The sequence below is a fragment of the Xyrauchen texanus genome, chromosome 20 (genome assembly GCF_025860055.1).
Source record: "Xyrauchen texanus isolate HMW12.3.18 chromosome 20, RBS_HiC_50CHRs, whole genome shotgun sequence".
Classification (NCBI taxonomy): domain Eukaryota; kingdom Metazoa; phylum Chordata; class Actinopteri; order Cypriniformes; family Catostomidae; genus Xyrauchen; species Xyrauchen texanus.
Genome location: NC_068295.1, coordinates 34,720,827 through 35,009,184, shown reverse-complemented (window position 1 = coordinate 35,009,184; position 288,358 = coordinate 34,720,827). Strand labels below are relative to the sequence as shown.

At 39.2% G+C, this 288,358-nt stretch overlaps 1 protein-coding gene across 4 annotated transcripts; it reads left to right on the top strand.

Annotated features, from left to right (window-relative positions):
- Nucleotides 1-76,523: 76,523 nt before the first annotated feature.
- Nucleotides 76,524-201,800, top strand: LOC127660700 (echinoderm microtubule-associated protein-like 4). Of its 4 annotated transcripts, none has more exons than XM_052151073.1 (23): nucleotides 76,524-76,777; nucleotides 136,613-136,795; nucleotides 146,874-147,006; nucleotides 153,525-153,665; nucleotides 158,938-158,963; nucleotides 159,580-159,612; nucleotides 161,638-161,761; nucleotides 162,309-162,458; nucleotides 165,762-165,831; nucleotides 166,948-167,058; nucleotides 167,941-168,036; nucleotides 168,242-168,376; nucleotides 169,050-169,185; nucleotides 174,363-174,514; nucleotides 175,445-175,570; nucleotides 176,060-176,191; nucleotides 181,782-181,849; nucleotides 181,966-182,054; nucleotides 185,206-185,303; nucleotides 191,850-191,937; nucleotides 192,180-192,278; nucleotides 193,961-194,091; nucleotides 196,002-201,800. In XM_052151073.1, exons 1-23 carry the CDS (start codon nucleotides 76,753-76,755, stop codon nucleotides 196,494-196,496), a joined length of 2,841 nt encoding a protein of 946 aa, XP_052007033.1. In that variant the 5' UTR covers nucleotides 76,524-76,752; the 3' UTR covers nucleotides 196,497-201,800. The 4 variants fall into 4 exon arrangements, with proteins under 4 accessions (XP_052007033.1, XP_052007031.1, XP_052007032.1 ...); XM_052151071.1 differs by lacking the exon at nucleotides 76,524-76,777 and adding an exon at nucleotides 120,801-121,088; XM_052151072.1 differs by lacking the exons at nucleotides 76,524-76,777; nucleotides 159,580-159,612 and adding an exon at nucleotides 120,801-121,088.
- Nucleotides 201,801-288,358: the final 86,558 nt, after the last annotated feature.

Here is a 288,358-nt window from a genome sequence, read left to right as displayed (position 1 = left end):
TGTATTGTTTTGCAATATAAATAATTTTTATGTTTTATGTTTCAGTGACACAATGACTAAATAATTACTGACAATAACAATGAAAGCATAACTATTATGGATACATTTATTACAATATGGGAAATATTTACATAATATTATGAATTCATATTATTAATAATCATTAGTATTGATAATACCATTATTAGGGCTGTGAATCCATTATCGAAACGTTTTAACTAATTAATTGCACAGTTTTCTTTGATTAATCAGGATTAATCATGGTACATTAAAATATAACCATAAATATAATTACTTTATACTTTGTCTAAAAGAACTGGACCCCCAGAAGATCTCCCACACCTGGCTCACCACTTGTGGGTGAAGTTACCATTCTACTTACAGTAAATCCGCTCCTGTTTTTATTATGCCCTGGACATGCGTTATGCGTTATGAATAAGCGTGCACTGCTCCACACAATCAGTCAAGGAGCTAGGATATGCAGTCGAGTCGAGCATGTAAATTTACATATTCACTGAGCACTTTATTAGGTACACCTGTACACCTACTTATTCACAATCATGTGGCTGCAGTCCAATGCATAAAATCATGTGTGTACAGGTAAGGAGCTTCAGTTAAAGTTCACATCAACCACCAGAATGGGGGAAGTTTTTTTATCTCAGTGATTTGGACTGTGGCATGATTGTTGGTGCCAGACAGGCTGGTTTGAGTATTTCTATAACTGCTAATCTCTTGGGATTTTCACACACAACAGTCTCTAGAATTTAATTAGAATGGTGCCATAAACAATAAACATCCAGTGAGGGGCAGTTCTGTGGATGGAAATGCCTTGTTCATGAGAGCGGTCAACAGAGAATGGCCAGACTGGTTTGAACTGACAATGTCTACTGTAACTCAGATAACCACTCTGTACAATTGTAGTGAGCAGAATAGCATCTCGGAATGCACAACACTTTCATGAGGCGGATGGACTACAACAGAAGAAGAGCATGTCGGGAAATTTATTAGGACCATAGTGGTCCAATTTTAGCCACAAGAAAAATAGTGAAGTTTCAGGAAGTGGAAAAAAAAAAAAATATGCCTTAATTTTTTTCTTATCGTAACAGTCAAAAATGAGTGGCAGAATTAATAGCATAAATGAAGGTGTTAAATTCCCCAGCCCTAAAAATTATTGTTATAATATGGCATAACATTTGTGCAAAGCTGTTTTATTATCATCTGTAAATGGTTGCACATTTATTTCTATCTTTGTGTCAAATTGTTAGGTAAAATTTAAAAAATGATGTTGTTTTCTCACTTGAGAATCATGTAAAAAGTGAGCTATTAAGATAATAATTTAAATAAGTTATGTGTTGTGACTTTACCTGTGCACAACAGTGTTTCCTGTTGAACACAAATTAACAAAAGTGTGTAAGGTCATTAGACATCTTTCTTTTCTTCTTTTCCATAAATACAATTTTTATGATGATTTAATATCTAAGTTTACTATCACAGGATATCTATTTATTTGTTTATTACAAGAGGTATGAGTACTATATATATATATATATATATATATATATATATATATATATATATATATATATATATCATATAAATTAATACTATATCACATTTATTTTTCTGTGCAACAATGAATTATCAACAATGGTGAATATTCAGTGTTCCATATGAGTGTACAAATACATATTATACATGTTATTTCTTACTCGATGTGGTGCTTTTGTTTCATTGATTGACTTGATTTACATTTGACATTGCCATTTAATGAAGAAACAACATGGCAGTTAACTATAGCAAGTGTAACACGTGAACAGTGTGATATGACTATTGTCATTTAGGTATACTACTGACATAATGTAAATTATGCATCTATTTTGACTCAACAAGTACCTGAGAAAATACTTATGTGTAGCTTATGTGTTATGTGTAGCTCAATATGTTTTTGAGAGCCAGCTGTGTATCTGGAAATTTCTGTGTAAAAGGAACTAGATTTATCCTGATTTGTTGAATTTTCTCTTTGATATATGAAAATCAAAACATAAAGTATCAAAATATATTTGATTGTATTATATAAGTGCCTTGAAAATATTTTGAAAATGCTATTCTGTCTGGGCATTTTGTAGGTCCATTTGTGATAGATATAAGAGCCGGGTCTCTAGACCAGAAAATGTTTGGTGAACCAGAGAGTGTTTGGTGAAATTCCCATTCATTTAAGGGTAAAGAAGAAAAGTGTGAGAATTGGTAAACAATTATCTGCAAACCAACTGTAGCTTTATCTTTAGTAATCATGACTATGATAAACTCTGATTACAATCTTAAACAAAGTATTCTTGCTTTATATTTTTGCTTTTTACACTGGAACTTCAGTCTACACTTCTTTTTGCTCTGCCTTTACACGCTGCCTCAGGGCAGTCTTTAACTTCTGATTTGAAAGCTCCATACATAAGTGTGTGTATTTTTATTCTAAACTTGGTGTACTAACTAAAATTACACTTTTTAATCATTCTGTCCAGTGGTCAAGAGTGTGCAGACGATGCACACATTTTTACGACATGTTTATTTTTAAAAACTCCTGATGTGGGCATGCCTGAAATGGCAGATGTACTTGTTGCGCTTTTATGCGTATGCTACTTTTATACACTGTTATAGACTGTTAAGATGGAAAAACCACCATAAAAGACCCATAAAAATAGTCAATTTGACTCATGCTATGTTCCAAGTCTTCTGATGCCATATGATAGCTTTGTGTGAGGAACAGACCAAAATTCAAGTCCCATTTCATTGAAGATTTCCCCTCCACTATACGTAACTTAACTTGGCAATTGTCATGACAATCATTGCACATTTTGTTCTCTGTTAGTTGTGTATGAGAATCATCAATCAGCTGTCACGAGTGAGTGTGTCTGTGTGTGTGTGTGTGTGTGTGTGTGTGTGTGTGCGTGCGTGCGTGTGTGTGTTTGATGAATCTCTTTTAGCATGTAAAATACATCCAGCTCGAGCTAAGGACACAAATGTAGGATATCAATAACACACAAAGCATGCATTCATTCACACCATCATATTCATTCAAGGACACTGGACAAACATTTGTAACTGTTGTCCAAAACAATAAAAAATGTGCTGGCTCAAACTGCCTCTCCCTTCATTTTCAAACATTCCATATCAAGCTAAGCTCCTCCAAATACAAATACATCATGTAGATGTTTTAATCTATTCAAGACATGAAATCCCTCAGAGAACTCTGCTGAAAGCTTGTTGGAGACCAAAAGCTGTTTTCCATTTGTTTTCAAAACAGTAACACCCTGACCTGATATATTACACACATCACACACACTTAACCCATACTCTAAACACTGCATTACTAGAAGTATCTGTGTTTGCGTGGGTTTACTTAGCTATAGTTTGGGCACAAAAGTGTCCTAAAACTAAACTAAACTAAAAGTAAGCTTGGGACATTCTCAAATGAAATAAATATAACAAAATAAATTATTATTATTATTTTGAAACAATTTGCATTCATGTTCCCTTTGTTAAGAATCTATAAAGGGGTTCATTAATTACTTAGAATTCATATACAAATAGATTATAAATCAACATGCATAGGTATAACATAGGGTAACTTTCATGCAATACTTGCCAAATAGTGAACAATTTGACCTATTAAAGAGTGTTATTAAGAATAAATAATAACATAATTATATTATTAATTATTATATTATCGGGATACAAAGTTGTCAGGGATCAATCAGGTTCATTCACACCCACTGCACAAAGATCACAATCACCTGAGTATTAACCACCTGCACCTGTCATCTAATCCAGCACCACTGAGCACTACAAAAGAGCACACTTCTCATCCAGTCTCCGTCGAACCTTGAACTAGGAACCGACCTGCTAACTCTCTCTCTCTCTGTGATTCCCAGATTCATCAGCTCCAGTGTGACTCCACAGTATTCCAGCAAAAGGACTTACCTACAGCTTCTTTCCCTAGACCCCACGTTTCCTCCTGGATTCTCCCCTATTTTCCTGTGATCCTTCCCTGTGTTTCCCGGTTGGCACATCCTTGCTATATCCAAGCAGATCTCTACAACATATCATCCCACGATCATTCCTCTGCAAATCATTCCCCGCGTCTGTCAATTTCATCTGATGCTCACTTGCCATTCAAATATTAAAGCTTTCTGAATCCTTTTTACCTTGTTGTCCTCGTGTATATCCTGACAAAAGTAGACTGTAGCTAAATTAAAATCCCTTCTTTTCGTTAATATATTATTTTTTGTATGAATAAGTGTATTAATTAAGAATTTATAACATGTAAGTTATAACATAACAACATTTATGTTGTTATAACAAAACAACATTTTATAATGCACAAGTTGTTTCCTTTTTTTCTTATCTTTTTTATTCTAACAATTACAAATGTCAGAGTTTTCTTTTAGGGGTAGGGTTTGGATTAGGATTAGTAATTATAATCAGTAAAAAAGTAATTATAAGTAATTATAGTAATTATAATCAGCTTTATATATAAAAAATAATGTCTGTGGTATGTTCTCATATATATATAGCTATGTAAATAACTAAATATTTTCCACAGTAGTGCTCTAAAAGTAACAAAATGCCCCCTTGAGGACACTCTGCAATGTTCTCAATTGAAAAAAAAAAAAAAACTATTCACAAATAAAGCACTTTTCTTTTTTTTTTTTTTTAAGGATTTGTGTTATGGATAGTCTATTATTATTATAATTAGCTTTATATGAAAACAATAGAAGTCTATGATATGTCCCTTTTTAAGCTAACATGTGCATGTGTGTTTGTTTGAGTGTGTGTGTGTGTGTGTGTGTGTGTGTGTGTGTGTGTGTGTGTGTGTGTGTGTGTGTGTGTGTGTGTGTGTGTGTGTGTGTGTGTGTGTGTATGTGTGTGTTTGAGAGCTTATCACCGGTATCTACACTCTTCTAACTCTGGGCACAAACACTGAGTTCTTACATGTGTCACCCAGAGGTCCTTACGAGCAAAGAACTATGTTCTGAGAATGAGCACTGACAGTTCTGATAAATTCACCTCTCCTAGAACAACCTGAATTCAGTGATAACACACCAGCCGATGTTTCTGGACACCACCCTTTGACCTCCTTATCTCTTCTGGATTATATGAGGAATGTCTGTTGGGAGATCAGAACTGCTAAAGGTCAAAGGTCGTGAGATGGTGTGGCTGTCTCCGTAGGTCTAATTGACCCCTCTCAGAACTGGGTTTATTTACCTCAGCTATCTCACCCTTAAGAGTGTGTGAGCACAAGCCTTACAACAAGGTCACTTCCTTTCCAAGCTGCCACTGGCTGAGGCTGTTTGGGAGAGGTTTTGTTAAAGTGTGAAATATGTGAGGCCAACCCCTGAGCAACTTTATTTGAAGCCTTATCAGTAGCAGAATGCTTAGGTTACTGGTGACATGTTAATACTGTATATTTAGGAAGAATACAGGAAAAGTGAGACAACTGGTAATGTAGGATACTTAAGCTTTACCATTTATCATTATGCATATTGTTTCACATTACTGAGAATCAGCATTAACCTAAATTAGTATGGGTTATAGTAATAATTATTACAAAATATAATTAAGTGTGCAACATTACCAACACACTAAAAAGTATGATATAAAATAAATCATTGCCTGAATATAAAATAACTGAACAAAAAACATAGTGGTTACAACTCCTCCCAGGAGTGACAATCTCTGAAGCCCTTTAAATCACGGCAATATATTGGTAGATGGCACTTAACGCTCCGCCCCTGATGCACGTCATTGCCAGCATATAAACAGAACATAATACTATTTCATCAGGATTTTTGGACTGAAGGGAAAAGAGCCCATCTCTCAGTCCCTTAACAGCAAAAACATCAGTAGTGTGGCAACCGTAGTCTCGTTCCCTACGTTTAGGGAACTAGGGTTACAGTCGTAACCAGTTAATTTTCCTTTCAAGTCGGTCACTTTGACAATGCGTCAGTAGCTGACACTATGGGGAAATGTGTACCATTGCGCCGTGCAACTGAATTACATGCACAAGGCAATGCCTAGTAGTTATTAGGGTAGTTGAAAGATGTTGATGTTGACAATACTATGTATTGAACAATAGGAAGGAAAAGAGAAAACTCATGGAAAGAGAAAATATAAAAATTTTGACACTAGCCACACTGGGTAATGAAACACTGTACAGAATTTCCTATCCACACCACATGCAGTAGGGAAATGAAATAGCTAGTAAAACATCAAAACATTACTTTTCACTCTGAACAAAGACAAGAAATGGCATTGATATAAGACCAACATTCAGAACACAATGTTTCTTTGAACTTTGAGAAAATAATTAATCAGTCCTTCGCAGCAAACACCCAAGTTATAAAATCTGGCGAAGGTGTTTAGGGGAAGCCCTGTCTGTAGCAAGGCAGATGTCCTGCAAGGACACAGACTTCGCCAAAGCCCAGGAGGAGTGGGCTTTAACACCCATGGGACACTGCATGCCTTCCAAATAAGCAAGCGCAATAGTTTAGATTAGATTAGATTCAACTTTATTGTCATTGTGCAAAATACAAGTACATAGCCAGTGTAATGCAGTTAGCATCTAACCAGAAGTGCAAATAGCAATATGTAAATATAATATATATATATATATATATATATATATATATATATATATATATATATATATATATGTGAGTATATACAATATTTTTTTTGTTTGTTTAGTTTTTTGAGTGCAAATTAATGAGGTGGAGAAGCAGAGACCAGCTCAATGCAAATGTCTATATATTTATGGCCATTGACCATAACAGTGCAAGCGGCATCAGGAGGTAGAAGTTATGTGTAAAAAATTAGCAAAAAAAATAAAAAATAATAATAAATATGTAGTCCGAGTGGGATGTAGTGTTCAGCGCCTGAGTTTCGAGTTCAGTACGCTGACAGTTGAGGGAAAGAAACTGTTCCTGAGTCTGCTTGTGCGATAGCATCTCCCAGATGGGAGAGGAGTAAACAGACCATGGTTGGGGTGATAGTTGTCTTTGATAATGCTTCTCACCCTCCTTAGGCAGCGTTTGTTGTGAATGTCTTTGATGGAGGGTAGCTGAACACCAGTGATGTATTGGGCAGTTTTCACCACCCACTGGAGTGCCTTCTGGTCTGAGATAGTGCAGTTGCCATGCCACACTGTGATGCAGTTTGTTAGGATACATTCAATAGTGTAGCGGTAAAGGTTCAGCAGGATGTGGGGGGACAGGTGTGCTTTCTTTAGCTTCCTTATGAAGTAAAGGCGCTGTTGCGCCTTTTTGATCAAAGTGGAGGTGTTGTAGGTCCAGGAAAGATACTCAGAGATATGGACACCCAGGAACTTGAAGCTTGTCACACGCTCCACTTCGTCCCCATCAATGTAGATGGGAGTGTGTGTGTGTGTGTGTGTGGCAATTCCTAGTCCACCAGTTGTCCACAATCAGCTCCTTGGTCTTCTGGGTGTTGAGTGTGAGATTGTTGTTGGCACACCACACTGCCAGATGCTGTACCTCTTCCCTGTAGGCCATCTCATCATCGCCGCTAATCAGGCCTACAACTGTGGTGTCATCTGCAAACTTGATTATGGAGTTGGAACCATGCACAAGTATGCAGTTGAGGGTGAAGAGGGAGTAGAGGATTGGACTCAGCACACAGCCCTGTGTTGCACCAGTGTTCAAAGTGAGGGTGGAGGATTTGTGGTTGCTGATCCTAAAAGACTATGGTCTGTGAGTGAGAAAGTCCAAGGTCCAGTTCCAGAGGGAGGGGCTGATACCAAGGTCAGTGAGCTTAGAGATCAGCTTGGATGGGATCACAGTATTGAAGGCAGAACTGAAATCAATGTATAAATAGTATGTGAGTCAGGGCGGGGTGAAGCGCTGAGGCGATAGCATCCTCAGTTGAACTGTTGGGCAGGTAGGCGAACTGATATGGGTCCATTGTTGGGGGCAGGCATGTTTTCAGGTGGAAGAGGACCAGCCTCTCAAAACACTTTGCTATGATGGGAGTAAAAGCAACGGGGCGGAAGTCGTTGAGGGCCACTGCAGCAGCATGTTTTGGTACTGGTACAATGGTGGCTATTTTGAAGCAGGTTGGGACAGTGGCCTGGGCCAAGGAGAGGTTGAAAATATTGGTGAAGATGTCAGCCAGCTGTTCTGCGCAGGCCCGGAGCACTCGGACCGGGATGCCATCAGGGCCAGCAGCTTTATGTGCATTCACTCTGCTCAGGGTGGAGCACACGTCACTGGAGGAAAATGTGAGTGGCAGATCATCAGGTGGGAGCTCAGCTTTTATGGGTGGTTCTGTGTCTACAACCCAGTAAGAAAATCTTTGCTTGGAGACAGCAAAACCTTTTGAACAGCCTGCAAAGCAGACAAAAAGCTGATGCGTCAGTATGAATTGTTTTGTACAGTGAATATCCATGCAAAGCAAAGCACCTTAATGGGGCAAAGCATGTGCTATCTCTGCACTTCATCCAATTTAAACAGAGGAGGAGAGATAGCATATAAAGCCAGCACCACACTAGCAGACTCAAAACCGCCTAAGGTGTAAACATGCAGACTGTATTGCTAAGATCTCACCGTCAGAGGTATGACATGCTTGCTGGTACAAAATGGTGGAGGGGTATTACACATACCAACTCAACTCTCTCAATCTTTGATTATCAGAAGAACCCTGCTCAGTGGCTAGACATGAAGCCACCACAGCTCTGGCTGAGGATGCCAGATCGTGCCCAGTGCCTGCGAGAGCAGATCTCACCTCTGTTGAATTCCAACAATTTAAGGGCTAATGGTCCACTCAGGTGCAACCAACAGCATGGTTTCTCTTCGGCCATTTGCAAGCGTGGGTGTCCAAGCCCCGCTGAGCCGAAGAAATGGAGTACCAAAGGCAACAATGCGTGACCTCCAGGGAGGAAAACAGGTCCACCTTGGCTTGGCTTTCTGGACAGTCTTTGGGCGAAGTCTCCATTACCCTTGGCTGACGCACTGATGCTAGAGCAAGTCTGCTCTGCAGTTCCGGTGAACGGAGACTTGCTCATTCTCCATTTTCCTGGGTGCTAGAGCAGCGGGGACACTGAGCTGTGCACAGCACTGCCCAGAGGAAGAGCGTGAGTGAGACGGATGTGCCACATACACTTGGCAAGATGTGATTGTACTCTTGCAAATGCTTTTTAACTGCTTGGCACTGCTCAGAAAAGGCACTCAGGGCATCACTGCTGCAGATCTGGCACGTCAAGCAACACAGCTTTGTCCTTATCACGTATTTCTTTCAAGTTGAGCCAGAGATGCTCTATGGGGACCAGGCTACCCACTGACCTGCCGATGGCTAGAGCAGTGATCTTAGTAGCCCGAAGTGCCAAATCAGTGGAGCAATACAGTTCTTTAAGCAACTTGGGGTCCAAGATCAACATTTTATGCAGAGCCAAACCAGCCTGACCTGCCGCCATGTAGGCCTATGAGCAAGGATGTAAGCCGTAAAGGCTTGGAACAGATGCGCCGGCCAGGCTTTCCATCCCAGTGATGAAGATAGATATAAGTGGCCTGCTACTGCCTCTTCCACCGGGGAATCCCAGTATAGCTGCTTTGCTCGGCACTGTCGAGTGAGGTGAAGGCCAGTGTACCGGAAACATGCAGTCGTGCAGAGTAGGACGAACACCACGTTTTGTCCAGCTAGGAAGAAATTAACACACTCGCTGCTAAAGTGTGTTGTTCCAATGACACGTGCATCACAGGCGGAGCTTCAAGCACCATCTGCAAATAGATTGCTGTGATTTAAGATATAATCATAACTCCTGGGTGAAGTTTCCCATAGCATCAGCTACTGACGCAGCATTGAAGTGATCGACTTGAAAGCAAAACTTTGTTTTAACAAACTACTTTTCTAAAATTCTAAAACTTTTTAGAGGAAGATTACATATATATTTTGTCTTGTTTTCAGAGAAATCCAACAAAATGTAGTAAAGTTTAAGCTTATAAAAACAAAAACAAAAAAATATATACCAATGGGGTAAGAAAAAAAAACTTCATTCAAAAGGAAAACAAGAGTATTTCTTAACACATTGGCAAATAGTTTTTTCTTGTTTGAAGCATAAACCCCACAATTTTTGTTAGATTTATCTGAAAACAGGGTTTATCTTATGCCATTTTACTTCTCAATTATGTTTTTTCTTGTTATAATGATGCTTAGATGTTTTATCGGAAAACAAGACAAAATAATTTTCTATTAACACAGCATCATACAATGTAGAGAGAAGAGAAAACAGTGACACTCTGCTTTTCAATTTTTTTTAAATGTTCCTCTCTTTAGGCAAATCAACGCAAATCTGCTCTCCATTCTGAACTTCTCATTTACTCAGGTAGTAGACAGCAAGGCAGCTCAGAAGATTTTGGAGTAGATTCCTATGGTAGATCTTTGGAGGTTTGCTCTTGAAAAAGGGGTTAGGTTTATTTGTTTTAAAAAAAAATCATTCTGCTTTAATTTTCTAGGACTTTGTCTAGGAAGGAGCCAAGCTGTGGTCCCTCATGCTTTCAGACATCGCCTTGCTGATAAGCACACACTCATCTATCAATACCGCAATTCAGCCAGGTGTTTTGTCCACATGGTTCCACATATCTTTTCTGTCAGAGAAATGGCTGACTTGGCTCTGGCTTCTGGAACCCCTCAGCTGTCAAGCATAGCAGTGTATCATGTACATGCACACATCATAGGCGTACATTTAGGTAGGGATGAAAGAGACATATCCCTATATCTTTCAGAATATCTGATGTGTGCCAACCAACATTAGGGAAATATTATCTCCTAAAAATTACTGAAACTTTATACTAGGTATTAATTTTCATTTTAATTACATTTCAAGTTTCTCATTTTCTTTATGCATAAATTGCATAAAGTCTGACTACTTTGGAAGCAGTGTATAAATTAGGGGTGTAATGGTTCTCGGTAAAAAAATATAACCGAATGGTTCGCCACCCATGGTTCGGGAAGCATTGGCACCGTGGTTTGTTCATCTCGAGTGAAATGACGCATCTGCAGCACAAGTTTTGGTCACTCGTCAAACAGACGGGCACAGTTACAACCTCCGCTAATACATCTGTATGTCTCTGTAGATGGACAATCCGCCTGTGTTTTACGTGGTCAACTTGATGACATTACAGTTCTGCACTGTTGTGTGTAGTTGAAAATGGCAAGTGGAGAGATGGCGGTTAAGGGCTCGTTCTGAAAATTCTGCAGGGCACATTTGTTCTTTCATGACATCACATAAAGCAAAAAAGAATGCTGTGTCATTCTTAATAGGGACTTTTAGCAGCTGGTGCGGTTATGGCGTTCCGTGTTCTATTGTGTGTACGTGACTTCACTCACTCCCTGACGTCGAAACCATAATTTCTAAAGCATTTCTTCTTTGCCAAAGTGACAGTCAATCATATGTAACAGATTAGGAAAGTACTGTAAATGTTAAATTATGTTTTACAAGATATGATGCAAAGAGAACACAGTAAATAGCCAAAACATCCTCCTCTAAAATTATGTTAAATTACACAAAGTTATAGGCTTAGAATAAAATACCTCAAAAATATCAGTAGATTATAATTAATAATATCTAAGTTTTAGACGTAGGCTATTTATATTGTGCAAGATAAGTACGCTTCTGACAGTTGTTTAACACTGCAGGTATCCCTTCTCTTTCTGTTTTAAATAGCCTACCTTTTTGTTTTTCTTGAATGATTAAATACTCCATTCCGCCATCATTAATGCTTAGTGATTTCTGCGTAGTGTCAAGTCCGCAGATGTTGCTTAAAGTCCCTATTATATTGATTCCATTCCACATCTGTAAACTCCTTTAAGGACAACTCTCACCCACATGTCTTTAATTCATACTTGCACCAGAGATGCCTGCTGTTAAACTGGTGTAGGAATGAGCATGAGGCAAATACATGGTAAAGTCAGACATAATTCTTCGTTTGCAGACTCTTTTACATGAGAAGAATGCTTTTTTTGTTATATTTTTTAGATATCTTAAAGCAAAAACACCAATTATGTACCTTGGTTCCATTCTCACTTTCTCAGCCTTTCTCCGCTTCTTCAGAATACGACAGACACTCTTCGCATGCAATGAACATGTAAATGAATATTTGTATAGGATTGAAAAGTTTAAGGGACATATCAACAGTACATTTGGAATCTGCATCGGATTTAATTTATTTGGATTGATGAAAATTAGTGCATGTAAACATAGCTAATGTGTGCTTGTCTTTCAATTCGTTATTGTAAAATGCAGAGCAGTCCATTCAAACATTTAGACGTATTAAAAGCATTGCCTTAATGACCGAGATTTATTCAGTATCCATGCTGCGTTCATTAATGAGAACACACGCTCCACATATGCTGATGTCCAAGGCAGGTATAAAACAAACTCCACAACCTTTGTTAAGACTCAGAAGTTGATGGTCTTGCTGTCCATCTCACAAAAAATGTCTGTCCATTTCTTAAACACGGCCATCTTGTTCATGTTCCACTCAGTGATGCGACAAGTGATTGCATGTTCTTCATGCAAGCCCACTCATCAAAGAGTGTGGTTTCGCCAATCAAACTGAGAGCGGGGATTCTGGAGTAGAAGGATTTGAGGCTGCTTTGAATGTCTTTCCACTCTTGGATGTCTCTCAGTAGGGCCCACTCAAGTTTTTCTGTGTTCTCCAATGAACGGTTCCAATTTTGGTGGTAATCCACTGATGCCTAATAAAAGTTTCTCACTGCACAAAAGAAATCATCCGCTCACATGTCACCAGCTTCAACCAGGGCATCCAACTGCTTTTTAATGTCAGAGGGTATGAATGATTCCTCCAGCCTGGCCTGCAAGACTATTCTCAGGTCATGAATGTGCAAATCCACTACTGTGGCTGATATGTCGTTGTGACACGCGCCCAAAGGAAGGGACGGAAACAAGTCTCTGCTTAAGGGGTAAGCTTTTATTTTTCTATCACACTCTCTGGTTCTGGGTTTTTTTCTTGGACGGGTTGTTGCTCCCATGCTCCGTCACTGCTGCCCTTTTATGCCGCTCTCCTCATGTTACTGAAATTAGAGACAGGTGTTAGTCATCATTTTAGCTCAGGTGTGAGCGCCCTTACCGCTTTTCTCTCCCGGACGGGCGCTTGACCACGTCCCCGCTGCCACATACCCCCACCGCCCGACTCAGGCCGGGGCGTCATCCGGCCTGCCTACCACTCCCCCATTTCTGGAGAGGAAGTCAGCGGCAGCCATCTGCACCCGGTCTGTGGACCACCTTGAACTTAAAGGCTGGAGGGCCAGATACCAACGGGTGATCCGGGCGTTAGTATCTTTCATGCGGTGGAGCCACTGCAGTGGGGCATGATCCAAGCAGAGGGTGAAGGCCCGCCCCAGCAGGTAGTATCGGAGGGTGAGGACCGCCCACTTGATGGCCAGACATTCCTTCTCTACGGTGCTGTACTTAGTCTCCCTCAAGGAGAGCTTCCGGCTAATGTACAGCACCGGGCTCCTCTCCCTCCACCACCTCGTAGAGTACGGCCCCCAACCCTCTGTCTGAAGCGTCCGCCTGCAAAACAAAAGGGAGAGAGAAGTCAGGTGCATGCAAAAGCGGCCCCCACAAAGTGCAGCTTTAATCTGTGTAAACGCCTGTTGGCACTGCTCCGACCATTGGACCGGATCTGGAGCCCCTTTTTAGTAAGGTCAGTCAGCGGGCTGGTGACATCCGAATAATTAGGTACAAACCGTCTGTAATAGCCAGCCAGCCCCAGGAACTGCCTCACCCCCTTTTTGGTCTTGGGTCTAGGGCAAGTCGCAATCGCCATGGTCTTGTCAATTTGGGGACGCACCTGGCCATGACCCAAGTGGAACCCCAGATACCGTACCTCCACACGCTCAACCGCAAGCACTTTTTCGGGTTTGCCGTGAGCCCGCCCGCCGCAGCGATCTCAGGATGGCCCTCAAATGTTGTAAGTGCCGCTGCCAATCATTGCTATAAATGATGATATCATCTAGATAGGCAGCGGCGTAAGCAGTATGCGGTCTGAGGATCCTATCCATGAGGCGCTGAAACGTGGCTGGTGCCCCGAACAAACCGAAAGGAAGCGTCCACGAATTGGTGTAATCCGAACGGCGTGGTGAAGGCCGTTTTTCACGGGATATTGGTGTCAAGGGGATCTGCCAATATCCCTTCGTTAGATCCAAGGTCGAATAAAACCGAGCAGTACCTAACCGATCGAGCAGTTCATCAACACGGGCATTGGGTATGCGTCAAATTTAGACACCAGCGTTGACTTTTCTATAATCCACACAGAAGCGTACAGACCCGTCGCTCTTGGGAACAAGGACGACCGGGCTGGACCAATCGCTGTGAGATTCTTCTATTACTCCCATGTCAAGCATCGCGTCCAATTCTTCCCGAACTATTTTCTTTTTGTGTTCGGGCAAGCGATAGGGGCGGCAACGCACCACTACGCCTGGCTCGGTCTCGATGTGGTGTTGTATGATGTCTGTGCGGCCCGGTAGGGGAGAGAACACGTCTGCAAACTCCTTTTGTAGTTCGGAAACCTCTGTGAGTTGGCGTGGGGAGAGGTGGTCTCCACAAGGAACCGGGCGTTAGGATTGCGGGCTTTGTTTACCTCCGGACCGAGCTCCGCCCTCTCCGAACTACCGTTGCCAACGTCACAGAGGCTGCCTCTTCCCTCCACAATTTCAGGAGGTTGAGGTGATATATTTGACGCGCCCCTCTATCGGTACGCTTAACCTCATAATCGAGATCCCCAACTCGTCGTGTGACCACAAAGGGTCCTTGCCACTTGGCGAGTAATTTCGAGCTCGATGTTGGGAGTAGTACAAGTACTTTATCTCCGGTGCAAATTCTCGTAGCTGAGCATCCCTGTCATACAGCCGGCGCTGCCGTTCTTGAGCCCGAGCAAATTCTCCTGTGTTAATTGCCCCAGTGTGTGGAGTTTTGCTCGAAGATCAAGAACGTATTGAATTTCATTTTTAGCATTAGAAGGTCCCTCCTCCCAAGCTTCACGGATGACGCCGAGGACCCCGCGTGGCGTCGCCCGTACAGCAGCTCAAACGGGAAAATCCCGTGGAGGCTTGCGGAACCTCTCGTACTCGCGAATAACAGGGGTCCAGCCACTTATCCCAATTCCTAGCGTCTTCGTGCACGAATTTACTGAATCATATTTTTGAGTGTTTTATTAAATCGTTCCACCAGTCCATCCGTCTGCGGATGGTACACGCTAGTGCTGAATCGACTTAATGCCCAATAGTTCGTAAAGTTCGCGAAGTGTTCGTGACATAAAAGTAGTGCCTTGGTCGGTGAGGATTTCTTCGAACCCCCACCCGGAGATTATCTTGAAGAGTGCCCGGCAACACTACGTGCTGAGATGTTGCTCAGAGGCACTGCTTCCGGATACCGCGTTGCGTAATCCACCAGGACTAACACAAAGCGATGTCCGCGTGACGTACGTTCTAATGGCCCGACGAGGTCCATTCCAATTCTCTCGAAGGAACCTCGATCAATGGAAGGGGCGCAAAGGCGCTTTTGGGGTGGCCGGTGGGTTTACCAGCTGACATTCACGGCACGCCGCGACACCACCTGCGGACGTCGCCGCCAATGCCCGCCAATAGAAACGGGCTATTAGACGAAAAAGTGTTTTCCGTTCCCCTAGTTGACCGGCCATAGGATTATAGTGAGCCGCCTGGAAAACCATTTCCGGCGGCTCCGTGGAATCAACAATTGTGTCAGCTCCTCCTTTGTTTGAGCGCCCTGCGTCACTCTGTACAACCGATCTTTAATAACTGAAAAATACGGATATGAGATGGCGATACCCGGCCGGAGTTGTTGACCATCGATTACTCTCACTTGGTCAAAAGCGTGCTTAAGGGTTTCATCCCGCGACTGCTCCAAGGGAAAGTCCCCTCAGGGAACTCCCTGAGAGGAGGGGTGACCCCTCGCCCTTCCCTCGTCACTCGGAGCAGCCGAGGATCGGCCCCGCTCCGCCTCCCCGCCAAAGCATCGCATATCACACACCTCTTCACTTTCATGCAGGACCCATCCGCACAAACTCCCTCTAATACACTTCTAAAATTCGGCCAATCAGTACCCAAGATTAGCGGATGGGTGAGGCGGGAACTAACTGCTGCCTCCACACTATGTTGTGCTCCCCGAATTTGATCGCTAAAGTCACCAAGGGGTACTTGTGAATATCCCCATGCACACACCTCACCCTCACCCGTTTAGCTGTGCCCAAAGCCCCGGGTCGAACCAAGCGTTGGTGGATGGTGGTCTGATTACAGCCGGTATCCATCAATGCTTGGTATGTACCCCCCTGGATCCTTACCGGGACCCGGTACGCTCCAGCCCGACCGGGGCAGCCTGCGGGACATCGGAGACCAGCACCACCGTCCCCACCTCCATCAGCGGACACTGATCCCGGAAGTGGTCCAGGTCTCCGCACTTCCAGCAGACCGGCCCAGGCGCCACGGCCGCACCCGTGCTGGCGGGCGCTACCACCTGAGGAGGAGAGCGGCTGAAGGACGGAGAAGGGTTAGGTGGGTTCTCCCACGGCCGGGAAGCTGGCCTGGTGTATCCTCCACGCCTGCGGGGGGCAGGAACGGGCCCTGGGGAGAGAGCAGAGCGAGAGGGAGCAGGGGGGGGAGAGGCAGGGGAAGACACAGGGGAAGGGGAGAGAGAGAGAGAGAGAGGGGGAGGGCTCATCCGCCCTCGGTATTGCCGCCAAGTGGTCCTCCGCGAGCTGGACAGCTGCCTCCAGCGACGCCGGGCGGTGGCACTGGACCCATTCTGCCGTTCTCCTGGGCAGTCGTTGCGCGAATTGCTCCAGTACCACCTGATCGATGACTCCCTCGACGTCGCGGTCCCCCGCGAGCAGCCACCGCCGACAGGCGTCCCGGAGCCGTTGAGCAAACGCAAACGGGCGGTCGGACTTCTCCAGCTTCATGCTCCGGAAGAGCTGGCGATTCTCCTCCGGGCTCCGACCAACCTGTTGCAGAATGGCCCTCTTTAGGTCAGAGTAAGCCAGGAGGTTAGTCGCCGGCAGTTGTTGTGCCGCGAGTTGTGCTTCCCCGGACAGGAGAGGAATTAGACGGGCTGCCTACTGTTCGGGCGGCCAGCCCCAGATGTCAACCGTCTTTTCAAACAGGTCGAGGAAGGCCTCAGGATCATCTGCTACCCCCATCTTCTGTAACGTGGGCGGGGGCAGCGTAGCACGAATGTCCGGGGTCGCAGCTGGGGCCGACGCAGCCTCCTGGCTGAGGAGGCTCCGGATAGCAAGTCGGTCCTCTGCCTGAGCCCGCATGATCTCGAAGAACCGCCGATCTTGATCCTGGCGGAGCTCAAGCAGGGATTGATGGTGGCCTTGATGGAGAGTGGCGAGGGACTGGAGGATTTCCGCCAGCTGGGAGGACTCTATGGGGCGACCTTGTTCCATAACCAAAAAAAAAATGTCCCAGGTTTCGGCACCAATGTGACACGCACCCAAAGGAAGGGACGGAAACAAGTCTCTGCTTAAGGGGTAAGCTTTTATTTTTCTATCACACTCTCTGGTTCTGGGTTTTTTTCTTGGACGGGTTGTCGCTCCCATGCTCCGTCACTGCTGCCCTTTTATGCCGCTCTCCTCATGTTACTGAAATTAGAGACAGGTGTTAGTCATCATTTTAGCTCAGGTGTGAGCGCCCTTACCGCTTTTCTCTCCCGGACGGGCGCTTGACCACGCCCCCACTGCCACAGTCGTTTTGCTCTACAACCTCCAGTGCACGGTTAAAAGTGGCTGTTTGCATGAGGGGCCTGGGAAGCTCAGCAAGTAAAGATGCTGACTACCACACCTGGAGTCACAAGTTACAATCCAGGTCATGCTGAGTGACAGTTAGGCTTCCTAATGCCTCCTACACACACTACACGACTTTCAATGATGTCGGATCATGATACCGTTTATATTACACAACTGTCTGTTTTGTCATGGAAGTCATAGCGTTTTCAAATTACACGACGAATAGGGGACAGGGGTGAACACATTAGAAAACATTTCACTATTGTCGAATCCCCAACGACCCTGCCTAGACTCCAAATTACGTTTCACAACAGAGTACACGCGACAAGTGATACAAGATACTAAAACAAAGGCATGATCCTATGTTATGCATTTCAGAATATGATATGTATGTTTTAATAATGTTTTTTATTGATTACAATATGAAAATGTAGCTCCTCCTGAAAAATCTACCTATTTGCTTACCTGACTGTCCAAGAGAATTGGCAATTTCTCTTCTCTTCTCTTTCTCCACCTGGTTGTGGTACAGTTCAGAGGAAATATCAAATAGGCGCTAATGCTCCTGCCAATGTTTCACTAATTTTCCTCCATTTCTTCGGTCCAATGAGACTTTATTGATAAGGCATCTCTGCTAGTTGATGTTCTATGGCAGGTACATCAGGACTCCTCCCACTGAAACATTCCATGCCCTGTTTCTTGCTCTCATTGACTGTCTGGTCAACTCTGCAGTTTTATTCTGTCAAAACATATTTCACATTGCACAATTTGGAATCGCAGACAGGTCCAGATATTAAAAATTCTAGATATCTCCCTGATATCGACGCCGCATCGGTGCTTCTCTCAAATCGCGTCTTTGATAGTTCATACATTGCTTTCTTCGCTCACAGGAGCAAGCTCTGATTTGCCTACGATTCCAGGCTTTTGACGGTGATCTCCACAAAACTGTCGGTGAGCGAAAATCGGGCTTAAAATCGTGTAGCGTAAACTCGGCATAAGCAACCAACTATCCCGGTTGCTAGGGTGGGTAGAGTCACGTTGGGTTAACCTCCTCGTGGTCGCTATAAAGTGGTTATCATTCTCGGTGGGGCACGTGGTGAGTTGTGCGTGGATGCCACGGAGAATAGCATGAAGCCTCCTCACGCAATAGGTCTTCGTGGTAATGCTCTCAACAAGCCACGTGAAAAGACAACAAGCACGGATTGCCGATCTAAGAAGCGGAGGCTACTTAGATTCACTACGCCACCATTAGGACTTAGAGAACATTGGGAATTGGGCTTGCCAAATTGGAGAGAAAAGGGGATAAATAACAAAAAAAGTGTCTGTTTGAGAGAGTGCGAAGCCAATCCAAAGTTTAGTGCAAGGATCGCTGAAAGTGTCTCTTAGAAACTTTGGACATTTTTCTTGAGATGAAAGTATGCACGCAGACCATTGAAAATATGTAGTAGTAGTCTTTCAAGTGCTGGACCTAGAGAGAGGAAACATGGGTTGCCATGCTGCAGTAATTTCTGATAGTCCAGCTACACAAAAGTGAGTATGTTGCATATGACAGCTTTCAGATTTGGTGCAAGCAGAAGAAAATTTCGGATCACACAATTTCTTGATCAATTTCACAGAGCAGTCAGCTGACCGAAAACTAAGGCTGTGCACAGCAGAATGATAAGCAAAAAGTCCTTCGCTTGCATGCACATTGTCAGATTCTGAACTTTGCTTCATAAAAAAACTTGGTGTGGCTCACTTACTTTTAGCAGCATCCACATGCCTTTTTGTATGAACATGCTGCTCGATGGCGGTGTGGCCTCCATGGGTGATGGAAAGCTCACTTTATTAGGCTATTTTTGAAGATCCTCATTAAATGTACATGCATGCTTCCTTGACATTTTTCCAGCTGCAATTTCATCTGTGTGCTCTTTCAAAATGACTCATCAATCAGTTCACTAACTGGACATCCATTGATAGGGGATTGTGATTGGATAGTTTAATCCATTCATGTACTTCAAATAACCCAGTGTGATTTTATTGGTTTTACAAGTTGTACCCTTGGCTACCTTTGATTAGAATACTCACATGACTGAGAAAGCCGCATAGGCGATAGAGAAATTTTAGATGAGGGGAAATATGGGACAAAGCATGATTTTTCAGAATAAGTCTGGACACTAGAAAAAGTGTATGAATATGGGACTGTCCCAGGAAAAACGGGATGTCTGGCCACCTTATGTTTATAGAATGTCACTTTATGTACCATGTATTTCACTGTTTTCTTGATGTAGATCTACAGTAAAAGATAAAATAACAGAAAAATAGCAATCTAATATATTGTGGTTGGCCAGAGGAATGGTAAAATGAGACATGTTGTATGAGAAAATAATGTTATTTTGCTTATATTTTAGCAAACTCACGTTCTCACATTTATTTAAAACAAAAATTTTGAGTATTATCCAACTTACAATGTCCCTACCAACTTTCAAACCAAACCTACACCCTTGGGACACACACATGCAGACATACTGTGAATGAAAAAAAAAAAACTTCTTACTTCTCAAATACCTGCGCAGGCTTGCCAACTTTTATGCAGATGTAGCAAAATAATTGCAACCTGCATAGTAAAATGCTGAAATAAATCTAATAATATGTTTAGCATATATACTATATTTTTCTCTTCCTGAAAAACAGACCAAAAATATTGATGACATATCTTGCACTCATGGGTGTGTCCAATTTTTTGTCCAATAAAAAGCTTTCTAGAATGAGAATGTGACCTCCTCGCTCAAATCAAATAATGTTTACGGCTTTGATGGAAACTAAAGTCTGTTGGTAAAAAAAAAAAGTGATCAGCTCTTCAAACTTTCCTGCTCCAACTTACAGTTTTAATAGTTAGCATCAACACAGGACAAAACTGCATCCGTAAAGTGATTTCATGGGCTCTCTAAAAGTAAAGTAGTACAGTAAAGTTTTGTCTATGGTACATATTTGACCAAATTATTGAGAAAAAAACAAAAAAGAAAAGAAAAAACAGAATGAATGAAAATAATTAACTTTTCCCAGTGGTTATCATTTGAACAGCTACTTAGATAATATTTATCTTTCTCATGATTTAGCATGCAAGCTTCCTCCTCTGTGGACTATGAAAGGGCTTGAGAGGTCTGTGTTTGTATTAGGCAAAGGGACAAAAGTGGTCTGAAAGCCTGTGCATGTCAACGTTTGATCATATTGTTCTGCATCCTTTCACACTCTGAGTTTGCAGCGAAAGCAGCACAGCTGACCTTTATTTTGGTTCACTGCATGCAGATAATTCAAACAAGGAACCTGTTGGAACAGTCTAAAATCCGTGAAGGATTAAACATAAATTCTATGAAAAAAAAAAAAAGTCTGTTGTTTTATGGCTTGTATAGTCTACCTCCTAATGGCAGAAATGAACACCATGTCTGTGTTAACACTATGTGGTGGAATAATTTAGAGACAATCTCAAACAGAGTTGCTAGCAAGAAACAAGTTGACTTTTTGATGCTAAAGCTAACCATGTACTAATCTATAGAGCTGAGATTTCTAAACTGTAAACAATTTGATATTCTGAGAAAATGAGTAACTTGTTGCATTTTATTGTTTGTGAGACCTCTGTGCTGTGTTACTCTGATTAATAAGCTAGTTTAAACAGCTAGCTTAAAGCGTGTTTCCTGGTTTTGGAGGTTTAAGCTATTCTCACAGTCTGGCCTGTGTCACCCTGCTATTTTGTATTAGCTGGTTTAAGATGGTCTCCAAACCTCGCTAAGCAGGTGTAGCTGGTTTTATAGCCTGGCCAAGCTTATGCTCAGCTATTTTAGCTGGGCGACCAGCTGAACAGATTAAAAGTGTCTAAAGCCTAGACCAGCAAATTAGCTCATTTTGTTTTAAACTATTTTTTTTCCTGGCCTTTGTCAGCTCAAAGCATTTCACAGAGACACATTCCACGCTCTCACAAAGCATAGAGTCCTAGACAAATGTAATAGCTTGCCATAACACAATTCATGTATCTTAACAAGTTCCACAGCCCAGTAAATGTTAAACAAGCAGAGGAATGTGTACACTTGATGAACAAACTCAAGCGAATTTGATGGATGACTGATAAAGCACGAGCAAAAGTGACCCAGGCTATATTTGCACAATTGTAGCATAGATCAACTAAACAGTCTTCACATGCTTTATTGCTAATGACTTGAAAATGTCGATAAAATCAGGCATCCGTTGCTTACAATGTCAAAATTAAGTTAAGTCATGAATCATTTGTACATAAATCAAATCCAGCTTTGAAAAGGTGGCATTCATCAGTAACAATCACTTGAGATCACCGTTTGCCTTGGCAGAAACACATGGCTACGGAATGCAGATAGCATTGACAGCTGAACGCCTCACTGCCAGTTTTTATAAAGCTGATGTAACCTATCATGTTGTTCTTGCTCAACAATAGTGGCCCCTCAAGTGACTTGTGCTATTCAACCTGTCCAGGCCTTTCTGTAATGCAGGCCCCATATCAGGCAGGAAATTCCCTATTACTGCGCCTCTTTCACTGGCCAGAGTCAGCCCTGCCTGCTGCATGACTTCCAGTTTGCTCCTGTGGACAAGAGTCAACATTGGACTCTGTGTGTGACTGTCTTTATGGAGATGCTCTTGGCACAGACTCACATGCAGAGAGAGAGATTAAGATGTGCCCTCATGCAGAGTAAGGACTGATGGAAAAAAGAAGGGAAATTAAAATCACATAATTAATTGACACAGAGGGATAGTGATATGTAACTGTGCCCAGAAGAAAATTGTATTGTTCATTGGTTGACCTTTCATTGCTCAGGAGACTTAATGGAGATCTTAACAGATGTTTCATTCAACTATCAACGTTGACTCAGATGTTTGTCCTGATTTTCCTTGGGAGAAATACAAATTTGCTGTTGACAATATATCGGTTTTGACAATTAACCAGTGCCGATAGCTACTGTACTTTTAGAAATCTAAGTGTAAGCGTAGTTCTAGCAGGAAGCTTTCAGGATAAATTCAGTCAGGCATCTCATCCAAACAAAATACAGCCTTCGCTTTATAAGCCTGCTCAGCTGCCACTCATTGTTTTCATACTTCTGTTGTTTTCACCCCCTCCACCCTATCACCACCAGTTTCGGTCCCGTCCTGGGCGGGGGTAAGCTCCACTCCCCTGCCGTCATCGCCTCTAGCAGGATCTGATGGTTCAAGCAATCATCTGAGCACTGAACCGTAGGACAGCACTACCAAATTATATTGTATCTCTATGTTCGTATTAATTCAGAGTCTTAATAATGAATATACTGTAATATATTATTAATATAATAATATATTAATCCCAAGTCTTTGGGAGTCACGTGACGCCATGAGAGGAGCGGGTGTGATCGGCGAGCTCTGCACACTTCGCTAGTTTTAATACTATTTGTGTCATAAACCAGTGAGATTTGATACACCCTGATTATAAACTGTTCTAGGAAGACAATATGTCAAAGAATTCAAAATCCTTTGGTTCCCGGAGACTTTAAAAGACACTTATGTGCTCAAGCTGATTCCCCTAAGTGGCAGGCCTCAAGCCCGGGCCCAATCGGATGGTGAACAGAAAGAAATCCATCATAAGAAGAATGTGTCATCAATGCTGACGGATGAATGTTGCAAACTTGGAGGATCTTGCTGTAATATGTTGATCGATCACTTTCATGGAGATAAAATTCTCATGGAGTTGTGGACATCGAGAGACGGATTGATTATCTAGAGTCATCGGAGAGGGAATTAGCTGCTATCCACATGTGACCAAGGGAGATTTGGAAAGTGTCTGGGAAAAACTGGAGGATTTAGAGAATCATAATCGATGAAACAATGTCCGAATTTTTGGAATTCCTGAGCACGAGGAAGGCCGAGATATGGTGAAATTCCTTGACAAGCTCTTCCAGAGTCTGCTCAACATAACAGGCCATAAGATGGAAATCGAGCGAGCTCAAAGGGTCCCGGCTCGAATATCCGCAGAGGGAGACAGGCCCTGATCAATTCTGGCCAAATTTCTGAGATCATCTGATCTTGTGTTACGCGATGAGTAAAGGAAAGCTCTCTTGGAAGAACCACAGCATTTTTTTGTTCCCTGACTTTGCAAAATTTGACAAGAGAGAAACGTGATCGATTCAAGGAATCCAAGAAATTCTTACATCAATGGAAGGTCAATTTTGCTCTGACGTTTTCGGCCAAACTGAGAATAGATACTAAGGATGGCCATAGAGGATTTACAAGCCCACAGCAAGCATTAACCTACATAAAGAAATTTGAGTGAGAAAGCAATTTGGTGATTTTCATGTTGCTGCCTAGTGTCCTGACTCTTTGAAAATACACTCGGCTGTCCATGGAAACTGAGCACCTTTTTCATTTTGTGCTGGTTCCACTTAGCGGCTGGAGTTTTTTTTGTGTAGTATAATTTCTTCGGGACAGCTTGTGGATGAATCTGCTCGTTTTGTGTGCTTATGCCTCCTGTTGGCTGGAGTTGTTTTTTTGCAATATTTCTTGCAGGACATTGGAGTGAGTTTGTCTGCCCGAAGAACTGAACGGCCATTTGTTTTTTATGTGCTGGTTCCGCTAGCAGCTGGAGCTTGTATTGTGGAGGCACACAAGACAATTAAGTGGATGAATCTACAAGCTTTATTAATTTGTTTTTGTATAGAAACAACGGACTTGATCAGTCAGATGGAAAAGTTGTCACAGGGCTTTTGTAGGCATGCATGGACTGTTTAGAGGGATGGATGCCGGTTGGTGCTGCCTTGTGCAGTGTAACTTTGTAGCTGGCAATGGAAATGAGGAAGACGATGAAATTAAGAACCCAAGTGCAATTTATTAATAAATGTGAAAACCATAAACCCTAACTATAAACATGAATAAAACATACTATAAATTTGAAACATAAACATGAACTTGGCTAGGCTTAAACTTGTCTTGACATGAACTTGAAATAAAATACACAATCTCACATCAATACTAGACAATGGACAATGGTAAACATGAGGGCTTAAATACATGACATGGGGAAACATAAACCAATGATCAAACAGAACACTAAACAAGATAACAAGACTTATAACCTTAAACCAATGACATACTAGAACTGATAAGACATTAAACCAATGAAAACAAGACACATGAACATGGAGGGAAACATGAAATAACATGACAAGGGAAACAGGAACTAGAATTCCATGTAAACAAAACATGAACAAAAGCACATCTAGACATGACATATCCCCCCATCTAAGGGCAGCTCCCGACACACCAAAACAAAATAACAGTCAATAGGGAGCTGGTATAACAACAACTTTTCAATCAAATTGTTATGCTGATAATGTTTGCTGATCATTTCTGTTATGCTAAATTAATACATATATTTTTTAATGAAAAAGTAAAGAATGCAAAATACAAGCATTTTCATTAGTGGCCTTAGACTTTTGGACCCCACTGTACACAAATCAACAAAAGTAGGAAAGGGGCAAATAAATCATTATAAGTCATATTTTTTCCTTATCAGATTTGAGCATGAATATTGTTTTTGAAATATGGCTGTGCCTCACAATGCAGCTCCATGCAGAGGCCCCCTTGTCTGTTTGGCCTCATGGGAGCCTTTGGATGGTGGAGCTGCATTTGTGAGTCTCAGTTGAAGGATTGTTTTCAATAGCAGAGAGTGTTATGTGCTGTTTCCGGCTGGTGTGATTGGGCCAGCAGGAAAAGTCTGTGTCATGATGGATGAGGTTCTGAATGCTCTCGCCCCGCTGCGCATCGGGCCAGTTAGCCATTCAATTCTCACTCTCATGCACACACATTCCCCTCTGCAGCTGGGCCTGGTGCTCACCGATGCCCATTATTCAGAGTTGCTGTAACAGCCTCTGTCACCACTGCCAGCCTGGTCCCAAATCACAATCCAGAGGCTCAATTACGTGTATTAGCAGCATTGTTATCCTACTGGTGATGCAAACTTTTCCATAAATTTATTTGTGCTTGTAGGGATAATGTTGTGTGGAAGGCATCTACATCAATTGACTGTTGTGAAGACCAGCTTGATGCCAGAACAAGCAAATGGAAAGACATCAATTATTGACACAAGGTGCAATTTGGCTGCCTCGCTCCACTGGCTACCACGCTTTCTCAGTTCCATGCCTCTGGTCAGTGTCGATGGTGAAAGCATTTCTTTTTTTTAAACCAAGCATAAAACTTGCTCTCTTTTTCTCACACTCATTCTTTCCTCTGCCTCACACTCTCCCTCGCTCTCTCAGTTATGGTCCATGAAATGCGAGTCTGCTCTCTATACTTCTCCAAATGCAATGAGGTGTTGTTAGCATGCTGTTGCCTGGAAACCAGGGCTTTGAGAGCGAATGTTTTGGAACTCAACCACAAGGTCTCAGAAGATTACCAAGGATTAATCTCAAGCCGTAAACTCTCCTTCCGGGGTTAATCTTGTCTTTTATATATTTTCTCACTGAGGAAACTCCACACAGAGTTGCCTTGTGGACCTACAATGCAGTCTTAAGAAGTTTTGAGATCTGAAAAGTTCAAGGTTGCTCGTAACGCAGCATGTGGCTGTGTTGAGCAAACACTGAGATTTGCCCCTGGGTTTGTATGGCCCAGACGTGCCAGAGTGACTGAGTAGACAGCTACAGTTAGACAGCAACAGGTCAACATCACAGGTTGAAATCACCCTACTTGAAGTGATTTTTTCCTACTGAAAGGACCAGCTTGCTGGTCACAAGCATATGTTGTGTTTAAAATGCTGGTCTCTGTATGTGATGCTGGCATGCTGTTGTCTCCACCAGACTTTAAATCTATCTGAAGTGCCTTGTGCTGTGCAACCAGTCCAGGTCTTTCAGTGATGCAGGTCCCATAACAGGCGTGAAATTCCCCATTACTGCGCCTCATTTAATGTCTAGGGCAGCGTTTCCAAAAAGCATTGCAAGCATCGCAAAGTTGATGGTACGGACCACTGGCGCCAATGATTTCTACTATCTACTTAGGCTTACAATACTTTTTGGAAAACGCTGCCCAGAGTCAGCCCTATCTCTGCCAGTAAGATCTTGATCAACCAACTTTACCAGAAAGATCATGCTGGTTAACCGGCATTTTTTGCAGCTGAAAACATGGTCTGTAATTTCATTTATTGATTCATGGGATTTGAATCTCTGTAGTTTTTACAAAGATGGGAGTGTAAAATATCTGGATATTTGTATTACTGTTCCCATTTAGAAAAGTACATTTGCATTTTAGGCAATGAATGGTCAACATGTACTTTCCATTTAGAAAAGTACTACTTTAGTGGTTATATTTTGACTGTATATACACAATTAAATGTTTGTTTCTGGCTAACATACAAGTCTGAATATTTGTATAGCCATTTCTAATTTAATAAGGCGTATGATGCCAATGTCTAAAAACATCCAAAATGGCCAAAAGTGTGTGGACACCCAAACACCAGAGCAATTTAATTTAAAAACCATGGCCATTAATAGGTACTTGTTCCTCCCAGTGCTGCTGTACTAATTTCCAATGCAAATTGGAAAATGGCTGTGAGTATTTACTCCCATTCAGACACAATTTAATTGAGGTCAGTCACTGATGTTGGGCAATGGGGCCTGACACGAAGTCTGCATTCCATTTTATCTTAAAGATGTTCAGTGGGGTTCAGGTCTGGCCTTTGTGCAGGCCAGTCAAGTTCTCCCACACCAGACCTAGTAAGCCATTTCTTTATGGACTTCACGTTGTGCACAGGAGCATTGTCATGGTGGAACATAAAATGGGCTCCCCCAAACTATAACCACAAATTTGGAAGCACACAATTTCTAGAATATTATTATAAGACGTTGTATTGAGATTTGTCTTCAATGGAATTAATGGGCCTAGTCAAATCCATCAATTAGAATTGGGCAATGTAGTGTATAAAACAGACAGTTGTCTGACAGATACATTTAAATTAATCATAGCTTGTCTCTATTGATGCAATGGATTATGGTTGTGTGAATGGTTAGCCTCAGAAGGATTTTTCAACGTCTGTTTAAAGTGACACACTTCCTTCTGCCAGTTGGTGGCGCTACGACCATGACCTATAGTCACATCAAATTGATCAGCCCTCAAGGACAAACATTTGACTCAATTTTGATGTTTTTAATTTATGATACTTTTTCTTATTCCATTTTTTGACGTTACAAAGAAGAAAGGAGGAATGAGGAGGAGTTTAAAGAAGCGAGTATAAATCAAACAGGGAGCAGGAAGTAGACAGATGGTGTTAGCAGGAAGGATGATTCTCATTAAGTGAGAAAATACTGAGAAGCATGAATGATGAATGGGCTGCCGAAAAGCTTGCTTTCATCAGGGCTGTCACATGACTGGTGAAGCTCCTGGTGAGACACACTTGTGCGCTTGAGCAAGACACTTAAGTTTTCTTCAGGGAGACTATTGCTGTAACATGTGATCCACAAGCTGCTTTGAATAAAAGTGTCCAGTAAATCACAAATTAGTAGTTATTAGTGTCCCACTACTTAGTGGGTAATGTGAATCTTTTTCTAGACTTTTTCTTTTCTAGTCGTTCCAAACCCATATGAATTGTTCTGTGTAATTTCTGAAGAATGTTCACGTTGCTCTTTTCAATTCAACGGAATCAAATGACCAAGCTACAGAAAGGACAGAAAAGCACCATAAGAGTACCATAAAAGTGGTCCTTCTTCTAACACTAACCCTAATCCTAACTATACAATAGCTTTGTAAACATCAATTAAAATTGAGAGCTAAAGCGGAATGTACGATTTTCTGTAAATGAAAACTTAAATTGTACTATTATGATGAAGGTATCCAATGGTATTAAAATAAATGCATGTCTCGTGTATTCATGTAGTGTAATCCTGCCTTGTACTTTTGGGTATGCGTTCTGGAACTGTTTTACTTTAAAACATGTATCCTGTAGTTTCATCATGATTTACATGAATAAAACCTAGTAATATACACACAAGTAAACAAAAGAATCGCAGGAAATGGGGTACATGAAATGTTTCTGCAAAAATGAGGTCAAACATGGTAGATGCCCTATTTACATCTGGCTCCCTAGTACGCCTGCCCAGTGACCCCTGGGTAATGTGGTTTATAATCTCCACTAAAACAGAGGCATCTTGGATAATCTCTCTCCTCCAGTAACTCTCACCCACACGCTCAGCACCAAAGCTTCCTGTCTCCAGATACAGCTGCGATTGTAAGAATAAGTTTAGCACTGTGAATGTGTATACTGTATGTCTGCATGGAGGATAATTCTAATGTCCTTAGAATTATGAATAGAATGTTTCTGCATATACATTGTCACTATTGTCAAAACGCAAACAGAATCTGTGCATTTCGAACCTACAATAGCTTTGTGTGAGGAACAGACTGAAATTTAAGTCGGAGCTCTCAAATCTCATTTGCCGAATTGGAACGTCAATCATGCAAAAAGATCTAACATCCCTTACTCCATATGTGCTCCTTTTGTGAAATATTTTGGCTAATTAGGGGTCAATCCCCGTAGGGGCTAAGACCCCTATTGTTTTTGTTAGTGTTCCTGTTTTCCAGCCCATAGAACCGCTTGCGGGACAGTTATGAAATTTGGCACACTGAAAGAGGACTGATCTGTTACCACAGTAAATTTGGCATCTCTACTTCAAACCCTCTAGCGTCACCAACTGCCCAAATTTGCACTTACGTTTATGTTAATAACTTTTGAACCGTGAGTCCTAGAAACAAAATTCTTTGGCTCAAGATGATTCGATTGCACCCTATGATGTCATTTTCCATCATAAACATTTCCCAACCGTTTTGATAAAGTCTAAAAAACATGCTTTTTTTAACTCATCCAAGGCCGTTTGTCCGATTTGCACGGAAATTGTCCTGCATCATCTTGAGGCACTCACGACAAAAAAATTATTCACAGAAATTCGCTTCAACGAATTCGACGAAGAATGTGCAAAATTTAACTTGAGGCTGCATCTCCTCAACGCTTTCAGGGATTTGAAAGAAACTTGGTATGTGTCATCACTATTAGGCCCTGAGGTTACTTGCAGTGATTTGGTACACTGCCCCTAACTGGGCAGGAGATAGCAAAAACAGATTTTTTGGGCTTATAACTCTTGAACAATTTTGCCGAAAATAAAGAAAATTGTCTCTTTAGATCAAGTGCTACATACTGAGTCAAATGATACCACATTTTCCTATGTCGGCCATTTTGGATGTCAGCCATTTTGAATTTAGTCACAAAATGCTGTATTTTACGTAATGACTTGGTGTATCGTTACGAAACTCAGTATGTGTCTTTGGCACCATGCTCTGAAGGGTCTAAAAAAAATTGGGACAGTGCCACCTTGTGGTCAAAAATGATAATGCTATTTATAAAAATGCTAATAGTTATTGACTCCTTTTGCCTACTGTCATGAGACTGGTCTTGATAGAGTCTGTGGTTCATGCAGAGAACAATGATACCTATTATGTCATGATCGAGCAAACTTCCTGTCCGCCATTTTTTGATGTTTTGAAAACCTACATTTTCTAACTCCTCCTAGACTCCTACCTGCAACATTATGACGGACTGCCCCCTACTGGTCAGGAGAATTGCTATTTTGGCTTATAACTCTTGAACGCTCTCCGGCAAGATAATCATCGTACCCAAATAGTACCTCAGTAGTTTCAGAACAGTGCCACATACTGTACAAAAATTCTAAGAACTAGATATGTTTTAATTATTTTTTAAATAAATATTTAAATGTTTTTTATGATTGAAAGTTTACATTTCTAACTCCTCACACGCTATTCATTGGACTTTAACCAAAAACATGCCACAAAGCTTCTTTTGCAGCTCATGGTGCCGATAATTGGCTTGACCCCGGTATTGCTGCTTGCAGCTATATTTTGATTATGCTTTCAGTAACAAATAAATCCAGTCTGTTGAATTCCACATATCTGCCCTTTGAATCAGTGCAGAAAATGCTACATAAAGTGTTAAAATCAAATACGGTAGCTACATCGATGACATTAAACACGATTGATTCTTGCGACATCCTGACGTTTGGTCACGAGATGCAATGAAAACCAATGTGGTTTGATATTATCGATGTAGACACTATATTTGATTTCAGCATTTTATAATTTTTTTTAAGTATGAACAACGAATTAGATTTCATTCTGTTCATCACACAAAGTGATAATTTGGCTTCATATGACTCGGAATATAATCGTACTGTTATTTTACTAAGGATTTTTTTTTTTTTTGGGGGGGGGCCTTTTCGAGTCACTATTCACTGTGATTATTTGGCAAATAAACCCTGTGAAGAAAATGAATCTGCTATGTTCCATGGATAAAAGTATGTCCTACCAATTTGGCATTTCATAAGGGTGAGGAATGTTTTTATGTATTCATAAAAAGAAAAGAAAAAGAAAAGAAAACAGGAACAAAAAGGTACAACACTGTGTACCAACGGGCATTGGAAAAAGATTGGGTTCTTTCTGATCCTAAATGTAATCTTTTTAAGCTTGAGGGAAAACAATAGGACCATCAAGTTTTAATGCTATTGGAATGAGCGGTCACTGTTAAGGATTGCCATGATTCCCACTTCCATGGTAACAGCACATATCTAATTGGTGGATCTTGCTTCAGGATTGTGGGTAATGTAGTTTTTTACCAAGAATTTGGCAATTAAACATAATTTTATAATTTTATTTTTTTAAAGCTGAAATGTCACAGAATTGTGGCTTCGACTAAAGAACCTCAAAGTTCATGGCAGGACTGTCTTGAAAGTTGTGTATGTTATTGCTGAAAATAAATGTGATTTTTTACTTCGGAACCTGACTGTTGCAATACAATGTGAATTCTATCCTCATTGTTCCTGTACAAAATCTGAACTCTATATGGGGTGTACACTTTATTTTAATTCACTTTTGTGTTTGTATACTTTGCCGGTGTTTGTTTGCATGATTGTCTATAGTGTCAATGTTCTGCAACCTGAGCCACATAATAAGCATTTCAATGCCCAGTGAACAGTGTAAGCTTTGCAATTGACAAATAAACAAACTTGACTTGAATATGCTGTCCTTCCTTCTCAGGCTAACATCTGTTTCATTTCATTTGACTTTATGTCCTGTTAAGCACTCTGGGTATGTGAAAGAACCTGACACCCGATGTGATGACATGGGTCCTGAACCACAGTTGTCCAGGCAGCAAGCCAGAGCCCCTCCACCCCTGGCACAGGAGAGCGGCGCTGAGCTGGCACAGCTCTTTAGCAGACACTGGGTGCAGAGAGACGGGGTTGGAGCACTGTGGACTGGTGGACAAGCTGGGTTCGGGCCAGATTAATAAAGTCACAGACTATATGGAGACTTGCACTGGTATTTGCACACTTAACACACAGCATTTAAGCACAGTCACTGATCTCAAAAGACATAGGAAAGGAAATGAAGGACATAAAGGAAAATGTATTAATCACACATTTATATTGTTTTATTCTTGGATTAATTCTGTATTAAAATGTTCTGGACAAGGTTATTTTTTTTTACTATTATTATTAGTATAGTATAGTTTAGTTTTAGTTGGTTTTAATAGTTCATGAATAGTTTTATTTTGTTCATATCTTTGGAAAATTACTAGTTCTAGAATTGTTTTACTTCACTTGATTATTAGTTTCAGATTTCCTCCCTTATAATACAACACTACAAAATGTTTTATCTGCCTAGGATGACAAACACGTCACTTTTGTGCATATCGCGGCGCCGTTTTATGGTCAGTTCTGCATAACGCGGTGGCTCATTTTAGCTTATCGTGGCCCATTCGCAACTATCCTCTTGTTCCGCCGCCATACAGCAATTCCGAGAAAACTTCCCGTCCCCTTTAAAGGAATGCAATGCGAAGGTTGTACAAAGTAATATATGTCTATAACAATGCTATCAATGTGACTAACAGGCGCAACATTGTCGCTATAACATGGGAAGCCATATTGATTGTTTTAGGTTGAACAGATCACATGACTGCATCACATGACAACAAATACACCTTTTTTAGATATCTCCATTTTCCCTGTCCACACTACATCGTGAAGATGCTTTTTTTACATTTATCCATTTGGGAGAGCGGTTTCAAACCAAAACTTATGAGTGTGAATAAGTCCATAGTTTCGGTTCTTTTGCAAAGTCTTAAAAACTCTTTCTGTTTTAGTTCACCACATTTTTTTCCACTACTAGATTTCATCTTCGTAATATTTATGATTATGATAATAATAACCTTGGTTCAGGGGGGCCTGGGTAGCTCAGCAAGTATTAATGCTGGAGTCGTGAGTTTGAATCCAGGGTGTGCTGAGTGACTCCTGCCAGGTTTCCTAAGCAACCAAGCGAGTCACTACGCCACCATGAGGATCTAGAGCGCATTGGGAATTGTGCATTCCAAATTGGGGAGAAAAGGGGAGAAAATCACAAAACTAAATAAATAAATAAAGTAGAAAAATAACCTTGGTTCACATTGAGTTAAAGACAATAGAGGCAATATCTGGTAATATTTGGATGGTAATATTTAACAGGGAAATGTTAAGCTTAGGTGCTTCATAAGTTAAAGTAAAATATGGGGCCAAGAAGAATTGATTTATAGCATTTAAGCCAGTTTCTTCTCCAGCATTTCAGGAACGTCTGTAATAATCCAGCATAAATCACACCCTAAACAAGGAGCAGCTGTGCTCAAGTACAGCCCACACCACATTGTACACCCCTGGGTTACTGGGTTATCTGTCATTGGTCGAACAAACAGAAAGTCCCACCCCAAACTCACGTCATTAGTTGAGCCAATGCTGCAATTTTGGGCTTGTTGGTTTTGAGCAACACAATCAAGTCATACTCTCCGTCCGACATCGTGTACTGTACCTGATGAAGGACGCATTTCTCTATCGGTAAAACGGTAATTTCTTCAGGTATGCATGCGAGTAGTGTGAATAGATTCCAGACATACTTCATCCAGTGACGTGGTTATTGACCTGTTACTCGAATCAATAACTACAAAAGTAATCTACTCTGATTTTGTTAAACAAGCACCATTTAAGCAAAAGGAAAAACGTTTTTAGTATATACATCACTTACAGTTGAAAAGAGCTGTCCGACTTGTGGTTTACCATCATTCTTTTAAATCCAGCATTTTGAATGTGATGTCGCCTCAGCTCCCAAGGGATTATGGGATGCTAAAGTGTCCACACTTCGGAATCTTGCCAGAAATAGTAGGTTATCATTCGGGTGTTTCTGGCTTACTGTTTTATGAATACTGAGAATTCGGACATACTATTCCATTGACATACACTTTATTTTACCATTTCCTTGTTACAGTGTAATTACAGATGTAAGTACTGAGTAATATTAATGAACAACATGTACTTACTATAGGTTTAGGGTTAGTTGCTTGTAATTATGCATAATTTAGAGTTATTACTATAATTATTAGATGTTATAAGTCTCCTCTGGGTTTGGCCTTCAATCCCGGTTTGAACTGTGCCGGTTAACGCAATGATTCTTTTTCAAATTAGATTAATGTTAGTAAATACAAATTAGATTATAAGGTGTGCTAAGAGAGAGACCGTGCTCATAAACAGATGAAGCTGGACTCTGATAGCCACATTTAAGAGCTTCTGAAAGAAATCGGAGAGGGTTTATGGATCTTAAATGTCTATTTAAAAAATGTTGGGAAGATCCAGAAGTTCCACAGATGATGATTTAATAAGTAGTGTTGTCTCACCCTTGGACAGAATGAAACGTCTTATATTTTACAAGCCCTGCTGAGTTCAAATACAAAACCTTAACAGGCCAGTGGTGCTCACCCAAATCAAAACCAGACAAGACAGTATTTTCTTTGGTATCTCATATAAAACATTTATATGAGATTGAAGATGGATGTCTAAGTGAAGTTATATATTCTGTGACAGTTTTCACAATATGCTAAAATGTGATAATTTGCTCAACTGCATTTTGTGATTTGCCAGAGCCCATATGCATCTTATATGAATCTTAGATCAGATTCAATAATGCCCACTTGAATAGGATAAGAAAAGGCAAAAACGAATAATTTGTTTGGTAATTATATTTTATTGTTTTTTTTTTTTTTTAGGGTAGAATGGTTGTGTGTCACGGAATGTGTCAGGAATGAGGTCCCAAACAAAACACTCACAATGGAGAAAACAACTGGAGAGAAAAACTACAATGAATTTACAAACCGAAAGGCAAAATGACAAACTGGACTGGAGGGTGAGCAAACAAACCACAGACTGAACATGGTAAACAAAAAGAGGCAAGGGAGCACAATATGTACATGTAAGGCACATGAGGAACAGGTGAAGACAAATAACATAACAAAGACTAGACTAGACTAGGGGTGAGGCCAGAGGAAACAAGGGGGCGGACTTGGGCAAACACAGACTCAGCCACATGCACATATACACCACATGCACACACAGACAGAAAAAAGAGAGGGACCAAGGGGCAGATGGAGCAGGATCATGACAGTGAGCTCATGAGCATTGGAATGGACACTGAAATAGACATCTCTGGCTCAAATGACTTGAAAGAAAATACATCTAAATGTTTATATCATAAATAGTAGCTAGATTTTGATGCTTGTCTGTGCAAAACTCACCGCCATGATGCTAGGGTGTTGTTGGTGGTGGTTTTTAATGTGTTGCTATCTGGTTGTTAGATGGTTGAATAATCCAGGTCAAAAGAGCCAAGTTTCTCTTAAAGTCTGGTCTCTAAAATATGGCTTGGTCCCTCTTTCAATGTAAATCTATGGGATTATTTGCCTGTTTATTATCTGCCATGTAAAAATCGTACTGTAAGTCTGATTGCTAAGAAAAGTAAAACTCACCTCTTCTCAACAGCAGCACAATTTTATTCAAGTCTGTAGCACAAACAATTAAGGTTAAGAGTTCAAAATCTAAAATTCGTTCAAATCCAAACACAACATATAAGTGTAGACTCATCCATGTCCTCACAGAGAGAGAGATTTTATACGATATTCTGAAGTTCTCTTTTGGCTCAAGGTTTGCATTGGTAAATTCAGTTTGAAAGCATATGGATTCAATCAACAATAAACTGACCCTACCCATATCTGTCTGCCAGAGGTCAGTAGGTTTATGCCCCTGCCCAGTTGTACAGGGTCTATTGGCAGAGCAGACTTCCTTTCTTCAGGCCTTACAGCTACATGAGCCGTATCCTGACAGATGCACTGTGCAATTAATTGGTACATAGGAAAAGCCCATGCTATTCCTCAACAATATACACCAGAACTACACATCTACCGCTTATTGTGCTACAAAGCTGTTGAGTTGAATTGGTGTTATGCCATTTAGTTATTTATTTTTTACAATGGAAATAGGAAAACATGGACGGAAAATTGCGGAATCCATTAATAAAAACTGAATTAACTATAAAATGCGGAATGTCATGGAATTTGACCTATTTGGGAGGAAATTAATGTAAGTGCACAATTTATCATTAAATTAAAATCATGATGTGTCCTGGTGTGATGATTAAACCGCAAAAGGCTGAGATTTAATTAAACAAATATATGGTCTGCATAAGCTTCAGCAGAACGTGAATGTGAGAAGCCACTGCTTATACACTAACCGCATGATTAACATCACGTACACTCTGTGTGTGTGTGTGTGTGTGTGTGTGTGTGTGTGTACTAATGACAAAGAGTGCAGCACATATAGACTATATTTATTTAATTAAATCATAGCCTTTTGCAGTTTAATAAGCACATTAGCCCATTTACTGAACTGTTTTTCGGAACTGCATTTACTGAACTGCACGCAAAAACATGCGACAGAAATATTTTACTTCTGTATAGTAAAATGATATATTCAATGTAGCAGTAGTAGTAATAATAATGATGATATATGATTATTATATTTAAGCAATATCTAAAGAGCTTCATCACTGCTTTCATTAATACTGTGATGCTTTACTGTGCAACACTGTATTTGACCATAATAGTAATATAATAACATTTTAAAAAAATCACATTTTGGCTTTTGGATTGTGTTGTGAAGATTAGTATAGATGCTCTTCTTTTAATAAAAAATAATGCAATGGTATGTTAAAAATTAATTGTTCTGTTTTCATTTGATTAAAATTCTATATTAATATTAAATTCATATTTAATTATACAGTTTTGTTTAATGATAAAATGTAATTCAACTTTAAAACCCGGAATTCAGAGAAAATAAAATGGGAATGTGCACTGTATGTGCACTGTAACCGTTTATAATATTCGGTTAACCCCGAGGGTTCAGGAGCAGTTATTCGTTTTTTTGTCGGGACTCGGGACTAAAGAGCATTTATTGCAATGAATATGTATCAAACAATGTGTCAAACAAGTCCACAGTGAGCTAAAGCTAAAATGGCACTATACATAGATCTTTAAATTACAAAATCACTCACATTGAACAAAAAATTATTAAACTGTCACTGCCTACAACATAGTATTCCATAAAAATTATACATTTGTGATTAATATGCAAAACTTGATATGTGCTCTGCCTGGACAGGTTTACAATCTGGAATCAGTGTTCCAGTCACATGAAGTCATTATGCGTAATGAAAGAAACAGAAAGCAGTCTCGAGATGCATTTGTATATATTGAAGTTCTTTTCAACTTGACACTGTCTAAAAGAAGCTGAAAAATAGTGAAATGCAAAGAAATGGTCAAAGATGTCCGTCTAGCGTGTGTTTAGATAGGAAAACAATTGGGAAAACAGCCCCAAGCACACCCTATACTTGAAGAAACTGAACCTGGCTCAAAACGGAACAGTTTCTCAGGTCCCATTGGGCTCTGGTTGGGTTGCAGATCTCAATTGTATGTGTAGAATATCCAATGGTGATTTTGGTATTCCAATACAGGCGCTTCAAATGGCAAACTGAATACTGACTCTCCGTGCACATTTCTAATTAAATTATCTGGCTCTCAGCTCTGGACAGATTAGAGATATTATCTCTCTCTCTCTCACACACACACACACACACACACACACACACACACACACACACACACACACACACATATGTTGGTGCAGCTATCCTTATGAGGACTCTCCATAGACATAATGATTTTTATACTGTACAAACTATAGATTCTTTCCCCTAAACCTAACCCTCACAAAAAACGTTCTGCATTTTTACATAATTTAGTATGATTTTTTAAGTTATTTAAATTATGGGGACACTAGAAACGTCCTCATAAACCACATTTATAGCATAATACCCTTGTAATTACCAGTTTGTATCCCAGTTTGTAACCCTTATGTCGTATACCACATAAACATGCCCACACACACACACACACACACACACACACACACACACACACACACACACACACACACACACACACACACACACACACACACACACACACACATACAGTGCAGACTTAAAAAGACTCATTAAGAGCTCTGTGCATTGTAAGGGTAAAAAGCACTGACATCCCATCAGCCTTACAGTTCTTACAGTGGGAACACAGGGGGCCAACAGTGTAGGTGCTTGAGGGGGCTTTGTCAGTTTGCAGGGTCTGTGTTTTGTATCACCTCTCGCCTGTCCAGGACAAAGAGTTCATAGACTGAAGAAAGCTTACACACCTGCAGTTTTGGACAAGCAATTTTTAAAGTGTAGGTTCCCTGTAAATGTGCAACCTGAAAGTGTAGGTTGAATATTTCAAACACAAATTAAAATCCTGGCATTATTTAACCTAATGCTGTCCCTTAAACATGGATTCTGCTATTTTTTATTTATTTATTTATTGTAATTTTTTTGTGGATCACAAAAGGAGAATCTTTAAAGATTCTCTTGTCTATTCTAAGAACGTTTATAGCGACCATGGCAACCAAGCTCCAAAAAAGGCTAAAAGTAGCATAAAAGTAGTCCATATGACTTGTGTGCAATTGTCAAGTATTCCTGTATTTGTCCTTTTATGTTGAAATTCTTGTTTAGTTCCCACATTCCTGTTTCCTGTTTGTTTTGTAGTTCTTTTGTAGTTGTATTTCTGATTGTTTCCCCAGGTGTTCCTCATTCCCTGATTGTTTCTCCAGGTGTTCCTCATTCCCTGATTGTTTCCCCAGGTGTTTCTTGTGTATTTAAGCCCTTGTTTCCCCTGGTTAGTTTGTCAGTCTTTGCATGTATTGTTTATGCTTTGTACTTGGTTCCCTGTGTTTTGGTTTTCTTCTTATTCTGAGTTAGCTTGTTTATTTTTATATTAATAAATCTGCGTTTAGATCCTCATTCCTCGCCTGCCTCGTAAAAGCGATTTTCCAAGTCTTCTAAAAATAGAAATTTAAGATTACTTTTAGTTACTCACTAAAAACCTTATTCACTGCAGCACCATCTTTGATTTTTGACTGTAATGACAAGGAAGCAGATGTGGGTCAGGAGCTTCAGTTAATATTCACATCAACCATCAGAATGGGGAAAAATGTCATCTCAATGATTTGGACCATAGCATGATTGTTGGTGCCAGACGAGCTGATTTGAGTATTTCTGTAACTGCTGATCTCTTGAGATCAGAGGGTCCAACACAATATTAGGCAGATGGTTTTAATGTTGTGGCTGATTGGTATATATGTGTGTATATATATATATATATATATATATCAGGTGTTATTATTTATTTATAGAATATATAATAATAATACAAAATTATAGCATCTGTTTGTAATATATGTAAAAAGAATTTCTGAGAAGGTTGTAACTTGAAAAGCTACAGTTTCAAAGTAGCTTCCCAACACTGATAACGACATCCGAAATCCTAAGAACTTGGATCAGGTGGACTTTGAAGGCAGCATTACTCCAAACTACACACCTGAATGTTCCCCTTTCTCCCACCTCACTAAAACACATGTACCGTCATAAAACACTCTTTGTGTAAGATGAAATATTAGGAGCTATACCGAATGTGTATTTAATGAGTAATTTATACTTGACCTTTAATAAAGGGGAGAGTGCTAACAACCCTGTACGTGGTCTATACATGCTGACTGCATTACTGTGAATACCAGTACATTTCCATGCTCTCGCTCTCCTTCATCAGTTTGTTTATTTGCACCAAGCCCCAGGACAGTCCAGCACTGTTGCCTTTCTGACAGCTGGAGGAAGAACAGACGCAGAGCACCGCTCCCCTGCCCAACTCAAAAACAGAGAGATGGAAAGGAAAAATGGCTTGAGAGAGTGATTATAGAATAATAGGTGTTTCTTAAACTATGGCCACCATTGATCCTGTGGACTTTTAGAAATTAGACTTCCTTTAAGAAAAACACTTTTCACACTCTCACTGGTTTATTAAATGTATCCAACAATAATAATGTAAAAATGTATATCAATGCATCACAGGAGAAATCTGTATATTTTGTTTTCTAGTCCAGAACCGTCGTGAACAAATGTCATTTCCACCAAATCACGAAATATTCATTGTGTTTTATAACATACATAAAACATATTTGGACTTAAATGGCAAACACCTTTATCTTAATAAGTATATTTTTATAGCAAGCATTTAAAGTATTGTAATTTCCCATTTAAAAAATCATCATAAATTGACAAAATCACAGCTTGATTGGAAATTATGCACGATAAAATATATTTTGTTTTGATCACAAGTGGTATTTACCTATTTATTATTTACAGTTTATTTACCTGTATATTTTCATTTTGGGGGGAACAATGCCTTTAACCAGAGAAGGGCAAAATAAGATGGAGATGTGAGGGAGGAAAAAAAGAAAGAGAGAGAAAGAAAGAAAGAAATAAACCCTATTACTGACTGTGAGATGAGGCAGATCCCCTAACCCTGACAAGGGCAGATGCTATGATGTGGTTGCTACGGCAACTGCCGAACACTTCAAAGGACAAGACAACTTGAGATGGTTAAGATGCTCTTCTGAGCAACTGCAGGCACATCACTCATCACCCACTGCTGATGATTGAGACCCACAGCTTTGCTAACAAACAGACCTTAAAGACAAGAGTGCACGCAAAGCCCAAGACCGTGTGCAACCATGGAAACAGAGTATGTGCTCAGAATGAGGAGCAAAACCACAGCGTCTGAATCTCATGTCTGTTTATGCTGTATGACGCAGGTTTAGTTAGCAGACATGGGGCAGCTGGATCTGAACCAAAAATATCAACAAAATTAATAGTCATAGTTATATTGCAGGCTGTATATTAGCTGTAGACTGGAGGTCTGTACGGGCTTTAAATGAAACCTTAAAATTAGAAAAGAGTCATACTTTAAATGGGTCATTAAATGCTTTTATTATTATTATTATGCTCTTAGAGGTTAGCTTATAATGTTATACAATTTCTGATTAGCCGACATCATTGCATAAAAAAAGAAAATCTACATTAGATATACTTAGCGATAAACTAAATTACTGTTTATTAAAAACGCACCGATAAATTAAAAATTAGAAATAAATTGACATTACCGGCATTACTGCAGGGTGCAATTCAGTTGGCACTGCCGCATCTTTCAATAAAAGAAACATTGAAAAGCCTGCAGCATATTGTGAGTGATTCACAAAAGAGTCCGCTGTTAAATGTGTTGAACAAAGAAATAATCGTGCAATAAAGCGATTAGACACGTCGTTAAAAATAAACTTAAGCCTTTATTCCTAACGCTGGGATCCCTTGGTGCAGTTTCTCCACATCCAGGCACACAACACGTCTGATACATACTCACCTCGCAGCAGTAACTTTATGCTCTCTCCTTAACAGTATGCATGCAATTGAGCAATGTCTTGTGACATCACAAACACACAGATTTCAAAACGAGACATTTCAGCAGGGTGGTAACTATAAATGCACTTTTTAGACTGGGAGGAAGTTTTGAGTTCTGAAATTTACAGTATATTTTTATAGTACAGTTACATCTTATATGTCTAAAAATAAAGGAAAATTTGAAACATGACCCCTATAAAAACGAACCCAAACTTGGCCCAAAACATGGGGATTGCACGCGGGGGTTGGCCCGGGTTGGGTTGAACACCTCTACTGTAGACTGACTCTGGTATTGAATCTTAAAAAGTGGGATACAAAATGTAACTAGTAAAATTGCTTCCATTTTGCAGTTTTCTAATTTCTAGTGACATAGTGCTGCATGGGAAGCAGGGCTGGACTGGTAATCTGGCATGCCGGGCAGTTTCCTGGTGGGCCAATGCACTTTGGGGGCGATCATGGGCAGACTGGCCGTCAGGAGAACCGAGCGGGCTGGTGTGTCGGCCACGAATCGTGCCGAATGGGCCGCTTTAAGCTAAAACGAGCCACCGCGTTATGCAGAACGGACCACATATGGTGCCGTGATATGCAGAAAAGGACAGCCCTGATAGGAAGCCTGTCTGAAACCAGTTTCCAGAGGTACCTTTGTACGCAAACACTGTCTGTTAAGTCATTGTCTGAAAGGTCAGCAAGGGAAATAGGCAGCTGCCTTTGGTTTCATACACAGCCATAGAAAGAGGTAGCTAGACTCTGAAAGGACTTCCTGAGTTTTCCATAAGTGCTGCAGGTGTATTTATATCTAATAAACTCACATAATGTAATCTAAAGTGTTTTGAGATTAAGCTTTGAAGTTTGAGAGAGAGTGCTGCCTGACCTAGTCAAGTCTACCACAAACAAATACTCCGGCTTTGCTGCAGTCAGTCATGTGACCAGTCATGGAATCTTTTGGCTAATGAAATCTTTTATGGCTAATTTGTGGTGATTTTTTTATCTAGAAAAATTATGAAGCTTCCCATTGATCCCATGAAAATAGTGTCACAATGCAAAAAAATTATTATCCCAAAATATAGGCTTCGTTTTTTTTTTTGCTCCTGCCCTCTACTGGTCACACAGTGGTTACAGTTATCAAATTTGGACAAACCAATGGACCGAATTGTGTACACAGCAAGTACCAAAACTTGTGCATAGGAACACTTATTATAAGGGACTGTGCAAGACACTCTAAAATGGGCCTGATATCTGTGTAATGAGAGCCTGGCCAAATAATGACCTCTGAACAGGGATTTTTCCAATAAGTAGAGTTCCAGATTCACTTTTAAATCCTCATTATTTTGAGTCATTATAGAAATTAAAACAAGAGCTAACATGGAGAAAGTAAAAGAGAGAGAGGCAGAGAGAGGCAGATGTAGCCGCAACAGCGGGGAACAGCATTGTTGCAGATCGCCTCTGCTATGCTAGAATGCAGAACATCTGTCAGAGATATTTCTGTTCAATGTGCCGTGAAAGAGTGTAAAGGAGGGGTAAAATCGAAGTGGGTTAGCACAATCATGTCAAATGCTGTAAAGTACAGTAATCAAGTCAATGTGCACTGGGATGCCAGAGAGGAACCCAAACGTGTGAAGAAATAACCCTTTGTTTATGGACGAAATCAATAATCCATCTGACTTAACTTACACCATAATTGGGTTTATGTAAAACCGCCGGGCCAATCGCGTGTCACGCTGCCAGAACAGACTGCTTTTGATGTTGCCAGTGTCAGGGCAGGTAATAATATCCCATAATCCACAGCAAATTGTAGGCCTCCATGCTATCCTTGTGGTATTTTGGTTAACTCCAATGCTTTTTTGGCTTGTGATTGTTCCGAAAGGGGGAGTTGAAAAAGGATATTTCACAGTTAATATGTTTTGCAGAATTGCAGAACAAACTGTTTCACAAAAGTATTTATGAGATTTGAGACATTAATCCGGAAATAATCTTAACACGAACATAAAAATCAGGGTTTACCAGGCAATAGATGGGAAAGTAAAGCTACCTATAAAGTAAACAGCAAGGACTGACGGAAAATATTTTCACCCATTTTCACTAAGGGCCAGAGTGGCATAGTCCAAAGCTAGTCCATTCAATTCACCATATTATTATAGTGAACTGAAATTCGCTTCTTACCGAGTCGCTCATATACTCTGCACTGCGCAGCTCTCCACAGTCATGCCTGTAAACAGATCTACTTACTGCGCTTAGCACCAAGATAATGTATCCACACTTTGTCTCACTTAATATATTATTATTATTTTATGTGGGAGTGTGGTAGATGTTTCAGTAGATGACATTGCAGGGTATGAAATTAGAGGGTAACTTTGCTCGTCATCTACCCACAACTGTGTGGCAGGCGACCTTTATGACTTTTCAGAGTGACAAATGACAAGAAACACGTTAGACACAAATACGCACATTTGAAGAAGCACATTTGATCATATTTTGGAAAACAGATGAAAGAGAAGCCGTCGATGCACATCTCTGATTCGCTTTGTTTATAGAGGATTATTGGCGTGCTCACGCATGCAGAACACGTAATTTGCAGGAATAGTGTCGTCTATGAGAACGCTGAATATGATCTCAGACCATCTGAGGATGCAAGGACATTGAGGCGACAGGTGAATTGTCACGTGTCATAATTCAGTAGCTACAACCTCAGAAATGGATCTTGAACAAGAGGTTTCTCTTCCGAGCTTGTCTACTCTTTAGACTGCATTTTATTGTAACATAACCCAACTCTATAGGACAGCTGTTAAATAGAACATCTAATTCACTCGCGTTTTTCTGTAGACCTATTATTTTACATAGACTACTAATCAAAATAAGTATTCTGTGACATTGCAGCAGCTCCACGAATCTCAGAACGTAATCCAAAGGAGAGTTGGCCGATTTTAAAGATTTGATCTTTAGGGAAAAAGCCAACACTGGGTTTCCAGATAACGTTGCAACGTAAGCCTTTGCGATAATCTTAACTGACGTTGTTCGTATTTTACGATGGAGTAATGTCTGATTCCCTAGCCAGCACGTAGATCGCTTGTTTGTAGCGAATTTGGTCATTAATATTTGCGCCAGCCGAGAGAGTGGTTGTGGTGGGTGAGCGCTCCCTGGAATTTTTATTAATTTTATCTTATTTTTTTGGGGTTATCATTGACATGTATTTTGTTTTGTCATGTATGAAAGTGCATTGTATGTTCTCTTCTCAAGCTACCATGTTTTATGTGTAGTAATGTTTGATTTAATGTTCATCCTCAGAATAAAACATGCATGAGCATGCTTATTGGGACTGACCACCACTTATTAATATATTTAAACGGGTACAGACATTATATTTTAAATAATATGTATAATTATTGTATACCTGTCCTATATGTTTCATACATAAAATTAAGATTTTGGTTGTGAGAGAGTGGTTGTGGCGGAACAGGCGTGAGCATGATTATCAATGTGTTTAAACAGAATAAAATCAACCAAAGGCATGAGATGGTGTCAATCGAGTGCTTTATTCAACACAACGCTATATATATTGTTATTGTACATGTAATTATGCAAATCTAAGTATTAGGTTGTGGCAGGGCGGAGGACGGGGACGGGTCGTGATCCTACACACCCGGTCCCGTATTAGGCTAATTAAGCCTCCGTGAGGGATAAAGGTCAACTGCAGAGGATCGTGCAGGAGAGGGAGATCGTTTACTGAGGCTTAATTAGCCTAATACGGGACCGGGTGTGTAGGATCACGACCCGGCCTCGCCCTCCGCCCTGCCACATAGGTATATAAGTGAATATTGACTTATAAAGGCTGAGGAAAGGGGCACACTTCATTATATTCACGATGAAATTAGGCACAGAATAGAGGTCCACCCTGTTTCACCAAGGTCCACTCATTTGGAGATTTGTGGCCTTACTCCTGGTGGGTGGTTGTCAAGGTGTTGCTATGCGGTTGTTAAGGTGTTGGTGAAGATTGCTGACATAAAAAAAAGCAAGTATGTGATCTAACTCTCTTTTTCCATGTACAGTGGCAAGAAAAATATTAATCTTCATTAATTGGTCATAAAATGTGATCTCATCTTCATCAAAGACACAAGTATAGACAAACACAATGTGCTTAAACTAACAACACACAAACAATTATAATCTGTCTTGTCTTTATTGAACACATCCCATTAAACTTTCTCAGCACTGTGGAAAAAGTAAGTGAATCCTTGGATTTCATAACTGTTTGATCCTTCTTTGGCAGCAATAACCTCAAAGAAGCATTTCCGTTAGCTGCTGATTAGACCTGCAAAATGTTCAGAAGGAATTTTGAACCATTATGCCTTATAAAACTGCTTCAGCCCAGCCATATCCTTAGGATGTCTGGTGTGAAAAGCTCTCTTGAGATCATTCCATGGCATCTCTATTGGGTTAAGGTCTGGGCTCTGACTGGGCCACTCTAAAAGGTGGATTTTCTTTTTTGAAGCCATTCTGTAGTGGATTTACTTCGATGTTTAGGGTCATTGTCCTGCTGTATCACCCAATTTCTGTTGGTGCAAAGCCACCCTGACATTATCCTGTAGAATATTTTGATACATTTGTGAAATAATTTTCCCTTGATGATTTTCCCAGTAGCGTTGTGGTGCGTGAAGGTGGTCTTTGGAAACAATTGAGGCACACAGCAATGTTTTGGTTTGAAGGCATCAGCTTCTTTCATGGTGTCCTGCCATGGACACCATGCCTATTTAATGTTTTCCGTATAATAGACTCATGAACAGAGATGTTAACCAGTTTCAATGATTTCTTTTAGCTGTCACTCTAGCTGAGGTTCTTTTTTTACCTCATTGGTCATTCTGCAGTGTGCCCTTGGAGTCATTTTGGCTGGATGGCCACTTCTAGGGAGAGTAATCACAGTACTAAATTGTATCCATTTATAGAGAGTTTTCTAACTGTGGACAGATGAATATATAAGCTCTTTGAGATAAACCTTTCCATATTTATGCCAGGAAACACTTGATCGTAGGTCTTCTGAGATCTTTTTTGCAAAGCATGGTCCCCGTCAACAGATGCTTCTTGTGAATAGCATACTTAAAATGTTTGAGTGCTTTTTATAAGTCAAAGTAGCTCTAACCCACACCTCCAATCTCATTTCATTATTTGGATGCCAGGTATGCCAATTCCTGACTCTAATTAGCTTTTGTTGACATCATTATCCTAGGGGTTCACATATGTTTTCAAACCCACACTGTGAAAGTTTGAATGATGTCATTAATATATCCTACAAGATAAATACAATAATTTGTGTGTTCTTCATTAGTTAGATTATGTGTGTTCATTATTGTAACTTAGATGAAGATCAAACCAGATTTTAAGACAAATGTACACACTCACCTAAAGGATTATTAGGAACACCTGTTCAATTTCTCATTAATGCAATTATCTAATCAACCAATCACATGGCAGTTGCTTCAATGCATTTAGGGGTGTGGTCCTGGTCAAGACAATCTCCTGAACTCCAAACTGAATGTCAGAATGGGAAAGAAAAGTGATTTAAGCAATTTTGAGCGTGGCATGGTTGTTGGTGCCAGACGGGCCGGTCTGAGTATTTCACAATCTGCTCAGTTACTGGGATTTTCACGCACAACCATTTCTAGGGTTTACAAAGAATGGTGTGAAAAGGGAAAAACATCCAGTATGCGGCAGTCCTGTGGGCTGAAAATGCCTTGTTGATGCTAGAGGTTAGAGGAGAATGGGCTGACTGATTCAAGCTGATAGAAGAGCAACTTTGCCTGAAATAACCACTCGTTACAACCGAGGTATGCAGCAAAGCATTTGTGAAGCCACAACACGCACAACCTTGAGGCGGATGGGCTACAACAGCAGAAGACCCCACCGGGTACCACTCATCTCCACTACAAATAGGAAAAAGAGGCAACAATTTGCAAGAGCTCACCAAAATTGGACAGTTGAAGACTGGAAAACGTTGCCTGGTCTGATGAGTCTCGATTTCTGTTGAGACATTCAGATGGTAGAGTCAGAATTTGGCGTAAACAGAATGAGAACATGGATCCATCATGTCTTGTTACCACTGTGCAGGCTGGTGGTGGTGGTGTAATGGTGTGGGGATGTTTTCTTGGCACACTTTAGGCCCCTTAGTGCCAATTGGGCATCGTTTAAATGCCACGGCCTACCTGAGCATTGTTTCTGACCATGTCCATCCCTTTATGGCCACCATGTACCCATCCTCTGATGGCTACTTCCAGCAGGATAATGCACCATGTCACAAAGCTCGAATCATTTCAAATTGGTTTCTTGATCATGACAATGAGTTCACTGTACTAAAATGGCCCCCACAGTCACCAGATCTCAACCCAATAGAGCATCTTTGGGATGTGGTGGAACGGGAGCTTCGTGCCCTGGATGTGCATCCCACAAATCTCCATCAACTGCAAGATGCTCTCCTATCAATATGGGCCAACATTTCTAAAGAATGCTTTCAGCACCTTGTTGAATCAATGCCACGTAGAATTAAGGCAGTTCTGAAGGCGAAAGGGGGTCAAACACAGTATTAGTATGGTGTTCCTAATAATCCTTTAGGTGAGTGCACATAAATGCAGGTAATTCACATACTTTTTATTGCCACTGTATGTCTTTGGGATTGTTTTGCCTGTATATTGTCCACCAGGCAAATATCAGAAATCCAGTCACTTCTGCATGATTTGATGTAATGTAGGTAGTTTATATTTGAGTTAAGTCCTGCCCTTAGCACAAACGATGCCATGATGAATTACATGCCAAACGTGCAATACTTAGGTGTAGGTGTATGTTTAAATACTAAGTACAAGATATAGTGAAATTATATCTCCTACACCAGTGCTTCTTATATAGTTTTGCTTCATTACCCAGATTTTTCAGAAGACGTCAAGTGCCGACCCAGCACATTCCCAGAACTTTATTATGACAAAGTAAACCAAAATATCCTATAAAAAATTAAGATGTCACGTTCGGCCAAAATATGGTATGACTTGACTAATACAGGAGAGTTGGCAACTCTACAAGTCACATATGGGGTGTTGGAGTGGGTTAGCTGAGGTTAGGGTGTAGAGAGGACAACATTGACCCTAACTCAACCCATCTGCTATACACAGACTGCTCTAACCATGTTCATGAAGCTGCTAAAATGAAAAGAATGTCTTGCCTTGCATATGCAAGTACAATGGAGCAAGTATAATTAGCATGTCTAGATGCATACATGCTTGACTGAATATGTAAAGGCAGTTTTGTGTGTAAGTGTGTATGTTAAGTTTCACATTACCAAAATCGTTCCCTTTCATATGATGTCCTCATTCTGCCATATGTCTTGAAATCAAAGCTAATGATCACAGAGAAGTGGAAACAAATTACATGTTTGGTATTGTTTACAGTTATTTTATTACTTACCTCAGGGAATGGGTTCTTGTGAAACTTTTTTGTAATATAATATTTAGTTGTTTAGTATCATTATTTAAGTTCTCGCTTTTGTCTCATTTTGATTTGAACCAGATTTGTTGCACATTGCCCCGCCTAAGGCAACTAGCATATAATGCTGTGTGTACACTTTGACAGTGATGTATGAGTCTCCGGTGTTCTAAGGCATATGCTCGTACACACTGCTGCATGTGTGAGTCTGGTATACAAAACATACTCTCACATTTGAACCCTGGAATTTAACACGTCGATGTTGAAATGTGATTTTGAGATTTTCACATATTGACTGTGTGTTTTGTGATGAAACTGCAGTACAGCTAAACGTTTTTTAAAGCGTGTATACACAGTGGCTCCATTCCAAACCTAGTGAGTTGCCTACATAAGCAGCATCATAGCTGTGCTTCTACACAAAGGTAGTATCAAAGGTAGGCAGCATGATAATGCCTTCTAAGATACTTTTTTTTGCAACATTAAGGCAGCATTGCATAATTCTTTGCAAGCTCTGTGAACAAAAACTATCCAAGTTGGGAGACAAAGTGAGAGAAATGTAGATTATAAATATATTAATAATTCACTACAAAGAAGAAATGACAAAAATAGTACAATCTAATTTAACATTGACTATTTAACCTAATCCATGTGTGTGTGTGAGGTATTTTATGTTTCTAAGAGTATCACAGTGTTAGCTTAGCAACATGCTAACCCCAAACTCTTCTGAAATCTATTTTAAGTCGAGTCTCATCATTCTGCATGAGAAGAGCTATTTGTACGCAGCACAAGTTTAATCAGTCACTTATGAGGTTTCATGATGTTGTCTTAGAAGGTAGTCTATAAAGGCAGTAGACAGCAAGTCAATATGACCAGCGCATGTTGAGACCAACCCTTATGACATAAAAAGACATACACTGAAGCTTCTACATATTCTATAGTGGAAGTTCCCAGCCAGCAGAGATTGGAAAGGCCACATGAAAGATATCAACTTCTTGTGGAGTGAGTTTTGAAGAGCAGTAGAAACCAAAGAGTATTTGACACAACTATGACATCTTAGTACTATAAAATCCCACCAGTATTTTCACTAATTACAAACACGTTGTGTTTGAAGACAAACTCGACTTCTCTCCACTGCATGTCACAATACCAGATGCACATACACGCAAACACATATTCACACTGAAGCCAGCTGCAAAAATACAGCAGTTAATGACCCAACGCAAGAACCCGATGGAGTGCCCCTTTTCAAAGTTCATAGGAAAGATTAAGCTATTCTTCATTTTATGGTAGAAGCAGTGTGCCACTTTTATGTTTGATATTAAATGTTGAGCATTGATTTTTGTAACGGGATATTTAAATATCTTGACATTTTGTGTAAGCTGTCAGATAAGGCACAGAGAATGGCTACAGGACCTGATGTTACCAGAAGTATCCCTCTTAAATCAACTATGCAATACTCCAGAGAGACAGGCCTATTGAAATTACTTATATTTGCCACTGAATTATGTTTACAGGCCTTTCTGTTCAGAACAAATTTCATTATTTCATTGTTTGAAAATTCTATACACTGAGAGGGGAAATAGCAATGCACTAAATAGTTTTAACCATTTTAACACACATTATTTCAGCACAAAAACTTGTATTATATTCAGTAAGCACCCACAATCCAATTCAACCATTTAATAAATGTGTTAAAATATTCCTGTGCTTCAGGGCCGGTTCTAGATATTAAGAGGTGCTAGTCAAAATGTATGTTGTGCTTTCAGTTGTTTTTGAAATGTGCTCATATTTTATATTATGAATGGCTTATTTTATTTATGGGCATTATTTAATTTATATTTATATCATCAAATCCTGTGTTATATTCTGATTGTAATCAAACTTCTAATAAGTGATGAGAATGTGAATTATGCACAGTGCATTGCCAATAATCTTGAGTCAGTGATTTTTCATCCATCTTTTATTTTAATAAACATGAAACGATATAAGAATAAGATTAAATGTGTCTTAAATGTGCCCATTGTCTTTGAAGGAATGCAAAGTGAAGGTTGTGCAAAGTAATATTTATCTTTAACAACGCTATCAAAGTGAATAACAGGCACAGCAAAGCCGCTACCACATGGGCCACCATCTTGATTGTTTTAGGTTAAATGGATCGCATGACTGCATCACATGACAACAAATACGTCATCGTTTTAAGATATCTCCATTTTCCCTGTCCCAACGACAATGCAAAGATGACGTTTTCAAATTTATCAACTTGGGAGAATGTTTTTGAAAAGCTCAATATATGTCTCAGTGTGGACGCAAGGCCAAAATGTAGAGAAAAAGATGCATTTTTAAACGAATGCATTGAAGTGTGGAGGCTTCTAAAAATATATATATTTATTTATGTTTGTTTACGTTTCTATTGATCATGGCAGCAGTTATTCATCAAATGATAATCAAATGAAGAAGATGGATCAAATAAAAAAAATAAAGAGCTTTATTACTGGCATACTGGACGTGTATTGCTGTCAAGTGCACTTTTGCTATTACATATGGCTGATTCAGGTGTCTGGATCACAGTAGTGAAGTGGTGCTGTACAGTCTGAAGTGTGTCTGCTGCATCTTCCATGACCTAACACTCAGAACTGAGATGCAAGATCGTGAATTGCGGCAAGATCTGGAATTTTAATATAAAATGGCTGACTTCTTTGTCTTGCTAAGGCTAATTTCTTAGCTAATATTTTATATATCCTAAATATACACAATTTATTAATATGAAATAATAACATACTTTTGGAATAAAACAGCAAAAGTACAGTACAATAAATATATTCTCCCCAGGTATTTACCTTGATATTTCTTCAAACATTATTTGTCACATATTTCAAATATGCTCTTCACATGACATCAAAACACTTTTACTCTAATGCAGGGTATAGCTCCAGGCATTGCTCCAAAAAGGGGCGTGAGCTCCATATCGCCATTGAAGATATAGGGAGCCCAAACCTAAACATTTTCCTAACCCTCCCTGTTGTTGGCGCAACACCCTTTTGGAGTAATCCCACCCTATTTTGGATTAACTCCACCTTCTTATGGAGATTACACCCCTGTTTGGAGGTCTCCGGCCTGCAGCTATACTTGTCTGATTACGACACCATTTCACTAGCTTTTGGCACCCCCCACTGGACACTTCAATAGGAAACTGCAGTGAAACCTGTAATGAAGCATGTCATTTTGTTTGGAAAAATTATGCCAGAGTCACATTTACATTTATGCATTTGGCAGATGCTTTTATCCAAAGCGACTTACAGTGTACTTATTACAGGGACAATCCCCCCGGAGCAACCTAGAGTTAAGTGCCTTGCTCAAGGACACAATAGTGGTGGCTGTGGGGATCGAACCAGCAACCTTCTGATTAAACGTTATGTGCTTTAGCCCACTACGCCACTCCCACTCCTTGTTCACATAATGTTCATGAGAAAGAAATCATTTTCTCACAATAAATATTGAAATGGTTTGTTTTTTTTTCACTATATAATTTGATTATTCTAGTTTTAAACATGTATATTGTATTTTTTATAGTTTAAAATTGAAAGGCTGGGTAAGGGACAAGGATAAAACAATATAATCTATACATTAAAGAAAATTGAAAAATAACTTAAATGACTGATAAAGGGATGGTCAGTTTTATTGTGACCATTAGTTTTAATAAAACTGTTTCAACAGGACATGAAGTTGCATGAAGGTGAAAGAACACTCTTTTAGTGAACCCCCTCTTAATGTCTTAAGTCATGACCATTTTGTTTATTAAAATTTTTTGGCCTCTGGAAATTGTTTGAAAAGACTAAATATTTTATTTAGTTTCAAAATAGTTTTCTTTGCGTGTGTTGTGTTTGTGCACTAAATGCTAAAATAGTCTAGAACTTTGTGAGAAAATACCAATGCCATGAGCCTCAATTTAAGGGTTTGTTTTATTCCTCTTTCTATTTTCTCTCCTTTCCATTCTTAAATGACAGACATAAACTTGCCTGGCAAGAAGAAAATACGTTCACGTCCAAATAATGTGCAGCCATAACACTTCTGAAGCATTGTGGGATGTTACATAAAAATTTTAATGAGTGCTATTGAGCAGGCGCAGCCCGCTGTACAGAGGGAGGAACAGAGAGATGAGGTAAGGACAGGAGACATGTTTAAGGTCCTCTCCATGTAAACCTGCCAGACTTTGCGCTTCCTGCTAATAAATCCTGTTGTCATTGGCATAAGTGTTTAAATGCTGGTATTTAAAATGTCACCTCTTTAAATCCTTGTATTCTCCCTTGTGCTTTTAAGTCTGTCACTGAAACAGTAATGTGATATTGCATGTACAGTATATATAATGTGATTTGTAGTCTTTACTGTGAAGAGGTTACACGGGCAGGACCTCAGACCTTCAATGTAAATAGAGCAGCTTGGAAGAAACTGGAAGTGAAGTAGTCATTCATTACTCAACCATACCTAGGACAATGAAGCCACAGAATGTTTGTGTGGAACAGACAAATTTAATCTTCAGTTGTTCAATAAATATGAATGTGGAAAGGAAAGCGCATATATTTTGGTCTTGGAGGAATTTGATATATTGAAATTCTGACTTTTAATTGCCAACTTTGATATCTTTGCACATCTGAGCACAGTATGAGACAGTATTGAGTATCTTTCTTAAAACTAGAAGAGACGATATTGAGATGAGATTACTAGGGTCTTTTTATAACGAAAAATATCTAAAAGGCAAGAGACTAAATCAAATGTCTCCATTTGCTCTTCATTTAATCTTATTCTAGGAGAAACAATTGAGATATTAAAGAGTTCTTATAAGTTAATTTATTTTTCCTATGGCCTATGGGTTGGTCTCTCAATCCAGCCAAAATTGTTGCCCAGCCCAGAGTTGGCGCCAATATTCCTTGTCTGAGGCAGATGGGAAGACACAGCAAGGATTTGCAAATATTTTCCATCGTATAATGAGTCATCTTCAAATCTGTCTGTCTTTATTTAGGAAATAATAATGACCCTGTGTGACTGTGGAAGATCTAGATTTTCTCAGGCAGAGGGAGAGAGACAAAGAAGAAAGAAAAAGTAAATGTGAAAAGGCACTTTTTTTTTATAAAAGGGATTCAAATGCAGTGTCAGACCTCAAGTTCACTCCATGTTCAACACAGTCAGAGATCCATCCTCACTTAATTGCAGTGGCAGTTTTGATTCATCATAGCGACTCTTTTGAATGCATTCACCAAAAATATTCATTCAGATTCGCTCAGTAACTCTTTTTGTAGGTTACAGAATTTCAATAGGTTGTAATGAATATCATATTACCATACTACTCTTATTTTTGTAGTATATTGTATGTATACTGTGCACAGAATGGAAATGTGTATGCATGGAATACCCAGCTGGCCTTCAACATATTGCGAGCAAGGAGCATATTGATGCCGTCAGAGACTATTTAGCAGAGACAGGCCACTTCTATTAAAATGAATGGGGGAAATTGGAATGCCCAACAAAATGTAGAAAGTAAGTCCCGCCTTACAGGTAAAAGAGCCAATATCCCTTTAGATACAGACATCACATTTCAATCAACTCTAGAACGCACATGTGCATTAGCTATTAATGCTGGGGAAATTGAGTTTTTTTAGGTAAAGCAGCACAATGTGTGAAACCAGTGTTGTCAGATTTTAGTGCTGATTGATGATTGTTTTATCATAATCTTGACCAACCATTTTTGAGATTTCGGTCTTTCCCCATTCAAGTAGATAGGAGCTGATATTTATGCTATTTGTTTACATATAAAAATTGCTGCCCTGGAGCTTCCAACGATGGCCCCCAATGGACTGCCTTGCTAGAAAGTCTTTGGAGCAGTATGTCTCCCACCATGTGCTCTAATGACATTCCATTTCCAGTGTGACGAATGAACCAGAAGTAGTATCAACTGCAAGTTTTAAGCCATTGTTGGTCAGCAAAAGCAAACCTGCGTTCACGAACAGTGGCGGATAGATGCATGTCACCCAGGGCGGCATCTTGCAGGGGGCGGCACGAGGTGGTACATGCCTCATTCCTTCAGTTCGTTCAAACAACATGTCTCATTCAGTGCCAAAACACTCATTCATTCAGACATCAATTTTTATTTAATTCTGTAAATGAGAATAATTAATTCACTTTAAAGATTCAGTCAAAAACACCTCAGTGTTTTAGTCATTAATTAATTAAACAACACTATCATTTAGACACAGGCACACATAAACACACATAAAATGTTGTGGTCGACATGAATGCACATCACACAACATGTCCATGTTATCTTCTGTCTAATTGGGCTGGCTTTTACTAAGTGGCAAATTCATTTGCATCAAAGTGCTGTTGAGCATGGATGCATGGCCTTAAAACATCAATAACAAAAGATAAGGGAAGCTTTTCCTGCTGCTTTTAAAGGTTGATAAACTATTTATTTTGCTATCTTAACTATGCACGATTATATATTTAGTTGCATTTTATAATTAGCATTTAGCATTGTTTTTCCCTGCTGTCCAAAACACTGTCTGACCTGTTACCCATTTTAGATCATGACCCACCAGTTGAGAACCACTTGAATAAACTATAATCATTTTAGGAAATGGAAAACAATTTCATGTGGCATCTGAACTTGTTGCAAATATCATCAGAGCTCTTTTAGGCTGTTATGGATGGAAGTGGCTCATGATTGACTGCACAAGATATCAACACCATATAAAATGGTTTAAAATCAAATCTTGACATGGATGTCTATAGCATTGTAATCTTTGAAAAGCGGTTATGTGGTTTAGCTTTCAGTTCTCTTTTCTACCTCTGCGTATATAAGATCTGCAAGACCACTCCAACGACCTTTAGCCAAGAGCCTTCATAGACGTTTATACCCAAATACAAGCAGTCGCATCCACACTGGAGTTTTGCTAAAGTTGGTCGCTTGAAGAAAGGCAGCAAATGCAATCAAAATATTTTATATGATTCTATTTGCTTGTCCTCTAAACAATTTTATTTTATTTTAAGCTGGCTGTTTATGTTGAGGCAGCCAAATGCCTTTGGTGTATTGTGTTATGATGAAGAAATTATACAGTAGTTCTAGTACTTGAACCCTGATCAACAGCATTCTCAAATACTCTGCAGTGATTCTTCTCTTTAATTCCTCATGTTCTTGCTCTCTGGAAAGCAGTTGACAATAAAGGGAGAACTCCAGCTTGATCTCATGAAAATGATGTGACCGTGGTAACATTTTTGCAAAATGATATTTCGTGCTTCATTACATGTTTCGCTGCAGTTTCCTGCAGGGGGCGTTTATAGTGAGTGAAATGGTGTCATAATCAGACAAGGTTTTTATTAAGGTGAATATTAGATTAAGATTTTAATGAGTACAATGGACCTCCCTAACCTACAACTTTAGCCTTAACCTAACCGATAATGTCCTAAATGCAAATGAGAGGTGAGCAAAACAGACATCCTTATCCTACACCAACAACGATAGTGTGGGAAAAGAAAATGTGACATGAAAAGCACATTTTCTGAAGCAAGCGCACCATTTTGTGTCACTTTCTATTACACTTTCGGTTAACCTGTCAGCTTGCATGCTTGATTGGGCTCGAGCTTTGGTCCTCTGAGTCCAAAGGTCAACACTTGCTAACACTTGCAAGATAATAACGTTGAAATGCATGTTGTGGCAGGGTGAGCACGAGACAGACACAGTGTGTGTGCGTCAAGCCTCGGAGAGGCATTTATTGGAAATGATAATACAAATAACAAGGGGAAAATAAAGTGTCCAGGGGAGGAATAATGTTTATAACAAAGGGGGAATCTGGCAACATCGCGGTGAGATGGAATCCGTGAAGGGTGGGGTAGTGTCCATGGAATGGCCCAGGCATGAGTTGGGTTCGTCGGCCAAACACGCTCCCCTCCAGGGTCCACAGCGTGAGGGGTGGCGGTGTCCTTGGCAGCCTATCTTCCCAGGCCCACGCCAGTTGAGAGGGGAAGGCGGCCCGGCCTCTAGCCCGTCGGCCACGACGTGTGCAGTTCTCCACCCGGCGACTCATCTAATCAGCCCAGGGGGTCCAAGGAGCGGGTCCGGCGGTGCATCGACTCGTCCAAACCCTCCCAACTCTGGTCCTGGGCAAAATGTGTAACGTGGCACGTAAAAGTCAGTTTGCAAAAAAATTTGTTATAGCAATGCTCATTCTATGAGACAGGGTTGGAGAATTCACCAAAAATGAATTATATGTGCTGCTAGTGGTATTTACATTTATGGTCAGCATTGTATTTGCTGCTAATTCATTCAAGAAATTAAGCAAATGAGATAACAATGCAAACATGGCCAAAAACTTTAAGCTTAATACAATTTGCACAGCACAATTGACCATATTACAGATCAGTTTAAAGCGCTCAGTTATAAAGGATGCTGCAGACTGCTGTGATTTGGCATACTTAACTGGGGCTGTGCAGCATCACTTCACCACTGTGATCCCGGCAACTTAATTGACTCTTTAAAATGCTTAACGTGTCTATATCACTATGGCTATATGCCCAGTTTTAGTCCATTTCAAGAAAGTAAATAAAAACAAAGGAATTAACCCAAATGTATTTCCGGATCCTTTCATCAAAGTCTCTTTTTCAAGGTAAGTCAGTCCACCTGGCGGGTGTCTTTGGAATGCTCTTGGGCAGTTTGGGTAGCTATTTTTCTATGTAAACAAGCGTCATGAAACTGCTTTTTTCTTCCGCTAATCTTGACACCCAGAAATGCTAAAATACACCAGCAGTCAGACAACACTCACACTTTCAGTCATAGCGCTTGTTCAAAGAGGGAGTAGAGCTTTCATGAGGTAATGACAGAAAAATAGCATCTGGAGTTGTTCACACTAAGTAATGACAAACCTAGACATGACATGTATTATAATGGGCTTGTGTGACCATTTTTACAGGTTTATTAAATTCAGAGTTGTTAAAACATTGATAATGATCTTTAATCCTCGTTAATAAATGATACCCTTATGAAAACTTACCATGGATTTACTGTAGTAATATTGTATTAAACATGACAACAGTAACCATGTTTTCTTTTTCTTTAAGCAGGAACCAAGGTTTTGATACAATTAACCATGGTTTTACTGCAGCATTAGTGTAGTATTCATATGGTAACTTGGTTTTAGTAATAGTAACCATATAATAATATCTATGGATCATTTTATATGTGGCTTATACTAACTAATTTTTAAAGGATAAACAAAGCAGCCTAATAATTTTCTGTTTAGGCCCATAAATACATACAAAATAGTAATAATAAAGTTACTAATTTTATCCAAAGAATTCATAAAAATTCAATTTAATAGCGATATTGGTATCGATTACACCGATAATGTTCTAAAAGTACTTGATAGCGAATCGAAAAGAAAATAAGTGGTCTCGCCCATCCCTCACCGTCGCAAACCTTTTTTTGACATATCTCAGCATGACATCAGAGTAAGTCGCAAATGGACACATTTCTAACTGCTGTGCACCATGCAGTGATCACGAAGATTTTTGCTTATTTCGTATGAGCCTATGGTCTCTGGTTTGTTCATAGAACAATCACGTCACTTGACGTCACCAACGAACAGTCCTTGAAATGGTCTATAAAACTATTCTTCATAATTTCATCATCATTGAGATGAAAAACTGCTACCATTATTACAGTAAAATGTATATGCACATTACTTTAATTGCTAGCTTTCCACAAACGCTAATACTTTGCAACTTTAATTACAGCAGGCACATAACGCTGACAATAATACAAACAAATAATACTACATCCAACATATAAAGGAGGCATATTTGTACTGAAAAGAATGACTTTAAAGATTTAGTGATTTAATACTCACAAGTCATGTCATAAAGCTATTCCATCTCAAATTGTTATGTTAAAAACCTTGTTAGGTTGGACTGTGGATGGTTAGCAAATAAGACCCAGGTTTATGAACTACAATAGTTTGCCCAAAATCATGAATGGCTAAATCAATGTTGAGGAGGAATGTAAACATGCACGCATCTGTGGACTTTCTGTTAAAAATGTAATCTTTCAGACCCTCGCCAAAAAAGCCAATCTGTTTTCCCTCTTTTCCTAACACACAGATATTTTAATGCCACAAAATAATTATAATGAACCAATTGATTCCACAAAATTTTAGTGTAACCATGTCAACACATCTTTAGGGTGAAATACATTATACATAGTTGACCTGACTGAAGTTTAGGTATTATAATAGAACAGTCATCCTTCAATGAGAAAAATGGAAAATGATTGAGTGTTTTCACATTAGCAGGCATTCCTGTTTATGTTGGGGCACTCTGTGACGGTGAGCAAGGAAAGGCAAGGCTTTGATCATGGCTTTTTTAGGGATTGGGCTGATAGAAGGGGGTATTGAAGGGGTTCTGGCCCCTGAGGGCCCCACGGTGCAGCTCAGACACCCTCAGAATTTGGGTCATGTCTTGGTCCACATCCTACTGAGGCTGATTTCCTGGAGTTTGATCATGATGCGGGAGAAGGTCTCGTGTTGAGGTGCTATGCGTTGGATCTACATGATCAAAGCAGGATTAGGTTCAAAATATACTCAACCCAAATCAATCAAAATTCATCCGAAACTTCATCATATCAGTCTAATTCAATATGTTACATAAATAGGGCAGAACAGGTTTATTTAAAGAGATTTAATTTAGTTGTATTCTTTAATTGTTTTCATTTTTGGGTGAAGTATTCTTTTAAGCTCATTACATAACCAGGGATATGTATTGTAGGGAAATATGTTTCAATTTAGTCTGCCTGCGATGTTCATAATTCAACAATAGCCACCGCCAATTGTATATAAATGTATTAAGAATCCCAAACAAAACATTACTACTGGTGAGTAAACTTTTTAATCTCTGATACTAGCTCAATCTAAAACAAGTGTTTCAATTTAACTTTGATTTACATTTAATTTCACTCCAAACTTTGGTAAAATCAACTGGTTGTGCTATTTTTAAGGAAAGGTTAAAGAATGAATTCTTACAATCTCCAAACGCTCAGGAGAAGATACATGGTGTCGCTCAACAGTAATAGATAAAATATCAGTGTTAAAGAATGACCAATCACTTCACACCTGCAGAATAGCACAGCACGCCGATGACACTCTCTTCACACTGTTCTAAATATAAACCATGCTTTTTAAACAGGCTTTTGACAATTTCCATAACATTCTACAGACACTTTTAGCACACACCAAACACGTCAAAAAGACGAACAATTTGCCATTTGGTGGGTGAATTAAAAAATATTTAATGGCTGTAAATATTTTTACCGGCCACTGTAGGAAAGAGTATTCTGCATTACTTTTTATTAAAATGTATGTTCTATAAAATTTTAAATTAAAGGACATTTACAGTTGGCATCCTAGATAGAATGATGACAAAAAAAGAGGCAAATGTTTTTAAAGCATCCGACAGGTGTTTTCTTTAGTAGACATTTGTATGACCGACTATTGTTATTACTGTTTGACTTAAAGTCAACATGACACATGTAGGGTGGCACTTGATTTTATCTATTGGAAATTTTAATCCATTGTAAAAAGTGAGTGTTACCTTGCATTTCAGAATGGAGCCAGTGTGGAGATAAAGATTCAGAATCAGAATCAGCTTTATTGGCAAGTATGCTTACACATACATGGAATTTATCTTGGTGACAGAAGCTTCCAGAGCACAAATGAGTTAAAGAGAAAGAGATTTGTGACTTTAAAAAGTCATTTCAGAGATGTTTTTAATTTTTATAAAAGATTATGGTGACTATTTTTTATAATGTGAACTGTACATTATCCAGTTCTAGAAAGATGCAGTGAGAAAGTAAACGTGGCCAATCTTTAAATCATTCATTTTGTATTTTATTATAAACCTATAATGAAGCCAGTTTTCACTTGCACTTGGTGCGTGATGTGTATTAATTTTGAACCCTGCATGCACTTTATGTGATTCCTGGCAGGTCTCTTTTTTAAGGGTCACATCTTTAATTTATAAACAGGCTTGCTTGCTCATTTTCCTCCACTAACCCGCTTGTCAAAACTAAAGCCTAGCTGGACAGTGCACTGTGCAAAACAGCTGGGAATGATTAAATCTAGGCATGTTTGTGGTGAAAATGTACATTTTCCAGTTTAAAACAAGAAATAAAATGTTGGCACTGTATTTTGAAATGGCTGGCAGTGGTCTGGACAGATTGTTGGATGGTTTGTGGGTGGATGAGGGTGTGTGAACATTTTTGTGAGAGAATGAAAGTGGCAGAAAAGGATCAGGGTAATGGCAGTGAGTTGAGAAGTATTTACATTTTTTATATAGCAGCTGTTGGCATTGTTATTGCCACAAACATCATGAAAGTTTTACTCTAGAAAGCAAACTAGGAACCTGATACTGACAAGCATTCACATGGATGCTGACATTTTTGCTTCATGGTCATTTAGTTCTGGGCACACATATTATTTTATCTTTTTTATCAATTGCCTGAGCTGTAAATGCCATGTGATAAATAACTCTATCAGGCCAAATGAGGCCTTGCTAGTGCATGCCAGGGCCAGTTGCGTTCCCGCTGTCCCTTCCGGGTACCCTTATGCCAAACAAGTCTAGCAAGGTTTGAGGCGGGGTCAGTGCCAAAGGCAGAGTTTTGCTGAGTTACGTCAGAGGTTTCTGCACCAAGATATTAATTTCCCAATCTTTCATATCTAGCTACCAGCTTACCTCAACAGATCAACAGAGAATGGAGAATCATCAGTACTGGTCAGTAGATGAAATCAGGGCTCTTCTGAATATTTGGGTTGATGAAAATGTGCAACATCAGGTCTGCAGCATCTGCCGAGACGAAGACTTGATTAAGTATATTGTTGCTGAAAAGCGGTCGGCTACAGGTTCGAGAAAAATAATTGAGGACAGTACAAATCTGTGCTCATTTTGAGGGCTAGCTAGTCTCCAGAGACTGATACATCAGCTTCAGTTTCCCTCTTGCTTGTGAAATGGGCGGGGTGTGAGACGTTGGCACCAGGGTAGTATATTAAGGGCAGGTTTTAGGGGACCACTACAAGATTATTGGCCCGATGGTGGGAATAAAGATCAATTTTGGTCTCGAGGCTCGAGGTCTGAGGTTATTAACCTCGGTTGACCAGTTGATAGCCCTGGCTCGCACTGGCCCGATAGTGGAAAAGTGGCTATTGAGTGACATTGGTGCTGTAACTTTAAGAGCCCTGTTTAAACAAATCATTCTGTCTAAACAATTGCACTTTTTTTTCCCGCAAACATTTAATCAGAATACACAGTTTTTAAATGTCCATCAATCTTTCTTTCATCTGTGGAACAAAAACTAAGATATTTTGATGGAGAGGAGATGTAAATATATCCATACAATGCCAATGGGATCTAACACTTCCAGGCCCAAAAATGGCATAAAGGCACAATAAATGTAATCCATTCCACTCAAGTGGTTTAATCTGTCTTCTAAAGCAATACAATCAATTATGGGTAAGAAAAGACCAAAATATTATAAATTTTTCACAATACAGTAAATCTTGCCATCTGCATTCTCTTTGACATGATCATGATGTCAAGCTCTGACACTTTGAAGCATCTTGTCCGTACAGTGACATCTAGTGACGTGAATGTAGCACAATTGAAAACCAGTAATGCAACAAATGTGGTTAATGGTGATAAAATATTTGATCATTTTAGTTTAACCATTACCTCTGTTAATCATCATATAATGATTATCAGTAATCCAAAGTATAACCATTATCCTCAAGTGTTTCTCTTTATATAGTCATTCACTCCATTTAACCATCAAGCCGTTGTCCCGTCTCTATTATCACCACTGAATTATCACTGGTTGTATTATCACATTGTGGCTATGCAAATTAGATCAGTGTTTCCCAACCTTTTTTCTGCCACGGCACACTTTTTACGAATAAAAAATACCACAGCACACCTCTATCCCACTATCCCACATAACCATTGTCAATAGTTTTCCTTTTCAAGAACTTCCATGTTTTCTGTCCGTCTTAGTAGTGTGTATACTCGTTAAGTTTGAAATTCGGCTATGCAAAAAACGCAAGTCACAAAGGCATGCTGTATGTCAAAAGTGGCAAGAGCACTAATTGGGTAATGAAAACAAGCATATTATTTTTTAATTAAAATATTCATCTGATCTTGTCTGATTAAAATACAGCCATCTGAAGACAAGCAAAGCCTTTTTTCTCCAATCAGAGGCATTAGAAAAGATTTTACACAGAAGGAAAGTTCCATTGTATCCATAGTTTTACCTGTGCAATAAAATCATAATAATCGAAGTTAAAGTAAAACCATGATTAACAGTAACCATAAAACGAATTATTGACATTTTTTGTAAATATTTTTTTTTTTATTGTATTCCCTCACCACACTGATATATTTACGGAAGAGGATTAGGGCCAAGCAATAATAAAAAAAATAAAGCCATCTCGAGATTAAAGTCATAATGCGAGATTAAACTCGTTAAATTTCGAGAAAAAAGTCGAAATACAATCTTGAGAATAAACTCATTAAATATCGATTTAATGAGATTATTCTCAAGATTGTATTTCGACTTTTTTTCTCGAAATTTAACGAGTTTAATCTCGCATTATAATGACTTTAATCTCGATATTTAATGAGTTTATTCTCAAGATTGTATTTCGACTTTTTTCTCGAAATTTATCGAGATTAATCTCGCATTATAATGACTTTAATCTCGAGATGGTTTTATTTTTTTATTATTGCTTGGCCCTAATCCTCTTCCGTATATATTGATATATGTTCATTTTAAATATTTTTTAATATATGTGATATGTGGATTAAAACCTTACCATTTCTGTCTTTTCATTTGCAGATTTCTCTTTTATTCCTTTTCAGTGCTGTTTAGAATGTTGGGGCCGTTTAAAACGATTTTAAACTAGTTTAATCATCGTCACACTATGGGTTCTCATAGAGGCTTTAAACAAATAATCAATAACAAATCTGGGACCCAGCCTGTGCTTCTCGTAGCTCTGTTTATGATGATCTGCATGAGACCGGTCCACGTGTATATGCACGTCTATGCACTGATCTGTCCATTGAGAAGCGCTGACAGATCCGGGTAAAGCGGTTTATTTTCGCGTTTGGAACGTTTGCCGTTTGATATTTCTTATACGTAACAAAAAACGACAGAGCACAATCAGAGACTCAGCCAACTTTGTATTCGCACCAGTGCGACCTCTTGCAATATGTAATCACACTGTTAGGAAAAATGGTCACAAAATTAGTCAAGATGGCCGTACTTCTGTGTATTACCACAAATGTGCTACCACATTTGTTGCATTTCGTATCTTATAACAGGGAGGTTACTGAAATGAAACGAGTAGTATTCGTCTGGTCATAATGGCAGCCCCCAAGATGGGACCCTTTCCATGTAGAATAAAACAGCTTTTAAAAGGTTTCTAATATGACTCTAAATGAGTTTTTATCTCATGTGAATGCTCATGATTTTATAAATATGTTTCAAAGTTGCTAATTATTTCTTAAGATGGAAAAAATGACTGAGTGCACCTTTAAATACGGACCTGAAGGAGTTTAGATCTAAAGAAAGCCCTCTAGTGGAAGCATCCATCAACATCACTCTTTCTGTTTTCTTTTTTCACACTAGGCCTGGTTTATTTCATGTAAAGAGAGGTTGAAAGGGGGAGGAAGGCACTCACTTCGGTATGTTCCATTGCATATGTCCAATAAATATTTATACATATGAATAATGTATATATCAGCGTCAGGGAAGCGCCAGAGCACTCCGTGCGCTTCTTCACATAGAATAATGGTTTACAATTAAACACAGGAAGTGTTTAGAATACCTGCTGTTTTTATGGATTATGGATTTCAGTTTGTGTTTGCCATTGTCTTGAATGCTGGATTCAGTCTAAGGAATAGTTCATCCATTAATTATCAGTTCATAAACACTTTCGCCCTGTTCCTCACACAATGCTATCTTATGACATCTAAACACTTATACAATAGCGGATGACTCATTTTAACATTTGCATTATAACCAACTCCATTTACAAACTTGTTTAAATGTGATCTAATTTCGTGGTAGCTCAACTGATAGAGTGTTGCATATGCAATACAAGGGACTGGGGTACGAGTCCTGAAGAGCACACGAGCCACACGTGAGCCCAAAGTGTCATAGAAATACCACAGAAGGACGTGGTTGCTTCAGAAATTTTGTTTTCATGTCACATTTGCTTTTTAGGACACCATTGGTTAGGTTTAGGTTTAAGGTTTAGGGTAGGGAGGTCAGTTTTGTTCAATTAAATTTCGATAGAACATTAAACTTAAAAACCTCATCTGTTTTCATTTTCCTTCAGAACTTCCTCAAGATGTGTAATGTTACACATCATTTTATTTTGCAAAAATGTTGCCAGAGTCACGCAATGTTTGTTGCATGGGAGTGGGCCTCATAAATTGCAATGTCCGAGCACCCAGCCCCTTGAGACATAAAGAAAGATAAAGAAAGCTGTTTAGAATAACGTTTAGGACAAAAACCATCATGTTTCTTACTTCGTTCCTAGTTTTGAATGAATGCTTCACATTCAGCCGGCAGTCACATATAGTCTTCGCACAAATATTTCAACGTATTCGGAGCTTCAATCAGATCCACAATTCCGCCTCTGCAGATGGTCGGAACTCCACACAGCCACATAGCGACACTCAATTTGAAATGACTGACCTTCGGATGCAGTTAAAAGGGGGCTTCAGTCCAGTAAGATGAAAGAAAATGATCTGCAAAAATGTAGTGAGTACTTTCAAGTTTAAATAACATTTTACTATTTTTTAATTAAGTAAAAGTGCAAGTATTTAATTTAAATTGCACTGGAGTAAAGTATAAATCCCAAAAATAATAATTAAGTATAATACTTAAGTATTTTACTCAATTACTTGACACCCCTGGTCTCATGGAATAATTTATTAGACTTCTGAATTATACTTTTATATTCTTTTGAAGCTTTAAGAGGTTGTCACCATAAACTGCAATTTTATGACATCACTGAGCACAATTTTTTTTCACAATTTCTCCCTTAGTGTTAAGAAAAAGAAAGAAAGTCATATGGGGTTTATAACAACACAGGGTGAGTAAACAATGACCAAATTTTCATTTTTGGGTGAACTTGTAATTTAAGAAAAAGTAAGTGTCAGTCATTTTCATCCTTGGTCTTCAGTATTTTTTACCTCTGAACTCACAGGACAGTTGTCTAATGGTGGCCATGCCAACTGAGGACTGAAGAAACCATTCCCTCATCATTTGCCACAGACCTCAAATGACATGTGTCTTTTAAAAGATACAGACCAGGGCTACACCATCAAGAATAGCCCAGGGCCAGTATGACAGTTTCAGGCTAGCTTTATTCGTTGATCATGTGCCTGTAAATGGTACATTTGTTTGTATGGTTTGTAAATGTGAACATTTGGTTTTCTGTAATGTTTTAAACATTGTATTTTAATATTGCTAAAGTAAATATTCACCAAAAAGAAATGATCAAGCTGACTGAGTTTTTTTTTTTTTTTGTCAAAATCTAGTGACTTGGAAGAATCAGATGGAAAGAATTGAAAATTTAAAAACAAATCAGTAATTTTTTGCATCATATGCGATCACCTTTAAGCAAAAGTGATTATGTACTTTACAGTTGCTATAAAATGTTATGCTTGGCTTTTTTTGTTGTTTGTTGGATTTATTTAATTTGTTAACCAATCATCTTGCATGCTTCATGGCCCAATTTATTCTGTAAGAACTAATAAGTAGCTTTTGTATTGGTCTTGTAAAGAGTATGCATGTGTGTATGTGCTCCACTGCGCTGGGGGAATCCCGGAGCACGATGCAAGAGGGAAATCTCACTATTGCAGCACAGTGCAGCTGAGAGAAATGTTGGAAAGTTAAGGAGATAAACACAGGGAATAAACCAAAGCAACAGAGAACAAAAATAGCGAAGTCACCTGCAGATTGTTATTTACACCAATATTGCGAGGCAATGATATTACTGTGGAGAAAGCTGCTTACTGATAAGATGCATCTATAGCACAGGAGGGTATGCCACTTACACAGTGCATGAAGTTGTGAATTATGCTTTCATGGCATAAGCAGCTTTATTGGCAATAAACCGTTTTCTGGGGTCCATGTGAACAAGCTCTTTGTCTAACATTTAAATTGTCCCTATGTTACTGCTTCACATGGATTGTGTGTATGTTTAATTCTGCAGAGGCAGCATGTTGTACATGCTTATTGTAGCATGTCTGTGAGTTCTTAGCAGTTGCAAGTCTGTACATGCTTTCCAGCAGTGTTAGCATATCTAGTCTGCCAAATATAATACTTCTAAATTAATTCTTAGAGATGTTATGACTGAAATGTAATTTTTGTGTGGTGGGGCCAGTGTTGTCAGAGCAAGTAAAAGATTTAGCTATAGATTAAATACATTTGTATTGTTGATCTCTGCATCCCATGTATGTTGTGTTTAGCTGGTAAGATAATAGTTCTAAAAGTTGCAACTAGCAGATTTTGCTACTGAATATTCAGAGGTCTTATATGTTCTCTGATGTTAAAGCTTTAGATATAGACAGATTATGATTAGCCATTTTTACACGCAATTGCAAATATGTTGTAGAATGTCTGTGCTGGCAGCCTGGCACTAATACCACTTTTCCTCTATCATAAAAATAACTTCCTTTCACAATATTGATACAACTCCTTGAGAGAAAACCACAGGCCTGACATTCCAATATGTCTAGGTGTGAAAGCCATTTTAAGCAGCTTTCCTCCCGTTTGTGTCTTTGAGACCTGGACTAACAGAAGGTTTCAGAGCCGGTGGTTTTTGATAAAAGCAAACGTCGGTAGACAGGGTGTGGATTGTTCATTCATATGAGGAGTGGTTGTGTAAAAAGCATAGGCGCCTTCTGAAGCCCACATATAAACAGAATGGGCTAAAGTGTAAAGGAGGGTCCCTAGCCAGGCGTCTTGTTTCTGTTCCTCTCTCCTCCCTTTATCTTCTCCATAATTCATAATCCCTCCATCAACATGTACTTAATGACTACACTCTGCCTCATACGTGTTTATCTGTAATCCATCTCTTCGCCAGCTGATAAAACGTGCATGGAAGCTCAGGTTGTGAGTATTTTTCACTATGAATACATGAAATACTGCCTTCAAATTTGGCCAGAAGAAGGTATCTTAGAAGGCAGCATAATCATTTTCTATCCCAATTTTTTGGAACAGAGCCTGTGACGTGCCATTACTTTGACACATAATCGACAAGCGATAAAAGCTCTCTTCCATGGAAAATCTCTTCCATGTGAAACTGAGGTTGTTTTTCTAACCAGTTGTTACCGCAACCAGTATTGAGCAACAGGACATTTTGTTGGTTGCTTCCCAGATAGCACATGCACATCTCTGAGATGTCTGTTTTAGATATTTTCATCTGCTAAACATCTGCAAAAGTTCAAATTGCCAAACATTCTGAACCATAAACATTTTAAAGACAGCTGCTGAATGTCTTATTGACATTCCAGAGCTAATGTGTTATAGACGTATTGCAAACAACCTAAAAAAATCCATCTTCCAGATGTAGACTCACACATCAAATAGATGTCTTGGACACGTACGTGTGCTTTCCAAGTTGGTTTTTAATTCTGTTGTATAGAGCTGGTTACAGCTCCATACAACAGTGACATGTCATGGTATGAGACATTAAGCCGAGGTCCTGACTCTCTGTGGTCATTAAAAAATCCCAGGACACTTCTCGAAAAGAGTAGGGGTGTAACCCCGGTGTCCTGGCCACAATCCCCCCCATTGGCCCTCATCAATCATGGCCTCCTAATAATCCCCATCTGTTACAATAGCTGGTATGTGATGAGTGTACTGGAGCACTATGTCTGCCGTCGCATCATCCAGGTGGATGCTGCACTCTGGTGCTGGTTGAGGAGAGTCCCCTGTTCACTGTGTGATGTGCTTTGAGTGTAGTGTCAGAAAAGCACTATATACACATGTAACGTTCGTTCATTCATTCATTAATTGGCCCAGAATCCTGATCCAAATAACAGTATATTAAACCTAAAATAGGTTCTGATTGGATGTGATTGTGTCGCTTCACACTGCCGTTACACTTTTCATGTGGCTAGTGTGGCTAGACAAACTTGAAGCACCTGGTGTTATTACCATATTATTAGCAAAGCCTGGTCAAAAATGAAAATATATCTCCATGTGCAGTCAGAACATCTGTATTAATAAGTGAGAGTTTGTGTATGAACCTTTGGGTAGGCCCTACATTAAGGCCTCACATAGAGTTCCCATAAAAGGGAGTAATTATGGTGTGTACAATGATTTTACCCCATCACCACAAATGTACCTCAATTAGTGTAAAACATGATGGATTGAATGGAGTTTTAATGAGGTTATGAAAATGTGGCTAATGAGCCCACCATCATACACACTTACCCACTTGTCTCTCAGCACCAGCACACAGATGGCTGCCAGCTCCCCTTCAATCTCACCATCTCCATATAGACCAAACACTCCATGACAGTGCCATTAATCAGCTGTCGGCATCATTAAACCCCTAACCTGGGCTTGATCTAACAGTTTATGGGACAAGGCTACACTGTGAGTGATGTCACCTTAAGGCTACAAAATATGTGGATATGTGCTGTGTAAACATAAGCTGCAGAGAATGACATGGTACTTCAATGAAAAACTGGACACAGGTGTAATGACTGACTGCAAGCACTAGAGGGAGGAATTGCTCAGTTATTGCTCAATCAAATGTACTGTAAATGTACAGTAGGTGATAACATTCACATTTGCTCTTTACAGTCCACAGATTTGTTTTTATTATTACACATGAAGAGGTTTTGAACTACTACAGCTCTCAGGTGTTGAAATGGCTCAATTTGAAGTCTCTAATGAATACAAGGGCAGTGATGTGTTTTAAAGACAACCAATATTTCATTTTGTCAACCAATAAATAATTAATTTTAATAGGCAAATATTTAGTAAGTAACAGTGCCCTCTGGTGACCCTATTTACTTTCTTGATTCAACTTCCTGGTTTTAAGTAATATTCTTTGCAAACCCTAAACCTAACCATGATTTAAAGGGATCGTTCACCCAAAAATGTAAATGATTTCATAATTTACTCACCCTCATGCCATCCCAGATGTGTATGACTTTCTTTCTTCTGCTGAACACAAACAAAGATTTTTTTGAAAAATATCTTAGCTCTGTAGGTCCATACAATGCAAGTGAATGGTGACCAGAACTTTGAAGGTCCAAAAAGCAAAAAAGGCAGCATAGAAGTCATCCAAGCCACCCACTGGCCACCCACTGGGCAGGAAGAAGAATTTATAGTAAAAAAGGACTTAAAATATATCTGTCTTATGCTGTTTGGACAAACAGATAGTCCCGCCTTAAACTCACACCAATGGTAAAAACCTGGCAGCATCTGTGCCATAATGTACAAGATGACTTGCAAATGTTTAACATTCAACATATTCTTAAACTCCAATAGTCATCTGATGCATTATTAATGTCTACTATATTGGCTGGAGTTCTGGTGATCCGTCATTGGAACTTGAAAGTGGAAGACAAATAGCTACTGCGCAGTAGAGTCCACAGTTTTGGCCTCTGTGCCATTCTGTTCAATGGCCCAGAGAAAGAGAGAGAGAGAGAAAAAAACAAAGAAAAAAGTTTTCCCCAGTCCATATTTCTTCCCCTCCTTTTTTCTTACCGGGCAAAAAAGAAAGAGAGCTTTGTCTGATTTTCTCTTTTTTGACTAGAGTGAGAGGTCACACACTGCCGGGATGTCAAACGGAGCGGGGTGCATGCTGTGGGTCTTGAAACTATAATGCTGACACTGCGCTTGAGCTTGAGATGAACGTGTCTCTACTCCTTTTGATAATGACGTTGTCTGATATTACCACCTACTGTAGTTCCCTACTGTATGTTCTGAAAAGTGTTGGGGAAGCTACTTTGGAACCGTAGCTTCCTAAGTTACATGCCAGTTGCGCCTGAAGTTGTACGGCTGTACGCACTGTGCATACCATGAGCGCTCAGCCTGACCTGGGAAACATTTTCCCAGTAGTTTTGAATCAGAACTCGTAATGCCCGATTTGTCAGTTATTTTTAGTGAATTGGCCAAACTGAATGGCAGAATGGTCTGAATCAATTTGCAATTCAGTCTGATTCGTTCTGACTGCTCACCTACTGAATCATTTGGAGAAGTTTCTCACTCAGTAAAACATCATAGTGATACTTGAGAACAAAGATAATAGATTGATGTGTAAGTGAAACTAAACAGGCACCACATGTGACTTTCAGATGTGAAAGGGAAAGTGGAGATGTATAATAAAAAAGTACTGTTTTCTCACCCATAATTATCATATCCCTTCTGAAGACATGTATTTAACCACTAGACTATTATTTATTAGTTTATACTGCTTTTATTAGCTTTTTGGAGCTTCAAAGTTTTGACCACCATTCACTTGCATTGTATGGACCTACAGAGTTGAGATATTCTTATAACAATCTTCATTTGTGTTCAGCAGAAAAAAGAAAGTCATACATATCTGAGATGGCACGAGGGTGAGTAAATGATGACAGAATTTTCATTTTGGGTGAACTGTCCCTTTAACATGTTTACTTGTTGCGTATTAATTAACAATAAAGCTACGTCTTTGGTTGAAAACTGTATTTTCCATTTCCTCACGTCATCGTTTGTCAAAGTATCCGATACGTGAGAGTGTTATCAATAGTGGTGGAGGAAAATGCTGTTCCAGTGTGGATAAAAGGGATTAGCAAAAATTAGCAAAATCCGCTTACTCGCATGACACACTGTAAAAGACGCAATGAAGTCAGTCTCCTTACGATCACAAACCACTATATTATTGCATATTTTGCAATACAATTGAAATGTATTGTTCATATACGCATAATCAACTACTTTAAATCAATCATTTTCTTGCAGTTTTTCCGTTGTTCTTAATTTGATTATGTCATTCACAATGCTAATGGGATTGTAGTTCATGCACTCATTAAGGACGTTAAGTACACTGTCTTGTACATTGTCTTCTGTCTTGTCCACATATAAAATATATGTTTGCTCCAAATCACAGTTTGTAACGTTGAGACTGGTTAATTTTGGTTCATGGCTTAGAACTCTTTTATGAAGAATTTATGAAATCCCTATGAAAAACAAATGGCTGGTAAAATTGTTGTGCTATATTATGAAAGGGAACATACAATATGAACAAATAAATATAAATAAAATAAAAATGGGTATTTTTTTAATTCTTCTTCTAACAACATTAATTGTTAAAAGTTGCACATTAGGGATGAAAGATTATTACATAAAAAATCAAATCATTTCAAATACAGAAAATAGATGTGCTCCTCCAACGAGTTAAGAGACTGTAGAAGACATTTCTGATAAGTGGACATAGCAAGAGACTTACCGGTTTTTACTGTGCATTCTGCAAATTTCTAGGAAGTGAACAGGGCACTGGAACGATTTAGACAATGGGACAGCCCTATTAATGGCCACCCTGCTGATTTAAGGGTCAATCTTGAGGACAATCTTGTCTCTGTCCGAATTCAGCTCACTAATTCCGTCCTCGACAATGAGTCTCCATATATACAAAGACTAAGAACAACAGTGAGCAGATCCAGATATCACACACAGACAATGGCCCGGCCCTGAACCTTTGGTATTTCACTGCTTTGCAAAGACACTGTCCTATTTTCTTGTAATATGTCCAATGCTGAGTGGCCAGACAACATGATGCCTCATGCATTGTTTAGTGGTGCCTTATTCAATGGATTTGAATGGCTAATATGGAAAAACCCACATTCCACTTTAAAAACACTCATAGCTGATAAAAATTCTTCTTCTATGGTATTCTTCATGTGAAACATCTCTTGAAAGAATTTGCAGCCACACGGAAACAGTTTAACAATCCTTAGTCTACAACATTTGACTTGCATACAACCTTCATTGTCTAGTATGCACTAAATCCCAAAGCTGTGATAGAGACCATCAGTGGACACCTGTGGGGCAGATGTCCTCATCAAATAAATGTTAACCCTTACTCTCTTCCCTTCCAAAAATGACTGAGTTGGTATCATGGTTCAATTATGATATGAGATTGTATACCACAGTGCCAAATACCATAGTACAGTACTTGATAAATACAGTGTAACCATGTACATATATACTAGTATTTACACTGTACTTTGAGGTACGTAAAAGAAGAATACTGTGGTATGACCATAGCACATATCCAAAAGGTTTTTGTAAGAGCTGCCCTTTGCTGTGCATATGAGGTGTAATTTAGGCAAAAACCTAACACACTTGTTACTGTGGCAAACACAATACTAAATCATATTGACTACAGTATGTGCCATTTTTTGGGCTTTTTTCATAATTTAGTGTTTTATTCAAAATGAATGCACATGGAATAACACGCAAATTTATTTTAGAGCTTAGTTAGCAAAGGGTATAAACAAACAAACAATCAAACAAACATAGAAATGCAGGCACATTGCATAATCTTTGGACTACATTTACCTTGCTTTTATTGTCCAGTTTGTACTAAACTAAAATACATTGTTGGTAAAACAAACAATGGACACCTGTGTGGCAGATGTCCTCTGCGAACAAATTTGAACCCCTATAATGCTCTCCCTAACAAAGAAGCACTGTACTGGTACCATGGTTCACTTATGGGTTCAGATGGTAATATCATAGTACTATGATAAATATAATGGTACTGAATGATTACTATTTACATGGTACACAGAGGCACTTCTGAGAATACCAATATACTTTTTGAACCCTCTACAGCACACAAGAAATTAAAAAATAATGTATTTTTTTTACTAAAAATGGATATCATCTCTAAAATATGAAAAATAACTTCCTATAATTTAAAATAATAATCTTAGGTATGCTACTAAGGGGCAACATTGTTTGACAATGGAAATAAATAAAAACAGGTTTTTATTTATTTAAATATTTAATGTGTATATTAGTGACTACATTCTGTTGATGTAGGAATAAAAAGCAATTTTAGAACACTAAATATTAGTGTGATACACTATCTGCGATTTGTCACAATCTAGTTGAAATGTCTCCAAGCTAACTTTTTACTTAAATTTAACTTCATTGTTAATTAAGTATAAAAGGTAGCTAGTTTAATAATGGATAAAAAAAAAATATAAATACAAATTTATGAACACTCCAATATTCTCTCTAGTGCCTGCATGTGTAACACCACTGCACAGGTGAGCTATATTGTCTATTTCATTATCGCACAATGTTGCTTCTTTACTTACAAACTAAATAAAATCTTATTTTTAATGGGTGAAAAAAGCATCAAAAATGATTTTCATCTTATGTGCATTACGTGCTTGCAAGGTGAGGAAAAATAATTGTGGTTAAGGGATCAGATGGTAATTCCATGGTACTGAATTATTGCCATTATTGCCATATCATATACAGAGTATGTATTTAACTGATAACTCAGAGGCACTTCAAAGAATACTTCACCGAATATAATATATGCCGTAGGTATTACATATAGCACGCCATATTGCACGATTGCGAGTGTGATACAACAGTTCAATAAACAAGTAAATTCAAAAAAATTGGAAAAACCAAGTACGGTCATAAAAACGTATTTGTGTATGGAACTACTTAATTATGCGATGGATCAGAATCTGCCATTGCTGGTTCAAAACAAATAATTATGCGTCCAAACCTCCATTAGTAATTAAAAATGTCACTTCAGAAATAGTATCACGGCATGTGCTGTTTCTATCAAGTTATTGGATAAACAAGTATGAATGTGTGTGTGTGTATGTGTGTGTGTGAGAGAGAGAGAGAGACAGAGCATGTGTTATCACCTTTTGCCACTCCCAAGCAGAAATGCTGTCAGCTTTCTGAAGGTTAGCTTTCTCGATAGAAAAATAGCATCCAAGTGGGGGTATTTCTCCCTATTTTGCGGTAGCCGCGCAAGAGTCATTCACTATAGAAACAGTGATGTCCTCCACAATTTTAAAGAGTATGTATCCAATGTGGAATCTCGATAAGCAGTAAGCACCTTGTGTTCTGTAATCAAACAGTCTGTTGTGTCTCTCAGCTGTGATGATCCTTAATCCTGAAGTTGTTCACTTAAAGCCGTTTAAAACAATGTCCTAGCTTATGTAATGTAATAGTAATACAAGCGTGATCAAGGAGTGCTGTTCTATGTAAACAATGACTAATGGATTCACTTTGTCAACCACTGGCTCATATTACACACAAAAATGAGCTTGTGCCACCACCTGCTGGCTAACATATTTAATTTAAAAAATAAAGTAACTCCTAAAAGATCTGGACTGCTCTTACACTTTAGTTTAGAACAGCACGATGTGATACACACACAGTATAGCTTCAGAGTGCTGATGGTGTCAGATCCATCAGTGCTCATGGAATGTCTCTCATCCAATCAGATCAGATATAAAACCTATTTTAGAGATCCTGCATTGGTTACCTGTTAAATTTCGTGTTGATTTTAAGATTCTGATGTTGACGTACAAGGGCATTGAATGGACTCGTTCCTCAATATCTCGCCGATCTTTTAATGCCCTACATCCCAACACGTAATCTTCGCTCTGCTGATGCCGGTCTTTTAGCTGTTCCGGTAACGAATCTAAAAACAATGGGTGATAGGGCATTCTCTTCAGTCGCCCCAAAGTTATGGAACTCCTTGCCTTCCGAAATAAGATTTGCACCATCTTTGAAAAGGTTTAAAACATCCCTTAAAACTCATTATATTACGGAAGCATTTGGGTAAAGGTGATATTAGTGGTTGTTAATGAGATGTATCTTATGGTTTTACTCTGTCTTGATATTTATTTATTTAATTTTTTTTGTTGTTTTTAGGTTTGTAATCTTGTGTGAAATATTTTGTATTGTGTGATCATGCCTTTTTATGTGTTGTTTTTTTGTATTTTTTATTTCGCTTATGTAAAGCGCTCTGAGAATTAACTTTTAAAAGCGCTATACAAAATAAAGTTATTATTATTATTATTATTATTAGATTCGAGGACCGGAACTAACTGTTATATATATATATATATATATATATATATATATAACAGTACTTAGTATATATATATACTAAGGACACCCCAATATGCTTGAGCTGTTGTACTGTGACGCTCCTTTATGTCAGGCTGTGGCGCAGTCGGGCTCATGCAGTCAACTGAGGCGGCTTGCCTTGCCAAAGCAGGCGGAGTCGGAAACGCGAAAGCCCAGCGCTCCTTACACTCCCTCCCCCGCCGGATCGTGCTGGAGCAGCTCAGGGAGCCACCGTGATCGAGTGCCCCAAAAAGCGCTTCGCTATCCGGACGGAGAATCTACCGCAGATCGGTCGTCCACTTGTTCTTCAATACCAGCCGATCACGTTTGAAGGAGTCGGCGTAACATTATACGTGCTAAAGCCTATACGAGTCGCTCTCTTCTCGAATAGAGGAAAGTGAAATCCCCCGGTCGCTCCAGGAATATCTCCCTGGATTTTACCCAGAAATGGACGGTTTCGCCGGTAGTTTAGGTAAGTGTGTTTATGTGTTGTAAATGCTTTCTATTAATAGAATGCGTCTTCTGCATACATGGCGAATAAAGACGCGCAGTGCCATTCAGGGCAGTGCGAAATGTACGCGCCTCAATACAAACACGTGCCAACGCTAAATCCATTGTAACTGATATTGTATTCGTGCGTATGTGCGCCTCGGTAGAAAGAAAGCTACAATGTAAACAGCATTGTGTCAAGACGCTCATACCATGAATCACGATGGCAGTATATCTTCAGACTGGTGTTTATTTCCGTTGTTAAAGCCCTGCTATGACGTGCCATCGGACAGTGCGTTCTACACACCATAACTCACGTTCTTAAAGGAAATGCCAGTTCTTGCAATGGTGCAAAAGAACAGAGTTAAAGTTTTATGTACGGATAGATTTAAGGTTCTGCGTAAATGCCACATCAGAGCTGCTTTGCCGTTGTCATGACAATCAGCAGGCGTCTTGTTTTTTGTCCTGTGAATATCGCATAAGGGGCCGTTCACAGCGAAATCGTTTTTGTGTCTTTATTTGCTGTTGCTTTGTTCTTCTATAAAAACTTGCGCTAGACGGACGTCTTTTACTGTTGCGTCTTTTTTCAGCGTCTTGCGCAGTAGCACTGCGTTTTTTCAGATGTGTCAAGTTAAACAGACTCATGTAAAGGGGGGTTATACTTGGGTTGGACTCCGATTATGTCCCCTTTTACATGGCGCCCCTATGCGTTGCATACATTGCATATTGTTTTTGTGCCTGTGATGAAAGCCAACAACTTCAGCACAAGTTGAGCCTAAACTACACCGCCCCCCCCTCCAAAATGTTTGAAAAAAACTAAAATGGTTGTTGTTCTCTGTCTGGATTGCTTGTTTCGGTTGTTTTTCATTTCTTCTTGTTGAGACCGGAACCAGAACACAATCTAGCGGAAATCAGAATCAACATGGCACCTCCACGAATGGTTGGTCAGGAAAACTGTGGATAGTGGCTCTGCGTTTACCTTTTGAGTTGTGGCAAATGGTGGTACATTATATGTTATATGTCGGGTTTGTGTGTATCTGGAAGAAAACAACAATGAAAATTCAGAATGCAAATAGTACATAGACCTTTTCCACCAACAAGGTTGGGGGTTGGGGGGGTTCTGGGCAAATTATCAAACTGTTCCGCAAGTTTCCTCTGCTGTAAAGTCCGTTCCGGGGTGGAAAATCTGGTTCCGCACCAGCACCAAAAGCTTGCTGGTTTCTACACAGGGACCTATTATGTCGGGGGGCGAGGGGCGTGATAAGGTTTTGTCACAAGATCGTTTTCCAAACCACAACAGTAGTTACCATCTGCAGCAAGCAGTACTTTTTCACTCTATAACAACAATAAAAATCCCACAAAAATGTCAGACATCAAAAGCGTTCAGGAAACGTGGAGGAAAGGAGTGCTCAACTTGCGATATAGTCTTCTACAGAGATTCAAGATAAACTATAGATATCGCAAAGGAAAAAAGTCTACGAGGAGAAACGGCAAGACATTATGCACGCCGAATTCCATCAAACGATTGACCAAATCATGAACAAATTGAAAACTTGCAAGAGAGTAGGCCCTACAGGGAGCATAAGAGGCCCAAGCAAAAGGGGCAGTGAAAGGAGCAATGATGTCTTGGACTCTGTGATCGAACAACGATCATCCAACCATCTAACATGGATATTGAATTCAGTCTCGCTTGAGATAAACACTGAATCGCTGTGTCCTCTGCAGCTGATCTCAGTAATTCATTATATTTGCCAACTTTGTTAGCTTTCCTTACACTCTTCTCATCATTGTTTTGTTCAGTAAGGGAATTACTCATTTAGTTAGGAAGATCACTGTAATCTGTTATGTAAACCAGTAGAACTCTCAATCAAGAGGTTAACATAATATCATATGTAATGGCAAAAATATAACCATCTGCTACACCAATTTTAATATAGAATACCCCCTTACAGTTTTATAGTACTTGGCAGTATAAGCCACTTTAAAAAGTTGATACGTAATAATGTAATTACGTTACTTGTCGTCTTGGGCGTAGTATCGTCTATGGCAATCTTGTTGAGTAATGTAATAACACTGGATCACATTTCTCTGTATGTTTAAATATTTCCTACATTTTCAAAAAGTAATCTTAATTTTTGTATTTTTATTACAGTGTTTACTAAAACCAGATATATTCATGATTTCAGCCTCATTTGTGTTATCTACTAAACAAAGTTTGAGTGGTGTCTGTATGTTATGTGGTTTGAGCAGAATTAACTTGCCTGCAATACACAAACTGTAATTATATCATTTTTAAAAATAATATTATAAGAGCATTGCTACAGACTGTGTAATCTGGGTATTCATTGGTTTTTAGAGCTTTGATGTTGTCAGTGCAGATTAACAGTCCCTGCCAAAGGCGCAAATGACATCAAGATTGTATTTACTTTATGTGCCAAGGGTGCACTTGGATCATCCATTCAGTGTGGACTGCGCAGATCTGTTGATGAAATGTGTGTGTGTGTGTCAGTGCAACTGACGTGTCCGATGGATGGACTGTGGAAAGGGGTCTTTCAAATGGCTACAGGCAACAAGTTTAATTGCATTATGGATTGAAAGCACTCAAATACTGTACAATTAAACCACTTACATGTTTGTTGGAACAATCTGTGTGTAATTCAATGTTACAACAGGCTTTTTATTTCAGGTTTTGATATTTACAAAGTATTTACTTTAATAAACAAAATTCTATCATACAAAATTCAAGTCATTTGTTTTTATTATTTAATATTATTATTATTATTATTTGTAGTTTAATATTTAAATAGGCTAGTATTTAGCTTAATAATTCATACCTGGTCAATTTTATTTTGTTTTGTTTCTAGTATACATTTTTTTTTTTGTATTTCACTAATTACAAATAATATGTATAAGTACTATTTTAAATAAATACATAAATTATAAAATAATAGGTTATTTAATATTAAGTCAAAATAACGTTAATATCAGCCCATGTTTCAAATTCAAAATATGTTGTTGTCCTTAATATGACTAGCTTAAAGCATCTCATTTTTAATGTGATGACAATTTGATGTTTTAATGAGGTAGGACTTTGCCCTGTAATTGTTGACTAGTTGAGAGTGGCTGCTTGAAGCATCAAGTCCATTACTCTGGCTGTCCTTTCACATAACAGCTCATCAATGAAATGCAGTGCTGATTATATAACATGATTCTGTTGCTTGGTTACGCCCGAAGGAGGGTTGAGCATGCAATTTACCCTACTCTGAGTTGCCTGACGATGTTGCAGTGGCTGGCAGGGATGCGAAACGATGTACAAGAAAAGTGTCAAACTTAGTTGTATATCTGCATATGTATATTCAATAAAACATTTAGTACCTGCTTTGAAATGGCAATACAGTTTTGTGTATTCAGGGATTAGGTCATGTTCTGAATTATTGGATGCAGCTGATAAACTGTAGTGTGTGTGTGTGTGTGTGTGTGTGTGTGTGCTCTTGTGTGCTTGCTGCCTCTGCACTGTCCTACATACTCTGAGCAAAACACCCCCTCACTAATGATTTCTTGTTTCCTTTACTCTAGCAAGAGTCAGTCCAAAGCATCTTTTAAAGTGCGTAATTTCAGCGCCACTAACGTCACAAACGGAATTGCCATTGGTTGAGCTAATGCTATTGTCGGTCTGGTTGGGGTGCTCAAATAAACAGAACAATGCTTTCAATTAAGGCTGTCAAATACAAATTTAAATATTCGTTGAATTTAAGATATAAATGCACATTTGAATGTTAAAACTGTGCATTCAAATAGTGGATGAACGATAACTTTAGACCGATCACGTTCTTTCAAATAACCGATGAAATGCTGAGGTCTTGCAACATTTGCGCAATATTCATACACAATGTTGTGTTTATTTGGAGTCCTGCACTTCAACTACACCTATCCCTACCCCTAAACCTATTTATAACCCTACACCTATACCTAACCATAAAGCTGAACCGTTTGTAAAATTAATAATTATTAATACAATTATAAAGTGTTTCTTGTAGTGGATGTTCCTTGTCGTCTTGCAGGACGCAGTTGCTTCTGCACATTCAATTGGGAAAAGAGAAGGCATTTTAAGGTACAATCTATTAATTGTATTAATTGCCAAATGGTTTTTCAATGCAGGTACTAGTAAATGGGACCAGGTCTGCAGTTTTGTGGCCTTTTTGACTGTCTTTGATTTCCCCCAAATAGCTTTTTAACCACCAAAGGGAAAGGTTTCTCTGGTAAAAGTGCATTAAGCATGTATAAAACCAGATCTAGTGTCAGTTTTGCACAAAAACCACAGGTACATTCAGCCGATACAGACCACGCAATCAGTCTTATGCAACCTTTGTTAAAACCGTTACGCTCGCACCTTTGTCACCTCCGTCTCTGCGTCAGACATGGAAACACTTTCAAGGTTCTTTATATGACGTGCAAGCCCATTTGACTCAGTATGGTTCTTGGAAGATTAAAATGTGGTTTTCAACAATGTAATATGTGGCTTTGGTCATGACGATAGACATGGAAAAGCAAACCTTGCACAGCCTGAAAGATCTGTGCATGTTGTTGAAAGTGGAATATGATTTTCTTGCATGGCAACACATCTGAGAAATGTATACCGCTGTGTGTTTTAGATCTAGGGATGCCGTTTTATTTTGAAATTTGAAATGCTTTATTTTCACATGGCAAAAATATTATACGTATAAATATATATGTATGTATAAAACTTCACCCACATCTCCCTATACCCTCTGTCTTTATTATTTGAATCTGTTTTTCTTAAATGTTTCCTTTTGCAAATAGCAAAATGGGCACGAGCCGTTCTTTCCTGTTTGTTGAAAGACTTGAGCAAGATTTGGGGACCAGTAGACAAACACTCGCCCACATCTCCCTACCTGTTGTTTTAATTATTATCAGCTGTTTTTATTATTTTTTTCCCTTGCAAATGGTGCCAATAAAGCAGGAAAATGGGCGAGAGCCACTCTTTCATCTTCATAGTTTTTTTTACACGTATCAAGAATAAACTGCACACATTTGTGAATGAATTTAATTATCTTAATTTTAAGATAATTTGTTAAGATAAGTTTAAAACTGGACGACACTAAGGTCAGCTGAAAAGGGCGGTTTTTTTCGCCAGATATGAAGCATGCACACTAGACACTCTGCTTTAAACATATTTTTGGGAATATTAAGGGAAACTGTTACTTTTTACGCTTTATTATCATTCAATAAAACACTGACGTAATGATTGATGCATGTCCTCATGAAACCAAAGACTCCTCGAAATCCGAACTCAAGTGGTCATAAGAGACGACCAGATGTAACAGTGATGTCTCGCTTGTACCTTTTGTGATCGGATACCCAAAACTCATCTTAATACCAGGTGTACACATGGTCTCAGTCAGGGTTGAATGGTTATGTAGTTGATTCACTACTGTCCTGAAGTGTACGTGCCTTTTGTGCCTCTCTTGTGCCACTCTTGTGCCTTTGTGGGTACTGGAGATGTCATTATGGTTATGGATGGTTGTCGTGTAGTGCTTTAATGGCCAGAGGATGCCAACTGAACGTGAACTTTCAATTTACGTAAAACTGAAGCTTAAACACAAGAATTCTAAAATATAACAGAGGAATTCAACCTACCAGACTCATCCATCAAATAGGCGAATTTAATAGGCTGTTTGGCAGCATTCAAATGACTGGTGACGACCAATGTAAAACATGCAAACAGAAGTCCTATAAAGAAACATCCTTGGGACAGGATGCTCCAATAATCATCCAACAACAAACTAGTAAGTTTAATATTTTTAGCTGTGGTGATTTTAAAGTGATGAATTAAAGATGTCAAAGACCTTATTCACGGTAGCGCCATCTTTGCTTTTTTAATGGGAATGACAACGATAATGTGCAAATAATTGTAAAACTTTTTTTTTTCACAGACGGTAATCTTACCATCAAAAACTCACACTGCGGCATCCCTATTTAGAACATGCCTCTTAAGGCTTTGAGTCATGTGCTCTTACAAGTGTAGGTCAATAGGTTGGCCTTTAAACGGTGTACTGCCTTTTAAAGCATGTGCATGTGTTCTAGCTGCAGAACATATGTGCTGAAGTTATGTTGATGTGTAAAGTAACCTAAAGCAGGCGTTAGATGGAGGTGTAGGGTCTAGCTCATGACACAAGCACTGTTATCCCCAAAGTATACTTTGGCCTTACTATGCAGACTTTTTTGGCAAAAGGATTTTCAAGTGACTCGTTCAACATATAGCGCAAAGTTTCCTGCCAAAGTGAACTCTAGAGATGCTAAAACAACAATTACTTTTATATCCTTTAGTAAAAGGGCAGAAACACTTACTTTTCGCCCTGTTCATTACACAATGCTATCTTCATGCACTTCAGTGACATCTAAGCACTTCAAGCTTTCCTACCGGCATCTGTACTTCCACAAACATGGAGAGAGAAGCGATCGTACTGAGTGAACTATTTCAGGAATTATTAAATAACACCTTTGTCTATTAAGGTTTCCAGTATCCAATGGAAGGCTAAATGCAAAATAAACACATGATGGAGGGGTTTACTTCAGAATCATAGCTAAATGATTAAATACATGTGCTGTTTAAAACACAGACATTTGAAGGTAACTGTATTGATCCCTTGAGTACTGTGGTTTTGTTAAGTATGCTTGTTAAGTACAACAGGGCTACATGTTTGCAATTCATTGATCAAACATTAAAAAAAGTTGGCTTGTCTGCCCTTTTCTTTAAAAAAGACAAATAAATCTGGGTTACAGTGAGGCATTTACAATGAGAGTGATTGGGGCCAATCCATAAAATAGTCACCGTTTCAAAAGTATGTTTACATGATTTTATTGAGATAAAATCGCTTATTAACCTTTTCTGTGTAAAGTTGCATCCAATTTTACAACTTGGTTGCCATGAAATTGTAACGCCATAAACTTAACACCAGATGCGCCATGCCCGTTCAGACTGAGGAAGCACGAGCCCCTAAGAATTTTGAGCCAAGAGGATTTTGAATGGATTATTTGAACTTTCAAAAACATATATGATTATTGCATGTAAAAAAATTATGTCTGTGGCAGAGATCTTTATTCACCTGTCTAAATTTTGTCAGTCAAATCAAGTGTTTTACTATAGGTGGCACCCCCATGGCTGCCTTGGAGATCACGCTCACAGGGAAGTTCGAGCACAAAAGGAAAGCTTAATTGCGTCAACTTATTGCAGTTAACGTTTGCCAAATATGTCTGACCTCTTTGGAAGAGTCAATCAGATTTCATTTTCATAATCTAATATAGATACTAATGTATATATATAATGTATTTGTATCAGTCGCTGTTCATTTAGTTTGGTGCTGAAATTCATTTCTTCATGTTTAAATAAAGCAGTGACTTATTTTATTTCAGTGTGAATCCTCTCCTTTTCAGTCATTATAAAATCTAAGTAACGAAACGCAGTGGTTCCTTTGTAGCTGCGTGTTCTGTAGTTTCAATGGGAAAAAGGTGGCCAGGCCACCTTAACAGATGAAGCCTGTTCACAAGACATCAGCTGCCTTTTCTATGTTTTTCTAGAGACGCTTTTTTGCAGCTGCTGCTCGTCATTGACCATCTTAAAGCGATAACTTTAAGCAGGCACCATTTAGCTTTAATTTATTCAATTCCCTTAAGCACAGTCTGATCTGATCGATCGCTCCCAGTTCCCTTTATAGGGCATTGTGTGGTAATCACTGTATATGAATACTGAACAAGTGAGTGATTTGACATTTAGGCTTTGTTCTATTTGTGGTTAAACTATGTTATGTAAGGGATAATTTAGTGTCAGCAGGTTGTTATTGCGAAATAAACCCTGACAGGCTGATCAGGACACCAACGTGAATGGATAACAGCCGCTAACTAAACATTATCCTGCTTATTACACACATTCTAACCATAGGCCTAGCCAGGTAATTACTTTTGGGTGGCCCTCAATTAAATGGATGGGCCAAGTTTTTGCCAACATTTTTTGTGGCACATTCAAAATGTATTTATTTATTACAAATGTATTTAACACAGAAATCAGAATTTAAGCATTTTTAAACTATTTTATAAATATATATTTTAAGTCAAAGAATAATCTCTAGTATTCTGGGTGGGCCTGTGTCTAATTTGGGTGGGACCAGGCACACCCTTGGCTATGCCACTGCTTCTAACCAAATAAATAAATACATGGACATAAAATATTGATTATGTAATTATGCGAGAAGAAAGAAATCGGTGAACAGCTGAATTCCATCTCCTATGGGAGATCTGCTGGTGTTTATTTTGTTATTAATGAGCAAATGACAGCTCATTATCCAGCTTATAACAAGACTACTTGCCAAGTATATAAATAAATGGACATGAAACATTAATTTGCATTGAAATTATGTAATTATGTGTGAAGAAATGAATTGCTGAACAGCTGAAATTCCAAATCCAGTTTGCATCAGTGTTCTGTTGGTGTTTATTTTGTAATTAAAAACATCTGACTGCTCAATGTCCAGTTTATTACATTACATTTACATTTATGCATTTGCAGATGCTTTTATCCAAAGTGACTTACAGTGCCCTTATTACAGGGACAATCCCCCCCCGGAGCAACCTGGAGTTAAGAGCCTTGCTCAAGAACACAATGGTGGTGGCTGTGGGGATCGAACCGGCAACCTTCAGCTTACCAGTTTTATGCTTTAGCCCACTATGTCACCACCATTCCAAACATTGATTTGAGTCTCAATAACTGAATGAGTGGTCTGATACAGGAAAAAACCCCACATCATTAATTACGGACATCTTGTATGTCTTTCACAACCTTTTAAGTATCCCCACTCATTTAGTGTTCACAGTGAGTAAAAATACCAAATGTTTTCATTTTAACATGTTGCTGAATATTTGTAATCCACTTATAGGAACTCAAGAAATCAATAGTTTCTTTCTATTGGACAGTAAATCTTTGGCTCTGTAACCCGCACACACACACACAAGACGAGACAGTCACAATGTGAGTAAACACTGCTTTTATTAAAGAGCAGGCGAAGGTACAGTGGGGAAAATCCAGAGGGAGAATCGTCGAGGAAGCGTAGGGTCAAAAGCCGGGGAATCAAAGTAGAGAAAAGGGGCAAATCCGGGAGAGAGTGGTCAACGAGAGCGGGAGGTCGAAGCCGGAAATCAGACACAACTAGACGGGACTAGTGGGAGCAAAAGACAGGGGAACAAGGGGAGCTGGCAAGCTAAGGGGTGGACAAGAGGAGTTCAAAACTAGACGAGACTAGCAGGGGGCAAAGACACGGGAAACTAAATACAATAACCAACAGGAGTGAGACGAACGGGTTGTGAAATATATACGGGCGAGTGCAGGTGTAAACAATGATAGGTGATGAGACGAGTGCAGGTGAAACTAATGTGGTGACTGAGAGCGGGCGCAGGTGTACATAATGTTCTGGCCATTGGGAGCGGGCATGTGAGCCCGAGGGGGGAGATAGTGTACGAGCGTGTGAGCTCGTAGGAGCAAAAACGGGCGTGGTAGCCCGAGGGAGCAAAACGAGCGAGGAAGCTCGAGGGGGCGGAGCGAGGGAGCGGGGTTCGTGACAGGCTCTCTGTGCATCTCTCTCATCATCTCTCTCCATGCAGCGTAGACGCTGTTTTAACGTGCATGCGCTCTCTTAAAGGGACAGAGATTTTTATCTCATCATTTTGCCTTTAGAGATGAAGTACGGAATGAATCATAATATCCTTATGATTCCTCAGTTAAACACCTGTTATACACGTGGTTGAGAATCATGAGCTTAGTATCCAAAATGTAAATATGCATTTAATTAGGTAATATTTCAAAATGTAAACCGACACGTTAATGGCACTGTATATGAAAAGAAGCAAAATCACACTGGTTATTATTATTTTCAGAGCTGTTCAGCTGCAGGGTGAAGATGAATATTCGAAACGGTCTACTTTATATCATCCTCGTGACACACCTGTTATATGTCTCATTTCTGGACTGTACAGGTATTTTCTTCCTGTGCTTTGTGCAGCATTCAGTGTTGGTCTTGTTTAGGTTGTCTAATTTCATAATTTATTTGCAAGGTCTCCGCCCTCAGGGATTCTTACGTTTATTACATTCAGAGAATAATCAAATCTTTAATTCAGTGACTAAATCTTTGATCCTGGTTGTGAAAACATTACACAGGGCCCAAATGTTGACAGAATGACTAAATGGGTGACTGAAAACCCATCATTTGCTCCATAGCACTTCGCTTAAAAATGCATGTGTACATGGCGGGACGGCTGATGTGATGACTTAATGAATGAATAACTGTAAAGTGCATATGGGGGTACATAAGGCATACGTCATATCTTGTAAATAATAAACGAGATACAACTTTGGGGGAATAATACATCTTAAAAACTTAATATACAGGATATGAAATATATTTAGCTTCATACACATGTTTTTTAAAGCCGTGATGGTAAAAAAAGCTTTTTTTTTTTTTTGTGTTGGGACCAGTGAAAATTTTGGCTGGGCAAGTAAAAACCTGAAGTAGAAACATCCTTATCATTGAGCCCTGCATTTATTGACAAAGAGCTGCTAATGTCATTGTTTTATTAAGTGCTTTCACACTTGGTTTGATTGCTTGGACCAAACCTGAGTTCGTTTCCTCCCACTACCCGTGCTTGGTCACATCATATTAGTTAGCCCCTAACTGTTACTGTCACAGCAAGCTACCATCAGACAAAAACACTCTCCGAGAAGTTGCATCTCTTAAATATTTTAATATAACGCCCCCCTTTAAAACCACCAACAATAAAAATGCTCATATCACTAGTTGACCCAACTAATTGATTTGTCAATGAGTTGACGACCCTGGCACATTCATAGTTTCTAGAAAGTTGCTTTGATTTGGGCAATTTCTCAGCACTGGACCTCTCATATACTTGACCAGATGAGGGTCAGAGAGGAAGCATGTGTTTGGATCTTTTCCCAGAAACCCTCTTTGTTTCTCTTTCTCTCTCATTCCATTAGATTTGGGAATTAAGAATTGGTTCTTAACAGAACTGTTTACATTTTATAAAAAAAAAAAAATTATAATAATACTGAAACAGAAATACAGAAGAACCGAAGTGAAGATTTTATAAGCACATTTCAGCTCAGTCCATACATTGAAAGCAGTTGCTGGTTCAAGCCATATAAGCAGTGAGCCATAATGCACTGCGTGCGCCCTTGAGCATGGCACTTTGATTCTCCACCTCTGTCCCTGTAATAAGTGTACTGTAAATGCACCTAGACTCTAAAGTTGACACTGCCTCAAAAACGCTGCAAATCCTTTGTTTTCAAAGGGATTGTGCGTCACAAGGTTTTAGACGAATAAACACACGGGATTGTGAAAATGATGCTCCTTCTTTTGAGAAAATTGTAACTTGAAGCAATGCACTTGCAAAGCTGTATTCCCACTTAATAATAATTCCTTACATTTATATAGCGCTTTTCTAGGCACTCAAAGCACTTTACATAGCATATGGATGATGCAACAGCAGCCATAGTGTGCCAGAATGCCCACCACACACCAGCTATTGGTGGGGAGGAGAGAGTAGAGTGATGTAGCCAATTCAGGGATGGAGATTAATACAAGGCCATGATAGATAGGGCCAATGGGGGGGCATTTGGCAATTTTTAATGACCACAAAGAGTCAGGACATCAGTTTAACATCTCATCCAAAGGACAGTGCCTTTTTACAGTATAGGGACCCCATCACTATACTGGGGCATTAGGAGCCACACAGACTGTAGGGTGAGCATCCCCTGTTGGCCTCCCTAATACCACTTCCAGCAGCAACCTTGGTTTTCCCCAGGAAGTCTCCCATCCAGGTACTGGCCAGGCTCAACCCTACTTAGCTTTAATGGGCAACCAGGCAAGAGCTGCAGGGTGATATGGCTGCCAGTGCACTTAATTTCAAATTGGCCTTTCTATCAGTCAAATGCTCAGTCAGTGGTTCCTCTAGTGTTTAAGTGCCCTAAGTTGCGTTAATGACTACTTGTGTACTCGGGCTGGATGCACCAGAGCAGTGAGGTTTCTGTTTTGAGAAAATAATACAACTTGTTTTTGTGCCCCCATGCTTTCCCGATGTAAAAAAAAACATAAAATAACCCAAATTGCAATTTTTTACATTTCAGATAAATTGTGTTTCATAAAGATCAGCCTTGTCTTGGGTCACGGCTATAGACGTAACTTCATGGAAGTGCTAATGTAATGTGAACAACACCCAATCATTGTTTAGAAACGACTCAGGTTAGTTTGGGATGAACTGGTCTCAAGCAGTGAGCACGGTTCATTTGCTATGTGTCATACCGTGTTTCATGCGAGAGTTTGTTTTGGAATTATCCAATTGTTGTGAATCTAAATTATCTGTAATGTGGTCTGTTTTGGCCAGTAGTTAATGTAACATTTTTGTATGAGAGCTGTGTTGCACTTGGAAAGACAAGCTGAAGATCAGATAACAAAATTCCTTCTTCCAGATCACAAAAGGAAATCCGCCCTGTCTTCCATTGGTTGGACAAACAGATAGTCCTCCCCTAAACTCACACCATTGGTCAAGCCACTTTGTTGTGCCGAGCTGGACACGACGCTCAAACAATTAAGTTAATATTTGATAGTGCCACAGAACCCCAGTGAAGACAACCTACAAATGTATATTCCTTATAGTTGACTCTGCATATTAAGCTGAGAAATTAGAATCCCCCCCCAAATAAAATAAACATTGTTAAACAAAAAGAGATGGGGAAAGCACAAGAGAAGGAGTGAGGAGAGAGGGAGGATAGATCAGGAAACGGACACACGTGTGCCCAAGCGTTTCCAGATGCTGGAATGTTGCCTCCCAATATCTTGCATTCCTCATTCCATTCTTTCTTCATAACAATGTATGAGATTTCAGCTGTAGTGAGAGATGAAATATGTGTGTGGAAAGGAATGAGATGTGTGCGTAGCGAGGACTAATAGATTCTCAGTCTGATGAACCACTGACACCCAAGTTCTTGCAAATCCTGATGTCCACAGAATCAAGAAAATATGCATGCCTCTTTTTTATGTTACACAGGATGCGTGAATATTTTGCATGCATGCATTCATGAAAGTAATATACATCATTATCATATCATAAGCAAAGTATGAAAGCAATAGAAGTCAATGGAAAGTCCCCACCATGATAGCAAATCAAACATGTATGTGTACCGGTCCGTAAGGGAGTCTCCGGGGCAATGGATGCTGTACGTAAACATTACCTCATCCTAAGGTCACAGGCTTTGATTTGGGCAATTTCTCAGCACTGGACCTCTCATATACTTGACCAGATGAGGGTCAGAGAGGAAGCATGTGTTTGGATCTTTTCCCAGAGACCCCCTTTGTTTCTCTTTCTCTCTCATTCCGTTAGATTTGGGAATTAAGAATCGGTTCTTAATCAGAACTGTTTACATTTGATATAAAAAAGGAAATACTGAAACAGAAATACAGAAGAACCGAAGTGAAGATTTTATAAGCACATTTCAGCTCAGTTTGTCCATACAATGAAAGCGAATGGATGCCATCAGGCTGCTGGCTATTTGATGGTCCAAAAGTCATATTTTGGCTCCCGTCGATCAATTAATGTCTTCAGAAGAAAATTGATAGGTTTGTGTAAAAAAGAAATAGATAATTAAAACATTATCAACTTTAAAAAAAATTACTTCCTGCCAGCAGTCGATGCATCACGCTTCAGGACAGATTTTACATTAGAAATCAAGTGGCAACCCACCATAGTAAAAAACATAACCTGTACTTTCCTTTTATGTTGCATAGTTTATTCATGGTTTTCCAGTACAAGGACATGCATCAAGTGACATTATTTTTGTTGTTGATGTCAACGTTTGACTTTCAGCATACAACTGCATGACTATGATAAATGATTATTGCAAGAGTTAGAATAACATACAGGCGCGAAGGGACTTCTCATTTGCACAAATATAAAATACATATACATATTTGTCTCTGGCTTGCTTTTGCTCGCATGTCAATGATGCCGAGATCTACTTTTATATTGAATTTAATCACTGAGAAGGTTTACCTGCAAAATTAGTAGCACCAAACATCACAAGCAGCCTCAAGAATGGACACTGAGTAGCCGTATAACACTTTTCCTTGAGCAGAATATTGCACTACAGATCGCTAAATATGTTCAAAGGAGAAAGTGAGACATGCATGATTGCCAGATTGCACAAAATAAGTATAACATTAGGCGGAATATTTCCAATTTGCGCAAGTATAAATCTCAAACTGGGGGTGTTGCGTCTCTTATCTGGTAACCCTGATCATGTTAAACGCTTGTGGAGACGCGTTCGGTCCCAATGCAAGTTAACTGAAATATCCAATAAAAAATAAAAAAACACTTTTATGAAAAATGAGCCGCAAGCCACATTAAACCATGTGGAGGGCCTGATCCGGACCGCGGGTCGTATGTTGCCCATGTCTGCTTTAGCTGTTTGTGAGATTATCATTAAATCTTCCTCGGCAGTGCTAAATAGTAGATCTCTTGTGCGGCTGCCGAAATATCTTCAATGGGAGAGCCATGGCACTGTTCTTTCCCTGCTGGCTGCGACCTAGTCCAAATAGACCAGTTGAGAAACACTGCTTTAACTCACACACACACACACTCATGTCAGATCCCCTCGCCTCGCTTCTCTTTGACATTTTCTCCGCTGCATTTGTGTGTGTGTGTGTGTATGCAAGTTGACGAGTCAGACAGGCAGACATGCAGGAAAGAAGATGCGCACGCATATGTAAGATTCTCCGTCCGGTTGCATTTATTTCTCAATACCGTAGATAAGCAAATGTACATGGTATGATAACCGACCATTTTCAAACCGCGGTATACCGCAAAACCAGTATACCGCTGCAACCCTAGCACACACCCATGCAAATAATTCAAAATCACTGAGTTGAATGATATGCAGTACTGCAGAGCTTGTAATGTTGCCATGTTTTATTCTGGAAGCTCATCCACAGAAACGCATGAGACCTGTCTGATTTATGAGTCCAGGCCCAGAGGCCTGCAGTCCATGGTAAAACTGAGAATTAAATCAAGGCGAATAGGCTAATATGAGATCTGTTTTGCTCTGGTGCTCTTCAGGAAGGGGGGATGGAATAGAGAGAGAGCAGGTGGACTGCACTGAAGGGTAGCAGTAGAGAACATAAGGGGGCAGATTCATGTTTGCTTGTAGCCTTAATCAGGATTAATCAGGATGTGGCCTGATTGACCATCCCTGGCCTGTGTGTGTGTGTGTGTGTGTGTGTGTGTGTGTGTGTGTGTGTGTGTGTGTGTGTGTGTGTGTGTGTGTTTAAAGGGGTTCTAATCTCAGGGTGGAGTTAAATTCACAAGTACAGTAGGACAGCCTATAGACTGAAGTGGTTCAGTGTGGACTAAGTTCATGGTTTGGTTAAACACAGATCTTAGATGAGGTTTCAAGCACTCTTTCTACACCAGTGGAACCCAGTCGAAGTTTTTAGACTCTGAATCTATTTTGAATTTGAGATGCACATGGCCATGAAACATATTATCTGGTTCATATGCGAGGTGGTAATAAATCTTCAATAAATTATAGGGCATACTAAAACACTCAAAATACACGTGTTAGGATAAAGTTAGTCAAGTAATAGTTCAAGAGTCGCAGTTGGTACAGTGTTTATGTTTGCATGCATGCACGCACACATTACGTGTGACGTTGCAATGTGTGCGCTCAGTGTGAGTTGGATTAGTATCAAATTAACTGCTCTAGACATGCTGGCTTAACTGGTCTCATTACTCAAATTAGCTCACCTTCTAAACAACCAAACAAAACATTAGTCTGTCTGTTTTTGCACATTTAAAATGTAAACATTTATTTTTTATTTTTTTTAATCTTACTTCACAAAATAGTTGACCCTTGCCATAATGTATGCCAGCACAATTTGATTATGTTTGCTTGTTAACCCAAGCGCTATAACAAAATATGATAGTAGTGAAAATGTACTTGACTGATTTTTGGCGTACCTCTCCTATATTGTATTCAACTAACAAACCGATTAGCCACAACATTAAAACCACTTGTCTAATATTGTGTAGGTCCCCCTCATGCCACCAAAACAGTGGCAGCACGAGGGGACCTACACAATATTAGGAAGTTGCTTTTAATGTTGTGGCTGAGCAGTGTGTATACTATGGAGCTGTCAGGTTCAGCAGCATTTTGTGTCTATGAATGGGGTTGTGTAATGTAAAAAGAAATGTGTACCGTTTTAAAAAAAGAAAATGTGTTAAGTTTGGTCCCCTTCATTTTTCTGCATGTGGCATGCTGGCGGGTACAGTAGTGCACTGTGCTGTTGCTCTCTGCCATGTTGTTCTGCTTATTTTTAGCTGTTTTGTCACCTATAAATCATGAATGTGCAGCATGTGTCATTTTCTGCCATCAGACATGAAATGCTAATCTTCACCACACACTGGCCACATTCACATAAAGATGCACACAGATATGCACAAAATACACCATACAAATGCCTTTACATACACATGATGCACAAACACTTACCTAAACAGATAGAGCACTCTTTATTTTGCATGTTTGTTGTGATTTCCTGGATTAGTGAAAAGGTATACTTGTATACTTCGCAACAAGAGTAATTTCACTGGAAAACATGTACATGTATGCATACATATGTATACAGTATGCACGCACATACAGACATTGTTTTTAGACAAAAAATGTATACATGCACCCAACATGATATGGGTGTAAGGAGTGGACATTTGTGATATGAGGTCAGCTAGCGCATTGACACTGCAGATTTGATGCTCTACATTAGCGTGTTGCTGCCCGGGAGCCAGGTGGCATGGCATAGTGGCCTCTTTCTGTTCCCGCAATGCAGCATAACTGAGTGATGACGGTGCATTTTCAGATAAGAGCAGAGGATAGTTCTCTCATTTACTCACCCTCATGCCATCCCAGATGTGTATGACTTTCTTTCTTCTGCACAACACAAATGAAGATTTTTAGAAGAATATTTCAGCTCTGTAGGTCCTTACAAGGCAAATAAATAGTGACCAGAACTTTGAAGTTCCACAAAGCATATAAAGGCAGCATATAATAATCCACTCAACTCAAGTGGTTAAATCTGTATCTTCAGAAGCAGATGTGGGTGAGAAACAGATTAATGTTTAAGTCCTTTTTTACTATAAATTCTCCTCCATACCTAGTAGGTGGTGAAATGCATAAAGAATGTGAATCACCAAAATGAAAAAAGAAGAATGTGAAAGTCACCCATCACTTCTGAAGATATGTATTAAACCCATGGAGTCGTATGGATTACTTTTATTCTGCCTGTATCTGCTTTTGGGCCATAGAAGTTCTGATTGTATTTGTACACTTGCATTGTATGGACCTACAGAGCTGAAATATTCTTCTAAAAATCTATTTTTGTGTTCAGCAGAAGAAAGTCATCCACATCTGGGATGGCATGAGGGTGAGTATATAATGATGGAATAAATTTTTTTTGGGTGAACTATCACTTTAATGCGGGCCACTGCTCTCCATCCAACTTTATCTGGTAGTGTTTTTATATATATATATGACAGCCGAGAGAAAATACAATTTCTATGGTGACCAGGTGAACAACAGTGCTACATTTAGGATTTTCTTTTTTATGAATCGTGTCTCATCGTGTGTAGACAGGGGGCACTGTAGCTATTTTGAACAACAAGTTTTGAGACTTTATGAGGGAACTGTACACTGCTTGTGTGTTCCTTTTTAAGATTTTTTGTATTTTATTTGTGTGTTCATTTTATATAGTACTTCAAAACTTTAACCATTCACAATGTTCAGTTAATGCTGCAGTAAGTAATTGTTTCCTTGATTTTTAGGGTGCATTCTGGAAATTTTAAGAGAGCAAAAGTTTCCGTGCTCTGGAATGATTTGTGAATGGTACAGCCCTAGAAATGGCCAACTACCTGGTCAGTGAACTGAAGCTGATTGAGATCTCCTCTAAAGGATCATAAATGTATTTTCATCATCTTTGATCTAAGAAAAAAAAAATGCTTTGTTGTTTTTATTTGAGAGTGAATGTCTATGAAGTTAAAAATTAATCATGCAAAAAATACATTAAAAAAGTGATGTATTCCTACTTTACCTGTGAACACTGTTGTTTCCTGTGGAATGCACAGTAGTGTAATGCTGTTTTTGGGTGCTCTACTTTAGAGATCCACAGAATGGTACAAATGTTTTTTTTTTTCGTAACCGCAGTATAGTGACTTATGGTTAGTGAAAAGCTTAAACCTTTTTTGTTGTGGGGGGGATAAAAGCAGCTAGAGAACAGATTCTGACAGCAGTATTCCAGTAAGACGAGCGTCAGCTTGTCAGTAAGTGTCAGGTTTGATGTTTAAATTCTCCAGTAGCCCTGCAGCACTCTGCCTATGTGCTGCTTTTGATTTCAGTGCTTAAGACTACACACACACACACACACACACACACACACTGCTTTTACAAAAATAAGAATGATGATGTTTCTATGATATTCTGTTCAGTTGATAAGCTCAGCCCCCTCCCCCCGCCTGTTTTGTCACCCACTAAATGAAAAGTGTAAGTCAGTTTGCTTAAAAAAAGTAATGTCACGCATCTCCTTAATAAGGCACATTATTTCAGCAGTCATTCATGTCCTGAGCACAAACAGTGTGGCGGTTTGCATTGTCAGAGTGGTAGTGGCTGTTACTTTGCCCTGATCAATGTCTTTATCTCCCTCCAGATCTCTCTTTCTTTCTTGAAGCACAGCCCTCCACCTCAGTTCAGTTTGCGCACACCCGATACATCTGCTATTATTTAACCGATTATATGGCTTTTATTACTGTAGGCTATTTGCACTTTATCCTGACATACTTGTGTGTCTGTGTGCACTGCAACTTGATTTAATGTGCATGTCCATGCACATATACATGCAGAGAGAAAACTTTACAATTCAGAGTTATTAGTAATAGATGGTGAAACTATTTATCAGGGTCTAACCTATTAATTGTGCAGGAGAATGGTGTTTATTACCCCCAGTTATAGTAGATGATTAACTCTCATGTACTATATATATATATAGAAGGTTCATTCCTAGAGTTAGAGGAAATCACTTAAGGAAGTCAAGTAACTAACTTTTATATTGCTTTTGTGAAAGCGAAGTGACCCATCATGGTGTTATCATTAAATATACCAATGGAAAAACTATGGTGATGCAAGATATGCATTATAATTGTTTTGGAGGAAAATTCTGCACCCCCTTGAGAATTGACTGGACCTCCCGACTAAAATCGTGGTCAGATATAACTTTACATGCTGAAATTCCATGGCCGAAGAAGGTGTGAGCAGATGTGGAACTAATTGCCAAGCAGCCTCTTTATAAAACACCACTTGACTTGACTAATGGTGCACTTTATACAAGGGATGGGCATTCATCAATAGTTTGGCATTCGAATATTTATGCTCATAATAAATGAATACTCGAATATTCTATTATTTAAATGAAGGTAATTAATGAGAAAGAGACCTTGTAAAATTATATTTTTAGTCATAATAGTCATCATCGAGTTTTTTTGTTGAAAACATTTAAACAAGCAAAGCGTGAAAACCAAAAAGTACAGAATGAAAGCTTGTAAGCTCACGCAAAGCGAAGAAAAAGAAACCGCTAATAAAGTAGGCTGACGCAGTTAACGTACAGGACACATATAAACACTCGGCATATCATGTTTATATTGTATCTCATGTTTTTGTTGAGAAAAACAAGCATATCCACAACTAGCAAATCTTTCTCGGATGCCATGTTTGTTGTTTACAGAAGTGTCGCGTTATTATGTTGCCATGGGAACACTGCTTTCTGACGAGCTGCACATATACGAGAGTAAATTGTACACCACTTATACAGTATATTAAAACAGAAACCCAGCTTTCTCACAGGAAGCCACATTCTCACAATAACCCGCTTTTTTGGTGTCCATCGATTAAAATGATATCCATGTTCATTGTGAATATTCAGTGTAGCTGTGAAAGAAGCATCGCCCTCACAGATGTCACTGCCTACCAAGCAAATTCCTATTGGTCAAGGCAGCAAATTCGCCTGTCAAAGTTGACCAAACTTGAACTCCCCACAAAATCTGTGAGGGGAAATTCTTCTCCTCCTAATGTGCATCACGCACAATTCCCATTGACATGACTGTATTTGGCCTGTGGATTTTTGCTGTTTTAAGGTAAATGTGACCACACAGTTGGCAATCCTACATCCGAAGTTCACCATTGGTTGAGCCAATGTTGCTGTGTCTGGCTGTTCTGGATGCTCAAACAAACAAAGCTATGTTTGATAACTCCACAGAGACACAGTGTTTACACTTCAGTGAAATCAACTTACGACTTATACTTGTCTCTGCATATTAAGTTGATGTTCTGTGAAAATGCTTCAGCATTAATATTTTGGCTTTGGTGTTCATTTGATTGTGGGCATTTTTCTCCCTTCTCATCTTCTGTTTTCATTCTCTTGCTGTTTACAACCCCTCCCCCTCATACACACAGAGCATAAAATGGCTGTACACCTGTGATTTCACTCAGACAGGGGTGTCTGTGATCACTGGCGTCAGCAGAAAGCTTGAGCGAGCTCTTTGGCGCCTTACCACTCATCTGTGGCACGCTGCTCGTGTCTGCAGAATTGAGACAGAAACCTGTTTAAACACAACTCTGTCAAGTTTGTCAGGTTTCAGGATTTTTCTTTCAGCAGACTAATTGCTCTCTAACAAGGACTTAGATTACCACAGGAATGGTTTTATGGCATGTTCTGAAACATATCTGTGGGATATTATTTGTTGTATGATTGCAAGCAGCTTTATTAAGTCCATACACAGAGATTGTTGCATACAAGCCTAAGATACCACAAAGCTCAGTTATATGGCATATAACATATATGGCAGCACATCACAAAGTTTTGGTGGCTTTGCTTCAGACAAATTGCTGGATTATTAACCCATTAAACCATTCGCTGTTCTCATTGTGTATGTGCACAAACTGCAGACATGTTTGGATAATTATGGATTGAAGTTCTTACTACTTTATACTAAGTTTTTGGAACGTTCAAAAGTTTAATTCACTCTATCTGCATGCAAATGCGCTGGTGTTTTGGATTTGGCATCACAGGCAAAAGTGCTACCAAAGAAAGTTTTACCCCTAGAGTAATTTGGTTTGCTTATAATGTCCACCGTGAATGCAAAGTGTTCCAGGTTCACTTTATTTTCCAAATTCACTTAAAAAAAATGTTTTCTACAGTTTCTATACAAATCTAATGAAACCTTAATGCACCATATTTGAATGTAATTTCATGTCTTTTGTTATTTTAGCCTTGAGATCTTAGCAGCAGCAAAATTAGAATTTAAATGTTTACAATATCTCAGTTCAAATCATAAAACAATGCAACCGTCTGTTAATTAATAGTTAATTAAAATTAATGAAAACAAATTAAATTAAAAAATAAAGTTTAATAGCGGAATTCCTGATGAAGAACTACTTTTCCTGTGAATCCTGCAGAGAAAGATCCACCAATCAGAGAATCGTGGCAAACCCAACCGTAATATACCACCAACTTGACACATTGTGAATGATGCAATCAAGTCGGTCTCCCTACACACTTGTATTTGTAGTAGAGCTGTCAGAATTCATGTGTTAACACGTGTGGTTTATTTCAAAAAGTTTAATGTTTTTACCATTAATACAGCAGAAACCTTTGGAACCTTTGAGATGTGTGTGTCTGGACTCATTACACTGACACACACACCACAAACATGCACACAACAGCGCTTCCCTGTTGATGGAGAATGATGGAGAAAGGACCTCTTGGCACTATTTGATGTACAAAACAAGCCCAGATGGGACTTGTGATTGAAATCAAGCATTTTTCAGCCTATGTAAAGTGCATTTTAATTTTCACAGAAGTATGGCAAGTCTTAACTATCACCCAAACGCAGAATGAGTCATTTTTTGTCTGCAAAGAAGTATATGTGGTGTCAACTTTCAGCATTTTCAAATTATGCGATTAATCCCAATTGAACATTTTAATTGACTGACAACACTAATTTGTATATATATAAATATGTTGTAATAAACTTAATATATTTTGCTTTTATAACTATAATCAACAACTTATATAAATCTTATAATAAGTTTTACTTATTTCCATATTTCTTTTATACGATTACATCATTCACAATGCTTCATGGGATTGTAGTTTATTCCCTCATTAAAGAAGTCAAGTACACAGTCTTGTACCAGGTTTTTGTGTTTTTTTCTTAAAGTAAAATTTGTAATGTTGTGATTCACCCTAGAGCTGGTTGGATTTGGTCAAAACCTTGAATGCTTTATGAAGACATTTATGAAATGCTCATGGGAAAAAATGAATGGGAAAAAACACTGAGAGCTGAAAATGTTGTTGGTCACTGTTGCTCTCAATAGCAATATTTGTCAAAGTAATCACAATGCGATTTTGAGACCAATTCAGCACTAGGCACATGGCAAAACCATGTTCTCTGGACACTACTGTGATAATAATGCCATAATCCCATGGTATTCATGCAGTGTATATATAAATGCAAAGTTCCATGGTATTACCATCTCATACCTTCAACTATCCACAGCACCACCCAAGGAGGTCTAATATGTTTGTAGAATTTGTTTATAATTGTGCTGAGTCTTTTTGAGTACTCAGGGATTGTAGCATACAAGCCCAGAATACCACAGAGCTAAGTTTATGATGTATGGCAGCACAACACAAAGTTTTGGTGGCTTTGCATGAGACACATTGTTGGATTACGGCCTTAAAACCATTTAATTTCTCATTATGTATGCGCACAAACTTCAGATGGGTTTGGAACATTGTGGATTGAAGTTTATTCTTCCCGAGATTTACGGGAATGTAATAAAGAGCTTAATTTGTTCTATCTGCATGTAAATGTGGTGGTCATTTGGGTTTGGCACTGCAGGAAAAATACTTTAACCTAAATATTTTAATCACATTTAACTGAAAAATACAAGGTAACGCACATTAGCTGTTACAACTTCATCTAGAATCTCTTCTTTTCTATTTGCTTTTCTTAGGACTGATGAAGAAATATAAAATATGACTAAGAAATGTACAACCAACTTTTCCTGGTCCACAACAAATCCAGGTGAAAGCGAATATTGCATAAAACATTGTGGCTTAGCGTGGCTTCATAGTACTATTGCTTCCACACCATTCTCATGGCCCCTCCATACTGCAGTACTGTTCTAGGCTAATTGGAAACAGGGATGCAAGGAATCCAGCCTATGCTGCCGAAGGGTGCTGGGGTGGGCTGCCAAGTGTGCAACACCACACACACTCTTTAAAAACACACATAGAACCATTTGCTGGGGCACTGCAGGGGGGCAGAAATCCAACCTTTCAAAATAAGACAGTAAGCAATTCTTCTTAAATTAGATAGCTTTACTTTAACTTTGATGTACAATTTGCATGGCTTAGTGATAACAAAGAGACTTAATTAGGTGGGAATTTAGAATCGCTGCTACAGAGGGGCGTAGACTACCTGTTGTTATAATGGCCCCAAGCCAATGCTGCAGTGCTTGCAAGCACACATTCACACTGATATCTGTTACAACAAGTTAATTGTTTAGTTCTACCAACTTGCCCAAGTTGAAAAACAGACTCTGACTCTGTGAAACCTTTGCCAAGTTGTCTCTGTTCTATTTGATTCCTTCAAAGAAGAGTCTTTGGTTGAAAAGCACTGAAGTTGAAAATACTAAAAGGAATTTGTGGCCAAATAAAGCTATAAAAGCTTTTGGATATCAATGCCAAGATGTACTATGTTGTGTTTGGTCATTCCATTTTGATGTATATCTACATTACATTTGTTAGAGTAATCTAAATAACAATCCAGATGCAGTTTTTGTATTTTGAGTCACAATTATTAACATAGGACATCTGTCATTTCATGTACCGATTAAGATGGGCAAAGATCTCCAGCCAGGTCTCCTAAGCAAAAAATTTTACCTGGTTGCTAGGTAGGGTAGAGTCACATGGGGTAACCTCCTTGTGGTCGCGATTAATGGTTCTCGCCCTCAATGAGGCGGATGGTAAATTGTGCGTGGATCGCGGATGGTAGCATAAACCTCCACATGCTGGGAGTATCCGCGGTGTCATGCACAACCAGCAAATGTGTGGATTGAGGGTCTCAGAAGCAGAGATTTGTCCTCCGCCACCCAGATTGAGGTGATTAACCGCACCACCACGAGGACCTACAAAGTATTGTGAATTGGGCATTCCAAATTGGGAGGAAAGGGGATACAAAAAAAAAGAAGGGTAGAGATGCTGGCTTTGGGATCCAATTTTTTAACATGCAAATACTGAACACAAGAGCATTTTGAGCGTTTCATGATGGGACAGGATCTATGGGACTATGGGACTATGGGACATCCTGGCTGTTACGGGATAGTTGGAAAACCCAATGCCGGCAGTACTTAAACTACTGTAAGTTTTGTCAGAAAGTTTACCCAAAAGGTCCAAATCCATACTTAAGGTGCAACAGTTTTATAAAATTCAACAGGTCAATAAAAATAATAATAAAAAAAAAATCCGTAATAGCGTCATGGAATATTCAGCACCCCCAGGATATCCAGTCCTCCTAGGTCCTCAAAGCAATTTCATTGGCTGAAAAAAAAATTATTTTGGTTATTCTGTTTGCTGCTTTTTATGCCTTAAAATATCATGCCAAATTTGCTACAAAAATTGGTGGCAGGTTTGCGGCTAGTTTGCCACAACTAGATTTTCTAGAGGGCACTATTTATGTGTGCTTAATCATGGAAATACATCAATTAATGTTGTGCAAGCTATATATGTCATGACATGATATAACAAAGCAACAGATGGTCAAATAAAAATTTTCTCTTTGTATTTTAATTAGCATGCTAACCAGGTAGTCTGCTAGGCTAGCATTCCATCATCCATTCCCCACAGTTCCATTATCATACTGAGCTAAAATATTCAGTGCATGCATGTATTTCAAGAAGCTCAAAGCATTGAATTTCCTGCTATTTGGTAATATTGATTGCATTTATGCATAAGCGACAACAGGAATTAGTAACAGACACCTCTGAACAGGCATTATGCACAACTACCCAAGGGAGACAATCTTTTATGGTAGAAATGAATATTGCATGACACAATCTCAACCCTGATAGCACACGTACTGTACATTACCCAGATGTTAATTTGATGTGTGTGTTTACATCTGGAAGACATATGTTTTTAGGTTCTTTGGTAATCTGTAATACGTCTATAAGACGTTTCCTCTCAGATGTCAATACGACATTCAGCAGATGTCTTTGAGACGTTTATGATTTAGAATGTTGGTAAATCTGATCTTTTTAAGATGTTTAGCAGATGTTAATTAGAATGTGATGCTTTCCAGATGAGATGCTCTTAAACAGACATCTCGGAGATGTACGTGTGCTTTCTGGGAAGCATTTTGATGGGGATGGTGCATCAGAAGGACGGAGAGTGAAAACACGAGAGTTGCGAAAGTGACACTCTGTTATGTGATTAAAAGTTGAGAACATTAAGTTCTTGTTGCAGCGCACTTTGACTTGATCAATGACAATCTCAGAGAGGTTGGTCTAGTAGTGCTTACAGAAATCCAATTCGCTAAATGCCTCCACACGAAGCTTACGCATTCAAACTCCGTCAAACCGTCAAACTCTCCGTCAAAGCTTTCCCTAGTTTGTGGGCACCCTAAGCCTAAATATGGACCAGACTTTGTCGATAGTCAAAAATCTGGCTACACAAGACTAGCGTGATGTGGGAGGCATTTCCCTAAATGCTTGTTTGCGTGTGATTGCTGTATGTAGAACATGCATTGTTTGTCAGACTCAACCAATTGTGGTTTCTCTCTCTCTGTATCTCTCTCTTTTTTTGTCATCCCCTGCTGTGCATATTTGTCTGTCTCTCTCTCTCGCTCTCTCTCTCTCTCTCTCTCTCTCTAAGTTTTATAGCTCCCTCTGCTCATAGCTGCCATTCTCTGGTTTGACCTTGAATGTCCTTATCACTCCATGGGGGCCAGCTGTGCATATGCATGCATGCGAGCTGGTGTATTTGTGGCCCTCTCTTGCTCTTGTTCTAATTTAGTGAGGCTAAACCAACCACTGGTCTTAGGTACTGTAAACGTCATTACAAAGTCTCTGGTCTTATTTAAAATATTTAATATTTGCCAATGTTCTTCTTTGCTTTGTCTTCATTTCCTAAACAACCACAAACATACTAACCACAGCTTTCTGTGGCTTCTTATACCTCATTATGAATTAAACCCCAGTAACTGCATGGACTGCCATGCATTTCTCTCTTGGTGGATGTAAGGATGTAAGCCAGGGCTGTCCTAGTCATGCAGAGCCAAACATTTTACTTTTGGGATAAGTCTGGTCCACTTTGTAGCTTATTCTGGCCAAGACCAGGCGTACAGAAAGGACGAGATTGTCTGACTGACATATAAAGCGACAAACCAGTTTTTTTTTTATGTGATATAAGATTCAGAAATCTATGATATCATAATAATAGATTGATGTACTGTACTAGTATTAGTGATGTATTAGTAGCTTCTACCTTCGTAGAATAGTTGTAGCCAAAATCAAAGAAATTAGTAGAATATGTGTGTATAGTTTGTGATCAGAGTTGAGGCCAGGGGCGGTTCTAGGGCCAGTGGACATCCGTGGCTTAGCCCACAGACATCCATGTATGCATCATAATACACGGGATGCACTTTAAAATATCTTTAAAAGATACATCGGCAAAGAGTCCATTTTTAAATTAAGTAAAAAAAATTCAATATTTATTGTTAAAGAATACAAAACATAAAAAGTTAGAGCCCGACCAATATTTTGAGACTGATACCGATTTAGAGGGGGAAAATTCACCAATTACAGATATGGTGTCTGATATATTTAAATTCTGAGCTGGAATGAAAACAGGCCTTTTTTCTATGTGGAATGTGCAGCAATTTTGCTCTGAAAATAAAGAATACATTAAAATACAATAAATAGCTAAATAAACATCTGTACTGTATGTTTAGTAGGTTTTGGGTAGGTTGTAAAACAAGAAGCATTTACACCTGCCGAGTCAAGAGATAAACAGCAGCAGCGGTGTTACACCGTATTCTGCTATACAAGTTCAGGGGAAACTTTCAAGGGTGCAAAACCAGACTTTAAATGATTACTTTTTATAAATGCAACGACTGGAATAGTTCGGTTGAAGGGGGTACCAAACTGTGAATCCTGAACAAAACAGTTTGGTAAATACATGTTTACACATTAGCTTCCACTCAGCTGACAAGCTATGAAAGTAGCTACGTGGTTAGTTAGTTAGCTATGAGCTCGTTGCCACGGAGAGTAAAAGATGGATGTTGTTTGTTTTAATTTACAGCATTGCATCTCACCAACTAGGTAACAACATAGTGTGAAATCAGCTCTCAACAGACACAATCCATCACCGCACCGTTGTCTGCTCGGCTGCAAAAAGATGCTCTGATGTTTACCTTTCAATCTGCTACATTACTGACTGCACTGACAAACTATAGCTGGCTAACAGCAAACAGATGTGATAAACAGGAGTGACATTGTTGTCAGGGACAGGGTTAACTCTATTAGTTATATTGAAAAGGGAAAATGATGGGGTCATTGTTTATTATCTTTCCAGTATGTATTTCACAAACTAGTTAGCAGCTTACAGAGAAGACACCGCTTAACACCTCACCGCATAACTCCACCCTGTCTGCAGAACCACTGTCAGATCCGCTCTGTAAACAATGAGAGTTGGAGCGCACTCTGCTGGACAAACTACATTATGACACCAATTCCTGCATTATATGTCCTGAAAAAAGTTTTCATATCTGCACATATTGGTAAACATATATGTCGATACCGATATATCGGTGAAAGGCAAATATTGATAAATCGACCAGGCACTATAAAAAGTAAGCCTGAGCATAAAATGAGTTGGATTGAAAACATTTCAGATTTACCAACTGCTTTATTTCACCACTGTAGACAATCATCCACAATCATCCTTAATGATACTGCTTTATGCTATTATCATTTTTAATCAAACTCATTGAACACAGGCTATATGAATATCCAACCTGCCTACAGAATATCCACAAATGATATCATATTCATAAACAAAAATGCATGATCACAAAGTGAGAATACCAGACTTTCCAAGATGTTAGATTAACAAACAAAAGTACAGCACAGGTACGATTTAACATGTGCACTGCTGCAGCCATGGATGACAGAAAATCAGTCCAGTTCTCTCTCATATTATTTTGACTGTGAATCCAAACTTTAGTCCCGCAATCTGGCAACCTTGAACGCACAAGCTCCCCCTCCACTGCAAAAAAAGATGCTGGTTTTCTGAAAACACCGTAAAACAAATATGCTATAGTTTGCAATGTGTTGATTTGTTCTTCCTAGTGTTCACATGAAACATACGGCACAAGTTTTCAAATGTTTCACGTAGATTGGAGTAGAAAGAAAGTGTGTCTGCAGTGGGCGAGCGATTTAGAAAAAAAACTTTCATGATCATAACGTGGAATCTTTTCACAAAATGAATAATAAAATACAACTACAGAGGGTAACAGGTGCACATAGGAGTGCTGCTCATTTTTGTTCCGATCTATTGCATTAAAAATCCATAAATGCAATTCACAAAATTATTTACTTGAATACACCTCTTCTATGATTAAAATCTGAAATTCCTGAAAATAGAAATGTTGGCATGACTTGTGCAGAATAATATTTTATTGGTATTTCTTAAAAAAAATAAACAGTGAAACAACAATTGTTTTAAAATATGATTCATATTTTATAATGCTTTTGTCCACCAAATCTAAATCTTTCAACATGTACAATAGGTAGCCATGCTGTTGTTTATGTTGGCACAGTAAAAAAAAGTTGTTATATAAAACATAGTAAAATAGTGTTTGTCAGTATTTAGTTTGCTGAGATCAACGTTGGCACTGAGAAAAAGTCTTGATATTTTTGACTCCAAAATTCATAATATTTATTACAAAAATTCCTTGAAAGTTTTTTTGGAGATGAATTAATTTGTTTATGCTCTCATGTATTCAAGGTGCTAAGCAAGTATTATAATACTTTTTACTTAATGGTTACACCACATGACAATTTGAAAGTTTTTTGTTTGGTTTTTAGAAAACGCTACACAGGTTTTTCAAAAATGTATGAAACTAGACTGGACAAAGATTATATTTTTGAGAATAGGACATAAGTGTTTTAACCTAGATTTTTAAAAGGTTTCTCACTTTGATTTTGGGTGTAAGTTGTCAGTGACCCATAAGTGCAAAAAGTCTTGCACACACAACACTATACATCCAGATCAGATCAAGTGAAAGCCTGTTATAGGCAATGCGAACCACAGAAACAGAGCGTTCATATAATCCGTGTGTGTTTGTGTGTGTGTTTTGGAAAGACTGCTGCTTTGCGAGGACTAGGTCAGTTAAAGAAGTTTTAACCAATCAATGATTAGTTAAAGTAATCTAGATGGAGTAGAAAATGTTTACTTTGTCTTGTTTACATTCTGAATTTATGGAGCTATTGAGCTCAGACACTATATATGCTGCCACAATATGCGCCAATTACACTCTGTTGTTGTCATTTATGAGGACACTGATACCACTACAAAGATGGTGGTATAAAAGAGTGTTAATGTGCAGCATGCAGACAAAAGAATGATGAAAGAGGATCTTTAGGCAGATGTGTGAATGGCTTTTGCTGCAGATGGCACATGAGTGAATGGGAACTTAAATGTATTTGAGTAGATTTGATTCCTTTTGTAGACTAATTAAACAAAACATTTTTGCATGACATGATCTTGGAAAATTATGAACGATCACACAGATGTAGGTACATTTGCAGCAGCTCGTTAATAACTTTGCACGCTGGTGTGTTTTTGTTGACGGATCTCTGGCTACACTTCCTGTGAGGTTTGTTGAGGCGTGCTGACTGCCCCCTGGTGACCCAGCTCCTAAAAACACAAAGTTACATGTTCTTCAAGCTTGCAAAGCTCTGACGGTAGTACAATACGCACTTTTATTACAACATTTACGTACGGTTTATAAGGCATGGTTGAGTACATTTAAAAAAAAAAATAATTAAAAAATAATTAATCACACCAAATTAACACGTTATATCGACAGCCCTACAAATTGCAAAACCAACATTTTAATACATAGCAATCTTTTAGATTACAACTTTAGGAAATCTTTAATACTTTTGGATTACTTATTGCTTGTTTTTATGAAAAGTGCATTAAGTACCAATTTACACCCATTCCATTAAACATTAGTAAAAATAAAAATAAAATATTTTTGTGAGCGCTTGCTAATTGTTTGTAAATTATGGATTTATTGACAAGGGAACGTTCTGCAGGCGTGCTGTCTGAGACTCTGCTTTCCCTTGTGTTTGAAGAAGTTCCTTTAATTCAACCTCTCAAATTGTAGTGCACTGATAACACAATGCTGGCAACTCTCCCTTCCACCAGGGAGCCAAACTTATGTTGAGTAACTCATTATACTAGCATCAGAGTGCATTACTCTTAAATATTGTGGAAGCCTGAAACCTGCAGTTCAGACATGCCTAAATGTGTCATGTCAAAAACTGTTAGCCTCAATATGAGTTATGCAGGAGTAAGATGAATAGATATGGACTCAATTAAAGAACAAAATGAGCCTAAGTACATTTACATTTATCAGACGCTTTTATCCAAAGCAACTTACAGTGCACTTATTACAGGGACAATCCCCCCGGAACAACCTGGAGTTAAGTGTCTTGCTCAAGGACACAATGGTGGTGGCTGTGGGGATCGAACCAGCGACCTTCTGATTAACAGTTATGTGCTTTAGCCCACTACACCACCACCACTCTTAAATAATAACAATAATGCAATAAATCATACAGGTAAATATAGAGCTTTGGGCATTTATTTATTGTTATGGTTTTGAAATTTCAACATACAAATTAGAGCTCTTTAACAGGGTTTGACATTTTAAAATAGATGTGTGATATGTTTTACCCATTTACCCATCATGAAAGGATGCTTGAACTATACCTTCCCCTGGTTATCACAGCTGTACAAACCAAAATGATATTTGGGACTGTGCCCTTGAAAAGGTTTTTTTTTGTCTGGCCTCAGTGGTTATTACGAGACAAAAACGCTTTACTTTTGACAAGACACTGAGAATTTAATCGCAAGATATATTCATCAAATATATTTTTTTTATTACCTTTTTATAATTTACATCTGATTTTATCAATTCAAGTGCAGTGCCATCACATTTATAGATATAAGACATAAGTCTTCCTGAAAGCAGTCTCATCTATCCTACCATCTGACTTGCAGCTTAAAGTCTGCTCCATACTGGAGCTTATTCTGCTTATTCTGGCCAAGAACCGGCCACATGTCTGACCGAAATGTATATTGACCAACCACAGTATGCTTTGATTTTACAAGCCATTTAGAGGCCTGTGAGTGTTTTGGCAGTTAATTTTTTTTCATCAGCTAGAAGCCAAGTTATGCTCTGATTGGCTGTGACTGTTCCACATTGCATGGTAGGGATGGAAATGGTAATTCATTTAATACAATATTAATAGCATCAACATAACAGCAAAGCTCATAGTGTGTATCTATAACCAATGATGTAACCATGATAATTCTTGTGGTTACTATGGATTTACCATGGTTTTACTATAGATTAACCATGGTAATACTTGTGGTTACTATGTTTTTTTCTACAAATGTTTGTAGTAAAAGCATAATAACCACAAAATTATGATTTTTTTTAATACCATATTTTTCATTTTCCTGTTTTATTATTATGGTTTTACTACAAACATAAAGGTTACACTATGATTACTATAGTAAAACCATGGTAAAGTTATTGCGTGGGAAGGCAAAATTATTGCGAAGGAAGGCAAAATTATAATGAGGGAACGTGAAACTTATATTGAGGGAATGCAGAACTATTGCAAGGGCATGCAAAACGTATTGCGAGGTAACAAACTGTTGCGAGGAAACGCAAACTATTGCAAAGGTACACAAAACATATTGCAATGGAACGCAAAACTATTGCGAGAGAATGCTAAACTTATTGCGAGGGAACGCAAACCACTGTGAGGGAATGTAAAATGTATTACAAGGGAACACAAAATGATTGCGAGGGAACTCAAAACGTATTGCGAGGGAAAGCAAACTATTGCAATGGCATGCAAAAAATATTGTGAGGGAATACAAACGACTCGGTTACTAACGTAACCTCGGTTCCCTGAGAGGAGGGAATGAGTATTGCGTAAGTAGCTTACGCTATGGGAAAACTCTGTTTCTCGAGAAATATTGAAGTCTTTATGTAAAACGCATTGCAGCTGCACAGCAGACAGCAATGAGCGAGGCAGCTTGGTCATTGGCTGTGCTGCGGCAACTTGCTCGAACCAATGACGGGCGACTCTGAACGCGCGACCAATGAGCGCTTCACGCCCGCGCTCAGAGCCTGCCAAGATTGGCGTGGCTAAGGCTATATATTAGGCGCCCCGTCATGATGGTTCTTTAGGTTCAATCGACTGAAGCGACTGACCAAGCACAAGCACGGCAGCTTACGCAATACTCGTTCCCTCCTCTCAGGGAACCGAGGTTACGTTAGTAACCGAGTCGTTCCCTTTCGAGAGGTCTCTCCTATTGCGTAAGTAGCTTACGCTATGGGAACACCATGCAAAACGCCGTGCGTGCTGACTTCGCTCTATAAAGCCAGAGGCAGATGCCTGAGCCTTAAAGCAAAGTGATTATTCAACGAGCCGCCAACGGCGAAGCTATATAATGGGATAATACAGAGCGCCCTTGCCCAAGGTGGCCCATGGTGGGGCGCTCATTGTGAAAACACACGCACATATCTTATGTACTGTTTTTTCTATTTACTGATATGCATAAAAAACTCCCTAAGTCAGTCAGAGACGGACCTTATAAGGGAGGAGATAATGCTCAGCATATATGTACTCCAGTCCATACTACAGTCAGGCTGATAGAATGTTGGAATGCAATGAGGGGACCTGTAGGTTATAAAACCTGATAAATGTCGAAGGCAAGGCCCAGCCTGCCACTGCACAAATATCCTCAATGGGTATCCCACTCGACCACGCCCACGAGGAGGCCATGCTCCTCGTAGAGTGAGCTCTGACGCCTAAGGGGCATTGAAGGCCCTTGGCTTCATAAGCCAGCGCTATAGCATCTACTATCCAGCGCGATATTCTTTGCTTTGAAACTGCAAGACCTTTAGTGCGGCCGCCAAATCATACGAATAATTGTTCCGTCTGTCTGAACGGAGCAGAACGTTCCAAGTATATTCTTGAGCGCCCTGACTGGGCAGAGTAAATTAGTGTCGCTTTCGTCTGCTGAAGACGATAGCGCTGCCAGAGATATCACCTGTACTCTGAAGGGTGTGGAGAGCACTTTAGGAATATTCCCGTGCTTTGGCCTAAGGACAACTCTGCAGTCGTTAGGTCCAAATTCCAGGCAAGCAGCACTTGATGACAGCGCGTGCAGGTCGCCCACTCTCTTGACTGAGGCGAGTGCCAGCAAGAGCGCAGTTTTGAGCAAGAGCTGTTTAAGGTGCACGGTTCGGAGAGGTTCGAACGGGGCACTCTTGAGTGCGCCCAGGACCGTGGCCAGGTCCCAGATCGGTACCGAGGGGGCGAGGAGGGTTCATCCTCCTAAGCCTCTTAGGAAACGAATGATTAGGTCGTTTTTCCCTAATGAGCGTCCTTTATCAGGATTGTGTGACGCCGCTATGGCAGCCACATAGACTTTGAGTGTGGAGGGTGTGCGGCTCGCCTCCAGCAGCTCTTGCAAAAAGGCGAGTACACTTGGTATCTTGCACGATTTGGGGTTCAAGCTCTTGGTATCACACCAGTCACTGAACACTTTCCACTTTTGGGCATATAAGCGCCTCGTAGAGGGCGCTTGCGCCTCAGTGATGGTTCTCAACACTCCGCTGGGGAGGTTCTCTGGAACCCGTTGAGGGGCCATGCATGAAGGACCCACAGATCGGGGCGGGGATGAAGAATCATCCCGTTGGCCTGCCTGAGGAGGTCCAGCCTCAACGGAATCGGCCATGGGGCAGATTGCATCATCTGCATCAATTCTGGAAACCACGTCTGGTTCTTCCAGAGTGGGGCTACCAGGAGCACTGCACATTTCACCTCCCTGATCCGACTGATGACCTGAGGTAGCATCGTGATCGGGGGAAAAGCATACAAGGGGCGGCTCGGCCAGACTTGGGCAAGCGCGTCCGTGCTCTTTGAGAAGAAAAGAGGGCAGTGCGCATTTTCCCTGGAGGCGAAGAGGTCGACCTCTGCTTCGCCAAAGGTTTGATATAACCACTGGACCGTCAGGGGGTGGAGAGACCATTCTCCTGGGAGAACCTTGTCTCTGGACAGCATGTCCGCTCCCTGGTTCAGGATGCCTGGCACATGCGCTGCTCTCAGCGAGCGCAGGTTGTGCTGTGACCATAAGATGAGCTCCCTGGCCATAGAGTGCCAATCTTGGCAGGCTCTGAGCGCGCGGGCGTGAAGCGCGCTCATTGGTTGCACGTTCAGAGTTGCCCCGTCATTGGTTCGAGCAAGTTGCCGCAGCACAGCCAATGACCGAGCTGCCTCGCTCATTGCTGTCTGCTGTGCAACTGCAATGCGTTTTACATAAAGACTTAAATATTTCTCGAAAAACAGAGTTTTCCCATAGCGTAAGCTACTTACGCAATAGGAGAGACCTCTCGAAAGGGAACTATTGCGAGGGAAAAAACTTGTTGTGAGGGAACCCAAATCTATTGTGAGGCCACACAAAATGTTTTGCGAGGGAATGCAAACTACTGCAAGGGCATGCAAAACTTATTGCGAGGGAACGCAAAACTTTGTGAGGGAATGCAAACTATTGCGAGGGTAAGCAAAACTTATTGCGAGGGAAAGCAAAACTTATTGCGAGGGAAACAAAACGTATTGCTAGGGAACGCAAAACTTATTGCGAGGGAACGCAAAACCTATTGCGAGAGAATGCAAAACTTTTTCGATTTAATGCAAAACTTTTTAGATGGAATGCAAAACTTATTGAGAGGGAACGCAAAACTTAAAGGGAGGGAACGCAAAACTTATTTTTGAGGGAAAAGAAACTATTGCGAGGTAATGCAAACTATTGTGAAGGAAAGCAAATCTTATTGTGAGGGAGCGCAAACTCTTGCAAGGGCATGCAAAACTTATTGCGAGGGAACGCAAACTATTGCGAGGGAAACAAAACTTATTGCGAGGGAACACAAACTATTGCATTGGCATGCACAATTTATTGCAAGTGAATGGAAGCTATTGCAAGGACATGCAAAACTTATTGCGAGGGAACACAAACTGTTGTGAGGAAATGCAAAACTTATTGCGAGGGAACGCAAAGTATTGCAAGCGAATGCAAAACTTATTACAAGGGAATGCAAACTATTGTGAGGGAACGCAAAACTTATAGCAAGGGAACGCAAACTATTGTGAGGGCATGCAAAACTTTTTGCGACGGAAAACTTATTGCGAGGGAATGAAACTTATTTCGAGGAAACATAAAACTATTACAAGGGAATGTAAAACTTATTGCAAGGTAATACGAACTGTTGTGAGGGGGCGCAAATCTTATTTTGAGGAAGCGCAAACTTTTGCAAGGGCATGCAAAACTTATTACGATGGAACGCAAACTATTGTTGTCGCGATTCCCTTGTTGTCTGCCCCGTGTTTTCTGTTTCACTCGTCACTGATCACATTCCATGTCACGTTTTCCTTGTTGTCTGCCCCGTGTTTCACTTGTCTGTCAAAAAACTACACTTCCCACAATTCCCTGATATCATCACTGCCATCATTGCATCATTGTTCTCACCTGTGTCTCGTTTTGTCATCATTATGTCTCCTGTGTATTTAAACCCTGCTGTTTCTTCATTCCCCTGTCGATTGTCGATGTATATGGATGCTTGTTTCCATGTTCTTTAATGTTCATCCGGTCAGTTTAACCTTTGTATGTTTTTCGTATTTTTGTTGTGTTTCCCCATTGCGGGTGTTTCATTTGTTTTTGTTTTGTCTCTTTAGTTGTCCAATAAAGCCTACCCTGCATTTAGATCCTCGCCCCTCGTCTGCCTTCCTGTTCATCATAACAATTGTGAGGGAATGCAAAACTTATTGTGAGGGAATGCAAGCTATTGCAAGGGCATGCACAACTTATTGTGAGGGAATGAAACTTATTGCGAGGGAATGCAAATCATATTGTGAGGGAATGCAAAACATATTGCTAGGGAACGCAAAACTTATTGTGAGGGGATGCAAAACCATTGCGAGGAAACACAAACTATTGCGAGGGAATGCTAAATATCGCAAGGGCATTCAAAACGTATTGCAAAGGTATGCAAGCTATTGCAAGGGCATGCAAAACTTATTGCAAGGTCCATCCATCCATCCATCCATCTTCAACCGCTTATCCGAAGTCGGGTCGCGGGGCAGCTGCTCCAGCAGGGGGCCCCAAACTTCCCTATCCCGAGCCACATTAACCAGCTTTGACTGGGCGACCCGAGGCGTTCCCAGGCCAGTGTGGAGATGTAATCTCTCCACCTAGTCCTGGGTCTTCCCGAGGCCTCCTCCCAGCTGGGCGTGCCTGAAACACCTCCCTAGGGAGGCGGCCAGGGGCATCCTTACCAGATGCCCAAACCACCTCAACTGACTCCTTTCAACGCAAAGGAGCAGCGGCTCTACTCCGAGCTCCTCACGGATGACTGAGCTCCTCACCCTATCTCTAAGGGAGAAGCCCGCCACCCTTCTGAGGAAGCCCATTTCGGCCGCTTGTACTCGTGACCTAGTTCTTTCGGTCATGACCCAACCTTCATGACCATAGGTGAGGGTAGGAACAAAAATTGACCGGTAGATCGAGAGCTTTGCCTTTCGGCTCAGCTCTCATTTCGTGACTAACGGTCGCGATAGAGCGAGTGCAATACCGCCCCTGCTGCCCCGACTCTCCGGCCAACCTCCCGCTCCATTGTCCCTCACTGCGTGAACAAGACCCCGAGGTACTTGAACTCCTTCACTTGGGGCAAAACCTCATTCCCTACCTGGAGTACGCACTCCATCGGTTTCCTGCTGAGAACCATGGCCTCAGATTTAGAGGTGCTAATCTCTAAATCTGTAAATCTGCAAGGGCATGCAAAATTTATTGTTAGGGAACGCAAATCATATTGCAAGGGAACGCAAATCATATTGTGAGGGAACACAAAACATATTGTGAGTGAATGCAAAACTTATTTTTGAGGGAAAACAAACTATTCAGAGGAAACGCAAAACTTATTGCAAGGTAACGCAAACTGTATTGAGGGGACGCAAATCTTAATGTGAGGGAGCTCAAAATATTGCAAGGGCACTCAAAACGTATTGCGAGGGAATGAAACTTATTGCGAGGGAATGCAAATCATATTGTGAGGGAACGCAAAACCTATTGCGGGGAATGCAAAACCATTGCGAGGAAACGCAAACTATTGCGAGGGAATGCAAAACTTATTGCGAGGGAATGCAAACTTTTGTGAGGGAATGCAAACCTTATTGCGAGGGAACGCGAAGTATTGCGAGGGAATTTAAAACTTATTGCATAGGAACGAAACTATTGCAAATGCACGCAAAACATTTTGGAAGGGAACACAATCTATTGTGAGGGAACGCAAAACTTATTGCGAGGGAACACAAACTATTGCGAGGCAACTAAACTTATTGTGAGGGCACGCAAAACGTATTGCTAGGAAGCACAATCTATTGCAAGGGCACGCAAAACATATTTTGAGGGAATGCAAACTATTGCAAGGGAATGCAAACTTATTGTGAGGGTACGCAAACTATTGCAAGGTCATGCAAAACTTATTGCAAGGGAACACTATCTATTGCGAGGGAGTGCAAATTATTGCGAGGGAATGCAAAACATATTTTGAGGGAATGTAAACTATTGCAAGGGAATGCAAAACTTATTTTGAGGGAACGCATACTAATGCAAGGGCACGCAAAATGTATTGTAAGGGAACGCATAACTTATTGCGAGGGAACACCAACTATTGCGAGGGAACAAAGTATATTGTGAGGGAACTCAAAACTATTGTGTGGGCACAAAACTTATTGCGAGGGAACACAACTATTGCAAGGGAGCACAAACCATTGCGAGGGAATGCAAAACTTATTGCAAGGGAATGCAAGCTATTGCGTTGGAACACAAAATGCATTGCAAGGGAACACAAACTGTTGCAAGGAAATGCATAACTAATTGCAAGGGCACAGAAAATAATTTCAGAACTAAATATTCCCGCCCTGTCCTCTAAGGGGCTCCATAGGATTGCAATTTTAAACACATGTATAAAATCATGAGCACTCACCTGAGACGAAGACTTCAGTCCTTTTGTTAACTTTATAAAAACAGTTTTATTCTAAATGAAAAGGGTCCCTAATGGTGCTTCCATGTTGTGATCACATGACAGCATTACAGTGTGGTCCCACTTACTTGTTACATCTGGTTAGGACATGGTGTTAAACCCAGATTGCTCGAGGGGGCCTGTCCCTGTAAAATGAGTATTGTAAATCGCTTTAGATTAAAGTTTCCTCTAAATGACTACTGGCTTGCTTACTCAAAAGAGCTATTGATGATAATTTTTCAATTCTCACATAAACTGCTGGAGTCTTTGATATCTCTGCAGCTGTGTGTGTTTGTGGGGACAGTGTTTCTGGGAAGGTATCAGGGTGTTAATGCAGAGCTTTTGCCCTTTGCACATGCACATACTCTCTTTCCTGTGTGTCTTCCTGTCATCTCTATTTTAGAGTGAGGTCAGTGGGCCTCTGACGACTCTCGGTTTCCTTTCTCAGGTTGACTGTGCCACCACTGCCTGGCCAGGCCACGCGACAGAAGCTTGTGCTCCTGATGCGTGTTGGGAGATGGGTAGTGCCACATGCGATTATTTCAAATCATGTAAACATGGCTTTCTTGCTTTATCAGATTTTTTTAAATAAGCACCTCAATGTGTACGAGTGTGTCTTTTTGTTGGGGCATCTTACTGTTGCTGAACTTGTGCAGACCAAGGTGTTTTATAACATGAAGAAATGTAGATTTTATGGATTTTTCGTCCATAATTTTTTTTTTTTGCTTTTAAGGCCATCTAGTGAGCCCATTAAAAGTTGACCATTTAAGTTTTAACACAAATTATTTGTAAAAAAAGAAAATGTTTTGGAGAATGGGAAAAACTTTCTCATCTTGCACTCCGAAATGCATAACCAAAAATGTTTCCCAATAAAATGCTCTCTAAAATGAGAATATTCCTGCCTCTGGCCAAGTAGCAAATCATGGTTCATGACAAAAAAAAAGAAAAAGGAATAAGCTCATTGATATGTCTGGCACAATTTCAATTGTAAATGCTTAAACATAGGAAAGAAAACGGCACTATTCAAGCCACTTCATGGGGTCTTTCCTGTTAAATACTGCACCTTTTACCTGTTTAACACGAGGTATACACCTCAGCACTAGCTATTGTCAAAGTTTTGAATTAGAGTATCTGCACACCTGTGTGCTGCACTTTTAACCATGTTAAACTTGCCTCAGGGTCTGACACACTCATTAACGCCCTGTTTGACCCAACTTGCATAACCAGTCAATCTACTCCTGTAAAAATAATTATTAGACCTAAAGTATCATGTCACAAAAGTTTCCCTGTGTGTAACGTCACCTTTTCCTTTGAAATGAGATACACCATCTAAACGACTGCACCTGCAAAGAGCCTTCATTTCTCAACATCAACCAGCAATTATTTTTTTATTCATCACATGGCATACTCCATAATTACTGTTTATCATACGTGACTTTACTGTAAGCTAACCAAAATGGAGTCATTAAGTGTGTTGGGTATGCGAGCATGTGAATGCATATGAGAATGAGAGAAGGAGGTTGAGAGTCCATGCAATTGGCCTTTGACCTACTCCCCCCCCCCCCCTCATCTGTAATTGTGTCTGTATGACACTTGGATCCCAGTGCGAGACGACTTTCCATTCCATACACTCTCCCTAGACTCGCTTTGTGATTATCTTTCCAATCTCTTTAGGGTTCTTTGTGCTGAAATATCGTGGTGGACGTGCCCACAATATTCTTCCTTTCCTCCGTTCACCTCTCTCCCCCTCTATTGGCTCTCCTTTTGGATTCTTACCAGTCAATTTTTGTTGTTGTTTTTTCTACCAACTTGGCAGCTGTCCGCTGAAGGAATGCTTTCTCTCTCCCGCTCTCTATCTTTCTTATTATGTTATAGCTCTCCTCAGCAACAGGCTGGCCCCTTCACAAACTAAATCTGAAGGAAAATTAAACTTTTCATTCTTTATAAAACACTGCTTCTATGTTGTTCTCTCTCCTCTGATCTTAGATTAATAAACCGCCATGTTGGTTTTGAAGGATAGCCTGCCAAGGAACAGTAACCAGTGAAACTCAGAGTTGAACTGTGAGGGATAAAACTGCACATGTATTAAAACACACATCAATTTTATACACACACGCATGGACGCAGTCGCTCGCTTGCGTTGTTTTGCAAAAACACGTGAGTTATGGGATGAACGGGATCGAGGTCAGGTGCTGCTCATTTACTGGGATCAAATGAACCTCATGAAAATTACATGACTGTGACAAACTTTTGGTTAAATTATATAACATGGTCCCTTAGACGTACCCAGATGAAATAAACTGAGTTATGGTGTAGATTTGGTATTTGCGAGTTACTGTACATATGTTCTCCCAAGACGCAGCCGAGGTGTGGAATGGGTCCATTTTGGGGGCTTCAGGATTTGCATCCTTGCTATTTTCGGATGATGTGGTCCTGATGGCATCGTCACGCTATGACACCAAGCTCGTAATGGGGCGGTATGAGGCCAAGTGTGAAGCCGTTGGGATGAGGATCAGCACCTCCAAATCTGAGGCCATGGTTCTCTGCTGGAAAAGGAAGGATTGTCCTCTTCAAGTAGGGAATGAGCAGCTGCCCCAAGTGGAGAAGTTGCTCAGGGTCTTGTGAGGGAAAGTTGGAGCATGAGATTGACATGCGGATTGGTACAGCAGCTGCAGTATTTCGGTCGCTGTACCACAATTTACCTGGCAGTCTATGTTGCAACCCTCACCTATGGGTAGTGACTGAAAGAATAAGATCCTGGGTACAAGCGGCCGAAACAAGATTTCTTCGCAGGGTGGCAGGGCTCACTTTAAGGGATAGGGTGCAAAGCTCTAACATCCGAGAGGTACACTGAGTAGAGCCACTGCTCCCCCTGTTGAGGTGGTTCGCAAGGGCGTAGCAGCCGTGGGGGACGTGGGAGACATGACCTCCGCAATCTTTTTACATTATGTTTGTGAGTTAAATCTTTTTTGCCAATTCAAGCAATTACTAGATCTGTGTTAAATTTGTTGTGTTAAAGTGTTAAACACTTTAACACAAGATAATAGATATGTAGGCACACATATGTTTTTATACAAAAAAATGTACTAAGTCTCTTTGCAGATCTGTAGACATAGACATTTTAAAGAATTCAAATTATCTTTTGATCATTGATTCAGTGACTAAATACACACAGGACAATCATTTGTCAACACCTTATGGCATCACCAGAAATGGTCACTGAATCATTAAACGGATCTAAACCATTTTTGGTGAACCTAGTCAAAACACTCGAGCCACTTGGATACATTTAAATCCCACAATGAAAAAATAAATTGCACATGCACAATTGTCATTATTGTAATTGATTAATTAATTTATTCAGGACCAGCTTGTGCTCAGTCTTTTATTGTCGTGAGAAACAGTGGTAAGTGCTCCTCCAGATACCCTTTGTCTTTTATTTCACAATACTTGAATCTTTAAAATACTAAAAATATTTAAAGTAAATAATATGTATATATTAATATAATACTTATATCATTCCTGTATATTAATATATAGTGTAACATATTTATACTGCACTGTAATTGTTGGGTCTGTGCAAGACACCTACTGACAGCTGTGTCCCTCACACCCTCTGGTGGTTCAGGCATCTGATTAGGATGCCTCCTGCATGCTTTTATGTGAAGGTGTTTCGGGCATGTCCAATGGCCAATGACATAATTTGTGTGAAAAGGAATACAATTCATTGTTATTGTTGAACAGGGGTATTCAATTAAAGTTCCAAGAGGTCCGGTGTCTGGATTTCCTTCCCAGCAATGGTCTGGACAATAACATACATGGTGTTAGTAGTCAGTATAGATATGAATTGACTTAAGGAAGGCTCATTTTTTGAAATAGTAGGCCTAATTGTACATTTTCAAGTTGGCAGTCATAGTACTTTGTAAAAGAAGAAGAAAAAAACATCCAAATCAAAACAGTCTCTTTAAAACTGGGCAAGGATTAGGACATTGGGGCTTCAGAGACAAAGCCAAAGTTTTGAGGTTTGGGGGATCAGGTGTCCTTAGCAAACAATTGGCCTGGTTGCTAGGGTGGGTAGAGTCACATTGGGTTAACCTCCTCGTGGTCGCTATGTGTTTCTCACTCTCAGTGGGGCGCGTGGTGAGTTGTGCGTGGATGCCGCGGAGAATAGCAAGAAGCCTCCACATGCGCTAGGTCTCCGTGATAACGTGCTCAACAAGCCACTTGATAAACTGTTGTAGAGCCTCTAGTGTTCATTTCACCAGGAAATTGCTGCAATACATACAACAAAGCCACGTAAAATATTTTTAGCAAAAGTGTAGTCATATTAACATGATCTATGTGACCAGGTTGGATTCAATATTGGGCTAGAATCTTTAAATTGATATTCAGGGTTTGCAGGATTGTATCACATTAGTAACATAAGTATGTATGTGTCAGAAGTGTGGCCATGACTGATTGAATGCTTGTTAACTGCCATGCAAACTACTAAGAACAGGAAGTGAAATACAATCTGTACTGTGTTAGCTGGAATAGTCTCAGCAACCAGCATTTATATAATGCATTTTGATTTATACACAGTGGGTTTAAAACGTCTGAAACCACATTGAATATCTGGTACGTTTTCATGTAAACTTGGAAATAAACAATGTTTTAGGGTTTTGGAAAATTACAAACAAGGAATAGTTATAAGTCTGCACTGTTTCTAGGTCACTTATTCAAATGTAAGCACATCTGTGACATTGACCATGTGAACTGCTTTGTACAAATGGTCAGATTGTCTTGCTTCTATTGAAGCACATACAATGATCGTTTTAAAACTTTTCTCAAATCATGCTGGAATAACATGGATCATCAGGTTTTGCACAAACTTGTGGAGTCCATGAAAGCTTGAGGACATGACATTCAAAAACTTAATCTCTTCAAATTTTCACTCAAAATGTGATGCTGTTAATATAATTTGTAATGAAAGTAGAAGCAAAATAGAAGCATTTTCAATAGTGGCATCAGATGGACCCCACTCTATTTGAAGAAATAGTGTCACTGTTTTTAATATGTGCTTGAATGAGTCTTGGACAGCCATTGTAATTTGTTGTGTGTGCTTGGATGGTTTTCACTGCAACACTGACACCTCCACGTGGTCTCCTCTGCTCTCCTGCCAGTACCCTTCCCCCGTCCTAGTGCACACTGCACAGTACAAGAACATAGACAGTGTGTGTCCACTTGTGTGTGTGTGTGTGTGTGTGTGTGTGTGTGTGGATTCGTCTGAACAGCAGATCGGGGAGCTTTAGCCACTCCCTTCATGCAAGATTTATTTTTTCATCACTTTATCTCCTCCTCCCTGAGTTTCCCTTGTTCTCTCTCACCCTCATGCTCACTCGCTCACCCTAGCTTTTGTGTGAGTGGGCATACGTGTTCAGCACGGACAGAGGAAGAAAGAATGCATATGTGAGACTGTTTTAGTGATAACGAAGAGACACAGGCAAGAACGACTGCAGGGACAGACAGTAAATTACACGGGACACAAGGAGATTGCATAGAAGCGGACACGCAGTCTTCAGGATCGCAGAGGTACATGCGCAAGGAGGGAATGGAAGACAGCCCGGCAGGTTTAGTTTCAGCCTGTAACTCTACGGCTATACTAAACCACCACTGCACCGGTAATGCAAAGCAGGAATGGAAATGAGTCTACTGAGATGCATGTGTGTGTGTGTGTGTGTGTGTGTGTGGCCATAATGTACTGTTAGTATGAGTCTTCTTCCTTTTTTGTCATTTGGAGGTTCCCCTCATATCACCACATGGGAGAGGAAGTAGTGTGTAACACTCTGACCTCTCTAAATTGAGGCTGAATGCACCTCAGCGGTGTGTGTGTGTTTAGATAGTAAGACCATTCATTTGAATGTTTGCCTTGGCTGTTGAAGTGAGAATGGATAGTGAGCACACTAGAGTGTTTTGTGAATGGTTACCCTAATTAAAAAACTGAAGTTGGTTAGTCAGTTCGGTGGCGACCGGCCTGAATCATGTGGGGGAGGAGCATGACGAGGAGGAGGGTGTGGCTGGGTTGTGATGGAGCACAACCGGTGCTGAATCAGCTGATCAGCGGAGAGCGAGATAAGGGGCAGCCGGAGACACCGGTTCAAGAGAGAGAAGAACTTGCTCGCCAGCTTCTGGATGCGCTGTCGTCCGGTCCTCAACCGCTCCTCCGCCCTCTGGTGGATGCCAGTTCACTACCTCCCGGCGGATGGCAGCGAGTCTTCCGTTCCCTGGCTGACGGAACCGTTCCTCCCCTTTTCGGTTCCTCCGGGTCTCGGCGGCTGGCAGCAACCCCTCTGTCCCCTAGCTAGCTAGCTAGCTGTCTGTCTGTCTGACTGGTCTGGTCTAAATGACCTTCAAACTTCAAGGCTTTCGAATTTATTATTTTTTATTTATTTTTACTTCCAGGAAAGACTTTTGCTAAGCCACCATAAAAATGTTATCTTGAACTTTCTATCTCTAGTTATTTTCTGTTCATGCATGTATCCGTGTTTTGTGGCTTTATTGAGATGCCACGTCTATACTGATAGAGCCTTTCTGTGGTGTCGTATTCATAGTGAACTGGCCTGGGGAGCATAAGCAAATCGCTTTTTGTGAAAGTGTTGTTGTGTGTGTGTGTGACATTTAATACAGAGGATTGGAATCAGAAACACACACACAGTGAGTTCCTTGCCTGAATGTTGACCGAATAGTGCTGCTGGTCAGGGTGTTACTTCTTTTCGTCGAACATGCTCCTGTTTAATTAACAAGAAAACATGTAGTTAACAATTAACCTGTATGTGTGTGTGTGTGTGTATGTGTGTGTGTGTGTGTGTGTGTGTGTGTGTGTGTGTGTGTGTGTGTGTGTTTGTTTATTTGCTTATGCCATATGTGAATTTGAGAAAAGTATATATTATGCTAGTGCACAGAGCTTGTTTGCATGAGACATGAGGCATACATAAGATAAGTATTAATAAGACATATAATTGTCTTATATTCTATTATTTTAGGAGCATTTCCTCATCAGTTTTGTCTTCTTTTCGCTTTCTCCCTCTCGCTTTTGTCCTGGATCCTCCTATGCTTAATTAAAGGTGAAGTGTGTTGTTTTTATGTTAATATACATTCTCATATCCCAGCTTGATATGCAGAGACAACTGCAAGTAAAATATTTCTGATGATTTCCCCAAATACTTTAAATAGTGTGGCTCTGTGGCACTATCAAAACATTGCTCTGTTTGTTTGAGCATCCCAACCAGCCCAACATAGCAACAAAAGGTCAACCAATGGCATGAGTTTAGAGGATGGACTACTTGTTTTATTAGCCAATGGATAACAGGGGGACTTTTTGGGAAAACTGTTTGAAAATAGTAATTGTTTTTACAAATCTGTTTGGTGACGCTAGTGGTGCACAAATTACACACACCTCACATTTAAATAAAGATAAACAATGAAAAGTAAAATGATGCATGACAGTGAGTTGTAGTAAATAACTAATCTCTCTATCTATCCTTCAAATGTTTTATCTTGTCATAACATTCACAAGCATACTGACAATATGCGGTACACACACACGCGCGCACACAGGTGTGGTTTCAACTGTTTTCTTGTATTTGGCACTGCAGTTGTATGTCTGGTTTGATTCCAGAAGGGAGAATCCACACTCTCACACAACTTTCACAGATGGACAAACACGGTCTGGTGTGTGTGTTCTGTAGGATGTGTTTGTGTTTTCATGTTAAAATGTCATGCTGAGCGGTTCGTTTTTGATTGCGCAATAGATATCAAAACCTTGTGCACAAATGGATAGAAAGCCAGATGCTGTACCACTTATGTTTGTCTGGATGTCCACACTGAGATAAATGAGTTTAAACGCACACCAACTAAGCCATGAGAAGATATTAGTGGTGGTTACAAATATTGATTTCCCGATGCATCGCGATCTTCATTTGAATGATCTCAATATCGATTCTTAAATCCCAAGATTGATCATTTATGCTCCGCACATCCATCCACTGCAATGAGAGGAAATCCCTCACATTTGCTATCACATTTTGTGATATGCAACTAATATGTATAAACTTGCCAACTGGCTGGTAAACGTTTAGATTTCACTCACCGGTGTTTGTCTAGTATAGTGTTTGAGTATTCAGTTGCAAGATCCTTTCACTGCACGTTGAGAGTAAAAGTTACGTAATGCGTGTCCAAATACGACATCCATGCAACCCATTGAATAATGTCTCTTTTAATACACTTTCGGCACTGTACAGTCAGGTGTTGATCAAAACCAACAAAAAATTAATGTTTAATTCTAATCATGCACAACACAAAGGAGATAAAGCCATTCAAGTCCTCTCTTGTTAACATGCACTCATTTAAAGACGCTCTTTAAAGAAATGCAGTTTATTTGTTAAAGAGTCCATACTGGTTTTAGCACATGTTCAACAAATCAATGTAAATAGTAAAAAATAGGACATCTGTATCAATACTCACCCCTAGAAGATATCCTTTAGTTGTTGTTTGTACAAAAAAAGTTTGCAAAAGTGCCATGGTATTTCCATGCTTTTATCTGGACATGCACTTTTGTAATACCATGTTATTGCATAACTATAGTAATATTTAAGTACCTTAAAGTACCATGACAATAACCATGGCATATGAATATGAGACTACTAGTGACAAGGCTTCTATTTGCTTTCTTTTCTAATTTATTCCTAACTCTCATGACAAATTATATGATCATTTTAGCAATTTAAAGGGATAGTTCACCCAGAAATGATAATTATCTCATCATGTGTGCCGTCTAAAACTTGCCTGACTTTATTTCTAAAATGAGGAGTTTTTTCCAGACAATGTACTGTAAGTCAATGGTGTCCAATTCTTTCAAGCTCCAAAAAGGACATAAAGGCAGAATAAAAGTAATCCATACGACTCGAGAGGTTTAATCCATGTCTTCTGAAGGGATGCGATCATTTTGGGTGAGAAACTGATTAAAATGTAAGTTCTTATTCTCGATAAATCTTAACATCTGGCCCAGTTGGTATACAATACAGGTTTCCAGACAGTGATGCTTTGACATGTTATATCATTGGACATCAATGAGAAGTCGCATTTTTGTTTTCTTGTGTTTATCATGAACCTTTCGGCGACTGCTGTGCATTTTTTTAAATGAACTGAAAAATGCGCATGAATTTCAAAAGTTCTTAGGATTGCTTTGATGACAAACTGCACTCGAGCTCAAATGGATGCCACAACTTAGTGGAAAACCTGATTGTCCACGTTGTCTAATATGATCTGAGAATGTTTCAAAGAGCTTCTTGTGTGCTTCAATGGAAGCAATAAAATCTGACCTTTTGTACAAAGGTCAGTGTTACAAATGTGCTTTCGCTTGATTGAGGATGTAGAAATAGTGCAGAATCTTCAAAAACAGTTTTTCATTTTATAGGCATCATTTTGAACTGTTTTGGTCTAAATTGTTAAAAATACCAACACAAAGTGATTATTAGCTGCTCTCATTTTCAAACCAGTCACGTCCATCATTGCCACGCATGCTCCAGTTAAAAATGTTTTTTAACGTCTTAATGTCATGATGCGTTCTTTTGGTTTTTGCACACCTCTGTATTAAATCTTGTTTAATCATCAAGTTACTCAGTCTAAATCAATGTGTGGTTTTGAAGAGCGGATGTGGTGTTGTCTATGTAACTGTGCAATAATCCTGTTCATCCATCACCGCGTGGACCGCTGTGTAACCCCGTCTCTCCGCTCGCTCTGTGCACATAGTTGGCCCAGCCTTGCAGCTTAATGTCTTTAAACAAACATGTCACCACATGCACTAAACAATTTGAAGGCGCTGCGAGGCAGGAGGCTGGAATCTGCGGAGCAATAATTAGCACTTTGTGCATACTCGCATATTCTCATTTCTGCATACAAGCCCTCATTCTTAGGCACATGGTGGCTATGTTCGGAATGGCATTCTTGTATACTGCTTACTGCAAACTTTGTATTATGCAGTAATTCTGCAGAAACAGCAAGAGCGTTATAGTAGTATGCTGTTCCGAACATAGCCATTGGTTACTGTTCGTGATGCGCTCTTTGTGTGCTGTGGAATGTTGCAACTCTCCAAGCATTTTGAACAGACTTTGTTTTGTCTTCACCATCAACAGTTTAACCTGTCCATAATCTGAGGTGCTTACATTTCTGAGGAGAAAAGGTGCTGAAAATGCATGTCACAGCATTACTCTGCCCCACTTATCATTTTCTAATCTCAAACTTGTGAAAGTGTGTGGTTTTGCGTGACTGCGAGTATGTGTCTATCTCTATGTCAGGCCCTGGGCTGTTACAATGAATCATTAACATGAAGCTTCAGTGCTGTGTAGTTAATCATGTCTGTTACATGCCTGCTTGTCTGCCATGCAGGGAAGTAAAACAAACAGAGTTTAATGAGCAGGACTGATCTTAATGCTGTACTCTTAGCTGTAGGCTTTCAGAATGTTTCTCCAATTGATTAAGGGTTGTCAGATTTCATTTAGAAGGTTAGTTGTGAAAATGAATGCTCTGACTGGTGGGGCTGAACGATATAGCTAAAACAAATATATTTTCAACCTTTTGACATTATCGTGTATCTAGATATTTATGTATTTGCTTTGAAATTAGTCTTTTAATTCGCGACATTTGCTAAGTTTCAAAATGTTTTAACTATAATTGTGTTTTTCACAATTTTAGCACTAAATGAACACAAGGAAGAATGATTATTTCATACTTTTCATTTATATTCAGTTTGTGACCTTTTAATGAGAGCAGAGCACCAGTGTCTTCCTCCCTAGAGTCCATGAATGCTAATGACCCGAGTTCTATTCCCGCTCATGGCCAACACCAGTGACGATTATGTGAACGGGTCCCGGGCCTCCCCTAGGTCGACTCAGCCTAAAATGAGTACCTGGTGCGGTGTGTAAAACATCGCCACTGGGGTGACAAAGGCGGTCGGGCGTGGTGCTGGCCACCCACCCCCTTGTGTACCGCTCTGGCCTTCATAGGTGCTCGCTAACAGCACTTGCCCCTACAGTCTGTTAAGGCTAAATGGTGGATCTTTGTGTGTGTGTACATTCCAACTTATTATGTTTAATTCATGTTTCATGCATGCACCAGCGATATCCTGTCTGGAGCCGCTGTGTGTGTTTCAGTACTCAAAATCTCAAATGGTACTCGGCTGCAAATGTACCATTCTAGATTTTCTATTCAATTCTTATAAATTTTTGTATTTCAATTTTTATTATTTTGTATTATTATGTATGTCTCTATGCCGTTTTGTATTGTTGTACACTGGAAGCTCCTGTCACCAAAAAAGGCAAATTCCTTATATGTGTAAGCATGATTCTGCTTCTGCTTCTGATTTTGAAGATGAGGTCCAAGTACTGCATAGTACAGTGTAGTGCGAATATTGCAACTATCCAAAGCTCAAATGCTCAACATGTGACAGATAAAAGGCGGGAAAGCCACAAGGAAGTTATGCAAGGCCCTGTGAAGGGGTCTGAGTCATATGAGGTGAGCTCATACAGGAAGTGACTTCAAAGATGTGGCCAATAAAAGTGAAAATACATCTATTGATCTATGTATCTATACATAAATTGACACTTTTCACTGAATGAGTAGCAGTGACTGTGTCTCGTTTGGAAGGATGCGTCCTCCGGAGGTCACATTTGTCGGCCGCATATGTCATCGAGGCTGTCTCATTTCAGAAAAGTGAGTAGTAGACTTCGAATGCAGATTTCAATGCGACCTTCTTTCACGGGTATTCGGAGGATGCATGACACATCCTACCTAGCATGCAGCCTTCCAAACAAGACACAAACAGTGACTTGCCTTCACTGAGGGGTGAAATCTGTCAGTCCGTCTGTACAAACTGCTCTGGTTGCCATGGGAGATTTCACACCGATCATTATACTGAACACAAAACTCATACTAAATGAATATATTATGAATTCAAAAGTAGAATTGCACTTTATTTAATTTATTGAAAAAAATATGTGATGCTTGCCTATATTATGACTCATTTTAGCAAGTTTCTTACTGGCCCAAGTCAAACAAGCCAACACCCAATAGGGACTCGGACCCCTACTTCAGCTTTATCGCCTGCCAGGTAAAAATTTGCTTAGAAAAAAGTAATAGCAATTTTTCTCTCTTTAACAAGCATGATTTGATGTATTATTCAAATCTGAACCAGCACAAACAGTGCGGGATGAGCTACAGGGTTTGTATAAATCCCTAAGTATGAGCAAATGTGACGGTGATACTTGCTAACGCTGCACAATTATTCGAAAACAAAATAACCGTGATTACGATTACAGCTGTCACAACCATGACAAGTCTACTTTGGGTCTACTTACTTTTTTTTTTGCCATGGTCCTGCATTTTGTAACCAAACACAGACATATCAGTTGCTGTTTTTGTAAGTGTTATTAATGCATAATTAATTTAAAATTTGACAAAAAGTTTTGTTTCCCATGCTGCTAAGAGGGCCAATGTAAAGTTGACTGTTTAGCACTTCACTTGATTTACTTATGAATAAAACAGCAATAAAATCATTCAGAAACACAGTTCTCAGCTTGTTTTGCATGTGCATTATAGATAAAGATTATGGAGTGCCTATTTGCACCCATGTGTAAATAACACGTCCCGAACAGCATGGCTGTTTGCACTCCAATAGTCTATTGTAAACATAGAAATGGATGACAAACTTCATTGTGAGTGTCACTTCAGTGGCATGGGGCGTAACGCCAGTGCATCTGTGTCTTTTCAAACTGTTCACACTTTTTTCCCTTTCTGTTTCCTGCCTCCTCTCTTAATATTTTCTTTAATACTACTACTAATAATAATACATACAAAATAATATAAAGGCAGTTTTACTTAAGTAATATTATAGTTACCATGTTTTAGTTTGGCAGAAATAGTAGATTTTATGCACTGAACAGTGGTGTTACTACAGTAATATGGTGTTAATATAGGGACCATGTTTAATTTTGTGGTTACTATGATTTTACTATAAAATACCATGGTGATACTGTGGTCACTGTTGTAAAACCATGGTTATTTTTTTAAGCAGGGTTAGGTTTAGGGGTAAGGGTTGGTGTAGTGTGTCTGTGGGACGCTAAATATGCACTATAAACATGCTGCAGTATTTAATTAGGGGTGCAAATAGTATCTGCTACAATTTGTACCATGGTGCAAACTGCATCTACCATTATTATCAGGGTTGAGGTGCAAATAATATTTGCCACTATTTGCACTGGGGCGTGAACAACATCTTCCTTTATTTGCACCAGAGTGCAAATTGCATCTGCCTAAAGAATATGGCATACAAATACTTTACACAAAATAAGCATTTAAATGTAAATTATATTACTCTACATTTAATCACAGTTACAATGTCAAGGCAAATAATCGACATACATGTTTGTTGTCATAATTGTGCATCCTGAATAGTACACTTAATAATCACCACTATTGAATAGGTATCAATACGTAAATAAATACATGAAAGTATAACAATCACTGGCATAGCGGCCCACTTCAATCATCATGGGACAGCCTTGTTGTATGATTTTCTTAAATAAAGGTTATATAGATCTGATATAGAGCTCATCATGTGCCTCCTGTAGTGAGCAGACTGCATTCTCTTTCCATATGAAAAAGTATATTGGAAGTACTATGGTGCAGTGATTGTATCAGACGTCAATACCTTAGTGCTTTTGTATACCATAGTGTTTGTATAGGATGGTCTGTTTTTGCACTTTTTGACTGACCAGCTTGGAGCCCAGCTTAAATTAACAAGGCACAGAGACCCACTTAACACCAGTTAAGACCACCTTAGGATGGTTTAAGATGTTTGTTTCAGCACGGTTGCATGGTAACTTTATATTTCCTTAGTACTTATGCAAAAAAAAAACAAAAAAATAAAACAATGGTACCTGTAAAAAATATTAATTTTCTCAATTGATCTCATAATTTTTCGCATATTTTGAAAGAACTGAAATTTGACACTATATATTTTTTTTTTCCTGTCAAAATGTATTTATTTCCATCTTAGGAAAGAAAAGACAACAATATGTAACAATATAATGCTTTTCCAAACATAGCCTTCAACAGTATAAAGATAGAAATTCACTTAAATAACACCAATTCAAGTAACATTAAATGTTTCCCAAAGTCTAAGAGGGAGTTTGACTAACTGAAAAACTGTTTTAATTGCAATGGGCATTAAATCTCTTTAACATTCATCCTCCGCAATATTAAAAATCCACTTTGTTACAGCAATCGTGAAGCTGCATTCATGATTTGTGTCAGGGAGGCAACGTCAGCGCCAAGCACCGCTTTGAACTCAACATGAAAAGTGCTTGCAAACAAAACGTCTCAATCTGTGTTTTGTTGATAGTTAAGACTTTATGTGCTTCTGTGGTAATTAAAATGTGCCTTACATAGGCTGAAAAATACTTGATTTCTAGCACTAGTCCCATCTGGGCTTGTTTTGTACATCAAATAGCGTTAAGAGCTGCTTTCTCCATCATTCTGTCACTGACATGGATGTGCCATAGTACCATTTTACAGAATCCAAAAGGACATGGTAATACCAGGATACATTTTCATCTCCATAGTTTTTTCTGTGCACTAAACCACATAATCACACACACACACACACACATCTAACCAGTTTTGACATGTGCCATCTTGTGCTCTAATCAAGTGTTCAGAGTGTTTAAATGATCTCCAAAACCTGACAGCGTGACTTGATTATTTTTCTTGCTAAGACGCCAGTTAAGAGACACCTCTATTGCTTCATGAGGGTCAAGTCCAACCCAGTTCAGTCCGCAACACATTTTTGTTGCCATCTAATCCCTATCTCATACTCAGGAAGTTCACAGCTATGCTGCACTCAGATCTGTTATTCTATCAGCATGATTATCAGAACTATCTGCAAATGGTGAACATTAACAAGACACATCAATCAATATGAGCGCGCTGTGTGATTGTGTGTGACCGGAGCACAAATAAAGTTGATTGCACCACTGAGTCTTATCTCAGCTGTAAATCTGCCATCTAACCCTGAGGACTTCCTTCATAGATGTCAAGTCAAAATGAAGCATGCCGAAAACAAGTCTTCTGAGCATGCTATCTGGCCATGTCCCAAGGGATTGTCCCTTATGTAGGATCTCACTGGAGTGTGTATGAGTATTTGTTGGACTCTGCACAATGCATGGGAGGTTCACATATCTTTTATTTTGTGTGTTAAGGAGTGTGTTAAGTAAGTGAGTTTTATTTTGAAGTAGGCCTAATGTGTGTTAGGTTGGAGGTGTGTTTAGGTGTACGTGCAGATGGGGTGGGGGAGAAAACGAAGGAATGTGACGGGCTATTGTGAAATATGACATGTGCAGAGGCTTTCCTTCCTCTTAGCCGACATGAAATCAATGGTAGAAATGTAGAGGTGGGGGCAGAGGTCAGTTGAACCCCATTTTGGTAAGAGCTATATGGAGAAACAAATATCATGCCAACTATGTCTGGGAGTAACTGCTGTTTCAAAAGGATATCTCGGTTGTAGTTGGTTGTAACTATAAATTATGAGTAACTTGTAGTTCGACAAACTGCTGTTTCCATGTAGCTTCCCCATCACTGCATGCCATATGTGGACACAACCTGATTTATTCTATGGGGTTACCTGGGGATACAGCACCACCTTCTAACCCTCCATCTCTTTCCTTATCTCCCTTTCTCCCTGTCCCTGTACACATTACCAGTATCAAACAACCTCCCAAACTGATTTCCTCTAACAGAAAGGCATTGTGTTATGAACGTTTGCCCTCTCTATGTTTCCGTGGGTCGCTCAGATAAGGCTGTTTGAAAGGAAGGCCTGCAGACAGGGAGGAAACGGTGGGCAGAGAAAGTTAATGAAGTATTGCAGTGTTTTCACCTTGAGATGTTTGCTTTTGGTTTCTTGGTAAATTTTGACCAAGATAAAAGGTTTGTTTGACCGGCATGGGTGTGAGTGGACTGTGTTTGTATGCATACACCCCTGTGGTGTCTTTTTTGCTAAATCGAAACTTTTCCTTGTGTTCTGGTTCTTGACTTCTTGAAAACGTCTCAAAAGCTATGGCTTAGATTCATTGAATGCATTGAAATGAAATTCCCCATCTCTATGCTTTGTTAAGTAAATACTTTGTCTTTCAGTTTGAAGCCAGTCTATTGACTTGCATCATAAAGTCTGGTCCACTTTGTAGCTAATGTTGCTAAAGAGTCGCCTAATCACACAGGAAGAGACACAGGCTGCATCCGAAAACGTAGCCAGCTGACTTGCTACCTTGCTGCCTAATCAGTTAATGGGTTTAAGGAATAGGGAATGCTAGTGCCATCTCGTGCTCTGTGAATGGGTCAAGCACTAGGAAGTGTAATCAAGCTTGACATAATGATCGTGCCTAGAGACTGCAAGGGCAAGATGTACAGTGAAAAAGGAGCTATATTTTGGTCTTTCTACCAAAAACAGATTGGATCTCTTCTAGGGATGTGAACGAGTAATCGATTAATCAACTACTTGTTTTGCACCAGCTAGTCTACTATTAAAAACACTACTCGAATATGGCAAATTTATTTTCCTTTGTGCAGTTGTCTGCCGTGGGCAATGCTGAACCCTGTACTTTCCCTCTGGAATTATCCTGTACTATCCCTCTGGATACTGAGGTGCGCTGTGGATGATTGTCTTTAAGGGTTCAGATGAGAGGAGACATGATGTTGTCTTTGTGTGCATTCAAGCAAAGCCAAGTGTGGTAATAATGTATTAAGTATTAGAATAAATATTTAGATTCTTTTCAAATTCTACTCTTTTGGTATTCCGTTATTGTTGGAGTCATGCAACCCAATGGACAAGGATTTGTTTTTATGGAAAGGAAATGCAAAGCGGTACAAGAAACTCTTAAGCTTTTCAGCTTCGATTTAAAAGCTTGCATTTTAATTTACAAGTAGTCGATGACTTGTTTTTTTTTTTGTGGGTTAGAGAACTCGTATTCAAAATTACACAAAAATGCCCATCCCTAATCTCTTCAAGAGACATGGATAAACCACTGGAGTCTAATGGATTACTTTATGATGCCTTTGTGCTTTTTGGATCTTTAAAGTTTTGGCCACCATTCACTTGCACTGTATGGACTTACTGACCTGAGATATTCTTCTAAAAATCTTTGTTTGTGATCAGCAGAATAAAGAAAGTCATACACATCTGGGATTGCAGGAGAGTCAGTAAATGATGAGAGAATTTTCATTTTTGGGTGATCTATCCCTTTAACCGATAGCATATATGAATGATTGTGTCTCTTAAAGAAAATGGTCTCCGAACAGTTTGAAAAACACCTTATTTTCATCCTACCTCCGTATATAGCCTCCAAATGCAGCATTTTACAGTTTGTTGTGACCTACATGTAAATCGACTGAAATCGAGTCATTTATGTGATTTCGCCATAGTCTAGTGTTCAGCAGTCATGGTTTGAAAAGAAAAATAAAGAAACAAAGCTTTATGCCAAAGAAGGAAATGTATTTATAATGGTAGAATTCATGATCCACTGAGGCAGAAATAAGAGATTTGATATGCAATGGTAATTTCACCCACTCTTGACAGAACAATTTTCGAGCAGTAATTTAGTTTTCTCTTGGTGCCCCTGATTAAAGACAGGAAATTGTATGGACGGCTGCAGAAGGTTGATTGTGGTTGAGGTCAAATCAGGCCCTCTCTCCATGACCGTGGTTGCCAGATTGTTCAGATTGATTTTTCTGCAGCAAGTTGTAAAGAGGGTTAGTTTAGCTGTTGGCATTGAATCGGGTTAATACGTTTGGCTTTGTCTAATAATGAACTCTGGCTTAGAGTGCACTAAGTCTTTTTGTCCACTTGTTTGACATGTTTTGTTTGGGTATTTACCGACTGACTTCCCGTTAGAAGGCTGTGAATTATTGAGTGTGTGTGTGTGCTCCATCGGTGGGTGAGTGTGTGCCAGGGCATTCCTGGCGCTCTGCAGTGACCTTAAGACTGGAGGCACTGGAGGCAGCGTTATCTCTAGCTCATTAGGGCTATGTGGGGAATTTGATGATTTTTCAAGACCTGGATGTGTGGTGTGGTAATGGACTTCTTGCATTTGTGCCCATGTGTCTGTTTTGTTGAAAGTGAGTACCTCCAGTGATTTATAAGTTGTGTAAAAACGTCCTCTGGTCTGGATTCAAACTTGGATCAGAGATGTTTTGCTGTGTGTGAGAGTTCGAGTTGTTCAAGGGTATGGTATTTTATGCCCCTTAAACTAGCTAACCGCAGCTCAGAATGCAGGGTCCACTCGATCAGGGAAACAGTCCAGTAATTAAAAACCCAACTACTGTTACACCACAGTACAGAACCAAATACCAAATGCCCCCCATCAAGAAGTGTACACTAATGTACTGCAGTAATTCTGCAGTGAGGGAAAGCACCAAGCATAAACTTAAGCATAAATATTTTGTATGCTTACATTTATTATCAGTTCATACTATACAGAGCATAGTGCATGATATAAGACAACAACATTGGAGTTTTGTAGATTTTAGTCTAAGTCAGTTAGCTTTAGATACAATCTAAATGTCTCTCTTCAACTAAAAATTGTGAAGTTGACTTGTGAACAATTATTCAAGGTTGTTTGACACATCCTGGAAAATTTGCCACAGTTATATGTTATTTTGCTGTCTCAGTTGCTTCTGTCTTTCATGTAATCCCAGACTGACTCAATAGCCGCTTTCCACTATAATGTCGTTTGTAAACATTAGCTAGCAAGTTAAGTTAGCACCACGGTTTCCCGAGTGGTCTCTCCACTAACAGGGGGACGATGTCCTAGCACACCATCCATGATCTTGAACCATGGGAAGCTCTTTCTTTGGGCATCGTTTTATCCATTGTGCATTTGTACTGTATGCATTTATTTTTAATTTTTCCCAAAACCTGTACCGTTGTGCGCTGGACACATATCCTGGCATGTTCTGCGAAACTCCAGCTTTGACATTGACCCCGCCTCAATCCTCAGTTGGTCTTTATTGGTCCAAGGGTAATCGGCAAGCCAAAGGCCCCTTTGCCACGGAAAAGCCCTGAGAAGTCACGATGAAGCCCTGGAGGTGACAGTGGGAACGCAACTGGCCCTGGCACGCACTAGCAGGCCCTCATTTGGCCCTGTAGTGGAAACGCGGCTAATGGTGTTGAGATCCGGGCTATGTAGGGGCCATACCATCTATTGCAGGACTCCTTGTTCTACTTCTTTTTTGCAAAATAAATGTTTGTAAATCTTAAATTGATAGTTTCTATTGACACGCTATAGAAGAAGATACAACATAACCACCTTAAGACAAAAGCTTTTGTGAAACATCTAATGTAATAAAGACTTTTGCACAGTACTGAACATGTTTAAAATGGACATTTTCTCCTCTTCTGGCAAAACGAGTCAGAAATATTGATGACTCATCTTGCACTAATGGGTGTATCCAAATTTGTATCCAATCAAATGAATGAGAATGTCCCCTGCCCCTAAAACACCGGTCTCTGACTAGCAATAGTAGATAACACGTCATGTAATGCTATTGGCTGTTTAACTTAACTATTTAATGTGAATGAAAACGAGGCCGTGAGGGATATACTTACAGTTTCTTCAATGACATGCTATATATTAAGCTGTATAAAGTTCCTAGTTGTATTCAAATTTTCCACAAGATTTGTTTTTGAGTTTTCCATCTAATAAAATTTGTTTGCAAGTACGTTTCTTTTTCAATGTTTTGTCAACGGAACGATCCAAGAACACTTTAAACAACAGTGCAACCCATTGAAGGGACTGTACCTTTATCCCTCACAGCCTCTTTTTTTTTTTCATTCCCGTAAAAAATTAAAGATGGCGCTACTGTGAATAATGTCAATGGCTGCTGAATGTTTAATAAAATTTGCTGAATTATTTAATAAACACACACAAGGGGGCAGGTAATGTGTGCAAATTTGTGTAATGGTTTTTACACAGATTCAGTTATCAGTAACGATCCTAAAGAGTACGTTAAGCACGGTCTGACGCATGTTTTACATGAACATATTTTGCAGCTTGTATTGGATGTTAAGCCTAAATAAAGAATATAGCATGCAGTTGCCCTAAACAAAATATATATTTTTGTATGTAAATTATGTTAATTGAAATTAGGGCTGCATGATTTGGATAAAAACTCAATAAAATTATTTAAAAAAAAAGTCTCCCAAATATTGCAATTGCTATTTGAACTGTGAGATTGGTGATATTAGTGATTCCTTTTGAGGGAAATTAGATAATGTTTGTCCTTGCTGTACTGCCAATTAAAGAGCTACTCATTAAGGGTTAACACTTGAGTCCTCTTTAAAATAACCAAACTCAGACCTTTTTTCATTTCAACCAAAAACTAACAAACAAATAAATAAAACAGTGAAACAAAGAGGGGAAAAAACACTACTATGTTATTCATGTACCTGTCCACTGTGTACTTGTTATTGTCCACTTTGTGATAGGGTATCTCAGCCCACTAATTATCATTACACTGATCAGCCACAACATTAAAACAGCCTACATAATGTGTAGGTCCCTCTCGTGCCACGAAAACAGCACCAATCTGCATCTCAGAATAGCATTCTGAGATTATATTCTTCTCACGACAATTGTACAGATAGGTTATCTGGGTTATCTGAACGGCCGCTCACTGGATGTTTTTTTTTATTTGTGGCTATATAAAATAATAATTGAAGAAGTCTCAAAATAATGTTTAATATTTTCCAGATCATAAAATATAATCCTATTATTGGCCTATTTACATTTGTGCCTTTTTGTAATTGTTGGCCTATGTATTCATGTGTCAGACAGATGCTTTTGGAGCATCTCACTTTGGTTGCATAGAATTACATCTCACTTTTAAGCACCTCTTGTCATAAGTGCTGTATTTTTAAGACGAAATGTCAAGTTAAACTTAGTTTGAAAATTTGAAAAATGTGTTTTGAGATCCCTGCCCATTCCAGCTGTCTTTGAGACAGATCAACACACATCAAATCCACAGCCCTATATTAGGGCAAGTCTATACTATATATGACTATATATGATGAGTTAGTCCCTCTTTTCTCTACCTCTCTCAGATGACAGTATCTCTGCAGCAAGCACATCAGACGTCCAGGACCGCCTGTCGTCTCTGGAGCTGCGGGTGCAGCAGCAGGAAGATGAGCTGACGGTGATGAAGGCCGCGCTGGCAGACGTGCTTAGACGTCTCGCTTTGTCTGAGGACTCTGTGGCCGCTGCCAAGAAACAGCAGAGCAGCAAAGGTAACCAAGCACTGCTCTGTGTGTGTGTGTGTGTGTGTGTGTGTGTGTGTGTGTGTGTGTGTGTGTGTGTGTGTGTGTATCTTTGCCTCCAGTCGTCCTCACACTGTTTACATGGAGGAAGTGTAGGAGTGACGCCAGACCCGGATCTGTTAACAGTTTCAGTCCAGCCTTGACCCACAGCACACAACGTTTCCATGTGAATTGCAGCTGTGTGAATGCGTGTGTGATCTCTCCGTCTGCTTGAGGGAAAGCATTTTAATGTTTGACCATTAAAACCGACTTCACTTTGTTCTCCGTTTAACACACACTGTATAAAGAACACAGACTCCCTCCCACGTACTCTCTCTCTCACGCACACACGTCAGCATGCTGGTGTATGCAACAAACACAATACACAACTTAAAGGTGCAGTGGGTCTTGTTTTTGATGTTAAAGTTAGGGCTGACAATCAATTAAAAATTGTAATCAAATGAATGACATGACATGCCGATTAATTAATCAGATTAATTGCAATTAATGGCATGTGTGAGCAAGGCCCCCAAAATTAAGATTATTCATGTTAATAACATAATAATTTCAAATATTTATAAATATAATATGTAGGGCCTATAATGAATAAATAAATATAGACAATCAGGTGTGTGTCGCTAAAAACGCAAGCAGTTCGGCTTTCTCAGACCAAATATGCTTCATTTATGCCCTATCCCACTCTGCACAAGTTGCCTCTTTTCCCCGCATGTGAGCAGACATGAGGCGCCGCATAAGTTAATGTGGTTCCAGACTGCCTTTAGACCATACAATTTTTTCCTTCTAAATTTAGCTGTATTAATTGTCAGCATGTTACTAGCCTTTAATAATAAACAAACAGATTTATGTTCTTATTTTGTGAAATTAATCAGATGGCATCATCTCTGACTAGTTTAGTCTTTCTTACTTGAATAAAAATATAAAAATGGTCCAATCAGACTTTTTCATTTTCAAATGTTTTCACCGCAGATACCCCAGAATCCCCATACTTGCTATCTGAATGTTTATAAATGTATATACAAATTATTTTAATGTAAAAATGAAATGCTGTCATTCTGCTTCAAAACGAACACATTCATATCCAACTGCACTTGATTGATAAACTCTATAAAATATTTTTATATTTTGGTAGAAGATCTGTCAGACACCACTGTTTTGGCTGTCTCTGGGCCCCCAATGTGGTTTTGTATTAAGTATTGTGACTGATTTCGATTTTTTATTTTCTTCTTTTCTTCTGTTAACTTGGAAATTAAAAAAAGTGCAATGTGCAAATGTGAATGTATATTGTGATAAATATCGAATGATATATATATATATATATATATATACAAATTTGGACATCCACAAGTCTGGTTCATTCTTGGGAGAAATTTCCAAATTGAGGGTACCATGTTCATCGTTACAAAAAATAGTACACAAGTATAAACACCTTGCCGCAGCCATAATACCACTCAGGTAGGAGACACATTCTGTCTCCTTCAGATGAATGCAGTTTGGTGCGAAAAGTGCAAATCAATCCCAGAACAACAGCAAAGAACCTTGTGAAGATGTTGGAGGAAACAGGTAGACAAGTATCTATATCCACAGTAAAACGAGTAATATATCGACATAACCTGAAAGGCTGCTCAAAAAGGAAGAAGCCATTGTTCCAAAACTGTCATTAAAAAGCCAGACTACAGTTTGTAAGTGCACATGGGGACAAAGATCTTTTTGGAGAAATGTCCTTTGGTTTGATGAACATTTTTTTTAACTGTTTGGCCATAATGACCATCATTATGTTTGGAGGAAAAAGAGTGAGCCTTGTACACCATCCTAACTGTGAACCATGGGGTTGGCAGCATCATGTTGTGAGGGTACTTTGTTGCAGGAGGGACTGTGCACTTCACAAAATAGATGACATCAGAAGGAAGGAAAATTATGTGGATATATTGAAGCAACATCTCAAGACATCAGCCAGGAAGTTAAAGATCTGTCACAAATAGGTCTTCCAAATGGACAATGACCCCAAGCATACCTCCAAAGTTGTTGCAAAATGGCTTAAGGACAACAAAGTCAAGGTATTGGAGTGGCTATCACAAAGCCCTGACCTCAATCTGATTTTGTGGGCAGAACTGAAAAAGCATGTGTGAGCAAGGAACCTGACACATTTACACCAGTTCTGTCTGGAGGAATGGGTAAAAATTCCAGCAACTTATTATGAGAAGCTTGTGGAATGCTACCCAAAACATTTGACCCAAGCAAAACAATTTAAAGGCAATGCTACCAAATACTAACAAATTGTATGTACATTTCTGACCCTATATGGATGTGATGAAAGAAATAAAAGCTGAAATAAATCATTCATGCTACTATTATTATTCTGACATTTCACATTCTTAAAATAAAGAAGTGATCCTAACTGACATAAGACAGGGAATGTTTTCTACCAATAAATATGAGGAATTGTGAAAAACTGAGTTTAAATGTATTTGGTGTATCTAAACTTTTGACTTCAACTGTATATACTGTGTGTGTGTGTGTGTGTGTGTGTGTATATAAAAAAAAGAAACGTCCCTTTTCATGACACTGTATTTTAAAGATAATTTTGCAAAAATCCAAATAACTTAACAGATCTTTATTAAAGGGTTTAAACAATGCTTTCCATGCTTGTTCAATGAACCATAAACAATTAATGAACATGCAGCTGCGGAACGGTCGTTAAGACACTAACAGCTTACAGCCGGTAGGCAATTAAGGTCACAGTTATAAAAACTTAGGACACTAAAGAAACCTTTCTACTGACTTTGGAAAACACCAAAAGAAAGATGCCCAGGGTCCCTGCTCATCTGCTTGAATGTGCCTTAGGCATCCTGCATGGAGGCATGAGGACTGCAGATGTGGCCAGGATAATACATTTCAATATCCGTACTGTGAGACGCCTAAGACAGGGAGACAGGAAGGACAGCTGATCATCCTCGCAGTGGCAGTCCATGTGTAACAACACGTGCACAGGATCAGTACATCCGAATATCACACCTGCAGAACAGATACAGGATGGCAACAACAACTGCCCAAGTTACACCTGGAACGGACAATCCCTCCATCAGTGCTCAGACTGTCCATAATAGGCTGAGAGAGGCTGGACTGAGGGCTTGTAGGCCTGTTGTAAGGCAGGTCCTTACCAGACATTCCTGACAACAACTGACAAAAAAGCACAAATCCACCTTCACTGGACCAGACAGGACTGGCAAAAAGTACTCTTCACTGACGAGTGGCAGTTTTGTCTCACCAGGGGTGATGGTCGGACTCGGGTTTATCGTCAAAGGAATGAGCATTATACCGAGGCCTGTACTCTGGAGCGGGATCGATTTGGAGGTGGAGGGTCCGTCTTGGTCTATGGCGGTGTGTCACTGCATCAGCATCATTGGACTGAACTTGTTGTCATTGCAGGCAGTCTCAACACTGTGCGTTACAGGGAAGACATCCTGCTCCCTCATGTGGTACCCTTCCTGAAGGCTCATCCTGACATGACCCTCCAGCATGACAATGCCACAAGCCATACTGCACGATCTGTGTTTGATTTCTTACAAGACAGGGAGCGTCTCACTGGTATTGAGCATCTTAAGGACGGTCACAGTAGGCTTTGAGCATGCACATTTTTTTCATACAACACAATGGACCAGGATATGATGTCATGCAGGAGGACTTCTGGTGTAAGTAAATAATACATCACAAATAACTAATAATAAAATATAAATATAATTAAAATATATATTGCCTACTCACTTTTCTGCAACAATAAAACATGCAGCTTTAAAATATTTATTCTTTGTATGAGCCAAGAGGTCAGTGTGTGACGTTTCAATCTTCTATTGGTCATGCGCCCTCTCGTCGTATGAATTCATGGTTCCGAGTTCACCAAGCTTGAACTTTGGTATGCAGCGTAGTATGAAATTCCTTCTCATGTGCTTGTTTTTCCAGTCTTCTGTATTTGGATGCGTTTGAATGTGTGTGAATGGAGTGCGAAGTGTAGTGTGACCGCCCCTATAAACAGTGCATTTTTAGGAAGCTAAAAGTCAAGTCAAGCTAAAAGTAGTGGAAACCTTGAAATTCACACCTCAAGATGTTTGCATTCAGTTGCATTACACCCACCTGTTGTTCATCCTCATTGAGTGGTTCTGTGCTTGTGGAGTTTTTTTAAGGATTGCTGCCATCTATTGATGCGGCACTTAAAAACAGATGTGTAAATTGACAGCCCTAGATAAAATACATTCTCCTATCCCAGTTTTATGTGCAGAGATATCAGGAACCCATTTGCTGGTTAATAGTTCACCCAAATATGAAAATATTGTGATTACTTAATCACCCTCATGTTATTCCAACTACATAGTGTGTGTGTGTGTGTGTGTGTGTGTGTGTGTGTGTGTGTGTGTGTGTGTGTGTGGGTATATATATTCTTCCATGATACACGAAATGATATATCAGGCAGAATGTCCAAGCTTTTGGTTTCTATACAACGGAAGTATATGGCGATTTTTATTTTTAGTTATATATTAATAATATAGAAGTCTATAACACTTATTCCAAGTGTTCTGAAGCGATACAATAGCTTTGTGTGAGGAATAGACAGAAATGTAATCAATATTTACTGATAATCTTCTCTTCTGCTATAGATTTCAAATCTCATTTGCACTTAAGTATAATCAAATTGTCTATGCCCTGATTGGTCACATGACCACTTGATACTTTTTTATAATGCTTTATTGTCCTTCTTGGAACTTGGCATTATAAATCAACATCCACTTTCATTTTATTGGAAACAGAGCAGCTCTTTCTGCCTTTGTGAACTATTCCCATAATGTGGTCATCTATCTGATTTATCTCGTCTGTCTTCGCACTCTCACACTTTATAACTGAAGGTAAAGTGCATGCACACCCAGGAAAAAACAAACATACTTAACAAGACAGTAGAAGACTGAAGCGAATTAATTATAGTTTATGGGTGGACAGGAGAGTCTATACAGGCAGAAAATGGTGCACCTGTGTTCTTACACCTTCGTCCATTCACTGCCCACTCTTTTCCCATTCCCTGTTGGATCTGTCAAATGCTGGCAGTTCTATTTGTGTGGGTGTATGTAAGAAAGCTTTCACACCTGTAATTTATTTCTGTGGCAACTCCTACACATTTATGCTGGACTTAAGGTGTAGTTACACTAGACTTTGTGTTCCATTCACTTCCATTCATATGTATGCAAACATGGTAGTGTGGTAATACAAGCATATGTGTAAAAGTTTAAGTTTGGTGAACTCTGACCAGCAAATTTGTAAAGCAAAAACACATTTCACCAATGGAGGATCTAAACATCACTGATTGACCTCTTGGCTCAACGCAAAAAAATACAAAATTCAAAGCGGTTTGCATTACTGCAGGAAAGTGGAGTAGATGATTTACAGTTTGAATTTATTATAAATAATTATTTACAATGTATCATTTATTTAAGACAGTTGCTCTTGATTTTGACATCAAATCCTGTTGTCCATATTCATTTCAGTGTCCAAATTCTCAAAAATGTGTAGCATTTTCCATCTTCAAGACAGTTGGTAGATCTTAGTTGACTCTTAATGTTAATTAGCTTCGTAGGCACAGTTATCAGCCAAAACCAATTCTCGAAATGACGAAGTATCTGTCTATTTATTGGCCTGGCCAATACATTGGTCTATCACTATTAATAATGAAGAGAAGTAGGTTAATGAGTATGGGTCACTTTTGAATGGAAGTGTATATAGGTCTTGGCTCTAGCAAAATGCTATGTATCAAAGGATGTATTTCCCATGATTATGTATTTCCACTACTCTCACTCTTTCCATTCAGGTCTCCTCCCAAACCTCACTTTTTCCCTAATCAGCTGCTATCAGGAAGATATCTGTGAAAAGGCTCAGACTGCCTTAAAATATCACTAAGGAAAAGGGAAGCATTTTCACAGTTAGTGGTTAATGATATGCATTGAATTAGTGCATTTTATACTGTTCATTAAATGATTGATGCATCTGTTAAGAATTTCCTTTTGTTTTTTTCTGACACTGGGTCAGCAAGGTCGGCTGCTTTGTCTGGCATGGCATTGAGGCGTCTCAATTGCAATTCGGGGTGTCTTATTTCATTCTTCAACTATGTACTGGATAGAAATGTTGAAAATTTGAACTGGATTATTTAATTCAAATATTCAACAATATTTTGACTTTTAAAAATAGCTTTTTATATTGCTTAAATGCTTTACTTGTCTGTTTCCACAACATGTGTATATGATGTAATTTACAGTGGCAAGAGTTTTAAGCACCACACTAAGGAAAAAGTATGTGAACCCTTTGGACTTAGCTGGTTTTCTCCATTAATTGGTCATAAAATATGATCTCATCTCATCGTCACAAGTATAGACAAACAGAAATGTGCTTCAGCTGACAACACAAAACAATTATAATATTTCATGTCTTTATTGAACACATCCCACTAAAATTATCAGTGCTGTGGAAAAAGTATTGAACCCTTGAATTTAATAACTGGTCGTTCCTCCTTTGGCAGCAATAACCTCAATCAAGCATTTCCTGTGGCTGCGGATTAGACCTACACAACGTTCGGATGGAATTTTGAACCATTTGTCCTTACAGATCTCCTTCAGTACAGTAAAGTTTTTTCACAGTGTCCTTCATAGTGTCCTGCCATGGACACAATGCCTGTTTAATTCATTTTATATATAGTAGACTCTTGAACAGAGATGTTAACCAGTTCCAATAATTCCTTCAAGTCTTTAGCTGTTACTATCGGGCTATTTCTTTACCTCATTGGTCATTCTGCAGTGTGCCCTTTGAGTCATCTTTGCTGGACTGCCACTTCTATGGAGAGTAGCCACAGTACTAAATCATCTCCATTTATAGACATTTTGTCTAACTGTGGACAGATGAATATCTAAACTCTTCAAGGTAAGGTAACCCTTTCCAGCTTTATGCAAAGCAACAAGTCTTCTGAGATCTTTTTTGCAAGGCATGGTCCATGTTAGCAGATGATTCTTGTGAATAGCAAACTCAAAATGTTTGAGTGCTTTTTATAAGTCAAAGTAGCTCTAACCCACATGTCCGATCTCGTTTCATTAATTGGATGCCAGGTTTGCCAACTCCTGACTCTTATTAGATTTTGTTTACATCATTACCCTAGGGGGTGCATATACTTTTTCCACAAAGTGTGAATGTCTAAATTGTGTATTCTTATGTACAAGAACAATACAATAATTTGTGTGCTTTTAGTTAAAACAGATTGTGTTTATTCATTATTGCAACTTTAAAGACAAATTTATTCATAAATGCAGTTAATTCCAAAGGGTTTACATACTATTTCCTTGCCAATGAATTTGAATTGTCTGAATTATAATATTTAATATATATTATATTTATAGTTATTACATTCTAAACTACCTTTATTTGGGGGCTTTCGCAGTTAATAATGACATGCGATTAATTTTTATTAATCAGCCCATCATTTAATTAATTTGATAAAAATATAAATAAAATGAATCGATTGACAGCCTTTGTAAAAATGTATATCAATCTTTAAAACACTTTTTTTAAGTCTTTTTTTAGAGTATCATAGTTTTAAACATGTAATACATTTTATTTAAATAAATGAATTTTCATAGTTTAATATTGAAACAATAAAATCTATAAATAAAAGGCATTCAAAAATTTGCAAGAATAAATTATGAATGCCTGGTAAAAATAAAAGTCTCCAAGACATTTTTATTGTCTAATAAATAAAAAGACAAAAATGTAAAAATCTGTTTGTTTTAATAAAAATAAACCCCTTGGACATGGAAGTACCTGTAGTAACACCCACGAAGAAAGACCCATGACGTTTTTAGTTTTGGATGTCATTTTAAGAATAACTTGGCACATTTGCTTTATTTCGAGTATGAAACTGATGTAGAATGCATGTGGTTTGAGACCCGAGAAGCCAGTGACAGGCTGCGGATAAAAGGCAGATATTTCCTTGGTTTCCTCTGTGAGTTAGGTCACATTAGGGCTTCCTGTGCGGCTCTGCAGACTAAAACAGACACATAGTCACCCATACAGTACACTAAAATTGTCTTATGCTATAGTAGCACACACAAACTTCATAGAGAAATTAGGTCAATTTTTTTTTTCACACACATACAAATTATACATAAAAAAAAAACATAATGTGTTTTGACAGGATTGGGGTTTCTGTACAGTCACCTATTACAGAGAAACAAATCTAAGAAAGAGCAGACATTAAAGTGTCAAAGATTAAGATTCCTAAATGAACCGTTCTCCCAAAAATTTTAATTCTGCATTAATTCTGCCTAACATCTAATTATTTGTTCCATGAAAAAAGAAAGTCACACAGGTTTGGAACAGCACTAGCATGAGAAAATATTAGGGCAGGATTTTCATGTCTGGGTGAACTACTCGTATAAGAATGAACCAGCATGATGTCGATTGTAAATAATCAGAGAACTGGAAGATTTGTGGTCCAATTTGACAAGGTGTATCAATTAGATTGTATTGGAATAAATAAATGTCATTGTGTCACCAGTAGCTTTTGTAACTTGGAATATGGGACAATGTAGGGTTGTTGAAAGAGGGGCTTTACACACACACCAATGCTCTCCGCGGTCTGTTAAGGCCAGCCACACGCTGTGTGTGTTTTTGTTGTGGGCTAATGGAGCGTGAAACAGAATAATGTGGTACTAGCATTGCATCGCAGCCCCCCTGAGATAATACACACGCAGTCGCGTGCCCTGGGGAGAAACAATTAATCGAATCCACCATGCAAGAGCTGCAGGGTGAAGTAACACAATACACTGGCGTCCGTCTCTCTCGGAAAGCAAATGGGGTCGAGTGGGGTGACCGGTCAGGAGCCAAGTAAGTTAATCAGACCCTTCCACGTGCAGAGTTTTAAATAGTATGGCTTATGCAAACCATTACAATCATGACTTTGAAATTTAGCATGAGAATACTATACCCTGTGGAGTAATGCTCCATTCCTTCTATGAGTCTGTGGTGGCAGCAGTACTCTTTTATGCTGTTGTGTGTGGGGGGAGCGGCATTAGGGCTGGTGACTTGAACAGACTGAACAAACTGATAAGAAAAGCCAGCTCTGTTTTGGGGATCAGTCTTGACCCCCTAGAGGTGGTGATGGAGAGAAGAATGCTGGCTAAGCTCTCAGCCATTATGTACAACACCTCTCATCTTTCGCTCCAGGGATAAATAAAGTAGTATCATATCATATCGTACCAAGCCCAAGGGGACACCTCACTGTCTTCTGGAGCATTCCAGTAGGACAGTCACAATAAGGGCAAATTTTATAGGCATAACAATTTTTAGTAAAAAGTTGAATGCAAAAGTTTATATGGATTTCTCAATATCCAGTTCCATAGAGAATCTGGTGTGTATAAATAGTGGCCCAGAAATGGCTCAGAATTGGAAACATTTCCTTTTTATTTTGTCATAAACCTTTTCTTTGGTTTCCCTTTTCTTTCTTTCTTTTTTATTTAATTACTTGTTTTCTCAAAATACTAAAACTTTCCTGTTTATAATGAAAAAAATCACAGATTTTCAGTGTTGTTTCAGACTTTTTGCATGTTAGCATCAGTGCTAGACGAGTAAATCAGACCACTAATCCACTTATCTTGTCTGGATACTGTCCTCTTTAAGCTAGACGTTGTCCTTCTTTACTGTCTACACCAGCTTGTCAAGCAAGTTAATCTTGCTTCCTGCTTTGTTTAATATCTCTTTGACATTTTCATGTGCATTGTTTAATAAAAATATGAATAAATGTCATGAATTATGGTAAATGGGTTATCTTATGTTTATTTTATAAAGATAAACCCATAAAATAGAACTATGATATATTCAAGTTTATGAAGCTGTTTAATAAAAATGCAGTATCAAAATTGTTCCAGCATTGTTGTTAATGTTGCACTGCTGAGATCAACTTTCCATCTATTTGGGATGTTGTTGTAAAGTTTAAGACTAAAGATGATTGTTGATCTGTCTCCTGCAGGTCAGACCCCACTTCGTGAGGCTTATTCTTTGTCCTGTATCGCCAATGGCAGTTCCATCAGCCGTAAATCTCACAGAGACAGCTCCACAGTTTCTGTAGCCAGGAAAGAAACAATGTCCTCTGCAGCCAAGAGGTACAAACAACCCCAAAATGCAAATTATTTAGACCAATTTAACTCTTTAAACATCTGGATACATTGTCACATTGTCATATGTTTTTCATTCTAGCTTTACACTAAGAGTGACCTTAAATAATCCCAACAACTGTGAACTGTTATATAGTATATTATGCCTTTTTAATGCCAGATTTTGTTCTTATTGTAGAATTAATTTCTTAAAAATTACATTTTTTTTAAATTTACAAACCACATCAAGACAATATATGTTCCCTAATTAATTTATTTATTGAAGTTATGATTATCAATTTTATTACATTTTTGCAATGCCAACATAACATTATTATCTTTGCAGGATTTGGGTTGGTTTATGCTGCCCGAAAGAAAACAAATGTGCTACATATATTTTTACTTTTATCATTGTGGTTGCACACATTGATAGATATGTTCTGTTAACAAAATATGCTACCTAGCATTTAATAAGTATTTTATGGTATATTTTAAGTATATTGATAGCTATTTCCTGACAAGATGTGTCGGTGCCTACAGTGTGAAACAGTATCTGAGTCCATAAGTAAAAATGCCATTCATTTTCTCCATAGAGAATTAGAGTTTTAGTAATAATGTATAAACTCTTCAAGAAAGACCTTCCATTAGCTCAGATGTTGTGAAGCGAGATCAATGTGATTTCAACTTCAATGGAAAAAAAATGGTTTTGTGAAATTCCAGTGAAGAACTACACTACCCATAATCCTGAAGACCAATCCACCAATCAGAGAATTAGCTGTTTCTATGGAAATCTAAAGAGTCTACTAGTGACCACCCATTCCCATGAAGAACTGATGTAAATCGAGCCAGTCCCCCTTTACCCTATAACTACTTGTGTATTTCCTGTAATTTATGCACAATTCCTTTTTATTTCTGAACATGTTTTTGCACAGAACCAAATGTTGTAGTGTTGTGCTTCATCTCAGAGCTGGTTAGTTAGTTTCAAGGATTAAAGTATATATTTATTAATTAAAATAATAATAATCCTATGGAGAAAATGAAAGGACATCCAACTTACTCAAAGACTTTAAAAGTGTGTTGTCATCATTTTGAATACGAGTCATAAACCAAATAAATGTTGTATTTATATGTATAATGTGTGATGTTTTTTTCAGCCTGAAGAAATATATGTAAGTTTACCTGTAAATGTACATATTTAATGCCATTAACCTTTTATACCTCAGTATTGAGTCTCTCCACTCCCCTCATGTGCATCAAGTCTTCCTCTGTTGACGTGCGTGTTGTTTTTTCAGTGGTGTTGAGCGGAAAAAGACAAGCCTCAGATGGAGGGGATCAAGGAGAAAGAAGAGCCGCCACAGGCTAACGATAAACCCCCCTCAACTCCCAGCACCCCTCAGGCACCATCCCCTGCCAGCAACCCCCCCTCCCCTCATCCCCCACCACCCCAAAGACAGGCCTCGGAGAACAAGGGGTCAGCCCCGGCCAAAAGGTTCCTCCCAACTGCCATGCAATTTTTTTGGCAATGTTCAAGCAGCGTTTTGGCAATCTGTTTGCAGTGGTTTTGCAATGTATTGACTAAGAGCCTAGGGGCAGGGCTGACACACTTCCTTAATCAATATTAATGTCACTCGGCTCATTTGAGAAACAATTTCTGCACAGAACGGATCACCAGTGAACACCCCCAGGTGCATGCCAGTTACAGATACGGTTTGATTTGCTATGGTGTCAAGCTGGCGTAGGTCAGAATATGGCAGCAGTTTTAAGAGCCAGGCACCTCAGTTGCTCTCCACCAATTGTGCAATCTAAAATACGTCACATCCTAATGCTCATTGGACTAATACTTTAACTTTTAATCTTTAAACCATTAACCATGACATTTTGTTCTTAATTTTAAAATGTTAGTTCATAAAATGTCATAGTTTTAAATGTCTGTGAGTTATGTTTGAATAATCCCTACAATTGACACTGCAATCTCTGTTGTGTCTTTATTTAACTAAAAATGAATAAAAGACAGCTTATGGGGAATTAAATAATAGGAATACTGGACTACTTGTTTAACATTACCATTCTAATTCCAAATACATCAAATCCATCTCTGACTGCAGCCACCAGCTGTTGTTTACTTTCAAGGTGAGGGGCTTGACATTTCAAACAAGCCTAATATCAGCACATTCATGGTCTGTTGCCATTGATTTGGCTTAGATACTTAGTACACATTTTACCTTGCATAACTGATGGCACCATACTTAAATATACTTCACACTTTATTAGACTAGAAGAATCAACTTAATTTCTTAGTTTAAACTTAAATTAATGTTTCAAGGAATAGTCAACCCTATATAAACAAATAAATACATTGTTATATACTCTCGTTTATGCCATTCTAAACCCGTACGACCAGGCCACTCTTTTCCATATAATGACATATAATCCGTTATTGCTCTAGAATCAAATACGGTTCATTAGACATGACCAAACGTCATTAACCTGATGCAATGAGTCTAATGGTAATGTATTTGATTTAACTGAAAATCCTAAGTTAATTGCACTCATTTGATTGAGTAAACACATTCCCCCAATTCAAATGACAAAGAGTAATGGGGTCTAACAAAACTTTCAGTTCAATTAACTTGATGTTAGAGTGAACTTTGAGTTTAACTTGAAGTTGAGTTAACTATATGCAAATAGACTTCAGATTTTCTATTTAAATATAGTTGTTTCAACTGTAATTATTAATAATTTTAATGAAATTGATTCAATTTTAGATCAAACAATGTCTTGTATATTTTTTAGCTTGACTGCCCCAGCCCCCTTTCACTTAATGTTTTTACAAAAGAGTGACCAGGATATTATTCAAAATTCACATTTTGTGTTCCACTAAAGGAAAGTCATACATGTTTGAAAGTATATAAGGGTGAGTTAATGATGACATCATATTCATTTCCTTTAAACCGATTTTATGTAAATAAATTCTTGCTTGACATCTTGCTGTACCATCATACTTAGTACTGGAGCAGTGCTCATCCCTCATTTTAGCTAAATGTCCTGCTAGCATTAGGCCAACAGTAGTGGTCAAAATGTGTCAGTAATGCTTTGGATAATTCAGAGTAGTCCATCCAGAAGAGGAAAATAATGGAAAGCAGATATCCTTCCTGTGCTCAGATCCTTCGCCCTTGCCTAACAGGACAGAATAATTAGGCTAACACTTTAGCCCAAGTATGCTACAACACCATTATCAACCAATCTATCCTGTACTTAATAACCCCAAAACAAGCCTGATGAGATATTCATATTAGCCAAGCAAGCTGTCCCATTGTTTTAGCTTAAGAGACGTGGAAAACCAATTAGCCTGGTCTTTAATGTCATTTCATAGTGCTATCCATGCTTGTTAGACAGCACAAGGAGTAGATTATTAGCAGGAGTCTGGCCACAATAAGAAAATTGGTTAGTAAAGCATCTGCAATATGGAGACAGGGACGATAAGGGTTTCACTTAGATTAGACTTGAGTTTTTGCATGCCTCACTAGTGCCAAATAGCTGTTGAGGGTGTTGTGATTAGTGCAGTTTGTTTTTGAAAAGTTCCTTGAGAAAGAAGAACTCAGATGCCAAGAAGGATAACCCTTACAAAAGTACTATATTTGTAACATCTCTGCTACAAAAACAGTTTAGACAAGCCTAAGGTGGTTAGCTGGTCTCCCAGCCTGGCCAAGCTTGTTAGTCTGGTCTTGATGGTTTTGATGGATTCAAAGGGGTTTGGGGCCTTTGTCAGCTGGTCAGGCTTGGAGACCAGCTATATTCTGGGTTAAGATGGGTTTTTTTTTTAGCAGGGATGGTACAGTAAAAGGTAACATTTGGTAATACCCTGGTACTTTGATATACATAATGCTGCTAAATGATTAACATGTATTCATACACCATGGTATTTACTGTACATGGTACACTAGCTAAAAAAAGATCAGATAAAACTAGCACACAATTCATGCTTGTCCAGGATGGTTTATGTTGGTTAATGCTTGTTTGGTGCTGTTCTAGTTGGTAGACCAATAAGTATTTGCTGGTTAAGCTAGTTAAGAAGCCTGCTAGGGGCACTAGCACACCAGCATCCTTGGCACCAACATCCAAAACACAGCATTTTGGTGACCAGCTATGCTGGTCTTTTCAGTTGGGAAACGTCCAGAAACATACTTTACACAAGTATGTATACAGATATTTTAGTGCTTGGCCAATTAACTTACTTGCTCATAAATATTCTCTTCAAACTGTTACTCCACCATGGTTTTAGTTGACTTAAAAGAAAAAACTCACCGTAGAAGTGAACAGTTCACACAATAATGTCGGCTATAGCGCCCCGTGTGGCATTGTTGAGAATGCAATGCATGCTTGTGTTGTGTTGTGACATTTTGGAACGCAACAATGCACGGAATGTTGCTTGCGTAGCTAGAATCGTCTGTGTTCATGTAGCTAGGTAGAGTATCTTAAGTCTATGGGTACTTCAAAGAATGTTATTACTATTGTACATGTACAAAAAAACATGGTAACTCTCGCATTTTTGAACTTTTTTGGCAGATGGAACTACTTAAAATGCTGTCTGTCATTCCAACAACTTTTATCACACAAATGCTAGGAATTTACATCATTAAACCTGTATCCCTTACAAGTGGTCCCATATTTAGATCCTAAGGCAATTTTTCACATGTGGAAGTGTTTCTGCTCTGCCCCGGAGCAATATCCATTCCCTCCCCTCCTGTCTCACTCCCCTGTTTGGCGAGGTTGGAGGTACTATACTACTGCTCTGATTTACAGCCTTTCTGTTTGTGCATTTGTACATTTTCGGATCACTTCTACTAAAAAGTCCATCCATGTTTCCCCAACTTGAGGGACATATTTGTATTATTTTTTTTCTGAGTTATAAATTGGGGGTTGGGTGTAGTGGATACAGCTTAGGGCTAGTAACAGGAAGGTTATTAGTTGGAGTCCTGAGAAGAATCATGAACCAAGCCATGATCACCATTGAACACTTAAAAAGGCACTTACCCCCAGGCAAATGTTTATATGCCTAGTACATTGTAGCGTAGTAGGAGTGGTCCCGAAAATCACGTTTGTTTTTGTTGTTAACATTAACTGTTAACATTTCTTCTTGCATACAGCTTTGCATCAGGATTACACCACTTTCTTTCTTTTTGTATAGATCAAATATGTTTATTTCTCTGCCTTTCCACAGCTCATGTCTACCTCCATGTTCTTATTCCTTTAGCTTTGCTGTGTGGCATCTGTTTCCTGAAACTGTTTCAAGTTCTCAGATCCCCTGTATACACTAAACATTGAGTGGTTTATGCTTTTTTTAATGTGCCTTGCCTGACCTAAATGCATGGATTTTTACCTGTGGGATTGCATACCCACACTATATCTTGGACTATGAAGGGGTGGCATTGCTTGTTTTCTGGCTTCAATTTAGAAATTAAAAGAGGAGTGGTAATTTGTGTTTGGAGGATATGGATAGAATTAGTAGATAAAAGTAAATTCTATAATTGATGGCAAAAAGCTGTTTTTATTATTCAACTTGGTGATATTATTCAACTTAGATCAGTGATTCTCAAAAAACATAAGCCTTGAGACATTGTGTATTACAGTGATTTCACCACAGTTAAGGGGTGTTCCTCAAGGAGCGCCATGAGTAAAATCATTGTTACGCAACGACTTTCGAAGTCATAATAATTTTCTCCCAATTTAGAATGCCCAATTCCCACTACTTAGTAGGTCCTCATGACTGCGCGGTTACTTACTTCAATCCAGGTGATGGAGGACAAGTCTCAGTTGCCTCCGCTTCTGAGACAGTCAATCCGTGCATCTTATCACGTGGCTCGTTGTGCATGACACTGTGGAGACTCCCAGCATGTGGAGGCTTATGCTACTCTCCGCGATCCACGCTCAACATACCACACGCCCCCCATTGAGAGCGAGAACCACTAACCGCGACCATGTGGAGGTTACCCCATGTGACTCTCCTCGCGGACCCCTCGCCACTCCAAGGGTGGTAGTCAGCGTCAATACTCGCTGAGCTACCCAGGCCCGCTAAAGAGTAATAATTAATGGAATAATACATTTTTCGCCAAGCTGTATTGTTCATTATCCTAATTGTAATCTGTATATGGCAGCCAAGCAACATAACAAATTTTTACTTCAGTACCCAGATTTGACATTGGACATAACAAGTAGCACAACACAGTATATATAAAAGGAACCACTTTATATTTCGTGTCTTTAACTACTATGCACTTAAGCATTTGATACAATTAGCTTATTATGTTAACCTTACCCCAATTTTTGGGTTGCTACCCACCAGCTGAGAACCACTGAGATAGATTTATAGATTGTTCACCTCCAAGCTCACTATACCTCTCATCTAAACTTTACCCTAAACTTTACCTTCTCTCCTGGACTTGTTTTTCAGCCTCTCTGCTAAGACTTCCTTTTTCAAAAAAGGAAAACTTAACTTTTTTGTTTGTGTAATTTCTTGTCACCACAAGGGGTAGCAGTGCGAAACGTGGTGGAGGAATGGAGCGATCTCAGAGCAGCACATGGGATAGTGGGGAGGAGAACAGGAATAAGCTGGTGAAGGCGGCCTCCACATCCAAACTGCTGGCCAAAGTGGCGAAGAATGTCGAGAAGTAAGTGTGTACTATAAGACATACATGAGTACTCTTTAGAGTTCATCCAACTGAGGAAACATTACAGCTGTTACATAGTGTCCAAACAAAACGTGATTCCAGCAACAAGTCATTTGTCGTTCAACACTGAACACGATAACGTTGCGCGATGGAGTGCAATACAGCCAATCAGAATTTATTTGGAATTTAATATATTGTTATGAGAAGCAGGATTTTCGGACCGGCGTGATTCCACAGGATTAGAAACCAAGCGATTGATAGAATGTTATGTCATAGCTGCGGCTGGTTGGGACAATTACTCAGATTAACATGGATGAGAATTCTCTTATTGCATGTCACTTTATCATGTCATGTCTGGTTAGGACATCGCGTTAGGGAAGGTTACACAATCTGTTTTGCTGAGAAGGGTTTTTGTAATTTAACCCAGCCAATGATAGACAGGTATCTACAATAACTTCTTTTCCACCATCAGGCCAGGGCTATAAACTGGTCAGCCAAGGCCAATATCCTGAGACCTTGAGCCGCAAAACCAAAATCAATTGCCCACAAAGGCCTTTTCACACCAAACGGGACGTGATTATGAGAGGCGAATCACAGGTAAATGGCCTTTTCCCCATAGAAAGCTAAACAAACTTCGCCCTTTGCACATTCACGCCTTTTCAAAAGGTGCCACAATTTTACCCTAGGACAGTAGGTGGCTTAACACACCTTTGAGCTGGTCTGCCCTTCGCCCATCACATGGTTAGAAGAAATAATCACTTGCAAAACAAATAAGAAAAGTAAATGATTCTGTAGCAAGCAGATCTAAAAATAAATTAAAATGCATCTCTCTAATAGCTAAAGCAGAGATGACGTGTGTGTTGTTGATTTGCTCAACCTTTCGAGACCCTTCACAATTGATTTCAGTTCACCTGCTGAACAATTTGACAGACAGTATTATCATGTATACACAGTCTGAGAGGAGATTAGAAAGAATAAATTGTACAAAATGTTTTATACGTGTTTAAAATCACTGCAAACTGCACACTCATAAGGCACTTTTCCTAAGTTAACGTATAGAGTTAACATAACAAGTGAGTCTAGGGCACTCTCCCTCCCATTGCTCACTGGTTTAGATAGTGGTTGAAAGGCTTCCACTTTTCCTTGATGGTTCTGTAGTCACTTTTAAGTTTTTTTTAACTTTTCCTTACACTGTTGGTAGGTCCGGTGGTAGCCGTGTGCAGCCAACAGTTGAGATACTTCCTGAGAGACTTTATAGTTTCGCTTATCGCTAACGAGTGGACCATCTGCACCTCGTTTATTGACCATGGCGTGGTTTTGCGCACAGCCATTTCTTTTTTTCACAATTCGAAAGTCGCATGAACAAATAGAATAGAATAGAAAACTTTATTGTCATTGTCACATGTACAACAAAAAAGAATTTAAAATGCTGACCAGCCAGTGCATCATTCCTAATATAATTTTTAAAAAACAGTAAATAAATAGTATCTATAAGAAGAATAAAGCAGCCTGAACAGGCATTCATATACACATACGCAGTCATACTTATTGTACCAATCCTGCAATCAGTTCAGTTCACTTTAGCAGCGTTAATTACAGTTATTGCAGATGGGTAAAAACTGTTTTTAAGTCTATTAGTTTTTGCCCTGATGGATCTGTACCGTCTGCCTGACGGTAACAGTTTGAATAAGTGGTGGCCTGGGTGAGAGGTGTCATTTAAAATGTTCTGGATTTTTTTAAAGCAGCGGGAACTGTATAGTTCTACCAGTGTGAGGAGAGGGCAGCCAGTGATTTTCTGTGCGGTGTTGATGACCCTCTGGAGCGCTTTCCTGTGAGCCACTGTGCAGCTGGTGTACCATACGCACACGCAGTATGTCAGCAAGCTCTCTATGGAGGCTTGATAGAAGGACACCAGCAACCTCTGTGTGATGTTGTTCCTCCTGAGTACTCTCAGGAAATAAAGTCTCTGCTGGGCCTTTTTTATTAGCTCAGAGGTATTCTTGCTCCAGTTTAAACCCTCCTCAATGTGCACTCCCAGGAAGCTGAAATCTGCCACCCGCTCCACACAGTCCCCGTTGATGATAAGTGGTTGAATGATTGTTTTCTTTTTCCTGTAGTCTATAATAAGCTCCTTGGTCTTTGCGGTGTTCAGAAGCAGATTGTTATCGCTGCACCACACTGTCAGCCGCTCCACCTCATCCCTGTAGGCAGACTCGTTCCCCCCAGAAATGAGCCCCACCACTGTGGTGTCATCAGCAGATTTCACCATGGTGTTGCCGTGGTGGGTTGGGGTACAGTCATATGTATATAGGGAATAGAGCAAGGGGCTTAGCACACAGCCCTGGGGTGAGCTGGTGCTGAGGCTTAAGGCCGTAGATGTGTGATTACCCACTCTGACCCTCTGTCTACGCCCAGAGAGGAAGCTATTGATCCATGTGCAGGTGGTGTGTGGCAGCCCCAGGTCCCTCAATTTGGCCACTAGTTTGTGTGGGAGGATGGTATTAAATGCTGAGCTATAATCCACAAAGAGCATCCGCACATAGCTCCCCTGCTGCTCCAGATGGGACAGTGCAGTATGGAGGGCTGTGGTTACGGCGTCCTCTGTGGATCTGTTCGCTCTGTAGGCAAACTGGTTGGGGTCAAGGCCTCGGGGCAGGAGTGCTGTGATGTGCCTCCGGACCAGTTTTTCGAAGCACTTCATCACCACAGGTGTGAGTGCAACTGGCCGATAGTCGTTGGGACTGGAAATATGGGGTTTCTTGGGTAGGGGGACTATGGTGGAGGACTTCAAACAGGGTGGGACAGTGGATTGGGCCAGGGACTGGTTGAAAATCCTGGTAAAGACTCCAGCCAGCTGGTCAGCACAGTCCCTCAGCACTCGTCCCGGAACGCCATCAGGCCCTGTAGCCTTCCTTGGGTTGATGGCCCGCAGTGTGCGCCTCACCTCATGCTGCTCCACTGTGCAACTTAAGCTGCTGTGAGGTGTGGTGTGGCTGTCTCTGGTGGTGTCACCTCAAAACGGGCAAAAAAGAGGTTCAACTCCTCTGCCAACGAGATGTCACCTTCAGCAGCTCCGAGTTTGGCCCTGTAGTTGGTCAGATGCTGGACTCCCTGCCACACCTGCCTGCTGTTGTTACTGCCCAGGTGTTCCTCAATCCTCCTCCTATAGTTCGATTTGGCCTCTCTGATGCCTCTCTTTAGGTTAGATCGGGCTGTGCTGTAGAGAGCCCTGTCTCTGGATTTAAAGGCGATGTTTCTCTCCTTTACCCGCTGCTGGACTTCCCGGGTCATCCATGGCTTCTCTTTGGGGTAGACCCGGATCCGTTTGTCCACTGTGACAGTATCCATGCAATTCCTAATGTAGCATAATACACTGTCCGTGAACACCTCCAGGTCCTGATGTTCAAAGATGTCCCAAATGATACTGTTATCGCTGTTAATAACTTTAAAACTAGAGGAAATCCAGTGACGCTGGTAGTGACGATTCTCCCTGACCAATCAGTGATCTGCAGGATTTTGACGTCACATTTAGTATCGGATCAGGTACTATCCACAGTGGAAACCCCAAAAAAGCGAGCTGAGTCAAGTTGAGTTGAGCTGTACCATGCAGTGGAAAAGCCTAAATAATTATCTTATCACCACGTACATCTACTTGTGTTATATTTACTTAAAAACCTTCATGTTACTAATTAAACATGATGAAATTTAAACACTCCAAGAGTACAAGCAATAAGTCCAGTAATTTTTTTTTATTTATAAAGCGATTTTCACAACACATCATATCAAAGCAGCTTTACAGAAAATTATGCAATATATGTAATGTCTGAGACGAGGCTATTAAACAACTTTAAAAATAGCACAGCAATAATGATTTCGTTTTTTGAATTCAAAGGCACACAGAGTGCACTGCAAGTCACAGCAATAGTATTCTTAATATTTGGCGAAGACACTTAAGATCCATAAAGTTGTTTACTTAAAAAGTGATACAAAGGCAAAGATGCTGTGATATATATTATATTAAAGATATAAGAAAACTCGGGTAAGATTAAATGCAAAAGCCAAACAATGCAGCAATATGAAATAAATCCACATACAATCAGATACATTTTAAAGGGGATGCAAGGCAGTGATGCAGCAATATCATTCACATTTTAAGAGAACCCATATGAATGTATTTTTTTTTTTCCCCCAAGGCATTTGATGCAGATGAAATAAACATCTTCACTGCTGTTTCAGGATATCGTCCTCGAGCTTTTAATCTCGGTGGTGAACAGCTTTCTGTGCTTTAGTGCCACCTGTTTCTCTGGTTCTGGTAACTGCAACATTTTCTGACATGTGATCTAAAGCTTATATATTGTTGGTCAGGGCTTTGTCGCCGTGAATGTTTGCTGCAGGTGAGGAATCTATTGTTTCCATTCAAAATGTTGATCACAGCGAGAAATCGTGCCAAACATTCGCATTGTGTGTGCAATGGCCTTAACGCTGCCCTGGTTCCAACGTCACACACCCTGCCCATTTCACAAGCAAGACAGAAGCTCAAGCTGAGGTATCATGTTATATAGTTATCTAGAATATCGAGTTTATATTGTATGTAAACGTTAGCTAGCTAGCAAGATATGTTAGCTTTGACAACTCACCGACTGTTACCAATGGTGTCCTGAGTGGTCTCTCCAGTAACAACAGGACGATGTTCCATCACACTGTCCATGACCTCGAACCATGGAAAGTTCTTTCTTTGGGCTTAGCCTTGTCCAATGTTGATTTAACGGATTTGTACCGTTGTGAGCTGGATGCACAACCTGGTAGGTTTGGCGTAACTCCAACTTTTACATTGACCCCACCTTTATTTCCCAGTTGCACTTGTTTGGCCCAAGGGTTATCGGCGCTGATGCGGCACGATGAAGCTCTGGAAGTGGCAGTTGGAACGCAACTAGCCCTGGCACACACTAGCATGCCCTCATTTGACCTGAGAGTGGAAACGCAGCTAATGTTCTGATAAGTTCCTTGTAGTGTTGGGTGTAATCCAATTACAAACTAATTAGTTACTGTAATCAAACTTTTTAAGTAAAAAAGTAGTGTAATTCATTAAATTTTTAATTCTTAAAATTTTAAACACTAACCAGACTGACATTGCACCAATAGCTCATCCAATGGTGTGAGTTTGGGGTGGGCTATCTTTATGTCCAACATTTTTTCATTGCCAGTTTTGGAACTCACTTTTCATCTCGTTTAATAGATATTTTGATGTTCTTTTTCTTTTTATCCTCTCTAGACACAGAGATCCAGTCGTCAGCCAAGGTAAAGCCTCATTTTACCTTGTTTTTTATGCCCTGTAATGTGTCTGCTGTTCTCAATTTATTTCCTTTTGTTCCATGTACCTGTATTTTAGAGGTGCTATGAAAAGTGATATACCAAAAATGCAAACATTGTGCAATATATAACTTGTTAAATCTTTGTGAAAATCAGAGTAATACAAATTCTTTTACATTGAATTTGCCATGCAAAATCTTTCAGAAAATGTAAGCTGTGCAATTGTTAAAACTTGCATTTCATAAGTGCAGATACTACAGGAGCTACTATGATGCCATCTCTTAGTAGTTGGCCTTGTCCCAGGGCAAGATTAGTACTGACACTGAAAAATATTATTTGCATGGGGTTCATGCCTTATCTTGAGGCTTGATTTAGCCCTGGGCTGAGCAACACTCGCATGTAATTTTAATCTTGGCAAAGATATGTGCAACTACATTCCTGTGTTCTACGGTTCCTCATTTGTTCCTTCAAACCTTTTTAATGATCACGCCCATCTTGAAACTGTTGACAGTCCTCTGTCATCATTGTTAAACCAATAGAGCTGATACTTGTGTGTCATTCTGTGTTTGTTTTTGAGAGATTATTATTTCTGTCCCATAACCAGCTAAAATGTCAACCCGAGAAAAAAACAGTCAAGGTAAGGCCTTCCTTTTTGCAGGTTCGAAACCCGCCGAAAACGCGTTTACCCCTCCCTTAACCGCTTCAGGTTGGACTATAAGCGTCTCTCGCACTAATTCCGCTTTAATTCTATTAACATGTTGATCAATCTGAAAGCTCAACATTTATGATTAATCACTCACCTCTTCCACTTCTTATTCTATCTTTTTCTCTCTCTACCACTTCATTAAAATGGTAAATATAATTTCAGTCCATTCCTCCCTGGAGGAATCAATAGTAAGTGAATTTTCTTCCAGGTTACAAGGCTAATGAAGGTCACACATCATGTCTTAACACAATTCGCTTGGTCTAAATAAGGGTTACATTCACCATTAGGAACTCATTAGGGAAGGAATGTATTCATCCTAAAATAATAGTACTAGTGTAACTTTACACTCTCTGAAAAATGGTTCTGTTTAAGGTACAATGGCCATCACTGGGGTGGTACCCTTCATGGGGACCATTTCTGTACCTCTAGTTGAAATGTAGGTAACACTTTACGATAAGGTTCCATTTGTTAACATTAGTTAATGCATTAGGTATCATGAACTAATAATGAACAATATTTTTACAATATTTATTAATCTTAGTGCCACCACACTTGGCATACACAGACAGCATTTTCTAAAAGTGTGAGGAAGTAAACATCAGATAACTTTAAGACTGCTATTAAAGGTTATCTGCGGTCAAGACCACAAATATAGTTTAGCAATAAATACTTAATACAGTTATATTTTACACTATTCATGTTGTGTTTCTGAAGATAACATTCATAGTGACACTGGAGATGAGAGAGAACTTTATCGGTTTATTTTTCTATCCATTTCTGATGTCTCCATTCATCTCTTCACCACCCTGATGTTTCTGCTTTACCCTTCTTTTCTTTATTAAATCACAGCTGAGTTTGGGCATCATCACCATCATCGCTCTAGCATTTGCTGTGCTTGAAGCTTCAAGTTTTGTGTATTTGCTTGGGTATTTGAGCTCAGAGCATGTGAGCTTTACTAACTCCTTCAAGAGCTCCCTTTAGAGACTTAAAGAATGTTCTGGGTTCAATACAAGTTAAGCTCTATAGACAGCATCCTTGGCATTATGTTGATTGACACATACGACAGTTTCTACTTACAACGCACATACAATGGAAGTTAACGGGGATCTAAAAGCAGAGAAGTCATGCTCATGTTAACTAATGTTATTGACTAATGTTAACAAATGGAACCTCATTGTACAGAGCTTTACTTTTTAAGCATAGTGTGTTTTAATGTTTATTGCCTGACCCCATGTACTTTCATTGTAAGTGCCTTGATGTTACTGTTATTTTTGCTTCTTCTTTTTTCTCTCTCTCCTTTTCTCTCCAATTTGGAATGCCCAATTCCAAATGCGCTCTTAGTTCTTGTGGTGGCATAGTGACTTGCCTCAATCTGGGTGGCAGAGGAGGAATCTCAATTGCCTCCGTGTCTGAGACCGTCAATCCGCACATCTTATCACGTGGCTTGTTGAGCGTTTCCACGGAGATATAGCGCACGTGGAGGCTTCACGCTATTCTCCGCGGCATCCATGCACAACTCACCACGCGCCCCACCGAGAGCGAGAACCACACATTATAGTGACCCCGAGGAGGTTACCCCATGTGACTCTACCCTCCCTAGCAACCGAGCCAATTTGGTTGCTTAGGAGACCTGGCTGGAGTCACTCAGCATGCCCTGGGTCGCAACTCCAGGGGTGGTAGTCAGCGTCTTTACTCGCTGAGCTACCCAGACCCCCTTTGCTTCTTCTTTTAACTTTGGAACCATTTTGAAAAGTGTGCCACAAATGCATGTAATTCACACAAACAAACAGGGTTTTTTTTAGATATGTTAAAGTTTTTTACACCAACTTACTGCTATGAGGCATACTACAACTGTTGATAATTTCTTTGTAGATTATTTTTAGAGTATCTTTCCTTCATCAAAGGAAAAGGCACCATTCACAGCTTTCTGACCATTCACCTTTGATCCCTGCACAGAGGGAGACTATATCAAAATGTTCATGCGAGGACGACCCATCACAATGTTCATCCCATCAGATGTGGAGAATTACGATGATGTCCGCACTGAACTTCCTCCTGAGAGACTCAAGCTGGAGTGGGTGTATCCTTTCTAACATATTGTGCCTCAGCACATTGTAACAGTATATCTGCATTTTTATATATTGTGTATTTATATTGCACATGTATTTGTGCTGTGTAGTTTAAAGTGGTTAACAGGCATAATAATGAATAATAATGTAAGTACATAGAAAGGAATTAGAAATAAATCATATTTTTTAATCATAATTAATAATTAATTATGTGGAGAATTAATAATTAGTAATATTTTAGTATATTTACTAAAATATTATATATAAAACATATTATATTGAAGTACAATGCAACATATTGATTAAGAAATTACGAAGGAAAGTCTAAAAGTAATGTACGTTTCTAAAAGTAATGTACAATTGTTATTTTTAAAGTAACATTTGTAATGAAAGAGTTTGTATTAAATGAGAAAAGAATACAAAAACGATCATTTGCACTAGTGGTCTCAGTCAGACTGTTGGACCTAACCTTTTCTCACATTTTTAGTTCATTTAATATACAGAAATGTATCTTTATAATATTGTCTTGCCTGTTTTCACCTTGACTCTGTCGTACAGATATGGTTACAGGGGCCGTGACTGCCGTGCAAATGTGTACTTGCTTCCTACTGGGGAGATTGTATATTTCATCGCCTCTGTGGTCGTGCTCTTCAACTATGAGGAGAGGACACAGCGCCACTACTTAGGACACACTGACTGTGTTAAATGGTGAAAATCTTTTCAGATTTCTGATAGATGCATACATTGAGTTATTGGTGGCACGCTGTTACTGTATGTGTTTGCACAGGTTGCCCTTCTCATTCTCATGCTGGCCATCGGAGCTCTGCATGATGAAGCTGGTGCCTGAGGTTAGGGAAGGAAAATGTCAGGGAAATATCCACACTAATGCCCCACACTAAACCAGATGAGCTGGTGTGAATATAGATTCTTAACAGCAAGCAATATGCTCTTTCCCACCTACAGTCCCGATACTTTTCCCTTTGTAACTTTCGGGATGAGAACTCATACGAGGAACAGAACAGTGTATTTGTTACACATTTTAAACATATTGGCTATAGTAATAACAGTTAATTATGCATAATAAAAGCAACTAACCCTACACCAAACCCTTACCCTAACCCTAAACCTGTAGAAAGTACATGTTGTTAATTAGTAATAATCAGTCATTTCTTGTGTCTTTACACTGTAAACTAAAGTGTAACCAAACTTTCTAGATGAGAACTCTTATGAGGAACAGAACACCCGAGGAGACTTTTCCTCTTTTGCCTTCAGACTCACAGAAGTTATCTTGAGTGACGTCATCTTGTATTGACCATTTTTCATTTGACGTTGATGGCATGTGCGATTCAAAGCAATAACAACAAGGAAATCAACAACACAGATGGAAGATGACAGGATTGGATCTACATTCAACACTTTTGTTTACTTTGGCTTCATCTGAAAACATAGGCAGCTGCATTTTTGGATGAATAGAAGTCTTAAGGAAACTGGTCTCTGAACAGTTAAAAAAAGCACCTTTTTTCATCCTACCTCCTTATGTAGCCTCGGAAGGCAGCATTTTCCCATTGTTGGACGCAGCCCATGTCTTCAAGCTACAGTATAACTTGAGTGCGTGGCCCAAGAGACGAGATGAGGCGGTCAAACTTCCACGCAGCACAGCTTGAACTCCAAGAACTACATGTAGAAAATCCACTAGAAACCTATTACCAGCACAATCTTTTACATTAAAGGCTTTTATGACTCAACATAAATTACTGTACTGAAATACTAATTTACTAAAAAATATAATTTGATGCGATTTGATGTGATTTCTGTTTAAGAGAATGGTAAAATTAGCGCAGCTATGTTTGTTTAAAAATGCCGGCTGCAGACTCATTGCGTTTCTCAAAGCGATTTGTGTGTCATACATATTTGACCAGTCACAGACTGTAGCACCTCCCACGGTCCCTAGACGCCCCAAAAGTACCAACCCCAGAGGAGGAGCTGAAAATGTCCCTTAAAACCAAGTAGGTATAACTGCTGGGCGGAGAGCTCCAAGTGTGAACGGAATCTCCAAAAGAAGGCGGGGTTACTACAGAAGAGGGTGGGGTTACTCCAAATGGGGGTTACGCCAACTCCAAAATGGGGTGTCACTTCCACACAAGGTTAAGGTTAGGGAAAGGGTTAGGTTAGGGTCTCCCAATATCTTAAATGGTGGTTTGGATCTCCTGTCCCTTTTTAGGGCAATGCCTGCAGCTACACTCACCTAAAGGATTATTAGGAACACCATACTAATACTGTGTTGACCCCCTTTCGCCTTCAGAACTGCCTTAATTCTACGTGGCATTGATTCAACAAGGTGCTGAAAGCATTCTTTAGAAATGTTGGCCCATATTGATAGGATAGCATCTTGCAGTTGATGGAGATTTGTGGGATGCACATCCAGGGCACGAAGCTCCCGTTCCACCACATCCCAAAGATGCTCTATTGGGTTGAGATCTGGTGACTGTGGGGGCCATTTTAGTACAGTGAACTCATTGTCATGTTCAAGAAACCAATTTGAAATGATTCGAGCTTTGTGACATGGTGCATTATCCTGCTGGAAGTAGCTATCAGAGGATGGGTACATGGTGGCCATAAAGGGATGGACGTGGTCAGAAACAATGCTCAGGTAGGCCGTGGCATTTAAACGATGCCCAATTGGCACTAAGGGGCCTAAAGTGTGCCAAGAAAACATCCCCCACACCATTACACCACCACCACCACCAGCCTGCACAGTGGTAACAAGGCATGATGGATCCATGTTCTCATTCTGTTTACGCCAAATTCTGACTCTACCATCTGAATGTCTCAACAGAAATCGAGACTCATCAGACCAGGCAACATTTTTCCAGTCTTCAACTGTCCAATTTTGGTGAGCTCTTGCAAATTGTAGCCTCTTTTTCCTATTTGTAGTGGAGATGAGTGGTACCGGTGGGGTCTTCTGCTGTTGCAGCCCATCCGCCTCAAGGTTGTAGCGTGTTGTGGCTTCACAAATGCTTTGCTGCATACCTCGGTTGTAACGAGTGGTTATTTCAGGCAAAGTTGCTCTTCTATCAGCTTGAATCAGTCGGCCCATTCTCCTCTGACCTCTAGCATCAACAAGGCATTTTCACCCACAGGACTGCTGCATACTGGATGTTTTTCCCTTTTCACACCATTCTTTGTAAACCCTAGAAATGGTTGTGCGTGAAAATCCCAGTAACTGAGCAGATTGTGAAATACTCAGACCGGCCCGTCTGGCACCAACAACCATGCCACGCTCAAAATTGCTTAAATCACCTTTCTTTCCCATTCTGACATTCAGTTTGGAGTTCAGGAGATTGTCTTGACCAGGAACACACCCCTAAATACATTGAAGCAACTGCCATGTGATTGGTTGATTAGATAATTGCATTAATGAGAAATTGAACAAGTGTTCCTAATAATCCTTTAGGTGAGTGTATATCCTTCTAAATGGCTCAGAGGAACTATAGTTCCTCAGGTGTGAAATCGCTGAAAAGTACTAGTCCTGGGGAAAAGTAAATAAAACGGTCTTTAGTCCCTGCAGTGGGAAAGGGCCTAAAGTCAACACTGTAAAAATAAAAAAAAATCTTTTAAATTTACTGTACAAAAATGGCAGCAGTGGTAGCCAGAAATTCTCTGTAAAACAATATGGTGACCTTGCTTCAGGCTTGTTATTTTGGTGTCTGTATATTTTGCAGTTCATTACTATATACTATACATTATATAATTAATGTATATCATTAACTGATAAAATGTTAATATACCAACCTACATGAACTACTTTCATCTGCTTTGTATTCAAAAATATATGGTTTTGCATCATAGCTGTTAATGTTTTGCGCATTTATCAGGGATTTGCCAGTCAGCATACAGAAACTGGATATTCATTATTATTAGTTTTCTAATTGTTAAACACTTGGATCCCATTCAGAACACTGTCACATCAACTAACAAACCGGCTGCCTTCTCTGTATTTGTCTCTTGTAGTCTTGCTGTTCACCCTGATAAGATCCGCATTGCTACAGGACAGATTGCAGGAGTGGATAAGGATGGCAGGGTGAGTTTTACTAATATAATTACAGTAGTATGTAACTTTTATGTGAGACAACAAAAACCTGGGTTTGATTTTATTCAACGATCAGAAATATGCAAGCATTGTGCTCAGTATCTCTAATTATGTGCAATCTTGAAAGTATTTTTTATCTTTCCTCTGACAGTGGCAAATTATATAATTGTCAAACTATTGTTTGGTTAATTTTTTGTTTTCTGAGGTGTAGCAATTGGTAACAGGCTACAACATTGTAATCTTATAATTGAGTAATCTGAAATGACAAGTGGCTCATAGACCAGTGACCTCACTGCTATTTGTACTAACTCCTTTCAGTACAAGTTGATTTTTTTCAAGCTACTTACTCAATTAAGTGGCATTAACATTTTATCATTTATCAAACGTTTATCGTTTGTCTTTTTTTATATATTTTTTTTATTATTATTATTATTATTTTAATTATTATTATCCCAGGACCTGTTTAATGCTTTATTTTCAAACACTGCATTTTTGGTTTTATATTTGCATAATAGCTGACTACAACTAGAATAACTGACTGGTTTCTATTCTGCTTTGACAAACAAACAGTTTGCGAAAAATTAGTCTTAAAAGAGCAAGACCAAACGTATTTAGCTGCCCCTTTTTTTTTTAAACTGAAACATAAAAAAAACATAAACTTGGATCAAAAACTTCGGTCACACTTGTGTTTTACAAAAGTAATTATACAACTATAATACAAATTATAGAAATGAACAACATTTACTTATTTTGTGGAGTAACTGCATGGGTCGCTTAAATAAGACACACACTCCAAAATACAGTGTTAACTTTGATCGTAAGATAACAACGCTAGTGTTTAGCAATAACAAATGACATCAAAAGACTGTTATGCATCTTTTTTATCCCTTTTTTGTTTTCTCTTGTATTTATCATAATAACTGTTCTTTTGTTTTTACAGTGATGTTTGTTAAACTTTATCATTACACTTTTTTGTTTCTGTTTTTTTTTGTTTTTGTTTTGTTTATCGTTTTGTCTGGAAATTAGCTGTAAAGTATTACATTCCTCATTTTAATTCAGCTTTACTCTCTTTCTCCCTCCATTCTGATCTTTCTGTGGTGCCTGCAGCCGCTTCAGCCTCATGTGAGAGTGTGGGACTCCGTCAGTTTGTCCACTCTGCAGATCATCGGTCTCGGTACCTTTGAGAGAGGAGTGGGATCCCTCGCTTTCTCTAAAGCTGTAAGTCTTCTGTCTCAATCCTTCAGCTATCTTTGAAATCTTTGGAATGCGAACACAGTGTCTATTTAATTCTTCATAGTCAATACTGTAATCTACATATTACATAAACAATAGTATGTTGAAGTGGTATGCAGTAATACATATTTTAAACTGCAGTATGCTGCATTGTAGTCACTTGACTGCACTCTTGTTGCACAATTACATCATAAAGAATGTATTCAATTCTTTAAGAAATGAATAAATAAGATGGAAGAAAATAAAAACATATAGTAATTTAGCATTTTTGAATCCAGTTTTTTGCAATAAATGTGTTGATCACAAATGTGTGTTTATGTGTGTTGAAGTGTGTGTGTGAGTGTAATTAGTCTAGTGTGTCATAGTGCTACTATGTCAGTTAAGTGTAAAATGTCTGATGGAGCCTCTAATCAGCCAGAGATCACTCTCGCCTCATGCACCATCCTGCTCCTTTTTTACACAGACACACATGCACAGAGACACAAAATTGAGTGAGACTAAATACAGCACTGACAGCATCCTAAACATGTAGCGCCCATGCATAACTAATAGTCTCTTTACATTCAATGTGAAACCCCATGTGTATTATTATTTCTTTTTTTAGAATTAAGAGTTCTTAGTGTGGAAGTTGATAGAGCAATTGCTTTATTGAAAGTGAAGATGCCTGAAATGTTTATCAGGATAAAGATTTAATCATTTGTGTTTAATAAAGTGTAGTCACCTTTAAAACAGTTTGTGAAAACTTTGTGTGCATACAGTTTCTGTAAGGAGGAAGTATTGTTGCAGTAAGGAAATGTGATGCTCTCTCTCTCTCTCTCTCTCTCTCTCTCTCTCTCTCTCTCTCTCTCTCTCTGTGTGTGTGTGTAGGACTCAGGCACTCATCTCAGTGTAATTGATGACTCTAATGAGCACATGCTTACTGTGTGGGACTGGCAGAAGAAATCAAAAATAGCTGAGATTAAGGTATGTGCATACACTCCTTTTATGCATCTCATTCCTCATCTCAATCATCATATATTATCACTCTCTTATTTTCACATCTTTTATTTCTTCTTGTCATATTTCACTTTTTCACCTTGTCTCATTTCACTCTCCTCGTCCTGTCATGTTTGAAAATAGTTTTTCGTCAATATTTATTTTTTTAATGGTTTTGTAAAAATTGTTTTAGACGACTAATGAAGTGGTGTTAGCAGTGGAGTTTCACCCCACTGATGCCAACACCATTGTTACTTGCGGAAAGTCCCACATCTTCTTCTGGACCTGGAGTGGATCCTCACTCGCCCGCAAGCAAGGCATCTTTGGTGTAAGCTCAGGCTCACATAAACACACACGCATTTGTATTTCTCCTATCATTTTAATATGTTACAGCAATATGCTATGATTGGCTATGTGTTACAGTGATTTTACAATGGGTAAGGGGATGTTTTTAGGCCACAAAGCAGTGATGACTGCAATATGATAAAAGCCTCCAATAACCAATAAATAATTAAACTTATTAATAATAATTATCAGTATAAAAAAAATCTTACTCCAAGTAATATAGCTAATTATATTTAACGTTAAGCTTTTGCCATCCAACAAATTAATCTGGCATAATAGTATAGAAAGTGCATCACAGGTGTGCATTTTGAATGGGAAGGATTTATTTCAGAGGGACAACACAAACACAAATCTACATTAAGACATCTACAGACCATATAAATAATAAAACATGCATTTAAAGGATGATTTTTGTATTCATTAAGTGATAATCTGTTTCTTGAATTGACTTCTTAGAATTGGAATCTATCTGGCTACAATGGCTGTTTGGTTGAAATGATGGTTACTCTGATTGAAATGGTTAGGGTTAGGGTTAGGGGCATCCTAGTGCCGGCACTGCTAGTTATCCAAGACCATTTGATGCACCAAATACAGGCTAGTACAGAATTAGCCCAACCCAACTTTACATTCTTTCCTTCTGTGTGTCTGCATAACAGAAATATGAGAAGCCCAAGTTTGTGCAATGTTTGGCCTTTCTCAATAATGGAGATATCCTGACGGGAGACTCGGGAGGAATCATGCTGATATGGACTCGCAGCACAGCTGAACCAGCACCAGGAAAAGGACCTAAAGGTACTGTAAACACACACACACACACACACACACACACACACACAAAAATCGCACTCACATATGGCAACACCATTAGCAGTAGCAACATGCTTAAACCACATACCTTTACATTATCATTACTCATATTACTTTCCTTCATCACCAGGATTTACTTATTGTTTCCTAACCATGCTACAGGTATATGGTCAGATGGTTACACCATGGCATTTTGATACAGTATACCACGGTACTGCTTGATAACCACATTCCCATGGTAGTAAATTCAAATGGTATTCACAGGGTACTTCAGAAAATATTGCCTTTGTACATGTCCAAAAAAAATAATGGGTAGCACCTAGGGTTGCAACACTACCAAATTTTCAATTCCAGTAAAATTTCCCAATTTTTTAGATTAATTTACTAAATACTGTATTGTATGTTTACTTGGCCATAGAAGCACTGTTATGCGAGCAGCAGCTTGAGAAAGAAAAAAAAAGAAGTTCAAGGAGACAAGAACAGAATGAAAAATGTCTAGAATCTAAAATAATGTGGTAAACATGAGGCAGAGAATGATTATGAAGTCTTGGCAGTCTAAAGCTTGTGATGTGTGACTGAAACTGTGTGTTTGCATGTGTGTGTGCTGAAGTTGACAGATAGTTTTGTCTTTGTTGATCCTGGAGTGGTAATGGTTTTCAGTGGCATGCAGTAGAACTGGATTGGCTGAACCACAGACTGAAACACAGCCAAGTCCTGCTCATTTATCACTCCTTTATTTACCCACCTCACTGTGTGCATTACACTCCTATCACATAACACCCCCTGCAGGACAACATATCAAGTACTACTGCCCGTCATAGAGCACAATAAAACAATGGAACATTTAAAGGGGTTACATTTTGAGACGTTTATGATGTTCCAGAATGTCATAACCTGGATTTTGTTCATCTTCTGCGATTCAGAATTCAGCACTGATTGTTTGTGAATTGGTCACAATGTATAGCAGGCTTTACAAAGATGCTGTTTTTGAAAGCTTTTTGCAGTGGAGACCATATTGGTCCCAACAGCAAACTTGCAACTGTATGCGATCAAAGCAAATCTCTTGATACTCATTTCACATGTGTTTACGTGGGAATCTTAAAGGTATAGGTCACCCAAAAGTTTAAATATCTCATCATTTTCTTGCCATCTCTTGCCATCCCAGATGTGCATGACTTTCTTTCTTCTGCAGAACACAACGATTTTTAGAAGAATATTTTAGCTCTGTAGGTCCATACAATGTAAGTGAATGGTGACCAAAATTGTGAAGCTCCAAAAGCACATAAAGGCAGCATAAAAGTAATCCATATTACTCCAGTGGTTAAATCCATGTCTTCAGAAGTGATCCAATAGTTATAGATGAGAAACTTCTATATTTAAGTCTTTCTTTACTATCGATATCCACTTTAACTTTCACATTCTTCTTCTTTTGTTTTTGGTGATTTGCATTGTTCGTGCATATCGCCACCTACTGGGCAGGGAGGAAAACTGATGTGTTTCTCACCCCCACCTATCATATAGATTCTGAATACATGGATTTAACTACTGGAGTCTTATGGATTACTTTTATGCTGCCTTTATATGCATTTTGGAGCATCAAAATTGTGATACCCATTCACTTGCATTGTATGAACCTACTGAGCTGAGATATACTTCTCTAAATAAAATACTTCTTCTAAAATAAAAATGTGTTCAACAGAAAAAAGTAAGTTATACACGGATGGCATGAGGGTGAGTAAATGATGAGAGAATTTTCATTTTTGGGTGAAACTATCCCTTTAAAGACATAGCACATAGACAACAGATTCTACTGTTTAATTAGAGGGTAGTAAATGGTCTTGAAAAACTAATGTACGACGTTGTATGACTATTTTTGGCACAAATAAAACCTTAGTTTTATACATGGACCTTAGTTACTCTGCTAAATGTTTAGCTACAGTATGTTATGAGACTCTTTGTCAGTTTAAGACTAAAATATCATTAAAGGATTTTTGTAATGGATAGATAACACTCAAAAACAGCAGATCATAGGGTCAGATAATCTCACACTTTATTAAAATGAGTTTATGCTTTACCCAATTAAAATCCCACTGTTCTGGAGTGTTCATCCTTGTTTCCCAAAAGCATCGGTAAGGCTAAGTAGATTGTAAAAACGATCGTACAAATCATCTTCGAAATAGCTCCTGTTTCCCTAAAGCATTGTTAATTATGTGGTACTTAAAAAACATTGTAGATCTACAAGCACACTTGAGTAATCGTAAGGAACGTTGACATGTTGACACCTGCAGGACAATCGCAAAATTACACTTTAAACAATTTAAAACAGTTCATTTTGAGGTTCTTTGAATTTTGTTTGATTATCTATTTAGAATATAAGTAATTATAGGTCTACTTACAGTATATAAATTAGCCTATGTATTTTTAATTAGGCTATGTAATGTAGAAAGATTGTATAATTAAATTGTTTCAAATAAATGCATAAAATTGATAAATAAATGACTGAATAAATAATTAGGCCTAAATCAATAAATTACTTACACAGATTTGTGTGTACAAGCATGTATAGTTGGTTAAATACAAATTAAATTCAGAGGGAATGGAGATGTTATTTTTAAGGATAAAATTGTCTATATTAGCTTTGCAAAATGTCTTTTCACCTTCCTCCTCTTCTACAACATCCTCATCTTCCTCCCAGACACTCAAGGCACTCTTGCACTAACAACAATGTTTAACATTGCCATTATAACTTTGGAGAGCAAAAGAACAGACTTTGCTTCCTTAGTGATTGTTCTTTGGATTTCATTGTCAACACGGTGAATCTCGTTCGTGTCCTTGAGCATTGTATCTTTTACAGGATTCAGCGGCTAACCACAGTCAATTACATACAGTATGTCTTCACTGACCATGGACACAGTTACACCTCGACCCACAGAATTTATGAAAACGAAACATTGCAAACGCACATCTAATGAACAAAGCAGTGGTTGTCTAATGGTAATAGTTCTTTAGTTCTGCATAAAATATAACAAAACTACATTTAATTATGTGCTTAATTAGGTGGAGTATTTGAGAAAATAAATGTAAACATTTCCCAGCGAGGTAAATTATACTGTAAGTTCTTATAAAGTTATGCACAAATATAATTAAGTTACAATGATGACTCTACACTGTTACATTTTAGCACTTCAGATATGGACATTGACTCTCGCGCATTCTAAAGTGCGTCCTTGCGCATTCATTTTCAGTGCAGCTTTGGGAACCTAACGTAAAAAATAGCGAATGTTAGTAAAAACGCTCATAGAATAGGCTTTCTTCCGCTAAGATTAACCGTTATTGGGAAATGGGGTCCTGATCAGTTTTAATGGTATAAGGGTAGCTGACACTAAATATTTAGGGACGTTGTCATGTCCTGTGGAGTGGCATGATGTACTTCATTCTAAATGGCATTTTGCTTCCTCTTTTATAATTATTATGCATGCAGCTTTTATTATGTTATTAATAGAGAAACTCCATTGAATATATATTGGTGTATATATATATATGGAGGTATTTTATATAGGTATTTTATTTCGTTGTGTAGTCTCATGTGGTTCTGTGTTTGTCCTATGTTGTTTTTATGTAGCACAATGGTCCTGGAGGAACGTTGTCTCGTTTCGCTGTGTACTGTACTAACTGTAAAACCACTTGACTTGACTTGAATGTTTGTACTTTTAAAAATGCATTTGTCACATTGCAGGACCTTTTAAAATTAACTAGTGAAATCAGAAAAGTGATTTAAAAAAATAATTAATAAATAAGTAGTTACTAATGCACTTTTTTTGCCTAAAATCTTAATGTTTATGAAATAAAAGTCTATGGACACGTTATGCGTCATTTACCCATAAATCGACTTAATCAGCTGCTGAAGATCAGTTCTGTCATTCCTCTTTAAATAATTTGGCATATGTCGTGTCCTTGTCTGGCCTCGTCTAGCTGATTCCTGCATCTGTTTTAGAGTTCTCATAACTGTAGAAGTGTGAAACTCAGGTGTGTTTCTTGACTTTTAAACTGCTGTGTCAGTCTGTTCAGTAACACATTCAATAGCCTTCAGTTTCAGTTTGTGATTACTGTATGTGTGCATTCCTTAGACTAGCTCAGCACTCTAAATCAGTGGTTCACGGTTTTGCTTCAAAACTTTTTTGGAATATCAATTGGCAACCCAACACAGTACCAAGCAAAATGTTCCTTAAATCAATATTTGAAATGTATTGAAATTACCTTAAAATACATAGGCCCAAAAATCTGAAAAATGATTATGATTATATAGGATGAATTGGAAAATTCTGGTTTGTACTGTATATATCTTGGACTTCAATGGATTAATTCTCTCGGTAGACAATAAATCACTGCACAAAACACATTGTTGCTGGCTAGAACTATGTTTATCCTCCCTGGAATTGAACCTGTATTTAAAATAGCCTAAATTGTTTTGTTGTTTGTTCATGGTTTTGGAGGATGAGGGCATGTCACGCAACCTGTCCATGTTACCATTTGCATCATTTGGCTGGTATGAATCTGTGCCAGTTTGATTGGATGGGAGGCATCAATATTAAAAGATTTGGGAAGCATTTTGTCCTCTCTTTTAAAAGTTGCTAGGCCTATTTAATTTGCTATCGTAATAAGACATGATTATATATATAGTTAGTTTGTGTTTTATTTTTTTAAATTAGCATTGTTTATTTCCAGCTTTGCATGATCATATCAATACACACCTGTGATGCATTTTTGGTTCTGAAACCACCAGTTTAGAAGTACTACTTGAAAGGTCTATATTTCCTTTGGTTTTGCTCTCTGTGCAGGCTGCAGAGCCATTAGTATTATTACAGAGGGAAGTGATAATCTGCAGGAAGTCCCAGAATGCAAAATCATCACACACACACATGCACACTGGTCTCATTGGCAAACGCACCTAAAAGCTTCTCTTTACACACACACACACTCACACACACACACACACACACACACACACACACACACAGACACTTAAAAGCCCAATAACATTCCCAATGGCCATACAGTCTGACACATAAACCACATTTGGCTAGAGGGATATTTGTGGTATTCTCTTCCCAGAAATTTTGTGAGTTAGTCTCCATCTGTCTGAACTTTTCTCACTCTCACAGGAGCGTTTCAGATCAGCCGTCAGATTAAAGCTCATGATGGCAGTGTCTTCACTCTGTGTCAGATGAGGAATGGCACTCTTCTCACAGGGGGCGGCAAAGACCATAAGATTATTCTGTGGGACCATGACCTGAATCCAGAGAGAGACATAGAGGTCTGAGCAAAACAACAACCACACACAACATTTACATTGTTTTGTTTATATGACACTTTTATTATCTAGCAGATGCTTATTTGCAAAATTATTCAAAGGTTATAGTGGTAAGCAAAAATAGCACACGTCCTGTTTGGCATTCTCGTCCTCAAATTTGTAAATAAGTGACACACTTTCTCATGAAAGCTCTAGGAGGAATTCCAAAAAGTATGGGTGCGTCGCATCTTGCTTCCTATGTTGTAAATCAGTATAACGTGAACACGAATGCGGGCACTGGCAAGGGTGTTCATCCGCTGAACATTGGGATACTCATGACTCAAGTAACTGTGACATATGAGCATATTAATAATTCAAAACTAAGGGATAGAAAATATTCACTATAGAATATATCATATACATTTAGTGGTGAATTCAATAATTATTTTCTTCAAATCATGGCCATTATTCTGTATATGTAGTACCCCACCAGATGTAACAAATGACCAAATATGATGGTAAATTATATTTTGATTTCAGCTGAGTAACTACTGTCAATCCGTCAGTGTTTGGCCCTTTTTGAATTAAGCAGTCTTTTTGAATTAAGTCTTGTGTGTCCAGAATCATTTTGTGTGGCATTGAAATCTGAACACACATTGACAAAGAAAAAATGTCAAATTACAGAAATGTTGGCTGGAATAAGAAACTCCTGACACCACTGTGGGTAACGGGAGAGTGATATATTTTTTGGGCACTATATAACTGTTATGCACATTGCTGGAAGTAGGGACTTTCTTGCACTCAATCAAAAAAAAAACATGCAAAACCAGGGCCCTTATTAAATTCACCAATTTCATTGCACATTAAAACATAACATGCTCTTGTAACAACATAAGGAAAATACTGTAGATACACCTTTTAAAAAACTGACTGAAATGCTTTTTTTTTCTGCAGGTCCCAGATCAGTATGGAACTATTCGTGCAGTAGCCGAGGGCAAGGGAGAGCAGTTTTTGGTGGGAACTTCTCGCAACTTCATTCTGAGGGGCACCTTCAATGATGGGTTTCAGGTAGAAGTGCAGGTAAGTCCTTCCTCTTCCACAAACACATCTTAAAGGTACACTCAGTAACTTTTGTCTTTGTGTCGACTTGGACTTACACTGACACCTAGTGGTTTGGATAGTTTTCAGTTTCAGCTGCCATTCTAGAAATTCACTATTCACAGTCTGTCATGATTACTTTAATCAATGAATAAAAGTGTCCAATAACAGTATGGTAACTGAGATTAAGTGAGTAGTATTCAGCTGGTCATATGATCTTAACATGGCAGCCCCCATGTGCGGACCCTCTCCATGTAGAATAAAACAGCATTTATAAGGTTACTGATATGACTGGAGTCTTCATTTTAATGTCAGTGCTCATGATTTCGTACATATATTGCAAAATTACAATTTATGTCTCTTAAAAAAAAAAAACTTCTTTATTTTGGGATAAATTACTGAGTGCACCTTTAAACAGAGCTGAAAGTTATCTAAGATGTTTTCAGCTGTTCACCTGTAATGTGTTTATAGGGACACACGGATGAACTGTGGGGTCTGGCCTCCCACCCGTTCAAGGACATGTTCCTCAGCTGTGCCCAGGACAGGCAGGTGTGTCTGTGGAGCTCAGTGGACCACACGTTGGAATGGACCAGACTGCTGGACGTAAGAGACATGCATGTTCCCTATCGAAAAGCTACACTTTGATGCTGCACTGATTTAGCGCTTCGGGAACAGCTTTAGGTGTGACCAGCTGTGAATATGTGTGCAACACGTCAATGAAATTGACTAGAATGCATAGCATCTGCTGATGACATCACTGGATGCATCTGTAGCAGGGCTATAAATAGATGCATCACAGGTGCATCATCAGATCTTTTGTCTTCAGATCATTCTGTATGTGTTGTGCTTCTTGACTGTCAGAACTTTCTACTTACCTCTGTTAGGAGTTAGAATTGTTAGTCAGTGCTCAGAAACCTTTCTTTTTCTCTTTTCTTTAAAAAAAAAAGAAGAAAAAGAATGACTGATAAACAAAGCAAGCGGTGTGTTTTCCCATGTTTACGCTCTATGGCTGAAACGGACACACACCAGTTTTGTTTTGTGTGTTTGGAGGAAGAGCAACAGCTCTTGCGTTGGGGCAGGGTGGGTGCCTCTTTCATCGTGGGGCTCTTGCATAGATCTGGCTGAGGAGCGGGAGACGGGTCTGGCCCTATCGCTCGCTCTCTCTCCAGTTCCAGCTGATCCTTCTCGAAAGCCTGAAGCGTGCTTCGGCGCCTCTTGGGTTCACAAGGGGGACACTGAATCTCTGAACATTCCACGCACAATAATAAAGCAGCTGAGGAATTACTCGATGTGGTTACTCGGGCTGTGGCCAGACTACAGTTAGACTGGCCACACAAACAAGAGTCCCCCAAACACTCCAAACTAGAAGACATATTTCTGCCGCCTCTGGTGTTTTGGGAGTTAGAGGTTTCCAGCAAAATGTTGGGTGTTCCGTTGCTTCCTGCCGTAGTCCAGGATGCAGAATACTCGACATCCCCTCAACAGGAAGTGTCAAAATTGATACCCATCTCAGCGCGGACGCTACTGCCAGGTATTTCTATGTGGGTTTTAAGAACAGTAGAAAAAGGATACAGAATTAAATTAAATCGCCGTCCTCCGCGTTTCAATGGCGTGGTCTCCACTACCGTGAAACCGGAACAAGCATGTCTACTGTGGAAAGAACTGCAAAATCTCTTGGACACAGGGTCCATAGAACATGTTCCCCTTCCAGAGAAAGAGTCAGGTTACTGCAGCAGATACTTCCTGGTTCCCAAGAAGGGTGGGGGGTTGCGTCCGATTTTAGACCTTCGAGGCTTGAATCGCTCAATCAGGGCGTTCAAGATGCTAACTGTCAAGACAGTCGTGTCTCAAATCCAACATCACGATTGGTTGGTCAAGATCGATCTCAGGAAATTCCTGAGGTTCGCTTTCGGGGGTGAAGCCTTCCGATATCAGGTTCTTCCATTCTGCCTAGCCCTATCACCCCGCACATTCACGAAATGCATGGATGCAGCACTGGCTCCTTTGCGACTCCGGGGCATCCGCATTCTGACTCAACGTCAAACAATCTCCCACTAAGGAAATTACCTATCTGGGTGTTGTATGGAATTCGATCATGATGCTGTCTCCTGCTCGAATCTTGTCCATTCGGAACACCCTGAGCAAAGTCAGGCTAGGCCAAGGTTGCACCGTTCACCTGTATCAACAAATACTAGGTCTCATGGCATCTGCGTCCTCAGTGATCTCTTTGGGCCTTCTGCACATGAGACCGTTTCAGTTGTGGCTCAAAGCCAGGGGATTTCATCCAAGGGCCAGTCCCCTAAGGCAGATAAGGTTTACACGCTGTACGCTTCATACCCTTTCTATGTGGTTCAGACCCCGGTTCTTCACTTTTGGTCCTGCTCTAGGTGCATCTTGCCGTCGCATATAGCTAACGACAGATGCCTCCCTGATGGGCTGGGGTGCGGCCTTATGTGGTCGTCCAGCTCAAGGGGAATGGGAGGGTCATGGCACATCAACTGCCTCGAGTTGATGGCGGTATTTCTGGCTCTGAAATACTTCCTCCAGTATTTGAGAGGCTGCCATGTCCTGTGTGGGTGGACAACACAGCAGTAGTCTCATTTATAAACCATCAAGGAGGTCTACGTTCACGCCAGCTTAACAGACTGTCACGGCAGATTCTCCTTTGGGCCCAGGGCAAGCTCCTGTCAATCAGAGCAGTTTATATCGCTGGATGCCTGAATGTGGGAGCAGATTTACTGTCCAGACAGAAAATACCAACGGGGTAGTGGAAACTCCATCCCGAGGTAGTGGAACAAATCTGGGTGAGATTTTACAGTGCAGAAGTGGACCTCTTTTCCTCCCAACATACAGCGCAATGTCCCCTTTACTTCTCTCTGATTTACCAGCCTCCCTGGATCTGGACGCGATGGCACATACATGGCCCAGAATGCTCCTTTATGTGTTTCCTCCGGTTTCTCTGCTCCCGGGAGTCTTGGCCAGAGTTCGCCAGCAAGGGTCTTGCCTCTTACTGATATCGCCGCATTGGCCGAACAGGGTATTGTTCTCTAAGATAATGTCTCTCCTCGACTGCTAACCTTTGGCGATTCTGGATAGGAGGGACCTTCTGTCCCAGGTGCAGGGGACAATATTTCATCCCCGGCCCGAGCTGTGGAACCTTCATGTTTGGCACCTGAAGGGTACCAACTGAGGAACACTGGGTTTTCACCTGAAGTAATCAAGACCATTCTAAATGCTAGGGCTCCCTCTACTAGAAGAAGTTTTTTTTATTATTTTTATATATTTTTTATTTTTATTTATTTCATTCATTTAAAACAAATACAACGACAGCATTTATCATGAATGAAAAGGAGCAGAAAGAAGTAAAAACTTATAATGTCTGCCCCCTATCAACACAAAATAATTTACAGTTCCAGTTCTTTTGAGCTGTCTCATGCAGCTGTCTCTTTTCCTCATCAAGACATCAAAACACAAAATTACATCAATAAAGTAGATCTACTACTCCGCAGTATTATATTTTTGCAACATTGATAATTTAACATACTTCTTAAACACAAAAATGGACTTTGAAGTTTTAATTTTACAATCAAGACTGTTCCACACACTGACTCCTTTGATTGTGACACATTTTTCCTTTGCAGCCGATTGGAACCTGGGTTTCGTAAAAATCTCAGTACCTTTTAACTCATATATACTTTTCCTCTTGGTAAATTTGTTTTGCAAATTGTTTGGTAAACTTTCCATATGAGCTTTATACATGGTTTTTAGAAGGTTATACTCTACTAATTCATTAAATTTCAGAGTTTTTAGTTGTATGAATAAAGGATTAGTTGGATCTCTGTATCCACTTCCACTGGTAATTCTAATCGCTCATTAATGTATATTTTGCAAGCATTTCCCTACACTTCAATGCAATAGGTCAGATATGGAACAATCAATGAGTTATACAACAAAAACAATGCATTCTTATTAAGTTACGCCATTAAATGGGGTGTCTTTGAAAGATGGTGCAGTACACATAATGCAGATACAGTTAACTGCCAGATTGCTTCAGTTCTGGACTTTCTGCAGGAAAAATTGTCAGCCGGCACATGTCCCGCCACTCTCAGTTTGTGCGTGACACAAGTAATTTTCCAACAGTTGTTTACAGACAGATTGTTTCATTTTAATTGACTATATCACAATTCCAGTGGGTCAGAAGCTTACATACACTAATGGCACTTTTCAACTGCACGTTATGGTTCGACTCGTCTCAACTCTACTCACTTTACTTTTCTGAGCTTGCATTTCCATTGCAGTTTAGTGCCCTTCAACGTGGGTGGGATTATAGGATGATCGTCATAGTTGTGCCGTCTCTACTGCCGTGACATCATCTTAAACATGACACAAACTGACCAAAACAATAACACGACCACTAGCTGTTAGCTACTAGCTCATTGTGCTGCATAAAGCAGTTGTTGCATGGTGATGCAACATTGCTCCCATTGCTCGCCATTTAGATAGTGTCCATTTGGTCGAACCACTTCCACTTTTCCTTGATGATTCTGTAGTCACTTTTAACTTTTCCTTACAATGTTGGTAGGTCCATGGTTTGACATCACATTTAGTATCGGCTCGGCTCGCTTGGAACCTCGACCGAGGTGGTACGAAAAAAAGTATCAGGTACCAGGTACCCACAGTGGAAAAACCAAAAAAGCGAGCAGAGTCGAGTTGTACCGTGCAGTGGAAAAGCCCCATAAGTTAACTGTGCCTTTAAGCAGCTTGTAAAATTCCTGAAAATGATGTCAAGCCTTTAGACAATTAGCCAATCAGATTCTGATAGGAGGTATACTGAATTGGAGGTGTACCTGTGGATGTATTTTAAGGCCTACCTTCAAACTCAGTGCCCAATATGCTTGACACCATGGGAAAATCAAACGAAATCAGCCAAGACCTCAGAAAAAAAATTGTGGACCTCCACAAGTCTGGTTTGTCCTTGGGAGCAATTTCTAAACACTTGAATGTACCACGTTCATCTGTACAAAAAAATTGTACGCAAGTTTAAACACCATGGACCACATGGCCATCATAACCCTCAGGAAGGAGACGCATTCTGTCTTCTAGAGATGAATTTAGTTTGGTGCGAAGAGTGCACATCAATCCCAGAACAACAGCAAAAGACTCAGTAAAACGAGTTCTATATCGACAAGGCTGCTCATCAAGGAAGAAGCCAATGCTCCTAAACCACCATAAAAAGGCCAGACTACAGTTTGCAAGTGCACATGGGGACAAAGATCTTTTTGGAGAAATGTCCATTGGTCTGATAAAACAAAAATTTAACTGTTTGGCCATAATGACCATTGTTATGTTTGAAAGAAAAAGGGTGAGGCTTGCAAGCCGAAGAAATCCATCCCAACCGGGAAGCATGGGGGTGGCAGCATCATGTTTGGGGGTGCTTTGCTGCAGGAGGGACTGGTGCACTTGACAAAATAGATGGCATCATAAGGAAGGGAAGTTATGTGGATATATTGAAGCAACTTCTCAAGAAATCTCAAGACATCAGCCAGGAAGTTAATGCTTGATCACAAATGGGTCTTCCAAATGGACAATGACCCCAAGCATACCTCCAAAGTTGTGGCAAAATGGCTCAAGGACAACAAATTCAAGGTATTGTAGTGGCCATCACAAAACCCTGACCTCAATCCGATATAAAATTTGTGGGCAGAACTGAAAAAGCATGTGTGAGCAAGGAGGCCAACAATCCTGACTCAGTTACACCAGATCTGTCTGGAGGAATGGGCCAAAATTCCAGCAACTTTTTGTGGGAAGCTTCTGGAAGGGTACCAAAAACATTTGACCAGAGTTAAAAAATGTAAAAGCAATGCTACCAAATACTAATAAAGTGTATGTACAATTCTGAAACACTGGGAATGTGATGAAAGAAATAAAAGCTGAAATAAATCATTCTCTCTACTATTATTCTGATATGTCACATTTTTTACCTCAGTGACCTAAGACAGGTAATGTTTTCTACGATTAAATGTGAGGAATTGTGAGTTTAAATGTATTTGGCTACGGTGTCTGTAAACTTCTGACTCCATCTGTATATAGAAATTAACTGATGTTCATATGATGTTTATAATACTGTTCAGTTCATAGAACCCCAGATGCTTTGAGTGTGACAGTACTGATGAAGTGTACATTGTGTCTGTAGGAGCACGGGCACTGCGCTGACTTCCATCCAAGTGGATCTGTTGTGGCCATTGGTACTCACTCAGGGAAGTAAGTTATCAACAATTCTATTAGCTCTTCAAGTGAATTTTACTTACATTTACTAAGAACTATATTCAAATCTTTTTAATGCCTGTGTTTTAGACCTAATTTTCTGTGTGTTTCAGGTGGTATGCCCTGGATGCAGAGACGAGAGACCTGGTGGCCATCCACACAGATGGCAATGAGCAGCTGTCAGTCATGCGCTACTCTGTCGGTGAGTGGAAGTATTTCTAGTATATCTGTGGCTCAGTTACAAAATCTAGTGAGATGCTTACCCAGTCAGCATTTTAAGGCATCATAGGCACCATTCTGACATAAAGACTGTTCCAATATGCCTCTAAAGATAATGTCGTTTGGTAAAATTACTTTTTTGAGGTAGCATCCCATCTTTCAGGGAGAGGCAATGCTATAATGGATTATGACAGGAAAAAAAACCTATCCATGTATAGTTTTTGTTAATCAAAAAACTATCAAAAGTATTGTTATAAATAGTACAATCTACTTAAAACTGGATTATTTTACACAATATTTGTGTGCGTTATTCATTTGTATTCCTATTAGAGTATCACGCAATTAGCTTAGCGACATGCTAATGTCCTACTTATTCTGTTTTGTGCTTTGGATGCTGCTTAAAGGGACAGTTCACCCAAAAATGAAAATTTTCTCATCATTTACTCATCCTTCTGCCATCGCGGATGTGTATGACTTTCTTTCTTCTGCTGAACACAAATGAAGATTTTTAGAAGAATGTTTAATCTCTGTTGGTCCATACAATGCAAGCGAATGGTGACCAAAAACTTTGAAGCTCCAAAAACCATATAGAGGCAGCATATAAGTAATCCATAAGATTCTAGTGGTTTAATTAATGTCTTTTGAAGCAATCCAATCTTTTTTGAGAACAGACCAAAATGTAACTCTTTTTTATTGTACTACTTGTCATTGCAGTCTCTAAGCGCAATCATGATCTCACGCTCGATTACACTTCCTAGTGCTTGACGTATACACACAGAAGATCTTCTATACTGAGATACTGTAACTACCTCCATGCTTTTACAAAAGGAGAGAGCGTAACGGTCAACTAGCGTGGTGCGACAGTAAGTCACCGTTTGCGGATACAATACAAATGAATGGGGAGAGCCGTAAACTGACACTTACCTGTCGCAAAAACTTCAGTGACCTCTTATAAAACAGCAATTTTATCGTAGTAAACTCCATACATAGTTCACACTTAAAGGATTGTTAAGTGTAAAATATGTTGAAGATAAGCTAACAGCCGGTCAATTCAGTAAGAGATTACCGTAATTTCCGGACTATTGAGCGCACCTGAATATAAGCCGCACCCACTGATTTTTAAATAAAATATTATTTTGAACATAAATAAGCCGCACCTGTCTATAAGCCGCAGGTGCCTACCGGTACATTGAAACAAATGAACTTTACTCAGGCTTTAACGAAACACGGTGTGGCAGCGGGCGTGGTCAAGCGCCCGTCCGGAGAGAAAAGCGGTAAAGGCGCTTACACCTGAGCTAAATTATGTCTAACACCGGTGTCTAATTTCAGTAAGCATGGGGAGAGCGGCATAAAAGGCAGCAGCCACAGAGCTGAGAGAGTGACACACGTCAGTCTAGTGTTGGCGCATAGAAGAATTGAGAAACTTTATAAAATTGATTAAACATTGCTGTGGCCATTAAAAGCCTTACCTGGAACGTCAAGTGCCCTGCTGAAAACTGTCACACTGGTGCCCGTGTGACAGTTTTCCCAAGGACACGTGAAGCAGGGCACTTGAAATTAGACACCGGTGTTAGACATAATTTAGCGCAGGTGTAAGCGCCCTTACAGCTTTTCTCTCCCGGATGGGCGCTTGACCACGCCCCCGCTGCCACACACGGCTTGTAATAAAACATTTGCAGTAAACAGTAGCCTACCAAGTCATTGGTCACTATCTTCCTCGTCCTGTGCACTGAAACCACTGAAGTCATCTCCTTTGGTGTCGGAGTTATAGCCTCAGATTTAGTTGTCTTTTTGCACTGAGTCAATTCCTCACGCTGCTGTTTCCAACGTCTTATCATCGACTCATTAAGACCAAGCTCCCGTGCAGCAGCTCTATTTCCTTTTCCTTCAACTTCAAAGCAGCATCATATGCGTTGCTCCATGTCTTTGCCATGGTGAGGGTGACAAAATTACTACCGTAGGCCTAATCAGAATGATGGGAAGTTTGAGCGCTTCGATTTAATCTAAACTGTAAACAAAAAAGTTGTTTTGACCTTAACCCGTTCGGCAATTTCATTGGTCTAATGAAAGCTTCACGCGCCAAAAAACTGAGCACGTCACAGAATGTTTTTTTTTTTTTTAATAAAATTTGAAAGCGGGAAAAATCCATATATTAGCCGCGTCATTGTATAAGCCGCGAGGTTCAAGGCGTGGGAAAAAAGTTGCGGCTTATAGTCCGGAAATTACGGTAGATGTTTCCTCACAAAAGCAGTTTATTCAGCACACTGAAGCGTCTCCTTCATAGAGGTCCATTCCAAAAGAATGGCCTCTTTTTTCCTCATCAATGTACCACTCAGAATGTCTATGGGGCCGCCACATTATGCTATTCAATACTAACCATGAAGGCGCCCCCTTCAGACGGGCTCTGATGCACACAGTGCTAGATGGCACTAGGACATGTAATTGAGCTTGAAATTGTGATCGCCAAGCCAAGGATTGACTGCTGATGTCAAGATTTATAGGGAAAAAGGAGTTACATTTTGGTCTGTTATCACAGTAAACCGATTGGATCGATTCAGAAGATATGGATTATTTTATGCTGCCTTTATGTGCTTTTTTGGAGCTTCAAAGGTCTTACCACCTTTCACTTGCATTGTATGGACCCACAGAGGTGAGATGTTCTTCTAAAAAAAACATTTGTTTTCTGCAGAAGAAAGAAAGACATACATATCTGGGACAGCTTGAGAGTGAGTAAATGATGAGAGAATTTTCATTTTTGGGTGAACTATCCCTTTAGACAATATACAGCAAAGCAACTCACTATCCTGTTGAATAAAAAAAGCTCTTCTTGACAGCTTTGATCTGGTCTTTCAGCCTGGCCAGCTGAAAAGTGCCATAAACCTCGCCACAGACCAGGCTTGAGCACCAGGGAAGACCAGCAAGCCTGTTGTTTTGTTTGTTTGTTTCAGCTGGATAGTGAGCTGCCTTGCTTTATGCTTTCTACTTGCCATCCTAACAGAAATCCAGTGTGTGCTTACTTCTGCAATTAGAGCATACAAATCACCAAATCTCTCTCTCTCTCTCTCTCTCTCTCTCTCTCTCTCTCTCTCTCTCTCTCTCTCTGTCACACACTCCATGTTCCTCTCTCTCTTCAGATGGCACACTGCTGGCGGTGGGATCACATGATAACTTCATTTACCTCTACACAGTGTCGGATAAGGGACGCAAGTACAGCAGATATGGGAAATGCACTGTGAGTGTCTGTTCAGTTGCACATGCAATAGTTTTGAGCCAAGTGGATTCTGTGTGCATCCTCCATTAATAATTTGTATCTTTGATAGTTATATTGCATAAGGATTGTACATATAAAGGGTCTGTAGCAGAAATCACCACTTTGCCTTTCTAAATTTAGTCGGTCAAATCATGATGCACTTTCCGCAGATCATTTGGATTCTCTTCTGCTTTTGCTTTGCTTTGACCATCATGTTGCTAAAAACTTGTATGAATATTACCCTGTCAAACATTAAAAAGCAGTGCACGGTGAACACTGGCTGTCAAGGTCAGTTACAATTTTGTTTGGTGTATCAAAATTCTGTTTTAGCACACATACACACACAAAATAAAAATAAAAACTCCAGTTAAAGTACCTAAACATCCTTATTACAAGACAGATTTACTTCAAGCAAAATGACACAAGTCCTGTTTTCAGAGAAATGTAACATAATTTAGTGAGCATTATGCTGTAAACAAGATTTATTTATTTTTTACCAATGGGGTAATAAAAATAACTTAATGTTAAGGCAAAAATGTTTTATATTTCTTACCCCTTTGGCATTTATTTTCTCTTTTTATGCCTAATCCTCACTCAGAATAGTTATATTTAATATGCCACTTTGCTTCTCAAGTGAATGTAAAAGAAAAGTAAAATCTTGTGCAATCGACAAATTATTTAGAGAGTGATGTTGTGAATTTTCCCTGGTCCCACTCTTATTGTAAGAAGTATTCTAGTATTCTTTTGGATATGATGAAAGAGAGTAAAAAACAAGGAGCTATATTAATGAGTATGTGTTTTAGCACATTTCAGATTTCCCTTGAATCTGTTCAAATATACAGTAGTCAACAGAAGCTCTTTTTGTCCACCAAATACAAACTGACTTTCAAATGAACTCTTAAGTTGTGAGTTATTGCAGTGTTTTATATGTTGTCATCGTTAGGGATTTGTGTGAGTGTGTGTGATTTAGTGAGAACGAGAGTCTCAGCCCACACGGTAAATATGACAGTTTTACTGCTTTTCTAATGACGCAGCTGCCCAGACATTCTCTAACAGACAGAGAGAGATTTTATATATATATATATATATATATATATATATATATATATAATGTATTGATTTTCTATACATTTGCAATGATATATATATATATATATATATATATATATATATATATATATATATTTTTTTTTTTTAGCCCAGATTTATGAAGATCAAGGAACAATTTCTATTCAACAAAACTGTTAAAAAATACATTATAAAATGTGATTCATATAAGCAATGTCTTCAGTACACCTCAGTTTTCTGAATTCAAATTCAAAATTAATGCAAATTACATAGAACTTTTTCACTCTCCGGGTTTTGGAACGTAGACGAAAGCGTTTGCAGGATAAACTGACAGCAATGAATGGAAGATGACAGCAAATATTATTTTCACTTGCCCATTTGCTCAAAGTCAAAAGAAAAAATCCACTATTACATTTGAATGACCTTCCAGAAGATAAAAAAATAAAGAGTGGTGGATTAAGAAAAATCCCAAATTTACTGTCACTGTTTCAGCTGCTGTAACAGAAACACCCTCGCTGTTGTGGCAGTTCATTTTTTAAACTAATTCCAGGGTAATATATCAACAAGCATAATGCATAAAAGCAATTTACAATGCTTGACTGTTTGTCTATGTCTGAACTGGGTCTCGTTTCGCTTGACTAGACCCCACGAACACACCCTGTAACACACCACTGTTTTTCTCATTTATACTGCTCCCTTAAAGCTAAAGTGTGTCATTTTCTAAAGTGTGAGTTACAATACTCTCTTCTATTTCAGCTTCATATGAGACATTTATATGTAAGCCATTGATAGGTTGATTTCTCCGTTAAGTTTAAACTGTAATTTTTCAATTTCAAAACATTGCTCTGTTTGTTTGAGCATCCAACCAGGGTAATGCACCACTCAGAATAGATTTGATAATGCCAATTTAGGTCTGCCTCAGATTCTGTATTTGAATTGCGGTTACAAACATGATGTAGAATTATTTATATTTTAATTTTAGGAAGTTGAATTTAAATTGTAAATTATATCCGCAAGCAGCAATCATTGGGGACCTTATTCACAGTACTAACATTTCTGGTTTTTGATAAGATGAAAATGAGAGCATAAGGGACAGACTTACAGTTTCTTCAATGGATTGTTCCGTTGTTTAAAGCATTTTGGAGCATTATGCTATAAAAAAAAAAAAAATCAGTAGACAAGAACTCCACAAAGCACAAGTGTATTAAATGTGACCTAAAACATTTAAATGGCTTCATTCAGTGTATGCGGTCTATATTTCGGTTTCATTCCCATCAAAAAATCGAATAGACCATTACAGTGAATAAGGTCTATGACTAATACAGGCTGTTAGATCATCAGAATGCTGTGCTTTCGACTGTTGGCGTGCATCTGGCAAATTAGATGAATATAGCATTACGTATGTTATTTTGTCTGATTTGTCTGATTCATTATTACTGTCTGTGGTTTGATGTCATTTCTGTTATCATTTTTGGCAAACATTATGCACAGCAGAGTAAAGGGAACTCTTTGACAGGTTTAAAGACTCTCAAGGATTACCTATCTTGTGTCTCCCAAGTGGACAAAATTGGTACTACATCCCGAACTGTCCTTCAGTGTTGAGATACCTGATCATTTTAAAGTGTTGCTGAAAAGAGAAATTGGTAAAATTTGTCACGTCATCAAACCTTCCTGGTGAGCATCACAAAAATGACCAAATTTGTCCAAATAGATCATGTGGATGCTGTGGACACATTTGTTTTGGTGTCATATTTCAACTGCTTCGACCCCTAGCATAATAAATTGATAACATTTTGCACATGACAGGCTGATCCAACCCGGAATGCAGAAAAACAATGTATACTTGGGACTTAACTCAAACCCTTAACCTAACTGCCTTACGGATAGTTAGGGCCACGACCTCAGAATGTTCTGTTGTCCATGTGTTTTAGGTTTTATTAAGTTTGAGAATTTTGTTTACAAGATACAGGCCAATTAGTCATTGTAAGCCACACCCAAACACATGTTTCAAGCCACAATTCTTTTGATAACTTTTTGTCAGGTCTCTAGATGATGTCTACAATATTTTATGCAAATTAGTGAAACGGCCTTGGACAAGATAAAAAAAGTAGGTTTTTAAAAAAATATACATGATAAAGTTTTCCATGTTACAATATCAGTGGGGGGCTCTGAAGGATTCAGAAAAACTATAAAAATGTTATTCTAGCCTATATGCAGGGTTGGGAGGGTTACTTTTGAAATGTATTCCACTACAGATTACAGAATACATGCTGTAAAATATCATTTGTAATGTATTTCGATAGATTACTCAAGGTCAGTGATGTATTCTAAATACTTTAGATTACTTCTTCAGCACTGGTATATTTTTTCACTTGTTTTGACTATAAAATCTCTGCCAGTACAGTAAGACAAAATACACATGTTAAAAATACATTCTCTGAAAAACTGAAATATCTTATGTAGTGTTGTTTCTAAAACTAGATAAATTAAATTGATCTTGTTTTAAGAATATATTTTTGCAGGAAAGCAATACAAAAATTATTATCAAGAATATGATTTTTGCCCTAATATCAAAAAAGAAATTATGATCCAACGTGAATTTTCTTGATAAAGAAATATGATCGTGTCTGGTAACATGTTCATGTAAAATGGCTAGAAATAGTATTTTAGCTTAGCATAAAGCTGACAATTTACACAAGGTTTATTTCTATTTCTTCTGCTCCAAACTTACTTCAAACGTACTTCTCTGTCTGCTCATATGAATGAAACACATCATAAGAAAGCGTTTCACCACTTTTAAAATGCATTTTGGATCAAATCATTTATATGTATAAATGTTTTCCATCTGAAAGGACTAAATATTAAATGAAGCAAATTACAATAAAATGTAAATTAATCTCTTCTGTAATCAAAATACTTTTTGAATGTAACTTTATTCTAATAATAAATTATTTAAATTGTAACTGTAGTGGAATACAGTTGCTTATATTACGTATTTTAAATGCATAATCCCGTATCCTTGTGCATAGCAAGAGTTAAAGTTTCGGTTTCACTCGCTCCGTGTCCACAGAAATAATCCACGTACTCCATTTTGTAGGTTAAATATCTTCTTTTAATCTTGATTCGTAAATAATTCGAAACAAACAAATGGAAACAAAATATATAATCTTAAATATCACAGATGCGGTAAAGAAACTGTATGACTCCACTCTCTTCTATCTGCACATTCCCCCCTCAATTATAATTTCACTGTTCTTAAAGGGACAGTACTCAATTTAAACATATTACATATTTCAATGCAAAGTAAGAAATGTTCATGTAAATAGTACACATGCATCAAATTGGTCTCACAAATGCAAACAATCAAAACACAAACATTCAAAGGGCATAATGCACTACAAAATATACAATTTCCAACATGCTGCCTTTGAAAATAGGCTCCTACATCCCATTACATGTATTCCGTTACTCCGCAACCCTGCCTATACAGTTCTAGAGTTATTAGCAAAAATGCTAATTAGCCTATTATAGCGCCACTGTGTGGCCAATTTTCACAAAATGTTATACACAGCTTTGTGTACAGACCCCCATGAGTCAGATTGAATTAACTTTGTGTCTTTCACTGGGTGGAGACCCTTTCAGTGTTATTTATCGAGACCACTGGCTTCAGTCTGTGAAGGGTAGTAAAGACTCAAGCCTTTTACACACCTTTGATTATGTGTCTGTCAGACAGTCAGGCTCTTGTTGATGTTTGCTGTCTAATTGAAAGTGAGTTTATTAGTGCTTTTAGACTAATTTGTTTTGACTGAACCGATGAACTTGCTTTGGACATGCTTCATGTATCTTTGGTTAAAGGGCTAGTTCTCGTCATTGTTTACACACCCAATGTCATTTCAAACCTTTGGAATTCTTTCTATGGAGCATAATAGGAAAAGTTATGCAGAATGTTTATGCTGCTTTTCTAATGAATGAAAATAGATGGTGATTGATGCTTCTGATCTCCATAAAGGATGAAAAAACATAATGAAAGCACCATAAACGTTGTTCATGTGATTTGTGCACTGTATTCTGAGTATTCTGAAACCATACTGTAGGATAGCTTCATGTGAGGAAATTACTGGAATTTAAGTAATGCCAGCTTTGGAATGTTTTGAATCTAAACAACCCATCTCAAGACAAGTTGTAATAATAGTACGAGATGAAGAAATTGTACCAGGTCATACCTGATCTCATGAAAATTACTTGGCAACATTTTTGCAATAACTAAATTACACGCTTCAATACATGTTTTGCAAGAGTTTCCCAGTGAAATGTCCAGTGGGAGGGTGCCAAAAGCAGGTGAAATAATGTTGTAACTAGACAAGGTTTTAAAGGTGAATGTTAGATGGAGGTTTTATTAAGTAAAACTTACCTCTCTAAACTTTAACCTAAACCTAACCAATAGTGTTCTAAAGGTTAGTCAGTTTGCAAAAATATAAAGTAACTTTCATACTATGAGACTAGGTTTAAAAATGTATGACTTCAATGTTATTACAGTTTTTATTAAATGTAACCTCTAAACCTAACCTAAACCTAATTCACTGTTGTGTACCATGACATTGTTTTAAATAATCTGGGTTTTCAATGAGAGTTAGTAGTATCCTAAACCCAAACCTAACTATATATATAATTTTATCACCTTTTTCTCCCCAATTTGGAAAGCCCAATTCCCACCAATTAGTAGGTCTTTGTGGTGGCGCGGTTACTGGTGGAGGACAAGTCTCAGTTGTGTCTGCTTCTGAGACAGTCAATCCTCACATCTTATTATGTGGCTCGTTGTGCATGACACACAATTTACCACGTAACCCATTGAGTGCGTGAACCAATCCTGACCATGAGGAGGTTACCCCATGTGACTCTACCTTCCCTAGCAACCGAGCCAATTTGGTTTCTTAGGAGACCTGGCTGGAGTCACTCAGCACATCCTGGATTTGAACTCACGACTCCAGGCGTGATAGTCAGCGTCAATACACTCTGAGCTACCCAGGCCGCCCTAACTATATTTTTTAAATAAAAATCACAGTTGTTTACCATGGAAAAACAAAACATCAGGGTTTGGAACAAGAAGGGGAAAGCATATTTCTGGTTGTTGACATACATCAGTCATTTGTATTTCATAAAGATGGAATGAGTAACCAAATTTGTTTATATTTTTCCTGTCTTAAAATAGAGTGTTGGATAGGAAGCTAACTTAAATTTGCTGCCTGTATTGTTTCGATCTGAAATTCTGTCTGTTGATTGGTTGGTCTCTATGGGAATAAAAGTCCCACCTTTTCATACGAGCCAAGTCAAACGATATCTCACACCATAGGACATGTCAACTTCCCAAAAGTATATCATGTCAACTAGCATTATTCGAAATGCTCTGAAATGTTTTCTTTTTCATTTTCCATTTTTAAATCTTTCATCATCTCTCCTCAGGGACATTCCAGCTACATTACACATCTTGACTGGTCCCCCGACAACAAGTTCATCATGTCCAATTCGGGAGACTACGAAATCCTTTACTGTAAGTAGCCGACCGCAACAGCTTTGTTTTAATGCGATGCAGGAACTTCATACTGTACAATCCCAGATTACTCATCCAGTAGTCTCATTCTTTCTGTCTTTCTTTCCCTGAAAAACGTCTATTTCCATTTCTATCAGATTGGTTTGGTAGAAAATAACATGTCTGTTACAAATTGTGGCGAGTTGTTGTTTTCTTTTGGACCAAGGATTGTTTCCTGACATCTTATTATCTCTTTTCCTCAGGGGACATTCCAAATGGTTGTAAGTTGATTCGGAACCGTTCTGAGTGCAAGGACATCGACTGGGCCACGTATACCTGTGTGCTCGGATTCCACGTCTTTGGTGAGTATCTGCAGAGTGATGCATTATGGGACTTTAATAGTTCCACTGGAAATCTAAATGTTCACCTTCAGTGCATTATTACTGTTGCCATGATCATGTGATCAGGTCACTCAACTCATGTATGTAGCGTGTGTGTGTGTGTGTGTGTGTGTGTGTGTGTGTGTGTGTGTGTGTGTTTGTTTCTCGTTTGGTTGTTTTACCAGTGTGTGGCTGGTATTTGAACTCTATGCCCAATTTCTCATTTTAATTCCTGTCAGTTTAGTCTAAAGGGGGTTTAGTCACTCTTGCTCACATACACCAATACATATTTGCTTAGCTAAATAATCCATCTAAATCTATTTTCCCAATTCAGGTTGTCCCCTAAAAGGTTTTGTCAGATTTAGCTAATTTCTGGGGGCAATTTTGTCCAAGTAAACCCACACGTAGTAAAAATGTTTGTTTGTCAAACTTATTTTGAAGTCGGATTTTTAGTCAGCCACTTCCCCTTTACAGCATATTTCCTTCCACTTTTCCGCTGAATTTGCATCTCTGAAATCTCATATCTTGTCTGTTCTTTATAGTTTGAATTTCAGAAGTGTTGACTTCATAATACTCTATCCAAGACCAACCAGAGTGATTAAAAAAACCAAAACTAGTTCAGCCCACAAATCTCACATTATTTGTCAGCATAGCATTCAGTTTAGCATATTGCAGGCATTTATTACTAGAGATGGAAGCATACACACTGTAGGTGCCTTTGAGGAACACCAGCGCAATCTTGACCTCAAATCTACATATTTTTGCACTTTATTGGACTGGAAACATAATTGGTAACTCTGAGGCAATAGATTAGAGCAGCTGTTTGTGTGTGTGTGTGTGTGTGTGTGTGTGTGTGTGTGTGTGTGTGTGTGTGTGTGTGTGTGTGTGTGTGTGAGCGTGTATTTATCACTTTGTGGGGACCAAATGTCCCCATAAGGATAGTAAAACCCGAAATTTTTGACCTTGTGGGGACATTTTGTCGGTCCCCATGAGGAAAACAGCTTATAAATCATACTAAATTATGTTTTTTGAAAATGTAAAAATGCAGAAAGGTTTCTGTGAGGGTTAGGTTTAGGGGTAGGGTTAGGTTTAGGGGATAGAATATAAAGTTTGTACCGTATAAAAACCATTATGTCTATGGAAAGTCCCCATAAAACATGGAAACACAACATGTGTGTGTGTGTGTGTGTGGACTCCCTTACATGGTGTTCTTCTGCCTCCTGCTGGTAGTGTTGTTGATGATTCCTGATTCATTCATGCACTGCAGAAAAATCTTTTATGCATCTTGTTGCTGGAAAAACAACATTATTGTTTAAAACAGCTGAACTACTGTGATGCTACTGAAAAATCAAACCATTATGACTTTCTTCCATGGAACATAAAAGGAGATGTAAGTCAGACTGTTCAGTCTCAGTCACCTTTCACTTTCATTGTATAAGGCTATCAGTCCCTAACATTCTACCTAACATCTCCCTTTGTGTTCCAGAAAATAATATTTGGAATGAAAGTTTGTAAATAGTGAGACAAGTGTCATTTTTGTGTGTAGTAGCAGAAACTTAAATTAAGGTTTTAGTTTGTGTTTAGCTTTGTAGAATCTAAATTAATCCTGTTCTGTTTTCTCCACAACGTTAAGTTGATGTATGTTTGTGTTTGCGGTGTAACAGGTGTTTGGCCAGAGGGCTCTGACGGGACAGACATTAACGCTCTGGTGCGATCTCACAACAGGAAGGTGATTGCTCTTGCTGATGACTTCTGTAAAGTTCATCTGTTCCAGTACCCCTGCTCGAGGCCGAAGGTCAGCCAATCACACCAGCAAAATCACATCTCTGTTGACACATTTTTAAGAGCTAGTAACATTACTAAAGCAATAAGCTACAAGAAGCCCTGTGTTTCAGTGATTTTACTGTACTGAACTCTGTGTCATACATACTGTAAGAACTCGCCTTAGTCATGGTAAACTCACTGTAATGCACAGCGAGGGGCTGATACCATGTTTAACCCTTTAAGCTCTGAAGGTGTTTTTAAAGATTTTCTGTTTCTTTTTTCTGTAAAGGCTTATAATTTTTTTTTTTTTTAAAAACAAGGAGGGTCAAGTTTTGGTATCATTGTAAAGAAAACTTTTCTTTTTTAAAATAATATATACACTGGTGGCAATAATGTACAGATTTTGCTCTTATGGAAAGAAATTGGTACTTTAATTCACAAAAGTGGCCTTCAACTGATCGCAATGTATAGTCAAGACATTAATAATGTGAAAAAGTATTATTACAATATGGAAAAAAAATTCAGAACGTCTTAAACTACTTCAAAGAGTTCTCATCAAGAAATCCTCCATGTGCAGCAATGACAGCTTTGCAGATCCTTGACATTCTAGCTGTCAGTTTGTCCAGATACTCAGGTGACATTTCACCCCACACTTCCTGTAGCACTTGCCATAGATGTGGCTGTCTTGTTGGGCACTTCTCACGCACCTTACAGTCTAGCTGATCCCACAAAAGCTCAATGGGGTTAAGATCCATAACACTCTTTTCCAGTTATCTGTTGTCCAATGTCTGTGTTTCTTTGCCCACTCGAACCTTTTCTTTTTGTTTTTCTGTTTCAAAAGTGGCTTTTTCTTTGCAATTCTTCCTATAAGGCCTGCACCCCTGAGTCTTCTCTTTACTGTTGTACATGAAACTGGTGTTGAGCGGGTAGAATTCAATGAAGCTGTCAGCTGAGGACATGTGAGACATCTATTTCTCAAATTAGAGACTCTGATGTACTTATCCTCTTGTTCAGTTATACATCTGGCCTTCCACATCTCTTTCTGTCCTTGTTAGAGTCAGTTGTCCTTTATCTTTGAAGACTGTAGTGTACAAATTTGTCTGAAATCTTCAGTTTTTTGTCAATTTCAAGCATTATATAGCCTTCAATCCTCAAAACAATGATTTACTGATGAGTTTCTAGAGAAAGCAGTTACTTTTTTGCCATTTTTGACCTAATATTGATCTTAAGACATGCCAGTCTATTGCATAATGTTGCAACACAAAACAAACACAAAGACAATGTTAAGCTTCATTTAATGAACCAAATAGCTTTCAACTGTGTTTGATATAATGGCAAGTGATTTTCTAGTGTCAAATTCGCAATTTAGCATGATTACTCAAGGATAAGGTATTTGAGGGATGGCTGCTGGAAATGGGGTCTGTCTAGATTTTATAAAAAATAACTTTTTTCAAATATTGATGGTGCTGTTTTTCACATCAGTAATGTCCTGACTATATTTTGGAATCAGTTGAATGCCGCTTTCTAAAAAAAAAAATGCTTTTGTTTTGTTCCCAATCATGTATACTCTATCTGAAAAAGGTTTGTGTTGATACGACAAAGCAATCAAAAGTTATAGCATTACAAACATAATTTATCATAGTGTCCAAAAATGTCTCCGTGTCCAAAAACTTTTCCAAACCAATAAAATGTAATAATTGCACATAATAACTAATTAAATTTGCAAGCTCAACAATGACTAAAGGTATAGCATGGATACCAGATTTTAGTATTGATATTTCACTGAAAGAGTACCTTATGAGTCTGTGTCATTTACTTGGCGCCATCACCTGGTGGCCATATGTAACATTGTGCTTATCAGGGTTAAAATAATACAGCTGAAAGTTATGATTGACCAATCAGAGTGATATTCCTTTGACATTCTTTATTTTTTAATTGTAGGCCCCAAGCCACAAATACAGCGCCCACAGCAGTCACGTGACAAACGTGAGCTTCATGCATAGTGACAGTCACCTGGTTTCAACGGGCGGAAAGGACATGAGCATCATGCAGTGGCGTCTAGTGGAGAAGACCTCCTCTCAGGTGCCCAGCGACTCCAGTTTAGCCCTGAGTGAATCCCTGCTGCACAACTCTTCCCCTCGCAACCTGGCATCGATACCCAGCATCCCCCAGACCCCTACTGAGCTTGTGCCAGTGCCAACCTCGCTACCCATCAGCACCCAACTCGACACCAACACACCCCCTCCCACGCCCACCAAACCCCTGGACATGCCCACTCCTAATGGACAGCAGGATGGCTCGCCTGAAACCCCGCCCCCTTCTGATGAGGCAACACCTCCTTCTGACAGCACCCCGAGCCCCAAGGACAGCCTTGAGCCTAGCGACGATACAGCCTCACCCAGTGACGAGGGGATGCCCTTTAATCCACCCTTATAAGAGGGAGGCTCCGCCCACTTTTCTTGCCTGCTCAATACCCTGCCCTAAGGCACCAGCATGTCACTGAAGCCTTTCTGTTAGAGTACAAAAGCAGGGTCTCCTCAACTTTTTTATCAACCTTTCAAGGTTTTCTGTTTGTTTTGTCTTAGTTTGCTGTTATGATGACGTTCATTAAATGTGGTTGTGAGGCAGGCAATGTTTGGGTCGGATGTTGAGAGGAATATGGAATGTGTAGTTAAAGGGATGGTTCGCCCAAAAAAAAATTTCTGTCATTATTTATTCATGTGGTTCCAAACACAAAAAGGAGACATTTTCAATGATTTTCTATGATCCATGAACATACTTTAAAACATTTTGTACCACAGAAGAAAGTCATATGAGTTTGAAACAGCATGATTAAATGATGACAGGATTTTCATTTTTAGGTGATCTGTCCCTTTAAATGCTTTTTGCAAGATGCACACAAAAACTCAAGTATACCAAAAAGTTTACACTGACATACACACACAAACACTAACACACACACACACACGCACGCACATCTCCGTGACTGTGATTTGTCAATGACAGTGGATGAAATCAGAGACCTTTCAAAGCCTGGTTTCATCATATTTAATGATTTAACAGTTTTAGATATGAACACACCAGTGCATATGCATTCATGCATATACAGTATACAACACAACAATACAACATAAAATATTGACATACAGTTTAGATTTATTGGCATATTGCATATACAGTAATTGGGTAAGTTTTTACTCTTATTAATTAAGCATGAAATTTATGAAATTCAGAATAATCAAATAGTTTCTACACTTAAATACGTAATCTTAAAGGAATAGTTCAACCAAAAAATTTTTTTGTATAATTTACTCACCCTCATGTTGTTTCAAACTTATATGACTCACTTTCTTCTGCGAAACACAAAAGGAGAAATAATAAAGAATGTAATGGACGCTCTTTTCCATTTAATGAAAGTCAATGGAGACTGGGCCTGTCAGTCTCCAAAATTACAAAAACAATCATAAACGTAGTTCGCACGACTTGTGCACTATATTAAAATTCACCTTTTGTGTTCCACAGAAAACCTCTCAGCATGCGTGAGGGTAAGTAAATAATGAGAGAATTTTCATTTTTGGCTAATCTATCCCATTAAATCTTAAATTGTTATCTCACTCTGTAAACATTATTGGATGATTGCGTAGTCCCTGGGCAAACTGTCCCCAACTGTCCCTGGGCAAAAATTACAGGATGTACTTATTTGGACATGCCAGGCAGGTACCCCTGGCTCATTGAACTCAAGGACCTCATAGATTCCATTGGCTGCTTCTGCAAGTTGCAATGGTCATATAATTTTTTTAGAGAACTGCGCAAATGTTGCCGCTTTTTAGAATAATAGCCATAACTTTACTCCTTCATTTACCACAAACACAGCCACTAACAAACACTTACACACACACACACGCATGTACACACAATTACTTGCTCAAAAACCTGATTCGCCTCAAAATGGGGCCTGCATTGTACAATTCCCCAGTTTCAGTGTCAAATGACACACAAACATCAATTTATCAAAAGCCTCACCCATCTGTCTAATGATGCCATGTCACCCACACATATCCCCCAGTTCTCTCTGTCGGACGAGAGATCTCCTCTGCTTTCATATGATCCATTTTTAACCTTTGATCTTCTTGGTCTTCCTACTGAGACCAGATTGTTTTTATGTTTCATTTTGGGACTGTTTTGCTTGTCATGTTGTTCATTGGACTGAGAATGTTTTTTATGGTATTAAACGAGTCTTAAATGCAAATGTGAGTGTGTACGTGCGCGCGATTTGGCACTTATTTCATTCCGCAAAGAGTGGTTGCTCTCTTTCTCTCTTTCTTCCACTCACATTTTCTCAGGATCACTCTTTTTGCAAAGACAAAGAAAGTTCATGGAAGAAAAAATAATTTTTTTCCCCCACTCCTTTATGTAACACTTACAGAAATACCATGGTATTATGATGATTTTTTAAACATATACCATGGTAATACCATCATTTTTTGAATATCTAAAACAAAAAATCATAATATTACCATAGTACATGCACATTGAAATACTATGTAGGTGGAATTTAGTTACATTTGGGCAGTTTTTTACAGCCATTGTCTTGTAGCTGCCGAATATCCCCCAATTCAGCATATGGTATGCTATATAAATATGGTTACCATATATATTAGTCTATCATATATATATACAGTATTTTAGAGTATTACGGTATTGCCATACCAACACTGTACCATGGTACCACCACAGTACGTTTAGTAAGGGAATACTTTCCTTAACTTGTTTTATGTTTCCCTCAACAATGCATGGAGAGATGGAGGTGAGAAGTGTAAAAGAAGTGTTTATACTCACATGAAGATTAAACAGCCTGCAGTGCAGATTACTCGAGCTGTGAATGTCTTATGTGCCTCAGTGTCATGAGATAAAGCAATTCATTTTAGACAAAAGAATCAATATCAGAGATACACAAGGGCTCAGCTGCAAAGTGAAGTTGCCTCCAGTGCTGTACTGTGATCTGTGACCCCCTCTCAAACCCAAATCATCAATATAACACCAAAAGAGACATGAAAACAGTTTTGAGATCAGTTACCGGAGCTACTTCTACATTTTTGCGGCGGTCCATGGTATTTAAAAGGCATTGTTTGTGCACCCTTACGAAATTTGTGAGTTTTCACATGCAAATGAGCTTTCCGGCAAAATGTCCATTGTTGCCAAATGTTTGCCATAGGTTCACCACTACCTACGGAGAGCTGCAAACATTTGTGGCGAATTAAAAGCTCATTGGCGTGTAAAAATAACGAGCAGAAAATGTTCTGTAAGTTTGCGTCTAGTTTAGAGTTTTTTGTAAGGGCAGTCTGTATGTTTAAAAGCATGAGCCATTGAAAGCATGGTTGAAGTACATAGCTCAAATCCATATTTACAGTAATTTGGGTTTTGGTCCTCGTTTTAATGGTGAATGAAAGTAATGTGGATATATGTAATGCGTAAAAAGTACACAAGTATTGTATGTGGGTATTTTTTATTCCCACATGTGTGATTGTTTGGTTCAAGTGCATGGAATGGAAGTAATTAGTGATTAATGGCTTTAGCAAAGTTTAGATAGATGGAATGATGGAACTGATTGTGTTAAGTGGTCATGGTGTGTGGTGTGGAGTTTGTGCAACATTTGAGCTGTAGACATAGCGCCCCTTAGCTGGTCTGCAGTTAACTTTTTATACCTTTTTTTATGTCCAACGCTTCACAAACTGCTCTTGTTTGTTTTTTAAAAAGCAAGTCGGAAGGTTCACATAGATTGCCTTAGATTTCCAAGGATTTATAATGGTGTTTTTTGTTTTTTTATATATATATTTTTCTCTAGTCATATAGCTTTAATGCAAAATGTCACTCCTGAAGGTCTGGCCGATTGACACTCCTTTATATCAAAGTGTCAGCCTTATCTCGTTAAATTGCGTATCTGTTGTGACAACTTTGCAAAATGTCATTACATTGTTCATTACACATATCGCCGCAATTCTGAGGTGAAATGTCCACTGTGTGGCGCTAAAAGCGATTCAAATTTTCTACCAAACAGACAATTTTTCGAAGGTTAAAACCTACTTCCCTACCTAAACCTTACCGATAGTGTCATCAAAAGCAAATGTACCATTAAAAATGCAATAGCTGAAGCAATCATGTCATTTTGTGGTGCTTCTTTAACACTTTCGGCTCAAGACATACTTTAGGCTCTGCAGGACTCCTATCCCGTTTTTTTGCAATGCAAATGCAACACTCTTTGAGTTGAGCAACCACCGCGCGTTATGTAATGCAAATCAATGTTAAAATATATCACCTGACAAGTCAAGTGTTTAGATGTCATAAGATAGCATTGTGTGAGGAACAGGATTAAAAGTACATGTTTTCTCATGATTGGTGTGAAAGTTAAAAATAGTCCTTGTTGTAGTGCCTCTAGTGTTTATTTCACCAGGAAATTGATGCAATAAGTACAATGAGCCATGTAAGATCATTTTACATAAATGTAGGTAACGTGATTCTATGAGACCAGGTTGCAAAGTCTGTATTCATCAACCTCTTGAAACTACCAAGAAACCACTGATATATAGAAAGGGCAACCCTCAAAAGCTTTACGGTAGTTACAGGGGAGGTTTGTATTGTCGGTCTTTGTTGTTGCATTCAGGGCTGGCTTTATTGTGTATATATTGGTTTACCTGTATGTATACAAATATTTTCTGGGAAGGGAAGTACTTGGAAATGCAGGGGGGGAATGCTTTTTAAAATTTATTTAGCTATGAAGAGGACCCTTTTTTATGTCCGTGAGAAAACTGGGGGATTGTTCGTCTGCGGATGCAGGTTCAGGGGCCTTTTGGCATGGAAACTTAGATCAGCAGAATGTGTTGCACTATGTCTGGTGTAGCTCTACCTGAATATTACTCAGTTTAAAGAACAAGTTGGACTCCATGGCTGTTCGGTGGCCAAGAACATAGTAGAATATGGGTTTTCAAGCTTAGACTGGTTAGCTGAATGGAGCATCCCTGCTGAAAAGACCCAGATTTCTGGTCACCAATTTATGTTGATCTTTGGGTGCTGGTCCCCCAGCATGGGATGCTGGTGTGCTAGTGTCCCCACCAGGTTTTTAAACTAGCTTAACCAGCTTCATCAGAAAGATGCATGGGAATTGCATGCTGGTTAAGCTGCTTTTTAAGCAGGTATGGCAAACAGATTTTTTTGTGTCATTTGGATTTGCCTTGATAAATGATTTTTGAAAATAATTGTAAATGTGTTGGAATTGTACTGGTGAAAGGTTTTGGTGTTTGAGATGGTAAAACACAAGTGTGAATAGACAGTGATCTCTCAGTTTGATACCTGAAATGACAACCGAGTTTTCCATTCGATTTTCCACACAACAGAGTGGAAAAATACAGTGTAGATTCTGTGCTGGTAAGTTTATTTACACTTGGAGGAAATGTTGGGCTTGGCTATTTGCAGGACATTTCATCAAATCCTCATCGCATAAAGGTGCAGAGAAAAAGCTTTTCAAATAGAAGCCTTTTGATAAAAAGAATGATGGTTATGAAAGCCTCCATGATGAAGATCCTGAAAATGATAAAATGATATGTAAACAAAATATGAAAAAGGCAAAACCTTTTTTTTTTTTTTCTTGTGACAAAGTTTGAGCCAATCTGTCTCTTATGCATTCCTGTCAATAGGCAGAAAACATACTGAAGATTTTAGAAAATAAAGAAACATTTTAAAACATTCTTGTAATGGTTATTTTCATCTATTTAGCTGTACACAATATATGCATTTCAATTATATAACAACATTCCATCAAACTGAATTGAGTAATCATTAAATAATCTACATTATTTAATTTAAATATAATGCATTCATGTGAAGTATTTAATTATAATTTAATTCAAATAATTTTTATTATGCTTTATAATATGCACCTTTTGTTAAAGATTACTCAATACATTTTGATAGATATCTGTCTTGTAATATAATGTGTAAATTAAAAATATATATTTTTTTTTCTGAATATTTATTTATTTAATTATTTATGTAGATATTTGGTCAGCCATTTTTCTCTTGGAGACCTCTTAAAAGTGCTCTAGGTAGTTTAAATACGTATCTAAAGAGGTTAACAGTACGTTTGACAAATTAAATCTGTCATATCAGTGAACTTTAAAAATCTTTTAACCAGAGCAAGACTACTCACTTTACTGCTTAATAACTATTCTATTATCATACACTTTCAGTTATGGAATAACTAAAGGCCAAATAAGCTTTTGAATAAGGTTTTTTACAGTGCCATCGGTATCTGTAAATCTTTACTTTGTGTGATGCTACATCCACATCAATAGGTGTCAGTATACAGTCCGAGAGCACTATCACCAGACAACAAATCAAACAAAAATGACTAGCGTAACCATTAGTGCACCTTTAGACTGATGTTTGGACTAGTAAACAAGAATTTCAGACTGTGGAATTGCCCTTGAATTATCTTTATGCTGTTTACTGATCAGGTTTGAGATAGGTTATCATTGAGGTTGTTGTGGTGAACTTGTGTCCTCTACAATATACCTCATCGACAGAGATGTGGGTACTCTCCAGCTAGCTTCCTGCTTTAATGTGACCGTGTTCTTTCACTATTTACTGTGATTAAAGAACTCACCAGGTCAAAGTTTGTTTTCTTTTACACTCACACACACACATCTTGGTCTATGTATGTGCAATAGAGCGTTTGCTTCAAAACTGGGAGAAAAGTCAACATGTCCCTTTCAGACAGCATGACTAATGTGATTTCTTAACATAATTTGACAACAAAAGGTAGACAAACACACATGGTACAGCATTCTTAAATTCAGGCTAATGGTTGGACACTTGTTTAATTACTTTCAGTCAGTTTTATTGGTGTCAAGTTATAAAATTAAAATAGCGATGAATGACTCTACAGCTCCATCTATGGTAGGGATCAAGCATTGCATCGGTTCTCATGACAGCATTTCCAGCCTTTCCTTTCACAGAAATCCAGCCTAACACAACCTTTCTCTCCAGTCCCTGCAGAAGAGATATCAGGTCAGTTATAAGCAGTGGTAAATTAAAAAAGTAATCCATTACAAAAGACTAATTACTTTTTACATTGTAATCACATTACTTATTACTTCATAGAAAAGTAATCACATTACTAATTACTTTTAAGCTACTTTTTAAAACCCTTTTCAAAGAATTCCTTTTTTCGCACAATAAATTCAAAATAATGTTTCCTCCTTGTTCATTGTTGCACATCCTTCCCTACAGCTTCCACAAAAATGCAAACAGATGTACATATGAAAATATAAATTCATATTATAAATGTATTATACATAAATATTATTTTAGAAATGTGTAACCCAAGTTATGTATTTAAAAGTTAATTAACTGTAATCTGATTGGATTTAAGGATTCAAATTGTAATGCACTACACTAATTTTTCCCCCAAAATAATTATATTAAAAGTAACTAATTGTAATAGTAACAAATTATTTTGTAATTAGATTACTCCAAACACTGGTTATCACACTTTCCAAGATTTTTTATTTATTTAAAAAAATTTCAGAATATTACTAATGCAATCTAAAGTTTTTAAGTCATTAAAATAAAAACATGTCTATTTCATCTCCAAGTTGTGGGTTGAAATTATTCTCGAATCACAGTCTCTGGTAGCTACATGCAATTGTTTTTCTTTGACATGAGTCTGTGGCCAATTTCACTGAATTGTAAGATTAAATCTTCAAGGAAAAATTTTCTTTGAAGCATCAAGTTGAAGAATTCTTGAGCATCTGACCAATAATTATGTAATATATGTGATATGACCAACATAATGTAACTAATTTTATATAGTTATATTATCAATATAATAATATAATATAGTGTGTGTACCAATTTGCTATAAAAACACATTGTTCCTTAGATTTAAAGGTGCATTCAGTAGTTTGGAGCCAATTTAAAAAGTCTTACACATTAATGAATGAAGTGTGAAGTTTGATCGAATGGTGTACGCTCGCATGAGATGAAAACTGTACTCATAACGGTTTTCTATAAAAAGTGTTTTATTCTACATGGTGCGGGTCACCCCCTTCAATGTGTTTCGCCATGTTGAAATCACATGACCCGCCGTGTTTCACTAAACGTCAAAGAAGACAATCCTCAAGCTCATTGGCTGCCGTCTGTGTAGATATGCCTGGCTGTGCTTATGTAGAACACAGTTTTGTTGTATGCTGATGCAAAGAGTGAAAAGAACACAATGGAACATACTTATTTATCGTGCTTTAGCAGCGGAGACAATGGGAGATCCAGTAGCTGTACTACCGAAGAAGTAAAAAAAGATCTGAAGCAAGAATACAGAAAGAATGGCAAAGGCAAAAAATGGTAATGGTAAGGCATCTATGTCTTCATTTGTTTAGTGCAAGTAGCTTGGCACAGCAATTGTTGTGGATTTTGTTTAAACCATGACTGGTTGCTTGGAATCAAAACAAGTTAGTCAAAAATACTGTTCATTTTATGCTAAGCAGTTCTCTAATAAAGGTAAAAACTGTCTTTTGAAATAACGTGAAAATTAGACATTCTCCAAAGATTATTTATATGAGGGATAATAATAATCTGTCCTTTACAGTAGACGCATGTTCACTTGATTTCTAACATTTGTCTTTAGGCAAAGCCGGAATTTTCCAGATACAAATGATATTCCAGAGCTGGCAGGGGCAGCAAAGACGATCATGCTGATCCACGTCGATAGATTTCATAACAGTGTCTAACACCACTGTCACATCAGTACTTAGATTACTCGATGAAGAGCAATGCTAACACTAGTTAGAGAATTACTGAATGCCCCTTTATAATCATTTGTACCATATAAAATCATAAATTATTCAGTATTATGTATAAATATTGAAGTAATTACATTATTACTTTTAGATATGCACTCACATTTGACATACAATATATGCTCCCAACCACTGTTAGAATCACCTTCCAAAACTCCCTGACCTCTTGTGTTGAATTCAATATGATCACACCCTTCTCAATGTTGATAGTACTATAACTGTTGACATTTACATTTACATTTTACATTTGGCAGACGCTTTTATCCAAAGTGACTTACAGTGCACTTATTACAGGGACAATACACCTGGAGCAATCTGGAGTTAAGTGCCTTGACACAATGGTGGTGGCCGTGGGGCTTGAACCAACGTCCTTCTGAATACCAGATTACCAGTTATGTGCTTAGACCACTAAACCACCACCACTCCACATGTCACATTTTTGTTATCAGAGGAAATAGAAAAAAGTTTACAATTGCCAATTACAACAGGTCTTCCCTACAGCACTGATGTGTCCAGTATAAACTATTATCATAATGAAACTGTTGAAAATGTCACTGTTCTGGAATGCAGAAAGGCATCTCAGTATGTATCAGGATGGAGTTGTGAAATGATTGTGTAATGCATAAACATTCACTGTACTTTGCACTGGAACTGCCCTTGAGATTGAGGTTAGTGCAGTGTAGACTTGTTTACCTCTAGTGTAACAGGCCTGAGGAACTTTACTCCGGCACTGGAGAAGCATATTCCTCACCATCAGGAAGTCCTCCCCATAGCACTCAATGTAATGATCAGCTGGATAACAAAACAAAAATCGTAAGTTTCAGTTCACTAACAAAACCATCATATTGCTTTGTCAGAGTGGTTTGGGTAACCAAATAAGAGAAACTGTATAATTTATATATATATATATATATATATATATATATATAAATTATTATTATTATTATTATTTTTATTTTTATTTTTATAATCTTTTTTTTCTTCACAATTTCGAATAATAGTAAAGTCATCAAAACTATGGTATAATATACAGTAAATGGAACTATGATAATTATTTTGTAACTAAACAAAATCCAAAATAAATCAAAACTGTGTTATATTTTAGCATCTTCAAAGTCGTCACCCTTTGCCTAGAATTTGCAGATGTGTACTCTTGACATTTTCTCAACCAACTTCTTGAGGTATCACCCTGGGATGCTTTTTAAACAGTGTTGAAGGAGTTCCCATCTATGTTGGGCACATATTGGCTGCTTTTCTTTATTATTTGGTCCTCAATTTCAAAACGTAATTTTTTTTTTAAATACAATTTTATTTTTATAATGAAATAAATTAATATGGTGGCACAATTATAATTTTTGTCTACAAAACTAATTGCAAACATTTAAGCATACGCCTTCAGATTAAAAGATTTTTAAGATCACGAGAAACATTTCAGTCAAATGTTTCAAATGTTTTTTGAAACATTTGACATATATATATATATATATATATATATATATATATATATATATATATATATATATATATATATATATACATATATATATATATATATATATATACAGTTTAGGAATTTGGTCAATTACACAGTTTAGTGACCAATCAGAGTCAAGTAATAAGAAAATGTTAATCTCAAAGTATAGGTTGTATCTAAAAATTTCATTACCATTTGATACCTTTTCTGTACCATGGGGCCACCACAGAACTATTATTTTAACCATTCATTACATTTTAACACTTAACAGTCACACTTTACACTATTCACATTATTGAGTATTTGCATATGTACTGAACAATACTAATCGACTACATGTACTTAATGTGTAATTATTTTGTTGTGCTGTTTTAAATCTCACATTGCTATTGTTATTACTGTAGTATTTCATTAAAGTAACATGCAATTTGTATAAAATGGACACTGTATTGTAAATAGCTACCAAACAGCCTCTTTTATAGAAAAATTAAAGCTGTAGAAAAACACAACAGATAAAATTGGTCTACTCTTATCAAATTTCTTTCAAAACTTTCAACAAAATAAACAACCATCAACTGCTATGTTATATTATCCATTCTCAGTTGCTCAAACAAGAAAAACAAGTCATTTCCTTGAACTACTAAACTTACCCATGCATACAGGCAGCAAGATTAACAGAATGAACCAGACCTTCATCTTGGCTCTATGTTTCTTTTCTGAAGTTATTTCACTGTTGAATGGCTACTTTGAAATGTCTACTGGAATCTGAGCTTTTGCTCTTTTATACTTTTGTTGACACACAGGGTCACGTGCTTAAAATACACATACTCACAGTGTACCATGTTTATACAGACTTATCTGCATGGATACATCTGGAAACAAATAATGATGAAATAAGTGCAGATTGGGACAGAATGTATATGTGAAAATATAAACCATGACAAGATGCTTATCACAGTGTGCGAATTAGTCGGCATGAGCGAGAGAGTTCATGATTTGATATAGAGAATTATATTTTTCATAATTTACATGTGTTTATTTTTACATGCCAAGATTTTTTATTACATTTTTTTACATTTTGAATTCTTTATTATTATTATTATTATTTTTTTTAAGTTAAATAATTACTGAATGTGAATACAATACAACTTTATTATCAGCCATGGATGATAAATACAATAGAACTATTAAAAAAATATTTCAAAATCGTCATAAACTGTTAGTTTGGTTAAGAATTCCAAAACGGTAGGTAAAAAATACCTTTTGTATATATATAATGTTTAGTATAGGCATTTCATAATATCTCCCGGGTGGAAACAAAACAAAGAGGTCATACAAAGGGTGAGTTATATCTTCTGTGTAAATTGTAGAGACTGTTGTGTGTGAGAATCCCAGGAGATTGACCTCTCTTATCAACAAGGCGTTTCCATCCACAGAACTGGTTGATGAGAGAGGTCAGTAGAGAATGGCCAGACTGGTTCAAACTGACAAAGTCTACAGTAACTCAGATAACCACTCTGTACAATTGTGGTGAGAAGAATAGCATCTAAGAATGCTATTCTGAGATGTGGGTTGGCGCTGTTTTGGCGGCACGCGGGGGCCCTACAATATTAGGCAGGTGGTAAGTCCATTATGCCAAACCCTCTGCATTTGATGTAACAAAATGTCTTTGATCCGAAATATCAGGCATGTATTAACACCCACTGCAATCATTCGTTCTAACAGGATATCAACCCTCATTGTATTAAATGCAGAGGTAAAATCTAAAAACTATTAAATTCTAGCAGATGCATTAGACTTTTGAAAATGGTAAGTTACAAAATGCATCATAGTTATAACAGCATCGTTATATGCAAATTGCAATAGATCGTGGCTAGAACAAACAGATGAGGTAAGATGCTTAACAAAGACTCTTTCAATTGATTTACATAAAACAAAATGATATCGCCAAATGTCCCAGAAAATACTACATGCCACTAGCATTATGAATTATGAAAGCTGTTTAATTTTACTTGCAGCGGGTCATATCATGGGGGACAACTTGTAAACTTCAGTTTCAGACAGCAGATGATGTTTGAACCACTCAGTATGTTTGGTAATCTACAAAAATTCAGAATTTATAATGTATATTTTTATTTTAACATGGTTGGCAGTGATTGGATGATGCTGAACATTACGTCTCAAAAATATGAATAACCAACAGTGAGTAACCAAGAGAATTCCTCTTTGACCATCTACATTTATGAATGCAATATTTATCTAAAATAGTAAATTTAGAACATAACACTTGTTTCTAAGGGCTGGTCTTAAATCAATCAAATCCATGGTCTGGACATCATGAACCCTACAATCCACTGCTCACTCTTCCAGTTTGAATTAAGGTCGTGAAGTTAAACTCAAAAAGAAGTCAGCAGGTCTTCTCTAGCTCTTTAAAACCTGTTATTTCATAACGCTTACATTCCTGGCATCATTCACACTACCGAATTAGAACACTGTGTGTTCTGACTCAACCAGAGTGTTTTGATTTAGTATGTTCTGTGCTCTATTTGTAATATCTGTTGTTTTTATGAAAGAAGCCAGTACATGATGATCAGATAATTGGAGATCTAATCTTGCGATCACCAAAACAATTTATAAAGGGTTGCATACCTCTCTCCAGTCTCTATTCCTCTAGCATCCCTCCTCCACCCCATCTCCACTTTTATTAAACATTGTCACTTTTAGTGCACATTCAGTTCCCCTGATCCATTTGCATGTATTATATCTCTTTGTGTAGTCTAGAGGAGGAACTTGGAGCATGAGTCAAGTCTTGTGCTCAAGACCATCCATTAAGGACAGCAAGCCAACCCAGTTTAACCATTTAACCCTCCTATGTTATAAAAAAAAAATGGCACATTCCTTCTTTTATTTTAATGATAATGATGATAATAATTCTACCATTTATTCTTCCCTGAAGTAAGAAAAATAAAATCATTCATTTCTTTAGGGATTTTATGCTATTTTGATCTTATTTACATGTACATTTCTAAATGTTATCTACTGTGTAGTCTGATGGCTTGTTGTAACCTAATTTTATATTTTAGCACAATATATGCATTTGGATAGATATTTAGACATTATCAATCTATTATTTGTCAAAGTTTAGCATTTTAAAATTGATTTGAAGTGTCCTTTTTTGCAGTTTATGCCATTATGCTTGTTATCAAGCCTGACCATGGTGTTACAAAAAGAAGACACAGAATAATAGTTTTTCTACCAATTATTTATTTAAAACATAAAAATGTGATAACTCAAATTCAATGTATAATAATGAAAAGAAAATGAACATCAAGAAACAGCAATGAACTGCAAAATTCTGAAAATTCAATTAGAGTATAAAAGAGAAGAATAAGAGTAAACATTTAGCAATTTCAAACTATCAGACTAATGCCAACAATGACCAAAAGATGGATGTAGAGCTCCACTTACTGATGCCCTGGTTCTCTCTCTCTCTCTGTGTATTTATCACTTTGTGGGGACCAAATGTCCCCATAAGGATAGTAAAACCCAAAATATTTGACCTTGTGGGGACATTTTATCGGTCCTCATGAGGAAAACAGCTTATAAATCATATTAAATGACGTTTTTTGAAAATGTAAAAATGCAGAAAGTTTTCTGTGAGGGTTAGTTTTAGGAGTAGGGGTAGGGTTAGTTGATAGAATATATAGTTTGTACAGTATAAAAACCATTATGTCTAAGGAAAGTCCCCATAAAACATGGAAACCCAACATGAGTGAGAGTGTGTGTGTGTGTGTGTGTGTGTGTGTGTGTGTGTGTGTGTGTGTGTGTGTGTGCGTGAGCGTGTATTAATCACTTTGTGGGGACCAAATGTCCCCATAAGGATAGTAAAACCCGAAATGTTTGACCTTGTGGGGACATTTTGTCGGTCCCCATGAGGAAAACAGCTTATAAATCATAATAAATTATGTTTTTTGAAAATGTAAAAATGCAGAAAGTTTTCTGTGAAAGTTAGGTTTAGGGGTAGGGTTAGGTTTAGGGGATAGAATATAAAGTTTGTACAGTATAAAAACCATTATGTCTATGGAAAGTCCCCATAAAACATGGAAACACAACATGCGTGTGTGTGTGTGTGTGTGTGTGTGTGTGTGTGTGTGTGTGTGTGTGTGTGTGTGTGTGTATGTGTGTGTGAGTTGATTTGTATGTTTTGCATTGAGAATGTTTTAAAGTCTCACCCTGTAATTTCTGTCTGTTTATTATTATTTTTTTCTGAATTGTGGCTGATTTATTGATTGAGTTTGACAGATAAAAAAAAAGCTCTGTTTTTTGGTCTTTCCCATTCATTATCAATGGTCGGTCAATTCTGACCCTGAGTACCAAAGGTGTCGCTTTTTCATTTCTTTTTCTTTTTCTACTTAGATTTATCGAATCAAGAATTTTTTTTTGTATGTTCAGATGGGAAATGGAGGAAAAGTCACAAAGCCATCAGAGGGTTAACATTATCTCAAGATAACATGAACACGTAAACTCGTTAAACACTTTTATTAAATGCTAATTTTATTGCACTTTTTATAACAATACAAAACAATGCAAAGATGTTCTAATTCGATTTCATGTTTTATTTTTGAAACAGAATATGTTGTTCATAAACTTTGTGACATGCATATGAACAGTTGGTGTGACATCATGTTTAAAATATCCCTTCATTAAAAAGATATTAAAATATTTCAAATGGAATTTCATAATGAATATATGGTAGTCCCTCCTTAGAGGTTAAAGAGCCAATAATTTTTTTAATTGAGACATCGCTTGTCAGGTTTCATAGAGAATGTGTCTGTGCATTAGCTGGACCAGCCATAAAAAATATTTATTTTTAGTCTGATATGAGCTAATGATTTTTGTCTTTCCTCATTCAAGTAAATAGGAGCTGTACTTGTATCCATAGAAAATTGCATCATGTGAAGTGTTACAATGGTGTTACAAACATGGCCACCAAGTGACCTGACTTGCCTTAAAGGAATATTCCGGGTTCAATGCAAGTTAAGCTCAGTTGACATCATGTTCGGCATAATTTTGATTTACATAAAAATACATTTAGACTCATCCCACCTTTTGTTTCAAAAAAGCAAAAATGTGGGTTCTAGTGAGGCACTTGCAATGGAAGTGAATGGGGCCAATCTGTAAACGTTAAAATACTATCACTATTAAAATCCCTATTTCAAAAGTATAGCCACAAGACATTTAGTGTGATGAAATCGCTTACAAACCTTGTCTGTGTTAAGTTATAGCCAATTTTACATCTTCCTTGCCATGAAAATGTAATGTCAACAAACCCTAATGACTGTAAAAATTAAGATTTAAACATCTTTACAGCTCTAATAATACATGAGTTTTAACAGAAGAATTAATGTAATGCTTTTATAAAATTATAAGTTTCAAATTTCTACCTTTAAAACCCTCCAAAAATTGCCCCCATTAACTTCCAATGGAAAGTGGAATTTGCATGCCACTCCCCTGGACATACGATCTCGATCTTGCCCATTCACAGACCCTTCCTAAGCTTCGCGATCGAGGGCCTGGTGTATCAGTACAAGGTCCTCCCCTTTGGCTTGTCCCTGTTCCCTCGCGTCTTCACGAAGATCGCAGAAGTAGGCATCCACATACTTAATTACCTCGACGACTGGCTGATTCTAGCTCACTCTCGAGAGTAGCTGTGTGCCCACAGGGACCAGGTGCTCAGGCACCAACTGATGCATCCAGATGGGTGCCGTATGCAACGGGCTCCTGGACAGGACCACAGCTAAGTTGGCACATCAACTGCCTAGAGTGGCTGGCTGTATTGCTTGCCCTGCTGAGGATTCTCCCGCTGATTCAGGGCAAGCACATCTTGAGACAGCACCGCGATTGTAGCATACATGAACCGTCGCTGCCCACCACTCCTGGGCAGCCTCAACACAACAGCGGAAGCTCCCCTCGGGACAGACGCGCTGGCATATAGCTGGCCCTGGGGGCTGCGCAAATACGGATTTCCCCCCAGTGAGCCTACTTGCACAGGTGCTGTGCAAGGTCAGGGAGGATGGGGAACAAGTAATTTTAGTGGCTCCTTACTGGCCCACTCGGACTTGGCTCTCGGAACTCACCCACCTTGCGACAGCAGCTCCCTGGCGGATTCCCCTGAGGAAGGACCTTCTTTCTCAGGGACGTGGCACCCTCTGGCATCCGTGACCTCTGGAACCTCCACATCTGCCCCCTGGACGGGATGAGGAAGATCTAAGTGGCCTACCACCAGCTGTTGTAGACATGATCAACCAAGCCAGAGCTCCCTCCACCAGGCAGCTCTACACCCTAAAGTGGTGTCTGTTCACAAACTGGTGCTCTTCCCGATCAGAAGAACCGCAGTGCTCTCATTCCTGTAGGAGAGGTTGGAGGGGTGGCTGTCCTCCTCCACCTTGAAGGTGTATGTTGCCGTTATATCGGCTCACCACAATGCAGTGGACAGTAAGCCCTTAGGGAAGCACAACCTGATCATCAAGTTCCTTAGAAGCGCCCTGAGGTTGAATCCTCCCAGGCCATGCCTGTTCCCCTCATGGGATCTCTCCATGGTCCTTGCGGGCCTTCGGAGAACCCCCTTCGAACCACTAGATTCAGTTGAGCTAAAAGCTCTCTCCCTGAAGATGGCCCTCCTGATTGTGCTCAGTTCCATCAAGAGGATTGGGGACCTGCAAGCAATCTCTGTCACCGACACTTGCCTGGAGTTCAGTCTGGCAGATGCTCATGTCATCCTAAGACCCTGACCGGGCTATGTGCCCAAGGTTCCTACGACCCCCTTCAGGGACCAGGTAGTGAACCTGCAAGCGCTGCCCCGGGAGGAGGCAGACCGAGCCTTATCGTTGCTGTGTACGGTGGTTGCTTTGCGCACCTATTTGGACCGCACACGGTGCTTTAGACATTCCAAGTGTAGGGTGCTACTGGTTGTTTAGATACATTTTATTATCAGAAATTATATGATATTATATTATAAATTATATCAATTATTAATTACTAATTCAATTAAATAATGGAATTTAATTCATTAAATTAACTCTTCACTTCTCTCTGGGAGTTTTCCAAACTCCCTGAAAACTGCAGTTGTCAAGCCCCTCTTGAAAAAGAGCAATCTGGATAAGACCATATTAAGCAACTATAGACCGATCTCAAATCTTCCTTTCATAGGCAAGATCATTGAAAAAGTTTTCTTCAATCAGCTGAACAAATTCTTGAACTCAAATGGATACTTTGACAATTTTCAATCTGGTTTCCGATCTCATCACAGCACAGAGACAGCGCTCATAAAGATAATAAACGATATTCGCTTAAATACTGATACAGGCAAATTATCAGTTCTGGTACTACTCGACCTCAGTGCTGCATTTGACACTGTCGATCACAACATACTTCTTGACAGGCTGGAAAACTGGGTGGGGCTTTCTGGGATGGTCCTAAAATGGTTCAGGTCATACTTAGAAGGGAGAGGTTATTATGTGAGTATAGGAGACCATAAGTCTGAGTGGACGTCCATGACATGCGGAGTCCCTCAAGGCTCAATTCTTGCGCCACTCCTGTTCAACCTGTATATGCTCCCAATGAGCCAAATAATGAGAAAGAACCAAATTGCTTACCACATGCAGACGACACACAGATCTACTTAGCCCTTTCACCTAACGATTACAGCCCCATTGACTCCCTGTGCCAATGCATTGATGAAGTTAACAGTTGGATGTGCCAAAACTTTCTTCAGTTAAACAAAGACAAAACTGAAGTCATTGTCTTTGGAAACAAAGATGAAGTTCTCAAGGTGAATGCATACCTTGACACTAGGGGTCAAACAACTAAAAATCAAGTCAGGAATCTTGGTGTGTCTCTAGAGTCAGACCTTAGTTTCAGTAGTCATGTCAAAGCAATAACTAAATCAGCATACTATCATCTGAAAAATATTGCAAGAATTAGATGCTTTGTTTCCAGTCAAGACCTAGAGAAACTTGTGCATGCTTTCATCACCAGCAGGGTGGATTATTGTAATGGACTCCTCACTGGCCTTCCCAAAAGACCATAAGACAGTTGCAGCTCATACAGAACGCTGCTGCCAGGATTCTGAGCAGAACCAGAAAATATGAACATATCACACCAGTCCTCAGGTCTTTACACTGGCTCCCAGTTACATTAAGGATTGATTTTAAAACATTATTACTGGTATATAAATCACTCAATGGGCTAGGACCTCAATATATTGCAGATATGCTCACTGAATATAAACCCAACAGATCACTCAGATCATTAGGATCACATCAGCTAGAAATACCAATGGTTCACTCTAAGCAAGGAGAGTCTGCTTTTAGCTATTACGCCAGCCGCAGCTGGAACCAGCTTCCAGAAGAGATCAGATGTGCTCCTACAGTAGTCACATTCAAATCCAGACTCAAAACACATCTGTTTAGCTGTGCATTTACTGAATGAGCACTGTGCCACTGTGTGTCCGACTGTTTGTACTGTATTTTATTTTATTCTAAACTGTTTCAATTATTCTTATTTTTTTATTCTTATTTTAATCTCTTCTATGTAAAGCACTTTGAATTACCATTGTGTATGAAATGTGCTAAATAAATAAACTTGCCTTGCCTTGCCTAAATTCTATCCTCGGGGAACCACTCTTTGACAAGAAAAAAATTATAGTAAGTGACTGATCAAGTCTAATAAAAACCTACCCTTAAGGTTGAGTATTTTGATTAATAATCAAAATAATCAAAAAGGGAAGAAACTAGTCAAATTATTGCTGTACGAATCCAACAGAAATCTGGTTACAGTTGGCTTCTAACAACAACAAAATAGCAATACACTGAAGTAATAGGGGAGTTATTGACATGGCAGAGGCTGGCTTCAACACAATATTCAAACAAACAACTAGGAGCACTTCTTATTATAATATAACAAGATTTATTATAATCAAACAGCACTGAACACCGCCAATACTATATGAATATAACACAAAAACTTAACATGGAAATCCTAACTAAATAGTGGAGCTATATGCTAATGTATGTATGTATGTGGGTGTGTGTCTAGATTCGGTAACAAAGAAAACAAAATGTGGATTAAACTCCACATGGGGAACTAGTTTAAAAAATGGAGGATCGGTTTCAACATTGAGAACTAGGTTTAAAATGGCGAATTGAATTCAAAATGGAAACTAAATTCAAAATGGAGGATTAGATAATAAAGGGCGGAGCCAGTGATTATTTGAATGTGGAGGGAAAGAAAGATGGCTGGATTAGGTCCAGGTGATGGAGCTAATACCACGTGGGGGTGGAAATGAGCAGGCACACAAAGGAACTGACAAAACAGGCAGGACAATTTGAAAACACCAGCCTGAGTTGGACATAAACCGTGGTGCTGCTTACTCCATGAATTTCAGTGAGAGAGAGAGATAGAGAGAGAGAACAAACAGGGGTGCATGCAATTTAACTGAGGATAAATGCTGGTAACAGTGGGACTGAATCGCTAGTTCAGATCACTCAATAAACAACATTTCACCTAAAATTGACGTTCTCACAAATTAAAACAGCGATCAGAGTTAAACATACAAGCATTTCTTGGGAAATCCTGTGTGATTTCAGCAGGGTTGTCCATTTGAATTCCTGTTGCGTTGAGCAGTCAGGAGAAAACGATCTGGAAAAGCGAAAAGACGCATCTCTGCTTTATCCTCGTGTCCGGTAACGAAGAGAAATGTAGGCAATGGTCAACATTGATAGAAAACGAGGGAGTAGGGAAGCTGGTCGCATTTCCATTTTCTAAATAAATTCACTGTTGTCTTCCAGTGAAAATTAATGAACCGGTTGTAATACGTATACTACTAGACTGGAACAAAGCTAAATTAATCTTACTCTACCATGGGAAAATGGTGAGCTTAGAAAAACGTGGCCTATTCGTCCTTTGTCCAGAAGGAGGGAAACTCCTTTGTATGTTTCTTTTCAAGCCGCTGAGTTAGAAGCCGGGTGCAGAGAGGCTGAAATCAAATCTGGCTGCTAGTTTTGTTGACAAGATGATGTCATCGGTCATAGGCCGCTTTTTGACCAATGGCGTTTCAGATTAGGTACATGGGCGGGACTTCACATCCAGCTGTGAAACTGTGAAGGACTCTGGAAACAGAGTTCAATGTTTCACCTTTGATCATAGAACATAGGGCCATGTGGTGTCTGCTGCCATTTTGATTTGGCAAGGCCCTACATCAAGCAGCTCTTTGTTTGCTTTGGTGGACAGCAGAAAAGGAACGCTGTCTCCAAAAATAGGCTTGCCCACTGGGTCGTCGATGCCGTTGCACTGGCCTATCAGACCCAGGCCGTGCCCGCCCCTTGCAGGTTCGAGCACACTCAATAAGGAGTGTGGCATCCTCATGGGCACTGGCCAACGGCACCTCCCTAGCAGAGTGGTGGGCTGGGCAACACCCAATACATTTGCGAGATTCTATAATCGCTGGGTTGAGTTGGTCTCATCCCGTGTTCCTCTGAGGCGAACACGTGCACTCTTACTCCCAGGCGAGCCCACAAAACTTGTGCTTCCTCCCTATCCCTCTGGCTCACGAATTCGGCAGAGGAATTCCCGAACAGACCCACTACGGGTACTAATTACTCTGTACTGGAATAGGTGCTCCACAGGTGCCAGTTATTGCGGTAACCCCTTGTGTCGTAATTTTCGCGGTACAGTCCCCCTCTTGGCAGACCCGCATCTCCCTTAGGCAGCCCCCTCTGCCCCCGGTTGCTGTGTTTGTAGAGCTCCTCCCTCATTAGGCAGGACCTACCACCGTGCTGCTTCCACGTGTGGCTTGCAAGCCCATGTGACGTATTTGCCACATGTTGACCTCCCCAGCCTGGGCAGGATGTGGTCTCCGCAGGGTATTTTCCCCTGAAAGAACACCTTCCCCATTGCGTGTATAGTGTTAGTTGGCACCAACCACATCTAATACTCTATGGAGAAAACATAGAGAGAGAAAAGGCCACAGCTGGCATTTTTTGTATGTAATCTGTTAATACTGTATGTGCATCTAAATAACATCTACTCCCATACTTTGAACTTCAGGTTTCCCAGGTGCTTAGCTACATTTACAGTATAAGGGCACCTTGCACTGCAACAGGATTCTTGAGGTTGCATGGAGCACTGCAAAAGAGAGTTGGTCATTTAATAGAAAGACTCTACAGATGATGTAAGATAGAGAGATGTTCACTTTACCTGTCATTGAAGCTTTTATATGCCTGAAATAGGAAAAAAATTCTGAACTTTAGATGAAAGGGACACAAGAAGCACTGTAGTTCTGCTTTTGCGGAAAGTCTTCTCTTTCTAAGTCTTTATCTTTGGTTTGGATGGCATTGGACAGTGAATCTACTTTTTTGCTGAACTCCCCTGAAGTTTCTTGTTCATGCTGTTACTTTTCACCTCAACTTAATCTTCCAATTCTGAAATCCATGCCAATTCCTCTAGGCTTAGGAATGATGTCATTTCTCAAAATAATTTTTTTTATCAAACTCTTAGTGAGTCTGGTTTGTTCCTGAGTAGGGACATTTTTGTAAGTCTAACATTAAAGCTCTTGATTCTTGTTATACAGGTGAAACTCGAAAAATTAGAATATCGTGCAAAAGTTCATTAATTTCAGTAATTCAACTTAAAAGGTGAAACTAATATATTATATAGACTCATTACAAGCAAAGTAAGATATTTCAAGCCTTTATTTGATATAATTTTGATGATTATGGCTTACAGCTTATGAAAACCCCAAATTCAGAATCTCAGAAAATTAGAATATTACATGAAATCAATAAAAAAAAAGGATTTTAAATACAGAAATGTCGGCCCTCTGAAAAGTATAATCATGCATATGTACTCAGTACTTGGTTTGGGCCCCTTTTGCATTAATTACTGCCTCAATGCGGCGTGGCATGGATGCTATCAGCCTGTGGCACTGCTGAGGTGTTATGGAAGACCAAGATCCAGCAACGCGCGGCTTCCTTTCTGGCATTTTGCCGCGGGTCGCGCTTACCAGCCTACTCTTAAGTGTACATGTGTGGGCAACAGGTGCACGGCTGAATGACAGCATAGTCTTCTCTGCGTGTGAGAAAAGCAATAAACGTGATGTGTACTTTTGGTATAGAAACCTATTGTGTGTGATAACTTGCTGTTCAGTATACTTACAATATGTGTTTCTTTAACGTCAGTCTCGTTTACCTCTATGGGCATAGGCCTAGCCTATATAAAGTCTTGTTTTAAATTTTTTACACTCTTAGTAGTTTAATTAATTTGTCTACTAAGAATGTCCAAAAGTGTATGTAGCTACTTGTATCACATGATTTTTGTATCATTTATTTATTAGGTTGTCATAAAAATTCACACAACAGTGTCCACCACACCTCAAATTATGTTTAATAGAATTGGTGATGGAAATCACTTAAAAAAAAAAAAAAAAAAAAAAAAGGCTTATTTCATAGCTAACATTCTCTGTACCCAATTAAATACAATTTGCACACATTGTGTGGGACAATCATATTTCTTTCAAAAGATAGAGATAATTTTCACACAATAGGCCTAAATACGGTTTGTTTATTTCACTATTTGTTTAGATAATCATAGTTTTAATATGTAAAAATGTTTATTTTTATGTTTATGTTATATAATGAATTTTCACATTTTAAATGTCTGGGTCTGACACAATTATTTTAATAGAACAACTAGAAAAAAAGCTGAAATCTTTTAGTTAAAAAAAAAAGAATGAAAATCAACCCCTGGGACATAAAATTGCCCAAAGTTGAATAAACACCTGTTTATTTGTTTCTTGACTTGTTATATGAAGCACATTTTTTAGATTACCTGACAAAATGTTTTTACAGTGTAGTTCAAACCACCATTTGTAACAAATTCTCAGTTTATGCATTGCACAAAAATGTCATGAGCATGACAGGTATGGAATGATGTTATGGTCCTTCCACTCACATGACATTACAGTCAGTGTTAAAGCCTTTTAATAGCCTCACGGTAATGAGTGACGGATTTGAGATACCTCCTCACCTCTTATGGACAGAGAAAAATGTCTGTGTATATATTTAAGCTGATATCATCCGTTAGTGGGCGTGTTTGTGCAGGTGCAATATCTGCAGGGCGCTTGTGCCCTTCAACCGTAAGCTGAACAGGTGCAGAATTGGTCACAAAAATGGTCAGTGTCACATCAGTCAGTAATGCAGATTAAGTTTACTGTTAAGAGTGTGAGGCTCTTAGTCAGCAACAAATTACTATCTATTGCAAGATGATTTGTGATTGTTTTTGGGCAGGGTTCTTAATGTCTCCATTAGGAGCCACTCTAGACTGTCTCTAGACTTATATCTGAGAGTGAGCTATGGTGACTCATGAGAGGAGGTGCACAGAGAAGCAGTTATTACTGCTTTGATCCAAAGTGAATTTCTGCTACCTGTATTACAAGAACAGCACTCTTGAAGAAAATGTGCATAACACTGTAAAAAGTTGTAACTAACTGTAACATTGATTACCCATTTTGATCTAATCTTTAAAAATAAATTTTCTCGGTGCAACCAGGTGAATTCAGTCATATTAAATAATATTTTTTGAATTGAATAAAAGCAGTTAATTTAGTTGTTACCACTTGAAGCACATTTCTTAGTCAACCTGGTTCCCTAGCCTTAGACCTTATACATGTGATTTTAATGAATAGCCTTACTAAAATGTAACATGATAACCATAGTTCCTGCCAAAATACCAATGAAATATAAATGAATAAATACCATAAATGATTAATGTGCTATGTCATTAAAACCTATGCTAAGCTTTCAGTGTAATGTATTTGATTGATTGATTGATTGATTGATTGATTGATTGATTGTAGTGGTGGTTACTAAGTTATTACAGATTTATTGTTGTAACAATAGATTTTTCGGTTCATGATGGTAAATATGGAATGGCAAACCTGATCTAAAATCAATTCATACCTTTCATGATGAATGTGGGCCTTTCGAAGAGCGTGCAACAGTAGCCCTAGTGAGTGATAAGTCAGGTTTGATATTGTGGAGAGCTCCCACATTACAACAGTTGCTCAGCCCACAACTCCTATGACTACTTAAGTCTTTAAATAGTAGTTTAAATTGCATGGCCATGTTATGCTTTATTATGGGACTATAAGTCATTCCCGTTTTACTAATAACTAGTGCCGTGGATCAATTAAAGAGTTATATGCTTTGTTTAAATTCTCTGCAATGTAACATTTTTGACCATCTCCCAAATACTGTGCTGGGAATAAAATAGAGCAATGTCCTGCTCTACGATGTGCAGACTGCATAAATAATAAACCTTTCATTTCATGATTATAGTCATCAAGACGCTATCCATGGTGCTGAACTGCCGCTTGAATGATAGCTGTCAATCAAAGGTGTTTAGAAGGCAGAATCGTGCACACACACCTTCAATAGCGGCCTTCAGCTCTTCTGCATTGTTTGGTCTCATGTCTCTCATCTTTCTCTTGGCAATGCCCCATAGATTCTCTATGGGGTTCAGGTCAGGCGAGTTTGCTGGCCAATCAAGCACAGTAATACCATGGTCATTGAACCAGGTTTTGGTACTTTTGGCAGTGTGGGCAGGTGCCAAGTCCTGCTGGAAAATGAAGTCAGCATCTCCATAAAGCTTGTCTGCTGAAGGAAGCATGAAGTGCTCTAAAATGTCCCGGTAGATGGCTGCGTTGACTCTGGACTTAATAAAGCACAGTGGACCAACACCAGCTGATGACATGGCTCCCCAAACCAACACAGACTGTGGAAACTTCACACTGGACTTCAAGCATCTTGGATTGTGTGCCTCTCCATTCTTCCTCCAGACTCTGGGACCTTGGTTTCCAAATGAGATGCAAAATTTGCTCTCATCAGAAAAGAGGACTTTGGACCACTGAGCAACAGACCAGTTCTTTTTTTCTTTAGCCCTGGTAAGACGCTTCTGACGTTGTTTGTTGTTCAGGAGCGGCTTGACAAGAGGAATACGACATTTGAAGCCTCAGTCCACTCCTTGTGAAGCTCCCCCACACATTTGAATGGCCTTTTCCTGACAATCCTCTCCAGGCTACGGTCATCCCTGCTGCTTGTGCACCTTTTTCTTCCACACTTTTCCCTTCCACTTTCTATTAATGTGCTTTGATACAGCACTTTGAGAACATCCAACTTCTTTTGCAATTACCTTTTGAGGCTTTCCCTCCTTGTGGAGGGTGTCAATGATGGTTTTCTGCACAACTGTCAGGTCAGCAGTCTTCCCCATGATTGTGAATTCAACTGAACCAGACTGAGAGACCATTTAAAGGCTCAGGAACCCTTTGCAGGTGTTTAGCTGATTAGAGTGAGACACTTTGAGCCTACAATACTGAACCTTTTCACAATATTCTAATTTTCTGAGATTCTGAATTTGGGGTTTTCATAAGCTGTAAGTCATAATCATCATAATTATATCAAATAAAGGCTTGAAATATCTTACTTTGCTTGTAATGAGTCTATATAATATATTAGTTTCACCTTTTAAGTTGAATTACTGAAATTAATGAACTTTTGCACAATATTCACATTTTTCGAATTTCACCTGTATAGGTTAGATTCCTGATGTCAGAAAACCATCAAAGCCATACTATGAGGATATTGGTTGTGTTGTCCTAAAACATTCATCCTTTTTTGTCTGGAAGATCTTTAGTTCCTTCTTGTGTGGCTTTAATGAGAGTCTCATCTTCTCCTGAAAAGGCTGATTGAGATGAATTATAGCCTGCAGTTTTGCTGAATATATAATTGGTACTAAGAGCAGTTTGTTCCGGTTAGTTAATGGAAATAAGGAATTGTAACATTCTTTAAAATATCTCCTTTTGTGCTCTGCAGAAGAAAGAAGGTCATTTGGATTTGGAAGGACATAATAGTCTCTTTCATCTTAACCCTTTCATTCTATATTATCAGATGAAGTACACTGGTACATGGTACATTGCAGCTCCTTAAGCTCATCAAACACCCCTCCTCTTATCAAGAATCTTTTGCTCTGAAGGCTTCTTGAGTTTCTATATGGCTTTTTAATCTTAATGTTACATTATAGGTCCTTCAGATCAGCGTATTCATTTCTGGGTTCTTAAAACTACCAGTACATAAACATTTTTATAATTTTGTGTTCTCCCATTGCATCAAAATGTTAAGCCCTTTTTGATTCTAACTGAAACCTTTAATTTTAAGAATGTAAGGCTATGTTCACACCGCAAGCCACAACGCCTTATTCGATTTTCTGCTCAGATACATTTACTTATTTCAAATGTTTTTAAAACATGACTTTAAAATGTATAAACACTGGTTATAAAGAATGTGTAAAACTTGCTCATCAGAATTAGCCTTAAAAAAATAAAATGGAGGAAAAGATAGCGAAACTGAAATGTGGTGTAAGTTAGTGTCACATTATGTGTTGATGTGTCTGTTCTCACTGAAGTCACACTGCAAAAAATCTGGTACATATACAGTTTATTTTGTCATAAGGAAGTGGCCCAAATTGAAATTGAAAATGTCAGATTTTATGTAATTTTTGCAGTTCAAACTGTCATGCATAAAATCATATCTGTATCACATTTTTCACATGTGAACTTAACCTAAAAATGCTGTTTAGACACCAGAGGCTTTCATCTATAATATTTAATATTAACAGTTATAATAACAATAATTGTCTTCCGTATATTTTCCATATGTTGTCTTGGTGCTACTGAAGAGATAGGAGTGTTGACATGTTGCCAATTGACCATGACGATTGCTCCATAACTGACTATAGCCAAACCAGTCTTGATCTTTCTGTTGTATTGCCCTACCTTTTATATCTACCTTAAAATAGGGTGTATTTTGGTAAATACGGTCACTTTTGGACCTTGAGATGACTGATAATTACACTGTATGTAAACAGTTTTGAGGAAGCACAGTTTACAAATACAAAAACATTTTCTGTCCTATTTCAACTTGATGTACATTTTAGAATTTGCATGTAACTTCAGTAAGATTATATCACAAGATATATAATTGAATATATTAACTGCATAACTCTTTGTCAATCTGATTGGATGTTGCTGACCTTTTAGTTCCTGGGTGGCTCCCACCACTGGAATTATGTGATGGTCCTTGTGCCTGCTATATAGCTGAGAAACCATACACAATGCTTCATGGTCGTCCATAAGGAAGAAGATTAGTCTTTTTCCGTGTAGACTGCAATGGTCTTCTGTCTGCTTTCTGTGTTGATTCCTGCCCACTTACTTGGAATTCTTACCTTTCAGCCTTTTCTATGCTTGATTGTTGACTATACCTTACACTCTCCACAATGTTCCTCAAGACCAAATTGCTTGGTGATTTTCATTGAAACATTCTTTCCTACAAACAGGACATGTCTTTCTGAGCTGAATGCTCCAGCTCTTGTCTATGCATGTCCGGCAGAAGCTGTGGCAGCAAAACTAAAGGGTCGGTGAAGAACTCACAGCACACAGGGTAGCACAGACCCTCTTCTGGAAACAAAGCCTTTGAAGCCATCATTCAAGATGCTTGTTCAGGTTTTGTCCAAATTTTGTCAAGCTATGTGGTTGACTGTACAGTACATCAACACTGTAGACACTGCTTCAAGAATGCTGCTCAGCAGATTTTGTGGTGCGTGTTTTATGAAAGCGTTCTGCAATCAAATTTGGTCTCCATGCACTATGAAATTATATATGAGGTAAAAACCACAGGTTGGGGAGCTGGGAATAAGCCGTTTAATAACCCATATTAGCTCATTTTAATATTGTTGGTAACATGACTCACTGATTGACTATGAAAATTATGGCTTCATATGCTATCACAGGACTTTCTGTAATAGAGACAGGTTCAACTGATATTTACAGTAATGGATGAAATATATTGAATAGCATCATTACCCATCTGTTTTAAGATCTCTTCATACAATATTGACCTACCAATCTAAAGCTCACTTTCAAATCTCAAATGTAATTTATGACCACAAGAGGATGCCCATGCCACAAAAATGGGCATTCACAACTTATTGTAAATCCTTTCATTTCACCTTTTAAAACATGTTAATATTTAATTAAATAAGATAATTTTTGTTGTTAGCAAGACATTTTATATTAAGATAATATAATAAGTAATGTGATACACAATGGGTCTTATTCAAGGTAAACGACTATTTAATTTTACATGAATGAAAACAAGTGAGGGAAGCAGTTATAAACTTTTCCATTAGGGGCAACCAATGCCCCCAAGAGTAAATTTTCAGCGCCATTTGTATTTTTGTATGGGCATTTTTTTTTTATAAAAAACTTTTACCATACAAAAAGGAACTGTATTTCATGCTTTTTTATTGAAAATACTTCAGTTTAATCAATTCAGTAAAGGGAAATGTTGGGGTCTTGAAGGGATTTGTTTATGGATAATAACTGTCTGACTGTACATTATTTAACATGGTTTCATAATAAATAAATGGACATGAAATTTTGATTTGTGTTAAAATTATTGAGTAAAAACAGCTGAACTCAACCTCTGGTTTGTGTCAGAGTTCTGTTGGTATTTATTTAACCAAAATGACTGCTAATTATCCGGCTTATAATACGACTACTTGCCAAATAAATAAATAAATGGACATGACATAATTTGAGGTGAAATCAGTGTTCAAATTGTGCCAGAGCTCCTGAGGGCTCTCCTTAACCCTTAACCAATGGGCTCACTTGGGCAGGTTGATTAAACACCAGGGGACCCCATGTGGGTCCCTTAACTGTTATGGGGGTCCGGGACTTTGAAGCTCCAAAAAGAAGACTCAAATGGTTTATTCATTGTCTTCTGAAGTGATCCAGATTGTTTTGGGTGAGAACAGACCAAAATATAACTCCTTCTCACTGTACATCTTGCCATTCCAGTCTCCAGGCACGATCGTGATTTCAAGCTCGATTACACTTCCTAGTGCTTGACGCATGTGCAGATTGCTAAAGGCGCTCTAGGATGTGTAATCGAGCTTGAAATCATGATTGCCAAGGAGACTGCAGTCAAGATTTATAGTGAAAAAGCTGTTATATTTTGGTCTGAGCTCAACCAAAACTAGCTGGATTACTTCATTTTTGGAGCTTCAAAGGCCTGACCACCATTCACTTGCACTGTGTGGACCTACAGAGCTGAAATATTCTTCTAAAAATATTCAGTTGTGTTCTGAAGAAGAAAGTAAGTCATACACATCTTAGATGGAATGAGGGTAATTAAATGAAGAGATAATTAAAAGTTTTGGGTGAAATAACCCTTTAAGAAATGTTTAAAATTAGAACAAAATTAATCAAAAGGGCATTTAAAAGTAATTGAGGGATATTTGTTACTTTCTGAGCCCCTGTTCATTGAAAAAAACTACAATATGTTTAATGGATTGTGCAACTGTGTACCTTGTGTTGATTGTTCAGACAACAAAACATTGTCAACACAGTATGTCTTTCCTAACATAAAAAAAAAAAAAAAAAAAAAACTCCAGTAAACATTGTTTGTGGAATTTAAAAATGACTTAGGACCTTAAAACAGCATAGAAACCATAAAACATATTGTAGATATTGAACCTATAAAACATACAGTATAAAAAAATATTGAATGAACACCACAGCCTAGTTTTCATTGTTTTCAAATTAAATAAGGCATCTAACCTGAGTATGGTTTATACAGGCAAGTCTTTCAATATGTCTGCATTTTCACTTTAGTTCTTAAAAAACCTATGCATCTTTGTGTTAAAAGATTATTTGGGTAAAGAAGGCAGCCTCATAGTTATGTAAGGGATAATGTAGCTAGTCTGCTATGATCAGTATCTCAAAATAAAGGTTATCAGGACCCTAATAAAGATTGGAGAAGTGACAGGGCGGAGGGCGGAGCCGAGTTGTGATTTTACACACCCAGGGATAAAGGCTGACTGCGGATGGTGGTGCGACAGAGAGAGAGAATGGTTACGGGCAGCTGTCCTTCCTATGTGCGTATTTGTGTCTTTTGGTTTCAGTTTTACATAAAAATATTATTTATATTGTCAAGCCGGTTCTTGCCGCCTCCTTTCCATTGATCTGCTTTACAGTATGTAAATAGGCTACGCTCTGACAGCGGAGTTAAGGTCATGCCCTTCCCGCTAAACTTTTCTCTCTCTGTAGATGTATATGCACTGCTGTATGTGTGTCAGAATTTCTGTTTAGTGTAGTGGGAGATGCCTGATAAAAATTAAGAATTTTGTAATCAGTAAAAATGCTGCACTGAAGTACTTAAGTCCAGCACATTTCACAGAGGGAACCAAGCCATAGTGTGCTTCTGTGTTTAAATTCTACTGACACTATGTTCTCACTCATTACCAGTTGAATTTTATATATATATATATATATATATATATATATATATATATATATATATATATATATATATATATATATATTGCATCATGCTTTTGCTGCACAAACAAAACCTATTTCTGAAAAATAATAAGGCTAGAATAAAATTTTAAGAAATGTTTTGAATCAGAAACAAAAGTCATAACAAGAACATAATTTTTTACCTAAATATTTAAATTCAGGGATGTTTTGTTTCTGAGCCCCTGTTCATTTTTTACCCTTGATAAAAGCAGTAGGTTTAATAGACTGCGCTTTTGTGTACCTTGTGTTGATTGATAATCTAACAAAACATTGACAATACTCTGTTTTTCCAAACTTCAGGAAACATGGTTTGTGGACCTGCAATGTATGATTCCTTACCTATTATTATAAAATATAGAGTTGTTCTCTAAATGTGGTCATTATTGATTTTAGCAATGAGCTTAATAATGAGATGTAATGACCCACAGAACAAACATCCATTCAAACTCAATTCAATCATTTAATGATATAGCTGTCTTGCCATGACCAATGGGGAACAAACACTTTCAAAAAAGGTAATAAAGTATTCATATTATATTAATTAGTTTCACAATCACACTTTGATTTGACGCCCCCATCTCCCAGGTTGGCCTATTCGGCGGCACCATCGAGGACTTTGTCCAGCGGTTCTCGACAGTTAATCCAGAACATCCTGCCCCGGCACGGCTCAAGATCCCACACCTCGCTCTCATCGCATGTCGCAATTCGCCCGCCGTCTCCTCCTCTGGAGTCAGCAAAAGCTTAAGTTGTTGCGAGCCAATCACATCCCACTTGCACATGCAAAGCTGATTTAGAGTCGATTCGATCAGGCGCAGGTAGACCTGTTCGCTTCCCGGGAATCCTCTGACTGCCCGCTCTGGTATTCCCTGACAGAGGCTCCCCTCAGCACAGATGTGCTGGAACACAGCTGGCCGTTCCCAGTATGTGTTCCCCCCAGTGAACCTACTTGCACAGACACTTTGACGTCAGAGAGGACAAGGAGCAGGTCATCTAGTAGCACCCTACTGGCCCTAGCTCCGCCACTGACACAACAGAATATCTACAGTTATCTTGTAAAAAGAGCATAAAACATTAAAAAAGAATTATTTGATTTCATAAAATATATGTATGATCATGCCACCCATTTTGCACAACAGCACCACATCACCAAACTGCTGCCCCTAATGTTGAGACGCAACTAAAAATTCAAGCAACGCAGAAGTGAGATATTGGAGGAAAAATATTAAATCGTTTGATGGTTTTCCGTCATTCTTTTCAAGTTATATGACTCAAGTTATATGATTTAACGACAAGCATTCATTTGAATTGAGCTCTTCCATTCCCCACAGAGGAGATATTTGTAATGCTGTCTAGTCCAGGCAATAAAATTATCTTGAAACCAAGGAACCGTCATCCTCCCACAAACCTTAAAAGCTTGTTTGATCAAAATGATCCCTTTACACTAAAAATGGACACACTCTTTTTTCAAATAAACAGTAAATTAAACACTTCACCTGTGTGGCATTTCCAAGATTCTTCGCTGTGAAAACATTCTGATGAAAGAGTGTATTATGTTGGAAATGTTGTGTTCCTGACTGATGCATATTGCACACAACCTTTTGCAGTGTAAAGCATTTAAATGTTTCCATGGTATAAATATTGGGGTGGTTGTACTTAATTGTTTTGAAGTTATGCCCCTGCTTAAGGAAGACATTGTAGTCAAGAGCAACATCTGAAATTATGAGGTCAAATAAAGGATTGAATGAGAGAGTTTTGCATGTGAATTCTGCAGATCTTAAAATCACACAAAAAGCTACTAGGAAAACACTTTCTTGAAGGCTGTTTGTGTAATAATCAAAAGCACCAATCATTAAAGGGTTAGTTCACCCAAAATGAAAATTCCCTCATAATTTACTCATGCCATCCAAGAAATGTATGACTTTCTTTCTTCTGAAGAATATATCAGCTCTGTAGGTCCATACAATGCAAGTGAATGGTGATCATAAACTCCAGCTCTCGGCTCCAGTGGTTCAATCAATATCTTCAGAAGTAATATGATAGGTGTGGATCAATATTTAATCATTTTTACCATAAATTCTCCTCCCAGCCCAGTACGTGGCATTATGCACAAATAATGTAAATCACCAAAGACAAAAGAAGAATGTGAAAGTGAAGACTTACATTAAAAAAAGATTTAAATATTTTGGCAAAACAATGAAGTGACTCTGAAATCGCATGCAGGAACAGATGTAAAGAAACAGGTATGAAGAAACAGCAGCTAGTATTATACCGAGTATAATACTGTGTATATCACACCGCACCTGCAATGGCAAAATTAAATTAAAAGCATTAAATTGGATCCCTAATAAACCACCCCACTAAAGCCCAAATAAATGAATTACCTTCAGTGAGAAAGGTTCTTATACACCAAGTTCACCACATAAACGCACTTGAACCTAATAAAATATACAGATTAATATTGCCGCTGTTGGCACAAGAATAAAACGCAAACGCACAACTCACCAGGAGAGAGAACAAAGCTTCAGAGTTGATCCTGCTGCTTCTTTTGCAAACGAAATGCAAAAGAAGCACTAAATAGTTTACGGAGTAGATAACAAACACGTTGTCCTCTTTATGAACACTATTTATCAATCAAATACTTAACATGCAGCGTACCAATCACAAGAGAAGGCACACGTGTGCTCAGTAATGGAGAACTGAGCTTAATATTAGCAACAGCATTCACTAATAAGAGGCACACACCAAGCACGCTCAAAAAGGAAGATTTTGACTGACAATAATGATTAAATGCCATCTTATTGGTCACTTATAATTAGGACACATGCTACTTTTTTAAACTCATAGTAATTGAGATACATGCATTTAAAAATTAAGTTGTTACACTAGACCATTTAAAATGAATTTAAAAATGTGCTTAAAAATTCCATCCATGGATTCTGTCAGTTTCTTGATCTGTTCACAATCAACTTTCGCTGAAGCTGCAACCACAGCCTCCCAAATGCTGTTCAAAGAGGTGTATTGTCTTCCCTCACTGTAAATCTCATATTTGAGAAGGGCCCACAAGTTCTCAGTAGGATTTAAGTCAGGTGAGGAAGGGGGCCAAAGTCATTATTTGGGCATCATTGAGGCCCTTGCTTGGCTAGCCAAGCAGTGGGATACTTGGATGCATGAGATGGAGCATTGTCCTGCATACAAATCACAGCCTTCTTGAATTCCTCCACCTTGCTGGCACCTAACTTGAAGTGGTGCCCTGTGTCCAATAGTGATCCAGCCATGGGCCCATCCATCTGGTCCATGAAGAGTCACTCTCATTTCATCCGTCCATTAAACCTTTGGGAAAAGAAATACATGAAGACAGATTTTTGTATATATTCAGTGATGGTCGTGCTTCAGCCTTCTTGACCTGGGCCATGTCTCTGAGCACTTGACACCTTGTACTTCTGCACACTCCATGTAGGTTGCAGTTCTGGAAAATGGTGGTATTGGAGGATAATGGGTTCAATTAAACAAACAATCCTGTTCTAAAATTTACATTCCCTATGTTCTAAAAGGATTAGTTCACCCAAAAATGAAAATTCAGTCATTGTTTACTCACCCCTGTGTTGTTATAACTCCATATGATGTTCTTTCTTTTTCTTAACACAAAGGTAGAAATTGTGAAAAGAGGTGACCACCTCTTCAAGCTTTAAAAGTAAGTATAGGTATAATTCAGAAGTCAAACAATTTATTGTATGCAACTCATGTCTTGTTCTCAAGGAATACAATAAGGTTTGGAGAGAAACAAACCAAAATCTGATGTATTATTAAGTGAAACTCTTCATCGACCGTTGATCTCCTGTGCACGTTCATGACACAGACTGGCAATTGATGGACACTTAAACAACTATTACAAAAGGTGCAAACATTCATTGATGCTCAAGAAGGCAACACAAGAACCAAGAACCAAGCGGGTGCAAAGTTTTGAACAGGATGATTTCTGTAAGTTACAGTACATGTTGTGTAATGTAGTTTTTGAAGGGCAGAACCACATAAAATATATTTACATTTATGCATTTGCAGATGCTTTTATCCAAAGCGACTTACAGTGCACATATTACAGGGACAATCCCCCCGGAGCAACCTGGAGTTAAGTGCCTTGCTCAAGGACACAATGGTGGTGTCTGTGGGGCTTGAACCAACATCCTTCTGATTACCAGATTACCAGTTATGTGCTTAGACCACTACACTACCACCAATGAAAATGTATAGCCCTAAAACAAAAGGGGTATGAAAACTTCTGCAATATATAGTTTGTAAAAATGTTAATTTTAATTTAAAATTCCACATAGCCTATTTTATCCATATTATTTAATATTGGATGCATAATTATGAGTAGGCTTGTCATGTCAGGTGCACATTTAACAAAATACAATCCCCACATCTCAACATTTAAAGGAATGTTCCCGGGTTCAATACAAGTTAAGCTCAATCAACAGCATTTGTGGCATTATATTGATTATTATTAAAAAAAAATCGAGGTTAAATTGAAACAATTACAATGGAAGTGAATGGGGCCAATGTTTGGAGGGTTTAAAGGCAAACATGTGAAGCTTATAATTTTATAAAAGCACTTGCATTAATTCTTCTGTATATGATCTTATATATTAGAGTCCTGTAAACAAAATGAGCCTGTCTCCAAAGTCTATTTTTAAAAATGTGGCATCATTTTATTTATAATAGCCAGGAAGTGCGGTCAAATTTTGTGCCGTCTCAAAAGGCGGAGCCTTAATTTTACTCGTACGGCAGCGATTTTCAGAGAAAAAAGCTTGCAGAAACCTCATTCTTTTAGATCATCTTCAAATTTGAAACGTAACTTCTTTAGACTTGTGGCTTTGAGAACATTGTATTTCTGGGTAGTCTTGGCACTATTAATATTGTTTTTTTAGATTATAAAAACATGTTCAGCACAAAATTACTCTAAACTTCAGCTTCTCAAACTTTAAAAAAAATAACAACATATATTAATTAAGTGTCTTCATTCAAAAGATACTACAACTGTGTCCATACTCCAAAGGGTTCAGAAAATACAACCATTTAAGTTCAGATATGTCATTTTCATGGTTTGTGCTCAAAAAGGGGGTGCGTATCAACAGGTTGGGGAAGGATCATCGTTGCGGTGTACCCTCTATCACCTAGTGGTAGGCACTGCTCAATACATTTCTATTTCAATAATAGCACAAAGCACTTGCTGCACTTATACTGTACAATAAATAAATAAAATCAAAACAAGGATGCACTAATTAGTTATGTTACATGTTTTGTATGTATATATATATATATATACACTCACCTAAAGGATTATTAGGAACACCTGTTCAATTTCTCATTAATGCAATTATCTAATCAACCAATCACATGGCAGTTGCTTCAATGCATTTAGGGGTGTGGTCCTGGTCAAGACAATCTCCTGAACTCCAAACTGAATGTCAGAATGGGAAAGAAAAGTGATTTAAGCAATTTTGAGCGTGGCATGGTTGTTGGTGCCAGACGGGCCGGTCTGAGTATTTCACAATCTGCTCAGTTACTGGGATTTTCACACACAACCATTTCTAGGGTTTACAAAGAATGGTGTGAAAAGGGAAAAACATTCAGTATGCGGCAGTCCTGTGGGCGAAAATGCCTTGTTGATGCTAGAGGTCAGAGGAGAATGGGCCGACTAATTCAAGCTGATAGAAGAGCAACTTTGCCTGAAATAACCACTCGTTACAACCGAGGTATGCAGCAAAGCATTTGTGAAGCCACAACACGCACAACCTTGAGGCGGATGGGCTACAACAGCAGAAGACCCCACCGGGTACCACTCATCTCCACTACAAATAGGAAAAAGAGGCAACAATTTGCAAGAGCTCACCAAAATTGGACAGTTGAAGACTGGAAAAATGTTGCCTGGTCTGATGAGTCTCGATTTCTGTTGAGACATTCAGATGGTAGAGTCAGAATTTGGTGTAAACAGAATGAGAACATGGATCCATCATGACTTGTTACCACTGTGTAATGGTGTGGGGGATGTTTTCTTGGCACACTTTAGGCCCCTTAGTGCCAATTGGGCATCGTTTAAATGCCACGGCCTACCTGAGCATTGTTTCTGACCATGTCCATCCCTTTATGGCCACCATGTACCCATCCTCTGATGGCTACCTCCAGCAGGATAATGCACCATGTCACAAAGCTCGAATCATTTCAAATTGGTTTCTTGAACATGACAATGAGTTCACTGTACTAAAATGGCCCCCACAGTCACCAGATCTCAACCCAATAGAGCATCTTTGGGATGTGGTGGAACGGAGCTTCGTGCCCTGGATGTGCATCCCACAAATCTCCATCAACTGCAAGATGCTATCCTATCAATATGGGCCAACATTTCTAAAGAATGCTTTCAGCACCTTGTTGAATCAATGCCACATAGAATTAAGGCAGTTCTGAAGGCTGAAAGGAGGTCAAACACAGTATTAGTATGGTGTTCCTAATAATCCTTTAGGTGAGTGTATATATATATATATATATATATATATATATATATATATATATATATATATATATATATACATGTGTGTCATGATTCACTGCTGTTTGCCTTGTGTTTCTCCCTTGTCATCTGTCCCACTACACTTACCATAATTCCCCACCCTCATCACTGCCGGCTGTCCTTGATTGACCGCACCTGTGTTTCATTAACTTATTACCCATTGTGTATATAATACTCTGTTGTTTGCTTAGTCTTTGTCAGTTGTTATGTGTTTCTCTTCCGTTCATTTACCTAGTTCCCATCGTGGATGTTTTGTTTGTTTTATTCCCCAGTTCTTTGTTCTGCCATGTTCCTGAGTTATACGATTTATTATATAATTTATACAACACTTTGTTTCTTAATGAAACTTCTTAAGCCGCACCTAGATCCTGCTCTTGTGTTTCCCTTTGAAATGTTACAATACATATATGTACAGTGGCGATTTCTCAGGGCCAGCAAAGCCCTGGCATAACATGCCAAATAAAAAATATATTTTTCAACCTTTCATTCTCAATCACCTTTTTGCCTATGCCTTTTTTATGACTTTCCTCTCTTAAGTAATCTACAAACAAATAGATAAAAACTAAAAGTTTATCCTGTCAGGATTTATTCCTTGATGCTTACAAGCATGTGATCTTCAGGATATGTCCAGATGAAGGTCTTCTTGCTGGCCTTGAGTGATGCAATCACGCTTTAAGTGATGTACTTAATTCAAGAGCAAAACGTGTAAGAGCTGTCTGAGGAGTCAGCTGTCATCACTGCTGGTATTGCTGTTGAGAAAGAGATCCTCATGGATTTACAAACACAATATGTTGTGCATGATCGTGTGATTGATTAATTTAATATTCAGGAAAGAGGACTGATTTACTTCAAGCAAATTGATACGTGCTTTTTGCATTGTCATAGCAACATCAGGAGTTTTCTAAGTGTAAATTAGGCTGCTTGAGCATTCAGTGTCATATCAAGTTTTGAAAAGTAGTGCTGCTTACATTCAACACAGAAAGTCCGATTTTCCAACTTCCTACTAAGAAACGTGCAATGGACACATCTTGAAGTCAGAATTACAACTTGTTGGCTCGTGCAGAAATTCTCCTCTCCGATTTCTCCGAGATGCAGGTGCATGATGTCACACAAACATGTCGACACTCAGGGAGATATACAAAGTAAGTGAAACATTCACCTTATTAAGTAATATCGATAAATGAGTTAGTTTCCACATGACATTATATTAAAGCTTGTTTAACAAACACCTGCAGAAACAGGTGTATAAAGCAATATAATCTCTTTTGATAATCGTACACCTGAAGCACAAATGCTAGCGCTGCAGCATTGTTTATAAGTTGGGTTGCTAGGAGACATCACTAATGAGAGTCAAACCCCTGCTAAGCTAACGGGAGCATTGCAGTTTTGTTTTCGTAAACGTCATCTTCTGAACATCGGGGAATAGAATGGATTTATGGTCGGAGATATCAAACTTGAATGGAATGCAGCATAACTGTGTACCCCGATGAGACTAAATGTATTACAAGCAACATTTATATCGCAAATATTATTAGATAGATTTTTCCAGGTATTATAGACCTCCTTGGTAAGTTCATATGAAAAGTTATGATTTTTAAATATGTGTTTTAAATACGTAAAAATACATTCATTTCACAAACAGTCATGCTGCAGTTAAAATTAGGCTTGCTTGAGCATTAATTGTCATTTCAAGATCTGGCTGTCGTGCGGACGTGTTTTTAAAATTGGTATTACTAGGTAGCTGTGATGTATGATGCCCAAAGGCATAGGGTGTATTTATTGTGAAACTGTGTTTTCTTAATGGCATGAATCACACTGAAGGCCTAGACTTAATGCATGGCTCACCACTATGTGTGTGTGTGTGTGTGTGTGTGTGTGTGTATATATATATATACACACACACACACACACGCATATATACATACTGCCACTTGACTCTGAAAAGATGGCACTGGGATGGATGGAGAGGGATGAATTCGAAGGCATCTGTGATGTTGGCTTTCCTAGCCAAGGACCTTTGCCAGTTGTCTTAATAAATTGAATGGTGTGTTCAACTGAAGCGTAGGACAGGGGAAATATGTCAGAGGGAATGAGAGTGTTAATGCTTTGAACTGCAATGCTCTGTGGAGCTGATAAATGTCCTGGTAGCCAGACCTAAGGGATTGATATGGAAATTAGTAAATTGTAAATGGGAATAGGAGTCAATTAAATGGCCCCTTTTTCCACCTCATTTTTGAATTAGTTTATCTACTTTGGGCTCTAATGCCATTTTTTGAGCAACTAATGTGTTCATCTTTGAAGAATTTACATTTTAATGTCAATATGTTTATAATGTATGTTTCTGTGTCTTTGCAAACATAAGCAAATAAATGTGTGATTGGCAGTAGCTTAGCTAGTTTTTAAATTAAGAATATGTTCAGTAGCAAAGCTGTTTTATTGATAAGGTAGCAGCATAGTTTTGACAAAAGCTACATCATCTTTTATTGGTGTTCATCACCATAGCAACTTACGCTTCACAGCTAACCTGCTCCTTCGCAGGTTTCATTCTGGATTACAGGGACAGGTTGCACCAGCTATACGTAAATTACAATTTAGGCTAGTTGTGGTGTAAATGGGCACTAAGTCACAATTTACGCACTACTAAATATTTGAGCATTGCACCATTACAACCTATGTATAAAATAAACATTTACAGAAGCCTCCAACCAGGGCCCATGGTAGTTGAACAAACTCAGGTTTTCGGGATTAGTTTAGAGTTGACAAAACCAAACCAATGCAATCAGACTTTATTGGTATCATGACGCAGCTCATCAACTTTCTCTGTCAACTCAGGCTTTGATCCTTAAGCTATGATTAGTCCTCGAGCACCTGCACATAAATGCATGATGTAAGCACCGAACAACCAATTGCGTTCAACATGGAAACAAACATGTATTACAGGCACGGAATAATACTGTTTCTGCTGCCAAAGCAGGTATGTGTATGTGTATGTGTATGTGTATGTGTATGTGTATGTATGTATGTATGTATGTATGTGTGTGTGTGTGTGTGTGTGTACACAAATTCTAAAAGTACTATTAATACAAATATTATCTATTAATTTAAATGTGTTATTTAACAGGGATATACTTATAGGTTCCCCCTTTTGATACATTTCCATCTTTCTCCATTTCACTTTAGATTCTTCATTCATCCAAATCAATATAGTTTGAATTTGGGCAGCTTTATAATAATTTATTACATTTGGAAATTCTTGTCCTCCAAGCCTTTTTGACATCTTGAGAATTTTAAGACTTTTTAGGGCTTCCTATTATCCCATATTTATTTGCAATGTCTAAAACACTTTTTGATAAACCAGCTGGTAGATTTTGAAAAAGGAAAATAATCTTAGGGAGAATATTCATCTTTATCGATTTGCTTTGAAATAAATAGTAGCCTATATTTATTTGTAATAGTTTTGAATGAAACACATATCAGGTTTTCATACCATGGCATAGCTTTTATATTTTTAATAAATGTAAGCTTTTAAAATGAATAAGCCTGTGTGTTCTTGTGGGTCTAATGAATTCACTTACGCATTGATATACCAGTGTAACGTGATCAATGGAAAGGAGGAGGCGAGAACCGGCTTGACGATATAAATAATGGTTTAATGATAAACTTAAAAGACAACATAAACACACACAATGGACATGTCTGTTAACAATCTCTCTCTCCCGCACGATCCTCTGCAGTCGACCTTTATCCCTCACGGAGGCATAATTAGCCTAATACGGGACCGGGTGTGTAGGATCACGACCCGGCCCCGCCCTCTGCCCTGCCACAACCAGCTGTTTTAGATTTTTGATTGCATTAAAAATTAGTTAGCAGTAGTTCTCTTGAGCTCTCGTAGCAGCCGCTATTTCTTGTGTAAATGTCTTTTATTGCTTCATAATTTTACAGTTATCCCTTGTACTGCGTAAATCATGTGTTTAAAATCTTCATGATGTCATGCTACTTTCTTGAGAAGTGTAAATGCATTAAAATTATTTCAATATTTTTAAAACATGGTCTTGCGCACAGGTTCAATTAATTTAAATTTTTATTTTAATATTCATCAGCTTTCAGCAGAGAGGTATATCCCGCTGAGTCTCTTGCAAAGTGAATCGCGTTCTCTTAATTGATTGGTTGTGTGCTGCAAACGTCACTCATGCATGTGCACGAGCACGTAATCTAATATTAAAATCAGGATCGAAGCCTGAGTTGACAGAAAGTTGATGCATCATAGTACCAATTCAGCCCGATTGGATTGGTTTAAATTTGTCAACCTGAAACCAATCCTGAAACCCTGAGTTCATTCAGCAACCTTCATGGTACAGGCCTAAGGTTTTTACTGTCGGCAGTTTTGAATCGGACCTAAAGTCAGTTCTTTACAATGAATTTGTCACACAAAATGAATTTGTGATGCAAAGCGGTTAGAGTCGATTTGTGATTCAGTCTGAATGACTCAGAAAGCTCAGGTATGAATGGCTGAATCAATTGGAGCGGTTTCTCATTAACCATCACATTAATGGAATACTTTATAAAACTGAAAACAAAGATAAGTCTGGTTTCAGTGTATAATTATGTACAATTAATTGAAACCAAAACTGCAAATGTGTCCTATAATTTCCCAGTGATGAAGAAGGTCTTTATTAACTTCAACACGTGTGCAGCTTGTAAAAGACTGCAGGTAAAAATATTTTCCAATGAAAAGAGAATAAAACACAAAGGATATATAGCCTAGTGAAGTACCATGGTAGTACCATGGCATTCTTTGAAGAGCTTTGTATCACCATGTAAGTGTGAGTAATGTCAATCATACACTGCCTAGCCAAAAATAAAAAGTTGCCGTTGGGATTTAAATAAGCAGTTTCTTAAGAGAGTATAATCATTATTTCAGTGATTAATATGTTTCTGCTGGCAACAATTCTTTTAACCTTAACTGTTGCAGTGTGTAGCTTCTCATTTCTTAAACAACCATGTCGGAAGACAGATCCTGTGGTTGTGGAAAATATGTTACTGTGTAGGGGGCAAATAATTGACCTGCATCAAGCAAAGAAAACAACTAATTGACATTGTTGAAATTACTGGAATTGGGTTAAGAACTGTCCGATGCATTATTAAAACCTGGAAGTATAGTGGTGAACTGTCAGCTTTTGCAGAAGAAACGTGATCGGAAAAAAATCTTGAATGCTCGTGATCGGAGATCAATAAACGCATTTTCCCATCGTAAAAATCGACAGAGCATTTTCACACGCACAATGCGACAAGAACTTACAGGATTGGGACTGAACAGCTGTGTGGCCACAAGAAAGCCACTTGTTAGTGAGGCTAATCTGATAAAATTACTTCAATTTGCTTGAGAGCATATAAATGGGTCTGTGGAGCAATGGAAAACGGTCATGTGGTCTGATGAGTCCAGATTTACTCTATTCCAAAGCGATGGGCGCACCAGGTTAAGAAGGAAATCTCATGAAGCGATGTACCCGTCATGTATAATGCCCACTTTACAAACCTCTGGAGGTAGTGTTATGATCTGGGGTTGCATCCATTGGTCAGGTGTAGGCTCAGCAACGTTATGCCGCAATACAATGGAGTCGGCTGACTACCTGAATGTACTGAATGACCAGGTTATCACATCAATGGATTTTTTCTTCACTGATGGCACGGCATGTTCCAGGACAACAATGCCAAGATTCATCAGGCTCAAATTGTGAAAGAGTGGTTCAGGGAGCATGAGGAATCATTTTCACACATGAATTGGCCACCACAGAGTTCTGACTTTAACCCCATTGAAAGTTTTTGGGATGTGCTAGAAAACATTTATGCAACTCTGGACAGAAATAAATGTTGTGATGTTACATAAGGTTGTCAAAACAATGCCACGATGACCCTCGATGGCGGTCCAACAAAATATTTGATTATGCAATTTTTATTTTTTTTGTCAGGCAGTGTATATTGAAGTACCAAGGCAGTACCATGGTATTCTTTTAATCACTTTAAGGCATTATGTAAATACAATAGTTTATAAATATAGTAACCATATAACAAAGTTCCATGGTAGTACCATGGTATTCTTTGAAGTACTTTGAGGCACCATATAAATACAGAATGGTACATAAATATGGTAATTATAAATCAAAGTACCATGGTATTACCATCAGGAACCATCAAATATTCGAGTCTGATGGAGTCTTTCACCAACATCCACTTCAGTTATTTGAATGAGTTTTTCCATGTTTGTTGATTATTTTTATAATGGATTTCATATTAACTCGCACCTAAACTGCTTTCCAAACTCACCTCCTCCTTTCCATTAATACCTTTACACTGGTGCTGAAACATGGGAAGAATGAGGCGAGAACTGGCTAAGCAATATAAATAATAGTTTAATAATAAACTGAAACAAAAACACACAAACATAAACACACAGAGCAGCTGCCTGTAATTCTCTCTCTCGAACTGTTGTTACCAGCCGCCTTTATCCCTCCTGTGCCCTTATCAGGCTGATTGGGGACCGGGCGTACATTGTTTCAGTCCGGCCCCGCCCTCCTCCACTCTACACATCCACATCCAGTTTTCAGTATCATCCTGCACTGAAATGCACATCGCCAGAAACGCATCTAAACTGTCAAACACGTCCATCCAGCGCATTTATGCGCATCCGTGTTTACATACACCAAAAATTCAAAATAGCGCGGGCGAAAGAATGTGTCCAAACAGCAAGAGGCAGCAGTTGAATGACAGAGAGTTTCTCTTCTTCAGAGTTGTAACTTAAAAACACGTCTTTTAAAAGCGGCCCCAGTTATGAATCAAGCAATCAAAGATGTCTTTCTGTGCATGTTTAAATACAAAAAGAATTCAAAATAGTCCAGATGGGTCCCATTTGGTGTTCAGGAATAGTGAGGCCACAGTAGGCCTTTTTTGTCCTGCTCTCTCTCTGTTTACGATCTGAAGTACCAGTGGGCAGGGCCAAGGGTGCAATAAGGTTAACCAGGCATTGTTTATGAGCTGTATAGGCCTTCATGAATGAATGTACTCCAAGTGACGTAGGGTATTTGCAAAAGTAGAAAACAAGGTTTTTGCAGCTTGGTTTCAATAAATGCTTTTATTGCTTTGGGGACTAAGTTTTGAGTTCTGAAATTTACAGTATGTTTTTATAGTAGAAAATTATCAGGACAATTTGATACCTCATGACATGACCCCTTTAAAAAAAAAACAAGGTCACTTTTTACATGTCATTTAGCTGTCTCTTCCTGTCGTGGGTGGTTTTTGGCCAGTATGAGACAAAAACTGGACCAGACATCAAGCCAAATATCGAATGAAACATAAAACGGTGTTACAGGAGGACACGTGAGAGAGAAAAAGAGAAGGTAAGTAAGTCAGGATGGGAAGAGTCTGAACAAACCCTTGATTTCATAAAAGCTTATGAATAATTTACTAATTTCCTCTTTTACATTTTTAAAGCAATGCATTTTTGACTGGTTGCTGTTTCTAACCTCAAAGGTTAGGGATGTAATAGTAGATAACAAGAAGTCAAATGGTTACTTTCTCAAAGCACACAGTAGATTACCTGGCACAGATTTAGATTTCAATGGGATATCAGTACTGTGAAATAGTCCTCTAATGGACCTTTAAACCTGGATTAAAGGAAGAAAATAGTACAGTGTTAAATAATTACAGACTCATTAGAGTTTCAGTATATGCCTCTGAAATAATGTAAATAATCTAAGAAAAAGGCCACAAACCAGATTTAATCCTTTATGTGGTGCCAGCAACAAAAAACACTTGCTCCTGCACTTGCATGTGATATTGATCATATTTCTGTGAAATGTCACAGTGCTCTACATCTCCATCAACAAAACATAGGAAAATATTAAGCTGTCTGACAAGAGGCAAGACCCAGCTAAGTTAGTTAAAACAACTGAAGTTATCCAGCCAAGAGCTGCAAGTAATGTTCTCGTTTTCTTGTTAATGTTGTTTGATTAATATTATCGACATACTAGAAAGCAGCATGTATGTTAAGCTGCATTGACACTGCATGTCCAATGCCCAGATCTGAAATTTCAATTAAAATGTTTTTTTTTTCTTATATTTTGTTTTCTTCGCAGCTAATATTCACTTTTACGATGGCGTTTTAATGCCACATAAAAAATAATATAATCTCATAACATGCCTTTTATGAGTATAAAGTCATAAAGTTTAAATAATTATAGTTGTAATGCTTTGAGAAAAAGTGAAAATTATTAGAATAAAGTTATAGCATTATAAGAATAAAGTAAAAATATTTGGGAAAAAAATCACAATATTAAAGAGCGTGTCATTATCACAACCACATAACGGACACCGAGCCAGCAGCTTCAGTGCAATGCAAGAAATGGATGTAGGGGATTTAGTTAAATCATACTTTAGGATAGGATTTAGCTATAAAGAAATCCTAGGTCTTTTGGCACAATCAGCACAGTTATTATTAGTATACAGACACTGTAGCGGTTATGTAGGAAATTACATTTATTCTGGAGAAAGAACCAGACAGACATTTGTGCAGTCATGCTCGGCGTGGGTGATGCTTGGTCTGCTTTTTTGTTGGTTTTTGCTCTCAAAACAATATTATAACTGAGAAGTTACAGCATTCAATGTCTTGAAATTGACCTATATAATTCACAGCAGCTCCAGTTATTTTTCACTTCACTTCAGTGTAAGCCTATATCTCACGACTCCATTGACAGGCACCCACAGGTGAAAAAACTCCTAACTAATGCACATGAACAAATGTTTGCAAAAACTACCCACAAATTCAGACTATTACCCCTCCAGCCAGACTGTTACATTTGGCCAAACTGTTATATCTTTATGGTATATCTTTTAACAGATTCGATATGTGCATCCACTACTGTTTACAATTAATTAATCAGTTAATTCACTAAAATTAAACTTAAAAACATAAAATTTAAATAAAACTGTTTACTCTGAGCAGTGCCGTCTCCTGGCATAAGCAATACAGGCAATCATGCAGGATGGCAGAAGGCGGGATACTCCCTCTGCAGACAAGCAGCATATTTGGGACAGTTTTGATCTCTGTTCTGCTTGCCCTTCTTATTTAAAATGAATTGTGATCTAGTGGATTACGGTTTTTTTAGCGGCTCCATGTGCTTTATTTTGCTGCCCAATCTCACTTTGGCTGCTATCTGTTTGCATCACAGAAAGGGGTGTCCATGGAAGAAATGTCTATCCCTGCTGAAAGCCAAACATGGCTATGATAATGGCACTGTAAAGTACAGGTCAAATTAATCAAATAAAAAAATGTCCTGTGACTAATATACTGTACATCCACCGCTGTACTTTTGCGATTTTACCTGGTTTATTGGAGTATGCGCTTTCGGGATTTAATCTTGTAACATTTCTCACTGGCTGGCGACATTCACAGTAGCATCAAGCAGTAATAACAGTAGTATAGTTTCGGATTCTATTGGTAGTCAATCACATGAGGCAAGAACGGCTAATCCTCCTGAAAAATGTATTCAAAATGAGTGTATTAGCAAAAGTGATACATTTAACATTTGTTTTGAGCAATTTACATTTTAATGTCCATAACTTGAATACATACAATGCGTAAATATCATTTGTGTTTTTTGTCATACGCTGTAGCCCAGGTGAGTTTTAATCTCTGTATGAATGCCAGGAGGCTGACATCTCAAGACAATACTTTATAATTTTTTTCAAAACTTTTAAATTACACAACATCAATTGCTCCTGCCTAAAATGTGGCCAAATAAGGTAAAAATAATTGTGCCTCTTTCCGCATTAATCAAGTATAATTATCTGAGGTAAGATAAACTTTCAAGCCAATCAGCTTTCAGTATTACGTAAGTGCGTCGTGAAACCTGGTTGTGGTTAATGTGACTCGACAGAAGAAGAAAGTGAAATTTTGCTTAATATCGATGAAATCCAAATGAAGGATTTCAGAGGACAAAGGATATCAGAAGTGAAAACTAAAGGCAATATATTCTGTTTAATGAAGGAGTGGAGGGCGAAGTTGCTCTTCACATTGTGAGTTGATGTTAGTTCGATTGGGGTCCTCCATTAATTTATAAATCGATAGGACTGTAGATGGCATTGCATGATTAATTTGATCTATTCTGCAACATTTACAAGTGTTGGGTTGGAGTTCTGAAAGATTCAAATACATTGTTAATTATCAAGACTATTTTAGGCATCAGGAAGAGCTCATCTGTGTTATCAAGCAATCGTAGAGCACATGCTCATAAGCACATTCAGAGAAATTAGCTGCCTGTCAGTCAAAGCAAACATGAACCAAGATAATACGTTACTCGTTACTACCAGTACAGCAGAAAGTCTAGTACAGTATCATTCCATATTTTATATTTTAGTATCGACTTAGTACTGAAGTACCGGTAATTTTGATATCCCCAGTACAGGTAGGAGAAAACAATTTTGATTTTTAAATTTGGATGAACAGAAATTGTCATCACAAAGTCTAGACTCATTTTCTACTAATTTCTTTGGTGTTGTCTGTATACAGCACCTTCGCTGAGACTGCTGCGCCACTATTTGAATGAGCTACTACTGTTGTATCTAAGATGTCAGATTTATCAGCCCCTATGTTACATAAAAACAAAACAGAATGTGGTTTGTTGCTTTACGTGTTTGGCCAGAATATTTTCAAAGTGGACCAGACTCATAGTCATAGCAGACTCAAGATGGCGCGGAGTATGGCTGCTGCATTGCAAGCTCCGACACAACACTGCAGTTTATTGTTTGTTCTGTTTACAGTTTTATGTTTTTTTTGTCTTGGATGTTGTCTGCCTTATTGTATACGACAGACAAACGCTTTTGGACATTGGTCCTGCAATTACACACCGAAAACCGGACTTCAAATTCCTCAATGCCGACCCGCTGTTTACAAACACACCAGCGGAGCCCTTTGTCTGGGCTGCCGGCCGTGGAAACGCAGAAGGAAAAGGGGAAAAAGAGCCGGCATATTCATCAGAGTAAGATGTCACGCAAATCAACCTCTGCTACCCAGTATACTACTGGCAAATATTCAGTCTCTGGACAACAAGCTCTGCGAGCTAAGAGCACGGATCTCTTTCCAATGAGAGACGAGGGATTGCTGCGTTATCTGCCTTACAGAAACCTGGATGTCTGTGGAGATTCCAGACTCGGCCTTCGAACCCGCAGGGTTCTCCGTGCACCGAGCGGACAGAGCGAAAGACCTCTCAGGTAAAAGTAGAGGTGGTGGTGTATGTTTAATGATCAACAACTCATGGTGTGATCAGAGGAACGTACATTTTATCAAGTCTTTCTGCTCTCCTGTTCTGGATATCTCATGTTTCTGTGTCGACCATTCTGGCTACCGAGGGAATTCACAGCTGTCATTATAATAGCTGTGTACATCCCACCACAAGCTGACACAGACCAGGCACTCAAGGAACTGTATGGGATTATAAGTGAGCAGGAAACCGCACACCCCGAGGCCGCGTTGATTGTTACCAGGGATTTTAACAAAGCCAATTTTAAAACAATCGCACAAAAAAAACACCAACACATCAGCTTCAACACACGAGGGGACCGGGTTTTGGACCATTGCTATTCTCCTTTCCGGGATGGCTACAAATCCCTCCCCTGCCCACCATTTGGCAAATCAGACCACTCTTCTGTTCTACTTCTGCCCGCTTACAGGCAGAAACTGAAACAGGAAGCACCCGCCCTCAGAACGATCCAGTGCTGGTCGGACCAATCAGACTCTATGCTACAAGACTGTTTTGATCACGCGGACTGGAGATGTTCCGGTCCACCTCTGATGACGACATCGCTACACTGATAGCGTAACTTGTTTCATCAGGAAGTGCGTAGAGGACGTTGTTCTGACCAAAACAATATGGATCTACCCCAACCAGAATCCATGGGTTAACGGCAATGTCCGCGCGACACTTAGTGCGCTGACCTCCGCTTCTAATTCTGGGAATGCGGAAGAGCATAAATAAGCCAGTTATGCCCTCCATAACTCTATCAGAGCAGCTAAATGCCAGTACAGGCACAAAATTGAAGGACAGTTCAACACCACTGAATCTAGAAGTATGTGGCTGGGAATTAACAGCATCACGGACTACAAAGGGAATAAAAACTCTGCCGTGAGCACCGCTGCCTCTCTCCCGGATGAGCTTAGTACATTTTATGCTTGTTTCGAGGACAATAACACCACCCTTGTGGAGAGAGCACTCGCGGCCGACGATACAGAGGTTGGTTCACTCTCCGTCTCTGTTGCGGATATAACCCGATCCTTCCGACAGGTGAACATCCGTAAAGCCACGGGTCCAGACGGCATTCCGGGCCGTGTCATTAGAGCATGCGCAAACCAACTGGCTGGTGTTTTTACAGACATTTTCAACCTGTCCCTCCCCCTTTCTGTAGTCCCCACATGCTTCAAAACGTCCACCATTGTGCCTGTACAAAAGCAATAAAAAATAACTTGTTTAAATGACTGGCGTCCTGTTGCTCTGACCCCCATCATCAGCAAATGCTTTGAGAGGTTAATCAGAGATCACATCTGCTCTGTGCTGTCCACCTCTCTGAACCCATAGCAGTTTGCCTACCGCAACGACTGCTCCACTGATGATGCCATTGCATCTACACTACACACTGCTCTCTCCCATCTGGATAAAAGGAACACATATGTGAGAATGCTGTTTGTAGACTACAGCTCAGCATTCAACACCATAGTGCCCTCCAAGCTTGACTGGCTCTGGGCTTAAACAGCTCGCTGTGCAGCTGGATCCTGGACTTTGTGTCAGGCAGACGTCAGGTGGTTAGAATGGGCAGCAACATCTCCTCATCACCGACCCTTAACACTGGAGCCCCTCAGGGCTGTGTTCTCAGCCCACTCCTGTATTCCCTGTACACACATGACTGGTGTCAGGAGCACAAACTCTCCCTCAACATCAGTAAAACCAAGGAGCTTGTAGTGGACTTCAGGAAGAAAGACAGAGAACACAGCCCCATAACCATTAATGGAGCACCGGAGGAGAGAGTCAGCAGCTTCAAGTTTCTCGGTGTCCACATCACTGAGGAACTCACATAGTCCGTCCACACTGAGCTTATTGTGAAGAAGGCTCACCAGCGCCTCTTCTTCCTGAGATGGCTGAGGAAGTTTGGAATGAACCACCACATCCTCACACGGTTCTACACCAACTCTGTAGAGAACATCCTGACTGGCTGCATCACCGCCTGGTACGGCAATAGCACCGCCCACAACCGCAAAGCCCTGCAAAGGGTGGTGCGAACTGCCAGACACATCATCAGAGGTGAACTTCCCTCCCTCCAGAACATATATAACAGGCGGTGTGTGAAAAAAGCTTGGAGGATCATCAGAGACTCCAGCCACCCGAGTCATGGGCTGCTCTCACTGCTACCATCAGGCAGGTGGTATCGCAGCATCTGGACCCGCACCAGCCGACTACATGACAGCTTCTTCCCCCAAGCAATCAGACATTTGAACACTTGAACTCTCACGATCAACAATCAGCACTGCACTTTATTAATCTTATTATCTCACACTGGACTGTCATAATTATATTCTCCACAATACAACTACTGTATATATATATTTTTATATAATCTTATTTTTAATTTTTATTGTATGTGTATTCTAATTGTGTGTATTGTATACTGTACATTGTATATTATTATTGTGTTGTGTATTTATGTGTACATTTGATATGTAAATTGTGTTGTGTAAATATGTTGTTTGTTGTAATTGGTATATGTCTCATCACTGTCATGACTGCTATGTTGCTCGGAACTGAACACAAGAATTTCACCTACTGTTGCACTTGTGTACATGGTAGTGTGACAATAAAGTGATTTGATTTGATTTGACTTTATGCTGATAGTTCAATTTCTTTCCATTTCTTTTGTAGTATTACTCCCTAAAATGAAGATCTCACATATAACTTATTTTGCCCTTTTTCTGCAAACCAAGTTAGATGAGGCCACATGGGTTGATCCACTGGCCACAACAATCTGAAGACCAGTGAGTCAATTTATTCTAGCACTAACGGTTTTAATATTTTTATCCCTCAAGCAGGGATTCATTTAGCTGAAAATCTTGCATCCAAACTCAATTTAACTTCCCACTTTTGCAGGCAGAACCATTTTGTAGCTTGTTGAGACTCACCAGTGGAAGTCATTAGCTCCTGATGTGCCTGGTCAATAACAAAATGATGGATGAAGGGGGAAAAAGTGCCCCCCACTGACAAACAGCTGCTGGTGCCGAACTGACTGGAGAAGTCCAGATCTATTATTGTTTTTTTTTATTATCATTTGAAGGTAAAGTATCCAAGCCCTGAAGGATGCATGCTATGACAATAAAGGAAGATGTTGCCACAATAATTTTGCAGTGTACCTTCTGCAACTGCCTTCACTTCGGGAGGACTACTACAGAATGCCTTTAAATGCTGCCCACATAGGTATTTCACTAGGTATAAGAATTTTTGTTGGCAATTTACAGTAAAAATTTCCAAAATAAAGAACTAGATAAACTTATGTGGGATACAAAAATATTTAAACATCGTTAAAACAATAAATTTACCCGAGAAGCAAAATTAGATAAAATATTTGAAAAGAGTTGTATTTTACACAAAGTTGTCAATAATAAATAACAAAGCAGAATGTATTGATTTCATGAAAATTTTTTTACATCAGTGGTATATTGTCACTTGTCAAGAGGCTTTTAATTCCATTGTGTCCATCTGAAAAATTATGACTGTATCAATGTTTGACTCCGTAGTTTCCTCCTAATCTACTTTCCAGTACTCATGTATGTGCACGCATGCAAGAAGAGCGCTTGTGTAACGCGACAGTCACTGTGTGTGCATGATTAAAATTTGGTGAGCAATTGGAAAATGTGTTGAGTTGGTCCATCTAGATGCAGTAAGTTCCTAATATTTACATATATAAACCTGAAAACAACAAGTAATATATACAGATGTGTTTGAGGAATTGCCACACTTTCATTTAAGATATATTATCTGAAACAAATCTTAAAATCAAATAAAATTTTCTTTGAGTAAATTAATTTTGTTTTAAGGATGTTGAGATAAAGATACTACTTAATTCTGTTTTTTTTCTTCTTTTTTTTTTCTTCATGTGTCACTTACTCTCTCTTATCTCCTTCTGCTTCTCCTCCAAAGAGTTTAGTTTTTCACTTGAATAATCAATAGAGATTAGTAGAGACAGGCTGCTGTTTGGTCACTGGGCAGGTGCCAGAGGAAGATCTTGACTTGGCTAGAGAGTGGATTTGCATTTAGATCGAACACTTGTGTCATGCATATGAAGGACTTTTTTTTCTGTGACAGCTGCTTCTGTTTATTAATCTTCGTTTTGGATCAATAGCTTTCAGTTACATGGAGAAACAGATGGAGACTATAGAGGACACAAGCACAACCTTATTACTTAATCCAAATATCAAAATGTATTGAAGGCATTGAAAGTTTGGCCAGGTAATGATGGATGTTTTCAAAGAAAAATAAGAGTATCTAATTTGTAATAATTTTTTGAAAGAAACTTTATACATCTATTCTATTCTCTCCTAATGTTTGCTGTAAAAATTGTAACATCAACAGTAACTTACTGGCAACAAATAGTCAACAAGCCTCTGTATTTCATACCGTAAACTAAACAAGGTATTTTACACCCCACCACATATTGATTAACAGTTTATTTGTACAATACTGTAAAATGATGGTAGTTTGTGTGCCATTTGTTAAATTACAGTAGACGTTCTCTACTGTGGAACTAAGCATCATAATCACAGTAAAATGAACAACAATGTGTTGCAGGTAAAAAACTAAAGAATGGAGTACAATATTCATCTTTGTCTTTTTGCATCAGAAACACAAAGAATGGGCTTTTCTGTTCAAATTCACTTTAACAATACAATTTGTGATTCTTTTCCTGCTATTATTTTTTTTCAGGGAATACAACACATATTGACCGAAACAGACTATAAACTGTTTCTACAGTAAGATACCTTTGAAAATACAGCAACAATGTGGTGAAAAAAACAAAAATAATTTAGTATGTACATTTTAGTAAGAAAGTGTCTGCTGAAAACATAAACAAAAATTAAATTTTTCATCTAAGAGCTCTGGTACAGTAAGAGATGCTTCTATTTGTAAAGTCTAAAACACTTGGGGTGATTTATTTCGCAACAAGAAATTAGTGATTTTCTTAGTAAACACTAACAGTATCTTTAAATGAGCTCCTAACTTCCAAAGAAGCTTTCAGCCATTAAGGAACAGAAAAGCTTTTCATCAATGTTGCATTTACTCCATGATCAAGTCACAGACCTTATGCCGAGCACAAGTGAAAAGGGCAGAGGTATGAGTCCCTGAGAAATAAATTTTATGACACCCGAGAATACTTGGCAATTATCACCATAGACCATAATAGCAGTTGCCATTTTTCACACTTCACAGAGGTTTCTTACTGTGAACTATGGAACTGACATTTACTGAAAGCTGAGTGCTTTGGCTCGTGACTTTACCTCCAGAACTTCTAATCTTTACTAATACTTGAATATTTTAATTGATCATCTACAGTTTGGTGATTTCACCAAAAACGTCATGGTTAATGTTGTAACCTCCATTCCCTGAGGGAAGGAACGAGACGACACAAGGGGTCTTCCTGGGACGCCAAACGTACCTCTGAACCTGAGAAAAGGCCAATGTCAAGTTGGCAGACAGAATTTTCATGCCCCGCCCCAGACATACAGGTGTAAAGGGAAGCGGGCAGTGAGTGCCAAAAATAAAGTAAGGCCGTTTACAGTGGTAGGTCTAGTGCTGTGGCAGGAGGGACACGGAGGTTACAACAGTAACCATGACGTTCCCCTTCTGTCACTCACTTGACGTTGTGTCGAATGAAGTGAAACAAGGGGTCCCATATAAAAACGCAATGTACTGACCGTGGTACGTGAACTGTCGAGACAGGTGCAAGCAGGCTACTGCGTGCTAGAGGCACCTGTGTCGGCTGCACGAAGCCCTCCTCAATGCCCCCAAAGAGATGTCACATACAGACCTTAGGTTCCCCGCACACCTGAGGGGGGGAACAGGCACTACATGACTAACATGGGAGCAAGCCCAGCAGCTGCGGCCTTCTCTCACTATGTCTCTCACATAGGACGTGAAGCGGCTGGGGCTATCTTAACGCTATGAAATGCATCAGGGAAGGCTGTCTTTCCCGGTCCTATTCATTCAGGGGGAAAATACCCTGCAGAGGCCACATCCTGTCCAGTATAGGGGGAGCTAACATGTGGCAAATATACCATGAGTGGTGTGAAGACGTACGTGGGAAATGGCACGGTGGTAGGTCCAGCCTAATGAGGGGGAACTCTACAAGCACCGTGACTGGGGCAGCAGGGCTGCCCAAGGGAAAAGCGGGACCAATAGGTGTACCCATGGGTCGCCCAGCCGTCCAGGGTAGAGAGAGCGGACGAGCGGAGGGGTTGGTTATGGGCAGTATAAGGTGCCCTCCTCGACCGCATCAGCTAGGGGAATGCACTTCTGGGAATAACGGTATTGGGAGGGGGGCGTGGCTGTGAGCGGCGCCTGGAGCCAAGGTACCAGTCGTCAAGCCCCGAAGGCTGTGGGGAGGACGGATGGTTCCAGTCCAACCCACGCTCACAGCAGCCTGGGCAAGCATGTCGGCCATTTGCGCATATGCCTCAGACTGGGCGGGCGGGCCCAAAGGCAGCAGCCCAGTCGAGTCTTCCCGTCAGATGCCTGGATGCTCTCCGATGCAGCGATGATGTCATCATCCAAGTCCAGGGGCTCAAGGGAGAATGCCGGCTGGCTGTGAGGCGAGCCGCACTCATCCTGAGCTCAGACGGAAGCGAGCAGGTGTGTCGGGGGGCGGGTGGTTCGTGGGGATTTACCCGGCGAAACTGAGCCCATCATTATCCCCATATCCCATCATCGCCAGCTGGGTCGTCCTCAATCCCGTGGGAAGAAGGAGCAACGCGGGGGGCGGGTGAAGTGGCATTCACCGTGAGGAAGGAGAGCCGCGACCGCAACGCTGTCATGGTCATGTTCTCGCAATGAGTACATGAGCCATCCATGCGTCTGTGGCAGGCGGTCTTGGAGAGAAATCGACTGCATCCAGGAACAACTCGGGTGGAAAGGCATGCATTAACATTTGGAAAATTATGACATTTGAAAACTGAAAACAGAGGTTTCAAACTTAAAAGGATTAATGTGGATGTGGCCTAAGACCCCTTTGTAAATGCTCTTTTTGCATGTGAAATAAGATGGAGTACATTGGTGCACTTACTCACAATCGGCAAGTTTGCTGTCAAATTTAATATCATTTTTTAACTGACCCATCCTTCAATAACAGTCACTTTGCAAGGCTTGTGTAAAAAAAGAGCAAAAGCTGTTGTCTCTCTCTGTTATCTGAGCTTGTGACTACTCTAACTGAACGTTTCTCCCACTGTCTTTTTAGGAATTGAACTTTGGGATGTTCAGATTTAATACAGCTATAGCAGACTGATTTTGATTGATGGCAAACCACACAGGACCAATGCAAAAATAATTTTTCTGAGCTGCACTGAGTTCACCTGAGCTAAAGTTAGGCAGTTGCCAAGTTGCTAATAAAGTAGTTTGGCAAAAGGCTTTTGACGTATCAGGTAAGTCAGGGGTGCCCACACTTTTTTGTGTGATGATCTACATTTAAATGACCAACTCAATAAGATCTACCAACTAAAAAAAACACAGTTTCATTTAAAATAAGAAAATGCTTGTTGGGACTACTGCATGTATTCCTACATGGAATTCATCTTCTAATTAATAAAACAATATATAATAATGGTCAATGTTGATAACATTCAGTTATATAAGGCGCTTATGCGCAAACCTAGTTGTCATGGCAACTGAATAAACAAAACCTCGCCTGGTCAATATTTACTCATCAAATGCAAGTCAGACAGAAACTAAAAGAAGGAAAGACATTATCCATCCATCCATCCATCCATCTTCAACCGCTTATCTGAAGTCGGGTCGCGGGGGCAGCTGCTCCAGCAGGGGGCCCCAAACTTCCCTATCCCGAGCCACATTAACCAGCTCTGACTGGGCGACCCCGAGGCGTTCCCAGGCCAGTGTGGAGATGTAATCTCTCCACCTAGTCCTGGGTCTTCCCCGAGGCCTCCTCCCAGCTGGACGTGCCTGAAACACCTCCCTAGGGAGGCAGCCAGGGGGCATCCTTACCAGATGCCCAAACCACCTCAACTGACTCCTTTCAACGCAAAGGAGCAGCGGCTCTACTCCGAGCTCCTCACGGATGACTGAGCTCCTCACCCTATCTCTAAGGGAGAAGCCCGCCACCCTTCTGAGGAAGCCCATTTCGGCCGCTTGTACACGCGACCTAGTTCTTTCGGTCATGACCCAAACTTCATGACCATAGGTGAGGGTAGGAACCAAAATTGACCGGTAGATCGAGAGCTTTACCTTTCGGCTCAGCTCCCTTTTCGTGACAACGGTGCGATAGAGCGAGTGCAATACCGCCCCTGCTGCCCCGACTCTCCGGCCAACCTCCCGCTCCATTGTCCCCTCACTCGTGAACAAGACCCCGAGGTACTTGAACTCCTTCACTTGGGGCAAAACCTCATTCCCTACCTGGAGTACGCACTCCATCGGTTTCCTGCTGAGAACCATGGCCTCAGATTTAGAGGTGCTAATCCTCATCCCAGCTGCTTCACACTCGACTGCCAAGCGATCAAGTGAGAGCTGAAGGTCACGGACCGATGATGACATGAAGACAACATCATCTGCAAAAAGCAGCGATGAGATCCCCAGCCCACCGAACCGCACACCTTCCCCACCCGACTACGCCTCGATATCCTGTCCATGAATATCACAAACAGGATTGGTGACAAAGCGCAGCCTTGGCGGAGACCAACCTCCACATGGAATGAACTCGACTTTGTGCCGAGGACCCGGACACAGCCCTCGCTTTGGACGTACAGGGATTGGATCAGCCCTAAGAAGGGACCCCCCACCCCGTACTCCCGCAGCACCTCCCACAGTCTCTCCGGGGGACCCGGTCATACGCCTTCTCCAGATCCACAAAACACATGTAGACCAGATGGGCATACTCCCAGGCCCCCTCCAGGATCCTTGCGAGAGTAAAGATCTGGTCCGTCGTTCCACGGCCAGGACGAAAACCGCATTGTTCCTCTTCAATCTGAGGTTCGACAATCGGCCGAACCCTCCTCTCCAGCACCTTGGAGTAAACTTTACCAGGGAGGCTGAGAAGTGTGATACCCCTGTAGTTGGCACACACTCTCTGATCCCCCTTTTTGAAGAGGGGAACCACCACCCCGTTCTGCCACTCCTTAGGCACTGTCCCAGATTTCCACGCAAATGTTGACCCCCTCCACATCCAGAGCTTTCAGCATTTCTGGTCGGATCTCATCAATCCCGGGGCTTTGCCACTGCAGAGTTGTTTGACTACCTCAGTGACCTCCCCCAGGGAAATAGAATCTAATCCCCCATCATCCTCCGGCTCTGCCTCTACCATAGAGGGCGTGTTGGGATTTAGGAGTTCTTCAAAGTGTTCCTTCCACCGCCCAATAACCTCCTCGGTTGAGGTCAACAGCGTCCCATCTTTGCTGTATACAGCTTGAATGGTTCCCCGTTTCCCCTCCTAAGGTGGCGGACGGTTTTCCAGAAGCACTTTGGTGCGGACCGAAAGTCCTTCTCCATGGCTTCTCCGAACTTTTCCCACACCCACTGCTTTGCCTCCCTCACGGCCAAGGCCGCAGCCCTTCGGGCCTGTCGGTACCTTGCAACTGCCTCCGGAGACCTCCGGGACAACAAATCCCGGAAGGCCTCTTTCTTCAGTTGGACGGCTTCCCTGACCACCAGTGTCCACCACGGTGTTCGAGGGTTACCACCCCTTGCGGCACCTAAAACCTTGAGGCCGCAGCTCTCCACCGCGGCTCGGCAATGGAAGCTTTGAACATTGCCCACTCCGGTTCAATGTCCCCAACCTCCGCAGGGATGCCTGAAAAGCTCCGCCGGAGGTGTGAGTTGAAGATCTCGCGGACAGGGACCTCCTCCAAACGTTCCCAGTTCACCCGCACTACTCGCTTGGGCTTCCCAGGTCTGTCCAGAGTCTTTCCCCACCCCTGACCCAACTCACCACCAGATGGTGATCGGTTGACAGCTCTGCCCCTCTCTTTACCCGAGTGTCCAAAACATATGGCCTCAGATCCGACGACACGATTACAAAATCGATCATCGACCTTCGGCCTAGGGTGCTCTGGTACCATGTACACTTATGAGCATCCTTATGTTCGAACATGGTGTTTGTTATAGATAATCCATGACTAGCACAGAAATCCAATAACAAACATCCACTTGAGTTCAGATCAGGGAGGCCGTTCTTCCCAATCACGCCTTTCCAGGTGTCCCTGTCATTTCCCACGTGTGCGTTGAAGTCACCCAGCATCACTATGGAGTCCCCTACTGGGGCCCTATTCAGGACTCCATTCAGGGTCTCCAAGAAGGCCGAATACTCTGAACTGCTGTTCGGTGCATATGCACAGACAACGACCCTCTCGTCCACCGGGGTAAACTCCAACGTAGTGGCGCTCAGCCGGGGACTCGTGAGTATCCCCACACCCGCCCGTCGCCTCACACCCTGGGAAACTCCAGAGAAGAATAGAGTCCATCCCCTATCCAGGAGTACGGATCCAGAGCCAAAACTGTGCATCGATGTAAGCCCCACCAGATCCAACTGGTAACGCTCCACCTCCCTCACTAGTTCCGGCTCCTTCCCCCCCAGTGATGTGACATTCCACGTCCCCAGAGCAAGCCTTTGCTGCCCGGGTCTGGTCCGTCGAGGCCCACGGCCTTCACTGCCGCCCATATGGCAGCGCACCCGACTCCTGCGGTTCCTCCAATGGGTGGTGGGCCCAAGGGATGTAGAGGGGGTTCCACGTTGCTTCTTCGGGCTGTGCCCGGCCGGGCTCCGTGACAAGCCCGGCCACCAGGCGCTCGCCGACGAGCCCTCCATCTGGGCCTGGCTCCAGACAGGGGCCCCGGGCTTCCTCCGGGCAGGGTAACTCCTCCTCTTGCCGTTTTATCCATGAGTCATTTTGAACCATTCTTAGTCTGGCCCCTCACCTGAGACCACTTTGCCTTGGGAGACCCTACCAGGAGCACATGGCTCCAGACAACACAACCCTCAGGATCATAAGGGCACACAAACCTCTCCACCACGATAAGGTGCTGGTTCCCGGAGAGGGGAAAGACATTATATTTATTTTTATTAAAATTTAACTAAAGTAAATTTACATTTTGTGCGATCTACCAGCATTGCCTTTGCGATCAACTGGTAGATCGCGATCGACTTATTGGGCACCCCTGAGGTAAGTGATCTCTTTTTTTCCTCTCTTCTGCCATAAAAGACACATCTGTTTGCAACTTATGAACTCTGTGCTTTTTCTGTTGGCTTTTACTCAATATATACAGTATTTGGTATGTGACTGATACAATATTCGTTGTATTCTACTCGAGAACTTTCCGATCTATATGATGTTTTGACCATATGTTTGATAGTATGGTGTACAGTAAATAATCATTCCAACTTTTAAGCTTTAAAATAACACCCATTTTGTGTTGGTCAGTTATTAATTAATTAGGATGCCAATATATTTATGTAAGCTATTATTATTTAAGAGACTCAAGAGAAAGCATACAGTATATGCCAGATTTATTTTCTTTCTGTATGGCAGACACAATGTATAATACATAATACAGTATGTACCTAACTCAACATGTTCACAAACTTTGATGAACTTGTTTTTAAAGCTACAATCATTTAACAAATAATTTTAAATTCACAATTGCATTGCTTTTGTTTGTTTATAGTATATGGGATTATGTACGAATAATATCTGTAAAAAACATTGATTTGGCTTTATTGCTAGGCACTCGTTATATCACCTGTGGCATTGTGTCTAATCGATGCTGTTTTAAATGGACGATGAGGGCAGAGTTAATGTGATGATTGCCAGACTGCTGTCTCAGCAACAAGCACTCAGCATGAAGAAAACTGTGTGATTAACTCTGAGACCCACTGGACTGAGAAATCCCAGAAGCCCACAATCACACATTCATCTGCCTTCTGAAAAAGCCTGACTCCTCCAATACATTCTAACCCACATAAACTCACACTGTAATTATTATTCACAACTCTGCTGTGAAGCTCAGCAAGGTAATCTTAATAACATTGTCCCAGAGGGAGCTGAATATAGTAGCAGTTAGCAATTGCCCTGAAGAAACTTTTGTAATGTAAGGAAAACTTATTGTCACTATATCTTATATAGTTTGTGGGGAGCTGCTCACAGGTGACACATCTACAATCAGTAAAATATGTGAAAAAAAGTTGAACAGGAGGCAATATATTGTCAAAAGGTATTCTGATATGTCTAGGTGACAAACCTAACACTTATTTAGAAATATATATAATTTTACACCATCATTATTTGATGAAACACAAAGTTAATCGTTACAATGTTGAGCAGGATGAGAGGTGCTTCAATTAAATTATTTTAGTCTAGAACAAATTAGTTTGGTGTAAACAGATGGGACACCTGCAATGAGTCACAAGAAAAAAGGAGTTAAGATGAAAGAAACTAGAGAAGATATGTTCTGTAATGCTAACATCCTGTTGCATTATTAATTATCAATACATTTGTTTAGGAATTTAAATTCTGAGGTGACAGCAGCCCATGTATGAATGTCATAGAAAGATTTAGAATCTCATTAAAACAAAGCACATATCGAGGATTAATTATGAACATTGTCACACTTTTTACAGCTTGACAGTGTTTTCCTTTTCTTTTCTGGAATTCAAGTGTTTTTACTGAATATGCTTTCAGCAGTTTAGAAGAAGAAGAAAGAAAAAAATAACACCAACAGATAATACCTGTGCAGGATCTTGTACTGAGTGAACTTCCCTCTTGCATCTCTTATGTATCACCCCACATTTGATTCCATCTGTTGCCATGCTCCCTCCACCTCACATTCAAGATGTGTCTGCCATAAAAGCCTAAGATTGCTGCAGGGATTTCTGAAAATCCCATTAAAGTTTGCATAAAAAATTTCCGCTTTGTGACATTCTTGAGAATGCTTGCAATATTTACATAAATGATTGTCCTCCTCCTGCACATTATATCAACTACCCAAGCAATATCTAATTTGAAGAAATTTCCAAAAGTTTCTGTGATTCTTAGATTATACTTTTGATTAAGTCTGCAAAAAAAAAAAAAATAAAAAAAATGTACTCTGTAAGAAAATTAATTGCCAATAGTATGAATTCCATAACTAATCTTTACAGTATATTTTTTCCCCCCAAACAATATTTTATGTTTGAACCAAAGTTAGGCATAGTACTGTTGATATTGTGCAATTCCCATGATTCTATGAATCTGGCCCAATACTTCCCTGGGGTGAATTATAATAGGATTATAAGCCTCATCCTGCTTTTCCTGCTGATGTGAAAGAACCTTGAGAGGTTCAAAAGATCAAGTTAGTTCCTTCTCTGTTGCTATCCAATCCGGATACATCTCTGTTGTACACCACAGTCTTGAGAGTTTGGCCAGTTCAAAAGCAGAATTATACAATTTAACATATATAGAAGACTGAGACCGCCATATCTCTTTTAAGGAACACATTTTACTTGCATTAATCCTTGGTTTATTCTTTTCCCATACACATCTCATAATATGGTCATTATATTGTTTGTACAATTCTGGTGGTTTGGACAGAGGTACCATCATAGATACATAGTAAAAATTGGGGAGTGTAACACACCTCTCCACAGAGGGAAGGACAACACAGGAAACAGGGCTTCCACTTCAGCGGTGAGTGCTTTTAATTAATAAACTTTTTAGCCCTTATGGCTTCACAATCACAGCAGCCTTTTCAGCTTCACAAACAATAAATAGCTCACAGTCAATAATAGTTCCCAGAACAGTCTTTCTTTGTCGCTGACTCTTTCTCCCCACTGTAGGTTCTGTGGCTGCTTTTATGCCGCTCTCCCCATGCTCACTGAAATTAGAGACAGGTGTTAGACACAATTTAGCTCAAGAGCAAGCGCCCTTACCGCTTTCTCTCTCCGACGCTTGACCATGCCCCCGCTGCCACATACCCCCACCGCCCAACTCCCACCCCATTTCTGGAGACGAAATCAGCGACAGCCATCTGCGGACCACCTTGAACTTAAAGGGCTGGAGGGCCAGATACCAACGGGTGAGCTGAACGTTAGTATCTTTCATGCGGTGAAGCCATTGGATTGGGGCGTGATCCGAGCAGAGAGTGAAGGGCCGACTCAGCAGGTAGTATCGGAGCGTGAGGACCGCCCACTTGGTGGCCAGACACTCCTTCTCCACGGTGCTGTACTTTGTTTCCCTCAAGGAGAGCTTACGGCTGATGTACAGCACCGGGCACTCCTCCCCCTCCACCACCTGCGAGAGTACAGCCCCCACCCCTCTGTCTGAAGCGTCCGTCTGCAATAAGAAAGGGAGAGAGAAGTTAGGTGCATGTAAAAGCGGCCCCCCACAAGGTGCGGCTTTAATCTGCGTAAACGCCTGTTGGCACTGCTCCGACCATTGGACCGGGTCTGGAACCCCCTTTTTAGTGAGGTCAGTCAGCGGGCTGGTGACGTCCGAATAATTAGGCACAAACCTCCTATAATAGCCAGCCATCCCCAGGAACTGCCTCACCCCCTTTTTGGTCTTAGGTCTTGGGCAAGTCGCAATCGCCGCGGTCCTGTCAATTTGGGGCCGCTCCCGGCCATGACCCAATTGGAACCCCAGATACCGTACCTCCACACGCCCAATCGCGCACCTCTTGGGGTTTGCCGTGAGCCTGGGCTGGGGCCCCAAACAAACCGAACGGAAGTGTCACGAATTGGTGTAATCCAAACGGCGTCAAGAAGGCTGTTTTCTCACGGGAAATTGGTGTCATGGGGATCTGCCAATAACCCTTCGTTAAATCCAAGGTCGAGAAAAACCAAGCAGTACCCAACCGATCAAGCAATTCATCAACACGGGGCATTGGGTACGCGTAAAATTTAGACACTGCATTGACTTTTCTATAATCCACACAGAACCGGACAGACCCATCACTCTTGGGAACAAGAACAACTGGGCTGGACCAATCACTGTGGGATTCCTCTATTACGCCCATTTCAAGCATCGCATCCAATTCCTCCCAAACTATTTTCTTTTTGTGTTCGGACAGGCGATAAGCGCGGCTACGTACCACCACTCCCGGCTCGGTCTTGATGTGGTGCTGGATGATGTTCGTACGACCCGGTAGAGGGGAAAACACATCTGCTAACTACTTTTGCAATTCGGAAACCTCTGTGAGTTGACGCGGTGAGAGGTGATCTCCACAAACAACCGGGGTGTCAAGATTGCAGTTTTTGTTTACCTCCGGTCCGAGCTCCACACTCTCCGGAACTACCGTGGCCAATGTCACAGGGACCGTCTCCTCCCTCCACAATTTTAGGAGGTTGAGGTGATATATCTGACGCGCGGTTCGTTTAACCTCATAATCAAGATCCCCCACTTGTCGTGTGACCTCAAAGGGTCCTTGCCACTTGGCGAGTAATTTAGAGTTTGATGTTGGGAGCAATACAAGTACCTTATCTCCCGGTGCAAATTCCCTTAGCTGAGTACCCCTATCATACAGCCGGCTTTGGCGCTCTTGAGCTTGGAGCAAATTCTCCTCTGTTAATTGCCCCAGTGTGTGGAGTTTTGCTCTAAGATCAAGAACGTACTGAATTTCATTTTTACTATTCGAAGGTCCCTCCTCCCAAGCTTCGCGCATGACGTCAAGGGTTGAACCAAGCGTTGGTGGATGGTGGTCTGATTACACCCTGTATCCAGCAATGCTTGGTAAGTACCCCCTTGATCCTTACCGGAATCCGGTATGCTCCAGCCCGATCGGGGCAGCCTGCGGGGTATCGGAGACCCGCACCACCGTCCCCACCTCCATCAGCAGATACTGATCCCAGAAGTGGCCCGGGACCTCCGCATCCCCAACAGGCCGACCCAGGCGCTATGCCCGTACCTGCGTCGGCAGGCGCCCCCACCTGAGGGGGAGAGCGGCTGAAGGACGGGGAAGGGGAATGTGTGTTCTACCACGGCCAGGAAGCTGGTCTCTGGAATACTACTCGCCTGCGTGGGACAGGAACGGGCCCTGGGGAGAAAGCAGAATAAGAGGGCAAAGGGGAGGGGGAGGGAACAGGGGAAGGGGAGAGAGAGAGAGAGAGGGCTCCTCTGCCCTCGGGATCGCCGCCATGTGGTCCTCTGCAAGTCAGACGGCTGCCTCCAGCGACGCCGGCGGTGGCACTGGACCCACTCCGCCGTTCTCCTGGGCAAGCGTTGGACGAATTGCTCCAGCACCACCTGGTCGATGAGTCCCTCGAAGTCGTGGTCCCCGGCAGGCGTCCCGGAGCCGTTGGGCAAAGGCTGATCACACAAGCTTGGCTCCAAAGAAGAAATGTGAATGAACAGCCATATTGCACCCTCCTTTATACCCGTATGTCCGGGGGAGGGGTGTGCAAATTCTGGTCGGTCGGTCTTTTCCAGCTTCATACCCCGGAAGAGTTGGCGGTTTTCCTCCGGGCTCCGACCAACCCGTTGCAAGATGGCTCTCTTTAGGTCAACATAGGCCAGGAGGTTCGTTGCCGGTAGTTGCTGAGCTGCAAGCTGAGCTTCCCCGGACAAAAGAGGGATAAGGCGAGCTGCCCATTGGTCGCACGGCCAGCCCCAAATCTCAGCGGTGCGCTCGAAGAGGTCGAGGAAAGCTTCCGGATCATCCGCCGCCCCATCTTCTGTAACGCGGGTGGGGGCAAAGAGGCGCGGGGGTCCGGGTTGCGGCTGTGGCTGTGGCTGGAGTGGCCTCCTGGCTGAGGAGACTCCGGATCACGTGCCTGTCCTTTGCTTGAGCCTGCATGATCTCGAAGAATTTATTTAATAAAATATGCCTTCCTCTTCACTGTATTTCAGTACATTCTGTACAGCTGGAAACAACTTAACAACTCACTTTTGGCACCCCTCTGTGGACATGTGGGAGCTCAGTCTGAATGTTTCAACACTGAGTGAGGTTTTGGAGGGCTCTTTTAGGATTAGTTCAGCCAAAATGAAAATTTCCACCAAAACTTACATCATATGCCTTCAGAAGACTTGGAATATGATGCAAAAGTCATATGGACTACTTTTATGTCACCTTTCTGTCCTTTTCTAAACTTTTATTGCTTTTTCTAAACAATAGGATATCTATTGTATGGAAAAGACAGACCATAATATTGATTAAAAGTCATATGAGTTTAGAACGACATGAGGGAAAAAATGATTACAGAATTTTTATTTTTGCGTGACCGATTCCTTTAACAGCATCATTTGGACTAGTTTTTGCTTGTTTAGTTCAAGGAATTTAGGTGATTGGCTAAAACAAAAGTTTCCAGAAGTACATGTGTGCTACTGCTGTGCCATATTATTGTTGAAAGCTTAATGTTCTCTGTAAAGGGCAACAAATCAATAGGCCATTTCCCCAAAATGATTCAGTTAAGCTAGCTAAATTTAAATTAAAAGCAATTAAAACTACAAATAACCTGTCACTGCAGTTTACAAAGATATATACATTGTATTCCATATATAAATTCATAGTGCCAGTTTGGCCTGGACATCAACTAAGCTAGATACCGTTACACATCTCATTCAGTTGATGGGCTCTGTCAGAACTCCAAATTCCATCCCCAACATTCAACACTTCTTCTCACCAAACTCTCCTTCCACTGATCCACAACGTAAAATCTTAACTGCCCTTCAGCTGTGCACTCATTAATATTTCCATATCAATATGTGAATGGGCATGGAAGAAAAAAGGCTTGGTTCCCACCGTGCCATCAGGCTAGCTCAATCAGGCATGGGACAAGGACCGGATTAAGTTTGCTCTGTCTTCATTAGCATTTCCCTCTGCAAATTAGCTTCTGCTAGGCAGCACACAGGACGTCTCTTGTTATGGAAGATTGCACATGACTGTGTTTCTAGTTAATGCAGAGAGTGCAATAGATGAGAGGAACAACTTTCGTTGGAAGCAGAGTGAAGGCAGATATAATGGCAGATACTGTAGATGAGTCTAGTTGATGGAGCCCTATTGAGTCTGGTTTTTGAGGTGATATGAAAATGAGGGTGGACCACTGGGGGTAATTGATTCATTTGAATAACATGAGGCAACATGAAATCAACCCATAAAAATAGGACAGAGCGGTAGAATGGCAGTTAGCCTGAAACGGGAGTCTGCTGGATTGGCCTGATTGATTTTTTTGGATCGGTCAGTTACAATGACTTCTAGGGCATCAATGGTCACAATGGAAATACAGATATGTCAAATAAATAGGAATGTATATAATTCAGTCAGGACCACTTCCATCAAATTAATATTTTACTGACTCATAGACAGTTTTAAGCCCTCAAGTTCCCCTTCTGTCATTCACTCGACATTGTGTCGATGTAGTGAAACTAGGGGTATCTCTTGAGAGCCTCTGTTGCCTCTGAACTTGAGAAAAGGCCAATGAACAATTGGCAAACAGAATTTGCACACCCCTCCCCCGGACATACGGGTATAAAGGAGGGTGCAATATGGCTGTTCATTCACATTTCTTCTTCGGAGCCGAGCGGTTGTGTGATCAGTGAGCTGACGTTCACTACTGTTCCACTCACCTCTTCCAGAACACAGCTGTTGGATCTTACGGTGCATTACCAGCAGCTGTTCTCTTCCTCTGCATGCCAGTGCAGACTACACCCCTGGGCGCTTCAACAGCACTTCTAAAAATGCATTACCCTCATAAAGAGTAAAATGTTCTCTATTAGAGCATCTAATGTCTTTTTAAAGATGTCTTTCCGCCTTTGTGTAGTTCCTGGAAGCGGCAGATATCTCTCCTCTTCTGACGGCCATGGGCGCTGCCTCCACGCTGCGCCTCCTGCCTACGGGATTGAGGCCGGCATGGCTGGCGATGAACGCGATCTGGGGAATGCAGCAGTCACGGTTTCGCCGAGTAAATCCCCATGAACCACCCCCCACAGCACGCTCGTTTCCCCCGTCCGAGTCTGATGCAAGACCGGCTCGCCCCACGGCCTGTCTGATTTCTCCTTCAGACCCCCCGAACTGGATGAGAATATCGCAGCTGCTTCGGAGAGCGTTGCAGTGTCTGACGCTGAGGACTAGACTGGGCTGCCACATTCAGGTCTGCTCGTCCAGTCTGAGGCCGACACACAGATGTCTGGCATGCTTGACCAGGCCTCCGTGAGCGTTGGACTGGACTGGAACTCCCCCCAGCCCCCACGGCTAGACGATTGGTTCCTTGGCTCAGGATGCCAGAGCCACTTGGCTCACAGCCATACCCCCCCTCGGCTCCTTTCTTCCCGGAAGTGCATGACGAGCTAACGAAGTCGTGGAGGGCACCTTTTTGGGCTGTGGTACCGAAAAGAGCAGCTTCCTTACTCATTGATTCACCTAACCGGCGGTGTTCTCACGGCGGTGTGGTACCAAACACCTACAGTCATGTCACCATGGGCGAGGACCCTTTGCCTCCACGCCTTTGACTGTAGACTCCCGGTTGACTGGTTCTGATGAGTCTAGAGGACACTTCCATAGGACCTCCTCCTCAGTCACTTTCCTGCCCCCAGCCGGGTGTACGGAGGGAGGTAAGTAAACTGTTTTGCGATGCAACTTAGCTCCCCGACATAATATTAGAGCGACTTTTGTCAAATGTTTCCACTAAAACACTGCCTGGCCAAAAAAGTTGCATACTCTAATATTTCATTGGACTGCCTTTTAGCTTTACCTTTTAAGGTGTGCATTTGTCATTGCATTGTTTCAACAACCTTATGCAACATTACAACATTTATTTCCATCCAGAGTTGTAATAAATCTTGTATTGATGATGGGAGAGTTAAACCACTCTGTAAAGTCTTCTCCAGCACATCCCAAAGACTTTCAATGGGATTAAGGTAAGGACTCTGTGGTGGCGAAATCATGTGTGAAAATAATTTCTTATACTCCCTGAACCATTCTTTCACAACTTGAGCTTGATAAATCATTTTTGTCCTGGAATATGCCTGTGCCATCAGGGAAGAAATACCCATTGATGGGATAACCTGGTCATTCAGTACATTCAGGTAGTCAGCTGACTTAATTTTATTGCCACATAATTTTGCTGAGCCTAGACCTGACCATTTGAAGCAACCCCAGATAACACTGCCTCCTGAGGCTTGTATATTGGGCATTATGCATGACAGGTACATCTCTTCATGAGCTTCCCTTCTTACCCTAATGCGCCCAACGCTTTGAAATAGGGTAAATCTGGACTCATCAGACCTCATTACCTTTTTCCATTGCTCCACAGTTCAATCTTTATGCTCCCTAGTAAGTCATTTTTTTTCTTTCTTTTTTTTTCAATTAGCCTCACTAACAAGTTCTCGTCACTTTGTGCATGTGGAAATGCTTTTACTTTCACAATTAAACATAGCTGTGATTTCTACTTTCAATGTTTTACGATGTGAATTCACCAAGTGTTTTTGTGATGTTCTATCACGATTATTCAAGGTTTTTTTCCATCCACATTTCTTCTGTAAAGCTGATGGTTCACCACTATCCTTCCAGTTTTTAATAATGCGTTGGATAGTTCTTAACCAAATTCCAGGGATTTCAGCAATGTCCTTAGTTGTTTTCTTTGCTTGATATGGCCTTTAATTTGCCCCATCTGACAGTAAACATTTTTCCACTACCACAGGATCTGTCTTCTGATATTGTTGTTTAAGAAATGAGAAGCTACACACTGCAACAGTTAGGGTTAAAATAAATGTTGCCAGCTGAAACATATTAATCACTGCAATAATGATCCAATCATAGTGTGGCAGCGGGGGCGTGGTCAAGCGCCCATCCGGGAGAGGAAAGCGGTAAGGGCGCTTACACCTGAGCTAGATTATGTCTAACACCTGTCTCTAATTTCAGTGAGCACGGGGAGAGCGGCATAAAAGGCAGCCAGAGGGCCTCCATGGGAGGGAGAGTGACATACCAATTTACTGTGGTTGTGTGTGGTCAAAACTGACTGTTTAAAAGTGCTGTGTGCACGTTGTAATTAAAAAGAGAATAAAGAACCTCACCTCTGAGCTGCTGTGTCAAGTGTCGTCCCTTGGAGGAAGTCAGTACACTGGTGCCGAAACCCGGGAAAAATTACGTTCCAAGCATGGAGCAAAGTCGCCCCATAGAGTCCTCCCAGCTGGCAGAAGTCCTCCAGTCCCTCGCGACACTGCATCAAGGCCACCAGCAATCCCTGCTTGAGCTCCGGCAGGACCAAGATCGCCGTTTTTCGAGATCATGCGGGCTCAGGCAGAGGACCCGCTCGCCATCCGGAGCCTCCTCAGCCAGGAGACGGAGCCGGCCACAGCCGCGACCCCAGACACCCGCGCTACGCTTCCCCCGCCCACGTTACAGAAGATGGGGGCAGCAGATGATCCTGAGGCCTTCCTCGACTTGTTTGAGCGGACAGCAGAAATTTGGGGCTGGCCGCCCGAACAGTGGGCAGCCCGCCTAATTCCTCTCCTGTCCGGGGAAGCTCAACTCGCGGCACAACAACTACCGGTGACAAATCTCCTGGTTTACTCTGACCTGAAGAGGGCCATTCTGCAACGGGTCGGTCGGAGCCCGGAAGAGAATCGCCAGCTCTTCCGAGGCATGAAATTAGAGAGAGGTGTTAGACATAATCTAGCTCAGGTGTAAGCGCCCTTACTGCTTTCCTCTCCCGGACGGGCGCTTGACCACGCCCCCGCTGCCACACATAGGCTCTTAGGTATCCGCTTATTTAAATCCAAACAGCAACTTTTTTTTTAGCAAGGCAATGCATTTTAATATTTAAATTATTTTCAGGCCGGTATGCACACCTTTGATGAGGACCCCTTTGTTTCTCATAAAAAAAGTATGTAGTTTAGTTTATATTAGGCAGCAGCATTTTCTGGCTAATGCATTCACATCAAATAGTCATATAGAAAGAGGAAGGTGAGGGGGTCATAGATGTGAAAGGCAAAGGAAATGGGATCCAAGAGGAAAAAGGAGAGAATTATGGGAGTTTCCCATGGGAACTGGGGCACATCACAGATACTAAACACCTGAAGTAGAAGGTCAGGGGCTTTGAGATCTTCTTACCATCAATCAATTACCTGAGCCTCAGCATGTCCACACACATTCACATCAACTTAATTGAAATTCTGCGCCATTTGTCTAGTATGCAAAACAACAAGCAGGAGACTTCATTGAAGTGAAGGTGAGCCCTTTATTTTCTTATTATCTTGCCATTTTATTCAAAATGAGTGGTACTCCATCTAAATGCCAGCTTGGGACAATACACTTTTAGAATGGGGGAAGCTAAATGGATTCTTAACAAACAGTGTGTTCAATTTAGTACAATAAATAACCTCTGATATCTTTGATTAATTGCTTTGTTTCAGCCATCAAGAATGCTGTCATCCAACAAGGCCTGCTGTTTATCACTTAAAAGTTGCCATTTGGTCTCCTGTTAAGAGTGTAAAGACAAGTGTGTGTTTTCTAAAATAGATTGCTCGTGTGCTCTTTCCACATTGTATACCTGACATTATACCACTGAAGTACTAACTCATGTGTGGTGTCACACATAAGGTCTGACTGCCTTGTGAAGTCATGTCCTCTCTGTGGGCCTGCTGGGACCCTGGCGCCTGTCTACAATGTTCAAACCTCTCGTTGTTCATTCATCATTGTGTCTTCAGATCAAATCCCAGCTATGTCTAGCCCAGCTAGAACTAGTATCTTAAACACTTCAGTCTCTCTATATGTCTGTCCATCCGTCAATCTATCTCACATGCTGCATATTTTAATAACTAAACACAAATCTTCATATCTTATCTTACATCACTAATGAAAAAAAAATTGATAATCATCAACAACACTTCTGATGTAAAAGTCACCACATCTAAAATCCTTCATGTATCACTTGTTTCTGCATATTGTGCATTGTCATTTTAGCGTTGTTGTTGTTTGCTTCACTTGTGCGTGGGAGGATTTGGGGTATATTGGGATAACTTGGGAAAACAAAGCCCACCCCATCACTCCCCTAGATTCGGTTCTGCTCTGCCATGTTTACCTTTTGGATGCAAAAATGACATGGATGTTATCTCAATGGAAAGTGATAAGGAATTTCACCTGATGGACTTCCTGTGGTGAAGAATTTCACTTCACAGATTATGCGTAGGGTTCAAGATATTTTAGTGGTGAGTTTATTTCTAATATCAGAATATAAAGTGCAGCATAAAAAGAGACTGCTTGGAAATTTTGCAATGAAAAGGTAAATGTGACTGGGACTTAAGGTTGTCTTTCCATTTGGGCAGACATTTCTACACCTGTTTACTAGTGGTACACACAAACCCCACATGAATCAGTAGTGAATACCAGCATCATCATGGGATTATCCATCATGTCCTTCCATATTCGTCACAGTGGGGTTGATGATTCTTACCTTTGACCCATTTTTACACAACTGCAAAAACACACCCACACACACTTGAGTTACTTGTTCGGTAACGACAGATGGAGGATCTACGGTGCAGTAATTTGGTTTTGGGAAATTAGCTACAGCTGTTTGAGGCTAATCAATGGCGATAGCTGAAGAATGCACTGATGATTATTTAATTTAGTTATTAGACTGAGAACTGGCCTGAGAGGCAGTACAAGGGCTAATTTAGGCCTGTGGGATTTCTTTAACGTTTCTCTGTAAAGCATGTAGATGATGTAGCTGTGGTTGTCATGACATGGACATAAATGCTAACCTGAACAATTAGAAGAGGCTAGTTAATAATATATTAGTGCAAATACAGCTCTGTGACATCCCACTCATGATTATACAGTAAGTTAGAAGAGCTTATTTGAATTGAGTTAAATATGCCATATACATTTATGCATTTGTCAGATGTCTTCATCCAAATATGGTCCACCCTTTGCAGAAATTGTTTATTTCTGACAAAGTGGCACATGGTATGTGGTAAAAACAATTTGCTGCAAATTATTGTCAGAAGTTTGCAGCTTAAGACCGGTAGTGGTGAATCTGCAGAAAACCTGTTGGACCAATGATGAGTTTGGCACAAATCTCATTTGCTTGTAAAAACAATGTGACGTTTTCCACAGGGATTAGAAATAAATCTAGATTTTATAAGAAACATTTTCTATTATTCTGGGAAAGAAGCACCCATATCTAACTAACGTAAACAACAAAGTCATATCTAGTGTACTGATCAGGCCGGTTGCACCAGCCATGTGTACGTTACAACTTAGAATAGTTATTTAGTACCCACTGCAGGTACTAAAAGCCGTTTTAGGTACTTTTCGTTGTTTTCACACCTGAGGAACTATAGTTCCCTTAAGCCGTTTTAGGGGACATTTTTAGCTCCTACTCCGGGGTTGATACTTTTGGGGAGGTATAGGGACTATGGGAGGTGCTGCAGCCTGTGATTGGTCAAAAACCTATGACACACAAAGCAATGAGGTAGGTGAGTCCACAGCCACTATTTGTAAACAAACTAGTTGATAGACTGCTACTCAGAGAATTGCACTAAATTTACAGTTTCCTGAACAGAAATAGAATAAAACCAACAAAGTATCCAAAGAGGATCATCTGTTTCACTTGTGTGTGCGAGGGGTGAGCAACGCTGCATTATTTCATCAGGAGACATGGTTTGAGTTTTCATGGCATCTGTACTGTTTGTTCTATGTGACTACACTGAAATTAAAGTGATTTCTGGATTACTACATAACATTTTTCCTGGGATGACAGATATAAATAAAAGATGTTATTCGAGAGTGGGTAATTGAACTCTATTGTACACTAAACTGTGGCGTAGTGGGCTAAAGCACAAAACTGGTAATCAGAAGGTGTCAAGTTCGATATCCACAGCCACCACCATTGTGTACTTGAGCAAGGCACTTAACTCCAGGTTGCTCCGGGGGAATTGTCCTGGTAATAAGTCCACTGTAAGTCGCTTTGAATAAAAGCGTCTGCCAAATGCATAAATGTAAATAGTTAACTTGCATCAAGACCTACTTTTTTATTCAGTGAGTTATAGTGCATTTTCAACATTGTCCATTGAGTTCAGCATGTGCTGCAGGGCAAAGAGCACCTCATCTCTCCCCTCACTTCAGCTGCAGCAAGGAGCACCACATGCACGATTCAGGCACCATTCTCTAATCTGAAGACATAGTCTGCATCTAAAAACTGGGAAATGCTGCCTTTGGAGGCTGTATATGGAGGTAAGATAAAATAAGGTGCTTTTAAACTGTTCAGAGACCAGTTTCCTTAAGAGTTCAATTCATCCAGAAATGTTGTCTTTTGAACCACTAACTGATTAGGTATTAAAGCAGCTGCTACGTTTTCAGATGCAGTTAAAGTTTGCTTAAAACAGCCCTAACAAAAGTGTAGCTCCGATCTCGGCATCCTCCGTTGGTGTTGTTGATTTTGTTGTTGTTGTTACTGAATTGTGGCAACAACATCAGAAGAAAAATGGTCATACTAGATGACGTCATTACGGGGGTTACTTCTGTGAATGCTAATGCAAAAGATGAAACGCCTTCACAGGTGTGCGGTTCTTCGTAAGAGTTTGCATCTAGAAAGTTACTAAGGGAAAAGTACTAGGGCTTTAGATGAGATAGGACTTACCAGAATTAACCATCTCAGACGAGTATGGGAATTGAGTATGGGAAATGGTTAAGCTGGTAATTTTTTACAGGGTAGTTTCAAACTAACTTGAATTTACAAAACCCTTATTTTGAACTTTACATCCCAACTTAAGTGAGACCTTACAGTTGTTGCAACCCTATGCTGGCTACTAAAGGCTAATTTATACTTATTGGGTGAACAGGCTTCACTTAGTTCACCTACGTTTAATTAAGTTTAATTAAGCAAAGAAGTGGCACAATGCTAAATGTGGTGGTCCACAGTACATGAAACACAGTGACATCACCCTAAATAAACTGATTTTAAAACGACGTTGCGCATAGTATAAATTATGGATTCATTCACCAAGGATGCTTTAGTTCGTCCAGGAGAAAAAGGTTTGGCTTCTTCTGAGTATAAACCAGGCTTTAGTGTCTCAAACACAGCTCTGAGTATCTAAAATAGTGTTAATATTAATGTGATAAACTAGACAGGTTGTTACTCTGCTAGGACACTTGTGTTACTTGAGGGGAAATTATTTTATAGATCCACTATGATCACCTTGAGGCCATTTGTTTAAAGTAACTGCAAAAATGGGTTAAAAAACAGTCTAATAATAGATCATTTTTAAATAAAGGAAAAAGAATGGAAGGATGGGCTGGGATCTCACTGGCTGTGTATCTGTGCTTTTTGTAAATTCAGACACATCAGAATGTGAGGGACAGAAGTCTCACGCCACAGTCTCCTGCTGATTCACTCCTCTCAGCACAGCGAGACAGCCTCTCTAACACTGATTCACACCGGTGCTCCAGCCAGGGCTCTGGAAATAGTCTAGCTTGAGGAGGGGACATGCTCATCAACAACAAACCCAGATAGAGAACTCTTCATGCACCCCCACATTCTCAATTGAATTGCTCGTGTTCTGTTGCTGTTTTGTTGCTACAGTTGTAGTTGCTATGCACACTGAGACATGTTTACAAGACCACAGGTTTGTACTTACTTTATATGTGTGTTTGGCTGTCTTTTGCTTTAAAAGTATATGAAAAAGTGTGGTTTAAAGCTTTTTCCCCAAAGTCTTAAGTATTTGGGGAAATAAACTCCAGCACGTAACTCATCCGCACTAATCGTGGTATGGACATGAACAATATGTTAAATTGTACAGCTTGTTGGAGGAGAGTTGTGCTATAATGATTCAACTCATTTAGAGTTTTCTAAGTGAAAATACATTTGGAAACCCATAGAATTACATTAAAGGTGGGATCCAAGCCATATGCTCTCCGCTCCCGTCCAAAGGACAGTGACCTGCCACAACAGCTCATTGTTTGGGTGAATCAAGGCCACGTCATGGAGAACATCATGTCATAACAAAAAAACTAACCTTTAATGGCCATTCCATTCAGATCTTTAGAGATTACCCTTCGGCTGTGGTCAAACATAGGGCAGCGTTTGCTAAAGTAAGGCAGATTCTTTGTGACAAACCCGGTGTGAACTTTGGCATCCTATATCCAGCGGGAGAGATGATCTTCACCGATTCGAATTAAGCACGGAAATTTGCAATTGAATAGTTTGCCGCAAAGAGGTAGATGATGTTTAATAGTGTCGAAAGGAATGTATGTTGTTTTGCATAAATTTCTCTTATTTAGGTTGGCTATTCTTTTGTGCTTTTTGACTCTTATTATATGTTTATTTTACCATCTACTTTGTGGTAAGTCGTGCTGTACACTTGTTCTTGTAACAGCTGGTCCTGTTTTGTTATTTAGTGTTCAGTTGGGAGGGTGGGTAAATGCTAACAATATTCATTGCAACAACTTGAAGCAGGGGATGTTGTATGCTATAATCACTGTCAATGTACAATGAAACGAATCTAAATATGAAGGGGGTTTCTCAAAATGTTTCATCTTGGAATGTTAAAGGTCTGAATGAACCAGTTAAGAGAGGGAAAATATTATCACGTTTAAAATTGCTGTCTTCGGATATTATGTTCCTACATGAGACTCATCTAAAACGTTCTGCACATACTAAACTGAGGACCAATTGGGTTGGACAAACATTTCACTCCAATTTCTCTGCAAAATCTAGAGGTACAGCTATCCTTATCCGTAAAGGAGTTCCTTTTAAACATAATTTGACTCTCCAGACAAAGAAGTTAGATATGTAATAGTTGTTGAAGTATTTTCTGTGTCTTTGACAATAGTCAACGTTTATGGGTTTAATTGTGTCCTAGATCTGTATTTGGACAAATCCTCCTTCACAAAAATAGTTATATCCAATTCCAGTAAATTTCTGAATACGTATATAGATAAATCTAATTTGTTGGATGTGTGGAGACTGTTACATTTGACTGCTAGGGATTATTTGTTCCATTCTCAAGTCCATAGAGAATACCCGAATAGACTATTTAATTCAGGATGGTAAGCATATGTCCCAGGTCTGCATGGCTAAATGTCATAACATAATTATCTCTGATCATGGTACAGTGACCTTTTCGATTAAAACTATTTCCGGTAATATGGAGAAGCCACAAAGAACTTGGAGGCTTAATTCCCATTTACTCACAGATAAGGTCTTTATCAATCACTTAAAACAGGATACAAAGACCTTTTTTGAGTTCAACGACAAACATGACATATCTATGGGGGTATTAAAGGACGCGTTTAAGGCTTATATTAGAGGGTGTATTATCTCCAATCAAGCGTCTCAAAGGAAAAAAAGTAGAACTGAAGCAGAGGTATTGGAAGTTCAAATTCGAGAAATGGACATGGAAAATGCCAAACAGCCATGTATTGAAAAGTATAACAATATGTGTGCACTTAAATACAAATTGAACCAAATTCTCTCCTCTAAAATTTCAATATCCTTTCAATATATAAAGCAGAGATATTTTTATTTCGGCGATAAACTTTGGAAAACAGCATCTGTTAAATAAAATAAAAAATGTATGTAAAATTAGATCGGACAATGAAGAGGTTCTCACTTACTCCGGGGATATAAATAATAGGTTCCGGACATTTTATGAATCACTGTACACGTCCAAGGGAAGTATAGATACTACAATTCTTGCTCAGTTTCTAGCCCAACAGAATCTTCACTTGTTAAATCAAGAACATGTTGACTGGAGGTCATGTGACCTGTGAGCATGATGGCAGCATAGTGTTGTGACTCCGCTAACCCTACTCAATTTTCATTTATATATTTCAGATTTTTCGCTAGTTGCCCGACATTTAGTTTTTTGTTTGGATATTGGGCATCGACAGCATGTCTTCTCGCCAAGGAAAATCGTCTGGCAAGCAAACGCAGCGTGATTAAATGCACGAGGCAGATAAGCTAGAAACAGCAGCAGTTTATTGAAGCACAGTTTAAAACTTTGCAAGATAGTCTAGATATGATTCAGTCTGAGCTTTCCATCTGCTCTAATGGGGTGAGAGAACTGTGTGATCGATATTCCAGTCTGAACAGCCAGGTTGGCAAAGTGGAGAAAAATCACGACAAATCACGACAAAGAGCTTTGAGGAAAAGATTGCTGATTTGGAAGACCGGAGCTGTAGGGATAATGTTCATATCATGAATCTCCCGGAAGGCGTGGAAGCCACGAATCTCAAGGCATACATCTCTGGATCTTTACCTGTATGGTTCCCTCCCAACAACTCTGGCAGGCCTTGCACGGTCATTATGAAGATGCTACGCTATACGGATTGCGATTTAATTCTCAGAGCTTCCAGAAAATCTCCAATCAATGTGGATGTGAAAGATATCCGATTTGCTGCGGACTATAGCACTTTTGCTATTAACCAGTGACATTCCTTTTTGGAGGCTACTAACAAATCTCAGAAAATTGGCTTTCAGACCTTTTTGATGTACCCCGCACAGCTGAAGTTAACGCAAGGTTCGACTTCCTCAATGATTTTGGTCACACAGGAGAATGAGGAAGGATAAACTGACATTAATTATATGTCCTAGAGGTTTTTCTCCCTTTCTTCATTAGTTTATTCTTATATATTGATTGTCTAGCACAAACGAAATGTCACAGTATACATTTGAGTGTAAACTTCTCTATTATGTTAATTGCTAAGTTTGGTCAGTAACATATCAATAATGAGTGGGGAGCGGTAACATTGTGTCTGCCGCCCTTCTGGGGTCACGTTTTCCATAAGGTGGTTAATGGTTCACCCGATTGTTTTTTTTTTCTTTTGTTATATATATATATATATATATATATATATATATATATATATATATATATATATATATATATTTTTTTCCCTTTGTTAGCAGATGCCGTGTTAGAGATTTTTCTTTTTGTGGGTAATTGGGTGTTCTCTTGGGTTGTGGCGACCAGGCTGGGTGGGCATTTCTCCCATTGTAGGGTGTATATTTCTTTGGTTCATTCTGTTTATTGTTTTATGCTCAGTTAATTGTTTTCTTGATCTGTTTATGCCATTCTATAGCTAATTCATGGCTACAGAAATGCTTCATATACTTAGTTAGCTGGAATACAAATGGGCTGAATGGTCCCATAAACGTACTGCCTGTCTGGATTACTTACAATCACATTTAAGAAAGTTAGATGTTCAAAGGTTTTCTAACAAGTTTTATTATGTAGCCACCTCATCCTCAATAGATAGTAAATCAAGGGGTACTATGGTCGTGTTAAAATGAAAGCTTTCGTTTAACATTTTAGAAAGATATAGTTGTGTGGAAGGCAGAGTATCATACATTAAAACAGTTATTGCGGGTAAGAATTTTACATTTATTTCAATTTATGCCCCTTCTCATTTTTATCCAGATTTTCTTCTTACTCTCACTACAACTTTATTGCGCATACAAGATTGTTTTCTTATCATCGGTGCAGATATGAATGCGGTAGTTGATGTTTCTTTTGATCGTTCTTGCATGCAAAATTATCCAACACAATCTTTATTATCTACTGAATTACGTAAGTTTATGTCTGATCTTAGTTTAATTGATATATATATATATATCGCATTTTTCATCCTACAAAGAGACAGTACACCTTCTACTCTGCCAGACATAGAAGTTATTCTAGGTTGGATTATATACTTATATCTCATACTGCATACTTAGAATTACACAGTGTTGATATAAAGTCTTGTCATTTATCTGATCATAGTGTGGTCTCAGCTAAAATCTCTCTTGTGTCTGCACCTTCTAGAGCGTCATGTTGGTGTTTTAATACCACACTGTTACAAAATAAACATTTCTGTGCAATGCTCAAAAAGGAGTCGAGTTGGTTTATAGAGATAAATGCTGGTTCAGTGGATGATCCCCACTTTCTCTGGGATGCTATTAAGGGTTGCATACGGTCTTCTATTTCTTTTGCATACCAATTAAGTAAGTCTAGATTGAAGGAAATAGGCACTTTCTAGACAAAATTAAACAGGCTGGAGAATTGTCAGCAAATTTGACACTCTGAAGATGTTCAGAAAGAAATAAAGGTGATGGGTACAGAACTTAAATCATTATTACGGCATAGAGCTGAGTTTTTAATGCACAATGTTAGAAGAACTTATTACTTCAATGGTGCTAAACCAAGTCACCTTTTAGCTCTTAGATTAAGGAATGTTGAAAAGAATTAACATATGGCAATTCAATCTCCTAATAGCTTAATAAGTGAACCTAAAGCTATAAATAGAGAGTTTAAAGATTTTTATCAGAATTTATATAGGCCGGATTTAGTTTTAAGTAAAACTTTATGCAACCAATTTTTTTTCTTACATGTCTCTCAGAAGCAGAGGGTGCATCTTTAAATGTTCCTATTTTATTAGATGAGTTAAGGGATGCTCTTGTACGTTTGAAGAGGGGTGAGTTACTGGGATGGGATGGAATCCCACCTGAACTATACCTTTCTTTCTGGGATGAGCTGGGACAGCATCTGTTGAACATGATTCATTATTCTATTCGGGTGGGTGTTTTTAATTATAGTGTTAATATGGCCATTATTACTCTTTTACCTAAGCCTAATAAAGACTTGACCCAGTGTGGAAATTATAGACCATTATCTCTGTTAATCAGTGATGTGAAACTGTTCGCCAAAGTTTTGGCCTCCCGTTTAGATGCATTCATGTCTAAATTGGTGCATAACGATCAGACTGGTTTCATTAAATCTCAATTTACGGCCGATAATGTTCACAGGTTATTACACGTGACCAGTGGTATGGACATACCGTTTGCAACTCTAGATGCTGAGAAAGCCTTTGACAGATTTCTGGTCTAAATTGCAAAGATTATTTTCCAAGTTCATATGGAATGGCAAGTCCCCCCGTATAAAGTATTCAACATTAAATCGTTGCAAGGATGCTGGTGGACTTGCACTTCCAAACTTTAGACTTTATCATTGGGCTTTTACATTACGACCTCTCACGGTATGGTTAAAGCCTGGCTCTGCTGTATCTTGGCAACCAATTGAATTTAATCTGGTTTTACCTTATAGATTACAGGATTTAATTTATTGTAACACTCCATTGAAGAGTGGCCCAATAATAGCATATCTCCTTTCTACCTGGAGGGCGGCTTCAAAGTATTCCCATGATGACTATAAATGGCATTCTCATTCTCCATTATTACGTAAACATGGTCTTCTTTCAGATAATAAGCCTTTTGTTTTCTCAGACTGGAGTGATAAAGGGAGTCATGGTTTTGCTGATGTTTGGGGGGACAATGGTTTACGAATGTTTAATGATCTACATGCTGAATATAATTTACCAGACACTTCATTTTCTTTGATCTGCGCCTGAGATCTGCCATGCATGCATATGGGGTTCCTTGGAGCTTTAGTATTCCCTGTCTTACATTGCATACGTTGCTTACTTCATGTGGAAATACAAGGGGTATGGTTTCATCCCTGTACCTGTTGTTTCTGGAGGCTTCTTACAAAAAGTTACCAGTTGTAGATGTTTGGAGCAGAGATATTTATGGGATTGGCTCAGATGACAGTAATGACATATGTTGGGACTCAATATGGGCTAACCTCATACATGTCTCTAAAAACCCTAATCATCAATTTATCAATTTCAAGATGATTCATAGGATGTATCTCACTCCCAGGAAGCGTCATTTAATGAAGCTTTCCACTTCTTCTGCATGTAATTTTTGCTCAAGCAGGTTTAACCTTGGTTGTAATTTCATCTTGTGGGTGAAGTTGTTGTACTCTAGCCTGTATGCAAGAATTCTCACAAATCAAACAATATCCTCTTGTTTTGTTACATAGAGGCATAAGAGAAGGTTGCTCCTTGTTCACATTAGCCATTGAACCTTTGGCAGAGGCTATTAGAGCTCACTCTGGGATTAAGGGCCTCAAAACAAAATACACAGATAATAAAGTAGCGCTATATGCAGTTGACATAATCGTATTTATTTCTGAGCCCCATATTAGTATTCCAAATATCCTCAATTTGATTAATTTCTAAGGTAAATTTGCTGGGTATAAAATTAACTGGGACAAGAATGTGTTAATAGTCGCTATCTAAGATTCATAGTGGCTTTATCACTTGCCATTTAAGATTTCTTTGGAACAATTGACAAATTTAGCAAAAATTTGAATCAAAAATTTAATCAAAGCTAATTTTCAACCTCTGCTGCCTAAGCTGGAATCCATGATCGGGTTCTGGAGAACACTTCCGATCTCTCTTCTGGGAAGGGTGAATGGAATTAAGATGATATTTATCCCACAGTTTCTGTACTTGGTGCAGAACATTCCTGTATTTCTGCCTAAATCCTTTTTTTAAAAATTGGATTCTATCTTGGTCTCTTTAATCTGGGACTATAAAGCTCATAGGATTTCCAAACTGCACCTTTGTAAACCCAAAACGCAAGAAGGGCTTGCTTTACCTAATTTTCTTTATTACTATGGGGCTGTGAATCTGAGAGCTATGAATCTATGGATTGATTCGCCACAGGTAAGGGAGAATTGGCTGAAACTGGAGCAGGGGTATTGTCTTCCATACTCCATTAACGCAAATGTTCTATCACCCACAGCTATAACTAGTTCACGTTATAATTATATTCTGGTTATTCATAACTCTATTCGGATTTGGAAACAATTAAGTCACATTTTTAATTTACCCACATTTTTGCTTTCCATTTCAGCTAACCCTGCCCATGATAGTTGGTGAGTATATGAGATTTGGAAAAATGTAGGGTTACGTAACATTGGGGATCTACAGTATATATGGAGGGTAAATTTGCTTCTTTTCAGCAATTGCGTGTGAAATATAGTATTCCTTCTAATAATTTCGTCAGATACCTTCAGATTAGAGACTTCATGAAGTCCAATATTCCAAATTTTGTCACTGCTAAATTTTTGGATAGATGCCAAAGAGGCCACGGTACAATCTCCTTTCTATATAAGGCTTTGGAACAGGTAGAAATGCTGTCTATGGAGAAATTTAATTTGATGTGGAAATTCCTATGGAAATATGGGAATACAGTCTTGAACTTGTCCACAGATGTTCCATTAATGCAAGACATTGTCTTATTCAGTTTAAAGTGCTTCACATATTTAATTATTCAAAGTGTAAACTGAAATGTGTTTTTCCAGAAGTGTCACCGTTATGCGACAAATGTCAATTTTTGAATTCCACTCTGTCTCATTGCTATGTATTGTGTCCTAAATGACAAAGTTTCTGGAAAACAAATGTCAGATCTTTTCGGAAACGTTGGACATACGCTTTGAACCGGATCCTATATTAATTAATTTTGGTGTTTTGGAAGAATCTTTGAGACTTGCACAGGTAGCTACAACAACAGTTTGTTTCATATGGGCTAATCACTGCTAAAAAACTAATTCTTTTGTTTTGGAAGAAAAAGGAAGTTCCAACTCTTAAAATGCGGCTGAAAGAATTAACTGATACATTACATTTAAAAAGAATTAGGTATATCTTAAAGGATAAACTAGTGCTATTTTATAAAAATCGGGTCCCCTTTTATATATATTCTTCAAACTGGTGAGTAATATGTTTCTCTTATATCTTCATTGTCTGCTTATATTATTGGATAGCACTGTGAGTTCTATCAGTCATAGGGTGGGCAGTTGTTGTTTTTGTTTTGTTTGTTTTTTTACCTTTCGGGGTAATTATTATTTCTGTATGTGATTTCTTGTTTCATGCACATTTGTTATAGTGTAAGTTCTTTGTGTTGGCATAAACAAAGTTTAATTGCAATCAATTTTCTGCAGTAATTCCAAATTAAAACATTGTAACAAAAAAAAAAAAAGTTTCATTGTCTTTGCTGTAGATTTGTATTTGTATACTGGATGCTTCAACCTTCTGAAACCCCAAAGAAAATGCACTCTGGCAAAAATATTAACTTTCGTTGATTGCCTATACATGATCATGAGCGATTGAAACTCTGGCTTATCGCACTGAACCTGGATATCAGTACACCCCTACATTCTCTCAAATATTGGACAGTTTGCAGTGAACATTTACCCCTGAGGATTTCAGACCATCAAAAGAAACAAAGGGTCGATATCTGAATTCATCGGCTTTGCCCATGCTGTTTTTCCAGCAAACTCCGATATGTGTGAAATATTGTCCTTGTCACGCCTCCCTCGGGCTCTGCACCTCCCTCAGCGCTCCGCTCATCTTCACCCGATTTCTAATTTACCGCACCTGCACTCAATTCACTCTCTCTCGTCACTGCCTGCATAATAACTGACCTTCATGCCACTTCACTGTCATGTCTCGCACAAAGGACTCTAGTTTGACCCCGCTGCTCTCACGCAGTGTTTATATACCTGTCTGTATTTGCTCTTGATCTTCATCGATATCTGTTTAGTGCTTACCCTGCTGTTTCACCTGTTACCTCTTCTTCAGTTCTGTGGACATCAAACTTGTGAATCCCCCTTCAGTTTGTGAAGATTCTCTTCTGTGTGATATCACCTGTACCATTGATCTAACTGTGTAAACCCTTTAAATCCTGTGAATCTGAGTAAACATTCTCGCACTTGGTTTCACTAACTACAACTTTTGTAGCTTGAACTCCTGACAGTCATATAGCCTAAATATTTCTGCTAAAGAAAAAGCACAAGTAGATAACGCAAAGGCATTGCTCCGAAATAATGGATGGTTATTTACTGCTGTAATGTTTTTTATTATTTGGAAATAATTTTTTATTTGTATTTTATATTGTTTTGAATTTGTTTTGGACTGTTTTGGATTGTGAAACTAGGTCTGTGCTCTGTGCAAGTTTCTCTTGTAAACAATGACACGCTTCCTGCCGCCTCCTCCACGTGACGTGTGACCTTACCAACAAGCTTACATCATCCCTCTCAAGAGCACACATCACAGAGATGTACAGAAGCGAACATTAGTAGATACAAAGTAAATAAGTATTGTTTTGTTTCTAAAAATAATCAATTGCTTTGGTTTAGAAGAACTTTATTTGTTGACTGGAGTCGTGTGGGTTATTTTGATGCAGCCTAAATATGCATTTTGAACCATCAAAAAATGGAGTAGGCTACATTCACTTGCATTGTTTAGAGGAGGAGGCCTGAATTGAAATCTTAAATTATGTTTTGATGAAGAAAAAACTCAGATACATCTTGGATGGCCTGAGGGTGAGTATATTATACATTTTTGGGTGAACTGTTCCTTTAAACACCATGACGTCACCCTCAACTAACTCATTTTTTTAATTATGCCAGGCATACCAGTGTAGCGTAAATGCCAGCTTTATTCACCTAGTGATTTATTTTTTGTTGTTGTTTTTTTAATTAATTTTTTTATCCAGGAGAAAAAAGTTTGGCTTCTTCCATAGTATAAATTAGGCTTTTAACCACCATTCCCCCTTTACCAACTATGCATTTGGTGAGGCAACACTTTCATGTCAACAGCAAAAAACTAATTTGTATATTTACTGCCAGATAGTGAGGCATGATTTCTCACTCCACCAACTGCATTTCTAGGTTTTGAAGCCCATTGATGGTGAGTTTTACAGCACTCCAGGCGATGCTTACAATTGAGCATGGTGATTCAAAGCTTGTGTGCCTCCACATTGCTATAGAAAGCCCTTTGCCTAAGAAAAAAATATATATATTTCTTTAGAAATTATTGAAGGCTTAATAAAAGCTAAACTGATTTAGTTACATGCTAATGAAAGCATTCTCCAAAAATAAATCATTTTGTACATCTATTTCTAGGCATTTGGCCATGCTTGAGTGGCTGATTCAATATTAGGATGATCATGCCTTCTGCTTGAATATTTTATGGTGCTGGATAAACCAAGTGAGTGCAATTCTGCTCTGACAGGGTATTAAAAATGTCTATATGAAAACAGGTTACTCATTCTTAGAAGGAATCACCTCACATAGACCTCAAGTCTGTCTTTACCTTCCTCTCTACAACCACACTCTTACTCTTTTTTTTTTTTTTTTTCTTTTTTTTTAGGCCATATCAATATATTGACCCAAAAAGTGAAAGAAGTGCCTTTCAGAACACATTCTTCTGAATAAAAGATTGGGTTGGAATGTGAGGAGGACAGTACCAGAAAAGGAAAGGAGAAAAAAATAGTGAGATGCTTTTATTCACCTCTTTGGTACAAAAATATTGGTTGAGAATTGTGGAACTCCTTAAACCTTTGACCTAGATCTCTTAAGAGACAGAGTGCAGTGCATTTCAAACAACAATAGGTGTCCTCCTAAAAGATGTTTCATTAAACACAGATTATTTGGATATTCGAGAGTTCAGTTCATTCGCAGAAGTTTCTGTTTTATGGACATCACGTCATTACACTGACCCACTTTCTAAAGAATGCTGGCAAATGTTGTATTCACCTAGCAACAATTCAGTCACTGAATTCAGGCTTAAAATGGTTGATGTGGGTTTGATGTTGTCTGCAGTGGCTCCAAGACTGAAGAGCACAGATGAGAAATGATGCTGCTGTCCTCACTTTGCACCAAAACTTTGGCTCCTGGGGAGAAGAGATTGAACTTTATTTGAACTTATTTTAATATTTTTTTAATGATTTTTTTTTTTTAAACTTCAAACAAGAATACAATCATTCCCAATATGCCCAAGAATATAATAATTTTCATTTTTCCAAAAATTATGTATTTTGAGAGAGTTGTCCTCTGCAATAGAAGTTCCAGAGGTACTTGAACCACTATCATCAGGCATTTAGAATTTACATCATGTTGTCACTAAAACATAATAGCGAATTTCAATCAAAAATGTTTGTGAATGGGTGAATGGTGCCAATTTTGAGAGGGTTTGAAAACAGAAATGTGAAGCTTATGATTTTATAAAAACACTTACATTTATTACTCTCTTAAAACATGTGTTTTTATTTTTTAACAGTAAAGTTGTTTAAATTTTTGTTTTAGTAGCAGACTTCTAACTTCTAACTTGCAGGGATTACAGTGTTTACAGCGTTATGTCATCATGACGACAAACTTACAATATTGGATATAACTTTACACAGAAAACGTTAGTAGGCATTTTGTCACAAGTTATTGTTTACATCATGTGTCTCTACTTTTGAAACAGTATTTTAATGTTTACAGATTGGCCACATCACTTCCATTGTAAGTACCTCACTTTAACCCAGATTTTTAAGAAAATGAGGGACATGTGCTGAGTGACTCCAGCCAGGTCTCCTAAACATCCAAATTGGCCCGGTTGCAAGGGAAGGTAGAGTCACATGGGGTAACCTCCTCGTGGTCGTGATTAGTGGTTAACACTCTCAAAGGTAAGTTGTGCGTTGATCGCAGGAATAGCATGAGCCTCCACATGCGGAGTCTCCGCTGTGTCATGCACAACAAGCCACGTGATAAGATGTGCAGATTGACTGTCTCAGAAGCAGAGGCAACTGAGACTTATCCTCCGCCACCCGGATTGAGGTGAGTAACCGCCCCACCACGAGGACCAACTAAGTAGTGGGAATTGGTCATTCCAATTTGGGAGAAAAGAGGATATAAAGAAAAGGAGGGAGATGTCAAAAGCTTTTGTGGTAATCAAAATAATGCCACAAATGCTGTCGATTGAGATTAACCAGATCTAATACTCTGTGGAGAGAAAGCATATAGAGAAAAGGCCTTGGCTGGCGTGGCCTGCTCCCATGCTAATTACGTTGCTTACCCCCCCCCCCCCTCAGGGATGTGGGGGACTGCATTACATCTTTTTGGGGCTTTGGGGAGGTTACATGCAGACAGATGCACCTGCTATTATGCACACAGCAGCTTGCTTGCACCTGCATCAGTAGTTCACGTAACAGGTTGGTTCAGTTGTTGTGGCGTTTTTCTATAGGGACCCCTAGTGACACTACATCGACACAACATCGAGTGAGTGACAGAAGGGGAATGTCTTGGTTACTGTCATAACCTCCATTTACTGATGGGAACGAGATTTTGTGTCCCTCTTGCCACAATGCTGAAATGGCCGGACCTTGTCTCGGCTGCTCAGCACAAAACCTGAATTAGAGTGGGCATTTCTTCTCCTTTTATACCCGTATGTCCGGGGGAGTGGCATGAAAATTCCACTCGCCAATTCTCATTGGCCTTTTCTCAAAAGAATAGAGGTGTTCAGGGCTCTCAAGAGCAGCCCCTAGTGTCACTATTTGTTTGTTTTGTGGAGGCACACACCTTCGAGACAATTAATTTGATGAATCTACATGTTTTTTTGTGTTTATTCCGCTTATTGGTTGGAGTTTGTTTTATAGATTTTCTTCTGTTGTGTAATACTGTTTTACAAATGTTTGTAAGCTGTAGCAATCCGACGGCAAAGTTGTCGGAGGGGCTCTCATAGGCGTACATGGACTGTTTGAATTTAGAGATATAGACGCTGGTTGGCACTGTCGTGCGTGGGGTTAATGCACACATTTTTCTTTTTTCTTTTTACTTTGTTCTGGGGAAAGTTCAGGGGTTGATTTTTGCACCAATTTGGAATGTGGTCTTTATAATTTTATTTTTGACACAATCTTTTTTTTCTAATATGTCAAAATGTCAAATGTTAATATGAGTGGATTGTCTCTCTCCACACGGAATGTGAATGGTTGGGGCACCACATAAAAAGAAGGAAGGTTATTTCTTTTCTTAAACGTAAGAAATATGATATTGTGTTTCTACGAGAAATGCATCTTTTCCCACAAGAAGCTAAATATTTGGGAAGATATGAGGTGGACATGTTTTCATTAATGCTGGCTCAATTAAGAGCAAGTGAGAAGTTACATTGATAAGTAAACATCTAAAATTCAACTGTCTCAAACAGACTAAAGATACTTTAGGAAGAGTCATTATTATTTTAGCAGAAATTCAGGGGCAAAGGTTGATTGTGGCTGATATTTACGCAATTAATGCTGATGATCAGGGCTTTTTTTATAGATCTTGAAGAGAGGTTGCAAGCTGCTGGCACCCCACATGATATAATATTGGGAGGAGACTTTGGCAGCAGGGGTGTGGTCAATCGTCCATCCAGAGAGAGAGAAAGCAGTAAGGGTGCTTACACCTGAGCTAGATTATGTCTAACACCAGTCTCTTCCAGTGATCATGGGGAGAGCGGCATATAAGCGGCCACACCACCAGCAGAGAGTGTCAGGGTACAAGAGTCTTGCCGTGAAGCTGAAGTATAGATGTGAAACTGAAGTATAAATGTGAAGCTGATGAGTAATTGTGAAGTTGATTTATTGTGAAGTTGATTTATTGTGAAGCTGTAAGCCCAGAAAGTTGACAATTACATGCCTTACCTGTGTGCTGAGTAAACCGGTTCCCTGTGTCCTCCTTCCCTCCTGCTGTAAGGTCCTTTACAGAGACTTTAATTTATTGATGTATTCAGTCCTTGATCATAGTGAGGCAAAAGTGTGTAAGCCCCCAGAGCATCATTGATGCTTCACAGGATGTGTAACAATCTTGGTCTTTCAGATATTTGGTGACTTTTTAACCCATCTGGGAGGGACTATACATTGTTTTCATCAGTCCATAAGATTTATTCTAGGAAAGATTTGTTTTATTATATATAAGTCCCTTATTTCATCTGTTTTCATCTGATTGTCTCAGAACATGCCCTGGTGAGTTTAGAGGTGTTGCCAAACACGGAGAATAATAAATCATATACGTAGTTGGTGCTTTAATGTATCCCTTTTGCTAAATCCTGAAAGGCTGAAATCAATGTTTATATGGAGACCAACTGGTCCTCAGTATCCTCTATGGGTGTGGCTTGTGAAACACTTATGGCAGTTCTTAGGGGTTGATCATAGAGTATGTATGCCTCATTCATCAAAAAATCCAAAGCATGAGGACGCATGGAGTTGGAAGGGAATATTAAAATTGCAGAGGCAGAGCTGAAGCGTTGAATGTCATCTTATGGCCTCAAAGAATTGACCCGATTGAAATACAGATATAGTACTATTTTGTTGCGGAAGGTGGAGTTTTGGCTATTCAGGGCAAGACAGTCATACTTTGAGTCTGGGGAGAAAGCTGAAAAAAGAGAGTGATAGTCATTTTCTACCATTCCCTCAGTGAAATCTGCAAGTGGTGAAATATTTATCTCGACCATTGATTTTAATAATGCCTTTAAATAATAATCCTGATCTTTATAGTTCCACGTCTTGTCTACTGATGAAGATATTAGAAACTTTGTGGAAGCATTAGAACTCCCAAACTGACAACTGAGCAAAAACATTATATTGATTCTGAGATAAACTTGGAGGAACTTGGCGAGGTAATTAAGGCCTTGCCTACAGGCAAGGCTCTGTGACCAGACGGCTTTGCTGCTCAACTTTTTATATCTTATGCTACAGAACTCCACTTTTGTTAGAAGTTTATATGGAATAATTAAAGAATGTAACGCTTCCACCAACCATGAATCAAGCCCTGATTAGTCTGATTCTTAAAAAGGTCAAATATCCAAGCAAGTGCAAGAGTTACAATCCAATTTCCCTGATCCAGCTAGACGTGAAAATACTGTCAAAAAGTTTGGTTAATCGATTGAGTAAAGTTCTGACATCTTATATATATCAGGTGGGTTTTATTCGGGGCCATAGCTCTTCTGATAACATAAGGCTTTTTATCAATATCATGTGGTCAGTGGCGAATGGTCAGACTCCGGTTGCTGCCATCTCACTTGATATGGTAGAATAGGATTATCTTTTTAAGATTTTGGAAATGTACAGGTTCGGGAATACTTTTATTGAATGGATTAAGTTACTTTTTAGACACCCATTAGCAGTGGTAACACAAATGGATTTATTTCAGATTATTTTACTCTGCATAGGGGCACCCGGCAGGGTTGCCCTCTTTCCCCATTATTGTTCTGTCTTGCCCTGGAACCATTAGCAGCCATGAAAAGAAAGGAGGATAATTTTCCAGGGGTGGTGCATAAGCTTTTGCATTACGCAGATTATATTTTATTATTCGTCTCTGACCCTACTAGATCTATGCCTTGCCTCCACAGAATAATTCATTCCTTTTCTAAGTTCTCAGGATACATTTAATTGGTCTAAATCCAAAGCTCTGACAGCTTACTACCCAGTAACAACTTTCCAGCCGGGTGCCTTCTAGTAACCCAAACAGGGCATTAAGTATTTGGGCATTTTATTCCCAGAAAATGTGTGTGATTAAGTTAGAGTTAATATTGACCCCTTAATAAAAAGGTTTTCAAGTGATGTGAACAGGTGGGCTTCATTACATTTATCTATGATTGGGAAGGTTACTGTTATTAAAATGAATTGTATTCCAAAATTAAACTACCTACTACAGTCTCTCCCTATTGAAGTTCCCCTCTTTTATTTTAAACAGTTTTATAGTATAGCTAAATCCTTTATCTGGAATGGTAAATGTCCTCAGATGCATTTTAACAAGTTACACAGGTCAATTAACAAAGGTAGCTTAGGTCTCCCCAAGAGTTTGTTTAACTATTATTCTTTTGGTCTCAGACATTTGCCACATTGGACGCTTCTACCTGAGAGAGCTCCTCCCTGGCTCTTTATTGAACAGGAGGTTCTTGCTCCTATCTTGCCATTGCAAAGTCTTTCTACCAAGCTGCCTGGAGAAGTAAAGATGCATCCCGTTATCTCGCACATGCATTTAGTGTGTATAAATTGTGCATTATCAAGTTTTCTTTCTGCTGGACAGAATGGTTTGGGAAAGGTGTTTCTAGAAAATAAATCTGAATTAATTTACATTTGAGGCCAGAATTGAAGCCTGCCTTGTTGCTTTTGTACCCTGATGTAACTAACATTAAGCCATACTTTTTATTCTCATCACAAAAAAATAAGAAAATAAATAAATAAATACATTCGGGGCTGTTGACAACATATCTTCAGCCCTATCATCTAGGGTCTAGCTACAGCACTGGTTCAAATATGATTTTTTTAAATGAAATAAAAAGATTAAAAAAATTACATCCTATCATTATTGTTTAAATTTTAGTGCTTTTAGCTATTTTTAAGGATTTAAAAAGTATGATTTCCTGTTAAAGGAATCATTCCTGTTAAAATTTGCACTGTCTATGGCTCACCCTTAATTAGAACATTGCAACATTTCAAATGAAAAAGAGCTCATCAGGTTGAAATACTTCTCTCCTCTCTAAAAAACACTCATGCTTTCATTACATAATGAGCTCCAATGACTATAAAAACATGCTTGAAATAATTAATTAATTGACCACATTATCAGATGGCTGAGCTGCTATGTAAAAATATCTGTGTAATTAGACACTACCTATTTGTGTATGGATGATAAATGGCAATTAAATCTAAGTTAATTAAAAGGGGTCATTCAGATGAGCTTGTCATTTGAAATGATATTTTAATGACTGTCAGTTATAGGCTGGGTTAACCTGAGGGAGGTACTTCTCAGAACCACTAATCATGTGCAAATTCCATGAAATGTCTAGAATATAAGGGAATTATAGGAATGTTCAACTGCATGTTAATGTTGGAAACACAATCTTACGATTAGCATACGCTGGGTTGTTTTTACCGGATTTATATAAAAGTCCAAAAGTCTTAGACTACTAGTGAAAAGGCTTTGATTTTGCATTCTTTTTTACCTGTACAAATTATGGTAACACTTTACATAAATTTTCCCTTTATTAAGGGTTTATAAAGGATAGAATTATAATACGTAATTTACAAATG

Bases quoted from the DNA above. Each gene is read 5' to 3' on its own strand.
- LOC127660700 (XM_052151071.1), top strand. From the start codon at position 121,004: ATGCGCAAGGAGGGAATGGAAGACAGCCCGGCAGGTTTAGTTTCAGCC. The intron at 181,850-181,965 runs GTAAGTTATCAA...TGTGTGTTTCAG, and splicing joins ATTGGTACTCACTCAGGGAA to GTGGTATGCCCTGGATGCAG. The intron at 182,055-185,205 runs GTGAGTGGAAGT...CTCTCTCTTCAG, and splicing joins AGTCATGCGCTACTCTGTCG to ATGGCACACTGCTGGCGGTG.